The sequence below is a fragment of the Ornithodoros turicata genome, chromosome 6, assembly GCF_037126465.1.
Source record: "Ornithodoros turicata isolate Travis chromosome 6, ASM3712646v1, whole genome shotgun sequence".
Classification (NCBI taxonomy): domain Eukaryota; kingdom Metazoa; phylum Arthropoda; class Arachnida; order Ixodida; family Argasidae; genus Ornithodoros; species Ornithodoros turicata.
This window is the reverse complement of record NC_088206.1, coordinates 54,554,332-54,812,216: the sequence shown is the minus strand read 5'-3', so window position 1 is coordinate 54,812,216 and position 257,885 is coordinate 54,554,332. Positions and strand designations below refer to the sequence as shown.

The following is a 257,885-nucleotide window of genomic DNA, read 5'->3' as shown; positions in this document are numbered from 1 at the left end:
AGTCAATGCGGACAAGAGGGAGCGTCTATCCCCATTCGAAAGTATGATGGGGACTGCTGAGCGGCGATGGTGAGCCGCAGCAGCTGCCCGATCCGCTACTTCATTGCCTCTTATGCAAATGTGGCTAGGGACCCATTGGAGGGTCAACCGGTGGCCCCTGTCTTCTAAAACCTTGAGCGTCGTCAAGATGCACTATGCATAAACACAATGGAAGATATGTAATCTTAATTATAATAAGCAGATTAATTATAATAAGCAGATTAGAACAGCTCACACATAAACGTAGATCCAATTCACAAAATGTACTCGAGGTTTCCCGTAGCCATACTGAAAAACTATCACCCTATTCTTAGTGTCATAGCATCCAGGCACTACAAATGGAAAGGTCATACTTTAATTTTATAAGTTTTTCGCTCATAATGAGGTAAAACGCAACCTCCACACTAAAGATCATTTTCTTGTTTAAATTTTCAAAGTCAAAACTGTACACTATTTCTTGCATTTTTTAATCTATCATCATCATATTTTTTAAAGCTATAGATTAGGTAAGTGTAATTTCTCAATACTCAAGCTTTAGCTCGCTCACTTTGACAGGCACTCTTTTGCGATGACAAAGAATTTCAATCGAAGAGTTTGATATTTTCTTTATACAGTACAACGCAACGTGGATTCTCTGTGCCGTGGAGATTATTACGAATATTTTCTGAATTATTTACTTAAAACTCGAAGAAGGGTCATCCGCGTCCTCGAAGACGCTATGACACTAAGAATAGGGTGATTGTTTTTCAGTGTGACTACGGGAAACCTCGAGTACATTTTGTGAATTGGATCTACGTTTATGTGTGAGCTGTGTTGATCTGCTTATTATAATTAAGATTACATATCTTCCACTGTGTTTATGCATAGTGCTCATCCTCAAGGTATATTGGTTAAATAATTCTCATGACAGTTGTGTGATTCGCTTCTCCCAAAATCTGATTGCCACTTAGAATTTATCTCATATACGTTTGTGTGCCGTGTGTTATGAAGATTACGTGATTAGAAAAGTAGACTTCGCCTGCACGTCATGCTTGTAAAATCCTCCATTTGCATCGTGGCATCTGATAATGGATTCCTTTCAACATATATTGTCAAAAGATGTTATAGACATACTTTGAATTATACATTTGTCGTTTGCTCATGCATAAGAGGGCTAGTCCAACTGTTTGAGAAATATACATGCACTGTGGAATTTAATTCATGAAATATGATAACTTTTCACAAAAGATTAGTGATCCTCTTTTGTAATCAAAGACTGATGTATCATGCCTCTAAATTTCAATGACCGATCCTTCTCCGGCAATTCTATCCTTCGGGTGTTAAAGTTGTACAGAGTGTAGTCGGTAAAACCTATTTGATGGTCAGCTCTGATTTCATATGAGAATTCTTGCACATAGTGTAGAATATTCGTTTCCTTAGCGATCATTGTTCTCAATCTAACCATGCTAAATACAAACTGTTTTCATTGTGATGCGTAGAATTCATTATATTGATGACAAAGATTACATGTATCATTTCAATTATACGCTTGTTTATTTCGATAAATTACAATTGTCCTATTCCAAACTCTGAAGTTTTCGTTTGTTGCCTTGATTGATGAATTCGGAATGCATTATATAATGATGTCTTATTATTGGTCGCTTGAATTCAGCGTTGATTAATGGAATCGATACAATGTCGCCCTATGTGTATCGCTTCAGCAACTTGCACTTTGTTGCGACAAACTTGCACAATCTCTTATTGATGTTTCCTTTCTTTGTATGAAGATTCTTGAATGGTGTACAAGACAGTATTAGATGAAAATCGTCCGGTGGTCCACCGCAGTTGATATGTTCGTTGAGTTTCAGTAAGTGATGATACATCAGACCTTGCACAACAATATTGAACTTCTGCTCATTCGACATCGTTGCAAGAACTGGTAAAAGAAAATAATTGCGTAGTAGTGGTAGTGGAACATATCATGTGATAAGATTTTTATGTACTTTCCATCTCAATAGTTAGGTGTAATTTCAACAAATGCGTAATGAATTGTGCGATATAGAGCGCTTGTATATGATAATTTGATCTCACTGCTTTCTTGATGAATGCAATGCCCATTGCAATGATTACAATTACATCTGGTCTAGTGTATTGCAATTCTTCGTTAGCAAACCTCAAAAACTCCGCATTCATTCCCAGTGGTCCTTCCGTTGTTGATGCGCAGATATCGTAATAACTATTGTAGATTTGGCATACAAATTCTTGCACCTTCAACTCTATAGTTTGTACCATATCTCCGAATACGACCATGTCTAGGACGTATTGAAATGCTGTGATAATGGAGTAGAGTACAAATAGTAGAAACGAGTACAAAATCTGTCCATCTCTTCAATGTAGAGCAATTGTCTGTTCTGCTTTCGAGTGTGCCTCTACACTTAATTAAAAGCATATCTATCCTCATTTTATTGTTCAAAATTTATTATATGGCTTAGAATGTTATTACTATCCACCTGCCATGAGAATTATGGAAACTGATTTACAAAAAGATGTGATGAGTATGAAAAAACGTGTACTTTCAATGATTCTATGTACAAGACCGCGCTAGAATACTCCCTTCCCTAACTTGATGTTGGTGTTGAGGTCATCGTCTTTCATCATTCACTTTCGCTTGAATCCACTAGTTGATCCTGTTTATTCATTGAAAAAGACAAGTTTCTGTACAGATTCTGTGGTGTATTCACGCTGCTTGCTTAGAAATGATTTGTCTGAATTAATTATTGTTTTGACTTTGTTTCAGGTATTCACTCGATTGATATTCTATGAGTTGGGAAGTTACTACCTGAAATAATTATTGTCTTGTATTTGTTTCAATTGTTCACTCGATTGACATCAGTAAAAACAATCTCTGAGTTGGGAATGCCTCATATTTCTGAGTTGCGTTTCACATATGATGTTTCTATGTGGTTCATCTACATAGAACTTTCTGTTGTAAGATATTACAAAAAAAATGATGAAATTAAATTTGTTTCTCGTTTTTGATTGAGTATTGTTTCTGTCATTGAATAATTTCGACTTTCTCTACATGTTCAATAAAAAATATCGTCTCTGTACAAACATAACCGACTGGTACTCCACTTTGAATAAAGACTTCCCTTTCAAGGAATGAATGTGAAAAGATAGTGATCCCTGCGAATAATACCGACATCTATTTGCGATGTACAATAAAATATATCGCCTTTGTACTATCTTATCTGACCTTGAGAGCGTCCTGTTTGCTGGAAGAAGGAAAAGGAATATAGCCTCAACCCTTTGAGTGATAAAGCATGTGCAGTTGCTTCGCTTTGGTCGTATAGATACAGAGATAATGTCTCCGGGCTTTGAAGAAAAACCGAGATCGTCTCAAATTGTACGGTACCTGTGTGTTGGGTGCCTCCATCAATGTAAGGTTTGTTGCATTCGTTAGAATGAAAATTGTATAGTGTTCGATTAGATTGAGTCACGAAGATGATTTTATGATGGTTCAATGATAGATTATTTTCCTCATTGTTGTTTACGTGACGCCGCTTAGAGTGTTCCTCAGTTCTTCAGCATTAAGTCTGTGCTAGTCACAGTATTAAATTTGTAATGTTTCTCGTTTTGATAGATAGTTTCGCTATCATTTTTCTGCATGTATCTGATGTTTACACATTAGCAGATGCACCGTTTAGAGTGTTTCTCTGTTTATCAGCGTTAAGTCTGTGCTTCTCAGAGTATTAAATTTGTAATGTTTCTTGTTTTGATATGATATTGTTTAGCTATTATTACCCTACATGTTGGATGGTGCGCAGGTTTGGCTCTGTATTAATGCTAGCTGTTGATTGTGTTGTTTCTCATGATTTCTTTACGTCTACGCTATTCACTTAATAAGAAATTTGATTAATTAAAACTAATCTAATGTTTAAACAAAACATATGAAACTTAGATTCCCTATTGCACTCAAAATGTTCATAACTGTCGTAAAACATGATTAATTAAAAAGTTATGTAATGTTGGAACAAAACATATGAAACTTAGATTCCCTATTGCGCTCGAAATCTTCATAACTGTCACAAAACAGGCGTACGCCTCCCGTCTTCAACAAATCAGGGCAGATATCATTAGAGCTGGTTGTTGGCTAGGAGCGTGCTATGCGGTGAAGTTCATTTTTAACAAATCTATTTTCTGTGTTGGATTCATAAAATAAAGTAAGGTTTGTAGTGTCTATTAGAATGAAAATCGTATAGTGTTCGATTAGGTTAAGTCACGAGGATTATTTTATGATACTGTAGTTAAAATGATAGAGTATTCTCCTCTGTTGTTTTGATTAAGAATATATTCTTTGATTAAATGTAGTGTTATAGATTTTATTTCCTCTCGTGTTCGTGTCGTTCTTGTCGTTCGTGTCCCATTGTCTTCCAGGGTCTCTACTGTTCACAATTAATTACATACATCTATCGGCACTTGTAATTAAAATCCTGCCATTGCAATGATGGTGGTCACGTATAGGAATATTAGACTTTTTATAATACAACTTGTAATTTTGATTGTAATCATATTGATTAAGAATATCTTCTTTGATTAAATGTGGTGTCCGTTTCTCGTTTTGATATGGTATAGTTTAGCTATTATTTCCCTACATGTTTGAGGATATGTCGGTTTGGTTCTATATTAATGCTATCTGTTGATCGTGTTGATTCGAATTATTTCCTTATGTCTGCGCTATTCACTTGCAAAATTACTTATATCTCTCAGAACTTGTAATTAAAGCTCCACTGTTGCAATGATGGTGCTCACGTTAAAATGTATCTTTTTCAGATTATCCAATGTGGCCTCAGTATTGTACGTATTATTGAAAGTGGAATATGATATTAAATGAGATTCTCTTTCACATTATTGTTGCTATAATGGAAGTATGATTGTGGATATTAAAATGTGTCTTTTTCAGATTATCCAGTGTGGCCGCAGTATTGTATGTATTATTGAATGCGAATGTAGTTTCATATAATAATAAGTCATCTTTCATGTCGTTGATACGGGGCTCCGTAAGTGAACAATTGGTAAGCAATGTGTTGAATGTTGATTTTATGTTTTCTTTCAGAATCTGAGGACTGGATATATCAATAGTGAATAAATTATATATATTCTTTACATGTACTGTCTTGCGTTTTGTTTCTTCTGTTTCAGGTGTTGAAGGTTTTTCGGCTGGGTTTTTCTCCTTCACCTGATTGGCATCACCATTGGCAACACTATTGGCATTACAATTGGCACAATTCCCTGCACTATTGGCTTTAATAAATATATTTTCACTTGTACTTTTTGTGTATGACTCCTCTTTGTATGTATATGCATGTTATAAGCGCGCGGGCAACCCTCCGCACACGCGCCGCCCGCCGATAAGCCGGAAAAAATACGCGAAGGACCCAGGGGTCAACGGCACAGGGGTCAGGGGTCCGTGTTGCTAACTGGACATGTTTTTAATGCGACACCTAATAGTACTACTGAAGAGGCTTGTCGGACTGCCCTACGGGGTCATCAAATACCTTCAGCCCGCTCTGTCATCTTGCCCAAAGGTGACCGTCGGGCCCTTGTCCGTGCTCTCTCTGGAGACAAGACGACATCACAGTAGCTGCATGATATGACACCCTACTCTCTGCTCCACGCAGTGGATCCGTCTCTCTCTGTGTCATTTCCTCATTGCCTTCTGCGACACTACGCATCTCTTCTTCACCGTATGCGGCTGAATGTTGCATTTATCGCAGTTTATCCCAGCCCCTTTACCATAGGCAAGGGGCTGGGCCCATGGTCAGTAGCGCTCATATTCACCAAGGTCTCCGTCACCTTTGAGAATTCCTGTCATCAACAGGCCTCTCCACCCTGCTTAGATCACCTGAATCCTCGCCCTCATCATCATCTTTCACTATCTACTAATGGCACAGGGGCAGCGCCCAGCCTGCTGGGCCGCATCAGTCCCATCTCATCATCGTCTCTGTATGGGTGGGTGTGTGAGTGTGTGTGTTGAAGACAACTAGTTTTTCACACTTTTCCAGCATGGGTTTCGGGCCGGAGTGTCCACAGTAACGCAGCTAATTGAAACAACTCATGACTTTTCAAGTGTTTTAAATTCTCGTGGTAAAACAGACGTAATGGTTTAGACTTGTCCAAAGCATTTGATCGGGTGTCACATAAAAAATCGTACTAAAATATAACCGCGATGATGATTGGAGAAGTCGTTTGGGGAGACCAATGAGAGCACGCTCCGCATCGTCGCTCTTCTTGAGAAGAAGAGGAAGAGAAGAGGGAAAGCATAAATTGCGGTTTCCTTCGCTCACAAATCACTATAACGACACAACCGATGAAATCCGTTCTTTTTGTGTTGGTGTCAATGTACAGCAACTTTCACGCTTTTACTCTTCATTTTTATTTTTTAGTAGCAAGCCAGCATGAGCCTGGCTAACCTTTCCTCTTCTCGTTTCTATTAAACATACCCCCCCCCCCTTTCACTCAGAAATTTTCTCCTTTAAGCCACGGGGACAACTCAAATCTTGCTGACGGACCTCCATGTGTGTATTCACACGGAATATTATAGTGGAAGAAAAAGCAAAAACAAGTCGCGGTATGGAAGTTCCGCAGCTTTTTACGTTGAGCATTCGCACGGCACCGGAATATCGGTAGTGACACACAGACACAGCAGGTACAGCAGCACATAGCAGAATTGCGCATATAGCAGACGACACCGTCGGCCCTGTCGTCTACTACGGAATATCTTGTTGATGAGGCGCAGCACGAAAACACATGACGTTGAGCACTCGCGCTGACGTGGCAACAGAAAGCTATGACGTTTTGCGCGTCTTCTGCTGGAGCATTCTGGGGAATGTCGCTCCTGTAAATACACGGTCTCTGGCACTGCGGAAGGAATATTCTGCGATCAGAGACAGAAACATTACATTACGTTGGATAGAAACCGCGCGAGTCGAGTGCGGCCCTCTTTTAAGTGAGCAATAAAGGTCCGCGCAAAGAAAAACTGTCACTCGGCAGGAAACAGCACTATTTTATGTACCCGCACATGACAGTGAGCTTCCTTATGAGCCAACCCGTCGCACAAGTGAGCCATTATGTTTGCCGCACTAAAATAAGGCAGCATATATTACGATGGACAGCTAAGTGCGGGGCAGTGTCCGTTGTCATTTTGTTACACGTTTTCATGTTTCTTTTTTGCTTCTGTGGAGTAGAAGTACGTGACGGGAGGCTGGAAATGGGCACGAATTCTCAACGATTAGATAGAGAACGGCGAAATGGGGATGCTAGTTCCGAAGCTGTGTCATGTTACTCGGAGTCAGGGGAAAGTAATCAGCCACAGCAAACCGAAACCTTGAAAAGAAGCTTTCACAGAGAAACGTAGACAAAGAAAATTAATGAGGAGATCAAGACACCGATATATAGAGAAACAGAGAAAGGACAAAATAGGCAAAAGAATGGGAGAGATTAGGTGATTGTAAGAGGCGGGAGATCAATACGTGTTTCCTACACCAACAACGTTTATCGCGAAACCGTACGGCCTGATTCTGTCCGCGCAAGAGTATAGGAATTAGGGGAAGGAATATTACGGGGCAAGCACCCAAGGACCTTTCATTTTTATGCAGGGTTCTTTTTTTATTCGTTACAGATCTTTTGTAAAAAAATAAACAAAGTTATGAGAGCAGCATGGATAACATTCCTGCAGACGAGGGGAGGGGGGATATATTTATTAGGAAAAAGGAAAGGTTAGCCAGGCAAAGAGCCAGCTTGCTATTCCGCACAAAAAAGGGAAAGAAACGAAAAAGCAGGAAAAAAACGGAAAAGAAGGAAAGAGACAAAGAAAGAAGAAAAGAGACAATATAACAACGTCACATGCAGTCCTGCAGACGGGTTATACGTAGGGACTAGGGAGTGACTTTTTCGGGTTAAATGCCTTTCTCAGATTCGGGGGGTAAAAATCGGGCGCTATTTTTTAAATCTGTAATTCGGGGATAAATCGGGTGATAATTGTGCCTTCGGGTGTTATCGGGTATTTTTGTTTATCCTCTTGTTTATTAAGTCATTTCCTAATCTCTCTTTTTTTGTTGTTGTTGTTGTTTTTGCGGGATCCTGACCTTGCAGCGGTAATCCCCGAAGACATAGACAGTGTTAACACACATGGGTGTATTGCTGGGAACGTAAGTGACCCATTCTTACATGTGTTACACGTGGCGACCTTTGTTCATCTTCAGTGGAAACGTCACTTGAGGATTTCATAGTGAGTGGAATTCGGGGAGAAATCGGGTTAAACCCGAATTGGTCGGAGGTCAGTTCGGGGGAGAATAACCGGGCGGAATCGGGTTTAACCCGAAAAAGTCACTCCCTAGTTATACGTAGGGTTCCGCGTTATCGGCATTTGCCGACAAATGCCGAAAAACACCCGCCGAATATTTTTCTAGAAATTCGGCATATTCCGAAAACTTCCGAATAAGCTCTTGTATATGGTGCCACATGACGAAAATGCCGGTACCCGATTGCACTTTTCTTGTTCCGGGGCATCACATTTGCGTTTTTCCTTCATCTCGTTTCCAGGTCGAATACAGGAAATACTGCCCTGCGGAGCTGCTAGCCTCTACTTCAGGGAAAAACCTACCTCTGTAACACTGCGATCAGTGGGTCAAGAGGGTTTAAGTACACGTGGAGCCCTCCAACAAAAGAAAATGTTGGAGGAAAATGTTTGCGTTTTCAATGTCCTCCTAACCAAGCTGCTCTCCCTCCATAGTCCTTCTCCCAAGTGATTATAGCTGCCGATTTTTCGGTATCTATCGTTGTTTTCATCAAATGTTTTAAAATGCCTCAGATATCCGAATTTGACAAAACATATAAATGCCGAAAAACACACGCCGAATCTACCCAGGAATAAATTGCGAAAACGTGGAACCCTATAGATACGGTTATATGTCGTCTCTTCTAATATAGAGTATGAATAAGCAAAGCGGGCCTAGTGAACTGTATGGGGATCGCTCGATCCGTAAATTAACCGAGGAACGAATAAGCTTACCTTACACTTTCGTAGTGCAAAGATATGCATTACTGAGAACAGAGGGAATGCAAATGTGATCGACTCTCCTGGCTGAACCATCAATATTGTCCTTAGAGGTCATTTTTGTTTTATTAAAAGCACTGTCTTTAAAGGAAGACTTCGGAACGATCTTTGAAAAAAATTATTGCATGGCGCTTTTAGATGCTGGCCACCAAATACCGGCTATGGATATAGTTTCCCTCTTATGTGATGTCGTTATGCTGTACATGCAACGGCAAAGCACGAGAAACATGCTCTTTAAAGGAAGACTTCGGAACCATCTTTGAAAAAAATTATTGCATGGCGCTTTTGGATATTGGCCACCAAATACCGGCTATGGATATGGTTTCCCTCTTACGTGATGTCGTTATGCTGTACATGCAACGGCAAAGCGCGAGAAACACGGTCTTTAAAGGGAGACTTCGGAACGATCTTTGAAAAAAATTATTGCATGGCGCTTTTGGATATTTGCCACCAAATACCAGCGATGGATATGGTTTCCCTCTTACGCGATGTCGTTATGCTGTACACGCAACGGCAAAGCGCGAGAAACACGGTCTTTAAAGGGAGACTTCGGAACGATCTCTGAAAAAAATTATTGCGTGGCGCTTTTGGATATTTGCCACCAAATACCGGCGATGGATATGGTTTCCCTCTTACGCGATGTCCTTATGCTGTACACGCAACGGCAAAGCACGAGAAACACGGTCTTTAAAGGGAGACTTCGGAACGATCTCTGAAAAAAAATTATTGCATGCCGCTTTTAGATATTGACCCCCAAATACCGGCTATGGTATGGTTTCCCTCTTACGCGATGTCGTTATACTGTACATGCAACGGCAAAGCACAAGAAACGCGGTCTTTAAAGGGAGACTTCGGAACGATCGGAGTGATTCGAAACCTTGACCCTACTTCCCTTCAGGCCCTGCTGAACATCTGCAATCACTCGTGGAGGCATGGACAGGTTCCTAGGCAGTGGAAAGTCGGCCAAGTGGTACCGTTGCTAAAATCAGGAAAACACCCATCCCAATTGGCATCATTTCGCCCGGTAACTCTGACCAGCTGCTTGGGGAAAGTTATGGAAAGAATGGTCTTGCGTAGAACTGAGTGGTGGCTCGAAAGCCGTGCCTTCTTCTCTCAAGAGCAAGCTGGGTTTCGACGGCACCGCAGTTCGATAGACTCTGTCCTCGACTTGGTGACGTCGGTGGAGGAGGCACGACGAGGCAGGAAGATCTCGGCGGCGGTATTTCTTGGTGTTAAGAGAGCATACGACACCATTAGCCATCCATCAATCTTACATGCTCTATACAGCGCTGCGCTCCCACGTACAACGTTGCTTTGGATAGCCGATTTCCTCAGTCAACGAGGTATTTTCGTCCGGACAAGACAAGGCGACACAGAGCAATTCCCCATCTCTCAGGGGGTACCACAAGGAAGCGTCCTAAGTCCGCTCCTCTTTAATGCCGTTATGGCGGGCATTGGAACCTGCATTCAGCGGAAAGTCAACTTGTCCCTGTATGCCGATGACATCTGTGTTTGGACTACAGGCACTTCCCCCCCAGCACTCCGTCAGCGTCTTCAGCGCACGTTAGATGCCATTCGCCTAAACTTACTTCAGGCAGGAATGGAGATATCCGAAGAGAAAAGCGCAGTTCTAGCCTTCACGCGCAAAGACATGCATAGATATCGCCTGTATATGGGTGGAAGCCCACTGGAGCAGGTGACACATCCCAAGTTCCTCGGCGTGACTCCATCATGGAATTTGTCGTGGAAGCGCCACATAAACGTCATTGAACAGAAAGTCCAACGCTGGGTCAACGTGATTCGTCACTTCGCAGGTATGAGATGGGGGCGAGACGAGAAGGATCTCCTCATGCTGCACAATGCCCTGGTTCGTGGCTCAGTGACGTACAGCCTTCCCGTCCTGCACGGACTTCCTCAGATTCGAGCCATGCTAACGCGCAGTCTTCAGGTATGTCTCGGGGTCCCGCGAGGCGCTGAAACCCGTCTAGTAATGGCTGAGGCCAGGGACATCCCCATTGAGGTTCTCCGTACTCGGGAAACTGCACGCCACTATCTGCGTCTACGTGCCCATCATAACCGTCACACTCTGATTCGCAAGCTTCACGCTAGACGGAACGCGACGGTCCATGCTGCTGTGACATCATTCAGACCTCATATCCCCAAATTCATAGTCGACCAGACGGCACCCAAAGTGCCTCCATGGACGTTGCCATCGCCGCCTGTCACTGTCTCCATCCCCGGCCTCAAGAACAACGAAAACGGCTATCATGATTTTATTCTTAGGCAACTTACCCTTGACTTCATCGAGGCTCAATACCGCAACAGTACTGCTGTATACACGGATGGATCGTCGACCAGGGACACTTCATCTTCAGCCTTTGCCATTCCACCAGAGTCTGTTACACGTGGGTGTCGTCTATCTCACCGTACCTCATCGACATCCGCTGAACTTTATGCTATCTTGTTATTCTTGACATATGCGGAAGACTGTGAATCGCGGCACTGGGTGATTTACACAGACTCCAAAGCAGCTCTCCTGTGCATTAAAAACATGGGCATCCGCGGTTCCCTTGCCTCAGTGGTGATAGAGATTCTGTGCGCCCTGAAGTCCCTACAAGATCGCTCCCACTACGTTGCCTTTCAGTGGGTTCCAGGGCATTGCGGAATAACTGGGAACCACGAGGCCGACGCTGCCGCTGCCGCTGCACACCAACAACGACCTTCTACGCCCATTATACTCCCGAGAGGAGACAGAAGATCCCTCCTCAGGCATTTGTCCGATTCCTGGTCTACCCTACAGTGGCAACACGACATTCCAACTACGGTATGTCCTCTTTGGGAAATGTAGACCCAACGCTGTCATACCGGCTGCCTGCAAAGCTTCCTCGTCCTCTGAAGTCACTCATCCACAGGCTACGTGTGAATGTGGCCTTCACTCCGTCCTATCAATACCAGCTAGGCTGTGAGGCTAGCCCTATGTGCAACGAGTGTGGCGTACTTGCCAACGTTGAGCACATACTCCTCCGCTGCCGGACCTATGTCAACGAGAGGCGTACACTGCAGTCACAGCTTGCCACCCTTGGCTGCCGCCCCTTCAACTTGTCGACCATCCTCGGCCCATGGGACACCGCGGCCGACTCCAGGGCGGCCTTACGTCACATGGTTGACTTCTTTGAGGCGACAGGACTCATTATGACCCCAGCAGCGCCCTCGGACATTCCCACCATCACGATCACATCCAGCATCGTCATCGCCACTTCGATCATTCCCGTCATCTCTCATCGTCATCACTCATCATTGTCACCACTCATATTAGACCCCTAGCTATGGGGTAGCGTTCCACTCCTAGAGTGGAAAACTTCCCCACTTCATCATCACAATATATATGTTGTTGTTGTTCGGAACGATCTTTGAAAAAAATTATTGCATGCCGCTTTTGGATATTGGCCACCAAATACCGGCTATGGATATGGTTACCCTCCTACGCGATGTATTATGCGGAAATATCAGCTAATCTAAATCGGAACCACAGTCGGAGGAGGAGGCAGCCAAAACTTCCCTTTCCCAGAGCGCCTGCACACGAATGACGTCACAGGGTATGTAGATGTAGCAGAAGTATGCGTGTGTCGCGACAATTATCACTCATTGTTGCACAAAAAATGTTGAAAACTACAAGGCGTTGAATGCACACAAGCACAGATCAAGCGGACGCATACCCAGTGCCCAGTGATGCAGGACGGCCGCCCAGTGTTGCTTGCAACACGTTCTTCCAGCGGCCGCTCAGAGCCGCCGCTCCCCACATTTCAAAAATTATTTTTGTGACGTCTGCGCCGTTTCAAGCCGAGATATTCCGTAACTGCGTCCGAAACATGTCAATAATCGTAAAAGAAGCCTGCAACCGATTTTGTTCCGAAGAATCCCTTTAACAGCATGTGCATAGCTACCAGTCACCCTTTGCAGTCTGTGCTTTTAGTAGGGGACAGGAGGACGATAGGACCAGGGGTGAATACAGGATTTTTCTTAGGAGGGGTTCCATCCATAGACAGCATGTTATGCGCGCGATCTAGGGCCAATTAAACACTATGTGAAGACTGAAATTGAGGAGGGGGTCAGGACATCCAGACCCCCCCCCCCCCTCTAGATCCGCTCCTGGTTAGGACGACCGGTAGGAGATACTTGGCATTTTGTAAACACTCTGCCAGCCAGGTTTTCTCCGGATTGCGAAGTATCATGATCATCAGCCGTTCTGCATAGTTTATGAGAGCGCAATCCATTGAAAATGCAGCATATCTTAGACGGTGAAATGCACAGTTCGTTTCTCTTCGCTGAGCATCCGAAGCTAGCGAAAGCTAGGTGATTTAGCGAGACGCGAAATTCTTCATTCATTCAGCCTTTCAGCCTTCATTCATTTTTCAGTTCTTGGATGCAGCACGGAATGCTAGCAAAGGCTGGCGAAGAATGGCCTAGGTCCGGTGCGTGGGAGATGCTGTGAGTGGCCAAGCCCGGCCCATAAGTCAATCTCTATAGTCTTGTTCATCTTAAGAAGGAAAAGAAATGTAGTCCGTCAGCTCTCAGAATATTAAACTCCGCCGCAGATAGGATGGCAGGGGCACAGAGACGTCACTCTCCCTCCTCCGCCAGACAATGTAATCCATTACACTCACTCTGCTACCGTATTGGCTGTTAAGATTGGCCGCATGACAGTACGCGAGCCCTATGACAGTACGCGAGCCCTCCCCCATGCATGGCTGCACTATCTCTCCTGGTGCGCTATTGTGTCTCGCTATCTCCAACGGCGTATGTAGATGACGGACTAGATTTCTTTTCCTTCTTAAGTTGAACACGAGTATAGTAGCATATTACAATGATTCTGTCCCGAAGCTTTCTACAAGAACCGGCACGTGCAGCAGTGGCAGCTATCATGGCTGCGAACATGCAGTGTGTCTATATAGCTGTGGAACAGCGATGCATAATCCTGTTCCTTGTTAAAGTTCCTTGTGGAGGAGAACATCAAACCAGCTGAGATTTTTCAAAGGTCACAAATACAGTACGGGAAGCAAACGATGTCAAGGGGAAGAGTATACGAATAGTGCAGACAGTTTGGCGAAGGACGGGATATGGCGATGAATGAAACAAATGGACACGTTCGTCCCACTGCAGTCACGCCAGTGAACATCGCAGGCGTTCAGAGAAGCTAGCTCCAATACCAGAGGCGGATCCAGACCCTCGGTTTGAGGGGGGGGCGGTTTCTTTGTCGGAGCGCGTAGTGGGGGAGGGAGGGGAGACGGAAATCCAATGTATAAACTGACGTTTTTTTTGGGGGGGGGACGATTGCCCCCCTCCCCCCCCCCTCCTTGGATCCGCACTGTCCAGAACTATCCTCGCTATCCTCGAGAACCGGTGAGTAACAGTTCGGGACATTGCAGCCCAGCGTAATATTAGTGTCGGCAGCAGTGTGGCGACAATCATTCACGAGCACTTACGGTTCCGCAAAGTCTGTACAAGATGGGTTCCCCGACACCAGGACTGGCGTCTACGGGGGGCAGTGGGGGCAATTGTCCTCCAGACGTCCGTCGAGGGGGCGCAAAAATGACGGCCGGATGGCTGGGAGTTCACGGCGTTTGGCGTCCCACAAACCGATGACAGTCGTCTGTCGCTGTAAGGCTCTGCTGCCTTGTTAGCCCGTCACAAGTGTGCTCTTTGCAAGGCATATATTAAGGCATTGTGTACAAGCCTATCGTTTCAATAGAATATATCAAAGGTTCCATGGATGCCGTATGGTACGCTTTTCATTCATTCCGTTGTGCCGTGTTTCGTTTGGGGACACCATGTGCTTAGGGATCACCCACGGAACGCACGGCCAAAGAAGTTGGGTGGTACGGGCGGAGGGAGGCGTAAATCTCGGAGTGTCCCCCCCCCCCCCCCCCCCGGACCAAAAAGTAGACGCCGGCGCTGCCCGACACCTGACTTGTGACCAGAAGGGAGCGCGCGTTGCAGTCTCTGAGCAGCTGCTGAACCTGCTTTAATCCGAGGGGAAGGAATTTTTGCAATAAATCATCACATGTGATGAATCCTGGTTGCATCTTTTCGCCCCGGAGATAAAAAGAAGCAGCATGGAATGGCGACATAAGGCTCCCCCCCTACCCCCCCCCCCCACACACACCCCGCCAAAACAAGCAAGGTGCGGCCGCCTGCAAGGAAGTCCCTGGGAACAGCCTTCTGGGACATGCGGGGTGTAATCCATCTTGACTTCTTGGAGCAAGGGGTCACGATCATGGGCGTTCCCAGGAGTTTTTCAGGGGGGACAAAGTGCTTCCAGTGGGGGGAGGGGGCAAAACATGCAATCCCCTCACCTCTTTTCCTGTGTGGGTGTTCACATGTTCATATGACATCTAAGAAAAATCATGACGACCTATGAACAAGAGTGCACAATTTTCACACGTGACCTTGAAGCTCCACGGGGGGGGGGCGCCCCCTCCCCTGGCCTTCTTCGCCCACGGTAATGGTAACTTAATGCCTGGCGAGTACTACTCCACGTTGATAACGGGTGCGTGCGAAATGCAATTCGCAAAAAAATGCATCGAATGTTGTCCGGAAGAGTCATTCCTCTTCACGACAATGCCCGGCCTCACACGGCGAATCTAACGGTAGCAACCCTGGCCGAAACGCGCTTGGTGGTTTTGCCCCATGCCCCTTACACCCCAGATTTAGCCCCAAGCGATTACCATTTGGCCTCCTTAGCGGGGTTGTTTAGATTTAATCCACATAGATTTTATCTGGTGCATTTTTTTTTTTTATCCACACAATTTAATCCGGACTTTTTAGAGATTTTGTCCAGATGCCACGTGAAAGACAATCTTAACTCAACGTCACACGGAAAATTTCCACTTTATTTTATTGTAGTGTTGGCTGTTTACAAAAGCCCAGGTTAATTACATTAAATTCTAACTTTTTTAACTTTGTAACTTGACTTTTTGAACTTTTCAGATTTAACTTTTTCCCGTTTTCTTCTGCTTCTGCCCATTCAGGGAGAGGCTTTCTTCTGTTTACTGATGGAGGCATGTTAACTGAAGTACGACAGCTAATCCAGCCGTGTAGCGTCTACACCATTCACCCACGCGTGCATGGGACTCCACCTTTCGGAAAACAATGGACACTCATTCAATGTTACCGGGACAGGCAGTTTCATAAACCGACACTATGAGAGGTCACCCGAAATCAAGAAGAACAGCAAAACACATTTGTTTTTACTCTGCGTCACGTTTCTAGGCTGGTCTATATTCTCCAAAAATATCCGGGGTTTATCCAAAAAAGCCCACTGGAGAGGATCTTTTTAAAACTACCCGGATTTTTTTCAACCCTGTCCTTAAGAGCACGTCGGAGGAAAGACGCTCCACACATGCAGATGAAGCCATCCAGAAAGATGTCCTGCAGTGACCCACTTCTTTCTACGCAATAAGCATCAAAGAGTTGCCACAGCGATGGCAGCAGTGTCTAGATGCGCACGGTGAATACTTTGAAAAACTGACGGTGCTTCCCCGAATTTTCCAATTTAAAGAAATAAAAGTTTCGATCAACCTTCAACGGCACTTGTACTCTTGTACATTACCTACCCTCTATTGCATTTCGGTTTACTTCAGCAAATGTGTACCAGCTCCGATGGCGTAGTGGCTAAGATGATAATCGAGGCGTGCGCGGTTATATCCACGTATCCGCGCAGATATCCGTGCGACATCCTGATTTGATGGTGGAAATTGAACGTTAAAAATCCGCGCGGTTAAGATGCGGATAGATCCGCATGCGCCTCTGCGGATGGAAGCACTAGCCTGCTCTGCCGATGTTCCAAAGTGGCGTGTCCAAAATGCCGTTAATTGTTGTGCAGTTAACTGTTACTAGTGGACAACTGTTGATGAAATAACACTCCTAAATAGCTTGTACGGTTTGGGACAAAAAGCACACGGCACTGGCGTATTACTTCATCGGGGCGGCCCCCTGCTAGATATCAGGAAGAGGTTGAATAAGAAACGGGTGTCCGTCTACTCTACATCCATCTCTCAGTACCTATGTGTGTCTGCTCCCGTTTGCTGCTAGGCTTTCACTCAAATAGAGAAATGCGACACCCTGGTGTTTCGCAAACTTTTGTCCCAAGCTGTACGCTCAGAAGTTAAAAACTATACGAATACAATTAATGATCGCGGATGTGCGGACAAGTGCGGATGCGCGGATTTTTGTGCGGTATTTCAAGCAGCGCGGTTGCGGATCCCAGAAGCGCGGGTACCGTGTGGATGCAGATACTGTCGATATTACCGCGCTTACCACTAAAGATGATCGCCTTCCACGCCTAGACTAAGAGGTGACCCGGGTTCAAATCTGGGCGCCGGCTATGCTGCCTGAGTGTTCTTCCTGGGTTTTCTCTCAGACACTTCAGGGCAAATCTCGGCACAGTTCCCCCCCGAGAAACATATGCCGCCACGCTGGCAGGTAGAATTTCAGCAAATGTTTGCGCGATCACGGTGTTATTCTTACTTCATTTCGGAAAGTTAATGCGAGGTCCATCAGCCGTTGGGGGAAATGAGAAATGCTGTAGTATTCATCTCAACCTGCAGGGGCTAAACTATAGAGTCACTGGCGAAACCATATACCGACAGGTATTAAATCACAGGGCTCTATTGGGGTAGTTGGTACAACATAGACATAATAGAATAACTGCTGCAAAGAACGACGACAAGAACAAGAAGAACAAGGAAGAAGGGGGAACAAGGCACACAATGCTTGTGTCGTACAGGTCTGCTCTTACGCTTGTCGTCGTTCTTTGCAGCAGTTATTCTATTATATTACGACAGGTTTTATACCGTTGCCATTGCTATGAAGCGACCAAGTAGAGCTTTTTGCGTCCCATTCAAATACTCGTTCTATTGTCCTCTACATGCGCTTAGAAATTTCAAACGGAGACTGCAGCTTGCTAGGTAAGTCTAAAACAAATGCGTCACTTACCTTCGACTAGGCATACGTATATAGCAGTTGCAGTTGCTGAGGCACCTTGATACGAAAATCTGTTTCCCACCACGAACACGGAATGTTACGAAATACGCACTTCCTTTACAAGTTTAGTCATAACGTGAATGCTGATGGCAGGCAGACCCCCTCCCAGCCTGAAGGTAAGGGCGTAGTTTTGATTAAACCCAAGAGTACTGTGCGGGGCTGCCATGTTTTAGTGGTAGTCGGTGTATACGTCATGCATCGCCCAATGTCGCTCCCAGTGTTCGGTGGCATTCACATGGTTCACACTACTGCGTTTCACTGCGTGCGAATCCCGGCAACATAAACAATCCGCTGGACTGTTCACATACATGCGGGCACGTGCCAGCAAATGCGCGTCTGTCGTGACGTCCGTCTTCACGAAGGAGGCGGAAAGCTTTGAAGTGAACGTTTGAGTCCGGGATGACCACAAACTGCTGTCAGTCTCAATGAAAGTGTAATAAATCGTGCATCTCTCTCCCTCTCTTTCTTCTTTTTCTTTCTTTTTCCTTTTTTTTTTTTTTTTTTTTGCGACCTCCATGTTAACAGCGGTCATGTTGAAATTCGATTCAACACGCATGCGTGAAAGTCTGCGTTTGTCTCTCCGCTTGCGGGGCGGCTTGCGCCGCGTGCGTCCGAAAACGTTGAGCTCGGGCCTCGGGCGAACTCCTTGCGTTCTGCTGCGGAAGGTGTCGCACCCACAGCCTCTGTTGCCGCGTGGTGACCAATGTTCGCCAGGGTCCACAATATGAAATGCAGTAGTCTGAAGTATACACTGCGTTTCATTGCGTAAACTAACAGACTCTGAATTATCGTACGTTTTACTGGCTGAATAAGCAATGAGGTGACATTTAACATGGTACAAAACCCTGTCTCGTTCGTCAAACTTGTCCATCAGGAGTCTGCAAAATATTTTCGCTGTGCAACGTTTATAACTGTGCAATGAAATTTACAAAAACAGTGGGAGATCAGCCGCAAACGGCCGGCGCGATCCACGCGTGACGTCGGCAAAATTCCCCGTGCCTTTCATCTCAGCTCGTGTTGGCGGTGCCAGTCTACGTCAAGAGTCACGTGATCACGTGGATAGGCGACATCATGACGTACCCTTTTCCTTCCCATCCATTCTCAGATATTAAGAGTGAAGGACTTTTGACCGCAAACGTCAGTACGATTCCCAAGGAAGTTCTTTTCCAGCAATATGTCTGCCACACCGGCAGGTAGATCGCTTGGCAAAGAACGTCACAACAGACCTACAACCTCTCTCCACTTAGAGAAGCGCTAGAAGCTAGTTATCCTAGTTTTCTACCTTCATGACTCTATAAGTCTCGAATTAACAATAAAGCTATACCAGTATATGTGCTTCTTTTTTTTTCTTTTTTTTTTTCAGACACTGCTGTGGTTAAGCAGATGCGTGACCCCGGAAACTTTATATGAGCAATTGAAACTGGGAATACTATGCTATATGTGTCACAGGCACACACTTCATATCCTTTTGCGTAAGCTTTGTATCGTACGCGTGGCATGAGCAGTAAAATAACACATGCACATCCCCAAGATTATCCTGGGTATATCCTACGCGAGTCGGCTATAGGATGACCCAATGTCTAGTTTGAGCGGCGGTTGGATAAAATGCATTGTTATTACATTGTTATTACGATTATTAGGTTTTAAGATGTCTTGAGGAAATCAGAAAATCTGACCTCGTAGTTTGGATATGGTAGCTTGGTCTCCATTGTAGATTTCAGTCTCACTCGCGGTACGCTTGATTCAGTTTTTCCCAATTATTTTCTCAGGAGATTCATCCACTTCACGTGTCACTGCCATGATATCATCATCAATGCTGTTTTGTAAAGAGTCACAGAAGCATAGAGGCATAGCAACAAGAAAAAAAATATTTTTTTTTGACTGGGCGGTTCTATTTTTTTATATCAAAACAGATGTGATGCTCGACCCACCACACAACCACCAGGTAAGCTCTCCAAGCACAAACAAAGGTTGGGCCAAGCTTGGCCTGCCTGGCCTTTGTTGGAACGTCATCGGCCAACAAGCTTGTTTCTTGATAGGGATACCTTTGGCCAATCACTTGCCAAGCACCGGCCGGCCTACATTGTGTCAAGCTTGTGCCAAGATACACACCAAATCATTCCTGCGACACAATTCCACAATTATTTCGTGGCGTAAGGTAAAGATTGATCATTTTTTGTTTGCTCCTCGTATTTCCCACAACGGACAGTGAGCATGACGTTTTAAAGCACATAAATTTCCCACAAAATAACAATGTGCACGGCGTTTCAAAGTGGAAAAAAAAAAAAGGGAGAATCATAAAAGCTCGCATGCCACTAGGACCAAACAGTTCACAAAGAATTCCTCCCTGAGGAAGAACAGATACTTATACAAAGGTTGTCTTGCGAGCTCCCACAAATTCGAGAGTCCTGTTTGCCTGTTAGTCAAAATGAAGGGTGAGTCTAATTCGATGTGTGTACAAACAACACTAAAATGATGAGTTGCTTGTGTCGTATTAACTCCCCATGAAGATACTGTGTTTCCTACTGCTTTTGGTTTGAGACATTCACTTCGTCCTTCGAAACTCGAACTTATGCAGTGCTACACCATTCCGCGTTACGCGTTACCCTCTCCCCCAGGTGAGATTGGTCTAAGCTTTGGCAAGTGCTTGGCCAACGAGCTCGTTTCTTGGTACGGATCTGTACCCTGGCCGACGGCTTTCCAAACCTCGCTCTGTCTATCACTATATGCAACATTGCGCCAACGTTGGACGGCCGAAAGAATTGTTGGCCAACTGTCATCCGACCTTTTGCCAACCGTTGGCCATCGGCCATTGCTTGCTTGGGTCCCCCCCATGGCCTCTGTCGTCGACCCCACTAGATGTGACGGTGACACTACGTGCCAACATATGCCAACGGTCAATATCGGCAAGCTAGCTTTTTCCGCGAAACTAGCATTGTACAGCTTGGGACAAAAGTTTACAAAACACCAGGGTGTCGCATTTCTCCATCAATGGAGAGCTCCCTAGCAGCAAACAGGAGCGCGGACACACATACTCAGAGATGGACAGTAGCCGGTCACCCATTTCTTATTCGATCTCTTGCTGATGTCTAGCAGAGGGCCGCTCTGATGAACAAATACACCAGTGCAGTGTTCCATAAACTTTTGTCCCAAGCTGTACCTCTATCCTTCAAGCCGGGTTGTGCTTATGGTTTGACTCCTGCCGCAGGTGATGGATTTTCCTACCTAAAGTGAGAGCCAGGAGTCATCCACGTTTCCCAAATTTATTTTCCACACTACCTTACACATAGCACCGGGTGCAGTTGGCTGGGAGAATGAAGTGAGTAGCACATGACAGAAAAGTATTTATTTACAAGCCCAAGTGACCCTCACCTCCGAAAGACACACACACCCAACGACAACAGTGCATAGATCTCCCCAACTGCAATTCTTTTTTTTTTTCCTCAAAATAACCAGCATGCTGCACATTCTTTTTTTTTTTTTTTTTACTCGATACTCGTTTCATTGCTTTTCACCCTTTTTTGTTTTGGGAGTAACCGTGAACAGTATAATATCAAACAACAATAGACACTTCTTAGTGGAGGGGGAACTACAACCCCCTCCCCACTTCTGTTGAGCAAGTGGGAACGGTTTCCTTTTCACCTCTTTTTTAATAAACAATATACACTTCTATCTATGTATAGTATATTTATACATGCACATACACAGTCAAACTATAGCTTCCTTTAACAATGTGTCCCATATATCTGTGACAACTCTTTCTTTCTTCCTCACCAGATGTGACCACAAATGCTGTGCAAAAGACAGTGCTTTACAACACACCATCATGTTTGGCCTTCCTTCCGTTTGTTTCCTTTTCGTGTTTTTGAAATGTTTGACTGTGTGTGTTTCTGAGGAATCATACACTGTACAGGGATACATACGACAATGAAGTCAAAAAGGGAATGCTGCAAAATTTCCTCACAGTATGTGCTTCTTTGTGCACTATATAGTGACATCATATGGTGTTGGAACTGAATGTCAACAAAATTTCACACGCTCGACTCTTTGGCTGGTGCATTTACCTAGAAATACGTTTTCTGGTATCCCGATAGGTTTCTCATGCAGCGGTTACTTTGTCAAATACCATTGGGCTTCACTAGACCAGACAGTATATGACCAATCTCGGGTATGTGTTACAAAATATGAAACTAAAGCAGGCTAGAGATCAACAAAATGAAAAAGGCGTGTGCAAATATTTGAAGCGCACAGGTTATTTTGGTACTGATACATATTTTAATATTTTACTGGAATTTTGCACACAGCTTAGCGAACCTCAGTCAATGCATTCAATTCTGGAAATATTTAAGTACTCAGTTACCCAAATTTAGAAGAAAATAACTTAGTATTACATAACGTGAAATCTCTTCGTTTATTGTTCAAGCGTTTTATTCTATCACTTCAACACCATTAACAATATAGTATGAAATGTAACATAGAATCCCCTTGTGAGAATGTTCATTTGATAACAAGAACTATATACCCTCAAGCCATTTGGATGGAACGTGTTGGAAATTGATAATGATGATAATTCGTGATGATTTGAATAATGTCTGTAATGCATGAGACATCACCGTAGGAAGAATAAGCTTGCACACTGCCTTGTTTTTTGCCATAGCAGAAGAAAGTTATCAGGATCCCACCACGCTCATGCAAGAGCTTTTGTCCCAACATGTAGTGCATGTCCAACAAAGTACATACGGCACACCACACCGACATCCTAGTTCGTAATAAACATCAACAGCTGCGGAATGTAGATCCCCAAAACGAAAAGCGTGAACAAGACACAGTTGTGTGGCTGTGAGTTTCCGGTGAGCAGACTGTGTGTGCTGTACGCCTTCCAACATGATTGGGGCTGCACAGATAAGTTAACAGAAGCAACGACTACATACAACAGCACTTGCACCACGTTCATCGTAAAACGGCCCCGAACGCGCTGACAACACAATTCTAGTTCTAGCTCGACACGTATGCACGTCAACAAGAAATAGAGGATCAGGCACGGCTTATCTTGAAACCGTGTCTCTCGATAATGCAATACAAAGGTTCTCTATGAAATAAGAAGTATTTCGATAAAAGTAACGCCGGAATTTTGCTAGTGCGGATGCTGTTCGTTACGAAACTTTGCAAAAGTACAGGACATTGGGCTGCTGTGACATGTCACATCATTTCATGTGGCCATGCGCGCGACTAGTACGAGTAGCTACGGGGTGAAGCAACCAGTACCCAGTACTTATGTTCTAGATTACATCGAATTAAAATGTAAAGCAAACAAATTGCATAATTGAACAGTAACAACGGCCCAAGACAAGAGCCTGTTGAGACATTCAAACTACATCTATACCGTTCATTATCCCATACATAGTAACAAATTCTCTAATGTGACCCAAAAAAAGGACAAAGGAAGTAGCAGTATGGAATGCAGTTTTCAACCTGTACAAATTCAGCTGCTAACCCAAACATACTTAAAGGGGCACTAAAGTCCAAAAATTTCTCCTCACTTAAAGATGTCGTTACCTTGACACCAACACCAAAGGAACGGGATTCGTCTGCTAATGTGACGTATGATGTCGTGATGTATGAGTGAAAGAAACTTCGACGTACGCTTTCCTTCTCCCTCTCCTCCTCAGGAAGCATGACAATGCAGAGAGGCCTCGGATTGGTCTCCTCAAACAACCCCCTGCCATTGAATGGACAAATCGTTTGAGGAGACCAATGAGAGCCCCCTCTGCATTGTCAGCCTTCTTGAGGAGGAGAAAAAGAGGGAAAGCGTAAATTGCAGTTTCTTTCGCACAAATGACACAACAGACGAATCCTGTTCACTTTATGTTGACGTCAAGGTAATGGCACCGTTGATTCTGCTAGGGGAATTTTTGCACTTTAGTGCCCTTTAAGGTAGCTTCAATGCTCTGACTCTACAACAAAAAAAAAAAGCATGTCCATGGACACTTGTTTATCCTGTTTATCATCAGCTCAAATGTATGTGTGCTGTTTCATCATGCTGTCTCATAAGTCGTTGAGGAAGCAGTGCGTACCCTAAGGAACTTGTCGGATCTCTCTATATGTACACTGCTGGCAATGCTATGAACAATGTGTGCAGATCTCTCTTAACAAATTGCTTGCAGCGTATTGTGAACACAATAGCTGGGACTGCATACTTTGGACTAACGTGCACATAATGCACAGTCAGACTAACTAATTACTGAGCAGCAGACTTCAACTTCCACTGTTGGCAGTGTACTTTCCTGGCAGAAAGGAGGGGGGGGTTGTCTCTGGCAACTCTGTGATTAATCTCATTGGCACCAGAAAGCCACATAATGCTGCTATGTGGTTTTCCTGCATCCTACCAAGCATCTTCTTGTTCCTTACCTATTCCCTGTCCCACCTTACGAGCACAGTGGGTCTGATTTTTGTTGCCTCTTCCCACAGTGCCCATATATGCTTTGTCCATTACTTTTTTTCTCCATGATGATGAATTATGCTACAAGGGCACCGGTCAGAAAACATCATCAGCACTCCGGATGCTGAAATGCTGAAACAGTCGTGGTGCATTTAGTACGTGTGGAAAAAAATAAAGTGCTAAAATTTGGGCGCCCAAGTTTGGAGTATGTTAATTATGCGAGCACATCCATGTATTATGCAAGTAAATACGGTCACACAGGTTGCATTGGTGAGGACCTACCCTTCACTGTTTAATCAGCAGAACACACGCCGTAACTCACGGGGGTCTGGGGGTCACTCTCTCTTTTCTGCCAGGGCCATAAATGCACCCCACCCCTCCTCTCGCCTTGTTTTTCTGCCACTGATTGGGACCTTACATGGCACAATTTCGATGAACGCTGCATTGCACAGGGGTAGCAGCAGCAAAGCCTTCGCTCAACGACAGAAAGAATGCATCAGGATTCAATTTTTCTAGTAATCTTCAAGTAACTCTAAGAATTGAACGTGTCTATGAGCCTGTACTGGGTCTCTATACTACAAATCGTACTGTATGACATCGGGGAAAAGTAATTAGCCTGGTAAAAGTACACTGCAACCACCTTGTCAATGTTTACGACCGTTTAATAAAATGAGCTTCTGCTGGGCAAAGGTTGATGACAGAATACACCCTACTGTATTCCGCATCCTCTAGAAAAGTTAATCAACCTGCTAGGTAAGATGGACACATCACGATCCATTCTATCCACTTCTACGAAAAAGTGAGCTATGCGAATGCACCCTCGAAACCATGACGGAGGCAATGTTGCTAAGCGCTAATTCGAAGAGGTAAAAATCACCGTGTGAAGCGGACCGTATTTTTTAACGCTGGAAAACCACCCGAGACTCTTCAGCAGAATGTAATATATATTCTCTCTCTCTCCTATTCTTCGCAACAGGTGTAAAAGTATAACGCTACAATTTTTTTCATGCCGCACATTCAAAAAATACTGACAGGTTCTCCAGACGGCTGAAAACATACATCTATCTCTAAAGTCTGTATACATATATGTGTGGGCGTTGTGCTCAGTCTATCGGACGAGCGCACACCTGGAAGCTTCGAAATATTCTCTTTTTTCAGTTGTACCATGTACGATTTGCAATGCTTGGATGACAGACACAATACTTTTTTCAACCCTGTGACGTGATTTAACGACGTAATCATGGAATGTTTCCTCGACAACACACCAATACCCTTTTCGCGTGTGGTATGAAGCACACAGGTAAGAACTAAAATGTACATTGGCTCTAAAAATCTCAATTATTCAACGTCAACAGTAAATGTAATTGAGAAAAAAGTAGACAAACCAAAAAACAGGCTTTCACAATTGCATGAGTTTGCACTGTGATGGACCCAACGCACTCTTCTTTTTCGTTTCACACACTTTTCTACATTCACACACTAATGTAATGACGTAGTCATAGACCCACAGGAGAAGCTGCGTTCATTCAGTAGAGCAAACTTTCGAGGGACAAACAGGAGATCTCTGCATTCTGACAAATGCACCTCTCCCCCTTTTTTTTCCGTACCACTGCTGTCCTGTTGTTGTTGTTGTTTTCTACATATATTTGTTTGCCTTGAACTAGCAATTAGAAAATGAGCCCTCCACACTATTTACAGGCGCCTCAAAACTACAAGACAGGGAGACTCGGGACAGGGACTGCAAGAATGTGGTGACCGAGATGACGGTAGGAATGATTTGCTTTTTTCGTTTGGCACATCTAAAGCACTGAGGAAAAACTGTAAAGCACGCACACATGCACACAAACACAGCTTTCTGCAGGCTGTACAAGTACTACAGTGTAGATTGTAGCTTCTCCTACATAGTAAAACTGGTGTCCTTGTTTTGACCTCAGTTTTTTTTTGTCTGTGAGGATGTAGTGCATTTTCTTAAAGAAATCAAAGCGTTCACAAAAACACTGTATGATGTCCTGCTGCAGGGTTCACTGGCTGACCATGCTTTTGACAAATCGATACGTAGTTATTACATTTCGTTACACTTTCGTCATTTCGATGCATAGTTATTTTGTCAAATCGACACTTAGTTATTACATTTTGTTACATTTTTGTTACATTTTCTTAATTTCCACATTGGTACTAGGCCACCTACTATTACTGGTAGCATAATACTCATTGTTCGTACAGGCAGAAAGATTTACATTTTCAGTATCATGTTCTTTGCAATTTATTCGGGAATAACTTACAAGTAATAAAACGTTAAATGCCGATCCAAAGTGCTGATCTCTCGACATAAAAATGTATTATGTCAGGATCTGGGCTGTAATGGGCTTCGTCAATCTGCGACCAAAACTTAGTTAGACACCTAAGTTTGATTAAATATCAGCACATCCGGAGCTCTTAATCTTTTGTGGAAACTCTTATAGCTCTATCTTGTAACATTATAAAAAGAAAAGTTAGAGCAGTGTCGTGAAACATCCACCGTCAATGCGAATCAGTGCCAAAGACACGTGTGCTAAAAAAGGTGAAAATGAGGAGCAAAGATTCATGTAACATATCTTCGATGTCTACCATCATGATGCTATAAAACTGGATAAAAAAAAAGTGAAACAGTAAAATCTATGTGTGAATCACGTGTCACTTAGATGCAAAATAAATTAGGAACAACTTTGTAATACCATGCTGTGAACCCCACAGCATACAGATATCACGCAGTGCATTGCAACTCTAAATACATCTACACAGTGTGACACCACTGTCACTTTGCTAGTCAATTCAGGTCACATAATGCTACAGGGTGGAGTCGCATGAGCTATATCTTCTGACTTTTCTGGGTTCCTCTGTGCAATTATAATTACAGTGTAAAAAATAAAATAAAAAATGGTATCACACCAGTTGTCTGCTTCCTTGATTTAAGTACACGTTCTTGACAACGAATAATGAAATAAACATGCAGCATTGAATGTTACAATAAAAGAGGTGGGTTTGCATCTTGTTGCTTGTCACCAATCAAATCATGCTGGAAACTAGCGGGATGCTTTATGTGAAAAATGAGCACAATTTCGCATTGTTGTGTGAATTGTTTTGCTTGAACTAACAATGTTTGATGAGCTAAAATTTACCGACTCAGAGCCGACATACAGTGTGTACGTAGTCACATGATTACTGGGCATGAGTGGTTGCATAGTCAGACGAGGTATTAGTCAGATTAGTTTTAGAGCTAGAAAAACAGCGGTGTAAAAAGAGCTGTTTTCTCCTAGATTAAAAAAAAGCAAAGAATTAAAATGTGATAAAGCATCAATGCCATGATTTCTTTTTCCTCTCTGTGTTTGAACTGGCCAGTTAGACATACCTAGTCAAGTAAGGCAACAGATAAAAACTTGGCAGCTACATCTCATTACCCTGACACTGACCACCCTGAAACATCCATTCCAAGGGACACCCCAAGAATTTCCATGCACGACGTAGTTGTCACCGGCGACAGCCTGTGTCCGAGATGCGCCGAGGACCTTGAATCGCTCAATGCTCGTCCACCCCACTAAAAAAACTGAACAAATACTGCTATGCATTTCCTCGCTGCCATCCAACAAATATCACAGTTGCGGGCCAGACGGCTTCACGGAACGAGGAGACACAGTGCAACAACATATAGCGGAGAAGCGCAGTGCATAAGACGACCAGATGGTTGTTTGTTTCCGTTGTGTGTGAAGAGGGGGCGCCGGTCAAGCGCCTATTGCAGTGTTGTTTGTGGGGAAGGCGAGGGCTACAGGGCTGTGCTCTGCCGCCGTTGGTCAACACTGGGCTCCAAGAAGAGGGCCGGATTTTCGTTGAGAGATGCTGCCAGTTGGCCACATTTCTCTTCGTACTCCTTTTGGTGCTTTAGGCTCGCCTGGGAAGTAATGGGTCAATATATCTCCGCATGAAATCATGTCACCCGTTTAGTCTGCCCTGTGGCCTAATGATACTGACAGATCCATGACAAGGAATGGCCTCAGCTTGGGCACAATATGCAAGGTACGGCAATGACGTCAGCTCAATCCAGCAACAGTGATTTAATGTACACATACCGCAACTAACGGGCTCGGTTTTGCTGCTGCATAAAATCTTAAATGCTGGGCAGGGAATAAAAAATTCTGCAATTTTCTGCAGCACGTGCTTGCATGTCTAAGCTGACGAAGATATACGAAGACAAAAATTTTTTTTCCTTGTTTGACATAGCAGTAAAGTGACTGCAAATCCAAAATACAGTTGTGGCTAAGCATCGGATGGCACCTCGTGCTGTTTTTGCATAGTAATGACAGAAAAACAATGAATCCCCCATCTTCATAGAATTTTTCAGTACAATACCCGCAAACTCAAGCCTAATCAAAATTAACATGACTATAGGTCAATAATACACTATCGCAAAAGAATAAATCCTTCGAAGAATTTTTCCAAATGCCTGTGATACAACACAGTCATATCTAATCACAAGAAAACTCGCTTACGCAAGTGACTGCAACTTTATGAAGTAGGTATATGATAAATTAAATTTAGATGTGCCACAGATGTTTGATGCTAACAATCACAGTGGCTTCTAGATCAACTCTGAAAATACTCCATATCCCAATGCTCAACCATGTGATGCACTAATCCTACAAGCTGCTGGTGCACTACGATCAATATTGCTGCAGGCAATGTAATAATTAAATTAATAATAATGAAATAAGCAAATTACTTGCTGCTTATCTTCCTCCAGAGACTTTCGCACTTCTTCGTGCTGCCTCTCGAGCTCAGATTTCTTTTTTTCGAGCAAGCTACTAATCTGCAAATAAAAGGGTATCAATTATCATTATATAAAAGTCGCTATACCACAAGCCACACAATCTCTAAGTAAGTATGCAAGTGACAAGAAAGTTGGAATGTGCTTTGCAGTGCACGACATAGTTGCAGTAAGGAAGGATAGCTGCTTACTCGTTGGCGCTCAGCTACAGCTTCTCCTATCATTTTCTGATGAAGTTCCCGTTTTATCCTGCAAGGTTTGAGATATTAGAAATCATTGATAATATGGGACGCATGCACCATTGCTACTGGTTCTTTTTAGAACTCGTCATGGATGTCACTTATCATATACAGTAAACTTCCGTTAATTCGACCCTGACGGGAACACAAAATTTGATCGAATTATCCGAAGGTCGAATTAAAGAATTGGCGGGAAAATGAATGAGGTGAATGTGCCTTTTGTGTGATCGTCTGCTGTCGCTGACACTTGAAACGTGAATCGGAAAACATGCTACGTAAGAGCGTTGATGTGATGGAACCTTTCGGTGTTGTCTTCTTAAGACAAATAGAGTTCCAGGGCGTCAAGTCCGGCTTCAACGTCACTCACACTGCACGCTGTTGGCGCAATCGTCCTGAGTTGTGCTTCCGCCATCTTTGGTGTGGCAGGACACATTGCTCAAAATATTGGCATCTGACAATGCTGCTGTTCACTTCCGCGGAGTCGTCGAACCTCACCAAGCGCACGTTATATATTCGACTCTCGTTGCACCAAAAGATTCCGAATGAGAGCTCGGTGAAACGTGAAACAAAAAACGGAGAGAAAAGGTGAGAAAGGAGGCGTTTCCTCCTCACCCGGGGCTCGCCAGAACCGCCACCGTATAATTTGAGTTTTAGTGCATCGTACGGTATCGCCGTTGTGTCCGTAAGGGATACAGTCGTCGACCGATTTTTCAGACCCCAATTTAGATACCAGAAATAGAAGCTGATGTTATCAGGCAGGGCTGGAAGCACATCAAGAAAGCATCGACAAATTTTTCCAGCCTACTAGTGCTTAGTAAAGTTTATTTTGAAGCGAAATTCGTTTTTTCGGACTGCTCCATTATTCGGACTTTTGCGCGATCCCGGCCAAGTCCGAAAAATCGGACAGCGACTGTAGTGTGATGGCTCTGCCCAATGCCCGAAGCTCTCTCTATATTTTGCATGTGCCCAGAACCACCTGCACTATCTCTTACGTACGCAAAGGCGATAGCGTACGATGCACTAAAACTTGTGGTTACTGTTACGGATATCGGTACTGTTCAGTCGCCATCTGCCACCTGAGCTTTAGGGCAAACTTTTCTGTTGCTACGTGCGGTGCAACGTGGGTGCCTGTTTCGTTGATACATCGGTCAAATTATACGATGTGGACTGCTTTCATGTTCGAAATACCCAACTTTTTTATCAACAGAAACATATGGGCATTTGACGGGACTTTCGAATTCGATCAAATTAAGAGAAAAAAAACGAACTATCTGAAGTCGTATTAACAGAAGTCTACTGTACAGTCCACCCTCGATTTCCGAACAGTGAATGGATATTTCAAGAACAAAGTTTACAAGGTACAGTACTCATAGTAGAATATATGTTCAGGTGCCAGTTCAATCACTTGTCATCATTAGCTTTGCAAATGCATTACAGATTTGTACAGTTGTATTGTTCCTAGCTAATTTTCAGCGAAGCCACGTGCCCTGATGTTAACTAAACAGTCTCCAAAGTGCAACTTGGAAAGCACAACATTATCAGTAGAGTCTGACTTTTTCGGGTCAAATGTCCTTACCGGATTCAGGAGGGAAAAATAGGGTGCTGTTTTTAAATCCCTCATTTGGCGTCAAATCCTGTGCTACTGGTATATTCGGGTGCTATTGGGTTATCACCTTTTGCTTTCTGTCAAGCAAGCCGCCCGCGGTTAAAGTGTAAATATTGGTCAAATATACATACCTCGCTATTTGTAGGTCCCACCACCCCATGTTGTAACAACAGATGTGCTTCGCATACTGTACAAGCGGTTAAATTCGTGGGCTCAATAATTCGCGAATTTGTGAGGAGCCAGGATCAGGCAATTGTTCAGAACCTTAAATTTGCGGTACCGCGCTGCGTCGACCGTGCATCAGGCGTCTTATAGGGGCCCTCCACAATTGAACTTTTAGGGAGAAGTTAACAAAAGGTGTCACAACTGGGTAATAACCCGTTGCATTTGTCTTCCTTTTGAGCTCTTCTGACTGAGAGGGCGGCGATTAGGGGGCCCTTACTCGGCTGGCATCTGGGTCATTGCCGAATTGCCCTGTCTCCCGTCATTCTTGTCACTGTATAGAGCAGGTACGATTGGCACTTGACAGTGATGCGGCAACTTGTACAAAGGCCGACTCGCGTAGCAGCGTGCTAAAACCCATACACGCTATGCTGGATGATCGAGGCTTGCAAGGAACTGCAATCGCGGGACGCAGACACCCGCGCAGGATTCGTGAAGTCTGGGCTACTGTCTCAACTTGCAGCGGAGAAGAACTGAGCACTTTGTGAGGCAATACAATGAAATAGCGTAAGAAACCGCATACATATGTTGCCTCAGTGTCCTGGGTCAAATTTCTTACATATTGCGTTAGCGTATTTTTCTGTCATTGGGTCGAATATTTCGGGGAACTTGAAATTCGCGAAGAAAAGATCGCTCACGAATTTCGCGAAAATTAGTTCATTGCAAAAATTACTACTTGTAGAGTACTTCTTGTTATCTATATCGCACGTTCGCATAAACTGCTAATAAATGGTGCACATGATACGTACTAAAACATGAAATGTGATTGGAATTCGTAATCGTTGGAGTAATTGGAATCAGGTTTACCCGATTTGGTCCTAAAATGATTCGGCAGGGAATAATCGTGAATAATACCCCGAAAATGTCAGACCCTAATTATCTACTAAGCACTCCTGATCGCAGTCATTTCCAATCAACACACCTATCGAGCTCATTCTTGTCTTTGTGCTTCTTGTTGAGGCTGCGCATTTCCTCCTTTGTTTGAGTCTCCAGTCGCTTCATCAGCTCGCTTACTTCCCTGCAAACAAAATCACAGCTGTAAATTAAATCAACATATATAATAGCGTAACTGTACCAAGGGGGGAGTTGAGGAGGTACAATTACTCTATGTAGTTTCTTAAGGTGCTTAATTTTGACAAGCAAAGATTCTAACCAAACAGCAGGAAGATATCCCTGTGTGATCGGGTATAATCAGAAGAATTTACTTTGAATGCTCTCAAATACATAAGAAGCTGCAGCACGCTCTGCTCACAATAGTAGTGTTATATGAATTTCTATGTATATTTCTTCGGGTAATGAGTCATACAGCATGTTCCACCTAGATTGTGCAAAAAAATTTAAAAAGACAAAAGACTTGCTAAAAAGACTGTGCAAAATCTGCAAAATCAATGGTACGTACGTATTTACTAGAACTGTGTGAATAGCAAAATTTCCAAATTGAGTCAAATACAAATATTTCACAAATACTGCAAATCAAATTTGAATATTCCTAAAAAGCCCAATTTGAATGCTTCAAATATCTCACTTTTGAAAATTTCATAACTCTGTGCCCATCAGGAGAACTGTGGCTCCTAATGGGTGAGTCTATACAGCTTTTCAGTCAAAATAAAATACATTATCACGAGAAAAGGAAGCCTATCTACTTCAGAGATTGGAACACACATTACATCGCTGGAATGTGCAACCTTTAGTTTATTTGTTCTGTACTTTTTACAAACTGCAAATATTTCTCTCTGCTACTCTGGAAGGTGTGAATACATTTGTTGGAACTGGAGCAATGTACAGTGGGACCTGTAATGACTGATAATGTAAGCAAAGAAAATCTTCCAATCACTTGTGGGAACCTGAAAATGTCTGATGTGAAAGAGATGCTTTCCACGCCACCCTCAAGAGCTTTCTGTAGCTCTTTTTGTAATTTCTTCCTTCGCTTCGGTAGAGGGCTGTTATTGAACGTAGAGTGTAACCCTGGACAGCTCCAGCGATTAGTTCACGAAGCCTGTGAGCTTTGATGACAGGGAATGGCTAGAGGTTGATATCAATCATTTTTTGCAACTTTGCCATCTTCAGCGGCCTTTCTTGACATAAGAACCAATCGTAGCACTTCAGAGTTTCTGTGACTTTGAGCGGATTTCTTTGGACTTGGAAATAGCTCATTCGATGACTCCATGTTCCTTAACAACACCGCAATGATGTGAATGAAGAAGGTGACTTCTCAATGTTGCACAGTCAGTACGCTATGCTCCCGCTTTCGGTTTTCAATTTACTTCGCCCTGATACCGAAATGGACACAAGACATGGCAGTGACGTCCGAAACAGGGTGAAGATGACGATCGAGTGGATTATGTTTGGTGTCACCACTCTTACTGCACAACACATTTTACTGTATGCAAATTTCGGCAGCCGCCTGTGAAGGCGCTCATTATTTCATTCCCCACATCACCACCAACAACGAGGTAGCGGGGAAGAGTATCGTCTCTGGCGATGAAACTCTCCATTCATCATCTTAAAATAAATTGTTGTTGTTGTTGTTGTCCGCGGTTTTTCCATTCCGCAATTTTTCCATCGTACTAGTGCTTAATAAAGTTTATTTTGAAGTGAAATTCGTTTTTTCGGACTGCTCGATTATTCGGACTTTTGCGCGATTCCCGCAGAGTCCGAAAAATCGGACGGCGACTGTATTTGCAACATTCGTATTAGATTTGTATTCGACAGTTTTACTATTCGCACAGCCCTACAGAATTCAATTAATTAGTTCTCTGTCTGTTACATTTTTACAAACCAACCAACAACCTTGTCAATGAAAATGCCAAGCAGCGGTAAGTAATACGCAAAATTCTGCACCGAGGCTTCACCTGTCATGGAGGTCTTGTAGCTGCTGCATCTGTGCTGCCTGAGATGCCTGCATTGACTTTTCGAGTGCACCAAAAAGCTGAAAATTGAAATCCAACACAAAATATTAAGCATCAGAACACGTCATCACATAGCGCAGCATGTCATCAACACATGTCATAGTGTTGGTGATACATGTGATACTTACGGAGTCAATATACTTGTGTTGAATGTCCATTTCGGCCCTGTATTGCTCCTTGGTGATGTTCAGCATGGCTAGGTTGTGGCTCTTCTGCAGCTCCTCTTGCTGTAACACAACATGTATGTGTACATAGTGCATATTATCTGACAGAAACATTCACATATTAAAGGAGCAGTAAAAGACCCCTCCACATATTTTTTTAAGGTTGTAGGAGAAACAAGCGTCCTTCCACAAAAAGTATGGTTGGTACTGACGGGAAGAGAGATGCATGCCCGAGGGATCAAAGATAAGTTAAACATACTAGCAATGTCGCAAAAGAAAAGATGGACAAACACTGCACTCCACTGACAGCTATAGAAAATTTTATTGGACACACCTCTTAAATGTGTACATATTTTCCTGTCAGTAGGGGAGGGTGAATCCTCAACAAAAGGGGGTAAAAGAAACAACAACTTTATTTGAGTAATGATAAGTGGGAGGTTTCATCCCCAGGGGCAATACTCTAGAGGGGTGAAAGAAAGTGAAAGAAAGTGAAATAAAGGGAAATATGTACCCATTTAAAAGGTGTGGGATAAAATTTTCTTTAGTTGTGAGCGCAGTGAGGTACATGTCTATCTTTCTTGTGTGTCCCTATCTTTAGTGGACTGCTAGTATCTTATCTTAGTAGTGTTCAGCGCAAGTTTGCACCAACTGTGCCAATACTGCACAGTCATTAGATCAGTGACTCCTTTCCTGAGAGAGCGAATGCGACTGACGATGCTCCATGACCTGGGAGGCACGATGAGTGTGCCGATAGAATGCCTTGCTCGTAGCTGCTCGCTACGCTGCTCCTATATCACACTGTGCTCGTTAGTCACCTCCATGCCTCCCAAGGTCACACTGCTCTGCACAAGGCTAGTTTTTCAGAGTGTTTTTGGAAACTGCCTTGCACAGTGATAACATAATGTACAGCAAAATTATATTGCACAGTTGCTCCTTTTTGACTGCTTGATTAACTGACAAGTTTTCAATCAATCCAGAATGTCATTTCGCTGCTCCTTTAAGAGAATGCATTCATTCCGTAAAAGTAGTTTAGTAAAGGCTAGTGTTACACTACCTTCGCTCTGGTTTCGGCATCCAAATTTTGGATCTGCGATTCGTTCTGCTGTTTGAGTGCCATCCTGTATAAAGAAAGAACATTGTGTTACTAAAGGCAAAAAGTACTTTTTTCCTTTCTTTTCTCCAACAAAAATGATGGGACATTTATCAATATAAAGCAAAGTGCCTTTAGTACAAATATGGAGCCATCACTCTCCTGTCTATCAGAGTACTGTGAAGAATCTGTGTGTGTTAGAAGTTGCTCTCCTTAATCCAACAGCCAGTTGATAGTATTTTGCTTTTGCTCCTTCTGTTATCACGGGACACAAACTTTACTCTTAGACAGTGTGTTCCTAGAGAAAAGTGCATTAAAAATAGATCCCTGTGTTTCCAAGTTTTATGTGTTTTTCAAATCGGGAGTAGAGATCTAATTTTAGGCCAGGAATTGTAAAACAGGGTAAAATCGAAGAACGGATCTTCGAGTGAAAAGTGCTTTTCCCTGAAGTGCAGAAAGTGTACATACACATCCCCGCATGAGAACTTCTTGCCCAGCTTGGAATGAGACTTGCAGAGCTGTGCCTTGTGCTTCTCAGCTGCTTGAGCAACCTTCTCTGCTCTCTGCAATTGGCTGTCTCGCTCTTTGTCCCGCAGCTTGTCGTACCGCCGCCGGGCACTGCTCAGATCCTTCTCCAGTTTACCCAGAACCTTCTGAACTGACTTGTGCTCCCTCAGCTTTTCTAATGGCTCGGCCGTCAGGTTCGCCTCGCTCGATTCTACGGCGACAGAGTAAGAGAAGGAGTCATAATCTCTTTCATCCAACAAACAATATGCGTCAAGATGAAGAGTTATGGCCTTAATTAAAGTGTATCCAAAGATTCACATCAGCAAATATACAAAGTGAATTTTCTGGCCTAGCAAATAATCTCAGTATCTTTTACTTTCAAGTTCCTTGATGTGTGTAAAGCATGCCAATTTTTTGCCATCTTGTAACATTTAAAACATTTGTGAATACCATGAGAACACCTGGGATCATCATGAAACATTATGAATTCTGCGGGCATTTTCAGGATTTATTTGAAGCATGGAAGGTTTTCATCAGGGTGATATTGGGTTTCACCAATGTATATCTAATCTGTGTGCAACACTGAAAACTTTCCAGCTGTTAAAATCATATTCCAAGCTCCAATTTACTCAGGTGTCTGCAAAATGATACACCAAAGGTATAGCGTGAGCTTGTCCATTTGCATATTGGTATCCCTGCAAAAGATAAAGCTCTACATGAGATTTTTCATGAAAAATGGCAGATGTGGTATTTGGCATGCACATGGCTGCACTTTGTGCACATTTCTGTACGTTGTTGAGTGTCTGTTGAAGCTCTCAAAAGTAACACATGTAGCAGCCCTTGATATAGCAGCATACTTGACCAGACATGACACAACAACAAGCAAAATAAGTGGGCATGAAAGAAAATGATGTTGTGACGAAATGTGAAAAAGGACAAAACAGAATTTTGTTAATTCAGTTGCAAACAATGCATTCAGTTACAAACTCACCTAATAATGACAATGTTTTCTCCTGTGATCCCTCATCTGACAAGCTTCTCACTGTTTGATCCAATTTCCCTGCAGAAAGACAAAGCCACTTTTGCTTAGCACCTGCAGTGCCACGTACAGACACAAGCACTATCATGCACCTGTACGTAAAGCCGTCACCACACTTAACCGTAACGCGCGATTGCGTGTCCGCCAGAGTCTCCAAGTGGTCAAGCTTCGACAGTATGTTAAACCCATGTGGATCATTGCACAGAGGCGCCACCTCTCGACGGTGGCTCGGCAATGGCGGGGTATGCTCTCACCTTCTGAGGCTGTGTCTGTGCTCTCTCACCCAACGGGCGCATCGGCCATGCACTCTAGCTTGCCGCGATAAAAGGAATAAAGAAATGTTGCAAGTGAGCTATGGTCTTGACATAATTATTTGACATCCTTTTGAGACGAACGTAAACACGAAAAAGAAACTTCAACTCTGTCAGCTTGCTAAAAAGAAAAAAAGCCCTTGCTCACCAACAATAAAAAGAACTACAAATTCTCTGAATTCCACTAAATAGAAATGCAGTAGAAAGGCTGTGGCACAACCTCATTTTCAGTTTTTGATTTACTCTCTACACGGGACAAGCACGCATTCCCTTCGCAATGCTCCCTCTCAGTTGCAGACGGCGCGCGCATCGGGAATGAGCGCTAGTGCGGAGTAGGTAAGTGCAGTGGTGAAACATGCGAGAATTTGGAGCCACCATCGACAGGAGGCGCCTGTGTGGAATTATCCAGTGTCTCGAACCCAGTATCAACGCTTGCGGCGCTGATGGCTCTGCGGGCCACTCGATCGCGCATTACGGTTAAGTGTGGCGACGGCTTTACAAAGTGGGAGCTTACAGCAACTTCTTCAATGTGAAATTGGTTAAATTATAGGGGGGCGTAACTACATCAGTTGTTAACGATTTCCAACATTTACGGCATGTAGACGCTTTGTAAGCTCCACTAGTTGATTGCCGCAGAACAGGGCACAGACATTTCTGTGCAGTTTGTACTAGATGTGATGCTGGATGAAAAGCTGCAGGATAGATGCCGAATTTGCCTTCTCAGCATGTACTTTTAAGTGAGAAAAATAAATGTCAGATATAAGTTGTTTCGGAATGCAGTGTGAAAAGTGCACAAAGTGATGTACATATTTTTATGATGGAAGGCACTGAGCTAGTGTGCTCACACTCTCTTTCTGCACACTGAGAAAAGGATGAAACTTCCCTTTGATAAGCAGCATTTTCAACATTTAAAGGAGCCCAGAAGGCCATCTAAAGAATTTTCTGTTTCTGATGCATTATGAAAGGATGTGACTTGACTTGACAACTAACACAAAAAATGTCTTTCTGTGGAATATTTTTTCTTAGACAAAAATGCACCCAAACATCGACACGGACGTTCCTGCTTAACTCACTCTGCAGGTTGAAAGGAGGAGGAGAGGGAAGAAAAGCGTCACCGGTGATGGCATTATGGTCAAAAGAATGATCGCACTTCAATCGGGGACGTGCTCTCCGCATTTTTCCTTTTCCCTTTCTCTGACGGTTCTCCCTGTATAGCAGACGACATTTCTCTGAACCAATCAGCAGGCTGTACCATAATGACGCCGTAGCAACCCGGGCAGTTAGTTGTGGCCACCGTTACGCATGGTCGCGACTTTGAAATCAAATTCCGAGATATTTATGCATCTGTCGAATGAATGACTTCGCATAGTGCACTTTAATTAGCAGGTTAACGGCTTGGCTTAAAAAAAGGGTTGTGAATGAAGTGCTTTCTGTGCTTCTTTGATATGTATAAAAGATATGCTAGTTTCGCAGGAAATGCATAAAAGACATGCTGACAAAGTCCAGTATGTATCATATCTAAAGTGAAAGCTTGAATTAAATTAATTAATGATATGCTGTAAATAGATACACCTTAGACATGTGAGCAAGGGACATATCTCGGTCTTCGTACAGCTCAAGTTATGCAGTAATGCTACACCAGCTCGCGTGGCATATTTGTTAGGATGATCACCTTCCCCGCCAAGGCTGGGAGGTGACGCGGGTTTGAATCCTGGCACCGGCTGTGCTGTCTGGGGTTTTCCCTGGGTCTTTCGACAGACTTTCCAGACAAATGTCGGCACAGTTTCCCCTGAAGTCTGCCCAGGATGCATGCTAACTTCCCGTCCCCCGCTCCTTCCTGCTGTCCTCTCTTCATCTGTCCATGCCTGTACACCACTAATAGCCACAGCTGCTTCCCGGTGCTAACACCAAACTTTAATATGGAGATAACACACAAAAGCCAGGTGCCTGTGCTGCAGTGAGACAACATGTATGTCAATACCCACGTGTAAGAGTGTCCTGTCGCACCAGTTTGGGGTCTGGGCTGCGCTGCACTCCCCCATTCAAAGTGGTACTTGCAGGTCCCCCGTCAGTCACCTCAGCCGCTCCTCGGGGACTGTTGCCTTTGGCCTCAGATCCTGCTGCTCCCCCAGGAGACGAAGGTCCAGCTGCTCCTCCTGCATGCCCCGCTGCGAGTGCGCCGCCTGCACCTGCAGCTGCAGGAGATGACACCTGTGCCGGAAGCTTCGTCTCTGCTGCCGTGGGTCCCTTTCAAAAGCAATGCATGTCAATGTTTCAGTTACAGAAGAGCCTCCTCAATGGTGCTGTTCCTTGTTGCATGAACCATTTTTATCCCCCTTGTGCAGAAACACAGGAATGTTTAAAGGTGTATTTATAATGCACTTACAGTTACAGTACTGCACATTCTGTGACGAAACGTGTGTGCTTTCAGGTGTGTGTTAGGTGCGGTTAGTACAGTACATATCATTAGAAGTAAGTACTCATTGCTCTGACCAGAAAAACTTCATCATTGCACATAGAGCAATAGCTGCATAGGCACACTTGTAACACATGTATTTGCCATAACAACCACGTGGGCATAATTATACTCAGGTGAAAAATGTTTGCAGTTACAAGTGGTTTATTAAACAATTCCTCCTTGAAACCACTTTGAACCACTTTGTACGTAAATGGCTGAAAGTGAAAATTTTTCATAAACCATTAGGAATTGCAGACATTTTTCACCTGGGTAAGCACGCTCGGATTGCTATCCATGGCAGCATAACTGGAACATCATATAATTAGCAGGAGTCTAATTTCATGAATGACAATGTTGAGCAATAACTGTGTAAAAAGTACACATAAAATGCACATATGTGAGGGACAAATTAATCATATTGTTATAGCCATGCACATTGTAACACTGTGTAGCACATTTCTTGTTCCTGGAGAGTCCTCCAGTATTTCCCAATGCACTTACAAAAGTAACTAGGGTAAGCAAAAATCGAAAAGTTTATATGGTAAAAAGATTCATTGTTCTTAGAGGAGAATGGAGAACAACAAATACACAGCCACACTTTTTAGGCAATGTGAAGGCTTCTGTGAACAGTCAACTTAACTGTTTCAAATAATTTTTCAAACATGAATCTTTGCACTTCTTTCTTCTCTATCTTTCTTCCACTTTCATTTTACTTCTTCCAGGCATACAGGGTGTCCCAGAAAACGTGGCATTGAATTATAATAAAAAAAACTATGCCACCTAGAATCATGCGGTCAACAGCATTTGTTTTTATTAGATTTTTGCCACGTCCTAATGTGAATGTCATGCACTCCAAGTTTAATTATGTAAATATTTGCGAGCTGAACTCGGAAATTTGCCAAGTAAAGGTCACTTTTTTACCCCACCAATATGAAGAGCGTGCTGAATTCACTCAAATTCGTGATAATTCACAGTGATATTCACGAGCTATCCCATCGGGAAAAATAGCCGAATATCATGCTTTTCGGAGCACCGGACGATAGCGCGCGATGACTTTTTGAGCGCAATCGCTCTCAGTGCGACGAAAGGAGGTGCCAAAGCCAGCCCACAGAGTGGTAGTAGAAAAAGTAACAGTTCCCAAAATTGGGAGAGGGAAAGCATTATCCCAGCGAAAGTCGGACGTGATAAGCCGTGCCTGTTTTATCTCTTTCTGCGATGTCGGGGAGGGCTGGGTTTCCAACCTCCTTTCGTCGGACTGACAAAGATTGCGCTGAAAAATTCATCGTGCGCTATTCTGTGCGACCTCCGTAGAGCATGATGTTCGGCTATTTTTTCCGATGGGATAGCTCCTGAATATTTCTGTCAATTATCATTAATTTGACTAAATTAGACACGCTCTTCACATTGGTGGGGCAAAAAAGTGACCTTTACTAGGCAAATTTACGACTTAAGCACACAAAAATTTACATAATTAAACTTACGTTACACGACATTCACATGAGCAGGTGGCAAAAACCCAGTAAGAACAAATGCCATTGACCGCATGACTCTAGGTGGTGTAGTTTTTTTATTATAATTCAATGACACGTTTTCTGGGACACCCTAATGACGAAAACACAAGTGACTTATACTAACAGATTCAATGCGTTTTTGTTATATTAAGTCATCGCGGAGAGCATACAACAACATCTGTCATCGTATCAGCAAGCTGTGTGTATGGTACTTGTAAAGGTGTAAAATATTGCTCATGCGCTTGCTTGGGCATGGTATGATGCCCGCCACAGCAGGAACTAACTAAGGTCGCCCAGGGTTGAGGGTGGCACAGCCTACAGCATAGGTTCTCAAACTCTTTCACCTGGGGAACCTTTAGACAACTTTCAAAAATCCCCAAGGAACCTGTAGTTACTCATAGTGCAACAGGAATAATGCTGTGTTAAGCAATTTGAAAATATGCTGCATCGGTGATGCATGTGAAAATGGATGCATGCGCACGCATCTACCGAAGAAGAGAGGAGGTGAAAATGCGCGACTCCACCTTCTCCCATGACCAGATAAAGTCCCCGAAACTGCGCAGAGGAGTGCGTGCATTGAATAAGACATCGTCATACCACCGTTTGTTGTACTGGGCTGGGCCAATGTTGGCCAGGCTCACGCATCTGTAGAAATCTGCACGAGTTCCGTGGAGTGACGTGGCTAGATGCGTGGAGTTTTTCTCGGAACCCAGGAAAGCGGTTTGAGAACCCATGGCCTAGAGTCACTAAATAAGCTTATTTAGCGACTCTTATCACGATAGAATCAGAAGCACATTCTTAAACACAAGTACTGCAGAAGCATGTATATTATTAATAATATGTAAACGTGTTTTGAGCATCAGAAATCAAGTACCACTGTCGGAGAGCTCACCTCATCGAGATCATCGGTGAGGGCCCGTAGCTGTGTTGCATGCTTCTCGATGCGCGACTGGTACTTGATGGGGTTAGCCAGGGCATCGGCCAACTCTGAGAGGCCATCAGGCACATAGTCCTTGACTGTCACTTGGACAAAGAGCGTCTGGAGCAACAGGGGTTGCCCTGACTCATTGCGCAGCGACACGTGCCGATAGCCCGGACGTAGCCCCACCACGGGCAGGATCCGGTGTCCCAGCAGCTTCCCACTGTCCTCGCATACCTGATTTGCAAGCACACGGACATCTGTTTAGGACCACCTTGCTTATCGCACAATACCACAATGATATTGTATAGCGCTGTGCTATTCATAGCCTATTTTCAGAACTCGAAATTTCCTAACATTTTTCGAATAGTACTGAAGCGAGGTATCGCTATCGCCATTCTGCAAGTGGGCTTTGCCTCATTGCATCCAAGAGTTAGGCGAAGCACTCTTCTCGTTACCGCTATTTTTTTGCTCCGTTCTGCAGGTCGGCTTCACATCATTACACATAAGTGAAGCGTGCTCTACATTGCTTACAGTATTCTGCCACTAAAGTCTACACCTTCTGTGACTTCATGATCAACACTTTACTCTCAGCACTGCATATTCCAGTAAATCTACTCCCAACTTTCAGAGTTATGTTCAGTAACAGAAGAAAATATGCGCAGTTTCTAAATAAAGTACATGAAATTCACGATGCAAACATAGAAATGAGGAGATGCACACAAAGCAAGCTGCATGGATCATGTTGACAAACCCTCAGTGCAGTTCATCCCACTAGTGCAGTCTACCATACACAACACAGAGGGACCCTTCTCTCACGATATGTTATGCTGCATGAAAAGGCTCACAAGTTTGGAGCAGAACATCATCGAATGAGCACAACACTACCAAATATTTCACCATGAGGTGTTCCAAATTATTCGAATTGGGCCTTCTCTGATTATTCGAATTCGATACGCCTTCTGAAGAAATTATTCGGATTCGATTTGCTTGCTTTCCCTTTCACAGCCAATCACGTAGCACAACCTCCTTGCGCGTCCTTGCCACCCAGGGTCCCAGCTGTGCTGCCGTTACGGATTACGCGAACCGCATTTTGGCTTGCCTACATTTTGTGCTTTTGTTGAGATCCACTTCAAAGTCCCCTTCTTACCCATGGGCTGTGGAGACGGCCCGCGGGTGAAATAGAAGACTCTGATGATGAAAAAAAAAAAGTGTTGATCATTGCAGCCGCGAGATCTGCAACGTGCTGTAAGTTCCTGCCAGTGATGCAAGCTCCGAGGAGGGCTTCGTGTCCTTCAAAGAGTACGCCAGGACAGAAGACACAGAACAGACCTGTGCCGCAACTCTCATGGGGGACATCGTTCTGAACACGGCTCGCACAAATGAACAGAGTGACGGCGGCGGCAGCGGCGATGAATCTGCGTGCGCGCAGTTGTTTTCGGAAGTTTAATCTTAAGCCAACGGCGCGCACTGCGATACGATGGACTTCGCAGCCCATCTTGAAGAAACGGTGAGGTGCGATGTCATTTTCGGAAAGTGTCAGACGAACATAAGTGAGTTCTTCGACAAGTAAATATATATTCCTTCACCATGTGCCCAGGTTCAATTAATTCGAACACCTGCTTAATTCAAAACTTTTTCGCCGTCCAGGCAACTTCAAATTAACGAGGTTCTACTGTACCAAGCATGTTACACAACAATTTCTGCATGTAAAAGAACATATTTTTCACAGGTACACACCGAGATACGTAGGACTGCCAGGTCCGGGAGCACCACTTTTTTGAAGACAAAGGGTTCCTCGTCGTAGACCGGATTTATGCCGTTCGCCGGCACTGTGCGCGTGCGGAACCGTCTCCGTACTGTGTCCGCAGGGAGACCAAACATGTCAACTTCCACGTATGTTCCTACATGCTTGTCTGTCAGAAACTGACCAGAGATTATCTGTGCAAGAAGCAAACTCATATTTCTGCACTCTGTTGCGAATGACTTCCATGCTGTTAATAGAAAAACGGTGTCGCTTCTCACCCTAATGGAAACTGTTCCGGCAATGATACCATCCACTGTTGATTCAGTGAAGGGATCAAACTTGCGATCAGCCCGTCGCATGAAGTCTGGTTTCAGTAGGTAGCCACTACGGGCGTTGAACTCAAATATCCCGAGATTCAATTGCATACCGAGATCTTTAGAAGAGAAAGATTGAGGAATTATAGGAGGTTGTGATCACTGGCATTAAATAATAATACAGTCGCCAACCGATTTTTCGGACATGCTCGATTATTCGGACTCGTTTGCGGAACGGCCTCATAGAGTTGATGTCAGGGCCGGTGCTAGGGGTGTGCAAGGCCTGAGGCAAAGGCACATCGGGGGGCCTGTTTCACACGATTAAATGCATACTTGATATTTTAAAAAAAAGGTTGAGGGCTTCATGCGCGTGGCCTAAGGCTGTCGCCTTACTCGCCCTCCCCCATCACAGGCCCTGGTTGATGTACAAGAACGTCAAAAATTTCGGACGCCGTGCAGCCCTGTCGCTCGATATTTCGAACTCTGTTTGCTCAATCAACGAATTTCTCTCTTGGGGTGACGGAAAATATTAGTATCATCCGAAATTCATATCAGAAGAAATCAACCAATATTGAGGGGAAAAAAAACAGGCCATGATTGTTTATTTTCCATTCCTCTGAGTGGAACAGGGCTGTCGTAACGCTTTTGCGTCTCCGTTCTTGGCCAACGGCTTGATTCCGAAGGCCCAGCACGTGCTCTGCGCCTGCGAGTCGCGCGACAGCGCTGTAAAGCGAGCTTCACGTAAAGCACGCATGCATTAGGTGAAGCAGACTTGCGGACTTGATGACGACGGTGTCTCTGTCAGTGTACAGTGACGAAATGTCACTTCGGGAAATATAAGCTGATGTTATCAGGTAGAGCTGGAAGCGCGTTAGGAAAGCATCGACAAATTTTTTCCAGCCTACTAGTACTTAGTAAAGTTTATTTTCAAGCGAAATTCGTTTTTTCGGACTGCTCGATTATTCGGACTTCTGCGCGATCCTCGCCGAGTCCGAAAAATCGGACGGCAACTGTATTCTGTCACAAACATTGCGCAGCGTGCATTGCGCAACATTGCACATTTCTGTGTATTTTATCCACAGTGAAAGAGAAGCATTGCTTTCTAACACTGTGAAGCTCTAGTACTACAGGCATCCAAAGCAGACCCAGAGGAGACATATTTAGAAACACTAAATCTGCAAAAGACATCTTTGGACATCTACATGCCCAAAAGACATGACTCAAGGCAGAAAGACTATTTCGGATCTCTACACAAAAGGGTCCAAGTTTGCTCCAAGGACTGCTTCGCCATCCAATGAACTCACCTAAAGTTTGGTAGTTTAAGGCTATAAGTTGGCAGCCTGCATTCCAAAATACCTGCAACAAAACAAGAGCTGTAGTTTCTGCTCTCAAACACAGTATTCTATTACAAAGAAAAACCTCATGATAGAAAATAAGCTGTGATGAAAGGCAAACTCATGAAACCAGGCAATCCTAATATCGGGGTTTGTGATGCAGTGGCATGAGGATTCTCCAAGGCAATGCAAGCAAAAAGAGAGCAGCATTGTTCTATGCCATCATCTCTACTTCGTTAAAAATAGTCTACATTAATATCGTTATCAAGGGCCGTCACCAGGTGCTAGAGATTAGAAGCCCTGGAAAAAAACAGAAATTTTGGGGAAAAACCAGTTTTTTTCGGGTTTTTTCCTTGTCTCCGGAAAAATAGACGAAAATTTCCAGGTGACAAAATTCAAAAATGTAAATTTTCGTGCCTTTGATGCGTTCCAACCCGCCAACAGTGCCTTAGGTGCCTCCAATCTGCCAACAACCACCAACTTAGTGCTCCGTCTGGCCGCCCCAAGCGATCGCCATCGCATTCACATAATGTCGGAGTTCTGGCCAAAGTGGACAGGTTGTTCTAATTACCTACTGCTGAGTAGACAGCAGTCTCATGGGAAGCTCTGCTCTGCACTTATGCCTAGAGGATGAACACTACTAAAGCGATGAAAGATGAAAGATGAAAGTCACTGAAAAGGTTAGCCAGCTGTAGGGATCGAACCCACATCTTCTGGATTGCCGGTCCAGGGCTCTACCAATTGAGCTAAGCTAACACGCCTCTCCAGTGACTTTCGGGGTGCGTCATCTGAAGGGACGACAAACCAGCCACTCACTCTCACTCACCCTCCTTTCACTCTTACATTTTTGCTCACTCATACACACATTCATACGACGGAAATCGACGCAAACGGCACCTGTTGAACAAGAGATAAACTGATGTTCTGAGGCTGGAACAACAAGGAGGGACAGATACAAACAAAGCCTCAAATTGCCTAAGAAATCAACGATGGATCATCTTTCATCGTTGATTTCTTAGGCAATTTGAGGCTTTGTTTGTATCTGTCCCTTCTATGTTGTTCCACCCTCAGAACATCAGTTTATCTCTTGTACTACTAAAGCATCTAGCTCATTCTATGCTGTGGTTTGGCCAGCAATGCTTCGACTCAGCAGTAACCACATTTGTTTCCATTTCTTCCAATTTTTCGGGAAAAAACCCGAAAGAAAAAAAAGAAAGAAAAAAGGTTTTTTCGAGCGATTCAAAATTTCCGGAAATTTTGAATCTCTACACAGGTCTGCTGGGCATCGCTGATACATGTATGTGTTTGTTTGTTTGCAAGAAAAAAAAAAGATATGCGTTTGTAGTTTCCACTCAACCCACAACTTTATTAATGAGAACTGCTTGGACATTAAGTTTAAAAATGCGAAGGTTGTTTGGCTATTTTGTGGAAATACACATGCCTAACATTAATGTTAATAGTAACAGTGTGTATACTACACAATGTTAGTAACAATGTTAGTAACCGAATTATCACAGACTGCAATGCTTCAAATCCGTATTTGAATTTTGTTATCAAGCTAGTACGTTTGAAGGACTTTACTTCGTGATCATCCTGATGTATACAAAATTGCAATGAATGTCCTTACGACGTTAGGAAAAAATTTACTTCCATACCTAATTTTGTTGTTATATCGGAGTCTGTTACAGAGAAGTTCCTTTGAAGCATTGCATTAACAATTGCATTCAATTATGTTGCAATACTAAAAGTAAAGGAACAAACCTGAGGCATGTAGTTACTGGAAGAAACTCTTGTACCACTTGGATATATCCTACTCAATTGGCGCTTATTATAACTGGTGGCATAGTCAAGTTAACTCCTTTCTAAATCTTGGCATGAACAGTGGGATGCAGTCAATTATTGGTACAGTGGAGACCTCTTGCAATGACGCAGTACACAGTGCATACAGTTGCTACTTCCACTGGAATAACCGCACAGATACCGAATTCAATGTGGCATATTCACTTGCATAATCAGCATGATTGATTGCATAGTTAACACCTCCCCCAACCTTGTTGTCCAACGTATAAGCATTCATTTGTCAAATATTCTTTGTATTTCTTCAATGACCTTTGAAAGGTCATTCTACGGAGCATGGATTCTAACTACAACTGTACTATGCAATAGACGATTTCAGAAATTGCATGGATGGCCCACCAGAGAGCGCCGTGTTGCGAAAGCCCCGCGGCCCCGCTGCACCTTGGGATCTAGTTTTCATGAGTCGGAGAAAAGAAGAAGAGCGCAAACGGTTTCGGTTTTCTCTCTCCTTCACCTCCCGCACCTTCGAGCAACAGGCAGACGAGAACGAATGTAAACCATTTCCCACGACGCATTGCGCGCTGCGCGTGACTTGGGCGACGGAGGGCCCCCGTGCGGAGCACAAGGGCAATATCTGAAATCGCCTATTACATAATGACTGGCACTGGCAAAATTGCTGAATACCTTGAGAGAAATAATTTGCTTGTGTTCACCTTCATTTATTCTCTACCCCAACAGAGCTATAACTACTAACAAAACAGAAAAAAAGGATACTTGACAAATTCTACAGGATGTTCCTTGAGCAAATTCGTGGCCTGTGTCTCAACGAATGATGAGATCTCATAACTGCGGTCCCTTTCTGAAAAGAAACAACATATGACGCAGAGCGTACAATTAAAGTTACTTAGGCACACAGTGCAGTTGAACACAGCTAAAATGTATCACGTAATGGTATCGCTTAAAAGGATCTTACTTTCAGCATGCTCGAAGGAATGAAACCGGACTGGCTGAATGTAGTTGACAAGAGCAGACATCTCTGCAACTGCCTCTGTTTCCTTGGCGGCTGTACCCTGTCATAAGCATAATGTGTTTCAGACACTGTTGACAAAGTTTGCTAGCACTTTAAGTAGCAAACAGTGAAGGACTAGCAAATTCAATGTTGTGCCTCCTAAAAGAAAAAATATGCGGAAGTCATTTGGTCGTCCCAATCAAGTCTGTGTGCTGTGTATGCAAGTCAGTCACAAAATGCAGAGCTAGTGTGTGTGCATCTAAATTTTCTTGTGTGCCCTTGGTAGCGTTTGACATAAATATGCATGTTACCCTTTTTCTAAAAACAAATGAAGCACTGCTTTGCAAGTAATATATGAACAGGGGCATAGCGAAGGGTCTGCTTTATTATTATTAGGAGGCTTCAGCCCATCCGTCGAAATGTAGTCGACCAGTAGTAAGCGTGGTGCTATTTTTTTGCAGGTGCATCGTGGGAATTCACAGAGGTGCTCAACGTATCGGATCATCACTGGCTATATCTTTTGTGTTTACGGGTTTTATGTTTGTTTTAAAATTGGGGGTAAAAATCTGGTGCTATTTCAAGAGCTGTAAGACAGGTAAAGTTAGGCAATGTCAGGTGGAAACGCAAGTTTTCGGGTGGATAATAAAAAAAGAGCATTTATCGCATTTTAGATGAACATGAGATGCAGAACGGACATGCTGGATGTGTAGTGCATGTAGCATCCTCGAGTGCCGGCACCGGTGGCTGGACTGGCACTTTGTAAAGTTAGTTTTCGGGGATTTTCGGGTTTTACTCGAAGTGACGATGATGCAAATTGGGGGGTTAAAATGGGTTTTACCCTAAAACACAAGGCCATAGGTATATCCTAGCAATCACCAAGTCAACGCATGTTGCGTATGTCAATACTCAGTCAGGTCATTTCTTACATCATTTTTTTCAGAGAGAACGAAACAACAAGGATTCTACGAAGCACAAATATTACAGCACACCGGAAGGTACCAAGCGGCATGCCCCACCATCAATTCACATTAGCACGTTAACAGCAAGAATCCTCAAGAAAAAAATATCATCTTGCGTGATAAATTGTACTAAATGGGGCCATTGTAATTGAGTCTCAATGGTTCATAGGACTCTACTACAAGCAGGGTGTCGAACCGCAAAAAATACGGGTACGGTTCGGGTTCGGGTTCGCGTTGTTTTGATTTCGTTCCGGTTCGGTTCCGGTTCGGCCATGCCAAGAATCGAACCGGTTCGCAAACCGGTTCGCAGCCCCGAACCGGTTCGCGAACCGGTTCAACGCTTCCGTTTTATATGTTCCATAAAACTGCTTTTATCAGGAAATGCGTGGCTAATAGCTTACTGCTGTTGTCTGCATTGACGTCTCTAGCGGTGAGGTAGCCCTTTAGCGAGAAAAATGAGGAATGGATGAACACTTATTGCAAATAGAGTCCACGCTGTTGAAGCGATGTAGTCCAGCTACTTTCTGTTCCCAAAATCTCTTTTTTCACACGCACAGTGCCAGCAAGATACACTTAAAGGAAGCCTAATAAGATGGACAGCGTAACATAGACGACAGTACCAGCCGGCGACAGTACATGCCTTCGCAACGTGAATCGATCTGAAACCGTACTGAAGCATGTCGAAAATAAGCCTGCCAGCCTTACTCTGTCCGAGCTCACAGAAGTGCACTAGTTAATCCACAACACAAAGGCAATATGTCACGACACAACTGCACTACCAATAAGCAGAACCACATTTACTTTTCAAGCCACGACCAATCAAACAGGCACCGTTCTGCGTACGCTCCTTCTCCACTTCTCATGTTTCTGACTTGTTTAATTTGTACTGCTCACGTGTAAAGGGAAATCTTGGGCGCTTATTTGATCGCATATTCGTCCTGTAGAGCTACATAACTGGCCTACTCCATTCCTGTTTCATTCGTCCGTGTGGCACCTCGTCTCTGAAGAGTAGATGCCCCACCGCGTGCGTGGGGCGCTAGCCGCGGCGCTCACAAGGACAACTGCGCTTCAACATGTTAAAAAGACGCTGAAAGTATACTTACTATACGTCGTCATCTCACTGCTAGGTGAAAATTTCTGAAATCCATGATATAGGCGCGTGATGATGATACCAATATGTCTTCGTTCGGGGATAGAGAGGAACTCTTATGCTGACTTCTTTTATGTCCGAACCGTTTTGTTGCGAACCGGTTACCGCTATTATTTTTTACGGTTCTGCTCCGGTTCGGGTTCAACAGTGTCATGAAAATTTCGGTTCGGGTTCGGGTTCGGTTCCGGCAAAAATAACGGTTCGGGTACGGTTTTCGGTTCGGGTTCGGGTTCGGTTCGACACCCTGACTACAAGCCCAATAAATGGCGCGGAAACTATATCACAAATAAACCCCTACCTCGTTTTGGTCTTCGGATGACCTGTCAGGTACTTCCTCTTCTTCTGTCCCCGAGTCTGTGTCCCAGTCTTCCATGTCAGCCGCAGCCACAGCAGCTTTCGGATCCCCGTTCATCTCGCTGCTCCCGATCCCACTGCTATCTAATGGCGACGACATGAGAGCATCCGACTCCCCGGATTCCGTTTCCTCTCTCACCACCCCCTGAGGGGGAGGAGCCTTGTGAGGCCGAGTATGATGCTTCTTCTTGTTCTTGATGATGATCTTCCGCATTAGCTGCTTGGCAGAAGGCAGTGGCTGGCCACTCTTCAATGGATGGCTGGAGAGTGGTTCCGTGACGAGCATGTCTGCGAAGAACTTGCGGCAGTACATGGCCATCTTGGCCTGCTGTTTGGGTGAACAGTGGTTTTCAAACGAGAGGATGACGGGGAACTCGGACGTCTTGAAGGCGCTCTCAGCGATGGCTTCAATTACTTCCTTGAGGAGTATCTCTGTAACTACTGTGTAGCCATGGGTGATGATGGGCTCCTCGTCGGAGTTGCGTCCAGTCCAGCAGTCGAGCTCAATGCAGCGACAGCCCGCGAGCAGACACTGGCGGTACATTTCCACCGATGATTTGCCTGCGTTATAACAGTTCCTTAGAGCGTAGAAAGAAAACACAGTCAAGCTGGTGAATTTGACTATGGTAGCATACAGGCTGTGTATGTATAAATTTACGCACACATTTTGGTGATACATGCAGAGACAGGGTTTATGTCAGCGTGACTTCAACTCTTATTATGAATAACTAGAGCTTGGAGTTTTAGGGAAATATGTTTTTCTAAATTCAGGGAGTAAAAATCAGGTAAATAAACATGTGCTCTAAATTCATGCAAATTCAGGTGGAAAAACTTCCACTGTGCTAAATTCGGGGAGAAATCGAGCTCAGTTACTCAAACTAACTGAGCTGGCTCGGTACAAATGGTGATGTGACTGCGTTTGCTGCCAAACGAGTTAGTGTGCATTCCTACAGATGCCTCAGTGAGGGCAATTTGCCCGGTAAAAATCGGGTTTCACCCTAAAGAGGCAACCTTCAATTCGGGGTGCAAATTCGGGGAAGAATCGGATTAAACCCTGAAACTTCAGGCTCTATGAACAACAACGCTAAATAGCAGGGCTTGTTCCAAAACTTCCCCAAAAATATAAAGAGCACTAAACGCTCCGCAAGTGCACGACGTCAATACACATGACATCACAGTGACATTGCTAGGACAGTTCTGATTGGAGGAACCATGTGCACGCTCCATAAAGGTAAACAAAGGAGCATTCGGTGCACAGTGTGCCTCCAGGAGGGCTGAAACGGGTCTTATTTGTGTCACTTTTCATTCAAGACAATCTTGGTTTATCGACGAAAGACAAGCAGAAGTTTAACACGATATGTGTGCTGAAGTTTGAACTATTCGTCTCTTGTGTAAGTTTGTTCATGTGAGCATCCTGCAAACATTGTTCTTCATTGTGTGCAGATTACGGCCTTACGGAGTGGACAAATATCAAGGGTGAACTGCGGGTGTCCTCATGGAAGTGGCAAATGTAGTCACATGGCAGCCACAATGCTCTAAGCTACCATGAACTGCAGGTCAAAGACAACCGTGCCTCAACAGGCGTATGAACTGGTTGCATCTTATACTGACAGGAGCCTGACTGTGCCAGTGGCACCAAAACGGACAAAGATGAGGTTCCTTTCTGGAAGATTGCAAGACTCCACTGTTGTTAGGCACTAGAACTTCTATAGGGCCATGCAAGACAGCACATTAAACTATGGACAAAAGCAAAATGGTGCTGACAACCTGATGCATGACTGTACCCCACTAGTGGGGTACACCTGAAACTGTAGCAGTATCAGTTGTCTTGTGGGTGTGGCAACCTTTTCCTCATCCTTTCATAGTTCATGCCTCCCGACATATTTCTGTGATTATCAAAATGTGGCTGTATATGCTCTATGTGCACATTTCAGTGAACAGGGCTACTTCAAGTCATTGTTCAGTTCGATAGGCAAAGTAAAATATTTGCAAAAATATTTCTACACTATTTGATTCGTATTTGACATTTTTACTATTTGCACAACCCTAGTTTTTAGCAGTAGTGCACCATAGCCACTAATATTTTTCATTGTGTCTAATTAATTTATTGTATAAGACTAAGTAGCTAACTTTTAATATATATTAGTTTAAGAGCCAAGGGGTCAATTGGAAAGTTGTAGATTAAGGAGCACCTGACTGAGGAGTTTCCACACTTTGTGTAACTTTCTTTCTCCGGCCTAATAAAAAAGCACACAGAATACAAAAATGTACCAAGTGACAATGCGCCCACGATTCCATTGTCACATGTGTTTTTCTTTAAAATTTGGGGGCTCTTTCTCTAGACCGAAAACAGAAAAAAAATATTTCCACACAAAGCATACCTTGCTAGAAACTTTTCATCGAGGTGCTCTACAACTTTCCAATTGACAACTCTAAAGTATTACAGAAGCCATTTTTAACACCCTGTTTTCTTTGTATAAAACTGCTAGGCAGGCCAGTAAGATGCACCATGAGAATTATTTCACCCCATAGAGTCATAATTATCGCAGAAATTGAATTTAAAGTAAAAAGCGACCGTGCGCAACGGCGGTGGAGAGCAGTACCAGCCTGTGATCTGCCTGGCGCCTCGCGGTGGCACTACAGGCACCACGCTTGCTGATTGGTCCAGAGAAATGTTGTCTGCTACTCAGCTGTCATCTGCTACTCGGCTGTTCGGGTTCTGAAAAAAGCATTGCTCCTGGCTCGGCCATGATTCGGCTGCCCTTTCTATCCCCAATTCTATGGGGGAACTGGTAAAACTGGTCTACGGCGGCAAAGGGACAGGGCACTGGCCCCCACTGACCAGCGAACCAGAACGAGTTGCCATCATCGGTGACGTGGCATCATACTTCTCCTCCTCGTTATACCCGGAGTGGCGAGTTAAGGGCGAACGCGCAGACCCATGTTTATCCGAGTTTTTTTTTTTCTGGTAAACAAATTGCACACATCAAAACCTCTCGTGCTATTCGACAAAATGACACACACACTTTCATCAGACATCTTAATCTGAAATTTTTTTGGATGGCTCTCTGTACTCCTTTAAACTACCATTTTAAGAAGTACCTAACTAGTCTTATTAACCTATTAGGTGTTAATTAACTTTTTATTTTTTATTTTAATTATTTAATTAACTTAAAGTGTGCTCTACCTTCTTTCAAATTTTGGCGTACGTTAATTAATTGGGACGCCCCACACAGAAAAACATCAGCAGGTCAACCGTGAGGGTGATTTACAAGTAAGACATCCAGTTGTTGCACTAAGGAATTGTTTGTTTCATACGACGGTAGTTCCATAAGTTTCCGGCCAGAGGTAGAAAATGCGCGCGAATTTGAAAATGCAATTAAGGACACGTGGCGCCATCTGTTAGAGGGCCGGAGCACCACCCTCAACCCTCTCCATGCTTTTGTTGGTTGGAGAGCGGCATTTCAAACAGCCAGGGTGCACTCTTCAATTAAAATGGTAAAAATCGAGTACCGCGCTGTAATAAAATTCTTGACGAAAGAGGGACTTTCGCCTAAAGAAATTAAAGCGCGACTGGACAACGTGTGCAGAGAAGCCTCTCCGTCGTGCACGACGGTAAAAGACTGGGCTAAGCAGTTTCGACTGGGGCGAGAGTCCATTGAAGATGATCCACGCGATGGTCGTCCAGTGGAAGTGGTGACACAAGAAAATTTGTCTCTTGTCGAGGAGGAAGTGCTGAGCGACAGGCGTCTGAAGGTTAAGGAAATCTCAGAAAGGCTGGGGCTTTCCAAAACAACCCTTTTTCGCATCATCGGCGAGCCCTTCACATGAAAAAGGTCAGTGCGAAATGGGTGCCACGACTTCTCTCGTCAGTTCTAAAGCAACAGCGCGTCGTCTGTGCCAAAGAGTTTTTGGAGCTCTGTCAAGAGAACGGAGAAGAAATATTGAAGTCAATTGTCACAGGGGATGAGACTATGGTGCTCTACTATGATCCCCTTTCGAAAAAGGAGTCGATGGAATGGCGCAAACCAGGAGAAGCACCCCCAAGAAAAGCCAAGGTCACACAATCCACAAAGAAGATCATGGAAACAATATTTTGGGATTGTCACGGGATCCTCCTCATCGACTTCAAAGAGAGGAACACCACAGTGAATGCGACTTATTATATGCTTCACTCCTGCACCGACTGCGAGACACCATCAAGGAAAAGAGGCGCGGCAGGTTGAGTCGAGGTGTCCGGTTGCTCCAGGACAATGCCCCTGTCCACACGGCTTCTGTTGCCAAGGCTGCACTGAAGGAGAGCGGCTTCGAATAAATCCACCACCCACCCTACAGTCCATACTTGGCACCGAGTGACTACTTCCTGTTCTCAAACCTGAAGAGGGATCTCAGAGGACGGAGATTTCAAAACGATAGTGAGGTGCAAGAGGCAGTTTTCCAGCATTTTGCGGACAAAACTTCAGACTATTTTTTCAAGGGTATAAGAATGCTGGTTGAAAGGTGTCAAAAGTCCATCGAAGTTAAGGGTGACTATGTCGAAAAGTGATACACTTGTTTCGTCTCTATGACTATTAAAAGTTGGTCGGGCCGGAAACTTATGGAACCACCCTCGTATGTTAGCTTGTTATGGTCTAATTGAAAAATATTATGGTGAATTCCGCTGGTTGTTTTCATGCAACGCAGTGCAGTGTGCCGGAGTAAGTTGAGCCCAGAAATGAACAAGGCGCAAACGGGAGGACCAATATGAAACGCAACGCACGTTGGATTGAAGCGGCCGTGTCACACAAGTGCTCGAGCAAGTATAACTCTTTCTGCACTACAATGACCAGTGGAATTCACCATTAGTGCTTTATCGTTTGCTCACCTGTGAGTTGATGTCCTGTCAGGTAGGTGTTATGAGAGGAATTGATGAAGTAATGGTTGAGGGGCTGATCCATGTCGAAGCTGAGATCAAATTTTTCGGGTGACACGATGGGATTGTCGGCACCCATGAGGTATCGCAGGAAGCCTTCCACAGAAAAGTGTCCTTTGGCCACGTAGCTCTTGTTTGGCTCATATTGCGCTGCAGTGTACATATAGGGTAATGTCACAACACAGCAAGTATGACATAGTTACTAGTGACATTACACATCAGGTTTACATTAGCCGTCTGTGATTCGTCAAAAAGTGCATAATGAAGTGTAAAGCAGTCACTTGCATACACCGTGACCTTCATACTATCGTAAATGATGTATGTATGTGACGTATATGAATGGTACAAGTGTACGCATGAAGTGTAAAGCAGGTCAGGTTGCACACAATATTGCCATATGGCATATACTCCATGGTTGTCATCTGTCGCTTTGTTGATAGCTCCAGTGTGTAGCCTTTTACAGCACAAGTTCAAAGAATAGCAGCTGTTGAAGAGGCAAGATCAGTTCAACTGCCGTTCTTAAGTCCAAGAAAGCAACTGAAAGCTGTGAGTCTTAGCTGTAGCATTCAACCTTCTGTGTCTCATTGGTCTCAGCTGCTGCTACAATGTACGCAATCCCTCCTCACCTATTATATCTCTGGCTCTTGCAGGATTGGCGTAAGGGTAAAGGATCTCGTTGAGGCGGGGATCCCTCTGTTCCTTGTTGAGAAAATCCACCAACTGGTCCACTGTCATCACTTTCTTCTTGTTGCCCCCACATAATTTCTCGAATATGGAATCCACCTATCATAAACAGCATCATTTAACTCTCATAACTCATTGTTCAGTAAATGTCTTAACCACAGCCATGCACTCAAGCTCTGCGGAATATGTTGATTGCAAAATTTGATTTTGAATCAAGCGACATGGTATTATTGTGACCCTATAGCAGGCCTTCTACAGAGGTTTGGAATGAACCAGATTTCATTGCATTATGGCTTGTGAAACACTTATAATTAGGGCTGTGCAAGTATATTTTTGATTTTGTGAGTACTGAGGCGATTGACTGATTGACTCGAAATCTGAATTGAATATAGACTTCTACATTCCAGTTTTGTGTCAAGGGAATGTCTCTTTTAAACGTGATATATTTGAACAGTTCTGAAGCTGCACACATTAGCACAAAAAGGCTGCAAAAGAAGGTGCACAAGAAAGTGAGTGCCGCTCCATACAAACATCTGTATGCATATATCAAGCATGTATGCAGTTTGATCACACATACTATTAGCTCAGTATTTGCTTCAGTTATGTAACTGCATATTCGCTTTGTAGCATTTCCTTCGGGTATATGTTTATTCTCTTTGCTTCGGGTATTTATCTTGTTGCTTTGGTTTTAAAATGACCACTCGCACAGCCCTATCCATGATCTTCCACAACGCTTGGAAAGAGTGACAAACACAAAGTGGCACTACAACAGAAGCACAGAGAAGTGGACATGCACACCACTGTGAATGTGTTACTGATTGCATTTTCTGTGGAAGAAACCCTCGGGAAACACTAATCGTCGCCTCCGCAGATGGGAGAAACCTTGTACCTCTTGCCGTCCAACAAGCTGCCTGTAGAAGCGTAGGAAAACGTCGAAGGTAAAGCGGTCAGGAGCAACGGTTTCGTTTTTTCCCGTAGCCAATCCAACAGCTTCAAGGGCCCTCTCCACTCGTTTTCGGTCGTCCCGGTGCTGGGCAAACATTTTCAGCACGTTCTTCACCGGGAGTCGTCCTTCTCGGTCCGTCATCAGCAGCAACTTCGTGTGCGCCTTTGAAAATAGGGATCATGGGTTTACTTTCATACAGCCTTTGGGTTTACTTTCATACAGCCTTTGGGTTTACTTTCATACAGCCTTTACGGTGCCATACAGAAAGCAATGTATCTTTCATTCCACGAGGAGAACATTTTTTGTGCACTTTAGTAGCACTTTAGTGTTAAGACAATCACAGCAGATAATTTCCACCATAGAAGCCCTGTGGCTGCCCACATGGCTACTCTCAATGACTATGATTGCTGATCCATGGCTGTGACTGGTGTGCCTCTCCTCCCAATGAATAGTATGTCAACTCCAAAAGCGATGAGGTCTTCTCTCGTTTATGTAGCATTGTCGGTCGCAGACTTCCTACATGACCTGGTAGCCTATCAGACTGGCATGAAAATCTCTGAGGAAGTCCTGCTAGAGCATGTCCTGCAGGTTGCACTAATAGGAGATGCCGCACGCTGGCTTCCGCTTCAGCCGGGGTCCCTGCGTTTGCGTGTGTTCTTCATACGCAGAAGCAATTGTTTCTCTGTATGGCACTGTAAAGGCTGTATGAAGGTAATATGGCTGCACTGTTTGAAAAATACAGCACAGTAGAAAAGGGTTAATTTATTTTAATTACAGTAGCTTCCAAAAAATATGCAGTTCTTTGCTGTTACGACAGAGTGGCTGAGTTGCATCATAATAATGCACAGCATTTAAACAGCATCATAAATACAGCATTTATCAGTTCACAAATACTGCCATCCCTGTAACGGTCCCATCTAATTTAGCCACAACCAGTTACAGTAGTGAGTGATTTGCACTTCTAAGTCTGCTATAGGTTTGCTCTTACACTCAAAACTGTTTGGTTCGTACTGCACATACACTGAGCCTAGCAGACAAACCATGTCTAGAGTAGCAGGGTACTGTCTAGTTTGTACAGAGGGCTGTGGAATGGACATACTTTCTCGAGGAACTTTGAGGAGGGAGCGTTGATAGAGAGAAGGTTGTATGCCATGCGCAGAAGCTCCTCGGTCCAGAGTTGAGCTAGCTCACGGCAGTTGCAGCAGAAGTGGATCATGCTAACGTTCACCAAGTCTGGCCCGTACACTACGCTCAGTGTTTTGTCTTCCAGCGGCGTGTCCGCCGCTCCCATCGTCACCGAATCACGTAGCTTTCCCTCCTGTTTGATCAAAAGGTCACATGTTAATCACGGTACACAGGCAGACAAAAAATTGGTGGAATAAGACCAACTCTGTGTCTTAAATGCCTAGAGAGCTGCAGTAGAGATGTTTGTCTGAGCCCCAAAGAGCATGATTTTGCATAGCCAACTATTCGACAATTTCCCACAATCGTTCGGCACATACCCTACATCCGCAAGAGAGCAGTAAGAGTAAGGATAGAGTAAACTGTGGTTTTGCATTGCACTTACATCACAAACAATGCAACGGATGAATTGTATTCCTTTTGTATTACTGTCAAAGCAACGTATCTTTCATTCCATGAGGAGAAAATTTTGCACTTTAGTGTTAAGTTAATCACAGCAGATAATTTCCAACATAGAAGCCCTGTGGCTGCCCACACAGCTCGTCCAATGACTATGATCGCCGATCCATGGCTGTGACTGGTGCGCCTCTCCTCCCAATGAATATGTCAACTCCAAAAGCAATGAGGTGTTCTTTTTTTATGCAGCATTGACAATGCTTAGTCGGCACAAGCAACGTCACCTAGGCTAAACAAGGCCCACCAGCTAACCAACGTAACACAGGAACCGGCACATTTAAAACTCGCCCTACTCTTATTCCCATTGGCCACAAAGCTTGCCGCACCACTCTACATCGCCACAAGGGAGTGTTCGGGTACTATGGGATGCCATGGGAGCCCTAGAGGTGGCACCTGGTGGTGCTGCAGTGTAATTTCTTGGGCGGAGTAACTCTGTTAAGAGTTGACAAACTACATTTTGTGGCGTTTATAGGTTGAGCAAAGGTATAAAAGCCTGCTAATCACAGCCATGCTTTCAGTGGCTGCATCCATGGAGACGAACTGACATTAGCAGCCTAGGAGCAGCCAGGCTTTCTGCGTTTGAAAACTGACTCTGGCGGTTGGCTGAAGTGAATGACATCGAGCAGGCCTCAGAGGCGTGGCACTGCCAGTTCATACAGGGGTTTTCCCAGTGGCCCCACGTCCTGTAACACCCTGAAAGATCTTACAACAGCCCGGCAAATACCTGCCCATAAGGGCAAAATATGTGAGTAAAAGGCAAATAAAGCCCTAAAAACCAGCAGATATGGCGTTCACGCTCCCGTACGAGTCCCCCCAGGATGAAAATCCTGCTCAAATCCCTGGTTGGCACCATCAGGGATTTTCCCAGCAGCTCTTAACAGCACCTAACATCCCTCAAAGATCTTGAAACGCCCCCCCCCCCCCCCAAAAAAACGCCCAGGAAGCCAGCTGATACGGATGATACACGTCCCCAAAGGAGTTCCGATATCCCCTGTGGTAAAAATCCTGCACAAATCTCTGATCGCCACCATTAGGAATTGTTCCAGCACATCACCATACCCCAAACAGCCCCAAAGATGTAGCAACACCCAAAAAAAATAAAACCCGAAGAGCCAGCTGATACGGATGGTACATGCCCGCAACGGAGTTCCGATACCCCGCGTGTGGTGAAAATCCTGTGCAAATCTCCGATCGCCACCATTAGGAATTGTTCCCGCACATCACCATACCCCAAACAGCCGCAAAGATCTAACAACACACACACACACAAAAAACCAAAGAGCCAGATGATATGGACGGTACACACCCCCAACTGAGTTCCGATACCGCTGTGCTGAAAATTCTGCGCAAATCTCTGATCGCCACCATTAGGAATTATTCCATTATATCCCAATACACCCTGAACAGCCCCAAAGATCTAACAACAGCACAAAAAAAAGCCCGAAGAGCCAGCTGATACGGATGGTAGATGCCCCCAACGGAGTTCCGATACCCCGTGTGGTGAAAATTCTGTGCGAATCTCTGATCGCCACCATTAGGAATTGTTCCAGCACATCACCACACCCCAAACAGCCCCAAAGATCTAACAACGCCCAAAAAAATAAAGCCCGAAAAGCCAGCTGATACGGATGGTAGATGCCCCCAACAGAGTCCCGATACCCTGTGTGGTCAAAATCCTGTGCAAATCTCTGATCGTCACCATTAGGAATTGTACCAGCCCATCACCACACCCCAAACAGCCCCAAAGATCTAACAACACCCAAAAAAATAAAGCCCGCAGAGCCAGCTAATACGGATGGTACATGGCCCCAACGGAGTTCCAATACCCCGTGTGGTGAAAATCCTGTGCAAATCTTTGATCGCCACCATTATGAATTGTTCCAGCACATCACCACACCCCAAACAGACCCAAAGATCTAACAACACCCCAAAAAAAAAAAAAGCCCAAAGAGCCAGCTGATACAGATGGTACACGCCCCCAACGGAGTTCCGATGCCCCCTGGGGTGAAAATCCTGCGCAAATCTCTGATCGTCACGATTAGGAATTGTTCCAGCACATCCCCATACACCTCAAACAATCCCAAAGAACTTACGACACATCCCGAAGAAAGAAATCCCAAAGAGCCAGCTGATACGGCTGGTAACGCCTCCTACGCCCAATTCCAATAACCCCTCGGTAGGGGCGGATCTAGGATTTTCCCGAGGGGGGGTCCGCTGTGGACAAGTGCATCGTGCATGCTGGGATTGGTCCATTGAACCTGTAGCGGCCGGTGGAAAACGACAAAGATGGCCACGCGCCTGGAGCACCTGCCTCAGTTCTACCGGCGCGGCCATGGAGATAGGCCACCATCATCGCCGGTCGGGGCTCATGTAGAGGAATACCATCGTCCTCTACATTTGGTGACCCGAGACGTTCTACCTTCACCACCTGCGCCGTTCTCTCTCCTGCCACCGCCATGGCCTGCAGTGCGCAGTGGCCTGCACCGGTGACCACCCCGCTCCACCGGCGGCGACCCCTGCTCTAGCGGTCGAAGCATCCCTCTCCCCGCTGCGCCTCCCGCCATTTTCAGTCTCCGACCCGCAGCTATGGTTCGCCCAGGTTGAAGTTCTTTTCGCCGGCCGTCGCATCACTTCGCAGCTCTCCAAGTTCGGGTACATCCTCGCCCACCTGCCGCCCGAGGCCGCGGCGGAGGTCCGCGATCTCATCATTCGGCCTCACGCTGAGCACCCGTACGATACTTTACGCGACGAGCTCATTCGACGCACGGCTCTGTCCTCGGAAAACCGCATTCGGCAGCTCCTTACATCAGAAAAGCTTGGCGACCGCCGCCCCACTCAGCTCTTACGCCGGATGCGTGAGCTCGCTGGCAACCCCACCGCCGAGGACACCCTCCTCCGCGAGCTTTTCCTGCAGCGACTGCCTCACAACATCCGAGTGATCCTCGCCTCGACCGAGCATGCCTCCCTCGAGGACCAAGCGAAGATGGCAGATGGCATTTTGGACCTCGCAGGTCACCGGTACCGGGCGCTGTTGCGAATCTTTGTCCGACCACCGCCGCATCTTCTGCCGATCCCACTATCGCCATGCTAACGGCCTCTCTCCACGAACTCCAGAGCACTGTTGCCGTTTTGGCGGAACGTGTGGCCGCCATCCAACCTCCCCGAGGTCCCCGCCGCAACGCTTTTCGTCGGCGGCGTACCCCATCCCGCAGACGCTCCCGCTCGCCTTCGCCAGCGTTCTGCTGGTATCATCACACCTTCGATGACTCGGCCCGCAACTGCCAGCCCCCTTGTTCCTGGTCGGGAAACGACACCCCCACCCAGTAGCGGCTGGCACGGCTGGGGGAACTAGCAGCCGCCTCTTTTTCGTCACTGACCGCACCTCCGGTTGTCGATTCCTGGTCGACACTGGAGCCGCAGTCAGCATCCTTCCCTCCAACCCTGCTGAGAAGAGGCACCGCAGAGCCGACTATACCCTTCAGGCGGTCAACAAGTCCAAAATTGCCACCTATGGCCATAGATCCGCCACGTTGAACCTTGGGCTGCGTCGCGCCTTCCGATGGGTCTTCGCCGTGGCGGAGCTTCCTTACGCAATCCTAGGGGCCGACTTTCTTACGCACTTCGACCTGATGGTGGACATGCGTCGCTCACGTTTGGTAGACAATACCACTTCCCTACACGTCTGCGGTGTTCCATCATCCGTCACCGCCATTTCGCCCACAAGACTTCCCGATTCCCCCGTGTACGCCAACCTGCTCTGGGAGTTTGAATCAATCACGAGGCCGACTCATTCCGACTGTCCACCCAAGCATGCAGTCACTCACCACATCGTGACCCGCGGCCCTCCCGTGAACGCTCGTCCTCGACGCCTTGCTCCTGAACGCCTCCGCATCGCCAAGCACGAATTTGACCATATGCTGCAGCTCGGTATCATCCGCCCCTCGTCAAGTCCTTGGGCGTCTGCTCTCTATATGGTCCCGAAGAATACACCCGGTGACTGGTGCCCCTGTGGCGATTATAGGTTATATATTTGCTGTTGTCTGTGGCGATATAGGTTATATTATTGGTTCTTCGAACCGTCTCATCCACACGCCACTAACTGGTCACATTTCCAAAGACTCCTTCTGCTCGGCAAGACCACAGCTGTACTGCAGACGCCGTATTGCGAAGCACATCCCTCCGGCACACACACGCGCCTCACAGCTTCATCAACCATCACTTCAGCCCGATGCTCACCGCACCCCGGCGCTCCTTCACTGCCGGCCGCGACACCCGAGCTTCGCGCTCACCTGCCGGTCGCGGCAGCCGACGCCACGGCACGCTTCAGCCGGCGTCTCGGCGTCTCTCAACGGCTCCCACAGCCTCACCCTCTCCTCCTCTGGGACTCTCAGAGCTTCGGCTCCCGTGCCGGTAGCGGCACCCCAGGACCTCCACTTCCCCAGCGCCTCACTCTTTTCCTCGCTTTTCTCGGGCTACCGGATCTGATTACTCATCAGCTGTGATGCTTCGCCACCGTCTGCCGTGCCGTCATCCTGTTCAACCGTGCATGCTAACCACGGTCGCCCTCGCTGCCCTCCTCCAGTGAAGTCGCGGACATCATCTGCTTTATCGCCGCTCCGCGTCTGAGGGGGGGGGGGGGGAGTGATGTAGCGGCCGGTGGACAACGACGAAGATGGCCACGCGCCTGGAGCACCTGCCTCAGTTCCACCGGCGCGGCCATGGAGATAGGCCACCATCATCGCCTCTCCGTGGCATACCATCATCGCCGGTCGGGGCTCATGTTGAGGAATACCATCGTCCTCTACAAACCATTTGTTTAAGTATGGAATTGAGGGGGTCCAGACCCCTGGACCCCCCTAGATCCGCGCGTGCCCCTTGGGTGAAAATCCTGCTCAAATCCCTAGTCGACACTATTAGGGATTTTATCAGCACCCCCCCGCACAGCCCCACACACCTCAGAGTCCCTAAGATCTTACAATACCCCCCCCCCCCCGAGAAGCCAGCAGATACGGGTGTTAACAACGCCCTCTACGGGATTCCAGTATCCCCTGGGGTGAAAATTCTGCTCAAATTCCTGGTAGACACTATTAGGGATTTTACCAGCACCCCCTCCCCCCACACACACACCTCAAACAGCCCCAAGATCTTACGACGCCCTCGAAGAAAGAAATCCCGAACCAGCTGATTGGGTGTCAACGGCCCCTACGGAATTCCAATATCCCGTGGGGCGAAAATCCTGCTCAAAACCCTGGTCGGCAGTATTAGGGATTTTCCCAGCACAACCCCACACACCCCAAACAGTCCCAAAGATCTTACGACACCCCCCGAAGAAAGAAATCCCGAAGAAGCAGCTGATACGTGGTAACGCCCCCTACGAAATTCCGATATCCCCTGGGGTGAAGAACCTGCTCAAATCCCTGGTCAGCACTATTAGGGATTTTCCCAGCACAACCCCACACACCCCAAACAGTCCCAAAGATCTTACGACACCCCTGAAGAAATCCTGAAGAACCAGCTGATACGGGTGTTAACGCCCCCTACGGAGTTCCAATAACCCTGGAGTGAAAATCCTGCTCAAATCCGTGTCCCAGACACACTCCCACATACCACTAACATCTCCAGAAGACCTTGCAACACACCCCAAAGCAAAATGACAAGAATTGTTCGAACAACAACTTTATTGTGAGATGATGAATGGGGAGTTTCATCGACAGGGGCGATACTCTACACCATTGCTAGTGGTGGTGTGGGGGATGAAATAATGAGCCCCCTCACAATAAGGATCGAAGTCCTATGGTATACAGAAAGGTCAAGAGAGCGTTAAGGACGGAGCGTGGTGTGCAGGATGTGGCCAGGGACCAAGCAATTTTGTGAGAGAGAGGCGACGAGAGTCCAGCTCGTTAAGGGATCCGGAGAGTACGGTTCGGGAAGGTTGATAGTGTGGGCAATGGAGAAGAATGTGCTCTAGATCTTCTACAGCACCGAAGTGACAGCTTTGGAGACTCAACTTGTCTCATTCGGTAATGCCACTGCGCTGAAGCCAAATCGAGGCGCATTCGATGAACTAATGCGGCATCTTCACGAGAGGTATGTCGAGGCATGCGGAAAGCGAGCGCTGGATCAACTCTGCTTAACATAGCCAGGGGGAGAATGTCAGCGGTCCATTGGCGGGAAGCCAGGGGACTCACGGGGCGTCGAAGTACGGAACGACGATTTCCTCTCAGCAGCGCAATACGCGTCCGTCTCCGAGACGAGAGAGCTGCTTCTGTGGCGCTGTCGGCCTGTTCATTCCCTTCGACACCGCAGTGGGCTGGAACCCACTGAAGAACCAGCCTGGGCCATGCTTCGTAGACAAGGTTGTAAGCCATTAACATATCCATCGTCATCGGTGCGGATGAGTGTCGGATGGCAGAATTTTCAATTGCTTGCAGTGAACACGACCCATTCCGCAGGGTAAAATCAACAATGTGCTGCAGAAAGAAAAGTATGGCATTGAGTTCCGTAGCTGTGGATAAGGTTTGATGCGAAAGGCGACGTCTTTCCACTACGCCTTCGGATGGGCAGATGAATGCCGATGCGGAGTTGCCATTTCAAGATGCGCCATCGGTGTATGCTGCGGAGGTAGAAGACTTCACGTCTACCAGAGCATAGCAAGAATTGTTCGAAAATTTACAAACAAGATAAAGAAAACTATATTCGCTGCCACAGAAAGCAAATACCTCTCATGCGTTCGTGCTTACGTAGTAGGTCCACCCCCTGTCCCCCACTCCTTTCTGCAGTCCTCTCTCCATCTGTCCACATCTGTACGCCGTTTATTGCCACAGTTCATACGTGGCGCTAACACACAAAAAGGAAAAAAAGAGAAAACATAGTAGGTCCCAGCAGGGGCGGATTTAAGAGTCTGTCATGGGAGGGGGGTGGCGGTCTTAAGGAAATTTTGCGGCTTTTGAAACTTTGCGGCACAGCATCATCCAGGAGGTAGGGTTTTTACATAGGGAACACAGCCGTATGGGGGGGGGGGGCGGTCGCCCCCCCCCTAAAATCCGCCCCTGGGTCCCAGTGCGTAAGAACGTCCTTCTCTACCCTTTCTGTGTTGATCTATCAATTTGCGTCCATTCTACTGGGTGTTTCAAAAAGGGACTTCTGAGCTTTGTAAGCGTGCAGAAATTTGCTCAACAGACTTATGATGACATTGGTTTATGATTCGGAAGGGAAAAGACGAGCAAATAAAGTGGCAAACGTCATGGCGTGGTGCCATAACACAAGTGCGGTACTCATCCATATACTTGGTGAATGGAACAGTGCAATGAAGGCAATATTGTTCCCAAGGCTTTATGTTCGGCGTTAACAGCCCCATATACGGGGGGAACGGCTCGCGTTGCCCGTGCACTAGCCTCAAACTCCCATATTACGCACGAATGACATCGTACTCAAGGGCTTCTTTCGTTTGTTTCCCTGCAAGAGTCAAACGTTACCGTTTATAGCGGGTCCACATTTCCACGAACAGCTGTCCCGCCCTCATCGAATGCTCCTACGAAAGTTTATCAAATACCCACGCCACTCTTCGAAGGACGGACGATCGCAGCGGCACCACGCTAAGCTAAGCCTAATGAGCGCTGCTATGATGCAAGCGTTGGGCGCGCTCACGGATAATTAAATCATGTTCCGCAAACAGCAGAAGCAACGCAAAGGAAAGATAACCATACAGCCACCATCCGGTGAGCGAGAGAAAAAAAGAGAGAGAGAGAGAGAAAAGAAGAAGGTAACCGAGCAAGAAGAATTAAACGATTTTGCGATTAACTCAAACAGGAAGGCCCCAAAGGCAACGTCCGTGTACACTCTACCGCGTTTGGGCTAACCGCCTGCGCTGCCTTGGGTCATTAGACAGAAAAATAAGCACGCGAACGAACCGCGGTTACTTTCTAATAATAGTAATGGCACCGAAGGCTCCATCTTTGCTTCCGTTAACACGGGCAGACTGCAAGATGCGCTCGCCCACATAACTAGTGGTCAGAAAACGGCTGACGTGCACCACTGGCATTCGCCATCACGGTTCTTCGTGGTTGGTCTTGGCGAGTCACTATGGAATAAATTTCGTGTTTTCAGAATCCAACCGAATTTATGTCATTCCAAGCGACGTGTTATCCAAAAATGCTGTCTCTGAGTGTGACATTGCTCCCGTACAACTGAAAAGCTACAGTCACACAGGTACATATACCTCCGCCAGTGGAGAATGTGGTCTGCACAAGGGTGGGAGCATGACCTACTCGATTATAGAGATCATGCCATAATCGGAAACTCCTATGCAGGCCCCAGGTTCAGATTCACATTCGCATAATCCCTTTCGAAACAGGGCAGATGTCCCCCCCCCCCCCCCGCAGAAAAAGAAAAAGAAAGAAAGGACGGATACTACAATCGAAGATCTAGACAAATTGTCTAGAAAGCTGGGAAAAATAATAGATAAAAAAGGATAACTCATCCGATGGGTCGCTCGTGGGGTGTCACTAGTGTCACTGGCATCGCTGGGATCTTGTTGGCTCTGGCTGGCTTGGCTGTTCTTGCCGCAAAAACACCACTTGGGTTGGCCGCGGGATTTGGTATTGGCTCTTTTGGTATACAGGAGTCGTGTGCTGTTTCGGTTTCTAATGTCCGCTGAGGCACGGTCCCTCGATCGCTGGCCGTGGCTGAGGCATGGCTATTTGTGCCTTCTTTGTTAGTGCCCCTTTTAGTGGCCTTTTCCCATGTTATAGTAGGCGTCGTTTTGTTTCTGCGATTGTCTCCTTGCTTGTGTTGTCGAATCCGAGGGCGGCGGTAATCGTTTTTTGTAGTGGTGGCACATGTAGTGCAGGGCGTGGTGCAGGGCATGATAGTAAGACATGTTTGATATCTCCAATTTCATCGGTGTCGCAAAGGGGACACGTTGGGGAGTCTCTCCCAAACAGTTCAAATATTCGTTTCCTGGCCCCAGGTTCAGGTTCAGGCTCGCCTAATCCCTTTTACAACAGGGCAGACATCCACAAAAGGAGTCACAGGCACCCATCCGCGCTATCCGCTAGGAGCGCTATGCATCGGCCCGTGAGATCTCCATCATGATTGGCTAATGGAAATTTGAATTTTGAACCTGCTGATGCGGACCGTAAGTTCCAATGAAAACCCGTAGAATGATGATGGTAATCAGTTTACAACTTTAGCAAGAACGCATCTCCCGTGGGACGGGCACGGCTTGTACAAAAATCCTAAGGTAAGCTGAAGTGCAAGGTATTATAGCAATTGAGGAAGCGTCGGCAGTCAAATTTAAAAATTAGGAATTTTATTTAATTAATGAGCGTATGCAAACGATCGAGCCGTTCCACTGCTCATTTCTTGGTCGGTATCTCAGGTATGCTCACTGAAAAGAAGGCTTTTCGATAGCTCCACCCGTTTACGAATTATTCTACCAAAGGACCTTCGTGAAACAGCCGGTATACGTGATGGGATTCATTCATTATATGATGGCTCTATCAGATGAACGCTGGAAAGCTGTGAGCTGAACTAACGCGGTTAGTTCCGGCAAATGAGTGTAAGATTTTCTTCGCCAAATCAAAAGCTTATTTATAGTGACTCTAGTAGGCATGCGCGAATAGTTAATTTGAAACCATATCTCAGGGATGCTCACTGAAAAGAAAGCTTTTCGATAGCTCCACCCGTTTACGAAGTATTCGGGACCTTCGTGGAACAGATAACATGACATTTTATTTGTTTGGGTCCTCCTGCTATTCAAGCTTCTGTTTTTTTGCAACAAAATATAAATACCCGGATTCGGGCATTTATCTTTTAGTTCAAGATATTAGTGCCGAATAACTCCGCTTTTTCGAAACCAAACAGAAGCCGATAAACAGCCCCAGGATTTTCAGTCAAATAAATACCGAAAACGAGAAATCCGAAATATTCTAGCACACACGTGCTGCGATGATTTTGTGCGTACGGAATCACGCTGATGGCCTCTTTGACTTACCTTGGGAGTCTTGGCATATTTTCCAGTCCGCGTATCGCGGATGCTGGAGATTTCGAGAAACTCGGTCTCCTGAAAAGGGAGAAAGAAAAAGCGAGACATTAGAAATGAATGAAGAACAAACGATTGAGGGACAGGCGGCAAATTCTTTCGGGCGAATGCTTCGCGCTCACTCGTTTTGCTTCTTCCTCAAAATCAGAAAGGACTGCATGCCGTACGCGTCTCGGGACAGAACTTTAAACGACGTCTGTCGAGATTCGAGATACGAGGAACAAAAATTCCGGTCCTGTGCAGTTCGTTTTACTTTTTGCGCAAATTCAACCCTTTCTTCCGCCTTGTATAACCTTTTTTATATAACCCCTGCGTTTCACCCAAGGGAGATATAGTCTTCCGTCTGGTCGTCGTGGCTCCCCGTCTCTGCATATGAGCGACCATCTTGTGTATATGTTACAGGTAACATAAAGAATCAGGCATTTCGTTAAATGACTGAACGATTCCAGGCATTTATGAAATGCCGGGTTCGGCCAGGCATTTAACGAAATGCCTAAAAAAAGCCAGGCATTTCGTTAAATGCCTAGAGAAGCGGTCGAGGCATTTGTCCTGTTCGCGTCGGGGATTTAGGAAAATGCCGGAATGTGCCAGTCGTCAGGTCGAACCAAGTAGACTTTTTTTTTTTTTCCTTTCCTTGTCCGAAACGGAAAGGTGGACGGTGCGTATAGCAAGAAGAGCACTCAGTCTTTCGGCGGTCGTGGCACCAGCAGCAGTTCTACACTTTGCACGCCGTAGGAATTCGGTCCTAATTTTGAGGCGACTCATTTTTCTATTTCACCACGTTACCACCACAAATGGGGTAGGGTATCGCTCCCTGGCGATGAAACTCTCCACTCAGCATCATTCAAAAAAATTAGTTGTTGTTTTTATTGATACTATATTATGTATGTGACATACCGATATTCAACAAGAGTTATCAAGAAAGAAGAAGTATAGAAGTGGACACAGTTCGTGTACTACTTGAGATTATCATTGTTCAACTACATGTTATATTAGGAGTGTGGCAGGTGCCTGATTGTTTGCGACAAATCGTTTATGGGGTGTAGTTCCGTATCGGGACCACTCGTCCTTAAAAATCAGTGAAAGTGTTTGGAAGACAAATATTGCACAGAAGTGAAAGAAGGTCATGTGCGGAATCTAAAAATATAAGAATTATAAAATTCTGTGGAGTAGAACTTTTTTAATATGCATTTCAACAACCCCATGCACTTCTAGCGCAGGAGAAACACGGGAATGCTAAGCCTAACGGATTCGAAACTTGCCAACTTGGCCTTGCCTACTTGTTGCCAGCAACAGGTAGGGTCGTTGAATGGGGCTAAATCACCTCACTTTTGTAAGTTTGGGTCAGTTTAGGTTAGACAGATGGGGGGGTGTCTCCCCCCCCCAGCACGCACTAGGCGGTGCGGGCGTGGAGACTGTACGTGCCTCGGGTTAGATCAGAAGGTCCTCAGTAAAGATGGCGGATCGCCTTGAAGAAACGGGCGATTAAATTTCAATTTTATACGTTTCACGCAATATACGAGGGTCATTCCTGTTTAATTTCGTTACTAATTAGTTCATCTTTTACGCAAAAGCGTTTGATTTTTGTTTTTATTCTTTTTTCCTTAAAAAAAGCCAGTGGTCCCAATCATAGATTGAGAAGTTACCCGTCAAAAAGAACTCGTTACAAGTTAAGTTACCGTGTGCAAAATGTAACTAAGTTAATAACGAAGTTCTTCAGCCTGAAATGTAACTCGCAGTTACTGAGTTACTTAAAAAGAGAACGAGTTACTCCCAAGTAACTTCGGACACAAAATAGCATTACGCAGGTGCAGCACGCGTGAGCAGTTGGGGTAGGCCTTGAGTTGCCTGCGGAGGGGTGCAACACGCTTAGATCGTTCTCGTTTATGTCCAACAATAGACCTCTCCCTGTTTGTAAACAAATGACGCCATAGTGTTCGACAGCGCCAAAATTGGGTAGAATAGAACTACGCTCGAAGCTAGAGGTGAACAAGGTCGCGCCTGAAAGCCACGGTCTTGAGGGGACTCGACCCTCGGTTCTGCTTTTCAATGGGAGGCAGCGAACAAGTGCCCGTTCGTGGAACCCAGCCCTCTCCCCCCGATTTGTTTCGGTTTCAGTGTGTCTAGCAATGTCAAGATGACGTTTCTCTTGTAGAGGTCTATTCGAACGCTTTGCACCTTACTCCCTGTGGGCGCACAACGGTTCAGCTTCATTTCAATGGAAGCGGTTCTTACTTCCTGAATAAATTACTGTAATTGATTGAATATCACGTTTTATGGCAAAAAAATGCCATGAAGGAACCGGAGAGAAACCAAGAAAAATATGTGGACGTAAGTGAAAAGCGAGTTAAAAGTAACTTGGAACTTAACTTAAGTTGCTTTGGCCAAGTTATCTGGAAAAGGAACGAGTTCCTCTGAAAGTTACCACGGCGCAAAAGTACCGAGTTAAGTTACAAGTTACCAAAAAAAGGAACTTAGTTACAGTAACGAGTTACCTCGAACTCTGGTCCCAATACAGAACTACAGGGTGTTACCCTATAGAAGTCTACCCGTGCCGCCATGCCGTACTCGGCAATTACTCAATGCAGGTGGCACATTGTGCGGTCTTCATATAAAGCTCATAAGGACATTTAATATTGGTAAATTTCGAAGTGATTGAGTGCCGCAGCACGAAGTTATAACTCAAAACGTGCAATTCCCGTAGTCAAAACAATCAAGATGGCGGCGTTGAGAAGAGCAGTTGACATGCTGCTCCCCAGACGGCGACATGTCGCATATCCTGCCAGCCGGATGGAACTGCAGTTTTCATTTCGCTTTCGTGTAACTGTCGTATTTTGCTCAGAAGTAAGCAACGTGAGGAACGAAAATGCCAACGTACTCAGCAGACGACACCCAAAAGAGATGTCTGCTTACTGAAAGGCAGTGAAATAACATAACGCGGGGACGTCTCTGCCTGGATGGACGGATTGCCAGAGCGACACGTCGCCGTCTGGGGAGCTGTGTCACAACTGCGATGCACAACACCGCCATCTTGGCTGTTTTGACTTCGGGAACCTCACGTTTTGCGCTATAACTCTGCGTTACGGTGCTCAATCACTTCGATATTTACCATGATGGAATGTCCTTATGAGTTTTACACGTAGGCAACACATCGTCATCGTACCACCTGCATTGAGTAATTGGCGAGCACGGCATGCCGGCGCGGGTAGACTTTTATAGGGTAACACCCTGTACATCCCGTTCATGGTACACGGACTTAGGAAAATTAGCGACAATGTTCACCGGTTACATTACACTCCTACATTACACTCCTAGAGCAGGAACCTCAAATTCAAATCGAGTCGCGACCCGCAATGACCTTGGACCACACCATTGAGGGCGGCAACAGAAAATAAATCGCCGGAGCTACCATAAAATATCCTAAAATGCGTTACAATAAAAACGTACACAAAGGAGAGGAGCGCCGTAGATATTTGGCGCCGAAGGGTGTGTGCAAAATTCATTTCTGAAAAACGCCATCTGACACAGCAAGTGAAATAAATGAGCTGCCTTTCCAATCCGGGTATTGAAAATATGAAAAACGATTCGATAAAAATGCGTAATTTGTCACAAACGGTTATGAAAATGCTCAGGAGCACTGAGGCTATCTCCTATCTCACTGTATTGTTGCCTTTGCTTACAGTTTGAACTCAGACAAAGAAGTGGAAAAATATGAAAGAAAGAGCAGGCTGACTTCATTGACACTGGGTGGTTCTGGGTTTGCTATTTCAGTATGACTCCCGAACAATTAAAAAACTCTGGCCCTTGTACATAACTGTTCCGTCTCCATTTTTTTCTTTTCTACCTCCTCTTGTTCCTTACTAATAAACCATTACCCGCGAAATGTCATCATGGCGTTGGAGATAGACTGAAACCGAAACAAATCGGAAGGGGAGGGCTGGGTTCCACGAATGGGCACTTGTTCGCAGCCTCCTATATTGAAAGAAAAGTAGGGCCGAAGGTCGCGTCCCTTTCAGGGACCATCGTAATCCCCTCAAGACCGTGGCTTTCGGGCGCGACCTTGTTCGTCCCTAGCGTAGTTCAAGTCGAACGTAGTTCAAGTCTACCAAATTGGTGGCGCTGTCGAACACTATGACGCCATTTGTTTACAAACAGGGAGCGGCGGGAACGACGGGAACAGCGCTTATTGCCCATGTGCCGCTGTACTGTTTGTTCTATCTTTGAGGTTCTATGTTTTGCAGGTGTCCAGATAAAAAATCGCAAAGTCCCCTCATTTGCTAAAAAAAATGCACTTTTTCTGCGCGTAACTGCTTTTCGGCAAATACCTGCGGGTTAACATGGGTGGCATCGTAATGTTCGTGTCCACAAGGTGTGAATTTAGAAGCTGCGCATTTCATGCAGGATGGATGAGATCATATGTCCATAAAGCAGTGAAACATAATCCACTTTCCGAGTAGTTATTGGAGATCGACAGAAGTGAAGAAAGCGCCTCTTTCCGTCGCTCCTGTTGTCTTCATGCCACTTCGTCTAGGCAGAACACATTCTATTCCTGCTGTGTGCGAGAACACAAAAACCTCAGTGCTCCTTTGTAAGGGCGTGCAAAGAACAGAGCGCATAGCGCAGACCGTGTGTTCTGTGCTGAGTACGGTGGTAAGCACTGCAGTGGTAAGAACTACGAAGCAAGAGCTTCCCAGTAGCAAAGTGGGTGTTTACTACAACGAGACACACAAAGAGTGGATGCGATGGTGTCGGTGGCGTAGTTAAGTACAATGCCACACTGTACAAACTGAGATGTACGGCAAATAAGATAATTCGAAATGCGAAGCTGCCCAATATTCAGGATCCTCATTTCCCGGCGCAAGGCATCGCAAACTATCGTACAACCAAAAAACGAGAATGGGAACACTTCAGCGCGTTCCTGGAATACAGTCCTCGCATGTGTGGGGAAAGCAGGATGAACAGGTAATAATAATAATAATGTGAATAATGTGTGATGTGTATACGGCAAAAACTTTGAAGAGTGCATGGAGTAAAGTAGCCTTCCACTGTTAGACTTTGTCCCTGTTTCTGTTTGTCATCAATTAAGGATCGTACGTGCTTTCAATTCGTGTTTTGCGCGTATGCCAACGTTCGTGCCGACCTACGGAGCTCGATCCTGTCTTTATAGATTAATATTTGAACTTTGTTTCGTAATAATCCTTATAAACCAGAACTTGAGTATCTCAAATATACAATGAAACCTTCCTATGTTGGACACCCGCGGTGCAGCCGAAGTGTGTCCTACTTATAGAGGTGTCCGAGTTACAGAATATGAGGGAAACAAAAAATGGAAAAAATCACAGCTGTGTTGCCAGGAATATCCCCCTTCAATTCATGGTCCTTAGTTGTACCTGGTGGTAGTGGTACCTCTACCCTTTCTTCACTGATAATTATTACTGATTTTGGTAGATTCAATTCCGTTCTGATTCCACTCAATGGCACTACCTCTGGAGCTTTTCGAGCAGCGAGGACTTGTCTCTGAAGCGTCAGCCCGCTTTTCATTGCTTTGGTGCAGTGCGCGTTCAAAGGCTCTAGACAAACCGAAAACAAGTACTCACACAAAGAATTACAATGTAGACTGACAGCACTTGTTTTTGGACTCGAAAAACTACAACAAAAAAATGCTAAGACCAGAATAGGGGAAACAAGGGGCGAAAGTCAAGGCCACTGGCTCATTTTGGGTCTTTTTGATGCAAAGATGGGCCGAGATTGAGGTAATTTGGCAAGGGTTTTGTCCGACGTAACAGGGAAAACCCTGTCCTACTTCCGGGATAGGGAGGCGTCCGACATAGAGACTTTCGTCCCCATGTAGTTTCAATGGGAGCCTGCCCGTGCAACGAAATCTTGTCCGACATAGGGAGTTGTCCGAGGTAAGGAGGTGTCCGACTTTGGAGGTTTTACTGTAATATGAATCCACGAACGGACGAAACTCCGCTGTCCGTCCCCGCTGAGCCCGTCACGAACCGGCCACGCAGGTGTGCGCAGAAAGCCCGAAAATGAACTTCAGACATTTCTGAAGTGAAATTTTTCTCACTACGCTATGTGAGCTTGTTATGAAGAATATGTGTGAGGAATATGAACCACGTCACGAGTAGGCGAATAAAAAAAATACTCAACCGAAGTTGAGCGATTTTGCGTTACCACCCCTCACTGAACGCGCGGTAGGAAGTATGTCCGAGCTTTTCCAACAATATATCTTATACGAATGGAAAGAGCGTTTAAAGACGAACAGAACGATGTCACCCATGTTAACACGCTGGTGTTTGCAGAAAAGCAGTTACGCGCCGAAAAAGTGAAAATTTTTGCAGATGAGGCGACAGTGCGATTTTTTATCTGGACACCTGCAAAACCCAGCACCTCAAAGATAGAGCAACCAGTAAAGCAGCACATGGGCAATAAGCGTGGAAAAAATTAACTGCATCGCCTTAATGGCTACGAAGATACCACAGGCCTGAAAATTGCGAGGAAGCGCAGTGCTCCAAATGGTCAGTCTTGAACATTATTTTTTTTAAATCAGCTATAAGATATTTTCAGCTATTTCCTCCGCCAATATACTTCCTAAGCACTAGGCTTCAATATATATTGGAACGAACAAAATCTGAGAGGTCGACCGCACCACCCTGTCCGATTCTGTCTGAAATCACCCTTCTTCTAGAAGCTGGTAAACATGTGAGAATTAAGATGAGCCCACGTTAATCCTCACATTAGTTACAGTGTAATAGCCCTGTCACACGGCAAATTGAATGGCATTCGCACTGAATGACATTCGTCCCGTGTCACACGGTGAAGCCAAATGGCAATACATGGGAGGGGCATTCGCCCAGCGAATGAGTTCGAGGAGCTCCTTCGCTTTTCCCTCTCGCACGCACTGCGTACCCTCGTCAGTAGTGAGATAGCAAAATCAACCACGATAAACCGTTTCTAGAAATCAAACAGGACACGTTGTAGTCCAATATTTTATCACAAATTTAATAACTTTTGACACGAACGAAGGAAGGCTAACAGTGTTTTTCAGATAACTATATACCCTCGTCCCCAGTCGCCATGTTGCCAAGTGTGGTCCAAAAAATAGGCTTCTTACTTGTCTTGGCTTGTGATACTTAAGTCATCTGAGCGTCGTCCAAAACGCAACTATTTTGCGAAATAACTTAACGTTTCGGATAGTTTTTCGTGCCATGCGGTTCAGCACCTTGCAATGTACCTTGAGAAGTTGTCACTTGTCACGTTATACGCTTGGTGGCGCTACGCGCATATTCAGTGTACTGATTCAATGGTCATTCGTTTCAATGATCACTGAAGACTGCCCGTGCGACAGGGATATTAGAAACCACTTAAAAAGGCAAAATTAATCCATAAACCAACCACTGTGGCGTCGCTCATAGTTCTCCCACAACGTAAGCCGCGGATTATCATTTAACAGAACGCTGTAAGGCGTAAGTGGAAGCTGTTCGACACATATGGAGTCATTCTGCACTGCGAATGGCATGTGTCATTCCATTACGACACCTTTCTGTGTCGAGAGACTTCCGACGGACAGAACTATATGGCCTGCAGCGGGATCCGGCTCGCCATCAGTGGGCCGTTCGCGACATGCAATCGTTAATTATTTACTCGCGATGCGTGTCGCGATATGTGATCGGAATGAAATGGTTCAATTGTGATGACGTAACATGTACGTACTAGGAAGCTCCCAAATGTGTTACCACAGTGATAAATAAAGACGGATCTTTATGTTCCCATTCGCAACAATACGTTGCTCCTACCAGTTACGCATACCTGAAGCATATCGATGCTCCGTTGTACATCCCGCTTGCATTTACAGTTCCTGAGCGTTTCATATATTGTGCAACTATAATCAGATTCGTCCCCAAAATAACACCCATTTTGAATGTAAAAGAAAGGCGACATATTTGCAGCTCTTGTAGTCATTGAATGGCGTTCAGTTATCGTAGCTTTTCTTTAGGAAGATATTCTCCCTCAAAATAACGGTCTATATACCGGGTATAAATAAAATCTACGGTCGTACATGTTCTTAGGATTCTTAGGAGTAGCCGTCAGTCCAGCGTTGCCACACTCGTCGGAGGAAAAGTATGAAGACCGCTTCACCAAAAAGTATGGAGATTTCCCGAAAAATCTGTAGACGGCAGTAAAACGTACAATTTGCTTAATTAACGTCGATTTTAGACCACGATTTTGTGCGTTTTATCGTCCGATATTTTGTATTTCGCCTTTTGCATGAAAAGAACGGCAATATGTGATGGAAAAGTTATTGGGGAGCTGAGCAGAATGGATTGGCTCTCCCGGGTTCGAATCCTGGCGCCAGCTGTGCCATGTGGGAAGAACCAAGCAACAAGCTGGCAGGCAAACCGCTCTCCAATAGCACACCTCCACCTGTTCGTCGGTGCACATCCCCCTTGCATTTACACTTCCTGAGCGTTTCAGATATTGCGTAACTAATCAGATTCGTCCGCAAAATAACACCCATTTTGAATACAAAGGAAAGGTCGGTGCCAATGCACCGGCGTCGGCGCGAGAGCTATTTGCTTCCAGTGGAGGCAGCAAGAATTAGAAAAAATCAAGCACCATCATCAGACAAATCAATACATAAGCGACCCATCGCGTGATTAGGTACGAACAGCTTCCATGCCACGGAGATACAAAACAGCAAAGATTATACTGACAGTAATTTTTTAACACGCACACCATGAAGCAAACATGAAATTAAAAGTTGGTTGTTTTTCCACCCGAGAGTGGCGCATCGTGAATCGTGCTTCTCGTCACAACTTTTTTAACGATTGTCCAAATATCTGACAACATAGCGTAAACGCAGACTAGCTGGTGCATGAAATCCACGATGAAACAAGCCTAAGCATAGGAACATATAGCGACATACACAACGATCGTTGTGTGATGTGTTTGTGTATTTTGTGTAGTCCATGATCAGGCTTGTTTCATAATGGAGTCAAAAGTATGTAGATCTCCAAACAAATCTGTAGATGTGGCAACACATGGCCGTCACCGAGAACAGCGAAATTTCGTGTCAACACCTTTCTCCCTACTGGAGAGTAATATTACTCTCCGGCAGGGAGAAAGGTGTTATGCTACTCCCTTGAGGGAGTGAGGAGACACCCTTTTTGAGAGTAATTGTACTCTCCAAAAGGGTTTTATATATGTGGCAAGGAAAGGAGTTAAAGTACACCCCTTTTTTTAAGAGTGTAGTCAATGTGAATGGTTGCGACACAGAGGCACTGTGAGGCCGACAACGGTGAGCCCTTTCATCATCACCACCACCACCACACAGGCACTACCTACTATCGGCGCAGTGTACTGTGAAGTGATTATCGGAAGTCGCATGTGATGAAGATTACGGACTGATACGCCGGACTGCAGGTGTTGAAACGTCCCGTTGTGTTGCCTTTATATTATTTTTTTCGTTTTCTCAGGGAGACCTGTTAGCGGGGGCGGGGGGAGGGGGGGGGGTGCTCGGGATTCATTCGGAGCTCGGCCCTTGATCTCGACGGAGGTGTCAGTTCGGTTGGCGCAAGCACTGGTTCGTGCTGTATTGTGTGTCTACGGAGTTCGAGACTGCGGAGGGCGTAGGTGTTCGTTTGGATACTTCTTTTGCACGGTGATAATCTTATGACTGGTTGTTAGTCGCATGGCTGCGCCTGTGTTCTCTGGGGTTGCGGCTGTTGCTGGCGGGTTGGAATAGGGCCACGTAGGGAACTGGGGTAGCAATTCCCACAAACTGGCGCCCAACGTGGTGGTTTCGACCCGTCGTGCTGATTCCCCGGGGAGCTCGGCATAGTTTTAGGTAGTGTGTGTTTTCCTGTTTTCTTTCCCGTTTTTTCTTTCTCCTTTCTGCCACCGTATGCGCATTCAGCGGGGGCAAGGGCCATGCCGACAAGGGGAAGCCCAACCACGGAGAAAGTGACGAGGATGAATCTGCGCCAGTGACGGAGGACCCCCTTCGGCAGGTAACGTCCCTCTGTACGCTATATAGTCGCAGCAGCTTGTTAGCAGCACGCCCAGCCGTCCCTGGATACCCCGCAGCGTCTGAGCTTACCGATTCGACATCTTCGGGCTACAGCGAGCCCAAGTCAGCGGAAGACTTCCTCAGTCCTCACCGACTTGGACGCTTACCAAACAACCGTCAGAGCTACCGACGAGGTCGTCCGCCTGCGTAGAGTACGTCCTGCAGCCCTGGTAGGGTCAGCTGCTCTATGGCGTAGGCTTCAGTCCCCATTTGTTTCTACGACAGAATTCTTGCTGCTGTTTCGGGAGGCGTTCCTTCCCCCTGACTACGGAATGCGCATGCGCGAGGAGCTTGCAGCGCGAACGGAGCATAGTTAGGAGAGCCTTTTGCTATATACGTTCCGGAAATCCAAGAGTTGTACCGGAGAGCTGACCCCTTCTCGGACGAAAAGTGGTGGTGACGAAAACCGGCTTGCCGTTGTTGGCCTCGCTTATGTGGGCAGCGTCACGACTGTAGCCAGGACGAGGTGAGACGATGTGATAACAGATAAAGGAATGATGACGGCCGAAAGTTAAGATCTGGGGCAGTCACTGCCAGAATTGGTGGGAAGTCCGCGAGCAGTACCCATAGTCTTCCCGGACGAAAACGAGAAGGTGGCACGCGTTATCCAACAATGGCCGCCCTCGGTGGCTCAGTCGGTAGCGTGTCCGCCTGCTGATCCCAAGATCGCGGGTTCAAACCCGGCTGAGGACGGTGGCAACTTGGTGGAAGTGTGCAAGTTGCTCAGACACGCCGTCTTCTGCGAGGAACGTTAAATGTCGTGTGGCGTGTGTCGAGATTTCGGTGCACGTTAAAAGAACACTCAGGTGCGCAAAATTAATCCACAGACCAGACCAATGTGGCGTCGCTCATGATCGCAGTTGTCTTGCGACGTAAAGCCCCGAATTATTATTATTATCCGCCAATGCCACTCTCTGTTCAAGCCATATTTATGTGGTCAAAGTTTTTCTTCCCTCAAAGATTTAGCCAAGGAAGCTTGCAGCATCCTGGCCGACCTCTTGGCTGAATTGCGGTGCCGTCCACCACCTAGGCCGGAGGAAACTCTGGACCCCAGTACTGCATGGGACGTGCTGACACCGGTACAGGCCCCGGAGCTAACTCGGAGCTGCAGCCCCGTTGGCCCGCAGGCACGAGTACCGCCATCCGTAGGACCCGCTGGGTCCTTCTGCGCACGAGCAAAGGAACCGAGCGAGGCTTGTTGAGGATACTTCAAGCTCAAGACAAACCGATAATGGACATCGTGGAACACCGGAGAACGGATGCAACGTTCGGTCTGAGGGAACAACCCCGCCGAGACCCAACGGGATCAACATCGGGAGACCGCCACGTTACTGCAGATGCTGCGAGCACGGACACAGCCGGCAGGATTGTTGCCCGCACCGGTACCTTGGCCACCCCCGGACAAACCCCCCAGAAAAACCGTCATGTCATCGACATGGCCGGCATCTTGCCAGCGTCCAGTGACTTCTTACAGGTCGCACACACTCTGAAGCCAGTCACGTCGTCACCGCTGTTGGGAAACGCCGCCCGCAACACTTCGCACTGCCTGCTGCTCACTGGCTTCAAGTCGAATTCGAACCAGATGCGATCACATACGCTACAAGCGTGCCCGAACTCGTTCTGGGTGAAAGTCTTCTCGAAGTACATGTCCGCAGCTTGCCAACGATCGTCGTTAGGTACGGAGCGGACAGCGGTGCTTAATCCAGGAGCCTCTACTTGCATGGCAACTGCGCGACCCTTCCTTTGTGGACGCGTCGACTCAGAAGTGGACGGAGCTAGCCTGCAGTCTTATTCTTTGCTGCTTCCTGTTCGGCTTTCTTTCTCACACAATAGAGCCGGCAACGCTCAGCATTGCTCATAGCCGGAACCATTCTACAGGGTGGGTGCACTAAGAGGTCAGTCACATTTTCACGCGTGACGCTATACCTACTTGACAGACAGACTTCCGCTACCACACAGTAAATAATTTGTGCCAGAGAAACGGACGAAAAATCGTGGTTACCAGGCACTGCGTAACAAAATAAATACGACCACGCGAACTTTCATCTTCATGCATTTCCTATGCGCTATACCGATGTAAACACGGTGGTCTGCCAATGGTTGTGTGCAGCTTCTGCCTAGGGACGCTAGCGACGTGGAAACCGAAACAAACTCATGTCGGCTAGCGCCCCTAGGCGGATGCTATACACAACCATCGGCAGACCACCGTGTTTACATCGGTATAGCGCATAGCAAATGCATGAAGACGAAAGTTTGCGTGGTCGGTTTATTTTGTTACACAATGCTTGGTAACCACGACTTTTTCGTCGGTTTCTCTGGCATAATTTTTTTTTTTACTTTGAAGCAGCTGAAGTCTGTGCATCAAATAGGTATCGCATCACGCGCGAAAATGTGACTGACCTTTCAGAGCACCCACCCTGTATTTCTCAAAGCACGATGCCTTTTATTAGCCACAAACTCAGGCATTTCGAACTGATGCCCTAGATGCCTTCACAGATGAGTCCTGCACTTTACTTCAGATCATCTCAAATTGTAGCCTGTAGTGCTGCGCTCAGAAAGACGACAGGGTGAATCACCCTGTCGACAGCCAACTTCAAACGTGTACCGCGCCCGAGGGGAGCTCAGAAGAAGGTCGAAACCCGTTTCGTTATCGCTTTGAACCTTCCAGCGATCAGAGATTACGAGGCCAAGGGGGTGGTCACAGCTTATGGTCAAAAGGTCCAACGGGTCAAAAGATCCAAAAAGTCACGTGAAAGGAGAATCAAAAGCTCCAAAGCGTCCTAAGCTCCAACCGTGTCAAGAGATCCATCGGGATCAAAAGATTCAATCCACAGATATAACTAGAGCATAAAGCATCAGATTATCCAGCCGAGTCACACGCTGCGAATCTGTCCAGATGGTCGATGAGAAATTATTTAGTGATAGCGATGGGCACAACGGAAGAAGGCCTATTTTATTTTTAAACTTGGGCATTTTCTCAGTTGAGCATGTTCAGTACAGTTTCCAAAAACAGGAGCGGCGCCTGTTACCATTATCAGTGAAGTGGCCGCCAAGAGTGGGCGGCAGGAAGTTTCCTGAAACGACGATGACGGGTGCAACCACAGCACTATCAAAACACGTGGTTCAATGGGCAGTTGTGACCCTTGTCTACAGTGCGGACAACCGCCCCAACTCATCATCATCTCTATGTACGAGGGTAGTTCTATAAGTTTCCGGCCCGACCAACTTTTAATAGTCATAGAGACGAAACAAGTGTATCACTTTTCGACATAGTCACCCTTAACTTCGATGCACTTTTGACACCTTTCAACCAGCATTCTTATACCCTTGAAAAAATAGTCCGAAGTTTTGTCCGCAAAATGCTGGAAAGCTGCCTCTTGCACCCTTGCACCTCACTATCGTTTTGAAATCTCCGTCCTCTGAGATCCCTCTTCAAGTTTGAGAACAGGAAGTAGTCACCCGGTACCAAGTCTGGACTGTAGGGTGGGTGGTGGATTTCTTCGAAGCCGCACTCCTTCAGTGCAGCCTTGGCAACAGAAGCCGTGTGGACAGGGGCATTGTCCTGGAGCAACCGGACACCTCGACTCAACTTGCTGCGCCTCTTTTCCTTGATGGCGTCTCGCAGTTGGTGCAGGAGTGAAGCATAATAAGTCGCATTCACTGTGTGTTCCTCTCTTTGAAGTCGATGAGGAGGATCCCGTGACAATCCCAAAATATTGTTGCCATGATCTTCTTTGTGGATTGTGTGACCTTGGCTTTTCTTGGGGGTGCTTCTCCTGGTTTGCGCCATTCCATCGACTCCTTTTTCGAAATGGGATCATAGTAGAGCACCATACCACAGCACCCAGCATTACCACCGCAGCATTAGCAGAACGCATTGTTCATCGGGCAGTTGTAACATTTGCAAAGGATGAGTTGCATACTTCGACATTTTGTAGTCTTCTGTTGCATCAGTAAATTTGTGGCCAGTGACCGTTAGCAGTTTAGGAGATAAATGAACCTGTTTCTGAGAAGAAGGACGCCAAATGCAGAGGGAGGTTGTACAAGGAGGTTGTACAGGAAGGTATAAAACGGAAGCAGAAAAACACCGAAAACACAGTAGAGCCAAGCTGGTAGAGTTCGTGCTCAGTGCTTCTGAAAGCTCGCACGGCTGGGTTTGCCCCAATGGGCGTCCATTTCGCGGCCCCAACGTTTGTCCTATCAAGTCATCGCTTCAAACATAAAGTCATTCGTATCGCAGTAAACGATGGCCCAACGCGGTGTTGAAATTCACATTCAAGTCCACAAACAAAGAAGAACCCAAATATCCAGTATTACAGGTATGTGTGACTCATGCTTCGAATTTCTGAGAGCATTGTTTTATTCGATAGTTGCAGTAATCAGAGTTTAAACGCCGGTTCGAGTCCTCGTTTTGGAATACAAGTCGACGTCCCGTTTGGCTGACCTTTCCTCCCTTTTTTTTTTCTTTCCTTTTCGTCTAATAAATATATCCCCCCCCCCCCAAATACCAGCGAGAGAAACTAACGTAATACTAACGCAATAAATTTTTGGGAACTGGTATTTACTGGTGCATGCATCACCCTTTATAGTTACTGTCTTTATCTCCATTTAATGGATAATTGGGGGTTTACGTCGCGAGACAACTATGATCATGAGCGACACCACAGCGGTCGGTCTGTGCATTAATGGAGCGTTTTCACAACGGCTTCTACGCATGCGCATGACCTTGAGGCGCCGGAGAGGGTTATCTTCGTCTTCATTAGATGGCGCAGTATAGGGAGACGACGACAGAAGTGGGGACAAGTGGGGAGACTGCACGAACGGTGCGAGCTCGTCGGTCCCACTCCGCACCGGTTTTGGTCCTTCGCGCTACCCACGTGGATTTGTTTTGACGCGCTCCGAGCGTGGTTCGCTGGAGAGCCGCTAGGATACTACGCGTATGTGAAAAAGGTCCATTGTGGCCAACTGAGCACTGCTTTTAATAAAACCACTTTATTTGCTTGCGTACAAGATGCTACCGCTTAAGAAAATTAGGCAGTGGAACCAACGAACGCGTTTTTTTCTCTCCCTCACCTCCCGTCACGTTGCAAAACGGCGTCTTGACGACAGACCACCCACCAACACCGCACAGCTGCAACCCTGCAGAGGAGGTCCATGTGGCGCTAGTCCTTGCAAATCGTTACATGTACGAGGTCCGAACAGACGTGCGAGCAAGTAGGAAGAGGCCACGGGACGCATTCGACGAAGCAGTCTTTGCTATGCAGGAGATGTTTCAAGATGAGGTCAAGAACATTCGGTACTGGTTCAGTATGACATTAAGCGCCACATAAACACTAGTGGTTCACGAGGGATAACCTCATATCAGCGCAAAACGTCAAAAGATCCACTGTTGGACATTTTGACTCGTTTGGTCTTTTGGTGCTTTTGACTTGGAATCGGGCACGGTTGTGTGCCCCACCCCTTGGCCTCGTAATCTCTGATCGGCAGCTTTCGTGTCGCTTGGCTTTCCAGGATGCCGCTCTACCTCGGTACCGATTTTAAAGATCTATTCACGTCAAAACAAACTGAATGAAGAGGAGACAGAGAAGACATGAGGAGGAGACGTGGGAGAGGACGCTCACACGTGACCATACTGGCGGAACCAGTATGACGGCAAGCATATTTTATAAAGGAACGGACTCTCAAACCACCTGTCCTATATTCTTCCTGCTACCTATAAGACACGTGAGAGATTCCTATTCCCTTTTCACAGTTCTTCCAGCAGCGTTGTATCTGTAGCGATGACTCAGATTTTCAGAACCAGCTTTCTAAGATGAATGAGCTAGTTTTTCGCTTTCCGTGGTTCTCGTTTGCCTCTCTTTGAGAGGGCTGCCGTCCGTATTGTGGTTCTTCCAAAGTCGTCTACTCTTATCCCAGCATCTTCCAACAAAAAATCTATATTGCACCTACCGGGCGAGTATCACGCTGCCGTCTATAACTTCATGCGACAAATTAGGTCCGGAGCGGAACATCTTTTCAATTACGGACAGCTCTCCTCCAGCACGACAATTTCATACAGACTACCTCCAAACCTGAAAGCCCTTCTATAGTTCTGTTCAACCAGGAGAAATACTGCAACGCCACCATGAGCCATCAGTAAGGGGGGGGGGGGGCGCACTACTGGCGCAGCGTAGTGCCATGCGGCCAGTCTTAAGAGCCAATACGCATGCAGAGTGAGTATGATGGATTACATTATCTGGCGCAGGAGGGAGCGTGACCTCTATGTGTCCGGCCATCGTGCCTGCTGCGCAGTAATATTCTGAGGGTAGACGGACTAGACTTGTTCTCCTTCTTAAGTTGAATGCGACTATTGGCGCCGAGAAGTTTGGGAGTTGCCCCCTGGTGTTCACTGAACGAACCTTGTCGTGGGGATGTCCCCGGGCCAGTATTCTCACATTGCATTGCGTATAAAGGTATTGCACGTGCTAGGGGCTGTCCAGCATTGATATTTCCTGGTGATTCATGAAGAAAACGACATATGTGTTCCAAGTAAATCGCATTTTTATTCCAATATGACAGTTTTTACTGTAAGTAACAGAAACGAAACCGAAACGGGGATCCCCACCAAGAGACGGCGCAGTGGCGCCCCTATTAAGGGTCTCGCCACCAATAGTCCATAGTCGCCTCCAAAAAACTGACAAAGACGAAAACTGTACTTTTCCATGCTACGGGCCTGGGTGCCGGACCTGTGCCCATGTTGGACTCAACAATCGCCTTCAGAGTTCCAAAGGCGGATATGTTTACATGACCTGCAACTTGCAAGTCAGCCAATATAATATGTAGGGTGCCACGGGATAAAGGAGCAATCCAATGGGGCTCGATTCTCATCCTGTTCCTAACAAGGGAACTGTGTTCTTACATAATATATGCAATAGTTTGTTTTATTGCCCAAATCTTCTATACACTTGAAACCGAGAGGACGCTACATAAGCTTTCGTGAACCTTATGTAACTTATCCGGAATATATATGTAGAACCTTATCTGGGTTTCGAAGCACTTTTCCAGTTCAACCCACACTGTAGATCAGGGGCGGCGGAAGGAAGGGGGGGGGGGGGTTACAGGCGTTACTGTAGACCCCCTGAATTTGTGAAGGGGGCGGGAAACTCTCATGGAGGTGGGGCGCAAAAGCGTTATCTCATGTGCCGCATGCGAATAAAATGCCATAAATCCTCTTCCTGAATCGATCAAATTGCCAGCAGAGTCAATGCTTCGTCGATTGATGCGGTAGAACACACAGCGACTTGACCTGAAAGCGTTCACGGATTCCAGGATGTTTTACACAACTCTCAGTCTCATGTGTGCCATGAGCTGTAGAATCGAAAGCTGCACAGTAAAGCATGTGTCACTTTTTGTCATTTAGGCTGCCTCGATTTTTTAAGACCCGGGCATGAATTGGTGGCGGTGGGTGATGGAAGGGGACGCCGGTCGGGCTCTGGGGTCCCTCTCAATCCAGGACGTTGCGCCGCCCCTGCTGTAAATAATGCACGAGTTGCCGTTCTGCGGTCCGGTTTTAAGAATTCTAATCCACGCAAACGGGAAGGAAGTCGCCTTGCAACACCACTCATCCCGAAGACTCGTCCTAGGATTCTAGTTTGTCAGCACGTGCTGTCACGTGTCACCCTAGTTTACGCGGAACACGTGTTAGCACCCTAGAGGGCTGGGCGGCATGTACAGCACGTCACACGACGATCCCCTCTTTCTGTCCCACACATCTTTCGGTACGTCAACCCTTATCCCTTCCTTCCCACTTCGATACACCAGCCTTTCTATTTTCTGCGTTCCGCTGCAAATACCGCTGCAAGACACATATATAGATAGGAATATAGCGATAAGAAGATATACACTTTTGTGTGTGCGGTATTGTTCGACATCATCTTCTTTAATTAAAGGTAGAAATCTCGAAATGAACGACCGACCATCCTGGGTAGGAAGCGACCTTGCCTCTTCAAGGGAATTACGTTTCTGCCCACAGGGCTCTTATCAGCACTATAAGGGGCCTAAGCACCAATGCCGTGTGCTCACTGCGGTCGAGCATCCGGAAGGAGAGCCTGCAAATAACGACCGCTAGGAAATGTACCTCGACTTCTTTCACCTTTCGTGGTACTCTTTGTGGTTAATCTGCTCGTCGGCGCTGCTCCCACTCGTACGTTTCTTTTCTTCCTTGTCTTGCCGCATGGACGAGAGATTCGGCGAAAATCTCACGTGGACACTGTAAGACGGAAGCAGTTCCAACACTTCGGTGGCAACGGCATCAGTGTGAGCACAATAACATGGGTAGTATGATAGAGACACTCGTCCCGTCAAAGCAAACACCTTCTATATCCGTGTTCAACCTAAGAACGGTACGAAATGTAGTCCTTCAAACCTAACAGAATCACTCCGTCGGAGAAAGTTCACTACTTGTCGCGACGCACAGCGAAGCGGCTAGGTGTTGCAGCCAATAAGAAGCGTAGGGTGGGGCAAACTGTTTACACTTCACCTTGGGCACGTTGGTATAGATCCATACTAGGAGAAGCGCGTCTAAAAAACCGGCTGTTATATACCGTCAAAATCGTCTGTATAAAAACCGGTTGGCATTTATCAGTCACGTTGTTGGTGAATGTACGCGCTGTGTGTGTGTGTGCCGTCCTGTCTTCGTCCTTTCGGTAGACACGTTTCTCTTAGTATGGGACATAAACTTGCCGCTCTCTTGCTAAACACGACTACAGCCTAGTCAAGGACTGTTCGCTATGTACCCCTTTCTGTTTTTTTTTTTTTTTCTGTTAATAAATCCCCCCCCCCCCCCTATGTATCTACCGTAGCAATGGAAACGGGCCGTCGTCAGCCGTACAGGGGGCCACTCGTAGCTACGGGCATTATGCGTTTAAAATCGTTTCTGGTGATTGGTTGAAGGGATGTGACTCTATCTGGCCCATATCATGGGCTCTACCCCGGTGGTTCCTATGCCGTACGTCCCGCTAAAGCAAGGAACCTTGTTCTCTTTCTGCAGGAGGGGAACGACCCCTCTATAACACTTTGCACTCGTTGACGAACTCACGCACCCTCTACACATCTCCACCCTTCATCCTCCATCCGTCTCTTTTTGCTAGAGTCGTGACGACGCCCGCTTCTGTGTGGCCAACAACGGCCAGCCCATCCTGCCATTACCCCACCCATCCCCCAACACACACGTCATGGGCTGTGCTCTGTGGGCGTTTACTTTGGGATTTTCTGAGGCGCTACAAGGCAAAGACATAGACACAGTTCATACGAAGTCGGTCCAATATACGAATTATTCCTCGCTAAGCAACGCTATGCTACGAACTTTTTGGTCCAACAAGTGCCACAATTTCCAGCGCCTGTTCCCTTTGGCGAGACGTTTATGCACCGCACTTGAAGAGCTGCCTCATCTGACAGCTCCTACGTAATGGGCAAGAATGCACGTGTGCTATACTGAACAGCGAGTGATACGGAGACGGGCGTCCGATGTGAAAAAGTAATCCACTAACCGATTAGCGTGGAGCCGCTCATCATAATCATATATGCAGTTGTCTCGCGGCGTAAAGCCACAGATTGTGATTATCAACTGTCCTGTCGGCATTAAGAAAGTGCTCGAAGAATGACCAGCCGTATATAAGGGGGAGCTCTGTGCAGGGAAGCTATGTTCCATTATCTCATTTCGTGTCTCAAGGCCTTCGAGGGGCATTCTTCTTTCTATCCGATACCCAAGGCGTCTGGAGTAGTCGGCGTAACGTAAAAGGGGGGAACTTCGTTGGCAGGGTACGGTAAGAAGCGGAAGAAGAGAGTCCTGTTAGCGTGCCACGTCTGCGGTTCGTTGCACATCTTTGAAGGGAATTGGAGAGCATAGCGTAGAGCAGTTTGACGAGCTCGTAATGCTGTCACATTGGTAGCATTTTTTCTGTTGCTTACTATCGCTTCGTTCCTTTCAGGTATTTCAACGGTGCACTCTTCGACTGGTTGAGCCCTTTGGGAATAGAATGTCTTCCGCGTCTTTGTGCCCCGTGCACGCCTTCTGTATCGTCCGTATCAGACGTTCCGGCCTCGGTGAGTCAGCTGGTGGCGTGTCAGCGTATGTTGTCATCCTGATCCAAAGGTTGCGGGTTCGAACCCGCCCGAGGACGCCAGCTGGTGACAGGGTACAAGTTGCTTAGGCACGTCGTCCTCCGCGAGGGACGTAAAAAACACGTTGTACAGAGATCTCAATGCACGTCAAAGGGGCACTAAAATGCAAAAACAACTTCTTCTCAAATGAAAGTCCGTGTTTTTCAATTAGTATACTGCACGCAAAATTAGTCCACACAGCGCTACGGTTTAGAAGAAAAACGCAATGAAAACAGAGCCGTCTTTAACGGCAACGAACGGGATCCTCAGGAAGCAAAGATATCGGCGGCATCCAATCAGACAGCAGGAGAGGCGCGGGCATGCCTATCGTGCTGGTGTGGATTTGGAACGGGTCCTGTCGTAGCGTTGTCTAGTGCGCGCACGATGCGCAAGGCTGCATTTTTCAATACCGATTTACTGAATTGTAGCCCACAACAGTAATCCCAAATGTTCTAGTGACAACAATTATCTTCACGTGCTGCAGACAGCGACACCAGCCTGCTTCGAAAGTCGAGCTATGTTTTTCGCCGGAACTGCTCCATGTCGTGGCACGCGCGTTCACGCGCCGCACGGACTAAAAAAAACCCGATGCATACCCGATGCTCGGGCTGAAGCGACGACATCTTTACAAGGCTGTAAAGCGCGACTGTCAGAACCTGACTAATAGACTGTGTTTTTCTGTGTGTGTACATGAACTAATTTACAGACGGTAAGCACGCACGTAATGTACGATTGAGTATAACGGCTGCAACAAGCCAACTTCAAGCGGGCGTCACGTGTGTAAGCAGCGATTTTCAGGTACAGCTGAAAATAAAAAGTGTTAAAATCAAAATGTCAAAAATTCGTTTTTGATGTTGTGGGTTTCATATTCTTCCAAACATTCATAAGAAGAAGTAGTGCGCAGCATTACCGTCGCTGTGCCAATACCTGGCATTGTAGTCCTATAGGGAATAGTCAGCCCCTCACAACAGCGCAACAGCCACCCATACTGCTTCAGAGGCGACTGGGATACCAATTTTAAACAAGTAGCGATCACAAAGCACCTTGCCTATCGGAACTTGTGAGGCGCTTGACACGGAAACGAGGACACTGACGTCATTTCCGCACGAAATTACCGGTGACCTATTGGAACCTCGTAACGGAATCGAAGTTTTGAATTACGACAACAAGTGCGAAATTAACATGGCGTGTAACGTAATTTTAAGTGAACTTGCGGTGGCATTTTAGTGCCCCTTTAAGGAACCCTCTAGTGGGCAAAATTTTGTCCACAGATCGACCACCGTGGCGTCGCTCATATCATAGTTGTCTCGCGACGTAAAGCAACGAATTATCAATTATCATGTCGTAGCGTATCACACGTTGTCTGGTGGTGGTGTGGTGGTGGTGATGGTGAAAGGGCTCGCCGTTGTCGACCTCACAGAGGTGGGCAACGTCACGACTTACGCCCTGGCAGAACTTCTCACACGTTGTCTGTTATCTGTACGACTACTACTCGGCCCAACGTAGAGTGAGGCCAAAATTTCCACATCTTTCTTCACTTCACCAATGTGTAACAAGCCGCTGCTCAACAAAATATTTGAAATACAAAAACAATAATTGAAAAAAACAGGAACGAGAACGAAGAGTTAGTACACTACGAGGAGGAGGGACATCCCATACGTTATCGACCAGAACTAGAAGAAGGTGGCCCAGGTGAATGAACAAATGTTACTTGTCAAAGTAGTCCCCGTCAAAGACCACATACTTCGTTCAACGATGTTCCACTGCTTGGATCCCCATGGGGAGAAATAGGAAGCTTGATCATAAAAAAAAATTTAAAAAACGCATCACGGAGTTAATGCCGCCATTATAACAGGGAAAGTGGACACCGGAGAGCCTTTTTCCATCTTGGGAATAGATGGAAGCAAAATTGGGGCGGGATCCGACGAGTATGGTGAGTGGTTGACCACAGAAAAGCCGCTGGAGTGGTTGGCAGCCATCGCCACATCAGCACGATGTGGGGCCGCGTCGTTCTGATGGAAGGACCCCCTTCCGGAGGATATCGCCTCGTTTGGCCTCGATGGCATCCCGCAAACGATGAATTGGGGTTGCGTAGTACTCCACGGCGAAATCGATGAATAGCACTCCCTCCGAATCCCAGAAAACCGTGTCCGTCACCTCGCCTGTTCATGAAGCAGACCGACCCTCGCCCGACGGTGAAGAGGTGGTGCGTTTCCAGTGTTTTGACTGGGCTTTGCTCTCGGGTTCGAGGCGGTAGACCCAGGTTTGGTCCACAGTCACAAACCGGGCAGAGAAGTCCGTAGGATCTGTCTTGAACAGCAGAAGCCCTGGATGCGGTTTATTACGAGCGTTTTTGATCAGGCGTGATCAATCTTGAGACCCATCTGACAGAGACATTGTGCATGGCCAAGATGCGCTAAACTGTGCTTTTGGATGTGCCTGTATCCTGAGCAGTGGTGAGATATCGACTTGACAGTCTGTTATGACGTCATCGTGTGGATGTGTTCTTGTGCGGTCACTTCCTCAGGCATGCCAGGATGGGGGGGGGGGGGGGTCGTCCTCTCGTTGAATTCCACGTCCCACTTCTTCGCCGTGCTGTAGGACGGGGCATCGTCGACACCATGCCTCGGTGGACTCCTGCTGGAGTTAGGCCTCTATGAGAAAGATGCTCGAAGACGGCACGCGCCTTCATTTTCTCCATTTAAGCTCAATTGCGCGGATCGCCAAAGGGAAACCGTGCAGCCCGCATGCACCCTTTCTGGTACCGCTGATCTTAGAAGGTTCCTATATGTCCTATGATAAAGATTCGTGTGTGTGTACGCACTCCTATGTCGGGCGTCAGGCAGAGAACTTCTGGGACGCTCCTAGTACGCCCTTGCTCCTTTCAGCGCACGTTGGTGACCCTGAGATGAGAAAACTAATCCACGGACCGACTTGCATGACGTCGTCCATGACTCTCGCACTGAAGGAGACGTCATGAAGAAAATCTCCCTAAGTGTGCATAATATTACACATGGAACTCTCATAACACCTAGTAACAAGGGGGGCGCATAGGGACATCTCAACAACCCGGCCTCAATTGCTTAGCCAGTAAGGTGTCGCACTAGAGATCGATCCGTCTCACATGCCGTAGTAGGTTTACGCGGTGCCCCTTCTTTACGAAATAGGAAGCAACCAAAGGACCAGAGCCGTAGCGATGGTGGAGCGAAAGGGGCAGCCGCCCAGGGCGCCCTCGCCAGAGAGGGCGCCGAACGGCAGGCCCTGGCAGGTTGTTTGTACAGTATAAGGGGGAAATGAAGAGAATTTGAATTTGCGATCACGGCAGTGCGAACAAGCGTTTTCTTTCTGTTTTTTTTTTTTTTGTTTACAGGGCTTCCGACGGCAGTGAGAGGGGGGGGGGAAGGAGGCGCTTCACGTTTACCCTGCCCCTTGCACAAACTCGCCTCGTGACGGCTCTGCAAAGGCACTCGATGACAGCACAATAAAACCAAAGAACGAACACGACTTAGATTGGATTGGATAACAGGAACGTCGAGGAGAAGTGGCATTGAGTGAGCCAGGCCGTGGCGGCTCCTATGCTAGAACGTTGTTAAAGGGCTTTTTTGTGTCACACACTTACAGGCGCAGACATACATACAGACAGGCGCAGATTGCAACCAGATTACGACAAGTCGTAATCTGGTTGCAATCTGCGCCATCTGTTGAGTGCGCAGAAAATGCTCCTCGGCGACTCCAAGGTTGTTTGCGTGACGCGCATGGACATGAGCGGTTAGGAAAGACGTCGCAACTGGCGTCGTGCAATACCGTACAAATCGTAATGGGAGAGGCTAGAAGAAAAGTTAAGAGAGATGCATTTGAGGTATGTAAATGTATGACACAAAGAGCCCTCTCCCAACGTTCTAGCATAGGAGCCGCCACGGCCTGGCTCACTCAATGCCACTTCTCCTCGACGTTCCTGTTATCCAATCCAATCTAAGTCGTGTTCGTTCTTTGGTTTTATTGTGCTGTCATCGAGTGTCCTTTGCAGAGCCGTCGCGAGGCGAGTTTGCGCAAGGGGCAGGGTAAACGTGAAGCGCCTCCCCCCCCCCCCCTCTCACTGCCGTCGGAAGCCCTGTAAACAACAACAAAAAAAAGAAAAAAAAAAGAAAGGAAATGCTCGTTCGCACTGCCGTGATCGCAAATTCAAATTCTCTTCATTTCCCCTTCATACTGTACAAACAACCTGCCAAGGCCTGCCGTCGTGCTGTGCGTGCCTCCACAGGCGTGCCGCACCGCTCTGGTTGCTCTCTAGGGGCGTTTTTTTTTTTCTTTTTTTTTTTTTTGTAGATGTAATTGCGGAGTAATATGCGACAAAGCGTACAAGTCGCCATGTGGCTAGGTCAAACAGCGCTTGCACAATCATCAGAACACAAAAGGGAATAGATAAGATAACGAGGGTACGTACCTTGTTTTGGTCTGTCCAGTAGAGGAAAAAGCCATTTTTGTCAACCCTGAGCGTCACTGGCGTACCCAATGCAGAGTCCTGGAAGAGAAGAAATAACAATATAAATCAAACAACTGAGAAAAAAAGTGCTGACGCCAGAGTTAGAACCCGCGCCTTCTGATTTACGATCAGATATGCGACCGCTACACCACGACAGCATGACTTTTTCTTTAGCTAAAGTTCCTCAAGTACAAGGGGGACAAACAACCAATCACGCTCTTCCCGTTCTCTCTTACATCTTTCTCACTCACTCTCTCATTCAGACACGAGGCAGGGCGACTTGTATTGTATACTACGTAAACAAAGAGAAATTAGCCGAGGCGGGATACAAACATGGACGACACGAGGCTTACGAGTTTGTGTCGTCCATGTTGGTATAGCCCGCCTCGGCTAATTTCTCGCCGTTCGCAATAATAATATATTTTACTGCTCTTACTCTACATGAGTTGGAGCGCAAAGCATTATACGCGGCAGAATTCACTTTGGAACGATTAAAGAATCCGATGCAATTTAATGCAATTTCCAGCGCGAAACGCAGCTCGGTTGCAGAGGAAGGGAAAAAAGGCGTCACTACGCATCTTAGCACTGCCAACGAATAGATCCATCCCCTCCCCCGTTACGTGTCAAGGATTATCTTCATCACACCTCAGTGAGGCAGCTTCCCCTGCAGGAACCGTCGAGATAATTGGGTTAATGCCGACGGACCGCATATTCTTCCTTTATACGTGTCGTCCCTTCTCTTTCCACTTGGAGGGGTAAGGCGGGAAGAATGGTCCACAGGTGGAGCGCGCAACGTCACGCAAAATAGGCTGCGTTCCAATACCTCGCGTCCGCGAAGCCGCCTGACTAGGCAGCTGAGTAGACCCTTTTGCTTGTCACTATTGGAACAGCCTTGCCATGGAGCCTGCAACGCTAGGCAGTCGACTAACCGGGGTACGCAGCCATAGTCTGCTTCTAAAGGAGTGATTGTTGCAAAGGTGTTCTTGTAATCAAAGTGGAATCATGCATAGAAGTGAGAGCTAATAGGATTGACAGTCGCCACGTCCGCACGAGTCGAAATGGGTGTATCCGCATCCGCGCGGTTATTGAGAATATCCGCAATCATGGCATTTGTAGGAATACAGCGCATGACGAAAATGTTATGTTACAAACGTTGTAAAAGAACAACAATACAAGGGATGACAAACTTCGACCCCATTTTGGATTCACTACTAGATCTCAACTGTGGCGCCCCCATATACGGGACATCGGCAGAGACACAAATACTTATTTGCAGATAAAATGCGGATATCAGCGCGCCTCGCAGGGGCGCGCTTTTGAAAACGTTATATTTCTACCCACAAGCAAGAATACTTCACCGATATCTGCGCGGATCCGCGTGTATAACCGCACCCGCGCACAGAAAAACGCCGGATTCTTTTAAAAATATATTTTCATTTCGTTTTAGCGAAACCACCGCGAAGAAGCTGTAACATATTAGCGGGGTACGTGGGCAGGCAGACGACAGCAGGAAGAAGTGGGAGACAGGGGGCTTAGTATGCGTCGTGGGCCGACTTCATGGGGAACTGTGCCACCATTTGAACAGCAACGACGAGCGCGACTTCGATGGAAGCTCTATGTCACGTACTTCAGTTATCACAGGTATGCTTTTCAGAAAACGCGCAACAGTATAGGGCTGTTGCAGCAAAGTTTGCACAGCGCCATTCTGGGCCCAAGCGGCCACGGATCCAACAGTAAGTAGTTTCAGAACGCGGGTGTTGCATGGTGTTTCAAGAGGTATGGCGCCGAGGAAAGCTACAAAACCTGTAGGAAATCCACAGCAAAAGCGGCGCATCTTTGCATCTTGCCAAGTGCGAACAACTCGAGACTGTGTATTTGAAAGTGCCGCCGTCGTCTGCTAAACTACCGCGCGTTGCATATTTTGGGGCTCTGACGTTGTTGCTCAGTCGCACCACCTGGCCCGCAGAAACAGATGCAACATGCCTCGCTTATCACCTTCTATCGTCCGGATTGCGAATGGTTGGTTTGCAACTTCCTGCTAAAATTGCGTAAGGGAAGTTGCAATGATTTGCGCTTCCGGTTCGAAGTTCTGCTGGAGTCGTATAGCGTCAGCGTTTATGAAGTTTTGCTTTGCTCCAATTGAGCGAAATTTCGGACCGGAAGTTCGAAGACCCAGCATGCGTAGCGCCACTTCTCAACTTGAAAACCACCCATGTCGAGACTGGCGATCTTAACGCGGTTCGGTATAAGCCTTGGCCTCTTCTTCTGTGGGCATGTCGCCGTTATCAGCACCAATCTGGCTCCTCGCGTCGCCAAACCAAGCGACAAAAAGATAAAAACACTGAAACTGCTCCGTTTATTCTTACAAGCTTGCATGCAGTGGGCTGCATTTTATCACGTACAAAACAAAAACAAAAAACACAAGTAAAAGCGCTTCATCGAGTCCTAAGGACATTGATATCCATGCACGTTTCACTTGCGATCACGAAGGGTCACTCGAAAGACCCTTGTCCGCACTCTTTGATTGTGATTTATCTGTTCTTTTTCTTTGTGTGTGTGTATGTGTTTGTTTTCTAATAGCAAGCCCATACCCCCCCCCCCTTTCTCCCGCAGAATGTCGTAAATGACAGACAGGCCAACATCAACCATCAGCGCTTCTTTGGGCCCAGGCCTGAAGGCTGGAAATGCTTTCTGATGGAAAGCCGACGCTCGCGCATCGACTCGTTGTGCCCTGCAAATATAGAACACCTCTTTGGCTTCCCGGGGGTTTGGATATGTTTATTACGAAAAAAAAAGGCAGGCAAAAAGGAAAGGTCAGCCAGACAGAAGTCGACTTGCTATTCCTTGTAAAAAAAAAAGAAAAAAATGAAGAAGAAAAAACAGTTCTAAACAGAAAAGGAAAAAGACGCAAGCGGCACATAGGCAGCAGGGGGGCATGAGTGCACGATCACTCAGAGGCAGTCTAGGAGCCCAGAGTCACCCAGGAAGCATAATAGAGCTCTGGTAACAGCCCATTGCTTCTGCCCTACAGGGCCCAGTAGGGTGGCCAAAGAGAGGTCTCTGTGCCCCAAGGCAGATAGGCGGTGCGTGAGTGCAGTCCGAGGAGCGGCATGTCTTAGACAGGTCAAGAGTAAATGATGGGTGTCGGCGTCGGTGGAGCAGGAGGGGCACGCCGAAGAGGGACGCTGCCTGATCTTGAACCGGAACGATGGAGTACGGGTAACATTCAGGCGAAGACGATGGAGAGCTGACCGGGAACTATCGACACCGTCTGCCCGCACTGAGGCAAAGGGGAGTCGAGAGACGAATGGAAGGCTTCTGTGAGAGATGACGTTACTGCGAAACAATGCAAATGGAACCAAATGCCAAGTTCGGGATCCCCTGGCACCCTCCGGATTAGAATGGCACTGGTGCTGAAAAACTGTTGAAAGTCCTTCACGTAGCAAACACCGGATAAGCAATAAAAAAACAAAAACGGAGGTAAAGCAGAGCACGGATAACGAGTTCTCCTGTGAACTGCGTTACAGATAAGCGACACACCACTATTTATGACCGACGAGTGCACGCATTTCTGAAGCAAAACCGGCAAAAACGATGGTAAGTCAGGACACACAAACGCACGGCAGCCGCTTTCAACCTTTACTGAGAAGGAAAGCGAGCATGATTGCTCAAGAATGGCGCCACGATCAAATATGACCAGATACAGATGTTTACCCAAACCATCACATGCTTTGGGCGATTAGCGTATTTTGTTTCTGAAAGAGTGGCGCGGTAGGAGTGCTGATACACTTATCATCTTTCATTTTTATAGTATCGGTTTCTACAACCTGGCGAACATGCACGCCGGGGGATTTGAAAAGGCGGACCTCCGTGAATGAAAATCAGGAATGCACCCGCATGTCCATATGTGTTCTGCTATCTGTGAATTACGAGGGTCTCCTAGCTCCACTTTGTTCAGGCGCTCTTTCACCCCCTTCCAGGTTTCCAGTATATGGGCCTGTTTCACGACGTATGGGGACACTACAAACCGTATTCTGCAGCGCCATGTGTGGTCGTGTAGCCGGACGTTCTTCCGTACACAAGCATGTATCACCTACACTGCGGCTCTGAAAAATCGTGGCGCAAGGATTTCCACAAAAGAGATTATGTTCGCGGTACAGCGGTAAGGCAGGGAACACGCCGTACACGGTCGTCTAGTAACGGCGCTCTACACTAGAGGAGGACAGTTGGCGCTGCGGACGTCGGACGAAACTTCAGTGCAACAGGCTCATAGACACAGGGGTGGCATCCAATGTATTCCTCCATAGACGAAAGCGTGCTGGGCGAACGCAATGCATCCTGGACAGATCCTGGTCGCACGTCACAGCAAACGTCAAGGCGCACGTGACCTTAAAGATGGCGGCGCCCGTGATCGCCGGCCAAACCGTTTGTAAACAATGCGGTTGTTGTTTCTGGACGACGTTTTGGATGTTTTTCGATCACAGTAATTATTTTTATCCGATAACCTTGCAGTAAAACGCGCAGTTTTGCACACAAAGTCTCGTATTGTTGAATTCCAAGGATGTGATGACGACTGCGCGTTAATACTTACCGCGCCGATGCCATGTATGTACTTAAACTAAGGAGAAATGGGCTACCATGTTGCGGAAGAAGCACCACATAGTTTACGCTGGCAAAATACGGTAATCTCTTGGTGTTGTGACGGCGAAAATATGTCGGTAAGCGGCAAAACGACATATAAACAAAGTCACATGACCTGAAAATGACGTTTTCTATGACGTGCGACCAGGACAAGATGGCAGTTTTGCCAAAAGCACCCGCTTGAGGGTGGTTACAACAATGGCGGGTTTGTGTCACCCCTGTGCTCATAGACGACCTGGACTCCTACGTCATTGACTATGTAACCCGCCCCTGTCTTCCCACTCCTTCCTGCTGTTCTCCATCTGTCCACGTCTGTACGCCGCTCATAGCCACAGTTGCTTCGCGGCGCTAACACACACACACACACACACACACACAAACTACGTAACGCTGTCGCGCAAAGCATCCATCAAACCGCTAGTCTCCGTGTGCTCCTTAGCTTCGTTCCCCGCGACGACACAAGAGGGGTGGACTGCCAAAATTCCTATTGGAATGAATACTGGTGGCCGCCGTCTTTAATGAGTATGACTGAAGATAACGTAACATTCCATATAAATAAATAGTCATCCGCGAAACATTTGAGTAGCGTATCAACTCCTGGAAGATCAAGGAAAAAGAAGATTGCTTGCTTCCGCGTGAGATACACACAGTTGCTCACGTGAGGAGTGCTGACCGATGCGATATTTTTTTCAACAACAGTTCCCGAGCGAGAGAAAATGAACGGGCACGAAAATGAACGAAAAAACACACGGGAAAACGAAGAAACTCGGCAACCGGCAGTCCACACGTGCACAGTTCCTGTGACTACCACGGGGTGGCAGCACTAATGGCGGCGCCCATTCCTTGAACCGCGTTTTTGTGTATAGACGCATTGGCCCTGTGTTGGCACCGCATTGGCCCTGATTGGTCCGCACGCCGAAGTTAACATGGGTTAGTAGACGACGGAACCGGAACACGAGCGACCGCGATGCGACTAAAACCGCTGGATTCCTGGTACTCGTACGAAATATTTGCACCTTATCGCCCCTTTAACCTCTGAGGAAACAGTACATGTAAAGTGTCCGGCGTAAAAGGCCCTGACAACGCCCAGGTACGGTGAATGAAGCACGGACTTTTTTCTGTGCGTGCGTGCGTGCGCGCGCGCGCACGAAAGCTTATCAATGAGGCCCGGTTGCACGCCATACGGCTCGAACGCTCTTCCTGATATAGTTGGCATCCGGAGAAAGCTTGCAGGAAGTTGCCCACATAGAAGGGAGGATAAGCTTGACGTGCGACACGGGGGGAAAAGTTAGCGTGCTGATAAGTACGACCCGTTTCCAACTTTTATTCTCTTCTGTTCATTGTTTCTGTGGGCGGAACTCCAGTGTTCTATTTCACGATTATAATACAGCGTTTTCTTTTATCCGCAATAATTTTCTTAAAGCTACGAGAGCAGCATGAACGCCGTTTTTGCAGTTGAGTTATACGGTCAGACGGACATCCTCTCTAAGAGAGTGTTACTACTAGATGACTAACTAGCTAAAATTCATTAATTAACTCCCTAATTAGTGAGACAGCAGGATGAGAGACAATCCGCGTTGAAAGCCTTACGAACGTCCTTAAAAAGTCCTTAAACGAATACGAACGATGAAATATTCATCGACAAATTTTGAGCCGAAACCAAAACCATGCGCAACAGGAGCACACAGGGAGGACGGCGCTCATTCCACGTAAAGGGTGTGTGCGGGGGGGGGGGGGGGGACGTGCTTTGGAGTAGATGCTGAAAAAAGAAATTTAAAAAGCAATAATTGGGAGTAGATTTACACGTAAGGCGAGCTTTGTTGCGGATAATTATCCGCAGTCCTACCCCGCGGCACGTGCAGCATGTCGCCACACAAATAGGCTGAACAGCCACCTTACGTGTAGATCTATTCCAGTTACTTGTTTTTCGCTGCCCAGATAAGCCGCCGACGGCGAAGGTCACGTGCTCCTGATGCGCGCGTTTCGGCTCGTTTGCAAAGATTTCCTAATTAAGGAATTTATTAACCAATTTTAGGTAGTTAGCCATCTATTATGGCGTTCAACCTAAAAACCGTATCTCTGATGCTGAAGGAGAACCTTCCTATATATTCTTATAACGTCTAACTATGCAAATAAGCTGTACAAAACGTAAGTATGATTCGAGGGAATCACGTATACGACGTTTCGAACACCATTGCGATTTTCTGGTTGTTAAATAGGTTAAATATACATGGAGAAAAAGGGGTAGTTAAAATGGCGGTTAATGGAAAGCCCCAAGGCAATGAGGGTGGAACCTATACCCTCAGATATCGATTTCTGGTTAGATGTGCTACCGTTTCACCATGCTATAGCTGCACCAACGCACCCATCTTCGCTCGATACACAAATACACGCACTGGCCATCTACACACCCGTTTAATAACGTTCGTAGAGATGGCCAAAAGTCGAGGCGGGCGCAATCCTTCACGTGGGCATCACGACTGGGCGTTGTGAAGCTTCAGTTCATCTTTTGACGTGTCCGCACTGTGTCCGCAACGTAACGAAATTAAGACATATTCCAAACGCGTACTATTACCGGCACAATCCTCCGAGACACGTGGCACCAGTATCACGTGATAGATCATAGATGAACGCGCGATACTTATTGCGACTTGTCGCGACCTTGAGACGGCGGCGGCACGTGGCGACTACGCCAGAAAAAAAATTACGCTTTTTCGTTCTATACTGCGGCGGTCATAACTCAGCAACGCGAGACGCTACACGCCTGCTTGACTGCTCAAACGTTTCGTCATAACGAATTCTACGATACAAAAGCGTGCGGAAACAGCAAACTAATAAACGTAAACAGAGTGTAAAAATGGAAAAAAAAGCAACAAAATTTGCGACTTAACTTGGAACTGTCGCGACATTTGTAAAGAAAATATGTAGAAGGATATAAGAACCGGGCGTTGGCAGAAAGAAGACAAAATGCTGAACACAATCAGAAGCCATTGAGCGGCGCCGAACGAACATGACGTTGAAGAGAGCGTTGAAATACTATGGCGTGAACCACGTTGCCACAAAACGAGATTGACGTATTCTACGTAGCGGATGCGTCCCCCAACAGTGCCGTGTCACATTTTTGTGTCTCATTTGCCACCACCACAATTACGTCACTTGCACCTATAGTTCACACTGGAAGTAAAGGTGCTGCGGTGGTCCCACATGCGCTTGCCTTTTGTTTTTCTGTTTATACAGGATCATTACATTGGGCACGATGAGAGCGTTAATCAAGGTATATGCCACTGAATGAAACATATATATACTGCTGCAAAAAGAAGAAGAAGAAGACGAAGAAGTAAAAAAAAAAAGAATGTTTCATAGGGCGAGACTCGTGCTTCTGGAATCATTCACCCGCGTATGCCACGTTCGTGCCTAGATGCCTGTAAAGCGAGTTTCGCCCTAGCAAAACCCTTAATGAGGTGAAGCTCGCCGTCCAGGAGCCAGAATCGTCTGCTGAGAGGTGACATTCGTTCGCAGCGGGTGAAATAGGGCGAATACTCGCCAATACTTTTTCCTCGTCAGCGCCATTTTTTACGGCCGTCTTTTACGAAAAGGGAAGCACGTACATAGTTGGCCCCGACAGCATGGTGCTCTCTAAACGCGTTCGGCCCATACTAAACAGCTACAACGTGCAACGGCGCCACAAAAGCGAATCACCTTGCAAGGAGAAAAGGCAGCCGACGATATAGTCCTTTGGCGGCGCTCGCCTCAATCGATAGACACTACATCGTAAAAAATGATAGGACGGAGGAAAAACTAGAAAGAAAAATATGAAGCGAGGAAATAACGGGTCTGAGCAACGTGGATGTTATTCTGGCCGCCATTCAAAGAGAGATACTAGCTTATTGACAGCGGCAGAACGGCATAGTGTAAAGAAGCAGACGACAGCGCGCAAAATTATTCTCGCTACCAGAAGGCACGCCGCGGTTCGATGGCGTAATTCGTCATACGCGATAGTTCGCTTTCGTGGAAAGAAGGGGGACCTCTGAGTCTGCTCACCTGGAGAAAAGATCCTCGATGGGGATTGTGCATCGATGGGAAGGCCATCATGCACGGCAGCTGTTATTGTTGTATACGTAGAACATAGTACATAAGTAAGCCATGCAGCACTTTTGTACAGGAAGGAAATATTAGCACTTTTGTAGTCAACCGCAGTTTGGTAGTTAGAACCTTAGGGGATATTGAGTTCGGTATATATCTTTGTACACGAAAAAGTTACGGCATTTGGTCGATGCGATTCGTGAATATGCGCTGAGGTCATCATTTTTCACGCAGCTTGAGGACCGGGTCGTGCTGAAGTTGCACCTGAATAAAAAGCGGCTAGATGGATTTTCTGACATCTAGCGCGGATTCACCTTTCCTTAGCATAATCTTCTATTATATTACCTTTTCTCTTCTCACCGATCAGGAGGCAGCGTGAACACCTACTGATTCCAAGGTTACGGGTTGGAACTCGGCCGAGGAAACCTGCAACCCTGTGGCACGGCAAAAGGTGCTTGGACAGGCCGCCGTATGCAGAGATTTCGTTCGAATCCAGGGACACGTCTGTAGCATCGCTTACGGTCACAGTAATCACGCGACGTTTCTGCTCCTTTTGTCACCCCATGGGTATAAACAGACTAACCCAACTTAGGCTACGTTTAACACAAGAATCCAATGTGACGTCATTCGACTTAATACCGTCACTGGTGGTGGTGGTGGTGGTTGTGGTGGTGATAGGGCTTGCCGTTGTCGGCCTCACGTATGTGGGCAACGTCACGACTCACGCCCTGGGGTAATGTGCGTCCTGGGCCGACTTCTAATGGAACTGTGCCGACATATGTCTGAAAGCGTCTGAGGAAAACCCAGGAAAAACCCCAGACAGCACAGCCGGCACCGGGATTCGAACCCGGGTACCTCCCAGTCTCGACGTCACACCGTCACTGATGTTATTCGAAGCCACCCGTTACGCCAATGACAGCGTCCCAAAAAGAAGAAGAATTAGGCGAGCAAGCTAGTGTGAAGGGGATAAGAGAGAACACCTTGACAATGAGGACTCAGCCTCGCCACAACAGCGCACAACGTGTCAAGAACAGCAATAATTTATTATGAGGAGTGCAAAGCAGAAGCGTAAAAGGGAAAGGAGGTGTAAAGCGAGGAGTGAAAGATCGATAGATGTGTGCTCCTCGCTCCTCACTTTTACACCTCCTTTCCCTTTTGAAGCCTTCCGCTGTCCATATGCTGTAATAAATTCTTGCTGGTTCTGAGCTGTTGTCCAAGTCTAAGCCACCATTCTAAAAGGAATAAAAGCTCTACAGCGTCAAGGCATCCCTGAGGGACAGTAACATTCCTCGCAGCGTTCAAAAAATAAACGGCGGAAGAAAACAGTACTTTTAGCGCGACAAGCGAAGGGCAATCGGCCGGATAACATCGAGCAGAAGACAATCGATGCTCCCAACGAAACTGCCGGGGCATTACATCCCACATTACAACTTCCCGTTCGATACCGGGGACACACAGAACAAGCGCGACGCAATATTCCTTTCCCTACTGTTATAGTGCTCTAGTATAACACCAAGGTGTCGTAGAAACCGTCGACGCGACGCACACAGGCACACACACACATATATATATATATATACAGAGAGATGGGGGTATTATATAGAGCACGCACAGAGCCTCCTTCCGGGTGGACCGGCTGATAGGCGCTATTTTTAGCACCCTCCTGTTGATAATGGTGTGGCGAGCGGACAACACGGCCGGGCGAAACAGGAACACTTGATCTAAAATCAATCTCTCGAATGCGCAAAATAAGAGACAGAACGGGGTGACCTTGGCCACCTTCTGACCCCAAACTTTTTTCAAGGAAGACGGAGGAACGCAGGAGAGGGCAGCGAAGAAAAAGAAAACACCGGGAAAAAAGGAAGAGACGACTGTAGTTGTGCACGACGAATAATCGCGCTCGCGATTGACTTGGATTGGATTTCAACATTCTGGGAAAAGAACCAGGAAGAAGGAGGGGGAGCAACGGGAGATGGAGAAGTGGGCTACGACATCTTAGCTCACGCATCCTCTCGAGCCTCCCTTCGTATCCCGGATGAACATGAATCGCAATTGCTATTTATTGCTTTGGGACTGAAAAACGACAGCTTCAGCAACGAGTGCATCGAAATCGACGAATTGCAGGGTTGACTTGCTCTCAACTATGCATCAGCTTTTCCTTTCCTTTCTTTTTTCTTTTTTTTGGTGGTGGTGGTGGTGTGTGTGTGTGGGGGGGGGGGGGGGTATCTGATGACAACCAGTAATAAAAGCACACCGAAAGGACTTTTTTATGTCTTCTCCGTGGCCGAGTATAATTGGGGTCTGACTTTTTCAGTTTAACCCGATTCTGCCCGATTGTCCCCTCCAGAGTTAGTTTCGGACCAGTTCGGGTTAAACTCGATTTCTCCCCTAATTCCAATCACGTGCTGCGTTGTAACATGTATCACGTACACGATTTAGAAGTAATCTGTGCATACGTCTGAAGAAACTGTTATCTGAGTGCAACAATAAACTATGCGAAAATAATTTAATGTCACATCATGCGGTGTTTATGACTATATAAATCGCGAGGAATGCATGTCCGGTCACTATGTGCACCTCTAACTGACGGTCGCTTGCTCGACAGAAAGAAAAAAGTAACCCGATAACTCCCGATTGTATCAATAGCACCCGATTCCACTCCGAATCTCAAAATAGCACCCGATTACCTCACCCCTACCAGAATACGGGAAAGACACTTAACCCGAAAAAGTCAGACCCTAAGTATAATAATCTATATAAGAGTTTGCAAATTATAACTACATGCACACGCTTTTTCACTTTTTCACATGCGCTTTGGAATTCATTAAATTAGTGGTGCTGAAAATAATTTCAATTAATAAATTGACAATTTCTATTCCGATTCGCGCACACTACGTATTGCACTCGCGTACACTCTAAGGGAAAAATGAGTAACTTCAGTCGTGTTACTCCCTGTTGGGTCTAAATGCACCGAGGTGTGTGCGAAGCGTAGCGACCATTTGCAGCACCAGGGAGTAAAATTCAGGGTCAGGGGGCTAAAATGAGGAGTAATTGCAGTCTAGGGGACTAGAAACTTTAATTGTTCTCCCAATTTACTCCTCTCTCTCTCTCTCTCTCTTTTCTTTTTTCAGAGTGTACGAATGGAACAGCATAAGCTTTCTAGAGCCAGACAAAAAACAGTGATGTTACGTACGTGATTGCTTAGACTCCTTAGACGTAACGCTTTTGCGATGAAAGTTTAATTTAGACGACATCAGGCGAGGAACGGGGCGAAGAATAACGCGTATATAAGAAAGCAGAAGAAAGAAAAGGCCGCTTTGCGCAGACAGATAGAGGGGCGTAGCAGAACAATCAATTCCTTTCCCTTTTCTCTGAGAAAGGCGGCATAAAAACACAGGAAAGATGAGGAGAAGAAGAAGAAAAAAAGGTGGGAAAAAAATCACCCGCCTCCCTTTTTAGGAGACAGTCTTTGTAAATCTCAAAAGGTCCTAGGAGAGTGTACGAGAGGGAGAAGGGGTGCGTTGACGTGGTCCTTCTTCGCTGTTTCTTTTTGGAACTACGAGAGTTCACATATCAACAACACTATATGCGTCTGTCTGTCCGTCATGTGTGACTGTCTTGATGCTTTCCCTGTGTTTTCATCAGATGGCTTAGGACAAATGTCAGCACAGTTACCAATGAAATCTGCACAATCCCCCCGTAGTGCCACCACGTGGAAAGCGTGGAAAGACAGCTGGATTCTTGTGCACAATGTCCTGCAGGGTTTTAATATTTTTGCATCGCTCAAATGAGCTTAGAGGCCTCCTAGACCTTGCATGGGTTACACGGTAAACAAGAAGTAGCCCATTCGTAATGAGCCCAATGTACATAGACGTCACGTACACTGTAATTACAGCTTACGAACTGTACAGGTGGCATAACTTGTGTCTGAAGCTTGGCACTGGCTGCGCACAACATAATTGTCTGCAAGTGCCTATTATTAACGATATGTTGACAGTTTGGGGCGACATCGCACACAGGCATAGAGCGAGACGCGTTGCAAAACAAAAAGTAGTTACACGGCACAAGCTGAATTATACGTAGTTTTAATGTGTGCTGCAGCGCATAAAGCTCACAACGACACAATAAACGGCCATCTTTTCCGCAGTAAAGACGACCGGACTTAACTCCGCTCGTTCTAGGAATCCTTGTTCTTCGTGAAATTACCGCGTTACCTATGTTCGAAACGTAAAATGAACTCTCGCGAAAAAGGCGTAACGCATTTAGACCTGTTGCGCCACACCCGTGACGTATCAGCGGCATGGCTCGTCAGTGGTAGTCAAGGTCGTGCTGAAGACTGGGAGGTGGTGGGTTCGAATCCTACCACCGGCCGTGCTGTCTGAGGTTTTCCCTGTGTTTTCCGAAGACTTTCCAGACGAACGCCGGCACAGTTCCCCCCGAAGTTGGCCCAGGACGCATACTAACCCCCTCCCTGTCCCCCACTCCTTCCTGCTGTCGTCTCTCCATCTGTCCACATCTGTACGTCGCTCATAGCCACAGTTGCTTCGCGGCGCTAACACGGAACCGAAAGAAAAAAAAAGAACTCGTGACGTCAATAGAATAGTGGAGCGAGACAGAGAGTGACCAAGTATATACTCAGCCAATGCGACGCACTTATACACTTTGGAGGAATACGCCACGGTACCATGTTGCCTAAGAAGCACCGTATGATTTGGAATTGGAAAAGAAAGAAAAATAAGGAGATGTTAGACCCGACCCAGTCAGAACTGGCTACTCCAGAACGCGTTTGTGGGTGGAAAAAATATGATTTACAGTGGCCGAATACGTTCGTTTTCCCGGTTTTATGCTGACGTGAACCCGTTGGCAGGCGCTAAACCGGAATATGAATAGTGTCTGACTTTTTATTTTTTATTATCCGCCCCTCCCTCACAAACCAGTCTCGGACCAATTCGCGTTAAACCTGATCGCTCTCCGAATTCCAATTCCTGTGTGTGTTGAGTTTGAGTTTGATTATAGAAAAAAAACGGAAGCTATTGAATTCGTCACCTGACGAATTCTGCTACTCCCACAAAGGAAATGAAATGAATGAAAGGAGAAAGAAAACTGTAAAGATGAAAAGGTAAAAATTAAAAGACATCACCCTTCCAAGTCACCGAACTGTACGTGTGTGTGTGTTGTCCTTGTTTTCAGCGCTTTTAGTGAAATGGAACTCGAATTACGCATCACGTTGTATCACGTAGCACACGCGCTACTTAGTATAGCAATCAGTACGCACGTCTGACGCAAACATTATAAACAAAATTAAACATTAAACTGAATTAGACATCATTTAGTTTTATAGTTTTAGTTTTATTAGCTTGGTCCATAAACAACGCGATGGCCAATTTAAATGCAACAATAAACTATGCGAAGCACACCTGATGCTCCAATGTGGTCCTTGTTACTATAATGCGCATGGAATGCACGTTTGACCCACATATGCACCTTTGACTGCGGGCCGCTTGCTGGACAAAATAAAAAAAAAGAAAGAGAATGAAAAAAAAAAGCGGTAACACATGAATGTTTCAGTTTTTCAGTTTCAGAACATCAGTTTCTCTCACATGAATGTATCAGTAGCACCCATCTCCCCCCTTCCTCCCGTATGCGGGAAAGGCATTTCACCCGAAAAAGTGACCCAACATAGAAACGAAGTCACGCGACATCAAAATGATGATGCCTGTGATGCGTGACGAGGACAAGATAGTGATTTTGCCACAAGCGTCTGCTTGAGGGCAATCACAAGAACGCCGAGTGTATTCGCTCCGAGATCGAACGGTGTCGGCGCGCTGCGGAGCAACAATCAACACCGGAGTGTGGGTAGCTTCCTCGCGTCGCCTGCTTTACACGTTTATTCCGCGTTCAGTGCAGTAGGTGGAGCATTGGGAAACCGAACAGTATCGTACCATCGCGGCATAAGTGATCGTCCGGTGAATATACACAAGAATTACAGAAGGAAAAAAATAAGAAAACACCAACTCCGAACATCGGCCGGCGTGTTATCTACATTAGAAAGGTGACGGTGTCTCCGTCTCCCCCTATACGTCGCTCTCGCGTGACGAACACGAACGCGTTGAAATTCGGCTACGGAAGCGGATATGGATAGGATTACGGCTCGTAATCTGGACGGCAGATTGCTCGAAGCAATTACCCCCCCCCCCCCCCCCCCCCCCCCCCGACGACTGCCATCATCAAGGCGCAGGAAGGATCCCATCCTCGTTTGTTACCTACAGCGACCGACGCGAGGCAGGAGCCGCGGTAATGGGACGCACTAAAAGGACACATGGCCAAACTATTTTCGGTGGCTCGTGTTTGACGAGCAGGGTAGTTTGTAGAGGCTCGCACGGAGCAGATTGTAAACAGCAGCTTCCTAAGGAGGAGCAATCCCATTAGATTCCTCCGTCATTGGCGCCGCCAGAGCGCGCAACGGTCGCGTTAGCGACACACGGTACACTGAGCTGAGACAACATCTGGATATTTTTCTTTCGGCTTTCTCGACGTATAAGGGGGAAGTCGGTAAATTTAGTTACAGGAAGATGGAACTAATAGGGAGTTTTAGGAAATTGTAAGCGTCCTCCGATTCCGACTCCGTATCGCTGTCAGCCAATCAGATATCAGCAACGTGATGTCATCCACTGCAAAGGGATCAGGCGATTGGCTTACCATGATTTCGGAAACGTGATCGTGCAACTTCGACGTTGTCCTAAAGCTGTTAGAGTATGTTAGTAGACCGTTGATAAGGGAGGGCCTCGATATTCCCGGATGCGAAACAAGGAGCATCAAGGTAAGAATGCTCGATTGCTTCGTAAGATGACATGCCCATTTAAAAACACGGTATCACTATTTAACCACTCAAATTAACGGGGTTTCGATGTCTGTCCAAGCCGTTTTTGCGAACGAAAGCCACATTTTAGCGACCGTTAGGCTTAGCAGGGCGGGCACGACGGAACAGCACGTTGGTTAGTTTATTATTAGGTTAGTCCAAGTTCGGTGTTTGCATTTCCATGTCCAGGTTAGTCTAAGCTCGTTGGCAGTTTCCTGCGTGCAACTGTGCATTTTATTGTCAGATAACATTTATGTAGAGTAGTTTATTTTGCAGCGGGGATTTCGATCCCTTTATTTCGAGGTACACCCGTTGATAGCGCCATCGGAAAGCTACCGTGCCTACCGAACCAATGACCAACTAAACGACGTCGAAATGCAACGGTTTTGCGAAATAATCTAATGTTTCGCTGTTTCGAGAAAAAGAAATAAACAACAAACAAATAACTTTATTACGAGACTGGGGAGTTTCATTGCAAGGGGGGATACTCTACCCCATTGCTGGTGGTGATGCGGGGAATGAAATAATGAGCCCCTTCACAATAAGGATCCAAGTCCTATGGTATCCAGAAAGGTGATGAGAGCTTTGAGGGCCGAGCGTTGGTGAGCTGAATGTGGCCAGGGACCAAGCAATTTTGTGAGAGAGAGAGGGGACGAGAGTTCAGCTCGTTAAGGTATCCGGAGAGTACGGTTCGGGAAGATTGGTAGTGTGGGCAATGGAGAAGAATGTGCTCTAGATCTTGTACAGCAGCTCAGTGACTGCAGTGGGGAGAGTCAACTTGCCTCAAGCGGTAACGCCACTGTGGTGTGAAAGCCACATCAAGGCGCATTCGATGAACTAATGCGGCATCTTGACCAGAGATATGTCGAGGCATGCGGAAACCGAGCGCTGGATCAACTCTGCTCAACATGGCTGGGGGGAGAATGTCAGCGGTCCATTGGCGGGAAGCCAGGGGACTCACGGGGCGTCGAAGTACGGAACAACGATTTCCTCTCAGCAGCGCAATACGCGTCCGTCTCCGAGACGAGAGAGCTGCTTCTGCGGCGCTGTCGGCCTGTTCATTGTCTTCGACACCGCAATGGGCTGGAACGCATTAGAGAACCAGACTGTGCCCTGCTTCGTAGACAAGTTTGTAAGCCATTAACACATCCATAACCAACGGTGCGGATGAGCCTCGGATGCCAGAATTTTCAATTGCTTACAGCGCAGACGTTGAGTCAGTGAATACGACCCAATCCCGTGCGGTAAAGTGAACGATGTGCTGCAGAAAGAAAAGTATGGCATAGAGTTTCGCAGCTGTAGATGAGCAGCTGTCTTAATTATCGACAGTTGCATCATTTGCCAAGAACATTCTGTTTCTTCGTGTAGCTCGATGCACTTATACAAACGAATGCCATTCGGCGCGACTGTCATTCGCTAGGAACGCCATTCAATATGCCATGTGACAAGGGTATAACACTCACTAAGAATAGTGATTCCTGACCTTTTATGTCGTGAGAGAAGTGTGACCGTGAGAGAGGTCACGGCTAATAGGTGCCCTGGTTGTGTCTGCCCACCTGAGGATTCTCCAACAACAGGCGCTGAAAGGTCAACACCCCGTCTTGAGCATCACGAGCGGTGACCATGTGTTTCATCTCTTTGAGACCCATGTACACTAAATGCTGCAAAGTTCTCTGGCCTCATGAAGGCAGGATTATACTCGCTAAACTCAACTATACCGACGGATGACAAAAAGAAGACAAACGAAAACGAACGAGAAGGAGAGAAAAAAAAAGAACGACAGAAAACAAATGAAAGTATCCATCCCAGGGTCTGTCCTGCTTCACTGCCTACATCAATATGTCAATCCTCGACCCCATACGTTCGTAGATATCAAACAGAAAGCAGCGATGAAAATGACGTTCTGCAGAACAACAGGTCAAAGCTCTGCACGAAGAATGCAAAGAAGAAAAACGTGCAACGTAACAGGAAAAGAGAACTTGAATGGATGGTTCTTTGTCTCCCTCTCTCTCATAGACATAATGGTTTTCCTCAGACGCTTTCAGACATACGTCGGCACAGTTCCCGTAGAAGTCGGCCCAGGACGCACATTTCCCCAGGGCGTCAGTCGTGACGTTGCCCACATACGTGAGGCCGACAACGGCAAGCCCTTTCACCATCACCACCACCACCACCCCATAGACATAACTGATGTGAAAAAAAAAAAAGAATAAAAGAAACAGCGCAACAGGACGGAGCAGGTCAACTTAGGCCAGTGCAGAGGCGGCGAAAGGTTGGGAGGGGGGGGGGGGGGGTTACAGGGTAGTAGACCCCTTGAATGTGTGAAGGGGGCGCAAAATTCTCATGGAGGTGAGGCGCCAAAGTGTTATCTCAGGTGCCGCATGCGAATAAAATGCCATAAACCCTTTTCCTGAGTCGATCAAATGGCCAGCATAGTCAAGGCGCACATCTCGCGGAAGAGTTTATAGAGCGGGAGTCAAAGATAGAGCTTGCGTGGTATGTTCTTGTTGATGTAAAAAAAAAAAAAAAAAAAAAATGATTGAATTCGTCACACAACAAATTCGGCTACTCCCATAATCAATCTCCCCCCCCCCCTAAGGGGGAAAAATAGAAAAGAGAAACTCCCCGGCTTTCCCGATAACTATCGACCAAAGACCAAATCACGAGTTAACGTAGCGCACAATGAATCATGCAGTCCTAACAGGCAACTCCAACGCACACCTCTGAATAAATGTCACAAGCGCCGACAAGGCAGCATCCCTCTTGTCAGGTGGCCAAGGACCCAGCACTTTTACGAGGTCAAAGTTGCGGTTGTCCAGTCGGTCGAGGGCAGATTTCATGGTAGCCCTTTGAGGTGCGTATCTAGAACAGTGCACGAGAACGTGCTCAGTGTCCTCCAGTGTTATTATTCTGTATACTGAAACAACAACTACTACATGAATGACGATGGGATGAGGTGATTCACCGCAACAATACTGAAATATTCATATGCAAATAATGCGCAATATACTGTTCAATCCATACAAGACGAAAACAGTAAAGCGTTTGCCACTTTTTGTCATTGCAGGAGCTTAAACAGTTGGTTCCGGGAAGGTCTGCCGAACAACCGGAACAGCCCTCCAGATGTTTAAAAACTTCAGAAGTACTTGATTTGTTTTTGACATTATTAGCATGTTCCCGAAGTCTATCATTCAGGCAATGGCCACTCTGCTCAATGTAAGAACCCCCACACCGAAGGGGTATACGGTACACGCACGACTTTTTGCAGTCTACGAACTTTTTGTGTGGGATGTGGTGCAACGCTGGTGTTGACCAGATTTCATGAAGGGTGTTAGGGTGGACAGCTTGTTGTGAACAGAGTAGGCTACTCTGATTCCTTGCGAGCAGACTTGTGCCCGTTACCGAAAAAAAGGAACTAAATACCGTTACCCGTTACTTCAGAAAAAAGTAACTAAGTACGTTACTCGTTACCGACATACAAAAGTAACGAGTTCTCGTTACTCACAGGTAACGAGTTACTTTTACGTTACCGCGCATAGTTAAAGGATCCAACAGACATGCCGCCACACTTGTCAACGTGATTAGTGACCCTTCGTTTTGTCTTGTTGACCCTCTGCGTCGCGTCTTGGTATAGGTCATTGTAATAAACCTTTTGCTGAGTCTGATAATGTGTCGTCCGTCCTTCGTGGTCCGTGTCTCTCGGCCCCTTACCATGAGTCTATATCAGCTTGCCTGGACCCTTCCTTCTTTCCGAAGTGGGGGCGATCGGAGACTATGAAGACACAAGAAAAGACACCGGTTTTCGTGCCACCGATCACCAACGGTGCCCGAAAACAGACGAGGGGCTGCGTCATAATTTAGGGCGCTCAGAAGCTTAGCAAAGACAAGAAAAGGCTAGAAGTCGAAACGCGTTTCTTGTAGCCATAACACAATTGGTGCCCATTCTTGGGAAGGAGTGATGGTCGGAGATTACGGAAACAAGAGAAAAGACAACAACACATCCAGCCAGGGATTGCAATAATACTTTGAGTCACATGTGGTCGTGGGTCACGCAGGTCAGATCCGCACGCATTGCGCCACACGGAGTGCCGAAATGTGCTGCCCCGCGCTGAAGAAAAGGAACGAGTAACGTCAGTAACGAGTTACCAAATTTTGTAACTGATTCCGTTACCGTTACCATATTTTAAAAGTAACTGAATCGTTACTTCGTTACCAAAAAAAGTAACCGTTACCAAGTAACGAGTTACTTGTAACGAGTTAGGCACAACTCTGCTTGCGAGGTTGCAAATTTTCCTAAGGCATGTGAAATACCGTGGTAAAACGGTAGGACCACGCGACGGTTCAGTGGGTGTTCAGGGTTTAGGGGTTTTGGGGGGGTTTAGGAGATTTTGCAGGTGTGTATATATTGCATCCGACTGGAAGCCAGCTTCTTTGAGGCGGCTGATCTGTTGGGACACAGCGGTAGGGACTTTATGGATACAGGATTTTTTAACAGCAGAACCCAAGACGGAATTGATTACACCTGACTTTACGGCTTTGGGATGGCAACTCCACCTTGACAGTAGCGGTTTCGGGTCAGTACGGCCATACTCTTAACACAAAGTTGGACTAAGGATGAAGGTTACGTCTAGGAAACGTAGACGGCCGTTTGAGGGGACTTCTGAAGTAAAGACCAATTCAGGACAAGTCTTTTGAGCACAGGCCACGCGTTCAGTTATGGAGTCTGAATGAGAGGCTAAAATAATTATATCAACGTATCGTCGGACAATAGTTATGCCATGACATGATTTGGAATAGGAGGATAGTGATCGCGTGTCTTCCCATTTCGTCTATTCCCATTTTGCCTAATGCTTCTTAGCAGATTATCGCGCCATCCCTTAGCAGGTTCACCGACCTCGAACTGCAGGGGGTCCCATTTGGCCTAATGCATGCTGCAGACAGTCCCACTTCGCCTACTAATCCGTGTTACGTAAGAAAGAAGGCGGTCCTCTGGCATGCTGCCAAAAGTCAATTTCGGATCTTCATATAACTTTACATGCAACCTTGTTGGTTTCACTGAAGCGTGAGGTCTGTATTTATAATTCATATTATCATTCATCTGTTGGTTCACAAATATAGACTGTGCAAGAGGGATAACATAGTTTTTATTTACATTTTTTTAATTAAAAGGGCAGCTTTGTTTTCTGCACTTCAAAATTCTTCCAAATTTGCAGCTCTACTCAATATGCATTAGATGTCCCACGGCATCGAGGTACGACATCATGTCCCGTTCGCCATTCTGAATTATTGACTGCTCAATGACATTCTTACGTAGCATCACAACTTTTTATTAATTCCAACGCCCTACGCCGGCTTTTTCAACTGACCCTAAGTGATTTGGGAGAAATTCACAGCACACCCTGGAGGAGACTAGAATTTGTACGACACCGACCAGAAAAGGAATTCCTGTCGGAAAATATTTCCGTGTATAACTCCCACCGTTAGATAATGCGCTGGCCCCTCTTCAGAGCACCTTTTTACCGAATAGCGCGCGCGTTATACAACGGAAAATACGGTAGTTAGGTTGAACGTGGGTTAAGGCGTCTCGCTCGGTGGTGTCGTGCTAACTGGGAGGCGGTGGGTTCGAATCCTACCACCCGTTGTGCTGTCTGAGGTTTTCCCTGGGTTTTCCGAAGACTTTCGAGACGAATACCGGCACAGTTCCCCCTGAAGTCTGCCCAAGACGCATATTAACCCCCCTATCACCCCACTCCTTCCTGCTGTCCTCTCTCCACCTGTTCTCATCTGTACGTCGCTCATAGCCACCTCTCATCTCCACATAGCCACATCTCGCCGTCGCTCATAGCTTCGCGGCACTAACACGAAAGAAAAAAAAAAGAGTTAAATTAAACACGACTATAGTGACACCAGTTTCCATATTTAACATCGCTCAGGGAACACTGAACATGGCTCGAAGCCTTGTTTCATTCGTCATGCTGTCCATCAGGAGTCACTATGTAAAATGTTTGTAAAATGTTTTTGTTATATTTGTACATTATATTTACACCTTATATTTGCAAATGTAAAGGGTCTTTGTTTCGGACGACGTAAGGTAGTTGTTCGACGAGCACATTCATTTCTTGCACACGTCATCATCGGGTCGGAGCGTGTAAGTAACGCCCACTTGCCGACAGTCCCGTTTTGCCTAATGAGATTGCACGGCAGTCCCATTTCGCCTAACGGCTGTTACCCCTCCCGCCTCTTTAATCCGATAATCCGGGTTAGGCAAAGGTAAATCTCGCTAAGCTTGGGTGCGACAGAAGAACCAATGCAAATTCCCTTTGACGGTGTGAAAAGACTATCGTTGAAGCTGACAACTGTAGACGAAACGTAAAGTTTGACAAGTTCGAGAGAGGAGGAAAGTGGGATCCCTGCATTTGTTTGAAAACAAACCAAATTCTTTTCAATGATGTCCCTTAGTCTGGAAAATACGATTGCGGTGTCGAGGGAGAAATAGAGGTCCCTGATACCAAGTGACATACAGTGGAAAGTTTGTGTGTGATAAGGCACAATGTCATCAAGGAGATCCTCAGAATTTCGAATACTAATAGAGTCTGGCAGGAAAATGCATCTCAAAGAATTTTCAATATAGACGGAGATAACTTTCTGCCAAGTGCCGTTCTCATTTACAATGACTCGAAGCGGTTGAGAAGGTTTATGATCCTTAACTACAAATTTTACGGAAAAGGTATCAGCTGAGGCAATAGAAATCTTTGTAATTGTTGAGGATTTGAAGTGCAGGGACCGTAAAAGATGTAAGGCTTTCCGTTTTGCAAGTTTGAGGTTGCCCTCAAAAGGCTTTAGGACCGAAGGGATGGAGGCAAGAGCTCTCTCATTAAAGCTTGACTGAGGTAAGATAAAGAACTTGGAGGATTTATCGGTCTCAAGAAGGACGGCGGAGTTTTTTTGCTAAATCCCGCTTGATGTTCAGTTGCCAGGCGGTATAGGTTTTAGGAGAGGCAACGAGGGAACGTTGACGGCTGAGTGTATCTTTTGCAAACATTGTTGTGTCAGGGAGACTCGGGTGTCAGTGCTGACGCCGGCACTGAAGAGACAATCTTGTGGATGGAGGACGCTAAAGCAACACGTGTGGGGCGAACACTAAGAACAAATTTCGGCCCACGGTTCAAGATCTTTTCAGTGCTAGATTGAAGGGAAACACCATGAGGGTTCAAAAGCAAGGGTGTCATTTTTGAGGTGGCTCCCTGACAGGGTGCACGAACCTTTAGAGAGGAGCGGTAAGACGTCCGTAAGACATACCAATGATGGCGAAAGTGTTTGGTGACATATGAATTCCAAATTTTAAAAGCCCTGGAGCGCATGAAGTCATTCCCATACGATAAGGTCCACATCCTTGTGATCAGCCGGTGAATTTCAGCACGTTGGGCACGTTGGGCAAACGTTCCTTGTTGCTCGTAACAGTTTCCTTTTGGACGACCATTGTACGTTGCAAGAAAATACTTGACCGAAGAAGGCTGGATCTGCTGTCCTTTTCGTGAGAGCAAGGATGTATAGGCACAGGTTGACATCTAGCTGGGCCAGGGTGATGCCGAGACGACATAGTGCAAAGAAGGCTTGATCTTGAAGGGACGTTGTTGACAAGGAAGACAGGAAGCATGGTGGGACATGGTTTGCCGTAGGAAATATCGATGAACATAGCAGGAGCAGGCAAGCTAGCTGGTGTTGAACTGATATTAACGTTGCCTTGAGTTTGAGGGGAGACACAGGACGAACGCAGGACGAGATGAACAGATAGACTCACGAACCATATATGTAATTATGATATAATTATTTTAGCCTCTCATTCAGACTCCATAACTGAACGCGTGGCCTGTGCTCAAAAGACTTGTCCTGAATTGGTCTTTACTTCAGAAGTCCCCTCAAACTGCCGTCTACGTTTTCTAGACGTAACCTTCATCCTTAGTCCAACTTTGCGTTAAGAGTATGGCCGTACTGACCCGAAACCGCTACTGTCAAGGTGGAGTTGCCATCCCAAAGCCGTAAAGTCAGGTGTAATCAATTCCGTCTTGGGTTCTGCTGTTAAAAAATCCTGTATCCATAAAGTCCCTACCGCTGTGTCCCAACAGATCAGCCGCCTCAAAGAAGCTGGCTTCCAGTCGGATGCAATATATACACACCTGCAAAATCTCCTAAACCCCCCCAAAACCCCTAAACCCTGAACACCCACTGAACCGTCGCGTGGTCCTACCGTTTTACCACGGTATTTCACATGCCTTAGGAAAATTTGCAACCTCGCAAGGAATCAGAGTAGCCTACTCTGTTCACAACAAGCTGTCCACCCTAACACCCTTCATGAAATCTGGTCAACACCAGCGTTGCACCACATCCCACACAAAAAGTTCGTAGACTGCAAAAAGTCGTGCGTGTACCGTATACCCCTTCGGTGTGGGGGTTCTTACATTGACCAGAGTGGCCATTGCCTGAATGATAGACTTCGGGAACATGCTAATAATGTCAAAAACAAATCAAGTACTTCTGAACTTTTTAAACATCTGGAGGGCTGTTCCGGTTGTTCGGCAGACCTTCCCGGAACCAACTGTTTAATCTCCTGCAATGACAAGCTGTCCCGCACTCTACTAGAATCCTCTCTAATAGCAACTACAAAAGGATGTGTGAGCCAACCTAGCATTGTCATCCCAGAAGGCTTGGTCACTCTCCTTAGCCCCGTTAGCCCCGGATAACTTCTTTAATCTTGACTAATTCCATGGGAGAGACTCAAACACATTTTATTCCGTATATTATTCACTTTGGAGATTTGCTTGTATATTTATATTTGTATATATTTTACTGTTACTGTTACCAATATTTTTACTTTTTATCATCCTTCTTGCTATCTGTATTGCTTTGGAATACCTTTCCATTCTTTGTAAGCACACACGTTCCCTTGTGCAGTTACCGATGCTACCACCGACCGTTAAGAGGTTCGTATTACGCGCCTCATATTCACCTACGCTGACACGCCGGAGTGCACACTTTCTTTTTACCCTGTCTCCCTTGCCCTTTGTGTATTAAAGCTTCATTGCTGGTTCGTGAGTCTATCTGTTCATCTCGTCCTGCGTTCGCCCTGTGTTTCCCCTCAAACTGAAGGCAATGTTAATATCAATAAGATGGCACCAACGCAGCCGATGCAACCGTCTACTCAAGACGGGGCGCACGAATTTCCAATATACCGGATGCAAGGTATCAATATCAGATGAAGAGCATTCGCGAGCGTCCATATGCGTTTCAACGAGGGCGATATATAGTACCGACCACATACATCGTGCATGTCGACGATGCCTTATCGCATTCAAATATGTACGACGAGGAATCGCTCTTTCCTGTATATCGATACAAATTGACTGTGCTGCGCAAGCGAATAACCGGAGTTGGTTGTAGAAGACGGCTTTTTATGTAGTAATAAGTCTTGTCTGTACGCATGCCTTCTTTGCTTTCTTGTCCTGGATTCCTCACACTGTGCTTGGAATGCGCACAGTTTAGAAAGAATACGCGGACAGGAGGGGGCGAGTGGGGCGGCCGCCTCCCCCCTTGGGGCGGGGGACGGCAGGTCCCGCGTGATGATAAGGTTCGACAATAAAGCGAGAGATTTCTCATATCAGAATAGACCTCTCCTCAGCGGCGGTGAATCGCCCACCCCATCATCATCCAATGTATGTGTGTGTGTGTGTGTGTGTGTGTGTGTGTGTGTGTGTGTGTGTGTGTGTGTGTGTGTGTCTGTTTGTAAACAAATGATGTCACAGTGTTCGACAGCGCCACCAATTTGGTAGAGTTGAACTACACTCGGAGCTAGAGGCGAACAAGGTCGCGCCAGAAAGCCATGGTCTTAAGGGGATTACGAAGGTCCCTGAAAGGCAGCGAACGAGTGCCCATTCGTGGAACCCAGCCCTCCCCTTCCGATTTGTTTCGGATTCAGTATGTCTACAAACGTCATGATGACGTTTCTCTGGTACAGGTTTATTTAAGCCAGGATTTTACTTTTCTTCACTTCTGATTCCTCCGTGGAGACTTGACGTGCAGAATATTTATGCGAGAAAATAGTTTGCCTGTTATGTGTGCGCAGAGCTAGATACAGAAGAGCAAATTGTAAATCTAAACTGTTTACGCGCTTACTGTTGCGCAATTCTTCTTTGACACTACTTCTGGACTGGGGGCGCTTCATGGCTATCCTTACCCGAGGCCCAAGATAAGGAGAACCTAATCGCTTAAAATACGTGACGAAATTATCAAGGACATAATGTTTAACATGTTTAACAACAAAACAAAACATGTTTAACAATCGCGTTCCTGTGCGAGGAACACAAATTCCTGACCGTACAAAGCTACTAGAGACTAATTTTCCGATATGAAAGACCTCAATTAGTATTTATCCTGTTGACTGACATCCAGAGAACCCTTGAATCTTATACCCTGGCAAACGGGCAGTCTTTAATGATAATTGAAAGCAATAGCCATTGAACACGCGCGCAGCGCCATCTAGCGTCAACCTGTCGTGAACGTGTCAACCTGTCAGGGACCACTGGATGTAATGCTGTTTGGCAACTTCACACGTTAGACGCTTGGTGGCGCTAGACGCATGTTCAATGCAGCGCCGTGTATAACAAAGGAAGTCTGGCCATTAATGGGACCTGTCTGGTGATCCACCCAGACAGTTCCCTTAGAAGTCGGCCCAGGACGCACATTCCCCCCCGAGCGTTAGTCGTGACGTTGCCCACACTTGTGAGGCCGACAACGGCAAGCTCTTTCATTAGCACCGCCGCCATTGGCCTCGCAAGGCGGACAACATCACGACTAGTGGAATGTAGGTTCAAATTTGAGATGAGGAAGGAGAAAGAAGAAGTCCTCAGTAACGCCGGAAAGGAGCTAAGGTCAGATACTGTGAGGACGAAACGATATGGGATAGTATGGGCTTGTGCAGAATGGCCACTCGTAATGTCCCCCTACACTACGTATAGGAACTTGGAAAAATCCAGTTCCGAGGCGCGTCTTTCTGCAGGCGTTGAGCCGCCGGAAATGATACCATTTACCTGAGAGGCCTCGCGGAAGATGGGAGTCGAAGTGTTTGCGCCTTTCTTGTCTGCAAGCGGGGCACAGCAACAGACATCCAGCCTGCCCTTATACTGTTATACATGCATCCCTCGACGCAACAGAACACATCCAGACGAGGAGGGAGTGGCTAGTTCAGCAGTACAAGCTAAAGGGGCGAGCAGATCATCATGAAATATTTCAATGTTCCTGCATGGAAGCCTGATGATGTTCATACTTTTATTTTAAAAATAGACAATATCTTTAAAATATCTAATTTGTTAGATGTACCTATGTGCAATTATTCCAAGTATTTCGCTACGAAATTATTCCGATCTAATCACCATTCGCGCAAGCGACTGATAACGTCGGTCACCCTTCCACATTTTCATTCCTTAACACATCATCTTATTATCACTGTTCACTAAAACTTATCACCAGTAGTTATATATCAGCTTTCCTTGCGGAAAGACACGCATAGGGCTGAAAAGAACAAAATCGTTTACACCTTTATCTCCTGCTGTCCTCTCTCCATCTGTCCACATCTGTACGTCGCTCATAGCCACAGTTGCTTCGCGGCGCTAACACGGAATAATAAAAAAACACATTTATCAGCTTTTCATCCCAACACTGAACCTGTACGGGAGTGAATGGCACCTACCCGTGGCGACCCCTGTAAATTTAAATAATCTCGCTGCCCAGTCTTGTTCTCCAGAGGGTGCCGGCGATGTTCTACATATGTTCACCGCAATAGCGGCCCCCGCTGTAATTAAAAGGCACTTTGCGGCCGCGAAATGCAATCCTACTCAAAAGGAATCCGTCAGAGTGAATTCTCCCGCGCTGATTCGAAACGGGCTCCATGTTTCGGAGAATTTCAATTAAAGCACCTTATCGATCTCTTCGTCGGAGTACATATTATCGAAGGGCGAGAAGGATGAACAAATATCTATAGAGAGGACGTTTCATGTGTACTATATGTGTGAATCTATGTCGTACTCCGTCACCGCACGTGAATGTAGAAAAGATAAGATAATTAACTCTTATTTTTAATCGACCGTCGAGTAAGCCCAAGTTACTTACCGCAATACAAGAAAATATGGGAAAAGGCGACAGGAAGATAAATGTACGCCACAAAGAAAACGTCCCTGTCTGCAGAACGTTTCTAATGACAGTATTCGTGAAAGACAAAAGGAGGAAACAAAAATGGGGCAAGGTATAGCAGTTCTTCCAAATCACCTTCCGCACTGTTTCGAGAAAGGTAGGTAATTTACCATAGGAGAGTACTGCTACGTTTACGCGCGCTGAAAAACCCCAGAGTGTCGAAAGGAGATAGACGACAGTTTGAATTGTCTGGCTGGGGTGCGTCGCATTCGCACCTTACTTAGATATTACAGATGCCCAAGGTAAACGGTGGAGGGGGTTCCCGCCCCTCCAAAGGCAGCGCCCGCGACCACCCATCCATGTCTATGTAATTTAGATCAACACACACGCAAAAAAAAAAAATAATAACTATAGAAACCGTGAAAGATTCCCGCAACTGTTTCACTTTCACTGGTAGGAACACTTGGTGCGTGCCGTGTCCCATGGGGGTCTTTATACCAACGCATCATCTGCAGCTCAACATTCCGCTAGCTGCAGCGTTCCCGTACCAGAGAACCGGAGGATGCGGAACACATACTGTTGTACTGTAAACGCTTCCCGACTTCATGTCCTCGGCTGGGGTACGTCGACCCCGCAACCTAGGGATCATATCGGCTTACTGCAGCGATAGACGCGGACAATGAGTTAGAACATAAATGGGAACAGGAACGAGAATGGGATCAGTGGGACCAGTACCACCAATGCTGCCACCAAATGCTAATAACTTATCCACCGTGGCCTTTTCTTTTCCTTTTTTCCCCTTTGTTTTTATTATATGTACGACAACAACAATTAAGAGAAAATCTTCCTAGATTACCGACAAGCACACAATACATCCTACATGCGTGCTAATCATTTGCAGTGTTGATTATAATCAAATATCGAAAACCACATTGCACTGTACCAGCGGCATGGCAGAGCGGGTTAAGGGCGGCCCGCTCGTTGGGATCGAGCTGCAGACTGGGAGGTGGGGGGGTTCGAATCCTACCACCGGCTGTGCTGTCTTCTGAGATTTTCCCTGGGTTTTCCGAAGACTTTCACGACGAATGTCGGCACAGTTCCCCCCGAAGTCGGCCCAGGACGCATACTCCTATTCGTGAGCCCCCTATCTACTTGGTTCCCTCATGCTCAAGGTGATGTTTCCCACTTCAACGCATACTATACCCCCATGTCACCCACTCCTTCCTGCTGTCCTCTCTCCATGTGTCCACATCTGTACGCCGCTCAGAGCTACAGTCGCTTCGTGGCGCTGACACGGAATGAAAAAAAAAAAAGAAAAACATTGCACTGTTCAGTTAATTTTGGTTTCTAGACACAGCTTGGCCGTCCTATGTCTTACCGGAAAATGTCCAGCGAACGACGGCAAGCTTCGCGATGGTGGCATTGCAATTCGTGCGTCCAATGGCACTTGCACATAAGAAGGAGCCGGCAAAAACCGAACGGAATGTGAATTTACAAAAATTCACGACACCCAAGACGATGACAGCACCCTGGCATGAAATGAAGCCGGATAGTCAACGGTCTCTGGGCTGTCACACTAAAGGCAGTTAGCAAACCACAGTACAAATGCGGATCCTACCGAGGCCCGTAACACCGCATCTGAGTAACGCCGTCAAGTTTCTATGTCCACGTTATTTCATTTTAACATTTCATTTCATTTTATTTATCTCAAGGGTGTTACATGAGGAGGAACAGCGTTTGAAAGTGAAAACATCACAAACTGAGTCATGACCAACGCAAGAATCATAAAAAAAAAACAAAAAAAAAAACGGTGACATAGTAGCCTACATTTCTTATTATAGAGTTTAGCTGCTACTGCATTTCAGTTTCTACCAGTTGAACCAGGAACAGAATAGCAGACCTCCAAGGACCACGGGGCCCACCATTATCGCGAGCAAGTTACCGAACACGAAACCCTATATATGCAGAAGTTAAACAAGCGCCGAGTCACGTCCCTGGATTCATCAATGCTGCATTACACAATGATTCCTCCTATTAGCATTTATGCGGGCTACGCACCTAAAAAGAGAAAGAAGGAATGAGAGAGAGAGAGAGACACATCGTACAGTATTCAGGACTAGGGGGAGGCGGTTTTCATCACCCTTACTGCGTGCGTGAGCAGCTCGTCAATCCTCGAGGGAGCCCCAGCTTTTGATGTCCCTTTTGATGGGACTGTCGTGGACACGAATGAGTTGACCACACCCTGTACCATTATTGTCCTACAGGTAGTCTTTTTTTATATATATACCTAGAGGGCCAATATAAAGAATCCCAGTCACGTGAGCCACAAAAACCCCACCTATACGAAGCACGATGGTGGCGGTTAAGCACGCCACCTATGTGCTGTTACTTCGAGATACGTGAATTATTGAAGCACGGGTCTCCGTGGATTCTTTCCGGTGTGATGGCGCCATGATTGACTGATGAATACAAAGGGGAGGCGTAAATTCTTGCTATCACAGAAGCTGAGCGAATTGAAATTGCGGTGAAGTCCACTTGAGGTAGGAGGAACAATACTAGGCTTATGCTCGTAAATGTATCAATGGCAAATGTTTGCGTAGAATAACCACGAAACTCATCAATCATTAAATTGCGATGTCGTTATTTATTAGTATTAAATAACTATTTGGAGACCAAGGGTTTCCAATTTCGTGTCTTTTCCCAATTTCGTTAGTAGGGATAGGAATTGATTACAGCTGTGCATCGTTAATATGTGTTAACTATCCATAAAGCGAATCCTCCCTATTATCGAATATTGGAGAAAAACAACAGAAAATTGAGGAAGGAAAGCAGTAATCAAGGTTTGCTCACGTCATAATGACGTGCAACTCAGAGCGCACAAAATCTCGGCACGGAGTGCGTGGTGATCGTCGCCATCGTCCGAAAGGGCTATTCGCAGCGCCTCGCGAGCCATGTCAGATGTGATGGTGATGATTGGATAGTGTGATGTGATTGGATGGGTGATTTGGGTGTGATGTGATTGGATGGTGAATATTTTGAATTTTGAACGTGCAGAAGCGGACATGCGGCCGTATACAGTAGACGACAGCAACAGCTCCAATGAAAACGCGTAGAATAATGAAGATAACCAAATTACAACTTTAGCAAAAAACAAAAACAAAAAAACGCATCATACGGGACATGCACCCCACGTATAAAAATCACAAGGTAAGCTGAAGTACAAGGTATTATACAGGTTGCATGGATGTTTTTGCAGGTGTGTTCGGTGACAGGCGGACGTCCCCTGGGAGGGAGTATGTAACTACAAGATGTATAATTACCCAAAAATTGATTAATCAACTCCTTGATTAGGAAATTTCTGGCAAAAGTGAGATAGCAGAATGAGGAGACGATCCTCCTTGAAAGCCATTCTAACTGTTGAAAATACTGAAGCACGCGCGTGCGTGCCGTGAAATATCCATCTCCGAAGTTCGCTATGCAAATCAGCCGAAACCAAAAACCCCGCGCCAGCAACTGAGGCAGCAATAAACAGGCCGGTGAGCAGTGCCACTGCTAACTTCGAAATTGCGGCGCTGGGAAGGGGTAAAAATGACATGGTCGCTATCAACTAGTAGGCAGTTGCTCCTACGTAGCCAAATTACTTTTTTTTTTTTTACTATTCATATGGTAGTGAGTTTCCATAGCAGGAACCTGTATAGTTTCATTTTCAAGGAAAGACGTCGGATCTAAACCGCGCAACGTAAACAGAAGAAGATGTATACTTTCTTACGATGGTCGAAGACACCCTGGTAAAACTATGATCATAATTTCGTTGTTGTTTACCTTTCTTTTGTTTGTTTTTTTCTTTTTCTTCTTTCTTTCCTTCCTGGGAATAGCAAGCCGCCGTAGCGCAGGCTAACCTTCCCCTCCTATTTTTTATATAATAAACATACCCTCCCCCCCGGTAAAACTCACTCATCGGCGTGCTCAATGTGCTGAGCATGAGTAAGCAAACGGGAGCTCGAGCAGAGAGGGACATTTTTTATTTTATGTCTGTGTTAGCGCCGCGAAGCAACTGTGGCTGCAAGCGGCGTACTGACGTGGACGGATGGAGTGAGGACAGCAGGAAGGAGTGGGGGGACACGTGGTTAGTATGCGTCCTGGGCAGACTTCAGGGGAACTGTGCCGATATCCCCCTGGAAAGTCCACCGGGATACCCAGGGAAACATCGGAGAGCACAGCCGGTGGTAGGACTCGAACCCACCCACCTTGGAGAACCATAGCACCCACTAACTAGCAGACGCTTCGATCTACTCGGCCATGCACGCCGCTGAACGAGCAAGGAGAGTGTGGGAGTCACAAATACCGACCTCTGCACCATGCAACATAGTTCAACTTCATTCGTGGCCGATTATTTATAAGTTATAACCCAGTTCTACCAACAACCACCTAGATGCAGAAAACCTGCGCGCTCGTCGACATGACGTTACCATTAAGAGTCAGCCAATCAGCATCGTGTTTTCAACGCCCGTAGCCAATCACGAACGTGTGCTCTCAGCGGTCCTGGCCATGGAGAAGAACCACCGTCGTCTGCGAGTTGTGACTGAACGTCCCCGCGTACAAAATGGGAAAACTAGGAAATAAAGCGCAAAACGGTCTCAATCTTTCTCAAAACTGATTTTCTGGAAAGCGTCTTGCATTTTTTGTCTAAATATTTAGATCTGCAGGTTCCAGTTGAGCTGCTATCATTTGCGGGTTCTTGAATTCGCAGAACGGTGAATCGCAGTAGCAGACGAATTCTGACTCTTAACTGAAAGAGGGAGAACGCTGGTCCGGCTGTCGTGACGTCACTGCTAGCAGCTGCCGGCTTTTCTGCTGCCCAACATCCGGGCCACCAGACAGAACTTGTAGATTACGTTTGATCGTGTCTCAGAACAGCGTTAAATTACGCCTATCTCAGTCGCAAACGCGTTGCGATGTCTGCAGTAGCTCACGCTGCTGTCACCATAAAAGAGAAGGGTGATTTCAAGCAGATTCGGCGAGGGTGGTCCGGTCGAACTCTCAGATTTTTTTTTCGTTCGAATATATATATTGCACTTAGTAAGTACATTGGCGGAGGAAATAGCTGAAAATATGTTATAGTGTTTTTTTTATATATATATAATCTTCAAGGCTGACCATTTCGAGCACTGCGCTGCCTCGCAATTTTCAGGCCTCATATCTTCCTAACCATTACGGCCACGCAGTTTACTTTTTTCCACACGTATTGCCTATGTGCTGCAGTACTGTTTGCTCTATCTTTAGGGTTCTAGATTCAGCAGGTGTCCAGATAAAAAATTTCAAAGTCGCCCCACTTTGCAAAAAAAAAAAAAATCGCTCTTTTTCGGCGCGCAACTGCTTTTCTGCGAATACCAGAAGGTTAACATGGGTGACATCGTTCTGTTCGTCTTTAAACTAATAATAATTGGGGGTTTACGTTGCGAGACAACTGCGATCATGAGTCGTCTTTAAACGCTCTTTTCATTCTTATAAAAGAGACTGTTGGAAAATCTCGGACATACTTCCTAATGCGCGTTTAGTGACGGGTGATAAGGCCAAAACGAGCAACTTCAGTTGCGCATTTCCCACATTCGTCCACTCGTGTCGCGGTTCACAGTCCTCACACATGTTGGTCGTGACAAGCTCACATAATGTAGAGGAAAAAAATCACTTCAGAAATCTCTCAGGTTCACTTTCGGCCTTTCCGCGCACACCTGGTTCATGGCTGGTTCATGACGGGAGCAGCGAGGGCGGACAGGGGAGTTTCGTCCTTTCGTGGCTTAATATTACATTTGAGATAGTTAGGTTCTGATTAATAAGGTTTATTAGGAAACAAAGTTCAAATATCAATCTACAAAGACAGGAGTTACGCTCCGTAGGTAGGCATGAACGTGGCCATACGCGCAAAACACAAATTGAGAGCAAGTACGGTCATTAATTGATGACAGACAGATATGGGAACAAAGTCTAACAGTGGAAGGCTACGTTCCTTCATGCACTCTTCTAAGCTTTTGCAGTGTACGCTTCACGAACGCCATAACCTGTTCATCATGTTTTCCCCACACGTGTGAGGACTGTATTGCAGGAACGCCCTGGAAGTGTTCCCATTCTCGTTTTTTTTGGTTGTACGCGATGCCCTGCGCCGGCAGATGAAGCACCTGAATATTGGGCAGCTTCGCATTTCTAATTATTTTATTTGCCGTACATCTCAGGTTGTACAGTGTGGCATTGTGCTTAACTGCGCCACCGACATCACCGCATTCACTCTTCCCGTGTCCCGTTGCAGTAGATACCCACTTTGCTACTATAGGTAGCTTTTGCTTCGTAGCTCTTACCACCGCAGTGCTTACCACCGCAGACCGCGCAGAACACACGGTCGGCGCTATGAGCTCTGTTCGTTGCACGCCCTTACAAAGGAGCACTGATGTTTTTGTATTGTTACACACTGCAGGAATTATAATGTGTCCTGCCTAGAAGGAAGTGGCATGAAGACAACTGGAGCGGACGAAAAGGGGCGCTTCCACTTTTGTCGATCGCCTCTCCAATATCTACTCCGAGAGCGGATTATGTTTCACTGCTTTATGACACGTGATCTCAGCCGCTCTGCAGGAAATGCGCAGCTTCTTAGTTCGCGCTTTGTGTGTGACCTTCGTCAAATTACGGCGCCGTAAAACACTACCGCGGCTTCAACATTGCGCCATACATGTTGCGGTAATGGGGTTACTTTTGAGTGTCCGCAACGGAAATTCGGCCATTTCTGAAGTCATATTTTTTCCCCACTACGCTATGCGAGCTTGTCATGAACAACATATGTGTGAGGAATATGTACCACCACGTCACGAGTGGGCGAATATGGAAAATACGCCACCGTAGTTACGCGTTTTTGCCTTACCACCCCTCACTACACGCGCGTCAGGAAGTAGGTGCGAGATTTTCCAACGATTTCTTTTATATGCAAGGAAAGAGCGTTTAAAGACGAACAGAACGATGTCCTCCTGGTATATGCAGACAAGCAGTTACGCGCCGAAAAAGTGCGATTTTTTTTGCAAATGAGGCGACTTTGCGATTTTTTATCTGGTCACCCGCAAAAACCTAAAACCTCAAAGATAGGGCAAACAGTACAGCAGCACATAGGCAATAAGCGTAGTAAAATTTAACTGCGTGGCCCTAATGGTTACGATGATACGAGGCCCGAAAAATGCGAGGAAGCGCAGTGCTCGAAATGGTCAGTCTTGAACATTATTTTTTTAATCAACTAAGATATTTTCTGCTATTTCCTTCGCCAATGTACTTCATAAGCACTAGGCTTACATATATATATTGGAACGAATAAAATCTGAGAGGTCGGCCGGGCCACTCTGCCTGACTCTGGTTGAAATCACCCAGAAACGAGACATGAACGTCTGTTTTTTTTTTTTTTGTTTTTTTTTTCTATAATCAAACTCAAACGTCTGCTTCTTCCTTGTTTACCTGCAAGACTGCATCTAGCAGATCCTCGTAATTTCTGAGACATACAAAGAAGAAGAAGAAAAGCGGACGGCATGTATATACGGCATGTTTCTGTTTCACGCTGAGAAGACTCTCGTGTTTTAGGGTTAGACACGGTAAAGCCCCATAATGTAAAATCCATTACTGCAAACACCGGCTTAACACAACGATTAAAAACCAATAGCGCAAACGTTTCGCCCTTGCTTAGCGTCTTTGGCCTCTGTTGTACTGATGATGCCAGCCACGGATAGGTGGCGAAACGTTTACGCTCTTTGTTTATAATCGTTGTGTTATGCCGGTGTTTGCAGTAATGGATTTCACATTATGAGGTCGTCACCCGGCTTCTGGAATATATTTTCACGGTAAAACCCGTTTTTACCGCCTGATTTGCATCATCGTCATCCAAACCCAAAAGAACATCGAAAACCAACCAAAACCCAAACCCGAAAATTGCTTTCGGTACAAACAACAAACTTTCGGCTCGGAGAAGTCTCGCGTATTCGGTCACACGGGACATCCATGTTTATGTGCGGAACCTGATCCGAGATTAATGATAACATGCGCCTTATCTTGAAGCCTTTTGCAAGATTAAGGCTGTGGGATCCCCACATACGCCTCAGAGGTGTTCATATATTCTAGACTTTCTCAACCAGGTTCCTGCACGGCTGTCTGCGCATCCGTGGAAGGGGGATTAATTAGTGGATGAGGGAGAAAGGGGGAGGGGTCCCCTGAATTAGTCATCAACACCTTAACTAACGTCATCCTGATGGCTGCCGTAACTCAACGACAGAAAAGAAAAAAAGAAGAAAAAAAAACATGTTCACGGAATTAGTTGGAGAGACTTTTCGAGGCAAGAGAAGGAGCTGACAGCTCCGTAAAGTAGGGAGCTCGTAATTTAATGGCTGTTTTGATGGGCGGAGTCATGCGACGTTCGCGGATTATACGTGCGATCAAGTATATATACCGAGTATAGAGAAAGTCATAGCGCAGAAAGAAGAAGCTCCATCTAAGGTCGATGCAAAGAGCCTATCTATAGACGTCCAATAAATTATAAAATTCGAGTAATTCTCGAAAAACAACTCCACGAGCGCCGGTCCGAATCCTACAGTCGGCACTCACTGTCTTTTTCGTGAATTACTCGAATAAATGGTAATTAATTTAAGTTCCACTGCGGACTAAATATAGTGGTGGTGGTGGTGGTGGTGATGATGATGATGATGATGACGATGTTAGGAGAAAAAATATAGTGTCTTCGGAATCCTACCAAATTTACGTTAATTAATCCACGTGTCTCACAGTCTCATTCTAGCTAGCTTATGCTATATGATCCGTATGGTTTCTAACAGCGTTTTCTTCTCTGTAAATATATGAAGAATAAATAAATTCTCCGAAAGCATCCTCTCACGGGAAAGTCATAAAAATAATTTCTAGCTTCGAGAAGTATGACGTCATCGGGAGCGCAATCGGCGACTCGTCTGGCAACATTCCTCACCCAAGGTCGATTTCCATTTCCTGAACAGCAGCTCCGGGAGTCTTCCAACGTGAGGCGGAGAGCGGAGACAAAGCGCTGTTGCTTGGAGAATTGCTTGGACACACACCTTGTTTTGTCCATGATGGCTTCCCGCATACGAATGAATAAGGGTTGCGTAATATGGACAACTTTCATCATTTTTTTAATAATTGAGGGTTTACGGCGCGAGACAACTGAGATCATGAGCGACGCCACAGCGGTCGGTCTATGGATTGCTTTTGCCCACTTGAGGGTTCTTTAACGTGCGATGAAAGCTCATCACGCGGAAGACGGCGTGTCTAAGCAACTTGTACCCTGTTGTACCCACCAAGTTGCTGGCATCCTCGACCGGGTTCGAACCCGCGAACTCGGGATCAGAAGGCGAACACGCTACCGACTAAACCACCGAGGCCGGTGGACAACTTTCAGTTTACATGTTTACAACTGTGTGTGTAGATGTGTTTCCAACTTTCAATGTGACGTCACGGGAAGACCGGTTCAAGGTTATATTTTGCTGTGGTGGGCAAGAAGCGGGAAGAACGCGTCGGCTCACAAAGCTGATAGTGCGCACGACCATGCTATGCGCGGTGGCGTTACGTAATCAATGACGTAGGGGCGCAGGTCGTCTATATAGCCAACACCACCTAGATAGAGAAAGCCTGCGCAGGTCTTCCTCCCTCTTTCAATTAACAGTCAAAATTCGTCTGCTATTGTGATTCACCGTTCTGGGAATTCCCGCAAATGATAGCAGCTCAACTGGAACCTTCAGACCTAAATATTTAGACAAAAAGTGCAAGACGCTTTCCAGAAAATCAGTTTTGAGAAAGTTTGAGACCGTTTTGCGCTTTATTTCCAAGTTTTCCTATTTAGTACGCGGGGACGTTCAATCACGACTCGCAGACGACGGTGGTTCTCCTACATGGGTAGAGCCGTTGAAAACACGATCCTGATTGGCTGACGCTTAACTGTTACGTCACGTCGACGAGCGCGCGCAGGCTTTCTGTATCTAGGTGCTGTTGCTATAGCCCCTCAGTGATGGTCTGCCCTTTAAGAATCTAATCCGTGTTCTCAGAATCCCAGAAACCCGTGGTCATCACCATCCCTGCTGCTGATGGAACGGACTGAACCACCCTCAGCGGATGGGAGGAAGGGGTTGTTTCCTCCGTTTGGACAAGGCCTTGCTCTCGGGTTGGGTGAGGTGGACATCCTATAGTATCGGCCGTTGAAACCCTAACAGAGAGCTGTTCAGAGCAGGGTACTCAAGCGCTTTCGGACCCTCGATGAAATTGGTGGTCGCCACTGGGCATGCCCAGTGCCAACCGAAACCGTGTTTCGAGGGCGCACGCTATTTTTCGAAAATAGCGTAGGTTCCCAAAATCGCGCCAAAAGCGAACTTGCGACGCCCTGGCGCGGAGCGAGACGCTGTGTGCGAGAGAGCTAGAGTTAAGGGAAAGAATTAAAAGAACACACGGCGGTTAATGTAACTTAAAGTGAACCACAACATTTAAGACAAAAACTTGTATTTTTTTATTAAATGAATTTAGTTCAGAATAACAACAATAGATTATGACGATGAGATGGGGGTGTTTCACCGCTGTGGAGCGGTACCCTACCCCATTGCACGTGGAACATTATATGAAGATGATGAAGGAAGGATGAAAATACGACAAAAAATTAAAGCGTCTGGAGCAATCCAGTGGACAAAGAATGAATACCGCGACGGCCGCTGGGTGGCGTAACAAGCACAAGGTGCTTGCGTTTCGGGTTGCGCCGCAGAGGTGGGGAAACCCTGTTCTCTCTTCCGCATTGCCTTCGTCTGCGTCCGCCACGTTTACTGGGCACGCTAAAATTGTGCCACATATTCTAATTCTCCCTAATGGCTACCTTATATCCGAACTAGCTCAGGAATATGTCAGGTACTGTTGAAGATACAGGTGATGTTGCTATAGCGAGTTATGCGGGCGAAACGTACATATGCTAATGTCTGTCCAACACACGTTTCCAAGCAGTCATGCATACGTTGCACAAACAATGCAACAGACGCAGATTTGAAGAAACGCCGCTCTAAACAAGCGGTAGCAAAGAACACAGTCTGTGCAGCGCAATGTAAGGCTGTAAAGGCCGTAAACTAAAACTGAAGAACAGCAGCTTTTGCTGCCGGTAAAGCAACTTATCGTTCAATGAAGGTACACCGCATCAAACACGTTTAATACTGGTGTCCAATTATAAACACTGACTGATCAACAAGGCAGGTTCTGCGTTGTTTGCGGGATTCGTCAGTGAGGTCAAGTTGCATTCAAATCAGTAACATCTTTCCATAAGAAACCTGCACAGTCGAAGAAACTAGTGGCGTGTCGCACGCACGAGTCACATGATCTCTTCTTCATCCCTTTAAAGAATGGAAAATAGCGAAGTACAGACAGCCCGCAGAGATATTATGCAGAGATACAGTCGCCTCAACACTCGCTTATCAAGACTGCCACGTACCATAAGTATCATACCCGCATTCAAAAACGCGCACGAGTGCGCTTTGCCTGGATGCTGCAAACGACGGAATGCAGTGCTCCGGGTTTGCGTCCAGTTTATTTCCCCATCCGACAAAGGAGTACACATTCTTTGAAAGGGATTCGCCAGAGGGCTCTCCGTTCGCCCGCTGTGTTTTCGGTCGGTGATTTCGAAGTCGTTTAGCGCCGGTGTTTTGGTAACGAGGGCCCGCTTCTTGCGCTCGTCTTCAAATGGTTTCCCCATGTAAAAGGACTGCTTAGAATACAAGTGTATACATCGGTGGAAAGAACAATGAGCGATACGTGCGATGCGGAATCATGCGAGGAAAGCTACGTCGGGGTCGTCCGCGGGCCTCGGGAAGAAATTCCTCTCGAGGTAGCCTAATAGGTTTCAGACGTGCGCAATGAGCGAGGAACTTTAAGAAAACAAAACAAGTTTCATCCAACGTAAAGGACGTAAGGACTCCAGGAATATTTGCGGGAAGACGTTCGCTTCGCTCAGAAAAACTGGAGGTTTTCGCGCTGCTGGTTGAGGTGTCTTTATTGTTAAGCTGTCTGCGTGCCTGACGTTGCCCGTGGGAGAGATCATGCGGACGACTTCATAAGGAACTGCGCCAACATTTGCCTGGCACACCTCACGGAAGCACAGGGCGAACCTCCTTTGCGGCGAATTACTTTGGCAGAGCTGGATCGAAGTCTTGCTCCGGGAAGGTGCAAAAAGTGTTCCACTGGCAGAACCAGGTCACTCGCGAAGTGCTCCAGCGGGTGCCGGTGTTTTTTTATCTCAATAGACGAGTTCAGAAAATCCCAGTGCTCTTTGCGCACGCATTGCATCCTGGGAGCTTATTGAGTGGGGGAACAAAGAATAATCCTTCACATTTCGCTTTCGCTGACCTTGACACGTCGTAGACAATGGACCGGTATGGAAGAAATCGTAACAATTTGGAGGCCACCCGTTTCTTTCGTATTAGTAAACTCCCACAGTTCAAAGCGACGCTAAGCACTCTGGGATTTTCTGAACTCGTCTATTCGCGTGGGACAAAACGAGCGAGACGAGATGGGAGAGAACGGGCCTTTTTTTTTTTTACTCCGCGCAACTGTGGCTATGAGCGGCGTACAGAAGTGGACAGATGGAGAGTGGACAGCAGGTCGGAGTGGGGGATATGGGGGTTAGTATGCGTCCTGGGCCGACTTCAGGAGGAACTGCGCCGACACTCGTCTGGAAGGTCTGCCGGACAACCCAGGTAAACCTCAGACAGCTCAGCTGGTGGTAGGAATCGAACACACCACCTTCCAGTCTTCAGCACGACCTTGGCTACTAAAAAAGAACAGGTCTGCGCACGACAAATGAGGGCGGTATAGTGCCTGTGTTTGTGTTTGTACGGCTGGTAGTGCCAAAATTATCGCTGTACTAACAAACGAGTACTACAATCTATAGCGAGCCGTGATTCCCAGGAATCCTGAAGTGGCCGCATCGCTATGTACACAGCGTGGTCAATCCAATCGAGGAAAAGAGGCTCAGACTGCAGCGTCGCCTACTGTGCGAAACACGCTTTGCTCCCGCCGAGGGGCAAATGGTATTCCATTGGGGACGCAAACCCACACGGCAAAGCCGGGAGTAGGCACTTGACCTATACGCACGTCGTGGAGCAAAATTTGCTGTCTCGATAGAATACGCCGCTAGACAGCACAGTCGGGATTCGAACCTAGCCGAAGTTAATGGGTATCTTCCGTGAACCAATCAGCGCGCACCAACTTCCAAATAAGAACAAAATCTTCTCTGGCGCAACTCTCCACGGCGGTATTGAGAGCCTCGTTGTCCAGAAGTATGAAGTGTCAGACATCCTAATCGTGTATTCACACGAGTGACGTCCTCAGGGAATATTCTAGTGAGACGAAACGCAAAAAAACTCCTCACGGGGACGGTCGCTATGGCGCGTCGTGCACATAGCAGACGACAGCATTGGCCTAAAGTCCCTGGAGTCAGAGTGATCCAAAGACTTTACATTGGCCCTGTCGTCTGCTACGAAATGTCGTGTGGCTAAACCCCATGGTTACACGTACGAAAATACGTGACATTGAGCGCTCGCGCTCACGTGAGAGTAGAAAGCTGATGTTTTGCGCATCTTCCGCTGGAATATTCTCGGGAATGTCGCTCGCGTCGATACACGATAACGCTCCACTAAGTAGCGGCCTCGCTTTAGCGCGCAATTTTTGTCTAGCGCCCTTCGTCCTGAGGGGCAACATGGGAGCAACACGTGCCACAGAACATCGAAGGAGCGGAAATCATTAGAGAAATTCCGGTTTGAGTTGTATCGCACTCTCTCGTAATCCAGCAGCATCCGGCCAGACGGTTCAAGGCTTTTCCGCGCACGCTTCTTCCTGCATAAACACGAGCCTCATATAGCGTTCCGCGAACATCTCTCGGCAGTTATAATCATTACGGACCCAAAGTAGAAGCTGTATCTGAGAGCCGCGTATAATGTACGAAGAATTACTTGCTGGACAGGAAAAACGCAAATGGAAGGAAGTAATGTGCACTCGAACCTTTCGAATATTGCACAAATTCTCAAGATTTACAGTTCGGAAAATCCTTTCGCGTGCACGCAAATGTGCAATAAATAAGCCCGATCAATTAAATAAACGCGAAAGAAAACTTCGCTTCGTGTGCCACCCACACAAGATGATTCAGCCTCGGATTTTGATAGCTTTGCGTGTCCTTGGCATAGTTTTTTTATGATACTAATATTTCTCGCCGCCCTCGTGCGAACTATTGTTGTGTACGAAGTGTACACAGCATAAAGTGTTCATTTAGTACGCATGAAGTGTTAATAGACTTCGTTAAAATAAACGTCTTCGGTGCATCAGTTAGTGTAATATAGGACATGGATATCGTCAAGAATGCTCCTCTCGCCCGTACTCTATACATGAAGCCATTGTGCAGAACTATCCAAGCAGAAAGACGTATCTAAGGCACGAGTATTGCGGGGGAAGTGGCGAAGACAATGGCATGCCGATGATGTGGCCTTCATCTTCTCAGACACATGACAGGTCTTCAGAGCTTCTGCAGTGTCCACAGTCCAGGACAACTCTCAATCCTAACAACACGACGGGTTCTTTGATGAGAAAACCAAGGGACACGCCAGCGCAATTCCTAAGAGTAAGGATAGATGTAGGGAACCTGGAAGGAACAAAATAACAAACAGTGCCTGAAAACTGTTGCCTTTGAAAGAAAGAGAAGTCGTCCCATTAAACAGGACAGATGTCTTCAGCACTGTGCTGTGTCCATTCTTTCTTTACATAATTCAAGTACAACCCTGCGACAGGGACACCTTAAAACGCATTTATAGGACGTTCGGCATATTCATCTGGAAGTCGCCGTGAGAATAGGTCCAATCTGTTTTACAGCGTAAGAGATGCACGGTAGCTTCATGGTGGCTAATAGTGGCTAGTGGCTAATGCTAAAGACACTCCCACTGCCCTGTGCAAGTAAGGGTTTCGTTCTTAAATATCATTCTGGCGTACCTCCAGCGAAAGCATGGTTGCAAACAAAGGGCTACCAGTTGCCAACTGGCAGTGGTGTGACGAATAATGTGTTTTTGAACAACAGACAGGCACAGGACTTTTGAGCAACATAGTAGTACGAGGAAACTGACTGTGCGGAAAGAAAATGCGGTCACGTATAGCGAGTGATTCAGTTTCTCCACGCAGGAAGGTGCAACAGCCTGACGGAAGTGGGTATGACCAAGCACTGTGGGGCTCCAGGATCGATAAGATAAACGATGAAATAATGGTCAAATCAGCGGGCTGTTCACAAGAGCAAAAAGGTAAAGGAAAGGAGACAAAATCGAAGCGTAAAGAAGCAGCGACAATTTGCCTTCTGGAGTGCGGAGACAGCAGCTCTTGAAAGGCATGCAGCATGCGCGCGCGTCATTTGTGAACAATTCAAATGAAAGAGGAATAGCAGGGTGGAAGAAATAGGTAAAAATGAAAATAATTGTTTATTTTAGTGGAGTAGCTGGTAACGTGTCAACTTATTGATGCCGAGGTCGTGGGGCCAAACCCTTGCCGAGTGTGCCAGCAACTATGGCATAGTTGCTTAATAGAGGTTGCTTAATGACGTCGTCGTCCGCGATGGACGATAAATACGGTTTCAAGATTTCATGGGGCGTTAAAGCAACCCCAGGCGGACAAAATAAATGCACGGAATAAACACTGCGGCATGATTTCATCCGGTTTTGATTGCGGAGCGGTTATATTACGATAAACACAACCTGACCTGTAGCGCGGGGTCATTAACATGCACGCCCTCCCCCCCCCCCCTTCCGGGGCCACGTAAGAGAGCGAGAGAGGGTCCACGTCATTCCGCTACGCAGCAGGTCCCGATCGAAGGGCGGAGCAGTAAGCTCGCTCAAGGCGGCTTTCTCGGCTCACTACGCTGCTGCTACATCACACAGGGCATTTCTACGTCACGTCAATAGATGGCGCCGTTCGGCAGATTTCGCAGGGTGTAAACTGGATAGCGCAGTGAGGAGACACGGCTCCGTGAAAATATTTTTAATAGTGTTGTTCATGATCAATTGCTTGAGAAATTACGCGTATCTTTAGGCAAGCTTAAATGTTTCTTGCTTGATGTTCTGAGGTAGAGCCTCAGGACATTGACTCATTTCTTGAGGTAACCTCAGGAGAACCACTGGCAGTTCTGAGGTAACCTGAGACAACCTCAAGATAGGTCAAGATGTTTTTCCAAACCTTCGACGTGCTTTTTCTTCTCTATCTTGTTTGCTATTGTTTTGTTCCTATTTCCTATTTGTTACTGATGTAGCATATTCGGCTTGGTTGCATGAATTAATTGATGAAACCATACCTCTATCCTTCTACTGGGCGTCCCAAATAATGACACCTGTACACAATAAGCTCAAACAAAATAATAAGTGAAAACTGTGATCTAAACGAGACGATACATGGGTTGCAGGAGGAAGGAACGAATGAAAGAAATTAATTTAGCTGATTTAGATTCATTTTCTTGTTCCCTGACCACGTTAGAGGAAATACCGAAATGCACATCGGTTGATCATCGGTGGTGGTGGAAGTGCTTCTCAAAGAGCTCGCCGTTGTCGGCCTCACACTGGTGGGCAGCGTCACGACTAACGCTGTGGAGGAATGTGTGCCCTCGGCCGACTACTAAGGAAACTGTGCCAACATCCGGGAGTTCGAGGTGAGTATGCCACTTGTCTTTTTTTTTTTTTTTCCTTCTACGACTCAGGTTTTCGTATTTCCGTAACGTGACTGCAGAAGAGAGTTTTCGTTGTCGTCGACCGTGAATTTCTTGCAGGATATGCCGCACATTCCCGGAACCTGTGATGGTGGTGGTGGCGGTGCTCATGAAATAGTTAGCCGTTGTCGGCCTCCCAGAGGTGGGTGTCCGTCAAGACTGCTCTGAGGGAATGTGCGTCGTGGGCTGACTTCTAAGGGAACTGTGATCTCTCGTTGTTGACAGCCACTCGACGAATCAGTCCGAAAAAGCAGCTAGTCTCAGCTTCCGTGAGTCATACATATGCAAATCGCATCACTCTACGACTCAACCCTCTGCGCTCTGTTTGGCTCGTGGGCTGGTGGGGGGTCGTAATCGGGAAGTGTCTGTAGTTCCCTAAACCCAATTATCATTTCAGTCTCTTACTGCATTTACCACCTGTTTTGAGCATCCTCTTTTTAGCGCACTTTGGCGATTATCCCCAATCGGTACTGAGCCATTTTCGGAAGTATGCAATACCTGCAATAATACACACACACAATCTGCACGCCCTCGCATTTGCGAGGCAGACGCTGGAGGGCGCTACTGTTGCGCAGAAACACTATTAACGACGACAAATAGGCTCTCACCGCTCGGCACGAGATTAAAGATTCTCTGCGCCATGGAAAAGACAACCTTGCTTCTAGTTATACGTCTATAGAGAAGAAAAAAAAAAAAAGAACTCCGCTGCAGACGACGCAGGATAGCGGCGAAAAATAATGGACCCTCTTGAAAAGGAAGAATAATGGCGGACGTGCCCTGACTGGCGATAGTGCTCGGATCTCCTTCGCAGACGAGCAGATCTTGTTTTTCTGTTCAGTTCTTTTTTCCGCCGTACATAGGCGCGTTTGTACACTGTCTATTCAGACTATTCTTTCCTGCATATACAGACTTATATTTTTGGACTGTCGTCCTTTGTCGCCGCGCGCTTTATTTTCGCCGAAGACGGTTCTGATGGTGGTTTCGGTTTCGCTTTCACTGGCGAGTCATGAATTATGAAGGGTGCGATCGTGACCTAGTTTGTGCAGCTGCTGAGAGAATGGGGGTGAGCCGCTGTGAACCTCACTTTCCTAGCGTTTGAAAGCGACACGTGCGGGCGATTCGCATGCGTCGAACCTCATTCAAACAAAGCATATTCGAAGCGCCGTTCAACTGAGAAAGGCTGCTACCGTAACAGTCATAAATATGATCATTTCACCGTGTAAGGCTGTCCGGGAACGTGGTTAATATTTGCTTTTTACGCACAAATAGCTTTCTCTCTGTCTCTCTCTCTCTTCGCTGTGGGAGTGCTCCGTATCATATGTCCTGTCCCGTCCGCGCGTAACACCGCCACCTCTTCACCACAAGCGCGCTCTCCCAGACGACAGGCGCCCTTCCCATGTCTCTCTCCCATATATTAGAAAGCACTTCCTTAGACCACGTGACAGGCGTGAACTCCTTCCGAAATGTTATTTGGCTCAGGCGCGCCTATGTCGAACGGATCATTTTCCGTTCCAGTAAAAGCTAGAGGCTAACATTTCATACCGGATGTTACAGAGAATGTGCTCCTCGTCGGGAAATCAATTACCCACCACTCTCTAAGTTGAACTTTGCGATATACATATATATATATTTCCTTGAGTTTCGGGAAGCACACGAAGACGAACGAAGACACGTAAACGCTACGAAGTGAAGGGGACGGATTCAAAAGCAGCAATGAAGCTTTTATACAGCACGTATGAAGTAGTCGTGTGTACATCGAGTTTATTTCTTGTGCGTATAGTTCGCTATAACTGTGCACGGTGCATCTCACTGCAGGGTTGGGTTATAGGTCGCGCCTCCGAGGCCCATTTTCGGACGTTTTTGTAAGTTTAATTGCGCAGTGGTAAGACACCGTCCAGCAAAAATATTTTGCGTGGTCACTCCTCAGTAACTTACTGGAAATATCGGAAAGATACTAGATAATACTGGAGATATGGGCTACTCCATAAAGCAATCAGGGTTCATAGCAATCCTAAATGGTAGAGATGGGACGAATCCAAATTTTGTCGAATCCGAGTACGAATTCGAATCCAAGAAAGTTCTACGAATCCACGAATCTTACGAATTTTTCGAATCCTTTCTTTAAAAAGAGTTTAAAAAGCCAGAAAAAAAAAAACACTTCTAGTGAGAAGTGTTTTGATGCAGAATATGATGCCATAGTTTAATGAAAAACTAATTAAATAATGCTTCAGTTTCAGGAGAAAATATACCCCTATAGTTCTTCTTAAACCTAATTTATTTAACATGTTGTTCGTCGACTACAAGAAATGCATACATTCTCGAGGCTGAATTATTTCCATAAAACTAAGCAAGAATCAAAAGCAAAGCCAGGTTACTTTTAAACTTGTAATGTAGCAGTTCCTGCCTGAACCCTTTCAGTCCAGGGCTATGTAAACAAACAAACAAGAAAACACCTGTCGGCCAATGAGGCTTTTGGCGGACCCCAGAGGCGCCATTTTGAAAAAGAAACAAACAAACGTCGTCGGCGGATTCGAAAGATTCGATTCGCCGTTTTGGGCACTGGGATTCGGATTCGCGAATCTCGAATCCATCTTTGATACATCAATATCTGAATTCATCTTTCATTGAATCCCTGTCTAGGATTCGGTTGGCACATCCCTACTAAATGGCATTCCACTGGTCCTTTATGTATTTTGAAAGTTAAGCCTCGTTCAGATATGTCCAGTTGGATTCTTCGTCGGAGAGAACATTTAGCTTTCAGAGTTCTACGTATACCTCACCATCTCCGCTTTCATTACTCAAGCATCATTGTTATTGTCAACCCGCATATTTGGCACTTTGCCAAAAGGACGCCATCGCGTGCAATTCTTTCACATTCTGGGTGGCATTTTGAGCATATCTACCGAACCATTAAAAATGGAAAACCGTAGTGGTGTTTACATCGGAGGGAAAATTTTGATGTCTCATCGTTATTTATCAAGGTCCTTTTCTCGAGCTATTCTGCGACTATGGAAGAACAACTCGCAGCGAACACTGCCGTAAACAAGTGGAGTGCATAGCCAGCTTTTTATTCATTTATTTTTTTAAAAGAAGAGAGTAGAAACAGCGACGTACGTCGTGGAAGAAAATTTATGCTAAGTAGTTTTGTAGACAACGACGAGGAAGAGGAATAAGACAGAGGAGAGCAGAGAAGGAATCCTTGGAAACGTTCTGAAAGGGAGAGGGAGTCTAGGACTATGTCTCCGTTATTTCTGGTTGCGGACACTTTACACATAGTTTGTATAACAATGTGCTTAGACAACTAAAGAAAGGTACATCATCCACCTACCCGTTAACTCTAGAAGGGTACATCATACACCTATAGTTTAACTCCTTGGGAATTTCATGCACGGCTAAGTAGGAACAGCCACTAGAGAAACACTAGCCCGGGTACGGAATCGAAAAATATGTGTGAAAATGTGAGGTAGAGCCTTTTTTATGTCCGTTTGCTAAGCCTGAAGCAGTCATCTTGTGAAAGAAAGAGAAGAGGTAAAAGTTAGCTTGGTGTAGGTACTTTGGCCTAGGTTAGGTTCCTCTAATATCTCGGGAAGTCCTGTGTGTGTGTGTGTGGGGGGGGGGGGGGGAGGATCCCACCCTGGACACTCTTTAGGCGGTGCGGCGTGAGACTAAGCTGTCTGTCCAAATATTCTGCTGAAAACATGCTGTTATTTATTTTCTCACATTTCAGAACTAAATCTCACTGACCCACATACCCTGGGCTAGGGTATCGTAATTCCTGCGGCGAAATACGTACCTCATCCCATCGCCATGCATGCAGCTGTTGTTGTCCCGAAATCATTCAACTTCCCAGACAGAAGACAGCCTCATCTTATTGTTATTCCAGAGCAGACCGGGATCGCCACCAAGTTTCATCGCGGGGGGTGACGACAGGTTTCGGAACTCTGTACTAGCCTCGAGTGCTTGATTAAAGGGCGCCCCAATTCTAGCCAGCATGGCGCTCATTGAGGACCACAAGTAGCCACATTTCTATATTTTTCTCATACAATTACCATCACGGTACCCGAGTGCACGTGAAGCCATTCTAGGACACCGTTCGAGGTCTGTATACAGCTCTCGATGCGATGGGTCCTCGCAAACTCGAACCGCGCGTCTTTCTTACCTTCCTTTTAGAATCTATGGTCGGGGATGCAAACGCTTCCGTTCTTCCGCTTTGCTCTCTCTCTTTCGCTCTCCCCCACCTTATCTTCTAGCCTATCTCCTCTCGACTTCTTATGTTTAGAGTGGTGTTGACGGAAGAGCGCACCTGTGAAGACGTACCTGCGAACATCCTCATTTTTCTTCTCCTCCGCACTCTCATTGCAGCAGCGCACTTCTTTCTCCCAAACGCATCTTCCTGCCTTTGCAATCGCCCTTTTCTCTCCTCGATTTCAATCCGCGGTATCCCCTTCTTTTGGATCTCTTTTAGATTTCTTTCATTTCTATCTCCTTCAGCTCCGCACGTATCAAAATTCGCGATAGAGAAAGAGAGAGAGAGAGAGAGGAAAAAGAAGACTCTGCACGAAGCAAAAAAAAAAAAAAAAAGCGAATGAAAAAGGATTGGAAACGCAAAACCAAAGTGGAACGAAATAAAAGCTATCGTGGCACCACGTGGGCAGGACGCCTCTCAGTATCACCAAGACCCCCTAAACCAATAAAAAACTGCCCTCACCTAACTTATCGACCGCCTGTACAAAGAAACGTTTATACCTCGAGAAAGGATGGCTGTGTGTACACGGAAGAAATAAAGAGGCGGTTTTCTATGCTCCTCCGAGGCTATATACCTTCTCCTTCTCCTCAGCATGGGATGAAGCGCACGACATTGCACGCGTATGAAGATTGAAAAAATATCTTTCCCAATCCTCCCCCCCCCCCCCCCCCCCACCCCGCACCATCAGTCCTTCGCAATCGATAAATGTAGAGTAGCCTGCGAAAGGGTGGAAGGATTATATCTGAAAGAGACGACTTCCCTGATAGGTGCACGCAAATATTGGTTCCAGCCAGAGAGGCTTCCACTCTTTTATATCCTTTGATTCGACCGATTTTCTTTTCCGGCCGATAGCCATTAGATTCCCATACAGGATGTAACGAAGTGGGAAAGACCGCAAGGAATTTTCCTCTCGCTATATTCGAGGCCATCAGATTCTGCGTGGCGTTCTTTAGAAGTTATTAGGGCGTATTCCTGCGATGGGTGCTCCCTCGAATAGACTGGTACTCGCAAAGGTGAGAGACATATCAGTGAAAATGCTTAGTAGGAATGCCAGTTTAGAAGTTTTTCTCAATCAATTAATCAATCAATCAATCATTTTTGTACGAATATTTCAAACAGTGAGGTTCAAGAGGGACTGCGAGGTATACGGTCAGTGATGCACTCCTTCAGTAGCTAAATCTACGACACAATACAGCGGTTCGGTACAACAATAATATACTGTACCAAAAACAAAGATAAAGTAAGAAAAAGGTCGTGAATGAAGGACATGGCCCTTCTCCATGAATAATAAAAATGGAACCTGACAACGTATGCCAGTTAACTTGACGGGTGCCAGTAAAAACCCTGTGCTATGTACCCAGAATAGAATATTTCAACTATTGTCCGAAAGCTAAAAGAAGCTACGTCTGTATTGCTTTAAAGGGAGACTTCGCAAGGATTCGAACAAAAATTAGGTGAGCATCATGCCGAACACGAACCACCCCCTCGGTACCGAACACTCAGTTGTCTCGCGACGTAAACTCCCAATTATATATAATATAGGTACCGAATACAACATTCGCGTTCATTTTGCGCGGTTAATTAATTCGTAAATGATGACAATAGCAAACCGAAATGCGAAGAGCAGGAAACAGAGCTCCATACTACGGAGGTGGATTCCGTGACGTCACCCAGCATTCTCGTCTGCTTCCAAGCCTGCATTCTTTCTCCCTTGCCCGATGATGTCAGCAGTGTGTTGCTTTCAGCGCCCTGTCGCTTCACGGAGGCGAAGCGCTTGCTTCGTAATAATTCGTTTCAGTAAAATCTGCACAGTTTTGGACCCAGATATTTCGTACGTATGTTCCTGACATCCCAAAGATTACGGATATACCACAACCTTTGTGGTGATTTTGTTACGGAATCCTACTTTAAAGACTAACGAAGACACGATAACACAGACAAGAAAACAAAGACAAGATAACGACAAGATAACGAACGTACATGATGAAATAACGAAATACATGAAATAAAAATGGAGTTAAACGATTCATACGAGCCCGTTGAGTGTTGTCAGACGCGTAAATTTCAACTGTGCCACTTTAAGTTATTTTCAGCCGCGATTCCCATCCACGTGATGGCAGCTAATAATCATTATATCCCGACGATAACGCGATTCTACTTGGATCGCATACGAAATGAAGAAGCGCGCCCGAAATGCTGGCAGACCACGCAAATATTACGGTGAATGTTGAGTGGCGATTATTAATGCTCGAAACTTTAAAATTCCTCGGGCACGTTGATACGGGGAATAAATATGTAGCAAGGCATAGTGAATGCGTTCGTGAATTATATGGACTCGAAAACTACATAAACTTCCTACGATATAAGCACGTAGAACGTCGAAGTGGGCCTGTTGGCAGGACATCATGAAATGAAAAGCGCTAACACCAGACGAAGAGACGAGAACACACACAGATAGCGCTATCTGTGTGTGGTGATGCTGAAAGGGTTCGCCGTTGTCAACCTCACATATGTGGGCAACGTCACGACTAACGCCCTGGGGAATGTGCGTCCTGGGCAGACTTCTAAGGGAACTGTGTCGACATATGTCTGAAAGCGTCTGAGGAAAACCTAGGAAAAACCCCAGGCAGCACAGCCGGCACCGGGATTCGAACCCGGGTATCTCCCAGTCTCGACGTGACATGGCCAGCACACTAACCACAGAGCCACGCGAGCTGGTGCTATCTGTGTGTGATCTCGTCTCTCCGTCTGGTTTTAGCGCTTTTAATTTCATGATTTCCTACGTTGGTCCGTCAACAGAGCCAGGAAGAGTCAGTTTTCGATGGCTTCTCCTGCGTGCACTGCGCCACTGCGGTGAAAGCACGCTTCACAGGAGGCATCCTCGGATGGGCGGACGGACATACGCTTTGCCTCACTTCGTTCGGTGTTTGCGGAACGCACTCTGCAGGGTGCTTTTCGCGCAATGCAAAAATGCTCGTTGGCAGGGCCGAGGACCCATGACACAGTAGAGTTTTTTCACATATCGCAGTAGCTTGACAAGACAAAATGTACGGATGCTTCGAAACGCGAAATCTACGTGTCCCGCTTTGGATCGAGTAGAAGTGACCTTTCTCAAGTAAGAATTCTTCTGCTAGCTGCAAATTTTTCGCAATCTGTGACCGCTCACATTTCGGCACATGCGTAACGAGCTTTTTTTTTTTTTTTTTAATGCGCTGCGTAAAATTTCCTGGATTACCGATTATTACTACTGCTACACCCCATACAAGGACACTTTCGCACTCTGCATCCTGCAAGCAAACAGACGCAGTACATGGGGTACGCATGTTAACGCCCAAACTCTTCAAAGTTCACCGAGAGTCAGCGTTAGGAAGGACATTAACTTAAATAGTGCATTAGCAAAAGAAAAAAGAAGGCTAAATTTCATTTCCTTCGTTTCCGTTTCTCTCCGATGCATTCGCAAATTCTATTAGTCAGAGAATCCGCTATAATCTCGCACCAGGTGTAGCGCGTCTTTTTGTGATGAAGTTGGACGAGCGCGGGAATTGAATCCGGAACTAAAGCTCTTCTCCCGAGGGAACGTCTCCGCAACAAATCCAGCTTTTTTTTTACTGTACTCGTTATTTTCGGTTACGTGAACTCCCGCATGGTGGCGCAGAACGTTGAAGACACATATAGAAGAAGGCCCACACTGAGTCCTCTATGTTGCTCATAACAGCGTGGTTCGAGAGATGAGAACAAAATGCGCACCTCCAAGTGAGGAAAGTGATTTAAAAGTACAAGGTGCCATCATGCCACTCGAAAGATGTCGAAAAACACACTCTGGGACGAGAGGGGGCAGGGGAAGGAACCTGGGAAACACAGAGGGCGATTTCTACGCTCCGCTTAAAACTTTCAACGCCAATATGTCAACATCATGCACAAACGAGCGTTGGCGCGACCGCTTGTAGCCAGAATTCTGCCATTAGGAGGAGCGTAACCCGAAATGTGTCACATGACGTCACTACTGAACGACCTCCCTCGCCGTGCTCCCGCCGGTTGTTTATGGTGCAAGGAGGGGAAACGCGTGCTTGGAGAACCCTTCATCCTTGAATTCTTGCTGTTCGGCGACAAAGGCGGTTCTGAGCTGTAAACCGGCGAGTGGCGGTCAGCTGGAGGACTGCGTCAACATGGCGCCCACCAGCAGGCCGATAAGCGGATTCCGCATGGATTCCTCTTGGATTCAAGCTTTTTGGGTGGCGCCACAACGACCCTGACGCGAAAACAAGACTCCACCCACGAGGGGGCAAAAGAGCAAAGAATGGCCTAACTTTCCCTTTACACGGCTCCGCACGAACTGAATAGACCTTTTGAGAAAAGCCAGCGCCACCTGTGGCGCCCGAGGTATCATAGGATGTTGGAGCGCCAGTTTGCTGGTTGCTGCCGCCGGTGCATGCGCAGACGCTCTGGTTGCATCTCTCCGTGAAAGCGATCGTTCGATTCCGTTTTGTTTTAGAATTTGTCGGTTGTAACGGAAGCGGAAGAGGTAGTGAGTATTCTCAAGAGTAAGCCTGCGCTCTTTGTATGCCTTAAACACTCAAAGGAGACCAACACCACGCGACATTCATTGCTCACAAAGTAAAAGCATCGCTAAACATCCCACGTGGTCTGTCAGGAAAAAGCAGACGACAGAGCAGTGTCTCTCAAACATCCAAAGACGCCTTGCGCCGCTCACTTGGGGGCGCGGGCGCTTTTCTCGAAAGGTCTATTGGGAAAAGTAACGCCATCCTTTCCCTTTCTCACTGCGACATCGGAGCGAAAATGGCGGCCGCAGCGTGGGTTGACAAGCTACGGCCGCCATTTTTGCACCAAGATCCGGGGATGATTATCGAAGATCGGTGGACGGCGGTACTTTTCCCAATACAGTGACTTTACGTTAATTTCTGCATTCACTACACCAGGAGCGCCCTCACACGGCGCACGATGTCTACGACGAGGAAAGGAGACAGGAAATGCTCCCTGGTTCCAGCAAAAAGCGTGGTGCCATCAAAGACATTTACTCTTAGGAAAACGGCAATATTTCGTGAACCTCGAGGTGAAATGGAGGAACAGGGACGGAACGGAGTGGACAAATAGAGACGCATTGTGCAAATGAAACCGACAGTGCACAACCAGCTCCACCTAGGTAAGCCTGCTTAATGCCTGCCATCGGTCGTAGACGATTTCAAACAGAGGCTTTGACTACCAGTGGCAGCTCAAAAGCGGCTGATGGCGGCTCGTCCCCATAGCTACGGCAGCCGAAAGCAGGGTCGTGATTGGCGGAGTCTCAACGACTACGTCACGTCGTTTTAGTGACCAGACCTCGTTTATCTAGGTGGCGTTGGCACGATCCGATGAAACCGTGAGAAGAAAATTCCGCTCGAAAATTTTGTAGTGTTTTTTTTTACTTCCATCCAGACGAAATAATAATAAAAAACTCGTTCTCTGTAATTCTTAGAGTATTTTATAGTTTGTTAGTTTACTTTTTGAAGCTTCCCCATCTCTACAGTTCTGTTCAACCTAACAAAGACATTGCGGATGAACATTTTTCTCTACGTATTTAACCACCGGATCCAACATAGTGTTCGAAACGTTGCGTACATAATTTATTCAGGTTATACTTCCGTTTCATAAAAGTTATTTTCACAGTTAAATGTAATACGAATAGATTAAAAAGTTCTCCTTCAGCACCAGAGATGGCGTTCTTATAGGTTGAACACGGCTGTAGTAGATTCTGGTTCCTGTGGTCAGTCACTGTGTCCTAAATTACATCAAGATCGCTCGCAGTCGGCCGCGGGCCATTTTGCGGTGACATTCTCCTTTTGTTCGACCTGCATATTCAGAGCCAGACGCATCTCTTAAAACAGTCCTGTTTCAGTCTGTAATGTGGGCCAGGGACGTAAATGAATAATAAGAGCCATCCTCAGCCCCGTACCAAAATACGATGTGACACCGTTCCCGACTGTTTGCTAGCTATGTGTACTATGGTTAAAAAAACGAAAAGAACAGAAAAAAAACTCTTCTTAAGGCAGTAAAAGGATAACAGTGAATTTTTTTATCTTCCGCCAGAGGGCAGCAATTCAATTAGAGGCACTTTCTACCATTCATGCCGCGGGCCTGATAAAGGAGACTGCCGTCTTGTTCTTTGCAGACGATCAAAGGAAGTCTTTTTCCTTCTGCTTCGAAAAGAAAGCGAGAGTCAAAATTTAATGGCGCGCGAAGTGCTTGTTCTCTTCGCACCAACTCACGACGCAGTACAGAAAAAGGACTGGCAGTTCCTCTACATCTGCTTAATGCAGTACTACGTCATAAGAACAGATTAATTATAATTAATATTAGCGAGGGCTCGTTTGGCACATGCTCCAAATATAGCAGGCGTACCTGGACTTGTATTATTTTTTTCCCCTATCAGTACGAAACTGTCCGGATGAATATTGCCCAACGGCAAGATTCCTCGCTACTAAGCCATGTGTACAACGTTTTACGTCAAGCAAATAAGTGTTTATCCAAGACGGCTGATACTGTAAATTGTTCAATTTTTCCGGGATAAGATTTCACGAATTCTGAATGCTTAAATGCGAGGTCTGACTGTCTTACATCGTGATTCGCACGAGGTTGCCCGTTACTGCATTTGATAGGTGCTGCATGCTTGTGCGGCAAAGTTAATTAAATGCTTACTATCGAGTTTGTAGTAACCTGTACAACGAACTTAAAAAAAAAAAAAAACTTCGTGACTGCACCACAGTTTTCCGAAGTGCTCGATTATTGTTCCAAATTTTCGCGTGACCGGCATATAGAATTCGCGTACTTTTCAATACCCGAAAAATAGAGGCTCGCGAACATAAAGGGCTTTACAGTATATCCGGAAGTGTGATATTAAACGGCGACGTGCGACGAAAGCACAGTGGAATCCCAGGGGGCCGTGCACGTCGATTACGCTGCAATCGTTATCAACCCTCATGGCGAATTCCACCGAGAGAGCAATTTTTGCCCCGTCATGGGTGTGGGTCAAGTACCTACTCCCGGTGGTGTCGAGCGGGTTTGCATCCGGCCCCAATCGAATACTATTTGCCCTCGACGGGAAGAAAGTGTGCCTCGCTTGTGCTTGTGTGCTTGGTTTCGCACAGTGGACAGCGCCGCAATCCGAGACTCTTTCCTTAGATTGGACTGGACTGCATTGGATTGGATTGACCACGCTGCGTGCATAGCGACGCAGCCGCTCCAGGATTCCTCGGAATCTCGGCGCACTTTAGGGTGCGTGTGTGCGTTTTTATTCGTTACACATGCTCTCTCTCTATATATATATAAAAAGTTATGAGGGTTAGACACGTTTTTCGCAGGCGGCCGAGTTATATGGCCAGGCCGACATTCTCCAAGAAAGAATTTGTAACTATACAAGATGACTGATTTCCTAGAATTGATTATTGAACTCCAATTCATGAATTCTTTACATAATTTTTAAAATGCCGCGTCAGCGCGCAGCAACCGGTTAACAGATTAACGGGTTCAAAACCGGTTCGCGTATAAAATATGTGGGACGAAGCAGTATGCACAATCCTTGATCTTTTCCGTCTTAGCGCCGCGAAGCAACTAGGGTTATGAGCGGCGTACAGATGTGGACAGATGGAGAGAGGACAGCAGGAAGGAGTGGTGGATGACAGGGGAGGTTAGTATGCGTCCTGGGCCGACTTCTAAGGGGAACTGTGCCGACATTCGTCTGAAAAGTATTGAGAAAACCCAGGGAAAACCTCAGACAGCACAGCCGGTGGTAGGATTCGAACGCACCACCTCCCAGTCTTTAGCACGACCTTGGCGACCACCAACGGGACTTATTAAGAAGTCCTTCTGGCGTAACAATAGCTAGTTTTAGTGAATAGACCTCAGTCAAACGGTATCGCGGAGGGCCAATGAGAAGAGGCAGTGATTCAGAACGGAATCCTCTGGTTGGGCAACGGCAAGCTCTCTTTGTTCTGTGCGTGCGCAGGATCACCACCCCTTACGTACGCAAAGGCGATAGCGTATGATGCACTAAAACTCTCTAATATCTCCGAAAGCGGAAGCGATAACGTTTATTTTTCTTTGCCTAATGAAACGCGTGTAACAGAAAGAACATAGACCTGGCTCGACACGAACAGTGCCTCCACTGTTTTGCCAATTGTGTAAGTGACGTACAAATATAAAACGTATAAATGAAACAGTCAACACGGCATCTGTATTGACGCAAACATGAGTACTTTACAAACGAGCTCAGCAACAGCACATCATCCAGTGGGTCGGGTGAGCCTCTTTGCAGAGACAGCAGGTACTCGAGTCCGGGAAGCGCTATAATGTCCCCCACCTCACCTCACGCCCACCTGCGTCGCTGGGGCAGCTGCCTGTGCTACTGTGCATCACGGACATCGTATTCATAAACAAGACGTAAAAGCCTGTTCCGAGTAACACTGGAGAATATTACAAGTCGAAGGACAGATAGGCAATTTCCATGTTGCTGAACCGTGACTCGAGCAGTAACTCCATTTCTTTTTCTTCAATCATTTCTGTTCCGAGGTGGCATCAGCAATATCGGTTCAGCAGCACTGCAGCAGTATCAGCTGTTCGGTTCGACACTCTGCTTCTGAGCAGGCGAAGAGGGAAGTTGGGAAAGGGCTCGACATACGTCACGTCAGACCAGAAAAAAATCCCAGTTCACGCTTCTGTTAGAATGTCTTTTTTTGTCTTTTTTTTTCTATTCCGTGTTGAGTGGCGCACAGGCCCGGACAGCAGGAAGGAGTGGGGGACAGGGAGGTTAGTATCCGTATATTCAGACGAACGACATTCCTCAAAATACTCCAGCGGAGGATGCGAAAAAGTTCGTGGTGCAGTGGCGAAAGGAACAACGACAAAAATATGTATGTACCGGCCCAACTGCTACGTCATACGCGAAAAACGTCATAGCTTTCTGCTGTCACGTGATCGTGAGCGCTCAACGTCGTGTCTTCACGTACACTGCAAACCGTGGCCGGAGAATATGCCGCGACACAGCCGCAAGATATTCCGTAGCAGACGACAGGAAAAGACGCTGACGGTGTCGTCTGCTAAGTGCGCAATTCACCACTCCCGATATTCCGGCACCGTGTAAATTGCTCAACATAACACCGGGAGGAACTTCGCCCCCTTGAGCAGGTTTCTGCTTTTTCTTCCACTATAGAATCTTCCGTGAGAACGTCGCTCGTATGGATAGGCCGACTTCAGGGAGAACTGTGCAGATGTCCCTCTGGAAAGTCTTCCGGAAAACTTCAGACGGCACAGCCTGTGGTAGGATTCGAACCAACAATCTCCCAGTCTTCAGCACGACCAACGTGTGCGTGTTTTTATCCACGCAGTCACGCCGCTGGATCTGCTATAATGTATCCTGCATTCATGCTTTGAGGACAAATGGGATCCTGCAGATCCGCAAGTGGCGGAAGCTGCCATGCATCCCATATAGCTCTTCCACTGAATGGTACGACCGCAATTTTCAGCCTTACCGGTAAGAGCGATGCGGCTCGACTCCTTCCATTTCTTCCCGTCACTTCCACCGCACGTAAACACTATTTATTTACTCAACCCTTTAGCAAATACACAGAGTCAGGCACTATCTCGCCCCCTTAACGACACCTCCACGGCACCCCCGGGCACATTGAGAGTAAATAACGACTTATGAGACGGCCATATTTCAGCGCCGAAGCAACCGACTGTTGCGCGAATTTGCCGCCAGGAGAGTGAGTTCTCTTCCACGCCACGCTAATCGTATTTGGCTTCTGATGAAAACCAGTTCCGTCTGCTGAGATTTCGCGGCAAATTTACTCGGGGCTGAAGGAAGCGTTAGAAACCTGCTGCTGTCAAGCGGATGTGACGAGAAATGGGCCGTTGCCTCGATAGCACGCAAGTGTTAGTCACGTTCGAATTCTGGTGTGTCACAGTTAGGAAAGCCTTCACCAATGAATATTCGAACGCGCATACTTTGAGCAATTACGCTAGTGCCAACTTGGACAGCGCCAGTAATAGCTTTGTGACAAGCTACGACAATTTACGAACTTGCATTTCTAGCAGCCAGACGTAGAATTGTCCTCCCTGTATTTACACCAGGCTTGAAAGCTTCACGGTGCTCCCATAGAAAAGTTGTGCCGAACTTATACACGGTGTCTTTTTTTCTTTTTTAGGCGATACAGATTTTTCATTAAAAAAAACTATAAGGGCTATAGACATGCTGTTTTGACTTCTATCATCTCTGGGGCGGCGGACGTTCTTGGCCATATGTTGCTCGACCGTCAAATGACTAATTACCTAAAAATCGTTAATTAACTTTGTAATTATAAAAGCTACGAAGTTGAACCGACCGAAGTTTGACGGTCGAGCAACATATGGCCAAGAACGTCCGCCGGCCCAGAGATGATAGAAGTCAAAACAGCATGTCTATAGGCCTTATAGTTTTTTTATGAAAAATCTGTATCGCCTAAAAGAAGACACCTTGTATAGTTTACCTACTTATCGCAATAGCGCTCGCTGCAATGCCCAGAATGTGGCGACGTCGTTGAATGTGGATGGCAGTAAGTGTAAAGTGTTAAAATATGTCGAAGAGTAACAAAATAGCGGTTTCTAGCACACAGTTTTAAGAATTCAATCCTAGCTGAAACATACGTGAATGTTTAATGTTTAGTTCATGCTTAATGTTAATGTGTGAAAAATGTGTTAATGTGAAAAATGCGTTAATGCGTGAACAGAAAAACTGTGACGATGACCGTTAGCGTCGCGTGCTATGATCATGCGCTGTTCGCAGAACGTCCCAGCCGACGGCTAGCATTTAAATTACTTCGAACTAGCATTCTGCCTCAAATTTCAGTAGATATGACGTTTGGTCGAAGGCACTGCGGCAACGAATTACACATGCGTGGTACACACAATACTTGTGTGCGTGAACGTGATGGGCAGCCTTTCTCTGGGTTCAGTCACGAGACGGAAGGGCGTGACCTGCTTCAACAGTATCACGGAATGGAGAAGCTCCTCACATGTGTGCCCAGGTTCACCGCCAATAGTTATCATGGTCTTCTCGAGGTTCTCACAGCATCCCTGCACCACACCGCAATCATGACCTGACCCACCATCTTCGTTGTCGTTGTTTCTCGTCGTTGCCGTCCCTGGTTTCTGATTTGTACATCGCAAGTGCTGCCAAAATGTCACCATCGTCGTTGCCCATGATCAGCCAGACAGCACAGCAGTATCGCCGCATCGCCAAAGCGTCGTCCATGATGGATTGTTTTCCTAGCGCGTTTTCACGAGAGCTCGTGTAGTGTGCGTGCATTGCGAAGCACGGGCAGAACATGAAATGTTTTGCAAAGCAATGTTCGCCAGCACTGTTGTTGCTCTCTGTTTTTTTGTTTTCCCAGTGTGATAAGGCCCCGAACAAATGCAAAACATCTGCGAGCACGTGCTTTTCATCGCGTGTTCTGCTGTTGTTCGCCTAGTGTCAGTAGGCTATAAGTCATGTCCCTTTCCTGGCTTCTACATAGTCGGTCACTGCATGGCCTCTATACAATATGGACTGTGGATCGCCATCTTGTACACATCAGGAGACACCGAAGCAAGGACAGCACGCAAAACGACACAAACATCCTCCTGTGTCTTCTCCTCCACTCTCGACACATCTACTGCACGAAAGGAACCACTCAAGGGGGCGACTTCGCCACTCAAAAGATGCAATCCTTTCCTCGCTGTTGGTTTCGGCGCAGGAAGTGTGTGGCATTCAAAACTCAGTGAACGATGGGAACGCTTGATAGAATAACGATGCCTGAGACAGTTATATTAAAAGCCGAATGCATTCCATAAATATACACTAACCCCTGGTTAGAGCGAAACCGCTTTCTTCGAATGTTATCGCCTAAAGTGCCACTCCGGACTCGGAAAGCAGCGTTTATTTTATTTAGTCCATGAAAAGAAGGCGCCTCAAGGATTCTATACGCGAAATTTCAATCCTCTTTACGAACGCTGTGCATTTCTGTCAATTTATGAAGATAGGCTGAGCCTCCACAAGTTTCGATGACGTGAGGAGCGGGTGACGTAATCATAAGCCCACAAATTGCAATGATGTCATGTTCTGGAGAGGGCACTCGTCTCCTAGCAACGACGCCGGCGTCCGGGGAGGTGCACGTGGTTGGGAAGTCACGTAGCGCTGATCGAAAGAGTGGAAAATGGGAGAGATGTCTTCTCCCTCCTTGTGTTTTCTCGAAAGCCGGAGCGGTAGGAGGATAGGTCATGTGGGGCTCCGCTAACGGAGTGCAAAAAGTGAGCCCTCCCCCGCCCCCGTAAGACGCGAAGGGCAGTACAGCGCTCATTTCACGTCAGAGGATCACGAGATTTGGAGTGATGATGATATTGATGGTGATGATGATGGTGATGATGATTTATTTTTGTTAAGGTGCCCATAAACAACCCGAAGGTCTGGGAAATGATTGATTATATATTGATGACTGGAGTAGGTGCCGATCTGCCGGCAAAATAAACCGCTTTCCGGCTCAGATAAGCCTCCGTCGGTGTAGATGATGCGCTCTTGAGGTGCGCTTTTTCGGTATACCGAAATTCAGCGATGGATATTTCACAGCACGTGCCCTTTTCTGGATTTTTGAAAGATAGAATGGCTTTTAACGAGGATTGTCTCCCGGTCTGCTATCTCGTTTTTGTCGAAAATTCCCTAACTAAGGAGTTAATTAATGAATTTCCGGTAATTAGTCACCTTGTAGTTACACACTCTCTTCCAGAGCATGTCCGCCTAGCCGTATAACTAAAATGCAAAAACGACATCTGTGCTGCTCTCATAGCCTTAATTTTATAAAAATTCTGCAAATGATAAAAAATAAACGCCTCGATAACGGGCGCCTACTGTGAAGCCGTACAAAAGTGTGTGCAAGTCAGTCCGTCATCAGGCCGCGGGTCTCCTGTGAAGTGTGCTTTCACTACAGAGAGACGGTGCAAGCCGCAGAAGCAACGTAATGCCGCTGTGCCATTTTTATCGAGCGAGTAAGAAAGAAAAAAGAACGCTCGAAAATGACTTTGAGGGTTACCACCTTACGACCCCCCCCCCCCCCCATTCACGAACTCTTCAAAGTTCATATCTTCCCAACAGTTTGGAGGACCTATTTGGTATTGTATATCACTGTGTACCCTCTTTCTTCGTGTCAACAGCAAACTCAGGTGTCGTGCCAACAGGGCGCAATAGACGCAGGCGCCTCTACAGTCTTTCTGGGGGGAAGCTCTAGGGTGATTGCTCAAACACAATACCGTGACTGGCAGCTTCGTTTGCGACGTTCAAAATAGACGCATTTCCCTTTCGTTTTTCTCTATTTTTTTGCCTTTTTCTTTCTTTCTTTCTCTTGTCTTTTTTTTTTTTTTTTGCACGATACGGTGAAACGAGACGGAGTGACGATGTGTGACGCCAGAGGTCAGAGGGTCATAGTACCCGGGGCCATTCCTAAAGTAGGGCGTAAGAGCAAGAACAGGATGCAGTGAAATGAAGTAGGGGGACAGCATAGGAGATGATGACATTCGAAACGAAAGAATAAAAGAAGGTCGGAGTAGACCACATAAATGAAGTGTAGCGAAACCGTCAACTGCAGCGCCATCAGCCTCATTTTGCCGCAGGGAGGGCGCTGGCATCGCTCGTGGAGGATTTTATCGTGCAGTCGGTATGTTCGCCCATGGGAAATACTTTCGGTGCAGTATTTTTCATTTATTTATTATTATTATTAATTTTTTCAGGCAGCCTAGCTGTCGAGTTCAATTTCGTCGACCCTCTATCTTACCTTACTGCATCTGCCTTTTCCTATGAGGACACGGATATATTCCGTTTCTTCCTCCTTCCATGGGGCCTGGATATTGTTTGGCGCAGTTTCTGTCGTCACTTCCTTTTCAAACGGTGACCTCCACGTAGATTCGTATTTTATTCTGCTTATAATGATCTGTCTGCTCTATCATTTGGGGAACCACAATGCTTTCAACAAAAGCTAGTGTGTGGGGTCCGATAAGGCACGCAACGACAAAGGCCTACGACGTAAGTTGCAGTCCTCCCGCGGAAAAAAAAAAAAAAAAGAGTCAACTTCCCAGGCTCCCAGGTCGAACCATCTCCCCCCTCTCCTCAGGAAACATTTCGCCACATAAAAGATGGACCAGCTCTCGTGGCGTAGTGGTTAAGATGATCGCTTACCACGCAGAGACTGAAAGGTGACACGGGTTCGAATTCTGTCACCGACTGTGCTGTCTGAGGTTTTCCCTGGGTTTTCCGAAGACTTTTCAGACGAATGTCGGCATAGTTCCCCCTGAAGTCGGCCCAGGACGCACAGTAACCTCCCCTGTCCCCCACTCCTTCCTGCTGTCCTTGCTCCATCTGTACACGTCTATACGCCGCTCAAGGCCACAGTTGCTTCGCGGCGCTATCACGGAATTTAAAAAAAAATAATGGAAGGTAATATATAAATAACGGTGGTGGTGCCGGTGGAGGGGCATAAAACGGCATTCAAACATCATCAACCAACCAACTCTCATCAACGTCAGAGGACGTCTGACGTGAAAGCGCCCGCGAATCAGCGACGAAGTGCAAGTATACTTTAGCAGACGACGCAAAGCTCTCTTTCTCCATAGGTGGCGCCGTAATTCAGCATCTGTTTCCGTCACACGACATCGACGCTGTCGTCTAAAATAGCTCCGCGAACTGCACTTTCGTGTAACTACCCTCAATTAGGCCACACAGAAGACGAGAAGGTAATTTGGGACAATGAATAACGCACACGCTTTCGCGTCTGACACTGTGGTCGTCCGCGACGTGTGCAGCCCAAATTTCTCTCGCGTATTATTTAGCGACACCGCTGTCGCGGTCTTCTGCCGCAGCAGTGCGCTGCGTTCCGTAATTGCGGTGGAATGTCCCCAGCGTACCTTCACATACCTCTGCTCCCGGTGCGCGCGTCGTAAACGCGAGCCTGCTGTTTGACGCGGATATATGTGTATAAATCTTGCAACAGCGCAGAGTACCAAATGAACAATCTGCACCAAATTCCATTTGATACAGACGGTTTAACTCTGGATTGAAATATGAAACGCCACATTATTTTCGCATTCAGACTTCGATCGATGTGAATTTTCACCGGGGCTGCAATAACGGATACATAAGAGAGGCAGTAATATTAGCGCCTGTTGGACTCCAATACCGGCACACCTGGTGATACATGTGACTGACGCATTTCAAGCGTTCCCGGTATCTGCAGCAACACCATAACAAAGAAAAAAAGCCACCTGCAAAGCAATACCATCCTGAACTGCAACCGCGAACTCGATGAAAGGCGCTGCGAATTGCCGCCACCACGCGGTGTGCATGCACATACGCGAACACAGAAACGTGCCACCGAACAAGCGGATGAAGAAGTTGCCCCCTACTTTCCTCCGGTGGTCCGCAAAGAATTCATTCGCGGTGCACAAGCGGTTACTCAATATATTTATTTTTCCCGGTTAAAGGGGGATGTCCAAAATGGCGGTCAACGTCCAAAAGAGGCGCACGCACGACGAGAACCAAAGAGTGAAGCTTACTTGCCCTCCATAAGGAACGAGCATTCATTTAGAAGTCTACATTTTTAATGTGGACATCTACATGAAGGCCCGTGCTTCACAAAGATGAAGAAAGCTTCACTGTTGGTTCCTCATCAAACTGCTACGTTAGGTTGAAGCATATTGACGAGACGATGCGCCGAAATTTGTCATATTTCCTAGGCGCGGCGTCGTTCAAAAGACGCAGACAGTCAGGACCTCTGTTGACACCCTGCGAAAATAAGAATAAAAATAAATCCTGCGTGTCCACAAGCGAATAGAGAGAGAGGCCGCAAGACGTGACCCTTGAACGCGAAACGATTGCCACGAAAGCGGTCATGTCTTTAGCTGTGCCGTCTGCCAACACAAAAGTCGGATGGTAAACGACGCCAAAAAAAAAAAAAAGGAGCATGCACGCTCGGAGCAGTCTGTTTCACCCAAACACTGTCTGGCCCTCTTCCAGGTTTCCTTTCTCCTGTCACGATCCCACTGGTAGTAGAAGAAAATGTTCCCGCGTAAAACTAGAGAAGGGGTAAAAAAGTCTCGCGAAGGATTCAACCGTGATGTCTTGCCTCGCTATCCGTGCGCAGACGACACGCAGGGTCACGGAGACAAATACGGAATAACGCGTCGTACAAAGAAAAACACAAATACCGCATGTGATATTGCAATTGATTGAGGAATATCGTGCACGTTTGGGATACAGACGTCGCTTTTCTTGGGCGCTGACAGTGAGCCAAGCAGGTACAGCGTTAAAAAACCATAGTGAGCCAGTGAACGGTAAGCACGAGGTATAAATTACTGCAGGATACACGTCTGAAATCCAAAGATCACGCTTACGTTTCGTCATGGCAGACGTTCACCAACTGAAAGCACTACATTTTATGTGTCCCGTATGCCTTGACCGAAACTGGTAGTCGACTCGGAATATACTAGATGAGTATATTCTGAACGGGGACCTTCTTCGTTCGATAAGTGTTTCTCTACGTATAAGATTTATCCTCCCCTTTTTTAGCTCCGTGTTAGCACCGCGAAGCAACTGTGGCTATGGGCTGTGCCGACATTCGTCTGGAAACTCTGCCGGAAAACCCACGGAAAGCCCAGGAAGCAAAGCCGGTGGTAGGATTCGAACCACCACCTCATACAGCACGACCTTGCCTACCACCGACGAGTGGGACGCAAGATTCATCCTCCATCTATCGCATACCTCATATTCGGTCGCTGTTCGTTTAATGGAGACGTTCTCACATTATACTAATAACCTGAAATAAAGTTCCAATCCGTGCGGTTTGGCTTGACAGTGCTCGTGTTGTCTCGTTTTCGTCCTTCCTGTCGTCCCCTTGCACTGGGGTTTTTATCGTTTTTTGAATACTAATAACCGTCATGTACCCTCAAGCAAGGAGCGTCAATCACTGGCCTCTGCTCACCCCAACGCCACCTATCGTTGTAATGGCTAATGATGGCTCGCTAACTGACCAGAAAGCAATGTGTGTCCCCCTTCATCGTGACATGGAAGGCACTTCGAACAAGAGTGCGCGCAGCGGCGGCGTCCTCACCGCTGGCGTGCTGTGACGTCAGATCATCCGATCACTTCTATTGGCTGCCGAGAATCGTTCGCTGTAGCGACAGAGGAAGGCGACTGGTCGACTGTCCTGTGTCAGACGCGGGACGGGCGGCGACAAATACAACCGTAAAAAGAAACAAAGCAAAAAGAAGGCACCTCACTATTGGGCGACTGATGTGACGTGACAGACTGGCGGCCGAGGGAAGCAGCTTGTCTGACCCGCGAGACTGAAAACTCTTGCGCACCACAATAGACGACTTCAGAAAATTTCAGAGAGTTTATCCAACGCCACCTAGATACAAAAGGTCTGCTTCTTGCCTCCTCTCCTGCCTTCGCTACGTGGACATATAAAGCCAGAATTCGTCTGCTACTGCATTTCGCTGTTCTGCGAATTCGAGAACCCCCAAATGAAATGGTTGCAGTTAACTTGGAATCTGTAGACCCGAATATGTAGACAAAAAGTGCAACATGCTTTCCAGAAAACCAGTCTTGAGAAAGATATGGAACTGTTTTGAGCTTCATTTCCAATTTTTCCCATTTAGCACGCGGGGACGTTCAGTCACTACTCGCAGACGACGGTGGTTCGTCTCCATGGATACGACCGCTGAAAGCACGTTCGTGATTGGCTACCGCCGTTGAAAACACGATCCTGATTGGCTGGCTCTTAGTTGTTACGTCATGTCGACGAGTAAGCAGGTTTTCTCTATCTAGGTGGTGTTGGCATAGCGGTGCTTTGAACTATAGGAACTTGCTTATCCGAAAGGAGCAGAAGGTCTCCAAACTGTTTCGGTTTCTCCTCTCCCCGCCATGAGGTGTCAAGGTCAGCGAAAACGAAACGTGTGGGGCGATGAAACTCCCCATTCATTATCTCAAAATAAAGTTTTTGTTGTTGTTTCCCTTCTTCATGACAGTAACCTCCCAGGATGCAACGCGTGCGCAAGGGACACTGGGATTTGCTGAAATTGTCTATTGCTCGCTGCGCTCGTACTCTTGGTGCGGATATGTGTCCCACGGCTTGCAATCCTATTTTCTGCAACTCCCGATATATTTTTCGCCGAGCCCTCCAATGCTTCTTCATCAAAAGAGCAGTGGAGGCACATTCTATAAATTTTCTTTTTGTGATTGTTTTCTAATTAATTTAGTCATGAGCAATAAGCGCCTTCCAGGTTTGGCTGCTTCGCGCGTTACCGACTTATCAGTGAAGTTTATATAAACTGAATTGCTTATCATGATTAGCATAATAATAATAATCATCACTGATTATGTCTGTGTGAATTGCGCAACGGAAAAACAACGTGAGACGAAAATATTTATTTTATGTATTTATATTTATTATGTCGCTAGATATCTTCCAAGGAATTGCCTGACCAACTCATGGCGAATTCCCCTGGCAGAGGTATAGGTCAGAGTTTGCTCCGGGAAGATGCAAAATTGTTCCATCAGCGGTATGGCCCAGCGGGTGTTAGCCAAGGTCGTGCTGAAAAGTGGGAGGTGGTGGGTTCAAATCCTAGAATCGGCTGTGCTGTCTGAGGTTTTCCAGTAGGCTTTTCAGACGAATGTCGGCATTGCTCCCTCCCCCTCCCCCCGAAGTGGACCTGGGACGCATACTAAACCCCCTGCTGTCATCTCCCCACATCTGTACGTCGCCCATTCCCACAGTAGCTCCGTAGTGCTAACACGGAATTCGAAAAAAAAAAAAAAAGACAATGTTTCACTGGCAGAACCAGATCAGCCGCGGAACGTTGCATCGCGAGAGGAGAGACAAACCATTTGCCCCGAGGCGGCAATACTTTTTGACACACCAATACGCCCGGAACGAGCGGAAAACGAGCGGAACGGGACGGGAGAGCACAGTTGTGCGCGCGACAAATGAAGGTGAGCTTTCCCGGGTTTGTGGTTTCGGTAGCGTTTCGGTAGTCATAGTGGTGGTTTCGGCATACTCGGATTGCGCCGTGTAAGATTCGCCTAGCTCCCGCTGAGGGCATTCAATTGGGGACCCATATGATACTACCGGGAGTATAGGCATTTGACCCACACCCGTCGTGACGGGAAGAAATTTGCTCTCGCAATGGTATCCCCCATCAGGTTTCAAGAAATCCGAAACGTCATCAAGCGGATGATCTTGTCCCGATCGCGAGACTACACTCTTGTAAAGTCCACAACACCTAAAATTATCACAACACCTCAAATTATCAAAACACCTCTAACAAAGCAGCCATTCACTCCCGCCGTAAAGACCCGTACGGACCTTTCTTCCCTCCGGGCTGTTGACCCACAATTCGCATGAACCTTTAAACACGTCACACCTAACCCTTTAAATACCATGCCAATGATGAGGACGGTGCCCAGAAGAAGAACAGTCTCTGTTCGAAATATCGGCGGCTTCTGTCCTGAGGCAACTCCCTTCCTACCTAAAATTATTGTCTTTTTAAACGGGTATCCGCACGAGAGACTTTCTCGGGCGGGATATCGGCGTATATACGCAAGGGGCAACGTCAGAGATGGTTGAGTGCACGTGACCAGCTGAGCAAGAGCCAGCGCCTGATTTCGCCCCCATTTACTGTCTTAGAAAGGGCACTCCTATTTTTACAACCGGATCCGCGGAAGGCATTTATCTCGAAAAAGTCGGGTCTTAATCGTATTCAGTGCAACATCCTTGATTCAACGTCCTGCTTAGACTCACACAGTCCACGGTGGAGCCCCTCAATCGGAACGGCCAGCCCCAGAAAGAAAGGAAGACAAAAACCATATTTGCATAGTACTTCGGTTTGTTGTCGCTATGTGTGCATCGTGTATTTATATCACCGCATATGCAAAATCTCACCACCCATTCGCAAGACCAAGTTTAAAGCAAGTCAGACACCGTGAGAAATATTTGAATTTAAAATGTTATTCCACAATGCGTTAAGAGAAAAGGAGGAGAGGGGGGAACGTCGAACAAAAAACAAAGAAAAATAGGAGCGCTGACAAGTTTCTCAAACGGCGCATGAACGTCGTGAACACTCGATTTGTGCACTCCGCGGCGATAAAAACAAGAATCGATGAAAGGATTTTTAATGGGAGAGCGTTCGCACTGGGGAACATAGCGTCCATTTCATTTAAAGAGATCTAAAAAAAAATGTTCGCGTCGGATGTATCTATTCTCCGTTACATTTGTTACCCTCTCTCGCTTTCTGAAGTGTAAAAGAAGGAAAGGGGAAAACAAGGAAGTTTAACGTGATTGGTCTCGTGGCTGAAGCGCGACGGTGCGGCGCCTTGGCTCTTTTTCTGCATTCTCAGTTTCCGTCTTTTCAAGCTTTTCTTCTCTTCTTTTTTAACGCGATTATTCTGACACTGTTCCTCCATTATCTTGTCTTCGTGCTTTCTACGTTGGGAGGAAAAAAGCCAATCGGAAGAAGGCAGCCTGAACAAGAAAAATGAAGAATATGCGGGGAATGAGGATGAAGCTTCCAGAAACAATTCAGTTCCCTCCACGATTCCCGGGGTAAAAAGTAAGAGCTATAAAAGCAGAAAAGAAGATAAGTTCTCTGGCGGATAAGCGACAATGCTCTTACAGGGCGGGCGGCGGGTTTATATATCCCAACGGCATTAAATAAGCGCGGAAGTCGAGATAACCGCCACATTTTGTCTCCTATTCGTGCTGCCTCGCGCAACAAATGATGGCGGGAGCTAAACTAGTGCAGTTTGTTCCCGCGCGCGCGAATTTGTCCGGGCGAAATGTCGGAGGAGACGCGAGTGGGAAGAGAGCAACCGCTCGCCACAGAATATTCCTTCTTCCGCTGGTGTTCTGCGCGTCGCCTGTCCTGCACCGTAGATCGACAAATTTACTCACGGTAGCCATCATGGACATCATTCACCATCACATTATAGAGACTGATGTGATGTTAGGTGATGGGCTGCGATGTGATGTGGTGTTGAAGTTGATGTCGAACGATACCCTATGATGTAATGCGACGTTGTAGTCGAATAAGGGGTTTTGCAGTTGATGGTTGATGTGATGTGATGGGCTGTGAGTGCGAGGCTATGCTCTACTCCTTCGCATTTCCTAACAAACCTTGCATCGTTTCTTCAGCACCGTTCGGAGACTCCAGGCATTTCTCTCGGCGATATCTTCCTAGCGCGCTTTCCTTCTCGCCCGATAAATTCGCTCGTGCGAACACCCAGCTATATACAATAGGGAGTTTGAATAGCTCGTAAGCACTCTATGAAAATGATGCGATACAGAAGCTGTCAAATGAAAGATCAGCAACGTTATGTTATGTCATCCAATGAGGCGATTGGCTTTTGTTTTCGGAACTGTTGTCGTGAATACATTCCGATCTGCTGATCCGCTGCTGTAATCCGGCTGATGATGATGGTAGGAGAAAAAATATGGAGATGTGATCCCGCTCACCGCGGGACAAGCTACTCCGACTGATCCGGCTTTTTGAGGTAAAATACACTGTTGGGCTCACAGCTTTCAGCGCACGTGCGTAACGTTCGTATGCCCCCACAGAGAACTCCGACAAATTGCAATTTTTGGCCAGCTCCTTGATGTATATGCAGGTTCACAAAACTTGGCACATTGGTGGGAAACGGCGTCGGCTCCTGCGTGTTTTGGTTGTCACTGTCAGCCTTCCGTTGTTGTGGACTCCGCGTCGCTTTGTGTAACACCCCCAGTATTTTTGGCATCCATTATACGATCACAACTACAGAAATAGTCTCAAACGCGGATGATTTATTCCGTCATTATCCGTTAAAATTCCACACTGCTGCCGCTACGAGAATTACAACACGAGCGCTACAATAAAATTCGTTACTGGGAGGTGCGCTATTGGTAATTTCTCATTCAGATATGGTACTGGCAAAGTTCCGATTAATGTAACATCGGTCTTTGTCCGTTCACGTCCCAATCACACACACTGCAGCCATAGTGCCATACCGTTCCATTCCGCTCCCCAAACAACTCGTCAATACATGCGTTATATGTGCGTCGGAATTTTGACAGTAAGACCAGGTTGTGCTATTGTTTATTTGTGTCTGCTATTTGCATATGTGGCGTTCGAACAGAGCTGTTTAAGTTATCCAGGATTGTGTAATCACGCAGAGACATTTTATTACATGTTTATATATATATATATATATATATATATATATATCCGTCCACCGACGCACGGTCACATGCAGAAATGCCTATTAGGCTATTACCTCAGGCTAAACAGGCTATTACCTCCCCACACAGATATAAATGCGACAGCTGCGTGCTCCCGTCAATACGATCCCATTATGATGCACGTTTCCTCGAGTCCAGCCACCGTTTCCCAGCTCTGTCTGGAAGAAGGTTTCTCGTCTCCGTTATTTGAGCTTACCTTATCAACGAGCAAAGCCGTATTTGCATACTCTTTGACAGGGCTGAGAGCTTCATAGTGCCCCTTTCGTATATGATGCATAAAGAGTTTACCGTGTATACAGGGTGTTCTTTTTTTATCATGTACGGATTACAAAAAAAGAAAAAAGAAAAGAAAAGCTGTGAGGACAGCACTGATGCCTTTCCTCTCTCTCTTTTGTGGACGGGTTACGCGGTCAGATGGGCATCCTATTGTGGTGCTGCTGCTGCTGATGAAAGAACTCGCCGTTGTCGGCCTCACAGAGGTGAGCCGCGTCGCGACTAACGCTCTAGGGGCATGCGCGTCCTGGACAGACTTCTAAGGGAATTGTGACGACATCCTGTGGGAAAGTGCATGTAACTACTGGACGACCAATTACGTAAAATTCATTGATTAACTTTGTAATTAGATGTTGTCGCGAAAATGCGAGACAGCAGAACTGGAGACAATCATTATTTCCGCCTCCCCCGAATCTTACTTTTGGTGGTGCATCTGGGAGACGAAACGAGGGTGAAGTCATCTTCGCCCATGTAAAGTCTCCATAGGACCCCTCCAGAGATATTTTTCTGGATACGTCACTGACCGACATTACAGCCCCATGAAATTATGTTTTCTGTAGAATGTGCCATTTGATAAGTTGATAAGTAAATCTGAAACGGGCTTTATATACAATACGTTTTTCGGAAGAGCGTTTCAAGACTCCCTCTTGTATGGTTGGAAACGTACACCAAAACGTGCGTGCCTTATAGCACAACAACTTTACACCCGGGTGGTGTGAAAAGTTTACTTAAAAACCTTCGAGATCAATACCTGTGCAGTTTCGCACATTTCTGCGTACCCGTAGTACCCGTAATCCGCATCTCGTGTCAGAATGCGATTGATTTCCAAGCGTCAGACCGGTTAAATTCTCCAAAGTGCTCGTTTGACGTCAAAATCAGGGTCCTGGTGGCCAGCTGCAAAAGTACCTGGCAAAATTTCCCCGTAGAAGCATTAAAAGCAAAGTGAAGCCTACAAACGGTTTCTCGGCGCTTCAGTCGGTCTGGCCATCTGCCTATCAATCCTAACGAAATGGTGATGATGATGATGATGATGATGGCGGCAGAAAAAATGGCGATGTGAGCCCGCCTGCCTATCGAAGTCCGCGTGTATAGTTATGTATGTTGTGTGCGTGGTTGTGTGTATACGTGTATAGTTGTGAAAGTTTAATTAGGACTTGGAAAAGTATTCGTACGAAGGCGGGAAAAGACATGCACACTATAGACGAATTAGCAGGGCGTTTTAGAATAGAGCACCAAACCAACCTCAGGACCACGAAAGAAACAATGAGGTCATCACTTCGCACGCGTTCTTACAGCACGAAAGAGCAGCGTCGAGGACTGTTGGGCGTGCCCGATGCTATACTCAGTAGAGCCATTAAATAGTGACTCTAATACTGAGGACACCACTGAGGAATCTCCTCAACGTTCATGCCAGCGGAACCAGAATCACCACATCGACGGCTTTTTTCTAGCGATTCCGGTGCTTCCGCCGCATTGTTTGCTTCGAGTTGCGTGAATTGTCGCACTCTTTTCGTTTCCGGCACTATTTCAACAACGTATGCCCTTCTCTCGAAGGCTCCTTAGACGTTGTCGGAGGGGGGACGACCATCAGGAATGGGAGACTATAAGGCAAGCCGTACATCCGCACTGGCTGCGAGGGTATACGAAAAAAAAAAAAAAAAAAAAAAAAAACGCCCAAAAGCTGGAGCCATTATTTCGATTCCCGTTTTCTCTACCTCTTCACCCACGTTTGGAATGTGCGCAAGATGCCCATCGAATGTTCGCCTAATTTCGGCAACGCCTTCGAGCTTCAGCGTGGATTAATAGCGCAGCAAGCAACAGCATGCGGAGATCCATATACCCAACGACATCATTATGCCGCGGGTGGAATGACGCTCCATTAAATAGCGGTAATTAGTGTGTACTGCGAAAGGTGGTCACAGAGCGGTCACAGGCAGGTAACAGGTGTTGGCCGTGCCGCGAATATACCCAAGGTCCATCAACGCAGTTTCAATCGATACGGTCGGGTGACGACTCCGCTTACTTCGGAATTAGAATGAGAAGGGATGCGTGCACGCACACATTTCGTGCTGAAGAGCTCAAGTTGGGAGCTGCCAGGCATACGGGGTCGGACACGCCAGCCAGGGCTTGAATAGGATCTTCCATAAACTCGAAATACTATATATAGCGATTTCGCGCGTTAGCTCCGCGAAGCGACAGTGTTAAAGGTATAGGGTATAGGCACAATCAATGCGGCGCTTTTAGGAATGCCGCCTCAGGAAGAGACTGAGCCGACAACTTCCGTAGTTCTCGTCTGGCACCCAACTCAAAAAGAAAGAAAGAAAGCACTATGGCACCAGCGCTTTGTATTTTTTTTAACGAGAAAACGAAAACTACGATAATGAGGATTGGCCTGAGGCGCACCAGCAGTCAGAACTGATGGAAAGAGCAGAGGGGTTACACTCTGACAAAAAAAAAAAAAAGAGAAGAAGAGGAAGCAAATCAGGGCAAATGTAGTGTAATCATGACTTTTACACTCTTTCTATGCTCTTTTATGCCCATCTTTGCTCTGATCACAACGCCTTACTCTTCCTGCTATGACGACGATGACGTTGCCATACCACGCTGAATACGCAGGTTCTCGCATACTGCGGCTTGTGAGTGGTCGCCAAAGTATGTGCGTGTTAGTGACCCATCCTTTGTCGGTTCAAGTCTCAGCGTCTGTACGCCACGGTCCACATAACCCCTCTCAGTGTGTATACGCCCAGGGCGACGTTAGGCGCACGGCCTGAGCGTTAGAGGGGGCACTCTTCATCAATAAACAAAAAGCAGTAACAAAGTAACGTAAGTAAAGGACAGTAACACAATTTTACCCCGCATCCACGCAGAGCAATGTTTACTCCCTTGCAGGGTCTAGTTATACTCCTACTGGGCAACACTGTAACACACTTTCGAAAAAAAGGAGTGAACATTACGCTAAAAAAATTGTTACTTCAGTGACAAAGATTTTAGACTTCATAAGAGTTGGGTATACTCTATATTTTTTCGCAGAGAGTAGCATACGCTATGCAAGTCGGTCAGGTGTCTGCGCAGCTTCGCACTTCCCCCTATTGCCCGTGGAGCAACATCATTGGTCTCTCTCCCAAACAACGGGGCAACATTTCAAGGTGGGGCGCACGTCGTTTCTTCTCTGGACTCATGTCGGCCTAAAAACCTCACGTTATCGCTGCCTTATGAGCGGACATACACCACGTCACGTGGATTCTCCGTACAGCCCTATGAAACTGAAACACCGGCCAAGCCCGAATATGTAAAGGTAGACCCGGTAAAAAAAAAAAAAGAAAAATGAAGTGCCCTTCCCCACAAAAACGGGCACCTTATCGGCCCCATGACGCCAGAAGGGCAACAAAGCAACGATAGCGAGTGTGCACTGAGATGCAGGCTCCAGGAGTCCCAACCCATCTTTTTCTTTTTTCTTTTTTTTTTTATGGAATAGAATGCCGACCTTGGTCTGGCAGACCTTTCCCTCTCATAAAAGTATATCCCCCCCAACGAGAGCCAGACAGAGAGAGACAAAAATCGCACCGCGTAAAATGACGTCATGTTCTGAGGTGCAAAATTGATCGGAAGATGCCTAAAAAGGTCGAGTCAGGAAACCGAAGGAAGCCGTTCATGGACGACTCGAAGACGAAAGCAAATGTCGGGCGAGACTAACGAGGAGGAGAGAAAAATTCGTTTCGGATAGGGGCCAGGGGCTAATACATGCGACATATCAACAAGGGGATGGTGATTACCTGAAGAGAATGGGAACGTGAAGAAACGGTGCTGCCTTTCGAAACATGGGGACCGAAATGTAAATTCCATGTTGTTCAAGTGCCACGTCGTTGCGAGTTGTAGCGTTGTTGCATTGCTCAAGGGGACGACTTCAAGGGGTACTGTGCCGACATTCGTTAGGAAAGTCTGCCGGATCCGGCAGACTTTCCTGGGAAACCCAGGGAAAACCCGAGAGAACACAGCCGTTGCGGTGATTCGAACGCGTCACCTCCGCGTCGCCTCCCAGTATCGGCGTGGAAAGCAATCGTCCTAACCACTATGCCACGGGACCCGTGGCATAGTGGTTAGGACGATACAACAAGGAAAAACAAGGGAAAAAAAAAGCAGGAGTTCTTTTGCTGCACGTATAGCATATGTTTGTAAGTCAAATGTCGCAATGCCAGTACTGGACAGCTGTTTCGACCTTCTTGGGTTTCATCAGCAGTACGCAGGCAGGCAACGTTTGAGCGGATGGCGTCAGAAGGTCACGTGGCACGTGATGCCTCCCGTCAGGGTGTCCTACGACACCTCTGAAAGCCCAGTGCCAAGCCAGTCAAGTGTATAAAGGAAAAAAAAGCAGGAGTTCTTTGGCTGCACGTATAGCATATGTTTGTAGCTCAAACGTCGTTTTGTTTTGTTTCCGCAAGTTAAAGCTCATTTGATATTAACATTGCCTTGAGTTTGAGGGGAAAAAGAGGGGAGATAGACTCACGAACCAGCAGCAGGTTCGTGAGTCTATCTGTCCATCTCGTCCTGTGTTCGTCCTGTGTTTTTCCCCTCAAACTCAAGGCAATATGTTAATATCAATTCAACACCAGCTAGCTTGCCTCCTCCTGCTATGTTCATCGGTTTAAAGCTCATCTTCGACGCATGAGGCGGCACTGTGCTCCTTCCCCCTCTCCTGTTGGGGATGAAGGAAATACGCGTCTTCTAACAAGCGCAATGAACAAAATAAAGAAAAAAAAATGGCGTTCCTTCACGAATTTTTTGCGGGCGATCTATCGAACGGATTTTTGTTCTGAAAACGGCTACGATATCAGGTGACCGAAAGGAACAGATGTTCTCATTGGGACAACTTTGTAGCTTTTATAATTAAAAAGTTAATTAATGAAAGTTAATTAAGACATTGCCTTTGGACTTTGCTAATGCCCTGCTAGGGAGTGCCCTTCAGCATATGCTATACTGCAATTGATTTCATCTTGGAAAAAGTGTTATATATATATATTTTTTAAATCTGTTGACACTTCGCGTGGACACCCTGTATATATATTTATACGAGGGACCTTCAAGTCAAACCGAGACTTTTCATCTTTCGCAAAAGTAAAATGAACTTAGAGGCGAGAAATTAGTTTTATTTTTCAACGTAATCTCCAGCTGCACTAATGCACTTGTCCCAGCATTTCACGAAGACTTGGATTCCACCAGCGTAGGAATCCTTACCGGCGCGTAGCAGCCATGATCGGACCGCATTCTTGACCTCGTCGTCGCAGCTGAAGTGGCAGCCCACAAGGAACGCCTTCAGTGGACCGCAGAGATGGAAATCGCTGGGGGCGAGGTCTGGACTGTAAGGGGGATGTGGCAGCAACTCCGAGCCAAGTTCCTGTAAGGTGCGTGCCGTGAGATGCGCGGTATGCGGGCGTGCATTGTCCTGTAGGAGGAGGACTCATTTGGCGATGAGGCCCGGTCGCTTTTGCTTCAGCGCCTTATGCACGTCCCTGAGAACCTGGCAGTAATATGCACTATTGATGGTGGTACCACTGGGCAGAAAGCCAACATGAAACCCGCCAGCCTTGTCCCAGAAAACCGTGGCCATGACCTTACCCGCAGACGGGGTGCTTCGGAACTTCTTGGGCCTGTCGTGAGATGTGCGGTATGCGGGTGTGCATTGTCCTGTGGGAGGAGGACTCCTTTGGTGATGAGGCCCGGCTTTCCGAAAGTGGAGCTGTTCATGAATGATAGTGTTCAACGTTCCCACAGAAAGGTCCGTCTTTCGAGCCAGTTCGAGACATGTTATTCGTCGGTTCTTGAGGATCAGGCGCTCCACAAGTTGGATGTTCTCAGGAACTCTGAAACTGGGCTCTGAGCCGCCCCGGCCGGGATCGTCCTGCACTGATGTACGGCCGTCTCGGAACCGTTTGCACCACTCAAACGCCTTGCTGCGGCTAAGTGTATCGTGGCCATACTGAGCCTGAAGTCTTCTGTGAATTTCAGATGACTTTACGCCTTCATTCACGAGGAACTTCATGACAATTCGCTGTTTGATGTGCACGTTCACCTCGTTGTCGGCCATCTTGTCCAGCACGTGTCTTCTGTTTCGCACAAACTTTGGACCACCACGTGGTGAACGCAGAGGCCTGTCGCGCGTGAAAATGACGAAAAAGAAGTAGCGCGAGCCATTTGTACGCTCAGGAGACAGAAAGTCCCAATTTGACTTGAACACTCCTCGTATATAAGGCGGGCCTCTCATTGGTCCCCTGAAACGACCTCCCGCGACGATTGGACAAATCGTTTGAGGGGACCAATCAGAGAGCGCTCCGCATTATACCGGCCTTCTTGAGAAGGAGGAGAAGAGGTCAAGCGCAAACTACTTTTTCCTTTGCTCATGAATGACGAACGGCGCAACAAGTAAATTCGGTTCCTTGTGTCAAAATAACGGAACCTTCAACTAATCGAATTTTTGATGGTGGTTCCGACACACCATCCAAATGTAATACCACACACAAAAAAAATAAACGCCCCATTAGCAAAGGTTACGACATGGTTATCTCTTCCTGCGTCACAAATTAAATCGACATTTCACACACGCCTCGGCCACAATTTAATCGACCCACCACACACACACACACAAAAAAAAAAACATAATGCGTACGTGAGAAGCAAGCATATCTCATCTAGAAATATTTGACCCAAGAAAACTCATTTAAAACGCAGAACAAGAGGCAAAAAAACAGATTTTTGCGGATAAACATATACCACAAAAGCCGTGACAGAGAGAGAGAGAGAGAAGGACATGAACGAAAGTGAGAGAGAGATAATGAGCACGTAACACACGGGCGCGTACAAGTATTCCTCTTCAATAATTGCATCAGAGGGTGAAAAAGAAAAGGAAGCGGTAAAGAAAGAAACGATCAAAACGAAAGACCCACTTCCAACGAATGTAATTTCTTTTTAGGCTCCCATGCTTCATTCACGTTAAAAAACGAAGTTAAGTCGTGCACGATAAAAAGTGTTCGCCCAAATATCAGGTATGATAGTCGGTTTTCAAGTACCGCCAAGTGTCGCCATGAGAATATATTGGACGAGCAACGGCAGAATAATACATTTCGCAAACATATCGTCGTACTTTTGTGAAGCAGGAGTCAAAACAGCGGAGATCCCCCTGGGCATAGACTTACGGACTGGCAGAAAGCGCGCAATTTTCAATTTTTATTTCCATGGTCCACATGAACAACCGTAGTTTGAGAGACTGAGACGCTTTTAAATTATGTACGGGTGGAGAGTCAGGTAATTGCGAACGTGGTTCTATGCTCGCTTTGTGCGAGTAGCAGAGTCAGGCCCGAAGCAATAGTGTTCCTTTGAAATAATTCAATCGTTCTATAGCAGACGACACGACAAAGTTGAAACGCCTCAAGTTCTCCACTACACTACCTACGTAGTCGCCGCTGTTGCACTGCACAACACAGGTTGAATTAATGAATATTCAAAGTGACACCAATGTATATTCATCTCCAGTGCGAAAAAAATAGAAGAAAAGAAAAGATTAATGTATGCACCCGTGTCGAAGCGAGATCCTTTAAAAACGCCCTTTTGTGTCGATCCATGCAGACAGTGGGAAAAATCGATAGCCACGCGGGCGTGTAACGTTGTATTTCATTTTTGGTTGTTCCTGCGCGCTCTTGTTATGTTTTCGATGCGAATATATTCAGCATTATATATACGTCAAAGCGTCGTTATCAGCGCGCCACCGAATTATTGTTTTCCGTTTTATTTTTTGTTAATAAAACTTGATAGCGCCGCTTGGCTTAATCGGTCGCTGGCAATATTTTGAAGGGGAATATTCATTTATGCAGGAAGTGCTTAAGTAGGAGAAGCTACCCCGTGAGTCACGCAGACAAATGCATATATAATAACAATAATAATAACTGTAAGCGTAATTAAAATATGCAAGTAGGTCGAGGGATCGCGCGACACCTCTGGCTTCCTCATTCTTTGTTTATGAAGGCCGTGCCCTCACTGGTTGGGCTTCAAATGAGGGGAGAATAAGTAATAAATAAGAAGACAATAAATAAATAAGAATAAGAGACAACCAGGCCATATAACCCAAACAACGACCGTGTCCTTGACGAATTGGAGAGACACCGTCATATCGTGCACGTGCCCAAGCAACATCCTTGTGAAGGTGTATACAATTATCCAATGCTAATGAACCGGCGCGCGCAAAATGCCTGAACGTGCCAGTGGCGCATGTCAGGTACATCCAGGTGATGTCCTGAACACATTCAAGGTTATCGTCTGGACATATTGTGGAAATCCACCAGCAACTACTAGGTATATCAATAGGTAACCTACTGGATGTCAACTAGACCTTTTTTGATATCTTGTGAATATCTAATCTCCGATTGTGGATATCAGATGGATATACAGAGGATGTAACATGGTTGTATGGGCGCGGATATCCAGAGTATACTGTAAACTGCAACCAATTTTTCGTCGTCTTTCGGGGAATTTATAGTCCCGCGAAATAGTGCTAATTATTACAGGAAATCACGCAGAAAAGAATGTAATTTTGCGACGAACAAGCTTCGATAAGTCTAACTGACCCACTGAGTGCAGTTTATTGCGGCAATTTTGACGGCATTTGCACTACTCACAAATCATACCCGTCAAGGAGAAAGGTGTCGCGATCACATATACGAAGGGTGTTCAAGTCAAACCGAGACTTTTCATTTTTTGCAAAAGTAAAATGAACTTACAGGTGAGAAATTAGTTTTATTTTTCAACGTAATCTCCAGCTGCACTAATGCCCTTGTCTAAGAGGGCTTGGATGCCAGCAGCGTAGAAATCATTACCGGCGCGTAGCAGCTCTGATCAGGTCGCATTCTTGACCTCGTCGTCGCAGCTGTAGTGGCGGCCCCAAATGAACGTCTTCAGTGGCCCGAAGAGATGGAAATCGTTGGGGGCGAGGTCTGGACTGTAAGGGGGATATGGCAGCAACTCCCAGCCAAGTTCCTGTAAGGTGTGTGTCGTGATATGCGCGGTATGCGGGCCTGCATTGTCCTGTAGGAGGAGGACTCCTTTGGCGATGAGGCCCGGTTGCTTTTGCTTCAGCGCCTAATCACATCCCTGAGAACCTGGCAGTAATATGCACTATTGATGGTGGTACCACTGGGCAGAAAATCAACATGAACAACGCCAGCCTTGTCCCAGAAATCCGTGGCCATGACCTTACCCGCAGACGGGGTGCTTCGGTACTTCTTGGGAGCTGGCGAGCACGGATGCTTCCACTGGTTTGATTATCCTTTAGACTCAGGAGTGAAATGGTGCATCCACGTTTCATCGCACGTGATGATCCGATCAAGGAACGGCAGTCCTTCAGTGTCGCAACGGTACCTTACCTCTTGGGAGATTTCCAGTCTTCTCTGCCGGTCAAACACGGAGAGCTGCCTCGGGACCCAGCGGGCGCTAACTTTCCCAAACTGGAGGTGTTCATGAATGATAGTGTTCAACTTTCCCACAGAAGGGTCCTTCTTTCGACCCAGTTCGAGACATGTTATCCGTCGGTCCTTAAGGATCAGACGCTCCACAAGTTGGATACTCTCAGAAACTCTGACACTGGGCTCTGAGCCGCTCCGGCCGGGATCGTCCTGTACTTATTTACAGCCGTCTCGGAACCGTTTGCACCACTCAAACGCTTTGCTGCGGCTAAGTGTATCGTGGCCATACTGAGCCTGAAGCCTTCTGTGAATTTCAGTTGACTTTACGCCTTCGTTCACAAGAAACTTCAAGACAATTCGCTGTTCGATGTGCGCGCTCACCTTGTTGTCGGCCATCTTGTCCAGCACGTGTCTTCTGTTTTGCACAAACTTTGGACCACCACTTGGTGAACGCAGAGGCCTGTCGCGCGTGAAAATGACGAAAAAGAAGTAGCGCGAGCCATTTGTACGCTCAGGAGACAGAAGGTCCCAGTTTGACTTGAACACCCCTCGCACAGTATACTACAGCCGTGTGACTGTTGTATCTTCTAAGTAAGAAAATGTAAAATCGGAAAATGGTACTTGTACGAACTACCTTTGAAACATTTGTGGCGAATAAATCGAAATGAGCGATATTTACCTGATTTATACACCTGACCGCCCCTGGAGTTGATTCCTTGCAATGGTACAGCCCCAGTGCAATCTATGTTTGATCGTTAACTTCAACCCAACCAAGGGAGGGTTGCGTGTCTCAGAAGTAGCGACAATTTCCGACATCCTTGCCAAGCCTCGGGAGTTCCACCATTCTGGCAGAGATGAGCCCCACCGGTACAACCCCACAGAGCATGCATCGCGAAAGTCGCGCGTAATATCCCCAAACGTTCCGCCTGGCTAATTCGCGAAATATTAAGACCGCTAAATTGAGCGCTTTTAGGGAATGACGAGAGCATTGACCTGGGTAGGAGGCAGTTCCGGAGCGTCCTCGCCTCCTCAAAGTTTTCGAGATGTCCACGATTCGCGGCGCCACGGGTGCCTCGCAGGCAGATTCCCGAATGGTTTCATTAGAAGATTGAACCAGAGTACAGCTACGGCGTCCGCAGAACTGTGGTACACTGTCAAGATGGAACCACTAACAAATGAAGTCAGCCAACGAACAGCGAAGTCACGGAGCAGGGACAACTGAATTCCCCAGGCAAGTTCAAGGTGTAATAATCCACACCGAAGCGAATTCAGATTTCAACAGTGGGCATGTGCGAATGATTATTCTACAACCAAATACAATAGACGAGTTCAGAAAATCCCAGTGCTCTTTGCGCACGCATTGCATCCTGGGCGCTTGCTGAGCTGGGGAAGAATAATCCTTCACGTATCGCTTTCGCTGACCCTGACACGTCGTGGACAATGAACCGGCAGGGAAGAAATCGGAACAGTTTGGAGGCCACCCGTTTCTTGCGTATTCTTTCACTCAAGAGTATTTCTCCTGTCACTTTCACATTATTTACGTGTCGTAAAGCTGTTTATTGCCCCTTGCGCTGCATTAACGCGCCTTTTCCCAGCTGTCAGGAACAAGTAAGGTAGAAAGTAAAAGTAATAACAACGACCAAGCAATTCTGTTATAACGAGCCACTTATTAGCCTCGATCCACAAAGCGCTTTGTTTTGGACAATATAACCAGCTTTAAGAAGCAAGGACCTTTCTCATGTTTACGAGTTTCTATCCAAGAACTGATTAACTCACCGCGGGAAATTAAGCTGGGCGCCGGGAAAGCTGCGCGCTAGGCAAGGAAGCTTGAACGCACGCGCTCTACAATAACACAATGCCTCCTGCAATCCTCCCTGCGCGGCTTCCAGCTGCGAAATAAAAGTCGACGAAACATTTCGGACGGAGCATCAACCAGCGCGAGGGGTCGTTCTGAGCCAACGGACTCGTTCTCGGAGACCATTTCCCGTCGTATTAATTTTGCTTCTTATACGAGAATCCCACCAGGCGGAAACGGAGCCAGAGTTAATCAGACGGAAATTAATTAATTAGCCGAGAAACAAGGGACGGGTATATGGGGGAGCACATTCCCCACGCAGAATGGATGGAATGGCTCAAGACGATAACCGAGCGTGTTCCTTTAGCCGACTAGAGCAGTGCGCTTCTTCCTCATTTAGTTCTTTCGTTCCCAAAACTTCCCGGCCAACATTCTGCCGATATAACTTCCTGCAGGAGGGAAAAGGGAAGCTCAACGGCGCGTTATGCTCCTATAATTAAAGCGTCTACGTCAGAGGAGCTGAATAAAAGCGCTAACATCATGCTTCTACGCCATGCAGTCTTTCGTCTTCCTGTTCTTCGTGATAGAACATTACCTTTACATACTCCCCGGAATACTCCAGCGGAAGGTGCAAAAAGCGGCAGAACTTTCTGCTACAGCGTATGTGCGAGCGTAATCCGTCACGACACCACGGGGGTCACGACCCACAGTTAGGGAAACATTGCCGTAGCAGACGACAGAAAAGAAGCGGACAATGTCGTCTGCTAAGTTCGTAGTGCGTCATGCAGCCCTGATATTGTGGCTGCTTACAAATGCTCCATAGGACACAAGGCGGAACTTCTGCATGTGTGCAGTTTCTTTTTTTTTTTTTTGCTGTTTCTTCCAACATAATATTCTATGGGGATGTCGGTCGTGTGCATACACGGTTATTGTACTGAACTAAAACAGAGAGGGAAAAGAAAGCGCTTGCACCTAGCCCTCAGATGTTTGTAGAGTTAGCACGCGCGTTCAGCATCCTAACTTGTAGACAGGTGAAGAATTTCTATCGAATGCAAGGCCAATAAAATTACACTTAAGATACATTAATAATAGTTAGAGAGGAGCTCGGGTACGTAAGTTCGTACACTGTTAGAAAGAAAGCTACAAATAAATAAGGTGTAATAATGGGCGATTATACCTCTTTTATACCTTCAGCGTCCGGTGTATACCTTTGGAGGGTATAGAAGAGCTACGAATTTCCGATTTATACCTCCAACCCTGCTGAATGCCAGGCGAAGGCTGCTCCACAGTTTATCAAGTAGCCAGCAACATATCCAAATGTCTATCTCGCGACACACGCTTCGCACTGCCAAACTCGCGGAGCGGTCTTGTTCCTTGAAAATTTTCTTTTGTTTTTAATTCCACATTACTTTTTATATGGGGAGTAATGTGCACGAGCTTCGCTTTCCACTTCACACCCGTATGTGTTTGCGCGTGCTTTGTAGTACCTGTGTGTGTGTGTGTGTGTGTTAATTTTTTTCTCTTTTCTTCCGTTTAAAGGAGTACAGAGGGCAAAAATTTTTCCAAAAAAATCCAAAAAATTTTCAGATTAAGACGTCTGATGAAAGTGTGTGTGTCATTTTACCGAATGGCGCTAAAAGTTTTGGTGCGTGCAATTTGTTTCCCAGAAAAGGAGGAGAAGGCACGATGCCACGTCACCGATGAGGTTATAAGGAGAACTCGTTCTGGTTCGCCGGTCAGTGGGGGTCAGCGCCTTGTCCCTTTTTGCCCCTTGTCCCCAGTTTTGCCAGTTCTCCCAGATAATTCGGGATAGAAGGAGCTGCCGAATCATTATCGACCCAAGAGAAAGGCTTTTGCAGAACCCCGAACAGCCGAGTAGCAGACGGCAGAGGAGTAGCAGACAACATTTCTCTAGACCAATCAGCGAGCGTTCTCCTTATAGCGTCAGCGCGAGGTTCCAGGCAGATCACAGGCTGGTACTGCTCTTCTCCGCCGTTGCGCACGGTCGCTTTTTGCGGCGTACTTTAAATTCAATTTCTGGGATAATTATGACTCTGTGGTGTGAATTACTTCGCATGGTGCATCTTACTGGCCTACTTAACAGCTTTATAGGAAGAAAACAGGGTGTTAGAAATGACTTCTATGCAGACTTGTGCCCGTTACTCGAAAAAAGTAATTGATTACCGTTACCGTTACTTCTACTCAAAAAGTAATTGATTACCGTTACCAATTACTCGACTCCAAATGTAATTGGGTAACGATAAAAAAGTAACGCGTTACTACGGTCGTTACTCTGCATTCCCGCAAATTATGTCCGTCTTTGTGTGCCTCAGATATAAAAAAAAAAGGTTCAACAGCGGAACAGCTGAAATAAAACTGAAAACAAAAACGCGTAGGACAGGTAGATCTCTACGTCTACTGTATTTGTCGCCACAGGGAAGACGTTGACCCGATTGTGGAAGAACATTGCCTGGAACTTCCCCATGACTCAGTAAACCTCCAGAGCTTCAGGTACCACCACACTGGCGTAGGAAGAGATTAGGGAGAGAGACCCTGAAATTCCAGAACGTTACAATGACCTGCGCTTGCTATAGTAGAACGATCCAAGTTAATGCTGACGGCACGAGGGGCTTGACTTGGAGCAGAACATCTGAAAGATAAGTTAATCTCTGCCGGAAATGTAATCAATTACTGAGTAATCGATTACTCCAAAAAGTAATTGATTACTCGAAAAATTACTTTCGCAGTAAAGTAACTGATTACTCGAAAAATTACTCAAAAAGTAATTGATTACAAGTAACGCAATTACTAGTAACGCGTTACGCACAAGTCTGCTTCTATGCTATTTTAAAGGTGACTTTTCCAGTTCCTCCCTCTAAGAACTTAGCAAACTGGGTTAGAATATAGCGGTACAGTTTGTGTACCCAAGGGGCATAAATTCCTGACCTCCACTAGGGTATAAACTATTTATACCTTTCCGGAAGGTATACATTTTTCTAACACGGTATGCGCACCCGCAGACGTGCCATCCGCAGGAGTACGCGAACGCGTTTTACCTGCAACGACACCATAGCGAAACAGCCTACAATATATAGCAAAGTGCTCGGGTATGTACCCGCGCTCATCCATATTTATCATGCCTATAATACAATAGTTCTGAGATTCCTGAAACCGCAATATCGCGACAAGTAAAACTTTTGTCACCGGCATGCATTCATGCAAACTGAGAAGTGCGAGGGTGTTTCACAATGGTTTTACAAGGGTCGCTTTACTATGCAAATTGATATTAGTTTTGTTAACGCAATACAAAGGTTTGTATTTCATCTCTATACGCTGTCCACTTTCCGAACGCCTATTTTAATTGGACATGGGGCGCTTCATGCATAGCACTTTGCGCAGTTCCTTAAATATTTTTGTGTCGGAACCGAACTCTCTTTTTCACGAGCGACTTCCTGCGATTCACTCATGAATATGTCCTCCAATACACTACACAGGTCCTATAAAGCTTCCTAATCTGTTATGCTAATTTGCCGACTGATGCTGAAAGGATTCGCAGCAAATGCTCCACGTGCTTTTCTTGTTGATATATTCTGGTAGGCAGCGCAGCCCCTTCATTCTATTTGCACTGAACTACAGCCGCTCCGGTGATCGTCGAAATAAGACCGTGCGTAAAAAGGTTTCTTTTTTTTTTTTGCGTATTTTTCCTGATGTATAGACTGAGAAACTAAGCTACTGAAATGTTCTGAGCAAGTTGACAAGAGCGCGGAAAATGGTTACCTTTGTGCGTGCAGGTAATGCGGGTACCCGCATTATACACCCGCAACTAGCAGCGACACCTAATGTCTACACGCAAATCGCATAACTACGCTAGTATACCTGCTAATAACAACGGGTATATACGAGGGGTGTTCAAGTCAAACCGGGACTTTCTTTCTCCCGAGTGTACAAATGGCTCGCGCTACTTCTTTTTCGTAATTTTCACACGCGACAGGCCTCCGCGTTTACCACGTAGTGGTCCAAAGTTTGTGCAAAACAGTAGACACATGCTGGACAAGATGGCCGACAACGAGGTGAGCGCGCACATCGAACAGCGACTTGTCATGAAGTTTCTCGTGAATGAAGGCGTAAAGTCATCTGAAATTCACAGAAGACTCCAGGCTCAGTATGGCCACGATACACTTAGCCGCAGCAAAGCGTTTGAGTGGTGCAAACGGTTACGAGACGGCCGTACATCAATACAGGACGATCCCGGCCGGGGCGGCTCGGAGCCCAGTGTCAGAGTTCCTGAAAACATCCAACTTGTGGAGCGCCTGATCCTCAAGGACCGACGGATAACATGTCTCGAACTGGCTCGAAAGACGGACCTTTCTGTGGGAACGTTGAACACTATCATTCATGAACACCTCCAGTTTCGGAAAGTTAGTGCCCATTGGGTCCCGAGGCAGCTCTCCGTGTTTGACCGGCAGAGAAGACTGGAAATCTCCCAAGAGCTAAGGTACCGTTTCGACACTGAAGGACAGCCGTTCCTTGATCGTATCATCACGTGCGATGAAACGTGGGTGCACCATTTCACTCCTGAGTCTTAGCGCGTATCAAAACAGTGGAAGCATCCGGGCTCGCCAGCTCCCAAGAAGTTCAGAAGCACCCCGTCTGTGGGTAAGGGTAACCTACCTAAGGGTACCTCTCACGACACGCACCTTACAGGAACATGGCTGGAAGTTGCTGCCACATCCCCCTTACAGTCCAGACCTCGCCCCCAGTGAGTTCCATCTCTTCGGGGCCACTGAAGGCGTTCCTTGGGGCCGCCACTTCAGCTGCGACGACGAGGTCAAGAATTAATGCGGTCCGATCATGGCTGCTACGCACCGGTAAGAATTCCTATACGCTGGTGGCATCCAAGCCCTCGTGAAACGCTGGGACAAGTGCATTAGTGCAGCTGGAGATTACGTTGAAAAATAAAACTAATTTCTCGCCTGTAAGTTCATTTTACTTTTGCGAAAAATGAAAAGTCCCGGTTTGACTTGAACACCCCTCGTATATACGTACACGCACCCGCGCTCACTTGAAATGCAAATAAGACATCGTAAGTTTTTAAATTCCGTTTTAGCGCTCCAAAGCAGCTTTGGCTATGAGCGGCGTACAGACGCGGCCAAATGGAGAGAGGGCAGCAGGAAGAAGTGGGGGACAGGGGGGTTAGTATGCGTCCTGGGGGCGACTTCAGGAGGAACTGTGCTGACATTCGTCAGGAAAGTCTGCCGGAAAATCCAGGGAAAGCCTTCAGCAGGGAAGTGTCACGGCCCACTGTTAACCAATCTCCCGTTCCCGTGGCCTCGCTCCGATAAGCGCTGGACTAAGGGAGAACAGTGGAAATAGCAATGGACCGGTCGACTATCACTTTGGGGGTGGTCGGTTGCAGGTATGGAATCGTTTATTGACCACACCTGTAAGAACAACTGTCCAAGCGCAATGGAAGAAGCCCCAGCAAATCATTCATGCAAGTATCACATAAGCAGTCGTCTTTCATTGTGCATCAGCCGTTTTTTTTCTTTTTTTTTTTACGCACGTATTCACAACAAGTGATACTATGCCATCACCCGGCCATCCCCCAAAAAACAATCGACCGGTCTAATGCTCTTTTCGCTGTTCCCCGATAGTCGAGCGCTTATCGGAGCGAGGCCACGTATACGGAGATTGGTTAACAGTGGCCATGACAGTACATTTAGATCCTCGGCTGCTCCTACCAGCTCGCTTCGTTTGTAAGCCATGTTACCGCTACGACGGGGGATCGCACGGTAAATACCTACAGATAAATAAGGTAAATGCCTACAGATTAATACAACAAAGACAAAGGGCGTTTTGTTCAGACCAAAGAACGAACGTGTCATAACAAATATTCCTTTGACTATATCTGGTGATGAAATAGAGCTAGTGAATAATATCAAGATACTCGGTGTCTTTTTTTCTTATGACTTGAGCTGGGACTTACACGTCGATAAATTATCTAGTAAACTGTCGCAGGTGTCTGGTCTTTGTGGAAGTGCAAGGCAATACTACCTACGCAAGTTAAGCTACGCCTTTTTAACGCGCTCTTCTCTTCTCTCCTTTGTTACGGACACTTGATTTGGGGAACGACCACAAAGGCGAACCTCAATAAACTGACATTAATCCAAAAACGAGCAGCTCGTGCTCTTTGTAATGAACACTTCATTGCACATACCAAGCCCATTTTCCTTAAGTTGGGCATAATTTCAGTCACATATTTATATGAATACAGAGTCTTAGTAATGTTAAAATTTGGTCGTGCCGTTATTCACGAATTGCACACTTTGTCACACTTAACAAAGAATGACACTGTTGCTCGTACACGGGCTAGGGAAGTTTGGCTGACTCCGCGATGCCGAACCACATACGGAACACAAATGATACGCTATCAGTTACCAACGTTATTAAACAAATACTGTTACCTGTTCGAACACCCTGACTTCAAAAGGTCTCGAAAAAAGCTCTCCGTGCACACTACCTAGATATCCTTCAATCACATTAGAATTTTTTTTTATTACTCCTTTTCGCTTTTGGATTATTATTATAGGGCATTTCCTGCGTTGTTCCGTTTTTTCTGATCGATTATCAAGTAGCTGTGTTTTTTGTTGCGAGTTCAAACCGTTATTGATGATAGGAGAGACATGAGTGTGTGTAATTACAGCAAAGCTGTTACTGTCTGTGTTATTGTGGTGCTTTTTGTAAGAGTGTTTACCATTGAATTTATTGATACTCGTAATCATGCCAGATGTGCTTATTTGGTTGTTGCTGAAGTGTCGCGTATGTGAATGCCAGTTATTTTCCTTTGTTTGATATGTGTTAGCACTGCTATTGACGTCGCGGTCCCCAGGCGTTTTCAAGCTGCATCATGGCAGCTTTTTGTCTGGGACCACCGCCATCTCTTGACGGAAACGGAAATAAATAAAAAAAAATGACAACAACAGCGGCAACAGATACATGTCGTGACGACGAGTGAAAAAACCTGCCACCTATAGGAAGTGCGGGGAACTAGAGTGGCTATGTCGACATAGTCTACAAATTTAGAGGAGCCGCTTTGCTGTGAAACATGACGCGGCGTTCCACGGTCACAAAGCCAGAACAGTTGGCAACGAAAGTCCTGCTGGAACCTCGTGCACGCAGTTCAGTGTTCACGAACCACATCCATCCTGATGATCCTACTATAGCCAACATGCTCAGCAATCCACGCGCTTAAAGGTACCCTACAACAGTAGAGGTGCAATCTCATGGTGTCTTCGACTGGTCGTCCCAATCACAGGGGGGACACAAACCCGCCATTGTTGTAACTACCCTCAAGCGGGTTCTTTTGGCGAAACTGTCATCTTTTCCTGGTCGCACGTCATAGAAAACGTCACTCTGAGGTCATGTGACTTTGTTTACATGTCGTCTTGCCGCTTACCGACATATTTCCGTCATCATATAACTCCAAGAGATGAACGTATTTTGGCAGCGTAAACTATGCTGTGCTTCTTCCGCAACATGGTCAGTGAGTCTTAACGCGCGGTCGTCATCACATCGTTGGAAGTCGTCAACACTACGAGGCCTTTTGTGCATAACTGCGCGTTTTACTGCGAGATTATCGGTTGAAAAATAATTACCGTGATCGAAAGACATCCAAAACGTGGCGCAGGAACAATCGCATTGTTTACAAACGGTTTGGCCGCCGATCACAGGCGCCGCCATCTTTAAGGTCACGTGTGCCTTGACGTTTGCCGTGACGTGCGACCAGGACCTGTCCAGGATGCATTGCGTTCGCCCAGCACGCTTTTGTCTACGGAGCAATACATTGTATGCCACCCCTGTGGCCCCGATACCAAGTCGGAGGAATCATGCAGAAGCCGAACGCGGCAGGTTCGAGTAAAGGAGCAGAGAGGGAACGTTAACTCACGTGACTTCCAGTGTTTCCCTAGTAGTCAAAACGACGACGACGCAAAATGCAGAACATGGCAAGCATGGCGGAACAGAAACACTACTCAGCAGGAGCTGGCGCAGTCGCGTGACCGGAACCCAACCAGGTTTCGAATCCACTCCGATAGCGTTGGTGAGAGCACTCTAGAGCGCTCAGAGTTGGAGGAAAGAGCTCCAAATGAACCAGTCGAATGCAGTGAGAGTGCTCTAGAGCGATCGGAAGCAACCAGTCGAAGACACGTTACCCGACGATACAAGACGATAACCCGAGCCCTCTTACGTCGCTCATTTTCATCCCCATTGTGCTCATAGTGTATTTTTTTTTTTTTTACGAAATCAAAATGGAAAATTACGAGCAACACTGTGTCGAAGGCGCTACCAACTGCGCATTGTTCGTCACGTACGGCGGCAAAACTACATTGCATGCACATAACACCGCGTCTAAAAGAAAAGTCGGCTACGTAGCTGTCAAGAGCCACAATCCAGTCGGGAACGGATATCACTGTTGCTCGACAAATTGGGGATTATGTCCCACCAGAAGCCGTCCCCGAATAGTTTTACCGCAATTTTACTCGCAAACGAAAAATATTTAGCGTTTCCCTGTCACATGTGTTACTTGTTGTGCTGGCTTTACAAGTCAATATCACCTGTCTGTCTGTTGCTTACGGTCCATGCAGTACTTTGCTCTGTTGTACAGTGCTGGACAAAAGTTTAGGGAATACGCTCCGGCGTATCTCTTCCTCAGAGTAACACGCTAGCAGCAAATGGTACCGTACGGACTTACAGACATGTGCGACCCGCTTGCAAGTCCGTACGGTGCCATTCGCTATAGCTTGTCACTCTGACGAAGCAATGCGCCGGGGCGCGTTCCTTAAACTTCTGTCCAACACTGTACTTTCACTCCTTTACACTCCTTAGTAGAGCTGAACTGGTTCTGTGACTTTTACGACTTTGTGCATTGACGTTATCTGGTCGTGAAGGCTTCATATTAGTGAGTTTTAGTGTATCGTACGCTATCGCCTTTGCGTACGTAAAGAATAGCGTGCTATCCTTTACGTACGCAAAGGCGATAGCGTGCGCTGCACTAAAACTCTATATCATACCATTATTTTACCGTGGGTATTAGCGTATCACCTCGTACTAACCAATATGCCCTGGGGTAGAGGGCCACAAATCAAGTGGCAAATTTCCTCACGCATCGTCACGACATGTATGTATTCGTTCAATTTAAATTAAGTTCAAATAACTCGGGAAAGGTTCTTTGGTGTTGGGGGCTTACGTGTTTGCGTCGCCCATGTTTGTAACCTGCCTCGGCTAGTTCTCGTTGTTTGCGTGTATTCCATGTTCTCTTTCCTACGAAGCTGGTGAAAAGTGAACAATTTCAAAGCCCCTAACCGACGTGGTTATATATATAACTTCTGCATGTGGACACCCTTTGCAACGAACAGCAAACAAAAAACAAAGACAAAAAAAAAAGTTTTTAGACATTTCCGATTGTGGGGAAGAGAAACGATAGAAGAACACCCCGAGGATTTTGCCAAGGAACACACGTATACGCACACTTAAAAGAGAGAAAGAAGGGACATAAAGCTCCTGCGTGGTGTATGAAACGAAAACTGTCTCGCAAAACCCACGAAGTGTGAAGTTCCCCTTGGGGTTTTCCTCATCCTACATACGTCGCTTTGTATACCTATTTAGCTCATAGTTCTTTTTTTTATAAAGCTATTTCTGCCTGACAAAAAATCCGCACTCCTTTTTTGGGAATCAGCGTAGCGGGAATTTCTTCTTTCTTTTTTGCGAGTCGAGCGTGCGGTTGTTGTCAACTTCCATACAAAACAACGGCAAGTGATGAGACGAGCGCCAACGACAAAGTGTGGGGACAAAGTCGGTCTCTCTCTCTCTTTTTTCGCTGGGACGCTGGAGAGCTGCTGTCAACTCTGATTTTCGGCTGTAGTGGGCGGCGTGACGACAGTGGAAACATAACTTCGTGGAAAATCGATATTTCACGTTCGTGGCTCCTATTGTTCTGCGGTACTAAAAGGAAGCGCGTAGTGGAAGCCCAGGGGGCGCCCTCGCTCACTGCCTCCAGAGCCACTTGTGGTGGCAAGGATAAGTTATTTCCACTATTTACCTGAGTTATTTCCCAGTTTCCTGTAGTTATTAGGTTTCCCATATTTATTAGGTAGTTTCCTGTAGTTAGTTAGGAGACAGGTCGAGCACGAGACATAATTCACACGGGCACACGTGAAATCGCCAACGTCGTCTTCCACACTTGTAGTATATTTGTATGGCGGGCTAGAATATTTGTAGAATATGCTAGAAAACATTCCTCCGCCCGCCGCCGGGGGAGAAAACCGGCGCTACTGTCGCAGTGCCAAACTCTAGCCGAACGTCCCTGATAACTGATCCCCTGGGCACCTCTATATACCACTTGGCTTCTTTTCCTTTGGTGAAAAAATTTGGAACCCGAGAAAAGGACAGAGGAGGGACGACACGACACGTTCTCGTCCTCTGTCCTTTTCTCGGGTTCCAAATTTTTTCACCATGCACCAGCTGGCCTGCACCCTTGCCCTTTTGCCATTCTTTTCCTTTCTTTACTTTCATGATGCGCATACGCGTTTCACCTTGCGGCTAAGTCGTTGATTGTGTTATGCCAGTTATATTATCAGCACTACTCCTTCCCGCTTAATGTGTAGTGTTACGGTCACTTATGTTCGGGCTCCGATTTTTCTATGTTTTCTTTTGGCGAAAATAAAAACGGGGGGGGGGGGGGTCTTTACCGGAGATTTCAATGTCTGGAAATTTATCGGATCCGAAAAACTCCAGAAAAGTTTTCCAGATATTGAAAACTACAGTACACACCCTTCGACTTTTGCCGAATGAAACACCGAAAACTCTATTTATGGTTAAGGTGTTCATTGTGCTTTCTACTCGCAATATTATTATAACTTACGTAATGTGCAGTGTCAGGATCATCGGTATAGCGCGCGTACATCTTTGTCATAATCAAACTCGCCACTCCGTCATGCAATGCTCCCGTAGCAGCTTTGACATATCGTAAATAAATAAATACGCTGACTGGCGTGTCTTGCTTCATAATATATTTACGGACTCTACGTTATTTTCTTACAGTGTAAATCCACGTGCGGACGATGCATAAAATAAGACACGACAAGAAACGTTCATCCTTTCAGTTTATTGACTGAAACTTGCCCTGACGGGGAGGTCATCTCCACAATAAGCCATTATTAATGCAGTTTATTTTTTATTATGTTTAGCGCGCACGTTAGATTGGCTGGGAGGCCCAATAGCAGACCGGAGTCACGGCCTTCAAATTAAATTACTAATAGCGAATTCAGCTGGTCGTTCGAGTGCAGGCCAGTGTAGTGCGTGTAGAAGAGCCTTACACCTGCCCGGGCCCGACTCGGCCGATGAGCCGGGCCGGGCTTGTTATTGGCTGGGTGGTCCGAGCCGGGCCCGGACTAAGAAACATACAGAGTCAGGCTGTTGCGGTGTTAAACCGCCAGTACTTGTACGTTGTCTTCTCTTCTTATAAATTTACTTATAAATTTGTTTGATAAGCGCTAGAAACGCGTACGTTACGGCTGGAAATACATAGCGGGGTCTATACTCGCCGAGTCACCGGGTCGGGCCAGGCTCTATTCGCTGGGCCACAGGGCCGGGTCGGGGCCGGAAAAGTCGACCCGTGCAGGGCTCTAGCATGTACGAGGGTGGTTCCATAAGTTTCCGGCCCGACCAACTTTTAATAGTCATAGAGACGAAACAAGTTATTAGTTATAGTTAGTTATAGTTAACAACGCTATTTTCTTGCGTAAACAAAGCGATTGCGTATACCATACAACTAAACTATCTATAGTATATCAATTTTTCGTTTATTTGCACTTATTTATTTTTTCTGTGACGCACGGATCGCACTGCGATATCATTCCCTTCCATACGCCTTTAACTATTGCTCGCTCGAAAAGCGCTCTAGGATATGCAGTCGTGGAACGCGAAAAATATGAAACACGACGAAAGGAACCCCCTGTTATCGATGCATGAAATAACGAAACCGAAACAATAAAGCACCAACAGGAGCGATCGGCCTCCGAAATCAACAACGGCGGAAGAAGGCGATCGGTCACGTACATGCCCCCCCATACACAGCCGTATACCTAAACACTCCAGCGAAGCATGACAAACATGCAACAGGTCTCCGACAACATAACAGCGCAGCAGCCATGCATGCGTTTTGCCGCCGGTGTTCGCTCCGCTAGCTCTCGCAGTTGGCTTCGCTATAAGAGGGTCCTTCGTTATAAACGTCTTGGTACCCCGATTTTGACGCAGCGCACTCCGTATCGCGGGCCGTGCTGTTAGCTGGTTATTTAATTAACGCGAGTTGCAAGCGTAACGTGTCGTACTCCCTGTCGACGAAAGCTGACACGTCCGTTGCTCGCTAAGTCAGCAAACTTGGGCAAAGATGGAAAACGCGTTCACCGGTATAGCGAGATATGTTCGGTAGTCTGAACACTGGCGTATTTTAACTTAGGATGCTTTTTCTTGTAATAAGTGTGATAACCGGGTCGTAGACATAGTCGTTGCTTTCTATAGACGACTTCGATCGTGTTTAAAAAGCGATATAAAACGTTGCACAGCGCTCACTAGCAGTTCTATAGTTCTACACGTATATCTATAGTTCGATAGTTGTGCTATGTCTATAGTTGTGCACAGGCCTCGGTGGCTCAGTCGGTAGAGTGTTCGCCTTCTGATCCCGAGATCGCGGGTTCGAACCCGGCCGGCCAAGGACGCCAGCAACTTGGTGGCAGGGTACAAGTTGCTTAGACACGCCGTCTTCCGCGAGGGACGTTGAATACGGGGAGCGGTGTGGTGAGCTTTCATCGCACGTTAAAGAACCCTCATGTGGGCAAAAGCAATCCACAGACCGTCCGCTGTGGCGTCGATCATGATCTCAGTTGTCTCGCGACGTAAACCCCCAATTATTATTATAGTTGTACTCTGTCTATAGTTCTATATCACTAAATCGAGAGAAAGAAAAAAAAGGAGAGAGATTTGACAGACCCAATGTGGCATTCGTAGGAGGACGCACTTAGTAGTAAACAATACTGCTAGAGCCACTGTGAAAAAAAAAAAAAAAAAAAGAAACATCAATAAAAATAAAAATCGTAGGCTTTCATCCTCGTGCTATGGGGACTATGGTGCAAGTCTCGGAGTTATGAGGACTGGTAGGTAAGCGAGGGATGCACCCTCGAAATCCAATATTGCGCTTTGTTTCCATGCTCTCGTGTAGTATTTAGAGCGTTACAGGAAATGGAATCCATCAAAATACAAAAATAAAATAAAAATTCACTCATGTATCGCATAACAGGAATAGCTATTACCCGAATTCCATACCGGATGACCATTTTTGGGACTTCGTGTTTGTGTCTGTCCCTTCGTGTTCCCTAGTCTCGGGGTTTTTTACATTATGCATCATCTTCACCAGCTCGCTTGCTTCCTAGCCATTTTTTCATTACCATTTTTGTGTCCATTTCTGTGGAGCACCGTGGTATGTGTTTCCGTTTCTGTTATCGTTACCATCTCCAATTTCGGTTATATACCGTTTCTGTTTCCGTTACCGTTACCGGCTTACCACGTCCTTTGGCGAGGCTACACAGTTTAGCGAACTGTGTCGTAGAGTTTGGTATACGAGTCTAGTGTAGCGAAACCGGCGTGAACAACGCCGCGTTTACATGGCATAGAAAACACTGATAAGTACCTCATTCACGTTTCTTCCCCCCCTTTTTTTTGTACTACGTTTTTGACGTAGAACTTATATCTTTCCCACCTACGTGACTAGACATTAAAGAATTTTCATGTGACGTTTTGGCGCTACGGCGAATACGGCGTCCGAGAGCACAGAGGCGAGACAGGGATATATGGGGGTGACATTATATTCATTACTCAGATTGAAAGTTCACACAGTATGTGAAGCCAGAGTAGTTAGCAACTGTGTCTGGTACACAGAAGGCAAATCCTGAAGTTGGCTTTTCTGAGTCACCTTTATCTTTATTTTAAAAATAACGCTAAAATCCCCCTGTGCGAGGAAAACATATAGAAAAGCGACGACAAGACACACCACCTTGGTCACCCACCGGATCACGCGGGAGCCCAAGTGGAGTCTTTGAACACCAACTTCTCCTTTACTCGCGTTATCTATATGATTGCTAATTTAGAGTATACATTCTGCTTTCATCTCTCGACGAGACCATTTGTACGTAGCGATTTTGCAGAAACTCCAAACACAATGACGCGTAATGTGTGATAAAAGTAAAAGTACAACCACATCCCTTTACTACGCACTGCAAACACAACGGAGGATTTTGCTAGGGACTTCCGAGAGTGTATGCCAAAGTAATGTCAGTGCCTGACGAAAGCAACAGTATTAGTAATGAATTTACTAAGCATGAAAAAGTAATCCGTAATGCTACGCATTATTTTACAAAACTGTAATGAGTAATGGTAATGCAGCATTACAACATAAAAGTAAGGCTTCAGCTGTTTCGGAATTTTTCTTTCAGTAATTCCGTGTTATCGCCGCGAAGCAACTGTGGCTATGAGCGTGGACAGGTGACAGCAGGAAGGAGTGTGTGTGTGTAGGGGGGGGGGGGTTAGTGTGCGTCATGGTGCCAACTTCAGGGGAACTTATACCGACGTTGCTCTGAAAAGTCTATAAAAAAAAAAAAAACACGAGGCACATCAGACAGCACAGCCGGGTCCACCCTCCAGTCTCGGCGTGGAAAGCCAACATCCTAACCACCACGCCACGGAATCTTGTGTGTCAGAACTGTCAGGTAGTGCTGCATCCGATCAGTCAATGTTAAGTCACAAAAGTTAAGTTTCCGACGGAAAGGACACTACCATTTTTTTTACCTTAAGTTGTTTACGTTTTGAGAGCAATAAATGAAGTGCACCGATAGCAGACCGGTGCTAAATCACCCGCCCGACCATTCCTGATTGCCTGTTGAGCCTACAATCCCGCATGTTTATTCGGCGGGGCTCTCGGGTCCCGGTCAAGGACTCCACCCCGGGTCGATTAATGCAAAGCGATGTATTGCCTATACTCAATCAATCGCTCTTCCGGCATGGGATGGCATACCGGGGGAACTTTCTTTTCGCTTATATAAGTTATGGCTCTCACTGACCACCCAATCTTACTAAGAGCACTTTGGTGTGCGCCTTTTATGTCCGGCATGTAGATGCTAATAATCGTTTGTCAACCAGATAGATCAGATGGGTATTTCCATCGACGTTTGTTTACGGGAATCTATACTTCTTTCATTTTACTTTCCGCAATACTGGGTCGGCTCATTCATTACGTGACCTTGAGTGTCATTAACGTTCAGCACGAAAATGAAAGCGCTGTATAACGGGACGTGGGATAATGTGCTTTTAATATCCGTGATAAGTATTGCATTAGTGATTTCTTCTGGCAAGCCTGAGCTTGGGCAACACGCACAAGGTACGACACTGACAACAACTCAATGCTAGCCTGCGTGCATGTTTTATTTACCAAGTTGTTAGTACATTTGAGCTAATTTAATAGTATATAACTATAACTAGTAACTAGTAGTATAACGCTGTTAATACCCTTTTCTTCCAAACTTACTGTGCGCCAGAAAAGCTTCGTAACCATGTTATTTAGCATAGATTGAGAAGTTACCCGCCAAAAAAGAACTCGTTACAAGTGAAGTTACCGTGTGCAAAATGTAACTAAGTTAATAACGAAGTTCTTCAGCCTGATATATAACTCGCAGTTACTGAGTTACTTAAAAAAAGAACGAGTTACTTCCAAGTTACTTCAGACACAAAATATCCTTACGCAGGTGCAGCGCCCGTGTGCAGTTGAGTAGTTGCCTGCGGAGGAGTGCAACACGCTTAGACCGTTTTCGTTTGTGTCCAACAATAGACCTATCCCTGTTTGTAAACAAATGACGTCATAGTGTTCGACAGCGCCAAAATTTGGTATAATTGAACTACGCTCGAATATAGAGGTGAACAAGGTCGCGCCCGAAAGCCACGGTCTTGAAGAGATTACGATATGGTCCCTTAAAGGAACACGACCCTCATTCCTACTTTTCTTCCAATGGGAGGCAGCGAACAAGTGCCCGTTCGTGGAACCCAGCCTCTCCTTCCGATTTGTTTCGGTTTCAGTCTGTCTACCAATGTAATGATGAAGTTTCTATGGTAGAGGTTTACTGGAACGCTTTGCATCTTACTTCCTGTGGCCGCACAATGGTTCAGCTTCACTTCAATGGCAGCGGTCTTACTTCCTGAACAAAATACTGTCACTGATTGAATATCAAGTTTTATGAAAAAAAGAAAAACTGGAGAGAAAGCAAGAAAATATGTGGACGTGAGTGAAAAGCGAGTTAAGAAGAGTAACTTGGAACTTAACTTAAGTTACTTTTGCAAAGTTACCTGAAAAAGAAACGAGTTCCTCTGAAAGTTACCACAGCGCAAAGGTACCGAGTTAAGTTACAAGTTACCAATAAGGAACTTACCTAGTTACAGTAACGAGTTACTTGCAACGAGTTACCTCGAACTCTGTTGTTTAGTAGTACGTACGTAGTGCATTACTGACAAACTTTGTGAAATTCTGCATTTTAAACATTAGGCTACTTTTCTCCCTAGAATTATGCAATACTTTTCCGAACATACGTACAACGTGTTGTGCATGATGCACGGCCCTTCGTGCGAGTTGTTACATGCGCTCTGCATAAGCATACATACGTGGTATGCATAGGTAAGTGTACGCATTGCTATCCGTCTCCTAAACAGTAGGATTTGGAAAAGTAAGTTTTGCTGTTGTCCCAGCAATGAGTGCTTTTTTTGGAACAATTTACAAGTTCGGGCTTGAAATGGATCCCGACTCTCAAGAACGAAACGACAACTGCTGACATCGAAAGCGTATTTTAATTCCGAAAGGACGCTAATCGCTCACAGCAGACGACATGCACTAAAGAGGCGGCTATAAAATGGCCGTACGGAACGGACGACGACAGATTGGAGCCTCTCCCGTAAACAAGATTCGTCTGAAATGCCCCGCTTTTAGTTTATTTCTTCGATTCTCCTTCTTGGCTTTTACTCGAAGCAGACCCTAAGGAACCCGCATGTTTGAATGCGCCTGATTGGATTGTGTTGGCTTCACGTGAATGGCTGTTGGGGCGCTCGTCAATTTGTTCGTCTGCAAAATTTATTCCTTCGCATTTACGGCCGTTTGACGGCGCCACAATCGTTTGCTCCCCGAAGCATTTTTGTTTCTCTTTTCAAACGAACGGCGATGTTTGCTAAACTAAGCGCTCTTAGTGCTTTCTCATTCCACACCGATTGTTGTGATCTGAGTCGAAGTACTTCGTTAAATCAATTATAGCGAGCCACGGGCGATTCTAGCGGCTCCGTATTATCTTACAATCCATTTCTTTTCCCATCCTTTTCTGTTGATGTTCTGTTTATCTTACAATCATTCAATTTTTCTCTATGTGTGACGTTTTTCTTTCACCTCCTCTCTTTAGGAGCACTAAGTTTCACCAATTTGGGCATAATTTTCCTCGGGGAGAACGGAGGCATACGAACTGCACGGTAGACGTACATCCTTTTAGGGTGTAGATTTGCATAGCTTAAAAATTTCGCATTCGAAAAAAGAAAAAGAAAAGAAAGAGCATGCTATGCCCTTTGTCTTTTGTCGCTACTACAGGCGCACTTTCTGAGCTCCTGAAATCACGTGACGAAGGGATGTCGTCTGTCCCAATGACATTTGCGCCCAGTGCAAAAACAAACAAGTCGAATCTCGTCATCATCTGGAATTAAAGTTGTTGTTTTTGCTGATCGCATGAGCAAATTAGTTGGCACAACTCGTACGTGACGGGTATGACAAAAGCCCGCGACAGCCATCATAAGAGGATGAAGATATGGATCAAATGCGTCATGAATCGCTTAGAGAATGGAATGCCCTTGCACGTCCCTACAGTCGTCTGCTAAGTTCGTACTGGATGCACTACTTTGAGCACTTTGAGTTACTGTGATGGATGAATTTACATACAGGGTGAGTGCAGATAAAGTAGCCCCATATTTCCGCACATAGCGCGTTCCCTGCATATCGTACGAACTTCCGGCGGCTCAGGACTGTGCATTTATGTGGTGCAAATCGAGAGAAAAAGAAAAATCGTAGTAACCGAACTCTGCGCAATAAAATCGTTAGCAACGTGAACTTCGGTCCGTGTATTTCCAATGGGACATTGCAGTGTAGCACAGTTGCATCGCCTTACCGCTGGGGGTGCCACCTACACAGAAACAAAACGAGATCTGGTACGCCTAGCGGTAGCTAGATGCAACTGTGCCGTGACCGCCATATTGACTTCTGCGTAGGAAAATCAGGATGCAGAGAGAGCAACGTTTGCGTGGATAACTTTTTTGTTACGTGAAGTTGGGTTACTACGATTTTTTGTGCGTTGTACCGGATAAATGCGTCGTCCCGCACCACCGGAAGTTCATGCGGTAAGCAGGGAACGTCATACGTGTAAAAATATGGGGCTACTTTATCTGCACCCACCCTATACATTTTACCGTAGTTTGACAATCATAACGCGACAGGACACGCAACTAAAAAAGATTAATAATAATAATAATAATAACAACAACAACAACTAAACACGACATAAACATTATTCGTGTCGTCTGTACCTGCAACAATCTCAAGTTTCGGAGTGGAATCGAATGAATATGAATCAGGTGAATGGGAATTTGTCGCGAGTATAGTCTGCTTTTTCTATATGGTATAGTCTATAGAATGTATGAATGAGACGAGAAATGAAAAAGTTATACGAGATGTGTACTGTATTTTTACGACAATAACGGCTACGAAACTGTGACGCACGAGACGGGAGAAGAAACTACTGTCGTCTGCTACGATGTCGTGCCGTCGGGCTACAGCGGTGTCTGCAACATGCCTGTAAATGCGTTAGCGACACGGTAAGTTTATGCCTTGAACGAATTCATTTGTCAAGTTCATTCGGCGAGTGTCATTTCTAAAACGCGCAAGAGATGCAAGGCCAAAGCAATTAAATTACGTTGTTTTCTTTCTGTCACAGGTCGCGCGTCGTCTAGCGTTACATGAACATGGCCGCTACGAATGCCTACAAAACAAGCAAAGCGCAACTAGTGTAATTTCTAATTGCAGACGCGCTTTCAGCAACCTTATTTGATTCAAGCGCTTCCAACTAAGCCGCAATAACAAAGTAGAGCCAACATCAAACCAATAACCCATATTCCGGCGTATGCATTTCATTGTTGTAAAATGGAATTGCGCATCCATGTGCAGTTTAGCACATTTTCGCACCTGCCTTTCGCTCACCTTTCGTGTGCAGGATTTCGGAATCGTTTGTGAGAACACGGTGTGGATAATAAATAAACGAGTTCCAGTGACAATAAGCGCGCGCGGACACCTGCAAGGTTAATGAGTGCAGCTCAAGCTTCATGTACTATTTATTCGGCGCTTAACTTCTACTAATTCCTGCAGTCTGAAACATGGGCGCACAAGATCATCGTCTGCAATTATTCCGAACGCATTAGTCGGTGGGTTGGCGGAGTTCAGTTATATTTAGGACATTTATTATTTATTTAAGCCATGTGGCCTTGAAAATGCAATATGCAACATAGTGGACATTCACTCATGCACGCGAGGAAACGTTGCGAGCTGAGCAATGCATGTGTAGCAGCACACGGGAAAACATGACACTAATCACTTCCGCAACACCGAGCAAGTAAGTTTTCTGGCGATCACACCTTGCATATACGTGTCTCCGGCGAGCAATCTGCCATCTGCATTACTTGCGTTCGGGAAGGGTGTAGTGAGCTAGGCCTAACATTTCTACGTTCACCAACTCTCAAAACATTTGTCTTCTCACCCCTTTCCATACCCATGCCCGTGCCCGACACGTGCGGATCGACAAATTCCCCTGCAATGCTCCGCTGCTGCCATTTTCAGCTGTTCCGCCAGCCTCCGTTCCCAACATGAAAAATACCGACAGCTCCTTCCGTGCCAACATTGTAGCCCGCAAAATAGCGAGTGTAAACACAACAAAACCGCCTTCGGTGTCATCTCGCTCCGTGCAGGAACACCCACGGCCGATTATCCTCGTATCAGAGAAGGTCCAAACAGGACAGCGAGACGGAATATCCAGACGGGGAAAGGGAATCGAGGTGTACTCACATCGTCCCACTTGACAAATTTGCTGCCTTCCTGTAAACTTTTCGGGACACTGATGGGCTTGAGCTGAAGTACGTGAACGCCAGATTTTGCTCCTGCCATATTCCTTGTTCCTCACATCTGTATGCTGTTTGTACAGTGTGCTCTTCTACGGTGCACGGAGTATAGAAACAGGCAGCCTAGTATCTTTCCTTCCTCTCCGGGAGGGAAGGCGCCGCTGCACCGGGAGGCGGTTCAATGAAGCATTCGCGTAGGGATGCGCCATCTAATGAAAGCTTATCGAAGTTTCCAGAGTACCTCCATAAAATACGACATCAACTCTTCAACTTCGCCAGCAACCCGTAGCATTCCACTGGAACGTCAGCGTTCACGATGTCGTCTGCACAGTGACTGCGAATTTTTCTGCCAATCACAGCACGTACGCAGAAGAAACGTGAGCAACCATGAGGCACGTTTTAATCTTTGAATCGATCCGATCCAACACAATCCAGTGCGAGACAAACGTGTTTCGCAGCAAGACTGGGATGACGGATGTTGTTTGAAGGTTACCCACCTCATGATGTCTGCTACTCCAGATTCTGGGCAGCTTTACTACTGCCAGCTCTGCGGTAACGTCAAAGAGCTACGGCGATGTGCCAGGTGCAACGCCGCTTATTACTGTTCAAAAGAACACCAAAAGCAGCACTGGCCCGCCCATAAACATGTTTGTAAACCAGCACGACCCTTTGCACAACAGCCACAACCACCGGCGCAGGCTCAGTCGCAAGTCATGTCGTCTGAAATACCTCAAATGCCAGATACGTCATATGATCCAAATGATCCGGTTAACCAAGCCTGGTGGAATGACACTCTGTCATCCCTCGGGATTGGCCAGCCGGAGCAGGCGACAAGTACGACGGAGTTACCCAAGCCCACTTCAAGCTGGATTCAACAAATGTGCCGAAATGTTATCGACGATATGAACCAGTATGGCATTTGCGTGATTGACAATTTCCTAGGGTCCGTGAGAGGCACAGCGGTGCTAGAAGAGGTGAAGGCTTTGTACAGTAGTGGCATGTTCAGAGATGGCCAACTTGTAAATAATCGCGAAGGATCAAGGGGGATCGTTCGAGGTGACCGCATTATTTGGTTGGACGGCACCGAACCCAGCTGTCCGTCCATTGGATTTTTAGTTCGAACTCTAGATTCAATTATCACTCGCTGCACGCGCAGCGACAAATGCGGAATGCTCGGCCAGTACAACATAAACCAAAGAACAAAGGTAAACAACCCTATTTCTTCTTGCGCTGGTGTCTGGACATGAGAAAAAAATAAGACCAAAATACCTGCAAAATGTAAAATGTGTGTGCGTGTGTGCAGAGGGTAAAAATTGACGATGAAAGATGAAAGTCACTGAAAAGGTTAGCCAGCTGTAGGGATCGAACCCACATCTTCTTTTTCAGTGACTTTCATCTTTCATAGTTGATTTCTTAGGCAATTTGAGGCTTTGTTTGTATCTGTCCCTTCTATGTTGTTCCAGCCTCAGAACATCAGTTTATCTCTTGTAAAAATTGAGTTTTTGCCAGATACGTCATTGAGTTTAACAATTGAGTTTTTGCCGGTTTTACCCCAAAGCACAGGGCCCTATGAATAGTGACCGAAAGATTCTGAATGTAGGATTTCCATGTAGCCATAAGGTTCCTGCGGGGGTGATGCCATTTTTTTTCCCTTCACATACAAAGGTTTTCAGTGGTACGTGCACAAAACGTGGAATGGCCAAAATTAAGGAACTTGTTATGTCCTTCTGCTAAGCATAGCAAATCGCACACTGAACTCAACAACAAAAATAGCATCGCCCCTATGAGGATTTATTCACGAACATAACAGTGCCAATCTCATTAGAATCAGTCAAGTGCAGGCTGAGAGAGATGAAAAATAGTGTGAGTGAGTGGTTCAAAAATGCAAACTGAGAAATTGGCACCCAAAGGTTACATGCAATGGTGCACAAAACATGACATAGCTCGACCTATGTGGGAGCCAAGACTTTAGATGTTGCAGCAAACGAAAGCTGTTGAATCACGCTTTCAGATGCGACCAACAAGGTGGCAGCATGTTACTTTGTTCGGTGCAGCTCAAACATAAGGTGCGTCTGGAATATTGTACTGTCAAGCGAACACAAATATATTAATTTTGTTCACATTTTGGGGTCGAATTTTTGTAAAATACTTAAGGTAACAATTGCGACAAAAATGTTTTTAAAAAATTGTTTTTACCATTTTCCACAATTTTAATAGCCTCATCCTCCCCATATGGCGGACTCATGCGATCTGGTTACATTTGCTTCCAATGAGGGATGCCGTCACCGTCGGAAAAGTGTTTCTTTTGTTTTGCTTTCCTAACACGCTCTAAGGAAGTAATGTAATCGGTGCCACCGTTGTGAACATGTTAACAAATGATAAAACTGTTATTTTCATACACAGGGATCTTTAAAACTGCAGCAAGTTTGTCGAATTTGTTGATTGCAATCAATTACAGTCAAACTCCTTTACAACGAAACTCAGGGGACAGCAAAAAAAATTCGCAGTAAAGGTATTTTCGTTAAAGAGGATGTCTATTATTGGACCTATAGGCTCCAGCGGGACCGCAAAAATTTTTTGCTGTAATGGTATTTTCGTTAAAAAGGTGTTCGCTATAGAAGAGTTTGACTGTACTAGACTGTTACTGTAGGGAATGACATCATTTTGGCTTAGATAATGCGGCCGTGCGTGCCGAGAGGCTAATTTTTTGCACCTTCTATAGACTCCCATAACAAACTTTAATTTCCTAAAAATCAGTGGACTGCTTCAGGCCTTTAAAAATGTGTCATTCCCTAGACAAACTCGAGAGGAACACGTCTGTACCTGTTTCCTGTAGAAATTTAGCGAGGTTTATGAGAACCCCGTTATACAAATTTCCTCAAACGTTCGTAAGAAATGAGTACACCTTAAGAGGAAGAGTGTAAATTGTGGTTTCTTTCGCTCATAATCATGCACGGCGCAACCCATGAAGTATCATTAGGGTTCTTCGTTTTCGGGTTAAACCAGGTTTTTCACGATAGTTCTTCCCGAAGAAGTTTTTAAGAATTCGGGCATAACCCGATATCTACATCCTTCAACTTATCGTTCTAGATAATAAAGGTTCTTGTTGCTTGTCCCCGTGTCACGTCAGTGGCTTGTTTCATACGCCTTTTGTTTCACCCGAAAATCCCCCGATGACATATCAAACGGAGATTCTAGTGTCCGATTTCCCCCCGAATTTTTGTGTGTAAATAGCACCCAATTCCCCTCCCCTCCCCCAATTTGAAAAATCATAAAACCCAAAAACGAAGAACCCTAAATATCGTCCATTTAGCATTTGTGTCAAGGTGACCGCATGTTTTATCCTGAGAGGATACATTTTTGCACTTTAGTGGCCCTTTAAGGCTTTCATCGACTGCGGGAGAGCATGTGTTCTCGTACACTGCCTGACATTGACTCTAGGGCCCACTTTCCTGCAGGCTATGATAGCGTGCTATCCTGGCAATAACACACATTATGTCAAGCACGTGGACAATCCAAACCAAGATGGCCGTTGTGTTACAAGCATCTATTATTTGAACAAGAACTGGGATATTAAGGTATGTTCTCTCGCACTTTGCACACAAACTTTGAATAGCAAACAGCGACATGAACTGTCTTCAAAGGTCCATGGAGGATTACTCAGGATGTTCCCACTCGGACAAGAAAACCAAGTTGCCAACATCGAGCCTCTGTTTGACCGCATGCTGTTCTTCTGGTCAGACAGGCGCAACCCACACGAGGTTCTACCATCCTTTGCAGTCAGGTAATGCAGTCAGGCAACCCTCAGTATAAGAGCAGCCACAGTTTCAAATAGTAGTTCATGAATGGATGGGATGGAGAGCATTGCAATGAAAGGCAAGCTTTGTCGTCATTTACATTCCAAATTACGTTGACCCATCTTGCTGAGGATAAATTATGTTAATAAGTTAACGTTTAACTTGCATTCCATATTTATTCCTCGTGTCAAGCTTAATCTTGTGTAATCATTTTAATGATCACTATAGCTTGGATGTGGTTCTAGCTGGATCAATCAGTGACATTTTCAGCACATCTGTCACTGTTGTTATCATTTCGGTAGAAGAGGACTCTGACTACCAAAAGCAGATACAGTCAACCCTCGATTTATGAACACCCTTCATGTCTCACCAAATCGTTCGTAAATCGAGGGATTCAAAAATCGAGGTACAAGGAACACCGAAGAGAAATGGACTGAAACACAAGAGGATGTGCACTAGATTGTGCTTATTTTTTAAAACACTCCGAAATTATGCTCTGCACCATACATTCGCTGTATTTATCCTGTTCAGAAGAGACTATAGAAGTATGGCACTCTTGACTCGTCTGCCTGGTCATCGCAGTACCACATCGCAATGTGGATATGATTCCACGCTGTGCGAGCTGTTACAGCTTCCGAACAGTCCTGCTGGTTATCTTCACTATCAATATGGTCATTCTTGTCAGCATCATTTGACAACTGCATTAAAGCCCCATCATCAAATGGTTCACATGTGTGTTTGCCATCAGCACAGGAAATCCACTCCTCTGCGGCAGAGTCTGGAAGCGAAGGGTGCAAGGTTCGAAACTACCTTTGCAATTCGGTTAGGGGCAAGTCATCCTCCGTGCTCGAGTACTCATCATCACAAACTGTCCACAAAACTAGCAGACGTCATCCATGCCTTTCGATTCTCACGGTAGTGACAGTACATCTCTGACGAAAATTTCTCCCCAAAGCCTCTTGGCCGTTTTAATTTGCCTATGATCAGTGGTTTTCACTTAGTCCCAGAAGCATTGCATAAAAGGCCGACAGTGAGCTGCTCCTTGCCGCACCTAGTACTAGAGACGGGGTTTGCGGATAATGTCCTGCAAGGACCTAGCTCGTAAAATAATGCGATTTCATCCAAGCTGTGGATTTTGTCAAGGCTGTACCCTCGGAGAATTCTCTGGGGACACTGCACAGGTGCTTCACTTTCATTCGTTGTTCCTCTTCATTGACGCAATCCCAGTACTTCCCAGTGTCAACTTCTGGACGGCTCGGCTGTCCCCGTTCATAAATCGAGGTTAGAACACATGTTTTTGCGTTTCATCCCCTGAAAATCCATTCACTGTTCAGATATCGAGAGTTCATAAACCGAAGGAGAAATTTGTGACGCCGTTCATAAACTGAGGGAGTTCGTAAATCAAGGGTTCATAAAACGGGGGTTGACTGTACATTGTTTATCCTTAACAAAATCTGGGCAGGTTGATACACGCTTGTGTTGTGTGGGCGGCAAGACAAGACTATTGACGTTGGCAGCTGTCTGTGCTTGTGTTTGTCAATAGTCTTGTCTCGCCACCCACAACGGACCTTGTTTATCCCTGCTTTCAATTTGCTCCTTGTGATGATTCCATTTCAAAGTCAAGGACAGTGTACCTATTATTGCCTGTAATCTGAGCCGCTTTATTCCTGGTATATAGTTAGACAGTTATGTTTTCGGGCTTTGTCTTTTGAAAGTTGGGTGCAAAAGCCTCGCGTTTCATATTAACACCACATCTGTGCAAATTTTACATGGGAGAAGAGGATTTCCCCCCTTGCTTCCCTTTCCAAACTGCATTACCAAAGGTACAAATTTTCTTTTTTTGGTGGGGGTGAGTGGTTAACCTCCTCCGGTCACACCCCTGGCCTTGAAGTAAACACAACATGTAGATTTCTTTCTGTTCATCCGGTGTGACTGAGGATGTACTCTATCAAGATGTCGATGCACCAATTTTAAGCTGCACTGTTGTAGACACTACTAGTATCTGCAACCGTGCAGCTTGAAGCCTACAACATATTAGTACTAGAAGCGTGCATACCATGCGGAAGTAGATGCTGTCAGTGTTATCCACGCTCCCCTCCAGGCATGATTTTCTGTCTTTTTTTTACTGTTCACTTTTGTCAGGTACAACAGAGCTTTGTTTCTTTGGATTTGCAAACGTAGTCTGATGACATAAAAATACCAGGACTGCATTCAACACTTGATTATTTCTGCAGATTTGCCATCACTGTCTGGTACTTTGATGCTGAGGAACGTAAGAATGCTCTTCAGCAATATCAGAAAGGACGTGAGTACACATTTTGTTCATTTCATTGTAGACCCCATCTCTGATGACCACCTTTCGTCACATTTTCCTTTCAGAAATACAGGCACAGAGTTACCAACAGACCAATATACTAAACCCATTCATTTTTGGAAACTACCAGCAGTGACCCAGGCTCTCCGTCTCTTCAGCGTTTCTTTTTCCCAACACAAGAATGTTCTGTCGATAAGAGTTGTATTTATGCTACTAACACTTCAATGAATTAAATTTCTTTGATGAAGTACAGCACGAGCAAATATGATGTGCACAGCACACGAAATACAGTCTAGTAAATGGGAAGTGATTCACAGAGTTTTGTTCATCCAGTACTTCGCCTTTTTCGCACGTATGATAAGTTCCTGCACAGCCTTGCCCTCTTGGAGTGCTGCATGAATGGCCCAAATAAAGGGTGTGACATCGGGGATTTCAGAACAGCTTGGGATGTTGAGCAGGGTAGTGAACAGGTTGCCCCATATGTCCTGCTTCCAGTACCTGCAAGGTTACAGTTTGTGAGCTCCTGCACTATCGTTCACGGGGTATGAGCCAGATGTTTTCTATCAATATTTTTGACGTAGAACTAAGTCTCTCTTTGCAGTGTCATGACTGGTTAGTCACAAAACTGGAATTTAAACTGTTCAATCTCAGAACTGCTCAATATCATAACGAATCACACTGCATGGTATAGCTAATAGATAAAGGTTTCACGTGATAATGCATGCATCACGGCACGTGAATGCATTAGTAACCATCAACCAATAACACAAGTCCAACATGCTACATTTGTGTGCACAACAACATTGTGTGTATGTCAGTGATTCAAAACTATCGATAAATTGACTATCGATGGTGTCGAAACACTACCAATAGTGTAAAAGCTATAGATAGAACTATCGATAGTTTTACAATAATTGACTTTCAATAGTACTGTACTTCGTTTTTCTTTCTATCAATAGCTAGAGTTGATTATCTAATGCCACTTGGAGGCAATGTTAGTGGCTGGTGTCACTACCGGCCACTCAATTGTTCCCAATTGTTCCTCAGCTTGACTGTCTTGCACGTACTGGCATCCTGCCCTTACTTCGAACACCAACGCCAACAGTATTTCACCGCATTCTACAGATACCATGTCCCACTCCACCCAGCCCTTCTACTGGGTGACACCCCTCTTGTGCCGTTTGATAACGTAATCAAATTTTTGACCACGTGTGGGTTTCTTAGTCAGATGTAGATGATAAGCATTGCTCCGCTTTTATCCAATATCACCGAACTCCTCATGTAAATATCTCATTGTCACACTTGTAGATAGCTTTTAACTGCCATGCTCGCTTGTTATCGTCATCCCCCCTCTCTCTCTTATCCTGGTCAATCTCATCGCTCATACCTCATACCTGTAGATAGGTTTTAACTACCACACACTCTCTCTCACATCATCTTTCCCATAATCATCTCCGACACACTCACCATGGTTTTGGCGCTCTATGGCCTTTGTGCCATTACACACATAATCAATCAATCAATCGTTCCCCTCGACATATTCTCACCTTTTTAGCCTCTGTTTGATGTCCCAAGTTCCGTCAGCCTTCTTCTGAGTCTCCATGTAAGTGCCGAATAGTAGGGTGTGGACGCATCCCAGAAACCCATACCAATCAGTCTGAAACAAATAACAAAATCTTAACAGGTGTACGAGATGTGAGTACAGTTTATCTCTCGTCATGCTCATGATAATGTAGTAAATACCAGAGCAAGTAAATAATTTCATACAGGCTTTTTGTGTCTGGAATCGTAACCAATGGAACCACACGAGCAAATACATGTGCTTCTATTTGCATCCCTAGAAGACAATTTTTTGTCGTTCCATTCCAAGTTATTGAAGGAATGAACAGCGTGTGAAATCCCCCCCCATGATTCACATTCATGTGTGTTTGAACCACGACCTACTACATTATAACGACCTGTGGTCAGTCAAGTCAAGGCTGTTTGGCATTCAGGTGACATTACTTATGGTATCAATCCATGCGGTACTGTTTATGTCGGATCTAATTACCAGCTGCAAAGTTCCAAGCTGAAAAAATCATGCAACCACAGAGAAACCCAAAGCCGCCAACCTCACTGAGCAGCATTCGTAGATATGTGCCATGAGAGACTGAAACAGATTATGTGCTCCGTGTCCTTTTAGACGCCCTATCAACAAACCTGGTATGTCCAAGGCCGCCCATCTTTCATTTCGACACACTGGAAGCCATCAGTGTCTACAACACAATTGAAAGTTGTTCCACGTTCATACTGTCTCATATCGATGCCTCGCCCGAAGTCCGTGAAGTAGATGCAGGACGTCTCCTTAGCCAAATTGCTGGTGCATCCAGAATCATCTGGGCTGAATAGGCATAACGTCATTCACCAGCATCCCCAGAAAATGCTACGAGACTGTACTTACAAGTCCAATATCAGAATGTTGTCAGGCTTCACGTCTCCATGAATGATCTCGACGCTGTGCATTTTTGCGAGCACTATCAGCATCTCGAGTGTGAAATATAGTGTGAGGCACTCCGGGACAGACTCTCCACGATGCTTGAACACGTTGACCAGGTCCTGCATCATTTATAATCCGTTTCCATATGAAGTTTCACATAGGGTGGTTTCATGTAGTATGGTTTTGCTGTGCCTAATCAAAGAGTATTGCTTCCAGTATCAATATTTGTCACACATATGGGTAACTGTGCTTAACATCGCCATACCAGCACTGGACAGCTGTTTCGGCCTTATTGGGCCATCGTGAGCAGTGCGCAGGCAGGCAACGTTTGATGTCATAGTAATTCAGGAGACCTTGCGAGTCATGTTCACAAAAGAGGAATTCCAGTCTTTCCTATCCATGCTCCGAAGGTGTGCACGAAAGGACTACTTCCCTACTCAATGTACTTACAAGCAGTGTCCCATATTGGCAGTAGGGCATGACCAGGACGCTACCATTCTTGTAGAAGGCTCCAACATAAGCAGAAGCCACTGACCTGGCCTGGAAACACAGCACAGCTGCACTTAGTGGCACACGTACCACATAGAAGACACTCGACTCTAAACTCACCACAGATGGCAACCCTGAAGCAGTTAGTCGCGCCGCTAGTTCCGCCATGATGCAGAACTCCCACAAATTATCACATGGCTTGACCACCTTCAGAACTACGTCTGCGACAGCCTCCTAATTTGAAAGGCGAAACAAACGTGCAGTCACTTTCTGCACCGAGGATGGCGCCGAAGAATTTCTTCAACATTTGTGCAAGCCAGCTCAGAAGTTGCATTTAAGTGCACTTTGCGGTGTTAGTTACTTTAAGGGGCACTAAATAGCTCCACGAATATTCTCCAATTATCATGCTCTAGGAAAGGACGTGGCTCACGATAACCAATTATGAAATCAATTTACTTCTTGCGAGTGTCTTTACAATGAAACAATGCCATTGAAAGAGCATAATCCTCGAGAGTCTCTCCTTCCTACTCGGAGAGCACCTACGTCACACTTCTCGCATGTGTAGCAAAGCTGCATTCCAGTCACTGGAGATGGGGGAGATTTCAGACTCCTAGCCAATGACTACAGCAGAATCTCTAGTCCACTACTCAGAATCCAGCAGCGCATTCACCAGTTCTCTCTACTGAACGCCCAACAGTGAGTGGAAGGAACCTTCTCTTAGTCACGCCATTACTGTTTGAAATGTGTCATTTAGCTGATCCAGTTATCCATGTACGCTGAAAGGTAACGAGGCATGTGTCTTCATAAGCACTGAAGCTGCAACCAGAAGCCCTCACAGGAACACATATTGTAGAGAGGGAAATTATTCGGCCCTATGAATTTTTCAGCAAATCAGACAAGGAACATAGCATCTAGTAGATTTGGAGAGTTAGCAGATACATCTGACTTGACTAACAAGTGATACTTCTTTGTTGTGAGATTTAAAATTCAATTTCTTTTTTCTTTATCATCGCACTCTGCTGCTGGTTTGCACAAGTTTGTTGGAATGTATGTACTATCATGAATAAAAAGCCAAACACAAAATTAACATCACTTCTGGTCTGCATTAAGCAATTTATCGATGCAAGACCACCATGCCAGAAATAGAGAGTCCAAAGTACTTTTGCAGCGAAACAAGCAGTGTGTTTTCTTCTGCAAACACAAGTTTGAACCACATGCCTCTCGACTGCCGGTCAAGAACGCTAACCAGCGCGCTACGCTGGCATTTCCTTTCCGACAACTTGCTATGGAACCCCATCAGTGGCGTAGCCAGACCTCCAAAGTAGGGGGGGCTCAATACGAACCCCCCCCCCCCCCCCCCGCTGATCCTGTGTGCGACAACACACACATACTTGTGCACACTGCAAACTGGGGATGAAAAAAAAGGAACGAAAATAGTTGATTTGGACGTTCACAATACGATTACATGTATAGGCTGTCATGACCAATGAGGTGGTGTCACGAGATTGGAAGTATTTTGAAAAGCTCATACTTTGAAAACCATTCAAGACGCCATGAACTGCAAGAACTTTCGCGATTGTCACACTGGTCCCCCCCCCTATATTATGTTCTCCTCGGATTTGCACGATTTGTGTGGGTCGGTCCGTGGCAGGTAGGGGGGGGCTCGAGCCCCCCCTAGCCCCCCCGTGGCTACGCCACTGAACCCCATTCAATGAACGAGACATGCAAACACTCTCTTTACATTGGCTGCATTAAGTAGCACCCCTCTTTTGGCGCACTCAAATCGGGAGTATGGAGTATGAGACACCCAGAGCAGCCACTAAACAGGAGGCGAAAAGCAACTTTGGAGCTCTACATTCTACATTTGGAGCTCTACATTTGGAGCTCGCTAATGCCGCTTCCTGTTGTCTGCTCATGCAGTGCATAGCCGGAGGACACGTCGGCTTAGTTTGAACCTCTAGCAATGCTGGAAGCGACGACGGCGGTTGTGAAAACTTTTCCTTATAACAGCGAATGAAATAGAAATGATGGGAATTTGTAAGAGGCACCATGGGAGCTGTTTACTGTGAAGATGACTGCATGGCATGAAGATGTCTGCATTAAAGCACTGCATTTTCCCACAAATAACCGCCAATATCCACATGGAAGTTGTCCGATAATAGAAAACATGATAACAAGTATAAAAATACTGCAGTTTCCCGAAATAAGAGCACTGAGTAATATACAGTCGCAGACTGATTTCTCGGACAGGCTCGATTATTCGAACTCGTTCGTGGAACGGCCGCGGGTCCCATAGAGTCGATGTATAAGAACGTCCAAAACTTCGGACACCATGCAGCCCCGTCGCTCGATATTTCGGACTCTGTTTGCCTAACCAGCGAATTTCTCTCTTGGAGTGATCGAAAATATTGGTATCGTTCTAAAATTCGCATCAAAAGAAATCAACCAACTACAATATTGAAGAAAAAATATAGGCAACGATTGTTCATTTTTCTTTCCTCTGAGTAGAATAGGTCTGTTGTAAAGCTTTTGCGTCTTCGTTTTTGGCCTGCGAGTCGTGCAACAGCGCTGTAAAGTGGGCTTCACCTAAAGCACACACGCGTTAGGTGAAGCTGACTTGCGGAGTTGATGACTGCGATACCTCTGTCAGTGTACAGTGACGAAATGTCGCTTCAGGAAATAGAAGCTGATGTTATCAGGCAGAGCTGGAAGTGTGTTAGGAAAGCATCGACAAACTTCTCCAGCCTATTAGTGATTAGTAAAGTTTATTTTGAAGCAAAATTCGTTTTTTCGGACTGCTCGATTATTCGGACTTTACCGCGATCCCCGCAGAGTCCGAGAAATCGGACGGCAACTGTAGTAAGTCTGCACGTCGCTTCCAAGCCCACCCTTCGAAGGCCGTCTTGCCGGCGCCCAAGATGAAGTACGTCACAAAACTCTCAGGCACCCGGGCGCTTGTCGTCTCCTTCAAAGTGCCCATTTCAAAATGGGTGCGAGGGAAGTGGCTACGAGTCCCGCATTCCCAGATGCGTGAGTGGCGCTTGCGTCGCGTTAAATGAGTGGAGTCTTAAACATTTGTGCTCCAGGGCACGTACTTAACGCAAACATTGTCTCCCACATGTTTTTCTCTCACTCACACATGCACGCAACACAGGACGAGGCAGCAGCTTCTGGTGGAACAACATGATGGAAAGTAACTGTTCTGAGGCTAGAACACAAAAACAGACCAACACAACACAATGCGCCACGGAACACAAAAGCAGGAACAGTCATGTTCCTATGTTTATGATCTATGGAAAATTCCCAAGAATGCCCAATTTGTTAGTGTGCAACCTACCTCTGGGCAAGTCTCATCATCCATGAGAATGCTGCCCTCTGGAAGCAATTTTGCGTGGTACACTTTGCCGTATGCCCCTTGGGCCACCTGCTTTGACACATAATACTGGTCACCTTGACTGCCTGTAGAGGTAAAAAAATACATGTACTATTGAAATGTACATATAATTGCGTTGTACCCGCCATTTGGATGTACTACTGGGTGGCTGCAGATAAAGTAGCCCCACAACGCCATTCGTTCGTGAATGCAGGCTACTTTATCTGCCCCCCCCCTGTACACTGCACCGTGACCTCAAACTCGCACCCCCCAATTTGAGGCACCTTGCCTACATCAGTCTTGTACGTCCAAAACTAGAATACGCCTCATCTAGTTGAAATCCTTTTCAAGATTTTCTCACCAAAAAGTTGGAAGGCATACAGAACCGTACAACCAGGTTCATTTGTTCTGATTATTCACCTCTTACTAGTGTATCTGGGCTCAAGAACCGGCTAGGACTACACAATTTGTCGACAAGACGAAATGTATCCAGACTATGTCTCCTCCACAAACTGTATTACCACCTGTCAAATCTTCCCCGTTTACTACACCCTGCATCGCATATCTCTCCCCGCTTAGATCACCTACTAAAGATTGAACGCACTCATTCCCGCTCATCATCTTCTAGATCAAATTTCCCCGTACAATATCAGAGTGGAATACCGTATTTACTCGCATAATTTGCGCACTTTTTTACCGAAAAATGAGGCGAAGGTTGGGGGTGCGCAAATTACGCGAGGCATTAGCAAGAAGACTTGAAAAATGTGCAAAACCTTAAAATATGTTATGTTTCTGTTAAAAGATGGTCCTTTAGGTGAATAATACTATACAATCTCGGTGATAGGAATCTCACAGCGTAGCGGAAAACATTCGTATCGTCCGAAATTCGTATCAAAAGAATTACACCAAAATAAAAATTTAGGCAAGAAAATAGACAGTGACTGTTTATTTTCCATAACTGTCAGTGAAAGAAGTCCGTCGTAAGGATTTTCTCTCTTCGTTTTTGGCCAATGCTGCCGAAATTTGCGAGATGATTCAAAAAGGCCCAGCACGTGCTTGCCACGTTTTTTTCTAAAGCAAGCTTCTCCTAAAGCACACGTGCGTTAGATGAAGCCAGCTTGCGGAATGCTGACGCGTATGTTGCCAGTAGTTTTCCGGATATGTTCCCTCCACGTGTTCTGGTCGTTCTTTCCTAAGCCAGTGCGATGTCACACAGCTTTGCGGTTTATTGTTGTGAGGGGATAAAAGGTCAAAACAGAGATAAGATTCCGTACAGTGTAATCCCTTTGATCTGATCTCCTCCACTAAGGGAGAATCATTGCTTGCATTACGCAACGTGATTTGTGAATTCGTGGTGAGGATCTCCCTCCCTTTTTGAAAGGAGCAGCAGCATGTGCCCCAGCGTCACGGGAGAACGACCTCTGTTGCGCACGAAAGTAGGAGTGCGCAAATTACGCGAGTAAATACGGTAACCTTCCTGCAAATGTCCACAAAGATGCGACAAAGAAGATTTCATAGCATCTGTCATACATCTATTTGTCTTGAACAAAAATTTATTGTACTGTTCAATGTGTATTGCCGCGTATTTCATTTTTAACGTGTGCACTTAATCTTGTGTAGTATGAATTGTGTATGAAAAATTAATTTTTACCCCTCCGTCATGTAATGCCTGAAGGGCGCTTGACGTAAATAAATAAATAGATAAAATTCGTGAAAGAAAGCATCCACATAAAGGACATAGCTTTACCAATCGTAATGCTGCTGCCGGGACGCAACGGTGGCACATTGTGGTCCAAGTAACTGAACCCAGGACGGTCTTCTGGGGGGACTTCCAAGTGAGCCATGAAGGCATTCTGTACATCTTTATCAAATGGGTTTAAAGGTGCGGAAGAAAGATGGATACTTTCATCAGCCCGACTGTTGCTGTAGAGGGAGACACACGTTATTATTTGACCAAGACACCACTGTGCACTGAATGTTTACCATCCTGTGGTCACATGGTTGGTTTCTTCAACTTGTTCTTCTACGGCGCTCAGCGGCACAGTCTGCTGGCGAGATGCCCAGACACTAGTTGCATGTCCGCTGATTGAAGCAGCACTGCTTCCGCTGCTCGAAGATCCCGACTTGCTGGAGGTTTCCTTGCTACATTCTAGGATAACGCTGACAGATAAAAGGACACAAATGCAGGTCACATCATGGCAGTCTCAAATATCAATTTAAGTCTGTTGCTGTTACAGTAAAACCTCCGAAATCGGACACCTCCCTAGCTCGGACAGCTCTCCATGTCGGACAAGATTTCATTGCACTGGCGGGCTCTCACTGAAAATACATGGGGACGAAATTCTCTATGTCTGGCACCTACCTATCCTGGAAGTAGAACAGGGTTTTCCCTACTAAGTCGGACAGAAGCCTGGCAAAATTATCTCAATCTCAGTACATCTTTGTATCGAAAATACCCAAAATGAGCCAATGCCCTTGACTTTCACCTTTTCTTTTTTTCCTATACTGGTGTCAGCATTTTATTGTTTTAGTTTTTGGAGTCCAAAAAGGGATACTGCCAGTCTACCATGAATTGAAGACATTTCTGGCAACACAGCTATATTCTTTTCAATTTTTTTGTTTCCCTTGTATTCTGTAACTCGGGCACCTCCCTAAGTAGGACACGTTTCGGCTGCACTGCAGGTGTCCAAGATAGGAAGGTTTCACTGTATTTGTCTTGAAGCTTTTTGTTCTTTTCCAAATCAGGGTAGGGTAAAGACATATTTTTGTTACAGTAGAACCTCTTTCTAGTGAAGTTGCGAAAAACTTCGCTTTATTCATATCTACACTATATGCAAGTTCACTATGTAGAGGTTCTATTCATCACTGGAATTTGACATCAAAACCTTCATTGCACATCATGGACATCAACAAAGTTACATCATAAGTTGCCAGTTCATAAAGCACACCATTTGGAAGAAGAGTGAATTCTGCAAATGCGTTTTTGTTAAAACTGTGAAAAAGTTTTGTTACACAATACGTATTTATCAATCAACAAGTTGAATGATGGATTTTAAAAGTTGAAATACGAGGGGTGTTCAAGTCAAACCGGGACTTTTCGCAAAAGTAAAATGAACTTACAGGCGAGAAATGAGTTTTATTTTGCAACGTAATCTCCAGCTGCACTAATGCACTTGTCCCAGCGTTTCACGAGGGCTTGGATGCAGCAGCGTAGAAATCCTTACCGGCGCGTAGCAGCCGTGATCGGACCGCACTCTTGACCTCGTCTTCGCAGCTGAAGTGGCGGCCCCCAAGGAACGCCTTCAGTGCCCCGTAGAGATGGAAACTGCTGGGGGCGAGGTCTGGACTGTAAGGGGGATGTGGCAGCAACTCCCAGCAGAGTTCCTGTAAGGTGCGTGTCGTGAGATGCGTGGTATGCGGGCGTGCATTGTCCTGTAGGAGGACGACTCCTTTGGTGATGAGGCCTGGCCGCTTTTGCTTCAGCGCCTTATGCACGTCCCTGAGAACCTGGCAGTAATATGCACTATTGATGGTGGTACCACTGGGCAGAAAATCAACATGAGCAACGCCAGCCTTGTCCCAGAAAACTGTGGCCATGACCTTACCCGCAGACGGGGTGCTTCGGAACTTCTTGGGAGCTAGCGAGCCCGGATGCTTCCACTGTTTTGATGTGTTTAGACTCAGGAGTGAAATGGTGCACCCACGTTTCATCGCACGTGATGATCCGATCAAGGAACGGCTGTCCTTCAGTGTCGAAACGGTACCTTAGCTCTTGGGAGATTTCCAGTCTTCTCTGCCAGTCAAACACGGAGAGCTGCCTCGGGGCACAACGGGCACTAACTTTCCGAAACTAGAGGTGTTCATGAGTAATAGTGCTCAACGTGCCCACAGGAAGGTCCGTCTTTCGAGCCAGTTCGAGACATGTTATCCGTCGATCCTTGAGGATCATGTGCCCCACAAGTTGGATGTTCTCAGGAACTCTGACACTGGGCTCTGAGCCACCCCGGTCGGGATCGTCCTGCACTGATGTACAGCCGTCTCGGAACCGTTTGCACCACTCAAACGCTTCACTGCGGCTAAGTGTATCGTGGCCATACTGAGCCTGAAGTCTTCTGTGAATTTCAGATGACTTTACGCCTTCATTCACGAGAAACTTCATGGCAATTCGCTGTTCGATGTGCGCGCTCACCTCGTTGTCGGCCATCTTGTCCAGCACGTGTCTTCGGTTTTGCACAAACTTTGGACCCCCAAGTGGTGGACGCGGACGCCTGTCGCGTGTGAAAATGACGAAAAAGAAGTAGCGCGAGCCATTTGTACACTCAGGAGACAGAAAGTCCTGGTTTGACTTGAACACCCCTCGTAATATGCTAATAATAATATGCCGAATAAGGTGCTTTGAAGTTTAAATCAAATGTCCACTCGACTTCAACTTCAAAACTCATCATTTGGTGTCAACTTCAGCATCGCCCCTCTGGCCATCATTCAACATCCGCTACAACATCATATCATTCTTCATGATGTGACAGTGATGGCAATGAATGAATTTTCTGTCATATGGACGCAGACTGAGCTCAATACCAGCATGGCTGTTATTGTGACATGGTTCCCCCCATGTGCAGCGATTCACTTATGTAAACACTCTAACCCAACTCACTCAATTTAAAATACCACGTCATTCAAGGGTTTGCTGGGGTCCCCTGATGTGATCATCGGTTACTAATACAAAACCCTTTAACAACTGATCTAGCCCGAAAGATATTTCCGGAGGGCTTCTATGGGGCCTTTACATGGTAGAGGAGTGTTTCCCCTGGTGTCTCTCTCACAGATGCACTACCCAAGGCACCATTTTTTTTGTTAGAAGGGAGGGGGTTGAGCACCTCCCCCCCCCACCCCCCCAGCTATACCAGTGAACCTAAATGAGAATTTGCTCCACCACATCATGTCAACAGGGGTTGATTGTATTACCAAGCTGCTATAGTTGTAATAACACTATTGTTTGGTGCAAGACTCTCTGCCATGCCCTGGAACCTCACACATTGCACAACAACTTCTGAAGGTAGCACTCTTGCACTGAACAAACGTACCTCAAATCACGTGTTGGCTGGTTCAGGGTGGTGTTAGGATGTGGCATTGTGCTAACACCCTGGTCAAGTCCTTTAATTTCTCCAGGAATACGCACAGCGTTCAATGCTGCCAGCGGCCCCACCGTGAAGTCTTCGACCTCATGCTTCTCCTCCGTCGGAAATGGCGTGGACGTTTTCTTTTTCAGGAAGGCACTGCTGGATCCAAAGTTCGTTACGTTGACGTCGTCGTGAAATGGGTGGATGCCAGCCATGTCATCATCATTCTGGACCTTTCCATCTTGTTCGTCAATTGGAGCAACAGGTATATCTTCAGATGGCTGCAGAATGCCAGACAGCCTTCGCAAGAGCTTTGGAGGAGGAACATAGCCGTATGGAGCACTGCAAAAATCCACCATGAAAATACTTTTTTTTGTTTTGCATTTTCTGTGTAAATTTCCTACATTTAAAGGGGCAGTTCGCTTTCCAAGCATCAATTCGATGATTTCTGCAGACAGTAGAATACTTCGAACATGATCAGGTTCTTTAATTAGTTTCTCTAGTTCATTGGTAATGATTCATTGTAGGTACGTATCTGAAAATAACGAGACCCACGCAAGTGAGCTGTCCTACCGAGAATGACGTACATGCAACGTCATTCTGAGAAGGACGTGAAGACAAGCCCTAGCGGAGGTACGGCTTCCATCACCAGCCCTGAATCTGCATCATGAGATGTCACGATAGCCGATCACAGCCTCCTGTAATATGCTCCTCCATCGGCCGCACTGTCGGTGCCCACAGGAAAATACTAAAGGGACAGATGGGGGTTCTTCATTGTCTATTGCACATATCCAGTACGTTTTTTCCAGTATTGCTAGGGAGCAAACTATCCCTTTAACATAGACACCCCTTTAAACTATCCCCCCCCCCACAGGCTCCAGTTCCTTTTTCAATTACTCAATGGTCAATTTCAACTCCATCATCAGGACTACATCACTCCACACGTGCCCAGATAAATATAAATATATATATATATATATATAGTTGAAATAAATGGGAGACAGAAGACGAAAGTAGGGGAAGTAACAAAAAAGGGGTTTATTAAAACTTAAAAATCATAAAAGTTAGGGAGGATGTCTACGTTACGGCGGAAGCTCCGCCTTCTTCGGGACAAAAGAGCTAAATGTGGCCACGAGGCTGATAAGGGGCTTGAGAATGACGTGGTCGGTTGGGGGAAATTCCCGCCACCTGGCGGTTGTCAATTGGGGAAATTCCAGAGCGTTTTTGTGTCAGGTCCAGGAGTGGGGTCATCGTCCTAGTGGATCAGTGGGGATTTTGATCTGGCTGAAACGAGAAAAGGCAACAGGGTCTTATCTAGGTTGTTAGACTTAAGACATAAGAAGTCTAATAACCTAGATAAGACCCTGTTGCCTTTTCTCGTTTCAGCCAGATCAAAATCCCCACTGATCCACAAGGACGATGACCCCACTCCTGGACCTGACACAAAAACGCTCTGGAATTTCCCCAATTGACAACCGCCAGGTGGCGGGAATTTCCCCCAACCGACCACGTCATTCTCAAGCCCCTTATCAGCCTCGTGGCCACATTTAGCTCTTTTGTCCCGAAGAAGGCGGAGCTTCCGCCGTAACGTAGACATCCTCCCTAACTTTTATGATTTTTAAGTTTTAATAAACCCCTTTTTTGTTACTTCCCCTACTTTCGTCTTCTGTCTCCCATTTATTTCAACTATAATTACGTAGCCGTCCGATCCAACTCCAACTTTTCAAGATATATATATATATATATATATATATATATATATATATAGTGAAAAAAAAATAGCATAGGGTCTTTGGCTGCACGTTGAACATACGTTTATAAGTCTTATAAACGTATGTTCAACGTGCAGCCAAAGGGCCTATGCTATTTTTTTTTTTCACTTAATACTTTACTGGCTTCGCACTGGGCTTTCAGAGGTGAGTTTCTCACCCTGACGGGAGGACATCATGTTCCACGTGACCTTCCGACGCCACTCGCTCAAACGTCGCCCACCTACGCATTGCTGATGAAGGCCCAATAAGGCCGAAACAGCTGTCCAATGCTGGTGTGGCGACGTTTGGGATATATATATATATATATATATTTTTTTTTTTTACATATTTGGACATATCCGAAAAGTGACGAATTTCTTCAGCGCGAGAATGGTGGCATGCTTGGTATCCGCAGAGCTGGTCATTCACAGTTCAGAGGTGAGTGCCCCACATGAGTATTATCATTTGAGTGCAGCTGAATACTGCGGGTAGGTCAAGTCATAGCAGCCTCCAGCCTCAAAGGGTTGCATCGTATTTTCGAAACTAGTCAGTTCCTCAGTCTGTAAGCTGAGTTCCAACGTTTCCACATATGTTCCTGCCATGCAGACATCATTCATAATGCCACGAAAACTGAAGCTTCAGAAGACTACACGAGAGAGTACGTTGAATCCGAGGTGTTCGTCGACTGAAAGCAATATTGTCATTTGTAAATTCTGTAGGGTGACTGTCATCCTTAGTTTCGGGATCATCCAGAATCTTTGAACACCTTGCAACGAAACGCTGCATACACCTCAAGATGACGACATGTGGTCCAGGCGAGGTTGCTTGGTTATTGTTAGCCTTTCAAACTTGAGTTACTACATCACATCAGTTACTAACGCACCTTTTTGCAACTCCTTACAGACGGCACTGTACTCCAAAGCTTGGAAGAGTGCACAACATGTGCAAAGCGGAAGAGAGGTGAAGCAGAAGACGTAACACACAAACAGGGCACTATGTAAAGTAGGGGTGCCAACCAAATGCATTGGCAGCCAGCTTCGATAGCTTGTTTGCAACACATGTGCACCTGCACGAACAGTTCCATCTACTGATGCTACATGCGAGAGGTATCTTCCCGAAGCACATGCACATGAAGTAGACTCCATCTGCAAACTCGTGAGGAATCATACAATATCCGTCACCATAGACTAAGCCCCGGGCCTCAATGGGAGGCTGCCGGTGGGAGTGATGGTTACATTTTTTGACAGAACATGCTTCCAGCGAGGGACCCCTCCCCGAGGGCTGTGTTCGCATTGTTCCGGAAAAGGGTCACGTCTCACAGGGGCATTCTGTACTGTTTGACTGCCCTTTCTTCGGAGGTCACCCCCTTTTGGTGTGTGCGGGTACACGATAGAGAGTGTGTGCGATATGCGAAAGAGGTGCACCGTATCCACCGGGCGTAAGAAACCCGCATGCGAATGTCAGTGTCCAGGCAATCCAAAAACATCGCCTGTCTTTTGGCTTATGCCAAAGGCATTTGCAAAGAGACAAAAATATATGCATGGAAACAAATTTCAGAGACGTGACCATTCTTTGAACAGCAGGGTGACACAACGGGTGCCGTTGCTCTGACCGAAATTCTGTCACACGCGTGCCTAACTAATTTCAAGCAGCTCACTTCGCACAAATTTTTGAAGTAACAATCTTTTCCTTTTCTGGAGCTATACAGGGGTCTCCCAAATTGTTCGGGTTTCCCCGGAAGCTGGCTTGGTTCGGTTATCCGGAAATTCGTTGTCCAGATCAAAGGGGACTCCCCAGGTGTCCGGATAATCGACACGTGACTGTATATGTATATTTAGGGGCCTGTGCTTTCGGGTTTTATGTTTTTTGAAAGCTGGGGGGAGGGTTGAGAGAAATTTTGCAAGAAGGCTCCTAGTTGAGTCGTGCATATCCAGTCGACCTCTGGAAGCCTGAACTGGTCCTTGGGGACTTTACCAAGCATAGACATCAGCACACTACGTCAATTGAACTCCAAAACAATGATCGTCGGGTATAAAGTCCACTGCACCCTGGCCATCGTCACCCACCAAAGAAGGAGTCAAGTTGGTTGCGAAACGTCGGGACCCTCTGTTCTGAGCTAACCTTGGCTGGAGCCACGTTCATCCTCTTATACCTTACCCAACCGGGCACAGTTGTGCCGAATATGTTCACGTTCGGACTCTGAAAGGCGCATCGACGCAGGAGCACCTTCTTTGCAGGCGGAGAACTCGTGGTGGTTGTACGTTCTAACTAGATTCCCAATGGCTTCACACAACCACTGATACTGCCCTTCGAAACACAAGAATGTAGTGGACAACTAACAGAGGGAAAAAAAAAATTCTAAGGGACAATTGAACTGGTGGTTTGACAAGGTAGCCAGGAGGACAAAAACTGGAACACGGACACCAGTTGAACGACTCCGGTGTGGGTGAAGAAGAGCACATCGGTTGTCCACCTTGTGTCCACATTCCAGTTTCCTTATCGGGTGACAACGGAGTTGGACCTCCGCTCCAAATTTCTTCGTACTCCTGAGGAATGTCGAAGTAGTAGTCTCGCGAAAGGCTATTTTGGAGACCAACAGCTGCAAATACCAGCAATAGCCTGCGCATATTACCTTTAAACCGGTAGAATAGGCAAGTAACGTGCCGAGCCAGCGAAAACCATGTGGCAACCTTATGCATACCTGCTGACGACGGCCCAACAGGGTCAGAACAGCTTTCCAGTGCTAGTATGGCAACGCTCGAGTTATAAACTTAGATATTACCAGTCCTCCATGTACTATCATCCTCCCTCTCCTCATGTTCAATGACTGAGTGACAGGGCCCTTTTCTCCCCTGTAGATAACATGCCTTGCACCCCGAACTGCACTTGCACTACGGTGGCTGGCACCGTGGGAAGTGTAATATCGCTGGAGCAATAATGCATTAAATACACTGGGAAAAAAACAAAGAAGCAACACTTGAATGCCCATGTACAGAGAGTTCTTCTTGCGTGAGAATGTCAATTATTCGAATAAATATAGTAGCTGCGCTCCCAAAGTGGCGTCTCTTCCATTTTTACTAAAAGGGTGTGCAAAGCTGTGCAAGCAATACTGAAATATGACAATGTTTCTTTTTTGTTTGTTTTTTTTGCACTCTCTCTCTCCCCCCTCTCCTGCATTCCGTTCACTTTTAGCCTGTTGTGAAAGCAAAATTAAGTATCGTCAACATCAGATTCAACTGTAACATGTCCCACACACACGGCTATGTCCCAGTACGCATGGAGCACTGCTGCTGGTAGCGATCATAGTTACAATGCAGAGGCTGGGTGTGACGATTGGATTTTTGTGACACAAAAGCAACTTAGAGGCTGATTGTGGGGACCACAACAAAGCAAGGGGGACCTCCCAAGCTACTGTTGCGAGGAACTGTTTCTCTCAAACCCTGAGAGGCTAGCGCTTCGCAGCACCGGCGTCTGTGCGGGCCACATGCTTGCAGGTTTGGCTAAGCCAGAAGGCAGGTGTACATCTGCGGAGCTAGAACTGCATGGGTTTGTGGGCTGGTGATTCCCACAACGAACAAGTCCAAACATTGGAACATGAGGCAGCAATAACCATGGATGGTCCTCCCATAATGCTTCCCACCTTCCATACCCTTTCCATGCATGCTATGTTATGCCTGAACTACAAATATACATTGTTTCTAGCACACCAAAAAAAAAAAAAGGGGGGTAAGTGTGTGACACTGAGAATTACGAACCAGTTCTCGTCGTGCTCTTCATCTGCGTTTTCTTCAACACCACATGGCACATTTTCCACGCCCTGTGTAGCAACGTTGTTTTCTGTCCTCACTACTTCATTTTCAGGGTGAGGGGCATTCACTAACTGTGTAGGGTCTGCAAATATTTCAAATGCAGCAGCCCTCTTGGCCACAACCGCTGCTTCCAAATGGTTGGTAGCGCCAGTCTCCTCCGTCGACAGGGTGCCATCCCAAAGCCCACGTACGACACGTGACAAGTCTGCGGTTGCACTGTCCTTGCACCGTTGCTGAGAAGAGTTGTCAGTAGCCACTCCACAAGATGACGATGACGTCTCACATTCTGGTGTGTGCTGTCTGGGTAATGCTGTCACAATGACACAGGTTTTGTGTGTGAGTTACATCTGGTGAGCAACAAGTGCACGTAGGTGTGAGGGTAGAAATATTGAGGGTAGAAAGCCACAGGTAAGTCATCACATAGGCAACTGCTGTTCATGGGCACCATAAAAGTACTAAATAAATAAATACATAAGTCTCTTAAAGTAGTACAGTCAAACTCCTTTATAACAAACATCAGGAGACCGCAGAAAATATTCGTTGTAAAAGTAACTTCGTTAAAATGGATGTTTCAAAGGAAAAATGCCTTAAAATGCTAGCAATCTTGTTTATTGGTAGAATTCTGTTGCTCTGATCAAAATGCACCTCAGACATTCAACCTACAATAGACATGGAACCTTATCTCTGTTTTGACCTTTTTACCCCCCTCTCAACAAAGAACGCAAATCCGTGTGACGAAAACAGCGACCGGAACACGTGGAGGGAACATACCAGGGCTGCTTCAGGCAACATTACATGTCACCATTCCGCGAGTTGGCATCACTTAACGCCTGCGTGCTTTAGGAGAAGCTAGTTTTACGGGCGCGTGACTCCCGGGTGGTAAGCACGTGCTGGGCATTTTGAATCATCTCGCGAATTTCGGTAGCATAGGCCAAAAACGAAGACACAAAAGCATTACAACCGGCCTCTTTCACTGACAGTAATGAAAATTGAACAGTAACTGTCTATTTTCTTGCCTCAAATTTTATTTTGGTTTAATTCTTCTGATACGAATTTCGCGACTATTCTGCGTTTGCTAACCAAGAGCGAGGGAGGCTCCGCCTCCTGGATGCCGGCCAACAGGAGGACGTGGAAGGCAGGCACTTCCCAAGCCTCTGTTCTCACCTAGGTGGCTCAGGGTTACTGTTGTTTCCAGAGGCTCTGGTTGTTTTGCGTGTCGGATAGCCGTACAGTCGTACTCAAGGTACACTCGGGGACAGTCGGTCGAGGTACACGAGTCCCGACTGCGCCCCACCCACGTGAAAAAGTCATCCGGTTAAACAAATACCAGGAGGATGAACGCCTGTTCTCTCCCCTCACCTTTTATCACTCACACAGAACTGTCATCTGTGGTGCCCAGAGGTGGGCATCCTCACGAGGGCAAATCAGGGTGCCCTCACACTCACACATCACGCACATTGAGGTGAGGAGAAGTGAGGAAAAATTTTAAAAAGGGAAATTAAGGTGAGGTGAGGAAAATGTTCCGAGAGGAAGGTTAAGGTGAGGTGAGAAAAATTTTCTAGAAGGAGGTCGAGGTGAGGTGAGGAAAAATTTTCGAGGGAGGTTGAGGTGGGTGAGGAAAATTTTTCGAGAAGGACACTGAGGCAAGGAAAAATTTCCGAACTGGAGATTAAGGTGAGGTGAAGTGAGGACAAATTTTCGAGATGGAGGATGAGGAGATGTGGAGCGGCTATTTTCAATTGCGAGCGGAGGGCACGGAGAGCCAGCTTGCTAGCAGAAATGCTTTTGTACTGTGAACACACCCTCTGCACTAAAATGAGTCCACTGTAACTCCGTTAGTTTCACACTTTCGGCTGAGTCAGAAACGTGATGGTTTAATAACCAAGGGTTTACGTCGCGAGACAACTGAGACCATGAGAGACGCCACAGCGGTCGGTCTGTGCCTTTGCCCACCTGAGGGTTCTTTAACGTGCGATGAAAGCTCATCACATGGCACCCTGTATTTAACGTCCCTCAAGGAAGACATTGCTTTGACGTGCGTCCAAGCAACTTGTACCCTGCCACCAAATTGCTGGCTGCATCGGCCGGGTTCGAACCTGCGATCTCTGTATCATAAGGCGAACGTGCTACCGACTGAGCCACAGAGACCGGTGAGAAACATAACAGATGTGCCAGGTCGGACACATGTATAAGTGAATATAGCCTATGTGTGCCTTATGTGGGTATTTAGTTTAGGTTTCAATATAGTCAAACTAGTCAGTCGAGTCGCATACATGGTGTGTCAGATACATGAACAAATCAATACAGTTTTTGTGTTTCATGTGTTTAGATTTCAATAAAGCCAAACGGTTCTTTTTTCCTCTATATGGAATAGCAAGCAGACTCTTTGCCTGGCTAACCTTTCCTTTTTCTTAATAAACATATCCCCCAAACTAGTCCGTGTATAAGCAGATGTGTTTCACATATTATTTGCAATGATAGTACATACAACGAATGACCTTATCCGAGACTGATGTAAGAAATGGAGGCAACAATGGAATGGCAAGGGAATGTGTGTTTTAGAGCTATATGTGCACATACTGGAATATTTTCCTTATTGAAACAAGTTGAACCATTGAGCTTTTAGTAACCAGTTAGCAGCAATGAAGTTAGGTGAAAAGACACAAGAAGTTTGTGTCTTTATAAAGTAATATTATTAGTAAGTCCAGACATCAGTCACTAGTGATTTGTACAGCTCGCCTTCCTGAGGCTTCAAAACAAGGGCCTTGAAGACAAGGTCCCCGAATTTCGGCTACAGATAGATACGCCTATTTAAATAATATTAAATCAATAATGCAAAGTCATTACAGACAAAAGTGCAAGATGTACAAGTGAATTAGAAGATAGCTGCACACCATCCCGAACTTGACCATCATCATTATCGCTTGAGAGAGACTCGATAAAAGCAATTCCTGTTTTGCCAGTATGAAAAACAAACGGCTCAAAATTCCTCTGTTTGTGCAACTTCTCTACACAAGTACCCTACGTCTAATTTTTACTGTTTGTACATGTAGTGGATACTTGATGAAAGAAGGATGAATCAAGGAAGGTAGTTGATCTTAATAGTGGGTATATGCTTGTAACTTTTTGCCAGGAATCAACCAACGAAACAGTGAGAAGCCAACTACGACACATACGCCTACCCGCTCCTAATACAGTAAAACCTCGATAATTCGACACCCGTTAATTCGGAAATTCGGATAAATCGGACGACCCGCGCGGTCCCGGCAAACGTCTGCACAAGTCTATGGGAAGGAGCGCTCGTTAATTCGGCAGCAGTCGCGTGCGCACCGGATAATTCGAACAACCACGGCTCGAGGGAAGCGCACGGGAGCTCAACAGCGGACGCCAAAACGGTAAAAAAAGACGGCAAAGTGTGGCGTACACATCGCCATTGTCATCAGCGCCGTGACGTTGATGATGTCAGGCGCCATCTTGAAGCGAAATCTAGTTTTAAACCACGTGTATACGTCAGTCTTTCTACGACGTGCATGCTGTTCTGACATGGCTCCTCCTGCGAAGCGTGCTAAGTACGAGACCAAGGACCTTGCAACAAAAGTCGAGATTCTTAAAGCGCTGAAGGATGGTGTCCCAAGACATGAAGTGATGAAAAAATATGATGTGAAAAGGAGCACTTTGGCAACATACGTGAAGAATGAGGCACAGATCATCGCGGCCATGGAAGGTGAGAAGTTCCACGGAAAGCAGAAACGCCTTCGTACAGCGGCGTACCCACAATTGGAAGACGCTGTTCTTCGTTGGATTGTGAACTCGCGCGATGCACAGTTACCTCTGAGTGGGCCCCTTATTTGCACGCAAGCCGAGAACTTTGCAGCAAAAATGGGGATTGAAGCATTCAAAGCTTCGGAAGGTTGGTTTTCGCGATTCAAAGAACGCCACGGACTTATCTTCCGAAACATCTGCGGGGAGAGAGCTGCTGTTGATGAAGACGTCGTCAGAGATTGGCGGTGCGTTCGGCTCCGGGAGCACATAGCCGCCTACGAGCCCTGTGACGTGTTTAATGCGGACGAGACCGCTCTTTTCTTCAAAGCACTGCCAGACAAGACTATTACGCTCAAGGCAGACTCATGCGTCGGCGGTAAAAGGAGCAAAGAGAGAGTGACCGTCCTTCTGGCCGCGAATATGACTGGGACAGAGCGCTTGCCATTGCTTGTCATAAGGAAAGCACAGAAGCCCAGGTGCTTCAAAAACCTCAAGCAACTCCCGGTGGAGTATTGTGCCAATCAGAAGGCCTGGATGACGTCCGACATTTGACGAAGTTGGCTGCAGAAGCTGGACCGTCATTTCCGCGCTAAAGAGCGCAAGGTGCTCCTTGTTGTTGACAACTGCAGCGCGCACTGCAACGTGTCTGACCTTGAGTGGATCAAGGTGGTGTTTTTCCCGCCCAACACAACGTCTGCCTTACAGCCAATGGACCAAGGCATTATACACTACGTAAAGCGAAGATACCGACGACATGTCCTGGAACGCATGCTGCTCTTCATGGGTACCGGCAGGCAGTATGATGTGACGCTGCTCAGCGCTGTTCATATTTTGGCGCACGTGTGGACAAGCACACCAGCTGAAATTGTGGCGAACTGCTTTCGCCATTGCGGGTTTGTGCAATACATGCATCAGGACTGCGACCAGTTGGAGGACGTAACATCTCACGAAAACGAAGAGGACGACGATCATTTTCGTGGCGTCCTCCCACCCGCCGTGCAAATCGCAGATTACATCTCTATTGACGACGGTGTCGCTGTCGCCGGCCAGCTTACGGACGAAGACATCGTCAACGAGGTGTTGGGTGCCGATGACAACGCTGCATCGGACGAGGATTGTGAGGAAGAGCTGCCGCGACGGCGGACTGTTACAGAAGCGGCGGAAGCCCTTGCTGTTTTGGAAGACTTTTGTTGTAGTGCTCCCGGCGGTGCCGAAGCAGTGCAGCACTTGGCAGTTATCAGAAAAGTTGTCTTAAACGCCCAAATTTCCTGTACAAGGCAGACCACACTCTCGCAGCTCTTTTCGTAATAAAGGTACGTTGATAATGGCAAGTTTACCTGGTATTTTGTTGCCCGTTCGATAATTCGACATTCGGATAATTCGGACATTTTCGGTGGTCCCCCGCGATCCGAATTAACGAGGTTTTACTGTACTTTTTTATTCTGTCTTAGCGCCGCGAAGCAACTGTGCCTATGAGCGGCACCACTCCTAATAGTAAGGGCAATTGTGAAGTGAAAATGGTTTACATTAACTACAGTCACCGACCGATTTTTCGGACCCCGATTTATCGGACATGCTCGATTATTCGGACTCGTTCGCGGAACGGCCGCGGGTCCCATAGAGATGATGTATAAGAACGTCCAAAATTTCGGACGTCGTGCAGCTCCATCGCTCGATATTTCGGACTCTGTTTGCCCAACCCGCGAATTTCTCTCATGGGGTGACGGAAAACATTGGTATCATCCGAAATTCGTATGAAAAGAAATCAGCCAACTAGAATATTGAAGAAAAAAAAAAAGGCAGTGATGTTTGTTAATTTTCCATTCCTCTGAGTAGAAGAGGTCTGTCGTAGCGCTTTTGCGCCTTCGTTTTTGGCCAACGGCCCGGCACGTGCTGTCCGCCCGCGAGTCGCGCGACAGCGCTGTAAAGCGAGCTTCACCTACAGCACGCATGCATTAGGTGAAGAAGACTTGCGGACTTGATGACGGCGGTGCCTCTATCAGTGAGTGTACAGTGACGAAATGTCGCTTCGGGAAATAGAAGCTGATGTTATCAGGCAGAGCTGGGGGCGCGTTAGGAAAGCATCGACAAATTTTTCCAGCCTACTAGGGCTTAGTAAAGTTTATTTTGAAGCAAAATTCGTTTTTTCGGACTGCTCGATTATTCGGACTCTTGCGCGATCCCCGCCGAGTCCGAAAAATCGGACGGCGACTGTATTTCCTTTCAGGAATTCATTTAGTGACTAACAGGAACTGGTTAAGGCGGGACGAGGCAAAAAATTATGACCAGTAGGTTGAGGTGAGATGAGGTAAATATATTTTAGAAAGAAGGTTGAGGTGAGGTGAGGAAAATAATTTCAAAATGAGGTTGGGGTGAGGTGATGTGAGGAAAATTTATGGTGAGGTGAGGTGAGAAAAAATTCTCCCCAAAATTGAGGTGAAGTGAGGAAAAACATCTTGGACAAAAACTGAGGTGAGGGCATTTGCCCACCTCTGGTGGTGCCGAGCATTCCGCTGCGTCAGAATGAGAAACGCTCTCAGAAAGTTCGCAATTTGACAAACTTTGTTGTAAGGGTTGCAAATTTCGCCCTACCGACTTCAAAATTACTTCGTTATTTCGGTCCATTCTTTATAAAAGAATTCGTTATAAATACCGGAAGTATACATTGAATCCTATGGGCGCCTGAAGAGAGCGCCAAAAACGTTTGTTATAAAAGCGTTCGTTGTAAAGGAGTTCGACTGTACACTTAGAGCTAGCATGTGCAAAGTTGGGGATAGCACATTTACTCGCTTAATTAACGCTCTCCTTTCACCCAAGAGCGTTTTACGCTATAGATGTGGACGCTAATTATGCGAGGGAAAAAGCATTGTAAGGTATTGCAAAGAGCAACTAAAATTACTATTGGCAGTACCTTCTGCATTAAAAGAATACCAAAGCTTGGGTGCCCAAATTGGTGTTGCATTAATTATGCAAGTAAACATCGTACCTTTTCCAAAATGGAACTACATAGTTACAGTTACAAAGTTAGAGTAACTAAAGCGGTAGCAACCCCTATGGACAATACACAAGGTGCATCCAGAAAGTAAGTGTTGTTGGCAAATATTGGCGCTGCCAGACGCCATTGTGGGGATGCGTGAAAGTTCATCTACCAGAAAGTCACACACGCATTCTCAGACAACAAATAAATCAACAAACAAATAAACAGAAATCAAATAAATCTAGTGAACAAGAACTAGCAAGTGTAGAGGTAAACAAAATCGTGGCTACTCTATAGAGTAGAAGGTCCCCACACCAACCTACCAGGGATGTTTTGATGATTTTCAGATAAAATAGACTGTTCAGCCATTGTTATGTTCTCTTTCAGTGCTCGGATCCTTTCGGCGTTTGCACTTCCACTATAAAAAAAGAAAGAGTGCAATGATGTGCAAAGTTTGGAAAGTTTATTCTGTGGGGGAGTGAGACACCCTTATCTGCTGTCTTTTTCAAAAGCATTTTTGTCATTTATGGACAGGTCGTAAAAACTATTACTTTTATACTGCTCACCTATTAGGAGCTAGCAACACAAAAATGCACGACTCACACCACTGTTTTTTTCCTGTTCTTGTCAACATCATTCCATCATCATGTATACGCAGGGAGTGACTTTTTCGGGTTAAATGCCATTGACAGATTTGGGGGGGAGGGTGGGTAAAAATCGTGGGCCATTTTTAAATATAATCCAGGGAGAAATTGGGTGATAACTAAGGCCCCGGGTTTTCCGCGATTCCGCAGAATATCACGGAATCCTTCGTTTGGCACGGAATTTCACGGAATCCCTTGTTTTTAGGGGTGTGCGGGTTTAGGGGTCTCGAATTCGAATCAAATATCGAACACTCGAAGTATTTCGTTCGCGAACTGAATACCCAATATTCAGATATCCGAATATCGGACTATTCGCCGAATACGACCGACAACTCCCGAAAGTGAGCTTCACCTGAAGCTTCCCTGCATTAGGTGAAGCCTGCTTTACAAAACTGCCCATGCTGCAGGACCAGTACAGAGAGATTGTAGGTTAGCTTAAGATAACGTTAGCCCAATTTTATTGTGCATACTTCGCCTGAGGAAGGGGCGGCGTCCCTCTCGTGTGCAGTTTAGCGGTGGAAGTGGGGGGACTTTAATTTGATGTCTGGGAGTTTGCCTTTAAAGACTCTTAAATAATGCCTACAGCCCAGAAACAAAAAGTGTGTCCTGTAACTTCCACAGGGCATGTATTGTAAGCTCCCTCTTATAATCTTCCTATAAAGTTCCTAGAAATCCTGCAGATGCTGAAAGATCTTTCAGCAGGTATAATATGATTGCAGTTGACAGACCTTTGTCTTTGTCAGAGGAGAACACAAGATATCATGTATGCAATGCTGAGCCACAACAGTGCTTTCAATCTGTAATTTTATAAAATATTTTTGTTCCCACATTATCCAAGAAAATAAAATGTTTTACGTTTCAAGCACCCGTTGACCGCTTGCTGCGGAAAATCGTGGAATTTACAAGTCGGTGCCGCAGAATTTTGAATTTGCTGCAGAAGAAAAAACCAGGTGCCTTAGTGACAACTGTGCCTTCGAGTGCTATCGGGTATCTTTATTCCTCCTCTTGTCTCTTAAGTCCTTTCCTAATCTTCTTTTTCTCTTTTTTTTTCTTTTGTGAGTTCCCTGAAAGCATAGACAGGTGCCGACACACATGGGTGTATTTCTGGGAATTTCAGAGGTCGGTCTATGGAGTGTTGAAATTAAGTGAAAGAATATTTATTAAGAGACTGGTAGATAATTCACTGTATAACCACTGTATCCATCACTGTATCCATCGATGAGCGTTGAAAGCATGCTCGCGCTCGTGTTGGTATGCCTCGTATATCGTTGGCTGTTGCTGCATCCTCTTTACTACTCCGCGTACTTTGCTGATACAAGATACTCCCTACAAGACTTGAAAGTTGGCTTCACCTAACACTTTCGTGTATTGCGGGCAAACCCACTTCAAGGAACGCCACGCGTTGCTTAACTCTGTTTCTTCGCTGTTTAGCGTGATTTCTCCTGGTTCCTTTACTATTTTTGGTAACAGCACAAGCGTATACGAAGAGGGGAGTCAAGTCCTGTAGATCACATAAACAAAATACAGAAACCGACACTGAAGATCTTCAGTGTTGGTTTCTGTTTTTTGTTTATGGTAACAGCACAAGAAAGGGTCTCGTCGACGTCCACGGAAAGCACTAACAGTACAAAAATCCAACACTGAAGTTTTCAACTTACTTATTGACACAAGCTTTCATGTAGCAGACTACATTTCTTCGGGTGTGAAAAACACAGGGCATTTTTGGTACGTGGGCTTGACCGCAATACACAGAAGTGTTAGGTGAAGCCAACTTTCAAATGGTGACGCCTACCAAAGGAACATGTTTCACGCTAGAAATCGGACCTGCATGCAAGCGTCTACAAACCCGACGTGTTTTGTTTACTTCACCAGCAAGACGCGGGGTCGGGAGCAAGTCGAGAGCGCTCGCGCGATTGCCGTAGTTCGTGCGTCTGCGGATCAAGTCCTTGGTTTGCACTTTCGCAAGCCCGGTTTACGGATTTTATTGGGTTAAACCCGAACTATTTTGATGTAAATCGGGGGTAAAAACGGGGTTTATCGGGTTTTACCCGAAAACTGAGGGCCCTATGAATAAATCTGGAGCACAGACCCAACTCCGCAGTCACCAGACTTTTTCTTAGCTACTATTATTATTGTTGTTATCATTGTTATTCACTAAGTCTTGTGTTCGAAGTGGACAAGATCAGTGCTTGTGCGAAGCTATTGGTGGTTGTGGACTGTCAGCTTAAACTACTCCGTACACAACCATCATGAGACCTCCGCCTACAAAGAACGGTTTGTCTGCGTAGATGCGCTTTTTCAAAGTAAGCGGCAGTCCAATCCGGTTGCTTAATACGATCCAGTTCATGCCTGTTTTTAGCAATTTTTAACATCAATGAGCCAGTCGCACACAGGAACATGTGCGCTCGTATTATCTTGAGCGAGCACGCTCACTCTTTCTCTCTCTCTGTGCTCGTCCACCCCTCACCCACTTTCCCTCCATTCCCCCATCTCCCCCTCAGCCAGTATTTTTTTCACTACGAAAGGTGGCAGCCCTACTTACAAAAAACCTGCATTTTCAGCAGCATTCTGCTTGTACAATTCTACATCGTTTATGTGATTCCAGCCAATGTTCATGTGTAACAATGCAATTATATTTAAATCATATTTTGTGTTCCCGTCAATATCCTTATAAACAGTCTCCACTGTATTTTGTTACGCCACATTTCGCGGTAACAAGGTTTCACCGTATGTAATTCACGTGGGGTCAGAAGACCCGCAATGAACAGATCATACCCAGTTTGCAGTCTTGACAGAAGACGCGTCAAACTCTCCACCTTTGCCCGAAGCTCTTGAATTTCTTGGTCCCTTGCAGCTTCTTTTTCTCGTCTTTCTGCAAATTCCACAAGAATTTACTAAATTCACATAAAACTTCGAAAACCACTAATTCTGTGTGGAAAATATTTCACACATATTTCGCTAGGGCCGACATGAAAAGTGATTCTCCAGAACTCAAATTTGTGGAACACATGGAAGGAATCAATTCAATCAAACTGCTGAATGGAAGGAAATGCATAAATTTAGAGCACATGTTTATTTACCCGATTTTTACTGCCCAAATTTAAAAATTCCTGAAAACTTTATGCTCTACTTATCTTAGGTTAATAAAAGTGCAATCCTAGACCAGGTACCTGAGTTCACTTAATTACAAATATTTTTGCCTTTCATGCCACTTTGAATTAACAAGTTTCACTGTATTAAAGGCCCGCGTACACAACATGTTAGCAGCCGCTACCCAGTGCCCTTTCATGGCGTGCACATATTTACTGTGCGTAGCAGAAAATACAGTACAATTGCAAGCCGTACCCTGTTCAAGCTGCTGAGCTTGCATCTTGGCAAAGCGTATTTCTTCAAATTGAAACTCCGTAGTACCGGCATAAACCTTGCCCTTGTCATACATGACCCTTTTGCTCGGATCTTGTGGTTCAAAAAGCATTCGTGGAGTAACCCAATCGGCGAATTCGGTGGACTTGTGGGAGCTGCACACAACAAACAGTCAGCAATTAGCACTCACCAAGTTACAACATCGGAAGGTTACAACATTTTATATGGTTCCAAAAGGGTGCTCCATAATTCTTTATCAGCCTGCGAGTGTAAGAGGGACTTTGTTAGTGGAGCTGTTTCTTCTTTCTAATGTGGTTATTAAAACCTGATGTTTTTATATTTCTGCCATGAATCATGTACGAGGGTGCAAATTGCAAAAAACTCACCTCAAAACATTAGGGGGCAGCACACTGGGCCTACAAGGCACAAAACAAAATGTCCACCATAAACACAGGCATTAAACCATCACAACACCCATTGAACGTTACTTACAATGGCGCCAGCACATTTGCATTCTCTTCCTCGTGTATTTGAAACTTTTGTTGTACAGTACTCACTGGTACTCGTTTTTGAGGAGCCTGCAGAAAGAAATTTTAAACATACGCCATCCAGTCAACCAAGAACACTGAGATAGCAGGATTGAAAGGCAAAACAATCTACTAAAGGCGCAACACATTTAGCCCTCTGCCACATTACTAAATGCCCCCGGTGACACATTCAGCTGTACCTCCCATCAAAGCAACTTACATGCTCGGGTGTGTATGTGACTTCATGTTGTAATGTTGTTTGTGCAGGAACTGCTGTGTGTGGCATTGAGTACAGCGGAGGAACGAATTGTCAACAACAGCAGCAATTTCGTCCTGAGACGATGAATGGGGAGCTCCATCGCCAGGGGCGATACACTACCCAAATGCTGGTAGTGATGTGGGGAATTAAATAATGAGCCCCTTCACAATAACGATCGAAGCCTGATAGTGTCCAAAAAGGTCAAAAAAGTTTTGCGAGCAGAGTGTTGGATTTGGCCAGGGAATAAGCAATTTTGATGGAGAGAGGGGGCGAGAGTCCAGCTAACTAAGAGACCCAGAGAGTGTTCTGCGGGAAAGTTGGTAGTGTGGGCAATGAAGAAGAATGTACTTTACATGTTCTCGAGCACTCCAGTGACAGCATCTGGGACAGTAAACTTGTTTCAAGCAGGGATCGGAACAGGAACTGAACCGAAAACCAGAAAAAAAAACGTTATTTTCTGATGAACCCGAAGCGAACCGGAACAATTTTTTTGCTTGTCCGAAACCAAACCAAAACTGAACCGAAAAAAAAAAATAAAAAATAAAAATAATAATAAATAAATAAATAAAAATACGGTTACCGGTTCGGGAATCGGTTCAGAGGTGAAAATTGACCGGGCTCTGCCAAAAAGATTCCAGCACTTCGCTTTTCGTTTTCAGCAGACGACCATGGGAGTGCAATACAGTAAAATATCAGGTAAATAATAAATGTGTTCATTACTTGTCTGGTGTTTTCACCTGCTTTTCTGAAAGGTTTTTCACCTGAAACGATTATCTCACACCTTTCTCTTACAACCATGAACAGTGAGCGTAAGCTCGCTTTCATGTAGCAAAATTACTGCCCATGAACCGGTTAAACCTGGACTGAAAAAAGTAATGGTTCCAATCTCTGTAAATGTTCCGACCGCTGATCGATTTTTTTTGTCTGTGTGTGCGCGGGAAGGGGAGGGGGGGGTGTTCTCCCTGAGCCGAACCCGAACCGATATATATACCTGAACCAGTTCAAGCTGATAATTTCGGTTCAGCGGAGCTAAACCCGAACCAAACCAATATGCCTGAACCTGAAGCGGATTGAAAAAAAAAAAAAATAGCGGTTCCAATCCCTGGTTTCAAGCGGTAACGCCCCTGAGCTGTAAAAGCCACATCAAGTCGTATTCGATAAACTAATCCAGCATCTTGACGAGAGGTATTTCATGGCATGAGGAAAGCAAGATCAACTCTTCTCAGCATAGATGACGGGAGAATGTCATTGGTGGGAAGCCAGCGGTGTCACGAGATGTCAAAGAATGAAACGACGATCTCCTCTCAGCGCAACACTCATCCGTCTCAGAAAGCTGCTTCGAAAGCTGCTTCGGCAGCGCTGTTGGCCTGTTCATTTCCCACAACACCACAATGGGATGGAACCTGCTGGAGAACAAGCCTGTGCCCTGCTTCATAGACAAGGCGGTAAGCCATTAACGCATCCATCACTAAGTGTGCAGATGAGCCGATAGCTTTTGAATAGCTTGCAGTGCTGATTTTGAGTCAGTGAATACTGCCCATTCCTGCGGGGGTAAAATCAATGATGTGCTACAGAAAGAAAAGGATGGCATAGAGTTCTGCAGCTGTTGATGGAATACATTATCCAGATTAAAGTAGCTCCTGTTTTGTTAATTTAGTCCCTGCGTATGCAACATTACTAAGGCCCTCTGTTTTCTGCTGCGGCAAATTCAAAATTCTGCGGCACTGACTTGTAAATTCCGCGATTTTCCGCGGCGAGCAGTCAACAGCTGCATGAAATGGGGGACACTTTATTTTCTTGGATAATGTGGGAACAAAAAATATGTTATAAAATTACAGATTCAAAGCACTGTTGTGGCTCAGCATTATATACATGGTATCTTGTGTTCTCATCTGATGCGGTCTGTCGCCTGAAATCATTTTATACCTGCTGAAAGATCTTTCAGCATCTACAGAGTTCATAGGAACTTTATAGGAAGGAGTTTACAATACATGCCCTGGGGAAGTTACATTTTTAGTACACACCTTTTTGTTCTTGGACTGTAGCCATTATTTAAAAAGTCTTAACTTCTTAAAGGGAACCTCCCAGATATCAAATAAAAATCCGCCACTGCTATCGCTAAACTGCATAAGGGAGGGACGCTGCCCCTTCCTCAGTTTGAAGTATACACAACAAACGTGGGTTAATGTTATCCAAAGCTAAACCGTAATCTGTCTGTTTTGTCCTGCAGCATAAACAATTTCGTAAAGCAGGCTTAAATTTTGTAGGGGCGGCTTCACCTCATGCAGGGAAGCGTCAGGTGAAGCCCACTTTCGGGAGGTGTCGTTCGTATTCAGCGAATAGTCAAATTATCCGGAAACCCGAATATTGGGTATTTCAATTCGCGAATCGGATACTTCGAGTGATTGATATTCGATTCGAATTTGAGAACTCTAATATCCACTCACCCATAAAAATAAAGGATTCCGTGAAACTCTGTGCCAAACGAAGGATTCCGCGATTAATTCCAAATTCCGCGAAATTTTGCGGAATCACGGAAAACGAAGGGCCTTAAACGTTACTCAGTTTTATCACTGGCAACTGTTCAGTTCAAGCATAGACTTCATCTAGATAAGCTGTTATGACAGGCTTAAGCTCAAATTCATGGGGAAAACTCCAGTGGAACTGACTTGTACAAGTCTGACATAAGTTAAGCCAACCGGAGTTTTTGCAATGTACCTTTGCTTTGGACCATTTTCCTGCCTGTTGGGCATTTTCTTTGCTTTCCTTTGATGCTTCTGTGAAAGCTGTTGGTGCGCTGACCACAGCGGACGACGTTGATGGTTTGTTTTCGTCAAGCACTTGCACCTTTCTTTTATTTCCTGTTGGCCTTGTATCTCCACTTGGTAGACATGCGGACACACCACCTTGCATGGCTGGAAAAGAGATTGACTGACCTGATGCCAATGTAAAATGCACGCAAAGACCCAATACTTTAGAAATGATAGCATAAAACATAATTACGCAGAAATGCAGCATAATATCAAAAACTCTTGATACCCTTTAATTAGTAAATTTGCACAAAATACTCTGTGTGCTGAATATATGGAGGAAGTTTCTGTCATCGTGTGTTTCATGTTTTGTTTTATGGTTTCATGTTGTGTTCTGTGTGTTATGGTTATCCTGACAACTTCTCTATTGTGTGCTTCTGTTCAATTTTGTTACTACGCCTTTCTTATCATGTGTTTCATTGGTCTTAGACAGTGTACATAGCAAGCTATCCCAGACCTCCCTTTCAGAAGAATTCCAGGCTCGGCAGTGGTTAACACTAGCAAAATTATGAAGCAGAATAGCTGCAGAGTTTGTGAAGGAGCAATAGTGAATTTCTATTATTATAGTAGCACCAATAATCATCTTCCTTAATCGTACACTCTAGCGGCTAGACTGTTACAAGAAAAACACAGCTACAGAATGAAATATTGCTCTCCTCTCAATAGCTGAATCGGGACTGAGGTTGAGCAGTGCTGTCACAAAAAAAAGAAGAAACAGAACGAAGAGACATTGTGCAATGCTCACTAGAGCACTGCACGGGCCCGGGCCCCCGACCCGGGCCCGACCCGGCCCGCGGGCCGGGCCGGGCTTGTTATTGGCTGTGTGCTCCGGGCCGGGCCGAGCCCGGGCTGACAAAATAGGCCAGCACCACGGGCCGGGCCGGGCCGTTAAAATACGCCACCACCGCGGGCCGGGCCCGGGCCGTTAAAATACGCCACCACCGCGGGCCGGGCCGGGCCCGGGCCGACAAATATGTTCCCGCAGCTAATTCCACACATTGGAGATGCATTAGATCATATCATCATGCGCTTGCGTCATTCCTGTGCATATTTTGCAAAGACAAGCAAAGGGTACTGCATTATGCATATGATTCGACCCTCTAGAACATTCTCCAAGCCACTTTACATTGATCCTCAGTCCTCACATATTTCACAATCACTTTGGCAAAGCTTGGTGAGAGGGATAGGGACTGGGAGAAGCAGTTTGTCGACAGCATGCTCTATCTCCGCAAAATCTTGACAGTGTAACGATAACGCCCCGTGCGTTCTGGATTTAATTTGGTCTCGTGCGGTTACGGTGTTAAACCGCCATCACTTGTATGTTTGTCTTCTCTCCTTATAAATTTACTTATAAATTTGTTTGATAATCGCCAGAAACGCGTACGTCGCGGCTGGAAATACTAGGCCGGGATCTACTCGCCGGGTCACCGGGCCGGGCCGGGCCGTATTTGCTTAGACGCCGGGCCGGGCCGGGCTCTAGTCACTGGGTCACCGGGCCGGGCCGCATAAAAATATGAAGGTCCGGGCCCGGGTCGGGTCGGGCCATTTTTCGATGCGCCCGGGCCGGGTCGGGCCCGGAAAAGTCGGCCCGTGCAGTGCTCTAATGCTCACAACAGGACTGTCTGAGTGCTCTCGTCTTGTCCCTCCAGGTCTTTTACTGCTTTCAAACCTGGTGCTAAACTGCCAGACAACCATGAATCCTCAGAGGATATCCAGAAATGATCTAAATGTCTGATGTCACTTGAGCATATCCACAAGGTATCCATAGGACTATCCTTTTAGAAACAGCATATTTTGGGCTTCCATGAGCGGTTGTTGGTTGGATATCCAATCCCAGATATCTCCTGTACAATCACGAGCAAGTCTCCTAGGGATATGGGGGGACCATGGGTGATCCTGGGTAATTCAGATTTTGCTCCCCCCCCCCAAAAAAAACGGTCACTTGCTTTGTATGATCATTCTTTATCAAGGGAACTCGTAGAGCGAGAGAAAATTTGACAATGAGAATGTGAAGAATTGAAATGAAAATTGATTTTTTATTTTGGATCTGAGAATTGTGAGTGTCAATTACCAAATGAAGGACACAAACAAAAGACAGTAAGAAACACAAGCGGTATGTTAATGTTGAGTTAATACTTCTATCCATTCTTTGCTCCAATGTTGTTTGCGTTTGTAATCGAATCATACTTGGGTACCACACCCAACCTTCATCTTTACTCACTGGGGAGCAGGACTGTCGAACTTGCGGAAGCTTTCTAGACAAGCGATATATAGACATATGTATATCTACAGGGTGTTTGCTGTAACGCGTCCAGAAATATTATTTAAAGCGAGCGATAAAAGAGAAACGAGCGCTACTTTTCAGCTACTTTACTAAGAAACACGTGCTACTAATGAAGCAGTACCTGTTACTTATTCAAGTAGCAGAAAAGTGCCACTTGCTTTTCTTTTATCGCTCCCTTAAATTACGCTTTGCATACGCTCACTAATTAGATAAACATCTTAACTTTTAACTTTTACTTCGCACTCTTACAGATCACCTGTTTCACGCGTCGGGACCTTCAGCGAAAAATATTGCAAGAAAAAAACGCATCAACGCTTAGTGATTTTTCTGAGTAATTAATCGGTTTCGGTTTACATATTTCTTGAGCGGAACACTGCACCAATGCGCTCTTTGGATCAGCTATTCGGTTGTCAATTTCGTGTTCATCCGCGTGGTTGACACACGGGGGTGACGGAAGATAAGGAACAGCCGCAAGACCGTCATCACGGACCATCATGCCGGATGACAACGTTCTCTCCTTGGATTTGATAAGTATGGGAGGCGTACGCCTTTCTTTCTTTCTTGTTTTTTTTTTGTACCAATGATGTCGTACATCAGGACAAAAAGAAAGGCTCCGCCTCCTGTCTTCAACAAATCAGGCGAGAATGTTGTCATTCGGGATGATGGTTGGCTAGGTGAGTGCTATGTGGTGTAGTTAATTTTTAAGAGTGTACCCACTAGTTCACAGCGCTAGCAGCGCATTCGTCATCATCCATGACAAGAACATGCTATCTCACCTACGGAATGACAGAACCGGCAGCGCTGTTTACCAGTCTCTTGCGGCTGTTCCTAATCTTCCGTCGCCCTCATGCGTGAACCAGGCGGATGAACACGAAATTGATAGCCGGATAGCTGATCGAAAGAGTGCATTGGTGCACTGTTCCGCGCAAGGAATATGTAAACCGAAACAGATTAATTACTCGGAAAAATAACTAAGTGTCGATGCGGTTTTTTTCTTGCAATATTTTTCACTGAGGGTCCCGATGCGTAAAACAGAGATTCCGTAAGCCTGTGAAGTAAAAGTTAAGATGTTTATCTAATTAGTAGGGGTGTGCGAATATTCGAATTTTCGAATCGAATCGAATATCAAACGCTCGAACTATTCGATTCGCGAATCGAATATTCAATATTCGATTTTTCGAATATTCGACTATTCCACGAATATGAACGACACAACCCGAAAGTGGGCTTCACCTGATGCTTCCGTGCATGAGGTGAAGCCTCCTTTACGAAATTGCCCTTGCTGCAGGACCAACACAGGCTGGACGGTGTTTAGTTTAAGATAACGTTATCCAAAGTTAGTTTTGTGTCTGTGGAAGGGGCGCCGCCCCTCCCACATGCAGTTTAGCGGTGCCGACGAGGGACTTTGATTTGATGTCTGTGAGGTTGCCTTTAAAAAGTTAGAACTCTCGAATAATGACTACAGCCCATGAACAAGAAGGGTGTCTTAAAGATGTCCTTTACATCTAAAATTTCAGAAGTGCAACTTCCTAGGACGAGTGCAAAGAAACTAAAGGGTGTTGATGGGCAAAGCTGAGGCAGGATGCCAATTCGTTTGTTTCACAAATGGCCTGTGGTTGTCTGAAACAATTACAGCCTCATCCATATAACATGCTAATGCCCGACATAAAATTTTGAAATGAAGGTAACCACTTCAGTACTCCAGTAGGTGTAGGCTCACCTGAAAAGCAGGAAGCACTCTCATATAAAATTAAAGAGTAGGGGCTTTAAACAGAAGAATTGCATGTCTGTGACAGTTAATGCCAGAAAAATTACACTAAAGCCATGAGCTACAAAATGGAAACTTTTAATGCGAAAGTCACATATTTTAAATTTTGCACAAATATTCGATATTCGATTCGGTATTCGGAATTTTCCCCCCCATTCGATTCTATATTCAATTCAACTTAAAATATTCGGATTCGCACACCCCTGCTAATTAGTGAGCGTATGCAAATGAACCGCACACCATTCAGTTCATGGCCGATGTCCCAAGTATCTTTACCAAAAAGAAATTTCTTCGATAGTACCACCTGTTCACGAATTATTCAGCCGGGGGATTTTCGTGAAACACCCTGTATAGTGTCTGTTTACTCTTTGGAAGGAGATGCCACTGCCTTTCTAAAGGTCAACCACAGTGGCTATTATTCGTCGTGGGAAATACTACAAGGGAAAGAACATACAACGAGGAGCACAGATAATGAAATGTGTGGTGAAAACATGCAGTGAAAAAATCGGCAGCCGGTTCAGACCACCTCTACCGCTTACACGTAATATCCAGAATATACTGGATAGGTATATGATGTCCTTTGGATATTTTCGTGTTGTTATGTAGACATGTCCACCTTCAGTCAATACGTATATCGACAGGATATTTACTAGACAACAACTGGATGTTTATGGATATCTCCTGGACGTGCAATAGAATTTTCTGGACATCTTGTGGACATCCACAGGATCCCCACTGGTTGCCTGGGAACTGTTTCTCTTATATGCTATGACAGTGTTATCTCCAGACACGAGATGATGGGAACAAGAGAAAGGAGGTCGCAGGACTGGCCAAATAAGGGGGCAAGTCAACCAATGTATGGTCACTGGTTATATAGCCACTAGTGCACTTTTTGAGGATAACTCTCTGACGATAACTCTTTTTCAGGCATAACTCTCACATTCATGCGTAGTGTTTTCCAATGATGGGCAGTACGTGCTCTTCTGCACTATGCATATAGCTATTTGGTTTGTTTGAGAGGTCGCGTTTGGGCGTATGTATGTGCATATTAGTCTCTGTAAAGAGCTAAAAGGCGTGGCATGCTGACAACAACATATTGCATTTGAGAGTAATTAATAAGTACAGTCGAACCTTGTTAACGTGACACTCGTTAATACCACATCCTCCACTTTATGATCCTTTCTCTCTGGAACTGTTCCCTCCCAATGGCCTCCAAAAGTAACTCTTTCATTACCATGACATTTCGTTTATATGACAATGAGAGGTCTTTTCAGCACAGGTAGGGGTGAACATGTGTACTTTACCCTGGTTACTATGACCGTTGGTCACTGAACTGGCTGGCAACCTGACCTAGAACGACCAAAACACATGCCTGCTTTCAGGGCGACACATGATGCCTCTGTCTGATATGCTTAAAAGGGCAGTGTTCTTGGTCATATGGGCATAGTGCATGCCATGTCAGGGGCACTCATATATTATACCTGAGAAGAGGCGCAAACGAACACAGCTAACACCCGGAATGAAGAAGAGGATGTGCATCACTTTTTCACAAAAATAAATTGTTATATATTGTTTTAAAAGGCCTCGTTATTAGAATTATGTGACCAGTTTACGTAATCTTCTACTTTTCAATAAGCTTACGAAAAGGGTACGGTATGCCTCGTAACATGTGGTGTTTGTTAATGAGATTTCGCTTTACGACCAAAATCTACAGGAACGGCTGTGGTCATACTAACGAGTTTTGACTGTACTTCAAGTACATTTCTCACTATTCTATACTTTACTTAGCAAGTATTTAGCACCTGCGGGACTATTTACTATACCTAAAATTGCATATTTTCCGCTGGTCATTTTAGTGTAGAATAGTGTAACGGCTGGTGTAGACTGGGTGTCGCAAAATCGTGTCTGTGCAGCTTACCCCGGTTCACCCAGCCGAACATGATAGGCGGTGCGAGTGTAGAAAGTTTATTGCCGAACATCTGCAGAGACTCGAATGACTCTGCGGTAGACATGTTTGTCAACTGCTTGAAATGCCAGTGGACGGAGGGTCATGGTGGCGGCGGAGGGAAGTAGAAATGAGTGCCGTATTTCGATCCACACCGCTGATATTCACGGTGTGGCGAAAGCTCCACCGCTGTTACAATCGTCAGTGTAGATCACACTGAGACTACCAACGAAACACGGCGCACATTGCACAGAAACGACCAGTGAAACCTGCACTCTCGCACCAGCACAATTTTTTCTGCACTAAAACGACCAGCGGAATCCGCCACTAGCACTTTACTTGAAGTACTTTTCCTGTACTTTGTCCATCACTGGTATTTTCTTCGTGCATCATTCATACCAGATAGCAGAAGTAACTTGTCTAAAGGTGCAATACAGCATTGTTCTGCAGCTATAATATTCAAAAGAAAGCCAGGAAGGAAGGAAACGCATTGACAGATGCTCACAAAGCTTGAAGTCTCCAACGCGTGTGGTTCCAACGACGGCTTTCTTTCCATGAGGCTTCAGTGCACCCAACACAGTGCGCAACTCTTGGTCTGCAGGAGGAAGCATTTCACCTTCCCTTTGTTCGGTGCTGTGTCCATCTTCTACTGCCTCTCTAACACTGCGCCCCACACGCACTTCCAGTTGGCTAAAAAAGCACAAAGTCTCATGAAGGAGGTTGGAAGCAGATTATGGACCTTTTTCACATATGCGTTGCATTCTAGCGGCTCTCCAACAAACCATGCTCGGAGCGCGTCAAAACAAATCCACGCGGATAGCACAAAGGACCAAAACCGATCCGAAGTGGGGCTGACAAGGTCGTGCCATCCGTGCGGTCTCCCCACTGATCCACACTTCTGTCGTCCCCATAGTACGCCATCTAGTGAAGACGGAGATAATCCTCTCCGGCGCCTCAAGGTCATATGCATGCGCATAGGCCATTGTGAAAAAGGTCCATTGTGTAAACCATTCATTTCCGATAGACGAGTTCAGAAAATCCCAGAGTGCTTAGCACTGCTTCGAACTGTGGGAGTTTACTAATACGAAAGAAACGGGCAGCCTCCTAACTGTTTCGTTTTCTCCCACCACACCAGTCCATTGTCCACGACGTGTCAAGGTCAGCGAAAGCGAAATGTGAAGGATTATACTTCGTTCCCCCGCTCAACAAGCGCCCAGGATGCAATGCTAAGAGCATTGCATCCTAGCATCACAAAGAGCACTAGGATTTTCTGAACTCGTCTATTTTAAAACATCTTGTGAAATCCATCGCAGCAGTGTTTAAAGCCGTGCTGCGCCTACAAATGAATGCATCATGACAATGTGTGGGAAATACAAACTACAACTCAACATGCTTATAAGGGAATAGAAGTTATGGCAGATAACTGTAAAGACAGTCATTACATGGATGTGAACCTACAATACAATTAAAACGGGGTCAAAAGATGCATAAAAAATCTGCTATGCAAATACAGAAATACATCACGCTATGACATCGCACTGGGTATTTCTGCCAGTAATGTGGCCGAGAGTGATGACTTGGAGACTTCCAGAATATGCATGCAACTATGCACTGGAAATCTTCTAAACATGCAGTAAAAATCATCAATATATGCAATGTTTTTAATTGTTCTTCGTGCAAAAGTTCCAAATTCCTACCCATTTAAAAAAATGCTGGTATTTTATTAGGGGTAACGTGGTAAAATAGAACCACCTTGGTTCTGCAGCACACAACAAGGAATACTTGCACCACAGATATTAATAATGGAGCTGGAGGCTTTGCATCCATGATTGATAAGACAGCGTAGACACAGAAGGCCTCCCTATTGCCTCCTCCCCCTCCTTTGCTACGTGGACATATAAAGTTAGAATTTGTCTGCTACTGCCATGATTTCCTGTTCTATGAATTCAAGAACCTGCAAATGATTGTGCCTAACTTCAACCTGTACATAAAATGTGCTGCGCGCTTTTGAGAAAGATATGGGACTGTTTTGCGCCTCGTTTTAAAGTTTTCCCTGTTTAGTACGCGGGAATGTTCAGTCTGTACTTGCAGATGACAGTAGAGCGTCTCCATTGCTAGACTGCTGAAAGCATGTTTGTGATTGGCCACAGCCACTGAAAACACGATACTGATTGGCCAGCGCTTAGTTGTTATGTCACGTCGATGAGCGCTTTCTCTACCTAGGTGGTGTTGGCTCTGCTATCCGCAGCAAACATCCTGCAGCTCAGTCACAAGATATTTCGTAGACGACAACATGACCAATGGTGATGTCTGCTATACTTCCACTCCAACTGCCGATATCTCGGCACCATGCAAATGCTTAACGTAAGGTGCAGCAGAACTTCTGTCCCGTCAGCAGCTTTTTACTTTTTCTTCCACTAGAATATTCCACGAGGATGTCCCTAGTGTTAGCATGCTTAGAAACACCATAGATTAATTCCTACGGCACCCAGATTAAATTGAATAGCACCTGGATTATTTCAGATGGTACCTGGACTAAAATGGGCAGAAAAGCCTGTAGTTTTCGTGTCAGTTAACAGCATGGAGATTCGGCAAAATAGGAATTTATGTTCTACACCCAATACCAGAGGCTCAAAAAGAAAAAAATGTTGGTGGATTGGAATAGCTACCTTAAGAATGTTGCATTGCAGATAAATTATGTTTAAATGCAAATTATGAGAACATGACAGTGACAGCAATTGCCTTACCTTTTTGCAGTGTGTAGCACAGAGGCTGGTTGAGCACCACGCTGTAATCCTTCTTCTAGCATAGCAGATGCTGCACGAAAGTTGCCCATTGACTCGTGGTGATTCGCAACAGCCACGTAAAACTTTGCCATCGAGGTACATATGTTCCTCCGGAGCATCATCTTGAACACCTCTGTGGTGTCATTAACCAAGGTGGCCTACGGTGTAATCGTAATTTGTTTCAGCTGTCACACATACTCACTGTTGAACAATTTTTCATACAACATAACGTCAAGCAATGTTTTCATACCTGAAATTAGAACAATAGAAACAATTCAAAAACAATGAGATTGCACAATGGAACGGTTTCACTGCCTATGTGCATGCGCTGCCATCGACAATGACCTTGGGGGCGCCGCAAAGGGTTATTTCCATATATATAATAGATGGAGTTACGTAGGGCTGACTCGTAGGGCATCCTACTGATTCACACGATGTAGGCGCACGTGAGTGGAGATGCCGTGTGAGCCATTCCAAGATCATTTCTGATGCTCAATCCTACCCTGCTTGGGTCTGTTGCTTGGTGGATGACAAGCGTGGTGCACTTGTGAGCAGCTGGGGTACTATACAAGTGTGAAAAAGCTCCACTGTAATGCCTGTGACTCACACTAAGAGCATTGAAAAGAAAAATGTAGTCAGCAGTCACAAAAGCAGTCATGGGACTGGCATGGGAAAGTTGAAAGAAGCACAACAAAAAGTACCCACACAGGGAGTAGACGAAGGATGCACTCCTTATTCACTGTTCCAAGTAGCGGGAAAACAAGCTCCCATAATGCCAACATGTACACACATAGCTGTGTTGTCCCCTTGTGCCACAGTACAATACACAGATATTAATATGTGATGCACAATACACTGCATATTATGTGCATGATAAAATAAGCAAGGATAAAAATTTGTTCTCACTTTGCTTCAACTTCTACCATGAGGGTTTATTTAAAAGATTACTTATGGGTTTACGTACCAACTAGACACTGAAAAAACCGCTTACGTTACAAACCAGGAGATAAAAATCTAGGAGCAACAAATATGCACAAAAATTGACCGTTTACGTATCCACAAAGCAATGAACTGTATGTCGAAAGGGCCATGATACTTTGATATATGTGGTTCATTACAATGTGTGTGCATCTTATTGTACACAAGATTACTGAGGAAGAGTTATCTCTCTATGTGCCTCAGTTGATAATGTATGAAACCCTTGAGCAAACCTCTGCACCAACTTCTGACACTAGAGGAGGGCAGCCACGTTCACTGCTATTGGTTTTCGCATGTGACCTCACATGCAGTTGCATTACTGTTACAGTTACAAACCTTTTGCCATGAAAACTACTGGTTGAATGAGTGAGATCAAAAGGGAGAGGAGGATCAGCTGAGGATTGGGCGAGGGCAAAACAAGAGAGGGAGACGGAGTATCGAGAGTGAAAGAGAAGCGTATCAAGAGAGACAGTGCTCCTTCAGCACTACACATAAAAACATATTGCTTGTTCAGCTGGAATTCATTCAAGGGGCTGGCAGTAACTTCTCCAGGGTAAAATACTGAGAAAATGTGGCTGGTACTGGCTTTCAAGTAGCAGCCGGCACGAGCAACTAACCACTCCACCATGCCAGTTAAATATCGGAACCACAACCCTGCATCTGTGTTCTACTTTACGGAGAAGTAAGCACGAGCTACAGTGTCTTGGTGGGTGTCGCAAGAGTGTGTGCAGATGAGATAAGGCAAGTGAGATTTCTCTTAAGACAGCAGCAGTTCTTTTCGGTCAGCAAGTTCTGTTTTGAATCAAGGGCTCGACTGCTTGCCTGATGAACCCAGGGCTACCGACAATGACTTCGTGCAGCACAAGCACTGTCCATTAAATCTAAATTGCAAATAACTGTGTTCAAATGCGATTGAAATATTTTGAACCGTGACTGTGAGCGTCCCAATAAAGCATATGACTGCAGGTTTCTCCCACCTCTCTCCCAACTTTAGACACCCCTGTATGACTGAAACGTACATATCGTAGCCAAACGTCCAAGAACCTAGGGTCTTTCTCGTATTTCTGATTGTCGAAACACTGCTGGATGCATTTTTCCAGTAGCCCAGGCATGTGCACTTTGTGACCTCCAGCAGGATAATGCTGCTCGATCCAGAGCATGTACCTACAAAAAAATACGTGGGATGCTAAAGAACACTTGAAATAAACCAAGAAACGCCTGACTCACTCGTGCCAGACGTGAAGAGGGTCGTCTCCCGAGTACGTGCGCAGTTCTGCTTCAAATTCTCTGTAACGTAAAAGTTAATAAAATTGACTATTTCTCAACTACTGATGTCAAAAGGAGCAACACTAAAGCGTACCACAAAGAAATATTTCGACCTGTCGATCAACCAACGGCAGCAATAGTGCGAGAATAAGTAAACAGAAAACGAAAACACAATCCACGAAGTAGCTGTTTTGTTGGACAACTCCTCAGCTGCCGAATGCAACCGTGCTTGTAGTTAACGCAAAAACTAATAGACGCGAACGTGTATTACGATAGCTACTTCAGGACAATGGTGCATAATATATTCGTCTCGCACAATAAGGGGAAACAGATGACTTACCTTCTTCGGTCTTCCAGTGCATCGCGACACTGGGGAACCAATGCGACTTGTAGGGACGACATGGCACGTCCCTGCTTTAACGGCTGGATATTTTCTTTTGTGAGCTCCCACTGGTGCTCACTGTCCGTCATCTCGGTATCCGGAACCAGCCGTCAGCGATATACAGAGTTCAAACACTGATGATAAGGTTTAAATTCGCCCGGGAATAAATGTCAAACGGTTGCCCCGCGCGGATCGTGGCGCGTTTCAATAATATCATAGACAAAGCGCATGCGTAGAACTCAGGGTTGCCAACTCGCTGACGCGAAACACAGCCGAGTGGGTGCCAAAAAGCCGAAAAAAGTAGCCAAAAGCAGCCACACCTCTTCAAATTTCAAATTGAGGTCTATCGGTGTACCCAGAAAGAAATGCAAAAGACACTGTTGGGACCCGATTGCAAATAAATCGCCTACGGGAAAATGTCAACAATGAACTTGACTAATTAAGTAACCTGGAGCGTATACGAAGAGGGGAGTCAAGTCCTGTAGATCACATAAATAAAATACAGAAACCGACACTGAAGATTTTTCCTTTAGGTTTAATCACGGTCCTTCAATACCGTGACCGTGACCCTTCAATTGAGTGACCGTGCTTTAATGTGCAAGATGGAAAAACCAACACCGACTTAACATAACAAAATAACCAATTTAATCAGACGTTTCGTCTCCCATACGGGAGATCATCGATCAGTGCAGCCTCGGGATGGAGGCTCTCTTTGTATGTGCCATGATTCTAGGTATTTTCGTGGCCCCCACCGTTGTTCTCGTGCCAAGATCTCAGCGTTGTCAAAGTTGAAAGCGTGTCCCGTTCTCCAGCAGTGGTCAACGAGTTCAGTCTTGCTGTTGCGTTTGTCGCTCTTTCGACGTCTCGCCTGTGCTGCGTTTACGGCCGATCTCCCCAATATATGTTGTCACAGTCGCGGCAGCCTAACATGTACACGACGGCGCTTTGGGATTCCGGGGAGATTTTGTCTTTGGGTTTGGTGAGGAGGTCAGGCAATCTGATGTGGGGTTTAAAGGTGGTCCAAATTCCCAATGGGAGAAGAGCTCGGCGGATGCTTTCGGACACACCGCTGACATTGTTTGGAAGTGCCTTCTCTCGCTATTCCTTCTCTTCTATTCGTTTCTGTGTGTTTTTATTAAAATGGAACCACGTTTTGTTAACTGTTGGATAGTTTTTTCTTCTGAGGCGCGAAGCTCAGGGGTTGAAGCGAGGTGCTTCGCGCGGTCGAGTGTGTTTATCACGCTGCGTTTACGTTCGGTGTGTGTGTGGTGGGGGGGGAAGTGAAGTGCAAGAAATTGCCTGTGTCACAGGGTTTACGATGTACGGTTGTCTCGATGTGTCCAGCTTCGGCTCGGCGCACACTAACATCCAGGAAGCACATTGTTCTGTTCCACCTCATATGTGAAACAGATTGAAGGCTCCAAGCTGTTCAATACAGAGTGGAGGCCCTGTACGTGATTCCGGTCTAAAATGACAAAGGTGTCGTCCACGTACCGCCGGTAGAACTTGACCAGGAAAGACGTCTTTTGTAGCGCTTTTTGTTCCACGTGTTCCATGATCAAATTAGCCATGGTCACTGACACTGGACTGCTCATCGGGCAGCCTTCGATCTGTTGGTATACCTGTCCTTTGAACGTGAAGTATGGTTGTTTCAGACAAAGTTATTAAGCCATTAAGTCTTGTGTTCGGTGGAGACAAGAGCAGTGGTTGTGCAAGGCTGTTGGTGGTTGTGTCGCCCAAGCTAGAACGTTCCTCACCCACTTTCCCTTTCCCACGAGCCTTTCCTCCTTCCCCTCTAATCCACCTCCTCTCCCTCAGCCGGTATTTTTCACTCGGAAAGGTGGCAACCCTATCCAGTGCAGTGATTTTCCCAGCACCCCTCCACACACCCCTAACACCCCCCAAAATTTGTCGACCCCCCCTCCCCCCGCAGGGGAGTGTCTTCCTTCCCTGCCGAGTATTCAAATCAAGCCTTGATATTTACGATGCCTACTGGTTTTGAACGCTGTGAGTAAAGCATAAAAAAGTAACAGCGGTTTAACGTGGTTACACCGGATCATCGTGCGAGAGTACGGTGCACTCGGTGGATCACGTTGCTAAATGTGTGGTAACGGTACTTGTGAACGAGATATACAGGAACGAGACCGAGTGTTTTGCTCTCGCACTAAAATATTGATTTCATGAATGGTTCTATGAATCGAATACTCTGCGCAGAACGTTCGCGATTGCTTCCCCCGCATGTTGACGCTCTGATGAAGATATCCATCCAAGAACCACAGATTCCGCGACAGCACGTGACGCCTGATGGCAGCACCGACAAGTACCGCGAGTTAATAGATAAAGTTTTTGAAAAATGGGTCCGGAAACCAAGGAGACTATGAAGGGGAAACTTACCGCTTCACATGAAGAGAACTGCTCTGCGTTGTGTGTGCGTGTTTTTTTTTTTTTTTTTTTTGCGTTTCTCGTGACCTGTTCTCGTTTTCTGTTTTTAATGTCACACAACATTTTTACCAGAAATGAAGATGCACACAACCCTGAACTATACCTAGGTGGTATTTTGAGAGCTGCAAAACAATATTCACCGTAATAAAGCGTTACTGTTTGAAAATTGGATGTCGCTGCATTTAGTCAGAAACACAGTTGTTAATGGGCAAGTCTTCTAAAGCGCATTTGTACCCCCCATTCCACTCCTTCAAATCCCGATTCCCCCAAAACGGAAATCCTGGGAAAAACCACTGGGTCACATCATACGTGACGTCATAGGATATCGTCACGTGGTTGTGACGTCATGCGTGACCGTCACATACTATGTCGCCCCCCCCCCCCCCCACTGATTTCCAACACCCCCCCTGGAAGAAAATTGTGGGAAAATCACTGATCAAATGGCTTTCCGTTTTGGGGGAATCGGGATTTGAAGGAGGGGAATGGGGTGTACAAATGCGCTTTAGAAGACTTGCCCATTAACAACAGTGTTTCTGGCTAAATGTAGCGACATTCAATTTTCAAACAGTACCGCTTTATTACGGTGAACATTGTTTTGCTGTTCTCAAAATACCACCTAGGTAGTTTAGAGTTGCGAGCATGTTCATTTCTGGTAAAAATGTTGTGTGACGTTAAAAACAGAAAACGAGGACAGGTCACGAGAAACGCAAAACAACACAAGCACACACGACACAGAGCAGTTCTCTACATGTGAAGCGGTACGGTAAGTTTCCCCTTCGTAGCCTCCTTGGTTTCCGGATCCATTTTTCAACAGCTTTATCCATTAACTCGTACTTGTCGGCGCTGTCATCAGGCGTCACTTGCTGTCGCGGAATCTGTGGTCCTTCGATGGATATCTTCATCAGAGCGTCAACATGCGTGAGACGCGCGCATCTCGCGCGAGATGATGATGATGATGATGATGATGATTGAAAGAAAAAAATGGGGCGCGAGAGCAGCACAGAGGCGAGCTGGTTCTACTGGCAGCCGAAGTGATGAAACCAATATTTTAGTGCAAGAGCACAACACTCGGTCTCGTTCCTGTATATCTCGTTCACAAGTACAGTTACCACACATTTAGCAACGTGATCCACCGAGTGCACCGTGCTCTCGCACGATGATCCGGTGGAACCATAATAAACCGCTGTTACTCTTTTACGCTTTATTCACAGCGTTCAAAACCAGTAGACATCGTAAATATCAAGGTTTGATTTGAATACTCGACAGGACCAGGTGACACTCCCCTGGGGGTGCGTGTCGTGAGCAATTCCTGGGGGGTGTTCGACAAATTTGGGGGGGGGGTGTTAGGGGTGTGTGGAGGGGTGCTGGCAAAATCACTGGATTGTGCGAAGTTTTCCAAAGTAGCGTGCTCTGTCATCACGCACATGGCATGGCATGTGCTGTGTCGGAATGGCCAAGGTGTATTGCGCTTTTGAATAAGGCAAAGCGGACCGAGGATTGTTCCCCCGTCAAGTCGGAACAAGGGAGACCGTCAACAGCGGCGAGTTTTCGTCGCATGGCAGAATATTATCGGACAGGCTTGAAATTCGAGTAAAATGTGCCTCCCAGGTGCCGCAGATCTACTAGCTCTGAGCGAAACATGACTGAAGAATAAAGCCTGAATGCATAGAGTTGGATATCTGTGGTTTCAAATGTTTTACTCAGGTTTACAAAGAGGGTGTGAGTACCGGTGGAGTAATGATTTATGAAATGAATGGAGCGAGCGCTACGAATGTTTGTCAGCAGCCAGAAGTCGGCTCTTCTTATGAGCGTTACATTCTTTCTTTTCCCTCTTTACTTCAACCCAAGCTACCACTTGTCACATATCCTTGACTGTTTCGGAAGAGAGGAATATGGAAGTCAGATCAGAACAATCACCAGAACAGGGATTTAGATGCCTTTGCGGCTGAGATTACTGACTTTGAGACACTTGACTGTGAATGAGAACTAACTTAATGAGACACATGTCTCGACTACAACACAACTTTCATAATACAAGGAGAAATTGCAATGACTCCCGGTGGATCCTGCGTACGTATGATGATTTTGGGATTCACATGCACTCGCGACATCTCATACTTCTCCTATGCCTGGCAAGCACTCGCTATCTGGGAATTTGTTCCACCTATATCCGTACTCTGTTCTTTTCCTTTTTTCTTCCCAAGTTAAGTATGTTACAAGCGTATTACAAGTATTACTCGTGTAATACACAGAAGTATTAGTATTATGTATTATAATACTCATTTTTGAAATGTATTTGTATCTGTATTATAATACCAATTTCTAGGAAGTATTATGTATTAGTATTATAATACAAAATATGAGTATTACTGCCCATCCCTGAATTCCGTAGAATAACTTCCGTAACTAAGAATTAAAAAAAAATGCATAATCCACATTACTCATGATTTTCACATAGTACTATATAGCATATAATCACATTCTTCACATAACGAGTCTACTCCACGACCTACTAGATTATAACGACCATGTCATGGCATCCCTTCCCAGCGCCGCACTTGGAAGCTAGCGGTGGCGCTACTCATCGTCCCAGTTATTGCTTCCTCAACTTCAACAATACTTTTTACTTCAGCTTACCTTAGTATTTCTGTTCAAGCGGTGAATATTCCACGGAAGATGTTTCATTCTGAGGTTGATCAGCATCATCATTCTACGCGTTTCCATAAGAGCTATTGCTGTCGTCTGCTGCTACAGTAGTCGTACGTACGCTTCTGCGCGTTCAGAATTCAAATTTCCATCGTCCAATAGTGGTGCAGATCTCGCGTGCCGATGGGTAGCGCACCTAGCGGATTGTGCGGACGGGCTCCTCATAGGGGTTGCGGGGTTGTCGATTATGGCATGGTCAATCTACAGGTTTTCCCGTCCATTTTAGTACAAGTGCCATCTGAATTAGTCCAGGTGCCATCTGAAATAATGCATGCGCTATTCAATTTAATCCGAGCGCCATCTGAAAAAAATCCAGGTGCTATTCAATTTAATCCGGGTGCCATCTGAATTAATCCATGGTGTTTTTAAGCACTATAACCGTGTACTCGCACGAGGGACATCCCCAGAGAATATTCTGCAGACTTGTAGTGGAAGGAGAAGTAAAGAGGTGCTGACAGGACCTAAGTTGTGCTGCGTCTTATGTTGAGCATTCGCACGACGCCTAGATATCGAGAGTTAAAGCGGAAGAATAGCAGACGACACCATTGGTCATGTCGTCTGCTACAAATATCTTCGGACTAAGCTGCAGGATATTCTACAAGGTTAGAAGAGCAAGGAAGGGCATGACTCCCATAGCAGACGACACCACTGGTGCTGTCGTAGGTATTTTCGTATTTATTTTGAGTCCGAGGACTTCAAGACCGGTAATATCGCAACCAGGGATTTCGCAACAATTCCACGCTAACCAGAAGTGGATGTTTCTCAGGGGACATTTTTTTCCGGGGACACTTTTTCCAGGGGACATTTCTTCCAGGAACGTTTCTTCCGTTTCCTGAAATTCCCCAAAATTCCCTACAATTTTTGGTTCCCTAAAATTTTTGGCGACACCACCAAATTTTGTCCTTTACGACATAGCTATAATGGTGACCCACCCCCATTTTTCTGCAATCCTCCCCCCATGTTTGCGATTGTACACTCTTAAAAATGAACTTCACCACATAGCACGCTCCTAGCCAACCATCATCCCGAATGACAACGTTCTCGCCCTAGATTTGTTGAAAACGGGAGGAGGAGCCTATTTTGTGCCGTGCATAATGGCACAAAATAGGCTCCTCCTCCCATTTTCAACAAATCAGGGTCGAGAACGTTGTCATTCGGGATGATGGTTGGCTATAGGAGCGCGCTATGTGGTGAGGTTCAGTTTCAAAAGTGTAGATGAACTACTGAACCCTGCTAAGCCTAACAGCCGCTAAAATGTGTCTTTCATTTACTAGAACGACTTCGACAGACATCGAAGACTCGTGAAGCGGCGTGGGAGAAATGAGACGGGGGAGTGGGGACGTCTTGGGAAATTTTATTTCTGGATTCCGAGTACGGTTCCCAGTGAACGTCACATATCGATGAGACATTCCAGGAAAGTCGCGTCACAGACGTCCCGTATGTCACAGGGATGTTTCACGGATGTACACATCGGGACACCTTGTACATCCCTGCGACATCCCCTGGACATGGAGCACATACAGTGTTCACACACACACATGACAGTGTTCACACATATGTCACTTGTCAGTGTTATTCTTTTTAATTGTTCCTTAAAATTAGTCCAGATGAACACTAATGGGTATATATTTCCCCAGAGTGAATGTCAAACGCAAGTAAACAGCAACAGCGTCTCAGTCGGTAAGTCGCCACGATTCCGGAGCTATATGATTCTGGCTGTTGTTCTGGCGGGTTCTGGCAGCCAATGAAGTGCTCGGCCACATGACGCCATGACACGCCAGACTCGGCTTGGGGGAGACTGTCGCCGCGGAGCGCATTCTTGCAAACTAATTTTCTCGGGAAATTCGTGCTCATCAAAGGAAATATTTTGTGTGATAGTTTATATGAAGGTAGTATGTTCATATCAAGCGGTGAAGAATATATGTTCCAAATGACTTTCATGCTCCTTTAATGGACTACGCTAGAACGAGCGACATAGGACTGAATGGCAGATGCGCGCGTGAGAGATGGACGATGCCCTTCGTCATCTCCTTTTTACAACATACTCCCCCGCCCTTAGATAATGCAAAGCGTGACATGCGAGCGAATGAGTAGACGAGAAAACACTGAGGGGCGAACAAGTCAGCTTTGAACAATAATCAGGCCCGAATGGTAGATGCGTGCGAGATAGCCGATGCTTCTTCTTCCAATGAAAGGATGGCTGTGAGCCACTAAGGGAGATTGCCAGGACATGAGGGCGTAATTATGTCTGTGTGGTAGTGACGGGATGTAAGGGACGCACGTACTAATGACCTATACGACGTATGACGGCTATGCAGGAGCAAGTAGGTATGCATGTATGTAGGAATGTGCGAATGACGACCATGCATGAACAAGTAGGCATGTCGAAATGTGCAGACGTGAAAGTGTATGAGAGTAGGAAGAAAGTGCCTAGAAGCGGTTGGAGAGCACAATGTACGAAGAGAGACCTGCTACCACAGACCTATTGCAGAGCACAGTCTCCGAGGGACAGCACTGACGATAATGAAAGTGGGGCTCCTAACAAACGCAAAGGGGTCCAGATATGCCTTTGGTGTAGTTAGCCAAAATCAGAACAGATGAGCAAAAAGTGTTCAGTTGTTTCATCCTGGCCACAATGGGAGCAAACAGGGAACAAAGAGCGTCCAGCACGATGAAGGTAAAAATTTAACGGTAGCGCCAGGCATCGAGCTCGCGTCACCAAGACTTCTGTCTGCCTGGAGCTGCAGAGGTTAGGGTTTTACGAAACGGAAATATGTTCAGGGCGGACGTGGAAGGGCAGCTCGAGACAGGCTTGTGAGCCGTCTATACCTGGCAAGAGAAGTACGCTCAATAACTAGGAGGAGAGGAAATACCTCCCCAGAGAGGGACATTTAAGCGAGGGTTTCAGCGGTTTCGTTAAAAGTGGCTCCAAGAACGGCCGGCAAGGCCATGGTGTTGGCGCACACAATACACATAACTCACAGCGGATACATAAACGCACAAATAATTATGTACAAACATATATACATAATACATATACAGTGGGATACTAACAGAGGTACATTACAAACATAACAGGCATACGTACTTACATATTTACAGACAAATATACCACGCAGTACACGCGATGAAACATCAGCAACAAAAACTACATAACACGCATACGTACTTACATATTTACATATTTACAGACAAATATACCACGCAGTACATGCAATGAAACATCAGCAACAAAACTACAATACATAGATTACGCGCAGCACATAAGTTATAAGATGGAATGAGACGATATACGGTACAAAACAAAGGAAAGAATCACCATTGAAAATTCACTGATGAAGGAAAATGTCGCATTTAAGGGATGCGCTGGAGGCATGGAAAATATCACATGTGGGGGGAAGCGAGTTCAGAAGCATTTGGCATCGGGTAATTGGATCGCTGGGGCAGAAGCGTTTAACGTGGAAGACTGGTGGATTACGAAATTACGCGCGAGGAATACAAAAGTTTAGGTGGCTCTGCAGGAGTGGCGAATCAACACGGGCATGGACACATTAATACAGAAATAGGGCGTCGGCGATAGAGCGACGTGTGGCCAGTGGGTGAAGGTGAAAATATTGCAATAGTGTGCCATAGTCATACAATAACTTTTTCCGTAAAAAGCCATTGTGTATGATATGGAGCGCTCGTTTTTGTACAGTCTCGTGACGCTTTGTATCACTACCTGAAAGTGCGTTCCAAGATGACGTTCAAGAGGCGTTCCATGATGACGTCGCGAATGTGATGTGGGGCAAGATGTACCAAAATGGACAACAATGACTCTGAGGACGGCAGTAAACCTGAGGGCAACGCCAAAGCTGAAATGACGGATAGGGAGTCCGACAGCAAGAGAACCCTAAGGCAGGAGGAACCCTCCTGAGGGCAAGGGCCATAGCTAAAAACTCGCTGTGAAAGGGTGTTGTAAAGTCTGGAAGTCGAACCGGAAACTGGAAACCAACTTGAGGGAAAAACAAGTCAGCCCCAGCGCGCTCCTCAGAAACCGACGCGTCCGTTGCAGCGATCAAGTACTGCGCATAGCGGTTTAAGTGGTCCGTCAATGCCCTCTGTAGAGTGATCGGTGGAAGGCGCTTGGCATCCGCGTGAAATATGTCGACGATCTGAACCGACGGGCCATCCCGGCGAGGCCCAAGTACGCACACATCTGCCAAAGAGATCCCCAATGGCGCGAGGAGTTGTTCGGCGGAAAGCAGCTGAGGTGTGTTCCTACTAAGCCAACGGCGTGCTAGCCAAAGCCGACTGTCTCTCATCGACTTCATTATTCCCCAACGCAACCGGGTTTTGTCTTTGCGAAAGGTAGCAACAGAGAGTAAGAAACCGAAAACGTTCTTTCAATGAAGGCAGACCTCAGAGAGAAGCGCGTCGTTTGCCGTATATCTTGGGAGACCTGAGGAGAGCCGTAGAGCCCGCCTCTCAAAGAGGTATAGCTTGCTCAAGTGCCAGTCAGGTAAAGAAGTAAACAGAACACAGCCGAACTCTAATATAGGCCGGACGTACAGTTTATAAATATATAGCACAGCAGCGCTGCGCATACCACTGCGAGGGCTACAGCATCGATGAAGTATGCTGAGAGCTTTCGATGCCTTGACGCTCAAGTAGTCAAGGACCAGCACAGAGCGTCATCGTACCACACAGCCAGGTATTTAAGCTGGCGCACCTGACGGACAGTCTGCAGCCCCACCCTTAGATCGATAGAGACGGCCGCAGCTAGCGGGAAGACGAGAATAGCCGACTTGGCCACGTTGTGAGATAGATATGGACAGAATCTAACCACTTGGCAAAGTGTACATATAGGCCTGCAGCTTCGGATACAACTCTGGCAACGATGGTGCCGAAGCGAAGAACGCAATATCGTCGGCATACGTTACGGTGAGAACCTCAGGGTCAGAAGGGAGAGAGGTCATGAGAATGTTAAACAGAATGGGGGACAGAACCGAGTCCTGGGGGACACCTCAGCTCTGGGAGTACGCTGAGGAGACAAATCGGCCGTCTGAACAGAAGAATGTACGACTTTCCAAAGGTATGATCTTCGTTGTCTCCTTTTTACAACACCTCAGAATTTCTTTTTCTTTTTTTTTTCTTCTTCTTTTTTTGCGGTGGTTTCAGCACACAGGTGGTTTCACATTATAGCAGAATGTACCTGCTTTTGTTGGGTGATTTTGTCTCGGACGGGATTTGCTTTGACTCAGTTCAGGTGCCACGCTTGTGCAGTGATGTTTACTTTGCTGAAGTAGTCATGGGTATAGAAGGCGCAAAAGACGTAAAACAACATGTGCATCGTGAAATGCAGCTGAGAAACAGTTGAGAACGCGCCACGACGCGGTGAATTAGTGAACGACGTGTTCACCATAGACGATGATGTAATGTACTCTGGAGATGTTACAATCATGCTCTCGTTTTGATCTCAATGCATTCCAAGGTGTTTCTGATCGTCATGCTCTTCCACGCTGCGGGCTTATCCGCCTCGTTTGAGGTTCGCATAAACCCGCCATAGCCAAGGTACTCGGTCCAGCGGCAGTACCAGCCGCTGGAATACAGGCTTCTTCTTCTTGTATTCCTGGTGGCAACCATTTTATTGTGCAAGGTCTGCTTCCTCTGTAAATGGCAGCGGCGACCGGTACCAATGATTTGCGTGTAATTACCATCAAACACGAAATTATTGGTGCCGTTGGCGGTGGTGGGGGGTTGGGAGGGCGGGTAGAGGGGGGTTCGCCCCCCTCTACGCCCACCACTGCAAGCACTACATTCTCTGCCTTCCTGTCGCCAAGTTCAAGTTGTCCGACTTCTGCGGCGTCAGTGACTTAGTAAAACTACTGAGCTACTTGATAGACTTGATAGACTTGATAGAGATAGATAGATAAGAGAGATTTTCCAGAGGCTGCCATCAGTAGGATCTTGGACTAGCTTTCGTACTTCGTCGAAGGTGTTGTCTGTGGGATTTTCAGGAACAAGAATTTTCTCTTCGTAAGCTTTACTACCCACCACTCTTCGAAATAGCTTCAACTGCGTTGGAACCTCATTTATATCCACAGAACTTTCGAACCTCTGAGTTTGACCTAATATGTCGTCAATCTTCGGGTTGAGCTCCGACATGCTTCCTAAGCGTTACGAAGCACGAGACGTCGACCTGTTGAAGAAGCGTTATCTATCTGTCCGTTATCTATCTCGCCTATCTGCTTTGGAGCTGTGGTCTTACCAGCACTTTTAGGACCAATGCTTGCAGTGCAGTTCCTGAGCGTACTGCTGAGCTATCCGTCTTGCCGACACGTCCCAGCTGTCTGGTGATCCCATCCTAAGCTACCAGTTGTTCCATCCTCGCCCAGCAAACACGCTGACACGGTTGAGTACAAACAACATGATCCTTATTCGCATACACTATATGCACGAGCCGTGCGGCCCTGCTACATACACCGACCGAGAACGCTAGTAATGTGGGGTTGCTTCCAGCACCGTGTGTCGGAGACTTCTGGCGCACGTCAAAAGAACCCGAAGTGACCCAAATTATCCGCTGTTATACCCTGCGGCGCGTGCAACATGTCGCACACTAGGCAGACAAACCATATGTGTAACATCACGGCACCGTTACAATTATTTAACCAAACTTCGTGAAGAAACCTTCGTTCTTCTTGAGCACAAGGAAGCTTTCCAGAAGGCTTTCTTGCAACATGTAATGACGGTGCTCTGTTCCTTCCTCTGTTTCTTCCTACGCTGTTCCCGATCCTATCCAACGACTTCCATACAGATATGCCTATACCTGCAGTTGTGAGTGCAACGCTGTCGGACGTCTACATCTGCACAACCCCTTCAAGATGTCATTGTTCCACCAAAGAGTGAAGGACGATGACTACGGTGGGCACGGGCTTCCTCACCAGCGACGATTTCTGTTGAAACTACAGGAATGAAGCA

At 46.1% G+C, this 257,885-nt stretch overlaps 3 protein-coding genes across 5 annotated transcripts; 1 reads left to right on the top strand and 2 right to left on the bottom strand.

Moving 5' to 3' along the window:
* Positions 1 to 21,422: 21,422 nt before the first annotated feature.
* LOC135396740 (1-phosphatidylinositol 4,5-bisphosphate phosphodiesterase classes I and II-like) lies at positions 21,423 to 197,149 on the bottom strand. 2 transcript variants are annotated; one of them, XM_064627881.1, is made up of 25 exons: positions 196,845 to 197,149; positions 93,936 to 94,013; positions 69,229 to 69,297; positions 58,696 to 58,914; positions 57,540 to 57,758; positions 56,593 to 56,749; positions 55,919 to 56,116; positions 50,999 to 51,615; positions 48,556 to 48,652; positions 48,357 to 48,441; positions 47,547 to 47,619; positions 45,756 to 45,807; positions 44,416 to 44,570; positions 44,131 to 44,331; positions 42,364 to 42,627; positions 39,488 to 39,749; positions 37,144 to 37,212; positions 36,114 to 36,363; positions 35,610 to 35,673; positions 34,520 to 34,618; positions 34,335 to 34,411; positions 32,405 to 32,500; positions 29,607 to 29,664; positions 29,371 to 29,457; positions 21,423 to 28,542 (listed from the first exon to the last, which is right to left on the bottom strand). In XM_064627881.1, the coding sequence occupies exons 1-25, from the start codon at positions 196,941 to 196,943 to the stop codon at positions 28,417 to 28,419; spliced, it is 3,771 nt and encodes a 1,256-aa protein (XP_064483951.1). In that variant the 5' UTR covers positions 196,944 to 197,149; the 3' UTR covers positions 21,423 to 28,416. The 2 variants fall into 2 exon arrangements, with proteins under 2 accessions (XP_064483951.1, XP_064483952.1); XM_064627882.1 differs by lacking the exon at positions 196,845 to 197,149 and adding an exon at positions 94,620 to 94,663.
* Positions 197,150 to 197,307: 158 nt separating this feature from the next.
* LOC135396742 (prolyl hydroxylase EGLN3-like) lies at positions 197,308 to 203,260 on the top strand. Of its 2 annotated transcripts, XM_064627884.1 has the most exons (5): positions 197,311 to 198,102; positions 200,356 to 200,475; positions 200,542 to 200,681; positions 202,929 to 202,999; positions 203,074 to 203,260. In XM_064627884.1, exons 1-5 carry the CDS (start codon positions 197,398 to 197,400, stop codon positions 203,142 to 203,144), a joined length of 1,107 nt encoding a protein of 368 aa, XP_064483954.1. In that variant the 5' UTR covers positions 197,311 to 197,397; the 3' UTR covers positions 203,145 to 203,260. The 2 variants fall into 2 exon arrangements, with proteins under 2 accessions (XP_064483955.1, XP_064483954.1); XM_064627885.1 differs by lacking the exons at positions 202,929 to 202,999; positions 203,074 to 203,260 and adding an exon at positions 202,474 to 202,907 and having other exon boundaries at positions 197,308 to 198,102.
* On the bottom strand, positions 202,799 to 246,014 carry LOC135396741 (mitotic checkpoint serine/threonine-protein kinase BUB1 beta-like). The gene is made up of 22 exons (XM_064627883.1): positions 245,736 to 246,014; positions 245,357 to 245,416; positions 245,149 to 245,293; positions 243,113 to 243,309; positions 240,871 to 241,055; positions 234,277 to 234,473; positions 231,265 to 231,350; positions 231,159 to 231,188; positions 230,755 to 230,927; positions 230,185 to 230,281; positions 227,089 to 227,183; positions 219,973 to 220,336; positions 214,431 to 214,808; positions 211,330 to 211,506; positions 211,094 to 211,269; positions 209,311 to 209,432; positions 206,094 to 206,207; positions 205,935 to 206,024; positions 205,449 to 205,603; positions 205,208 to 205,388; positions 204,556 to 204,665; positions 202,799 to 203,506 (listed from the first exon to the last, which is right to left on the bottom strand). The coding sequence occupies exons 1-22, from the start codon at positions 245,864 to 245,866 to the stop codon at positions 203,320 to 203,322; spliced, it is 3,450 nt and encodes a 1,149-aa protein (XP_064483953.1). The 5' UTR covers positions 245,867 to 246,014; the 3' UTR covers positions 202,799 to 203,319.
* Between the last annotated feature and the right edge of the window lie 11,871 nt (positions 246,015 to 257,885).

Coding starts and splice junctions, on each gene's coding strand:
- LOC135396740 (XM_064627881.1), bottom strand. CDS start 196,943: ATGGCAGGAGCAAAATCTGGCGTTCACGTACTTCAGCTCAAGCCCATC. Junction 42,628..44,130: donor TGGCAGTCCTACGTATCTCG/GTGTGTACCTGT, acceptor CTTGCAAATCAG/GTATGCGAGGACAGTGGGAA. Junction 29,458..29,606: donor CTGTAGCTGAGCGCCAACGA/GTAAGCAGCTAT, acceptor TTTTATTTGCAG/ATTAGTAGCTTGCTCGAAAA.
- LOC135396742 (XM_064627884.1), top strand. CDS start 197,398: ATGATGTCTGCTACTCCAGATTCTGGGCAGCTTTACTACTGCCAGCTC. Junction 198,103..200,355: donor ACATAAACCAAAGAACAAAG/GTAAACAACCCT, acceptor ACTTTCCTGCAG/GCTATGATAGCGTGCTATCC. Junction 203,000..203,073: donor TCAGCAATATCAGAAAGGAC/GTGAGTACACAT, acceptor TTTTCCTTTCAG/AAATACAGGCACAGAGTTAC.
- LOC135396741 (XM_064627883.1), bottom strand. CDS start 245,866: ATGACGGACAGTGAGCACCAGTGGGAGCTCACAAAAGAAAATATCCAG. Junction 214,809..219,972: donor GAAGAGCACGACGAGAACTG/GTTCGTAATTCT, acceptor GGATTTTTGCAG/TGCTCCATACGGCTATGTTC. Junction 205,389..205,448: donor AACATTCTGATATTGGACTT/GTAAGTACAGTC, acceptor ATGCCTATTCAG/CCCAGATGATTCTGGATGCA.